The sequence below is a fragment of the Lonchura striata genome, chromosome 10, assembly GCF_046129695.1.
Source record: "Lonchura striata isolate bLonStr1 chromosome 10, bLonStr1.mat, whole genome shotgun sequence".
NCBI lineage: Eukaryota > Metazoa > Chordata > Aves > Passeriformes > Estrildidae > Lonchura > Lonchura striata.
The window spans coordinates 7,293,115-7,536,907 of record NC_134612.1 but is presented as its reverse complement, the minus strand read 5'-3'; the positions used below and the strand labels follow the sequence as shown (position 1 = coordinate 7,536,907).

Sequence of the window (243,793 nt, the reverse complement as noted above, 5' to 3'; positions counted from 1 at the left end):
CCCCCTTGCAAGCAGCTGCACTGAGCCCTGCCTCGCCCGCTGCGCTGACTCCACGGTGTACATCGAGCCTTCTCCAGTGGTGGTGACCCTGCCGGGCCCCATCCTCACCTCTTTCCCTCAGAGCACAGCCGTGGGATCCTCTCTGTCAGCTGCTGTGGGCAGCTCCCTCAGCACCGCGGGGGTTCCCATCTCTTCTGGGGGCTCCCTTGGCCTGGGGGGCTCAGGCCTGTGTCTGCCTTTCCCCCGCTGCGGTCAGATCTGCTGAGCCCGGCGCATCATCCCCCTTGGCCTTGACAAATGGGCCCATCTCTTTCCCTCCCTGGCCCCCCACACGTGTTCCTTGGCCTCTGTTCTGTCACGCTGCTTTTGCTCCTTCTCATTAAAGCCTTTGTGCAGCACCGCTGGAGACTTGTGGTCGTTTGTTCTCCTCCTCCCTCACCTGCCACCGGCTCTGCAAGGAAGGTTCTTCCCTCTCCCATGGTTACAAATGGAACCCCAATGACGGGGCACTGTCCAATGTTGGTAGAGCTCCTTGAACGGACTGCAGAGGAATAGAAAAAAATTGGCAGGAAAAGAGGAAAAGAAGCCACAGATGAAAGGAGCAAGAAAGGAGCAGTGGACAGGGGTGGGCATACAGGTAATGCCACACGCAGTAACTTGGTGATGCTGTGGGAATGATCCAACCTGGAAACACCTGCCCAGAGCGTGTAGCCCAATCTCCATTTTTGGATGCATCTGACATAGCAGCAGTGGTCCCAGAGCAGCGTCCTGTGCCGGACCCATTCGGAGTGGGTGGTCTTGCACCTCAGCAGGAGAGGAGAGCTGTGAGTGTGTAAGCAGGCTGAGGCAAAGCCTGAGGGAACCAAAAGGCCAAGGTCCCACTGAGATTTGAACTCAGATCACTGGATTCAGAGTCCAGAGTGCTCACCATTACACCATAGGACCTCCTGCACCACACACCTCTGCTCCTGTGCTGAGCCTCACTCAGCCTTCTGCTCCCACCTGAGGCTGCCTCTCTCTCCACCGCCTTGGACATCTCTCTCCAAGTGCAGCCTTCCTGCAGGGCTGCCAGGCACTCTCTAATCACACCAGCCTTCAGGGCAGCAGCACAGCTCCTTCTGCAAGCCTGACGTGGCCTCTCTTACAAGCACCAGGCTTGAAATCAGGCACCATCTTGTCTTTCCCAAATTGCAACAAGCTCTTTCTGACTCAGCCAAAGTTACCTTGGGAAGTCACCTTCACACAGCAGAAGCTGCCTTGCCTTCTCTTCTCCAACCCAGGTCACTCCATCCCCTTAAGGATTAATGAGAGGGAAACAGTGCTCCATCTCTTTAAAAGGTGAATAAAGACCCAAGTGGGGAACCCAGGAAAGGGGCTGGAGAGGCAAGCAGAAAGGGCAGGTGCCACACCAAGGGCTGAGTAACAACTGAGCTTCAGTCACTCATTGCGAAGAAGAGCTTCACTCACTGCCTAGGGTGCAGAGCAAGGAGGACAGAGACCTCTATGGGAACTCTTCCCTCTCGCAAGGAACTCAAGTGCACAGCAATCCCAGGGGGACACAAGCCCAAATGCCCGCTCAAAGCAGGGCTGGAGGCAAAGCAAGGAGAAGGCAACGGCAGTGCCTGAGCCCCATGGCAACCCCAGCCTGATGTCCAGGTGTTCTCTGCCCACCCTGCTGCAGTGGCTCACCACTCACTGGGAGTCTCTGCAGGATCCAGGGCAGCTCCTGCAGTTGGCTTTTGCCAAGGCTGACTTGGCTCAAAACCAGTGTGTGCCTGCTGGGCTGGGAGGTGCCGGGAGTCCTGGGCAGGAGCCCGGCTGAGTGAAGCAGGAACAGCAGCTCGACCGTTCTGTGGCAGGAGAAAATGCAGAGAGAAGGATGTGTGCCCTTCAGGACTGCGATAGGTCAGGCAATGTGGAGCCTGGCTGAAGAAAATCCGGTGTGCTTTGGCAGGAATGGCCGAGCAGTGCTCACCTGCTTGGAAGGCTGCTCTGCCAAGCACTGCCCCACAAGGCTCCTGCAGCACTGCTGCTCCCTGCTACTGCAGCCTGCACTGCCTCCACTCCTCCAGTGCCCACGGCACTGTACCTGCACTGCCACCACTTGACATCCTGGCCTGGCTCCTGCTCCTGTACCTCTCACCTCTGGCTGCCCCCTCCTTCCAGGCCCCTGCACACTCTCCAGCTCCAGGTCCTGATATGTGCCTGTGCTCCTCTGGCTCTGACACATGATCTTGGCAAACTCACACTGCTGGGTGCTCATAATGGAACCACTCCAGTTCTTGAATTCACGTCCTGTTTCACTGGGGAATCCTCCATGGTCTCCTGGCCTTTCAGGAAATCTCTTCAGTGCCATGGCTACACTGCAGAATGGAATGCCATCTGGAATATTTACGTGCTCCAGCAATGGTGTTGGGGATACCACAAGCTTCACAGATATTTTATAGTTGTGGTAGCACCAGGAACCAGCTGTGTCCTGGGCAGGCCAACCCCTAAAGTCTTTCCAGGAGAGACAACACCCATGGCACCCAGTGTGTCCTCCACTCCCAACACCCAGCCACCGCTAGCCATTGTCCATTGGGAATACCTGTGTTGAGCACATGTGGAGCAGCCTGAGCCTCCTCTGCCCCTGCATAGGCCTGGAGGTGCTCTCCTGTGCCTGGGAAGTTGTGGATTGAGCTGCCTGCAGCAAAGGGAGGAATACCTGTGTGCCCATAATATGGAGGGTCTTGTGGGGGAAGCTGTGCCTGCTGCTGCACAACTCCATGGCCACCTGTTGGCTGGGCCAGGTGGCAGGGGCAGAAGAAGAGGAGAGCCAGGGCCAGGTGTGTCCAGAGAGCTACAGGCAAACAGGTTGAAATTGTTGGGTGAGGCAGCCTTGGGGAAGGTGTTCCCTAGCAGAGAATGGTTTCTCTCCATGAACCTCTGAGTTACAGGACTGGCATGTTCCCACTGCACCACTTTGCTCCTCCCAGAGTTTAAATGGGACTGCCCGCAACCCAATCTGATGCTGCTGGCCCTCACTCTCTCCCTTCCTCTCTGTTCGGCCCTAGACACACTTCTGTCCTTCCTAGACATGTTAAGCTTTCTGAATAAATTGTCTACAAGATTTTAGACCCTTCCCAGTGCTACCTGGTTCTGTCCAAAGCCCTGTGTATAATTTTTAAAACAGTAAATATGGTAAGCAAGAAAAAACATGAAGAGTCAGTCTTGCAAACATCCATCCAGAGACCGGATCCTTCTGGTGGTGGTCTGAGGGCATGCTGGCAAGGTGTCAAAAGCCTTTGTGTGGAATTATGTTCCTGTTTACAAAATGCAGTGACAGCCTGCTCTAAACTGTCAATCCCAAAAGCTCCCATTTATGCTTTTGAAAATTGGACCAAAGATTTTGCAGTGATTTTCAGAATATAGAGAATTGCAATATCATACCAATTATGTAGCTCCAAATACAGCAAGAAATAGTACAATAAAACTTGTCTTATTGACTTTTTTTCCCTGCTTTTTTACAGTTTATTCAGGAAATTGAAGGTCTCTTCTGGTAGACATCTGCTTATCTGCTGCTCATCTGCTGCATTTCCCACAATGGCACAGAAACTCAGTTTAAAACACAGGCAAAAAACTAAGTGATATGAATTCAAGACTAAAGTATTCAACACTGAATCAACTCCTGGAATGTCAAGCTTTCTATCCGGGAAAGACGAGCCAAACAAGCGGAACAAAAGAAGGCTCTTGTACTAGTGCATCACAGCTGGGAAACATCACAGAGAAAACACTAGTGTTGTCTTATTGTGAAAGGTTTGACTTGCATCTACCTCCCTGACTGTGCCCCAGGCAGGTCTGATGCTGCTTCTGCTCCGCCTTGTGTTATGGCTTTCTCATTTGTGTGAATTCTCTCATTTGTGTAAGTTTTCCCATTCCTATGGATGCAAATGTCTGATGGCCTGGCTTTGCTGGCTGCCAGGCTCTCACCCAGCATTCTCACACTCCAGCTCCTCAGGAGGACAAGACAGGGGGAGAAAATGAGACGAAAACTCCTGTGGGTCAACATAAACACAGGGAAATCACTGACTGACTACTGTGTGGGCAAACCAGACTAATTTGGGAGAAAATTAACCTACTTCCTTGCCATTCAGAATAGATTGGACAGTGAGGAATAAAGACACAATCAAAACACCTTCCCCCAACCCTCCTTATTCTTCTCAACTTCACTCCTTCAGTCCCAAATCCTCCAATTCCTCAATGAACAATTGGGATTTTTTTACATAATTTGTTTTTCTTGATTTTGTTTACTTTGAGTTGTTTTTTTGTTTGCCTTCCCCCCCCTTTTTTTTTTCCTGATTAAAATAACTCCAATCAATTTTTTTTTTGCATTTTTACCCTTCCAATTGTTTCCCCCATCCTATGAGGAGGGATCATTTTACTGAAGCCAGAGTTTCATAAAAGGAACTCATCAAAATCTAATACTGCACAGCAGTGTGGTGTTTTGCATTAGGATACCTGGCTAACAGTTACTCAGTGATGGGAAGAACAATGTACAATTTTAAATGTTTACTGTAGGGCTGAAAAATGAGATTACATGGACACCAGAAAACAGAGCACAGAGTTTCATCACTGTCAAGATGCAACAATATATGTAACGATGGTAAGTCACAGCATACCAGGCTACCTCGCAAGATCAAAACAAAGTTTGAAATTGCTTTTGGTCAGAAGCTTCCTATGGCATTTGGTGATTCATTTTACATCAGAGTATGCTTGAACATGGGCAAGCGGGGATGACACGTTAGCAAAAACATCGCACTTGGAGGGGTGCGGTCCCCTCATCCTTTAACAGCAATGGTTGCCACGACCGCTTTCTAGAAGCCTTCCAGACCTGTCTTCTGCACCCCGAGGGTAAAACGCCGGAAAGCCACTTCCTCTCGCCACCGGGCTGTGTGCAGGGATGAGCAGCCCGAAGAACAGGCAGGCAGCGCGGCTGCTCTGACCTCGGGAACCAAGTCCCGTCGGTGCGGTGCGTGTGGGTGCGCGCAGGCAGCGCCCGGCCCGCGCTGCGCCTCCACCGCACGCTCACGGCGGCTGCCGTGCGCTTGCTGCCAGGCGGGGCGCGGCAAGCGCCGCGCCTGTCCGCCGCCTCCCCCGCGCCTCCGCTCCGCAGCCTCGCCAGTCCTTATTCCTTTGCCTTTATAGGAAAAGTATGCGCAGGTCCGGGGGGGCTGCCCTGAGTCACCGAGGGCTGCGGCGCCCGCCCACACCCAAGGGGCCGGGGCCGGGGCGGGGTCAGCGCTGGCCGCCGGGGCCGAGCCGCCCGTCCCGCCCCGCAGCCCCTCAGAGACAGCGCGGGGCTCGCCGCCATGACGGGCAGGTGAGGCCGCGCACGCGGGAGCCGGGCGGGGGTCTGGGCCGTGCCCGCCTTCAGCGCCCTGGGCCGGCCGTGGCGTGTGGGAACAGCTCCTCTGGCCGCGGTAACGCCGTGAGGGCCTGGCGGCAAGGGGCAGGGGAGAACGCTGTGCTGCTGGGAGGCCTGGGCGGAGCGGGGCACGCTCCGGCCCGGCGGGCAGGCGCGGAGCTGCTCCGCTGTGCCTGAGCCCTGCACGGCACAGCGAGGGCAGAGCAGAGGCAGGGCTGGCACAGCGAGGGCAGAGCAGAGGCAGGGCTGGCACAGCGAGGGCAGAGCAGAGGCAGGGCTGGCACAGCGAGGGCAGAGCAGAGGCAGGGCTGGCACAGCGAGGGCAGAGCAGAGGCAGGGCTGGCGGCAGCAGCTGCGGATGTGGCCCGGCCGGCCGCCTGCGCCCGCTGTGCCCGCGCCGCTGCCCCGGCGGGGCCCTTCTCGCTGATCTGCACGCAGCCCCTCTGCCCACGGACGCACTCTCCTCTTCCTCGAGCTGGTCTTGGAGTTAACGTGTTCCAGGAGCTGTTTAAATCTGGAGCTTGATTCTCCTCTCATGCTGTCTGGCAGTGGAGAACGCAGTGAAGCAACTTCGTTGACAGTTGTAAATGAGAAGAGGAGCAAGGAAGGCATTTTCTGGCATTATGAGAGCGTTTGCACAAGTGCTTTAATGTCACTTTTTTGTCCCATATGTAAAATAAAACCCAGACGTTATAAGTAGTTTGTTAAAATAAGCTTGCTTTTGTGAAATGTTTTTGAGATGAAAAGCATTAAGAAGTAATACTACAATTAGCAAGGTGCCCTTTTTAGGACACTCATCCTCATGAACCCTGCTATGTTACTGTAGTTCTGAAGCATTGTTCTTCGTGATTAGGAATACTGAGATGGATTCAGAACACTTTGTGTATAAATGTCCACTTTCCTTTTGTGTCAAGTCTTGGTGTTTGTATTATGCAGCGTTTCCTGATCATTCAAAGTGGATCCTGATTAGTGGGTTGTTGGGTGTGAGAACCTGCTGAATAATTGTGTGTGCTCACCTATGATTTGGGAATGTATTATTTTTGGTCTCTGTAATGACAAATTGATGTTCTTGGGTGATTATACATGCTCAAAACTCTTCTGGGTTTTGCCTTGTGTCTTTAATGGTCCCTTTTTTATTTTTCTGACATGTGAAACAGGTGTGTATTTACAAGTTTACGTTCATTTACCTATAGCTAGAGGAAGACTCAGGAGCCTTAAATGTTCACAGGTGATGGGTACCCAGCTCTTAAATGGAGAAAGGATGGAGAAGACTTGGAAAGAACTGTGGCTATATGAACCCAGCTGATTTTATTTTTTAAGAACTCAGTGGCTTGGTACTGTTTAGAATGACAGGCTTACCTTGGGTGAAGTCACTCAGGAGGACAGTGAAGTGCTAGTGGACTTTGTCTTCGCTCCATGCTGCCTCTGAAACTTGCCTTTAAAGTGCAGCACTGTTCATTTGAAGCTCTGACATGAAGTGTGAGCCTGGGTGGACAATTTCAGGGTAGCTGAGACACTGCAAAGTGTGCAATTCAAAGTGATGCAGAACTTCTGTTCTCTTTTCCTTGGATTTACTTCAGAGGGTTGTTAAAATGAGCAGGCCTTGGCTTTAGCTTGTGAAAAGCGAATGCAGGTGTTATTTGACGTTTTCAGGAATGTTTGTCCTGAACATTTATTTCTAAAGTTCTGTCTGCTGTCATTCCCAGGACAGGACAATTAACTGAAGTTGTTTGTCACAGCTGTAACTCAGCTGGCTGTTTCTTTGTTAATAGTATAATCCATTTAGGGTAGTAGTTTCCCAGCAAAGCTTCGTAGTGTCTGTGTAACGATGCACTTTGCCTGGCCTATGCCATTGACAAGCACCATGCTCAGTGTTGTTTTTCAGGCTGGGACAGACTCCTATGGCATTGGAAAGAATTCAGCATTGAGAATGTTCTTCCTTAGATCCAGCTATGGGGCCATTGCTGAGTGCTAACCAGATGTTGTTCCCGGTTTGCTATCTGGGAGTTCTTCAAGTCTGCTGACATTATGTAGTCAGATGTTCTCCAGCTTTTGGGACATGGGATTTTCAGGGTTCTGGGAGGAGATGAACTGCTTCACAGCTCGCACATCCTCACAGTATCCATCAGTGGGAACCTTCCTGGGTCAGGAAGGGGACATAAATGTCCCTTTGGTCTTGAAACTGTTGACACAGAGAATGATTGTGTTGTTTTACAGTGTTCTAAAGTGAAGAATGAAAACATGGAGTACTGAAATAGTATTCTTTTTCACTTCACCTTCCTTATAAAGTAGAAATATGAAAGGGCTCTCTTCTAGATACTCTGACTACAGATGTATTATTATTATTACAATACATGAAAAATAACTCCATTTTCATTGTGCTCTGTCTCATTTGGCTGCAGACGCATTTCCTGAATTTGAAAAACTGCAGTGATTTGATGTATTGATTTTTAAAGTTAGGGGGAAATATAAGTCCAGGAAAAAGAAGTGCGCATCTTTCTTTTTCTGTAATTATAGTAAAAAATTACTAAAATTAGGTGACTAGCAAATGAAATGCAAATCTTAAACATACCACTAGTTACATTTTTACAGTGTGAGGATTGTGTTTTGCTAGAGAAAACTGATAACTAGATAATTGGATTTTAGAAATAGTATTTGTGACTGCCAGGTCTGGGCTGGGCTATTGGGGAAATAGAGGAGGAGACCACCTCCCTGACCCGCTGGCCACACTCTTTAGTTTTATGAGGTTACATGTTGTTTTAACTACATTTAAAAACAAATTCTATGTAAGAGATAGTATATTAGATGTAAGAACAGTATGCTTCTAAGCAGTCTCTCTGTGATTTTCAGTGTTGATAAATACAGTTGGTGTGATTTTTGGAGCATTTAGAAGTTAACTATGGTACTTCCTTACCAATAAATAAGGAAAGACTGCTTCTAGAATTGTATTTGATGTGTTTAGTCCATCTGTTCATTTTGACTTTTGCCGTTTTGAGGATTGTTGGAGTTTAGGATGGGGTTGATTGATTTTGTTTGGTTAGCTGGAATTTCTTGTTTTATTTTCCTTGTCTTCATGATGGGCTTATTCCTAAGAAGGAAGATCTGTGAATGACCAGCAAGCAAAACATTGTCAAATGCCCAAAGCAGAAACTAAACAAAAATGTAAGAGTTTCCTTTAAAGCTTTGCTGCTGTGGTGTTGATTAGAAAACTAAAAGGTGAAAAATGCCTGGGCAGTTTGGAGTTGCCTTTAGAAATTAATCTAATACAAAGCCCAAGAAAAAAACATTTCCCAAGTGCATGTTTCAGAGCATGATTATCTTCATAAGAAATTTTTGTTATCACTATACTTGGTCAAATTGGGATCTGGATACGCCTATGTACTTCCTGTAGTCAACAAAAGAAGAGCAGCTGCTTTTACAGATATGCTTATTGATTGTTCCTAATCCAGTGAAGGTAAGAAATAACAGTATATTATTTTCAATTAGGCGAGCTGGTTAGGTGCTTTTTTTAATTCAGTAGAGAGCTGCTGCTGCTTTACATGAAGCAGTTGTAAGTAAAATGGTTAGAAAGAGGAGGGAGTATAAAGGACAGTATTACAAAAGGTTCTTGGTGCTGAGTAGATTGTACGTGTATTAAATATATAAGATATCTATCTTATTAAATATATAAGAGATATTTTATCTCTCTGAGTTGGAAGCAGCCATTTCTGCTCTTCTGAGTTGAAAATGAAAATTATTTATCTTAATCTTTTGATCTAAATTTGCTCTCTAGGTAGGAAGGTCCTTAGGCTGTTCTGGGGCCATAGAGATCCTTCTCTGAGGAAGAGCCTGAAAATGCCTGAAAGAAGTCTGGCTGCATGCTTCTCTGCTTTGGCCCAGAAAATAACCACCTGTAAGAGTCTGGCATCAGCCCTGTCTCTTAAAAGCAATCTATCAACAGGGAAAGAAAAAGCAAACCTGTGCAGTTTCCCTCTGTGTGTAAGGTGGCAAGAGAGGAGTGAGTGAGCAAGCTTGTATTGAGGGATGGGAAGACAGGATGTTTGCGTTGAGATTTTGGTTTTTTTGGTTTTTTTTTTTATTATTATTTTTAATTTAATTCCCTCATCTTCCCTTTTGAAGAAGACAGTCATAGTTTCTGTGAAGAGTCATTATTCGAAAACCAATGGAATCATGTCATATGAGTCAGGTAAAATCTTAGTATTTGAGAGAGAAGGAGGGTTTTTGTCAGATTCCTTAAGGATAAGGGAGATTATTGTTGTGGTGATTTAATATTTTGCTTTTTGCTAGAAGTAAAAAGATGCTTTAATCTTACATTTTAAAAATTGTTTATTGCTCTAAAATTTCAAAGATCAGCAGAGACACCCGGAATGGAGGACATTTTTCTTTATTCCGTTTGTATTGTAAAATAGAAATGTATAAACAACACTACAGTGTGAAAGAAATGGTAGTGGCAGATTGCTGTCATGTCAGAAGCTGAAACTCTCAAGGAAATTTGGAGTGCATTGTAGATTTTAAGGCTGCTGATTTGTGCTTTAAAAGTATTTTGTTCTTTATTCATGTCTGTTCTACTGGGCCCCAGTAAACCCTTCTGTTTTTCTTTAAGTGTCAGAAGGGATTCCTGCTCATTAATATTAATTTAGAACTCATGAAGTCATCAGTCCTCATTTTTTTCCTCTGTAGCTTGCCAAGATGTATTTCATGCTCATGCTACAAAAATCCTCTTTTTCCTTTTCGTTTTCCTTCCCCTTTTCCACCCCTTCCCCTCCACTCCCTTTGGTTTTGTTTTTTTTTTTCAGTTTACTAAAGTGTAATTTGTTAGTAATGATTCTTACGATATTTTTCATGGTAATGCTTGAAGGCCAGAGAGCTCTGGAGCCTGGAATGCCAAGTATGTTCTTCCTCCTTGCTTCCTGACCCTTTGCTGTGTGCGACTGCTGCTGGCTGTAGTGAGTCCGGAGAACAGAAGTATTTGCAACTCTGTTTCTTGGAATATGCGTTGTCCAAGTGGAAGGAACAGCTCTCTTGTGTACAGTATCCTGTACAGTGTAGTACAGCAGCCTGCAGGGAAGCACTTGGAGATGCCAGGGTCAGATACTGATCTGCAGTAAACTCTAGTGTTTGCTATCAAGAGCTCTAGTAATCTGCTTTGCCTTTCTGCATTTCTCTGTGCTTTGATCAGAAAGTTTTCTTGATTTAAGTGTCTTAATTATGTGAAGTCGCAGGATTTATTTTTTTTTTACCTCATTTGTGACATTTATACAGAGAGTTCTAGGAGGCTAGGAAAGAATGAGATGCTAATGTAGTCCTTCATGTGCTGCATTAAGTAGATAATTCCTAGTGGAATACAGGAAAGAGGCTGTCAGATTTTAAGTATATGGCAGAATGGCAGACAGGTTGTAAGAAACAATGCATGATCGGGTGTCTGTGCATCCTGCTTCAGCTCTTCTACAATGTAAACACAACTCCCCAAAGGAAGGTGACTCACTGAGTATCGCTGCTGCTGGTGTTGCTCCAGTTGTGTCCCTGCATTCCCCTGCAGAGGGGCCGGGGGTGCCATGGCCGGCCTGAGGCTCCGGGGGCTGGCAGCCTCCAAGCTTTACCAGCGCCGGCAGGATCGGCTGAGCGGCACCGGGTCACTGCTGAGCAGCACGACACACACGGCAGCTGGGATTCGTGGGTAGGTCTCCAAGGTGAAGAGAACGGCGTTGTTAAAGCATTTTCCAGGATTTGCTAGATTTTCGGTTCTGGTGGTGGGGCTGTTTTATTTAAAGTGAGAATTGTTGATACAGAGCCAGAGGGGATGAGGTCAGTTTGCTTTCAGTTCCAAGTAGATTAAGAAGGAAAGGGCTTTCCTGATGAGAAAGCTTTCAGTTTTTAACAATAACAGGAAAGCAACAATGGAGAACCTTTCCCATTTCAAGCTTTGTGCTAGAGTGTTCAGAACCAGCATTAGTGCTTGTGTTGGTTTTGCATGGCCTGGTTTTTGGTAGCAGGGGCACCGCAGAGGTGGCTTCTGTGAGAAGCTGATAGAAGCTTTCACCATATACAACAGAGCCAGTCCCTGATGGCTCTGAAGATGGACATAGCCAAGGCTGGGCCAGTTAGAACTATTGGTAATGCCTCTGTATTCAATAACATATTGAAGAAGAAAATCAAAACAAAGTGGGGCACAGATTTTCCTGGCCAGAGAAGAGGAGGAGGTGAGAACATGTGAGGAAAACAACATGGACACCAAAGTCACTGGAGAAGGAGTGGGAGAAGGGGCTCCAGGTGCTGGAGCTGAGATTCCTCTGCAGTCTGTGGTGAGACCATGGTGAAGCAGCTGTGCCCCTGCAGCCTGTGGGGATCCACGGGGGATCCAGAGATCCACCCACAGCCTGTGGGGATCCACAGGGGATCCAGAGATCCACCCACAGCCCGCAGGGATCCACAGGGGATGCAGAGATCCACCCACAGCCCCTGGGGGAGATGCCCATACTGGAGCAGGTGGATGCCTGGAGGAGGCTGTGATCTAGTGGGAGACCTGGTAAAGAGAGGGGGCCCCTACTTCTAAGCTGGCGGAGGATTGCATCCCATGGAAGAGTGACCCATGCCACAACAGTTTTGGGAGGACTGCCGCTTGTGAGATTGTCCATATTGGACAAGTTCACAGAGAACTGTCTCCTGTGGGAAGGGATCCCACAGTCTCACAGGGGAATGGTTCCTCTCTCTGAGCAGTGAGAGAAGCCACAGGTGACAAACTTACCAAAACCTCCATGCCCTGTGTCCCTGCACTCTCAGTGGGAAAGAGGGAGGTGTTGGGGAAAAAAGGTGGTTAAAGGACTTATTTTACTTCTCATTATCCTCCTCTCACTTTTCTAGTAAGAAATTCACTTTGTACCTCTAAGTTGAGCCTGTTTTGCCCTTGTTTTCTCCTAGTTCTTATCTCAGTTTATGAACCCTTTGTTAATTTTTTTTTCCTCTGCCCAGCTGTAGCAGGGGAGGGTGAGTGACCGAGTGCCTGATGCTTGGCCAGTGTCAAACCATGACAGTGCTAGTGGTGTTAATGGTGAAGCATTTGGGCACTGTGGAAGTAAAAAAAAGGGAGAAATGCAGTAATTTTTCTAAATGTTGATAAAATTCTATCATTCCTTGGGTTTTAAGGTTCAGTAGTCAATTCGTTACCTATACTGTTAATAGCAAGCCTGTTGATTTTAGTTTTTGTAAATAACTCCCATCCAGCTTCAGCAACTGGAGCTTTCAAGTGTAGCTTCGTCACGAGAACATGTAAACCACAGCTTCTTAAATCTGTCCAGACAATTCCACTGCTTGATATGATCATTACTTTTTCCACACTTCATATTAAAATTTTACTCTTGAATTTTCATTAGTTAATGTTGTGCAGGAGGTAAATTGTAGGTACACAGTTTGTGGTAATGGCCTCATCCCCAGTGTCACAGCTGTGAGCAGCAGGTGAGCAGCACTGACAGCAATGAGCCATGGAGTGCCCAGTGCACTGAGCAACCACCAAAGGGAACAGAGGGCACACAGGGGCACTGCATCAACATGAGGGGATAAAAGGCTGGGCTAAAGAACAAGGGGAGCAGATGCCTGAAGCTTTCTAAAGTGATGTTACTCTGTATGAGCAGATACCTGAAGTCCTCTGAAGTGGTCTGGTGTTACTGTGTATGGGCTGAAGCTTTCTGACATTGTGTGGTGATGCTCTGTGTGTCATGGCCATCTCAGCTGCGATATATGCCATGGCAATACATTAGCAGGAGCTAAATAAAACTTTGTTTCTTTTATTTTGGGAGAATTGTAAGATGCAGCAGCAGTATGGGATCTGAAGTCTGTGCCACTTGGGAGGGTAGTGAGCATCCAGGAGAGGTAATTTTCTTTTTCTAGCAGTCAGGTCTGAATTTGAGACTTTTCTTTGCAGGAAGTAGGCCTGATGCTTACCTGGACATGAGGAATTAGTTTGACCTCTCAATGTGAATTGTACATCCCTCACTAAAGCCCTCCTTTTCCTGTTCTTTTTTCTTCTAGCTAATAGCTTTTGGTTATTGGTAAATTTTTTATTTTTCCTACAAGAAGCTATGGGTGTGAATGTATGAGAATTTAATGAGGAGGGGGGCTAACAGGGTGGTGGTGCCATTGAGTGGGGACAGTGAGCTGGTCAGGAAAAGTGAGAAGCATGGAAGAGGCCTGTGAGAGGAAAGAAAAGCACTGAAAAAGCAGATGTACAGGTAAATTGAGTACATTTTTTACATCATACTTCTTCAAGCAAAGTAAGCATAGAGCAAATATATTTTGGTTTTATTGGGCAGGTCATAGTGCTGAAAACTTCAATCCCTTCGAGATGTTTCTCTCCTGAATGATTATATTTTATCCATAAGTTTTGAGCTAGTAATAATTTTTGCTTCTCCTTCCTGATAGGCCTTGATGGTTTATGTCCTTTCTTCAGGCAAAGGAGAGTAATGCAACAGTAGTGCTGCTACTAGTTGGTGCTAATTGATGAATATATGTGGGGACTGATTTGTGTTGTCAATGCTGGTAAACAAACATTACATTTAAGCTCCTTTCAGATAATGGAAGTGGAGAAAGCTCTAATGTGCATTAGGAGTTATTTCTCAAGTAGACATTCTGGATGAAGTGGTATATGCTTGATAATAAAAGGATGGTTTTCCTGTGTAAGAGGAATAATTTATTTAAAACCTGTACATTTCTTTATGTTGCTGGTATTTGCCTGGGCTGAGTGAACACTGCTGTGTGTCTTTATTAAGTAACTGGTCATGATTTACTAGAAATAAGTATGTCTTGGTTTTGAGGGAGACTCCCAAGTATCTATGGCATAGGACTTTTTTTTTAGTGTGAATACCAAGAGACTTTTGCTGCTAGTCTCAAAAGTCTGCCTGATTGCAGCATCCTGCAGGCCCACCATACGGACCTTGTACTCTGGCTTCAGCTGCAATATGTGCATATTTTTTTTAACCCCTCCAATTTCTACTTAATTGTAAATTGCTGTTACTGGTAGGCCCAAAGAGAGAATTTTTTCCCCCCCATATTCTGACCATAAGGTGCATTTGTACGTTTTTCTTAATTTGGCTATCCTTATATTCTAAGTAAGAAAGAAAAATGTTTATTTCACTGAGAGTTTGGTGCCTGCATGATGAAGGAAGATGTCCTGAGTGAAACAATGTTCATTCTTACTTAGTCAGTAAAGAAATATCTATCCAGAACTTTCCAGAAAATTCAATGCAAGCATAAGGAGAAATGCTGAAAAGGTTAAGCTATGCACATAGTTTACCAAATGCACAACAAATCATGCATTAAACAAATGGGACATACTTTTTTCCCCAGCATTTTATGACAAGTTTAATAATAACCCAACTAAATAAGTTAATTCAGTTTGGGAAAGTTGTCCAGATAAGTCAATTGTAGTGAAGAGATTTTGGAATGATAAGGGTAGTTTGGGGATGTTTTTCAGCAGTAGTTCATGAACTGACACCCTTCCTTTTTCTTTTGTCTTTGCGTTAGTCACTATCTGTGAAATTAATCATAAAGTCTGGTATTGTCCCACCAGATTTCATTGGTATCTTTGTCAACATTGAGGACTTTAAGCCACTAATTGTCAGCTGTGCTGTGGGGGTGGGAACCAGCCCCTCTCCTGGTCTGCTGTCATTTTTGGCTTGGTTGCTGCTATCTGTGGCACAAACAAGTGGTAATAACTCTTGCAGTTTATTGTATCTGCCTGTGATACAAACTAGAATGTAATCATATTGTGATATTTTCTGTATACACTTGCTCCTACTGGTTTTAGGGTTTCCCAGCATAAGTTTTGCTCTCTTGCTGAGGTTTGGATAATGCCCCGCATTCTTGTATCTCAAAGTATTGTCTTGCTTTCTTTATGTATTATCTGCAAGGTTTTGGGACTCTGTTAAAATCAATTACTCATTCAGCATTGTGATGGAGAACTTGTGATACTAAAACCAAAAAGCTTTTGAAGCCAATTAAAGAAGATGTTTTTTTGGCTGGGCTTTTCTGACAGAAGCACTCCTCACTCCTGCAGTTCTTCCCTTCTGAGGCAAAATCTGAGACTGTTCATCTGTTTTCCTGATTGTCAAGTTGTCTGGTTCAAGACAATTTTGTCTTGTAGCCACGTTTAAGATAATGAAATCTGCAAATGTGATGGTGAAGGCTGACTTATTCTGTCACCAGTGGTAGATCCCTGTGAACAAATGTTTTCAAACAGAGGTAATATTGACTTCAGTGATAGAAGGTGGTAAAATGCTTTCAAATATTCCAGTAGTGTTTGTACCTGTGGCACAGAATGGGTCTCCTAGATAATGCCCACTTCTTTTAAAGGAGGAATTTTTGTTTCTCTCTTTTTTGTTTGTTTTTGTTTGTTTGTTTTTAGTTTTTGGGTTTTCTTCCGATTTGGGACCTATGATGGTACTTTATAGTAAATATTTCTGAGAAGTTAAAGCATGAGAAACCTAGTTATAATGGTAAAAACATCTGTAAATCAGCTACTTTGTTAAAGATACAGCACATAATGATGAAAGATTGGGAAAAGCATTGTTTCAATACTGGTATTTTTTAGGGTTGTGCAGGACAGGATAACTTCAGGATGCTGATCTCATAGTGTTTTAGCAGCCTTTCCTGTCTTTGTGTCACCAGCTTATTGTTAAAACAGAGGAAGATTCTTTATTTTACTGAATAGCAAAAAATCAACGAGCAAACAGAATAGAAGTATTTTATATTGTGGACTGTCTTTTGTGGGACAGATTTGGGTGTAAATATCTGATGAGTGGCACAGCAAGTCAAACTTTTCAAAAGGATGGTTGTGGTGTTACTCTTTCTTTCCCCATGCTGCCAGCAGAAGTGCTTTTGCAGCAGTATAGTAAACTGAACCATAAAATTGCTGTGAATTAGCAAGGTGCTCCCTCTTCTTTCCAGCTTTGGTTAATTTGAACCTTGAGCTAGTTGAAAAATGCTTGGTTTTGTATAAACAGGAGGGCACACAGGGGTGTGTCCTCAGGGGAAATTAAGAAATTGGCAAATGTTGAAGTAAAACCTTTGAATAAATGCAAAGTCATATCTTCAGGGTATTGCTGAAGTGGCAAATTGTAGCTTGAATGCAAAACAATAAAACGTCTTAAGTGAAAATAGATGCAGAGCTATAAATAGAAAGAGCTCAAGGATGCAAAACTCTTGGTGTGGATTGTCAAAGAGCTGCAGCTGCTGGTTTGCATTACAGGAGATACATTGGTGGGAGCTGATGTGGTTCACTTGACTTCTGGTAGTCTGACTCTTCCCAAAAATTTCAGTTGAGTTTTAGCTGAGGCAGAGAACCGAGTTGTTCTTTTTTGTACTAGTTCTTTCATTTAAATTTTCATGGACTAATAGTTTCTCTCATCTGCATAATGTGTCACTCATTAGCTCACCTGTGTGGACAGCTCAGACTGTATCATGATCATCTTTCTTATGCCTTTGAGGCAATCTTGTCAGCAGCAGCATCAACATCAGGGGAGCCCCTGTGTCTTCATTATCTTTCTTAGCAAGACAGCGGTGGGATTTGTGTGGGAATCCCTCCTGGTGTGTTTGGTGTGCAGTGTCACAGCTGCAGTGCCTTTCGGTGTCTGCTGTGCAGTGTCACAGCTGCAGTGCATTTTGGTGTCTGCTGTGCAGTGTCACAGCTGCACTGCATTTCATGCAGGAGAGTGGCTGTGTAGGTTGTAGTTGTTGTGAAATGCCATTGTGGAGGTGGCTGCTCTAGCAGAGTTCACCCTGCATGTTGATACTGGCACTGGTGGGTCCCTTTGGAGAAAGAAAAAAGGAAGAAAATTAATGTTTTTAAAATGTTGACTTTTTGTTTGTAAAGGAAAAAACCCAACAAGCACAACATAAGATGGTGCTTTGTTCTTAGTGTCTAGTGTGTAATACTTGCTGGTTTGCCTGGTTTTTCTTCCTAGATGAGATTTTTCACTATAATTATATTAGTCTTTATTAATCTTGGCTGTTGGCTAGCTCCGGTGTTGGAATTTAAGGACTAAATTTTTCAACAGGGAAAAAGTACTTGAAGTGAAAGTTGTATTTTCAAATCCTGGTATAGATTTGTGTGGTGTTGGTGGAAGAGTGGTGACTAAAAACCAAGCTGATTAGGTGTTGGCTTTGCTGCAAACACTGATGTTTTTGTGCTGATCTATTCCTTTGGTACTGTGTCAAAATAAAAAATATTTCTTTAACCTATGATCTCTAGTTTATGAAATTAGAGGGTTTCCTCTTGTCCATAATTCCAGTCCATGTCTGTTTTTTTTTTACACATCGTTTGTACTGCAAGAAGGAAACAAGTTGTAACAAATTTTTGCTAAATTGGTACTCCATTCTTGAGACTATTGTGGTCTGTCTTGGTTTTTGTCTCCCTTGGAATTGCAGTGTAGAAAGAAAGTCTGGTTTTACTGAGGGGTTGCTCTAGGTCGCAGCCTAGGATGTGCCCTAGGTGTCCCCTCTGCAGAAGGGAGACTCTTGGCTCTGCTCAGCCAGCTGGAATCGGGGCTGGTTGTGCTACCTCAGGAGTGTGAGGCTGCTCCCTGCTTATTGCAGTTGTGCTCAGGGCACGAAGCTCTGCAATACAGACACTGTCTTGTTTTTGGGAGGGGATGTCTCTGACCAGAGGAAAGAGAATCTTCTGCTCCTAGAAAACTTTATTGAATCACTGTTTTCCATGAAGAAGTGGGGAAAAGTAGCATGTTGGGTTGTTGAGTGACATGAACAATGGAAAATCAGTTCAGAGTAACTTTGAATCTAAAAAGAGAGAAGAAAGCTTTGTAAGGCAAGCTGTCTTTCATTTTATGCATATATTACCTATCTCAGGAAAAGTACTATAAAAATAGTTTGAAGATTTTTTTTTAACATGGTGGCAGTTTTTTATACTTCCCCCTATTCCAATAATGGAATTCAAAAGGTGTCCAGAAGGCATAAAACAGTTTTTCTATATTTAAAAGAGTAATAATATTAAGGTTTTATACTATTGGATAGTGTGGAGGTTAAAAGAAAGACCACACTGCAACATGAAACTGAGATGTACCTTGTCATTTTTCCCTCCTAGCTTGCATATGTGATAAACATTTTAAAACTGCATTAACTTAGATTAATGTGCTGGCAAGCATGAAAATTTTGTGGAAAAGGTTAGCGTGATTCCTTAGTTTAGGTTAAATCAAGGGAATATTCTTTGTGATTTGTAAGTGTGGCTTGTGTGGGGGGGTGGGGGGTGGGTTTAGCCTCATGCTCTGAGACAATGAAGCTGAGACATTGGCCAAGCCAGCTAGAGAAACTTCTCCCTGCCCATAGCTTTGTAATGCTTTCACAGTTTGAACTAATTTGTCAGAAGGACAGGGGATTGTAGAGGGGGAAATGCTTTATTACTGCTGGCAGTTAAGGGGAGAGTGCAGTGGGATATCAGTGCTTACTACATATCAGAAGATCCATGTCCTGAGAACAGAAAGCCCAAGAAGTCAGGATCATTAGGTTTGCTGCTCTCCAAACTGCTGGTTTGTGAAAAATTGTGGGTATTTGCTATGAACTATTAGCAGGATGATGTAATGGGGTGAAATATTGGTGAAATAGCCAAAAGTGTACAATAGGTACATCTGCTACTTGACCTCATCTGCCACATATGAGTTCTCAGAACCTTATTTCTAACTCATGTCAGTGACTCATTAACTCATTGATTTTTTTTTTTTTTTTAATGTAAGAGGGAGTTAAAAGCAGCTGGAATGTTGTGTTTATACATGTTCTTACTCTTGCCTTTATTGCAGTAATATGTCTGATGCTCTGGCAAATGCCGTGTGCGAGCGCTGCCAGGCGCGGTTCGATCCTGCAGAGAGGATTGTGAACAGCAATGGGGAGCTCTATCACGAGAGCTGCTTTGTCTGTGCTCAGTGCTTCCGGCAGTTCCCAGAGGGACTCTTCTATGAGGTGAGTTCTCAGGCTGGTTGGAAGAGAAGAGAAATAGCTCTGGTAAAATGCAAGGAAGTTTTAGCTTTCTTGCATGTTTAATTTCTTAGCCCGAAACATTTGTTGCCATTTTTTTTGAGGAGCTTCCAACTCAATTTCCCTCTTTTTCTTCTCACGTATTCCTCCAGTAACAGAAAAAAAAGCTGTTCTTTGGGTAAGACACATTTCAAAAAGAAAATAGTGTTTTGTTAATCATTACAGAATCACAAAATGGCTTGGGTTGGAAGGGACCTTACAAATCATCACATTACAAACCCTGCCATGAGCAGGGCCACTTTACACTGGAGCAGGTTGCTCAAAGCGTTGTCCAACCTGGCCTTAATATTTCATTAGACATAAGTGATTTTTTTGTCTTTATTTTTAGACATATTGTACCAAACGGATCCAGTTGGGCAACTAAAATAAGTGAACCCATTTAAAAGCTAGTTTGAATTTGTTTTTGCAAAATATGCATAAACATGTATTTTGAATAACACATTGTTTTAAACTTGCTGTATTTTATTTTGATGTGAGTTTTAGCGTCGTGTAGGAGAAATAGTAGTTCCGAACTAAACTAAAGCAAAAATGAAATTAAAGGCAACTATAAGAAAAGGATTGGGGTATTCTTCAGGATTTTTACCATCTTGTAGCATCATTGCTATTAATGTAGCTGTGCAAATTCACCATGAGGCTGAAGCCATATTGGATATTTATTTAATGAGAGCCTTTAGGAGTTGACAGGTGTGTAGGGGGCTAGAACTGGAAAATATAACTGACCTTGACTAAATGGCCATATCAATGGAAAATCATGCTGAACTGTCAAGATGTAAAAGTAGTTCAGTTATTCATAGGGGCTCCTTCTCTCTTGTTTTGCTTACAGTTTGAAGGTAGGAAGTACTGTGAGCATGACTTCCAGATGCTGTTTGCTCCTTGCTGCGGGGAATGTGGTAAGAAGTGGCAAATACCAACACCAGGGCTTGACAACTGCAGGGCTGTGCAAAGCTCGCAGCATTGCTGGGATATCCAGCCTTGGGCTGGGATTTTGGGGTTGTTTTAAGGAGTCAGGGGTTCTGGGTGAGAACAAAGTGTGATACCAGCAGTGATTTTGGGTTATTCTGGTTGTGGGAATAATTTGGAGTTTTTTCAAGTTAGACTGGAATAGTAATTATGAAATTAAAGTGGAAGGACTGTGAAGGACAGTAGATTTTGCTGAAACTGTTTTCTGCATGCATCTCCTGGTTTCCTTTTGCAGGTGAGTTCATTACTGGGCGTGTTATCAAGGCAATGAACAACAACTGGCACCCAGAATGTTTCCGCTGTGAGCTCTGCGACGTAACCCTTGCTGACCTGGGTTTTGTGAAGAATGCTGGCAGGTAAGATGGAGCAGGAGGTCAGAAAGTTTTACCAGTATATTATTGATAGAGCTGGGAGATGCTGAGGGTGGTCAGTTTTACAGTGAGAAGGAAAGCTTGGAAAGGTACAGAAGAAACTTCAGGAATAACTTGTTAGGTAAGAAGTTCTTCATCCAATGAAACATGTTCTTGTTTCCAACAAGAAACTCAAATTTTAGTGGCTAGTAAATGTGTTTTGGAAGAGAAAGGGATTTCAGGCAGAATGCTGCATAACAAGTAAGAAAAAGGGATTATGTGATCTCAGGCAGCTGTTTATCAAGTAAGCTGCTGAGCAGGAAATCAAGATGTAGCAAAAGGCCAAAAGAATAACAATGATTACAGCAAAGTCTTTTCAGCCTATGATTTCACCAGTCTTCAGAAATCATTTGTTTTAATGCAAAAATACAAGAATAAATCCTAGAGGTCAATTAATGCATTTAATTCAGAAATAAGAAATAAAAACACAGAAGAGAGCTTATATAAAAGCATACCATTATAAGAAAATAAAGCAATCCAGCAGTTAGCAGACAGTGTTGCACAATTTAGAGTTAATTTTAGGCTTTCATAAGTTATGAGCAAAGCCTAATAGTTTCCTAGAGTTTATGTTTTCCCTAACTAAATGGTGAAGGAAGATAAGGTCATATACTTGTATCTGTCCAGCAAGGAGTCCTCTCAAGTCCCTCTTCTTTTTCATACTGCATGCAGCCTCTGTGCCTTAGTTTTTGAGCTGGGCAAAACTGATTTTCTTATGGCATCTCGTCTTGCTAGAATGGGCTGTTGGAATAGCACATTAGTTCAATAGTTCTGGGGAAGCAGTCAGGATAAAAGCAGTTCAAGCAAGATAAAGTATGTTTGATTCTGTAATTTGTGGACCAAATCTAAAATGGTAAGGAACTTGTTCCCAAAAGCATAGCAGAGAGAGGTGTGTGTATCTCTGTAACAATATTTTTCACCTGCCACATGATTTCTTATAATATTTATATCCATAGCATTGAAGCAGTCTTTTAGTAAATATTATTGGAAACTCTTGTGTTTGTTTTTTTTCTCCTTTTCATTGTACCTGGTCTACCCTAGTCTGTGTGTCACTTCCAGGCATATTCTTCTGGATGCAATTTGTATCAGTGAGAATAAAGATAATCCCTTCTTTATCCGTAGTGAAGGAATAAGTCACAAAAAAGAACTGTAAACCATCTTAAAGCTAGGAATCTTTCCTGTCTTAATTCCTGTCCAGGCTGGATTAGTTGCTTCATTCTGGTCTCTTTTCTTTTTCTTGACACCATTTAGTACCAATTTTCTCTATATTACATGTAAACACTTTGAATTTAGAGAATTGAACAAGATGTGCAAATGTGGAAGTTTTTTCATCAGGCAGGTCTGTCTTAGGAGTGGTTCTATACTGCTGGCACAATGTGAAATTTTAAATAAGGCTGTATGCATTGTGCAGAGGAAGTAGCTTTGGGAATTGGGTTCTTTGAAAAAAAAAAAAAGGCATTTCCCTCATTGTCCCCTTCCCTATTCCTAAGTGCTTAACCCTCAGTTTGATTCCTTGGAAACCAGGACTGTCCTTCTGTTTTCAGTTTCAGCAATACAGACACGTGTGTTCTCTATGGTCAAGGGGTTCTTGTTAATGGCAGCCCCATGAAAACAACAGAACTTCCCTTCTCAGGATGAGTTTGACTCTGGTTGGGCTGTCTTGCTGCATATTTGTGCTCTCAGCTGATACTGGTGGAAGAGTATTCTTAAGATGAAGCGCTGACAAGTCATGTTCACAGTTCAGATTTAGCACTTAGTGAGCTTTCATTTGTCTTACCCTCATATGTTTGAGGCAACATTATGGTCTTTTTAATGCAAAACAGATTGCACAAAGCCTCACGGAATTTCTCAGCTACAAAAAAATACATGATGGGGTCAAAGGCCCCGTTGAGGCTGGTGAGGCAGGAGGTGATGCGGTTACTGAGGGCCAGGAGACGCTGCGTTTCACAGGAAGCTTTGGTCCCGTTGTAATGGAGAATATAAATGTAGCGATTGACGTGGTAAGGTACAAAGCAAATTAGAAAGATCATCAAGACCATGATGATCATTTTGACAGCTTTCTCCTTCAGGTGTTTCTCAACTCTGTTCCCACTCTTCAGGCTCTGGATGATGAGTAAGTAGCAAGTCACAGTAGTAACAAAGGGGAAGGTGAATGCCACTGCTAAGGACACGAGGGCGTGGCGTGAGGCCTTTTCTCTGTAGAGCTGCAGGCAGACAGTTGTGTTTTTCATCTGGACTGTCTGCACACTGAGCAGCAGAGGTGCCATTGCCACACCAACGATGACCCACAGAAAGACACATGCCACGTGGGCATAGCGGGACCTGCGGAGCTTGATGGACTTCACAGGGTGCACAATGGCCAGGAAACGGTCAACACTGATGCACATCAGGAAGTAGATACTGGCATACATGTTGAGGTAAAAAAGGAAGCCGGTGAGTCTGCATGGGATCTCACCAAATGGCCAGTGGTTACCAGAAAAATGGTACACCAGCCGGGTGGGGAGTACCAGCACAAAGGACAGGTCAGCCACAGCAAGATGCATCAGGAAAATGTTGGCAGGTGTGCCTGACTTTTGGTCCCGGATAAAGAGCCAAAGAGCCAGGGCATTGCCAGCAAAAGCCAGGATGAAGTCCAGGAAGTAGAAAGTGGCAAAAATCATGTTCTCAAGGTGTGTCTCTTTCCCACATTGCTCTGATGTTTCCAAACTGAAATTTGATTGATTTGAGCAGTTGAAGAGCAGGCTTGAAGCTGCAGGCCCATTCATGTTTCCCCACAATTCTGAAGAAGAAGCAGCCCTAAAAGTGAAAGAATTAAGACATATTAAGAAGAGCCTGAGTTTGTGGAAAACAAAACAAACCCTGAAAGACTGAAAAATCCACACATGAAAGTCAGCAATGTCTCCTGTTTGCTAGCATCAGTGTTTGGTATGACAGGTCAGTCTGAATTTAAATGTTATATTGGAATTCTGAATACCCTCTGTTTTGCTAGATTTACTAGAACAGTAATTCCTGTGGAAAGAGCCCCAGTGAAGAGCTGGCTAGCTGATGATGAGCTTGTCATCAGCCCATGCTGAGGTTAGTTTTATAACCAGGTAGTGAGATACTTGTGTGTCTGATGAAGAGGAGTAGGAGTGAGTTCTGTATATCTAACTAGAAAGTACTTTGCATGTTTCAATTTGAAAGCCTGATTCAGGACTAAGGAGTTCCTGATGAATCAACTTTTCTGAGCACAGGTATCTGTTGTAAGGTGATCTAGCTTAGAGTATCTGGCTTGTTTTTAAAAGAGATAAAAGATAGGTCAAATATTACTGTTATTTTTTTAAAAAACACAGGGTTCCTGAAAACCTTTGAGCATTATTTTAGTTTACAGTCCTGTGTTTAAGGCAAATGCACCTAGTTCTAATATAGGAGATGGGTTGCAGCATCTCCTGTGACACTGAATTGACCCAGGGAAGATTTTAAATAATGCCCATGCTGTCAGTCACCTCTCAAAGTGTCATCCTTCCCTGCAGCTTTTGTCTTCTACCATAGCTCTCTCTTTTCCTGCCTCAAAAGCCTGAGCTCCACTGTAGCTTATCCAGGGCCTTTTCCAAGTAGAAGCTTAGCAAAACTGGTCTTAGCTTTGCCAGTCTCTGTTTGCAGTGTCCTGAACAGCATCAACAAGAAATGTGATAGGATTTTCAGAGCACCTACCCATGGCTTTTTATACATTGCTTGTCTGTGGGTATGGGTGATAGGGAAATGCTGGTGGTCTGAAGTTCTAGCATTGTCTTTATTACTTGAATTCCTCAGAAGCGTTAGTCTTTGCAGCAGTACCTCCATTTTGCTCACCCTTGCATTTTGTACTGACTGACAATTTCTCCATAAAATACTCAATACATTTTTTAATACATCCATTATGCACTGCATCCAGGTCCCCAACAGAACTCATTGTTCAGATACCTGAAAATATTGGGATCATAGAGAACTGAGATGGATTAAGGCCAAACAAATATATTAGAAAATGTAAGACATTTCGAAGGTAATTAATACCTTCAGTTTGGCTGCTGTTACTTCCAGGTGAACAGAAAACTGGAATAACTGGAGATTAGTGTTCTGAATCATTTGTTTGGTTCACAATTGAAGAGAAAGGCAACAGCTGGGAGACTGGATGAAATTCAGAAATTGGAAGTTCTTCCTGTGGCCACAGAGGGCCCTTCTTACTTCATGCATTGCCTGGATACCCTTCCGGATTTGAGTAGTTACAACAAGTTGCTATCTTGCCATTACTTGCAATTGCATGTGCAAGGAAGACTGTGCAGCCCTTTTGTTCTTATCTGTAAAAATACTCGTGAAATTGTGCTTTTATATGCAAAAGGAAAATGCCCTGCTGATTTTTTTTTTTGTCTGAAGGTCACAAGTTTACAGAGGTGACCATAGTTTTTTTGTTTATATTATTAATTTGTCCCTTACAAAGTAAAACCTGCAAGTATTCCTGAACCCAAGAGTTTAAAATTTGTGTGGGGTAGTAACATTGACTCACATATTTGTCCTTCTTGTATGGAAGTAGTTAAAATATGTATTTTTTTGTTGTGTACCAAAAGAGAAACATGTGAGACTGTGCCGTTTTACTGGCTGTTAATTTATGATGGTGTTTATCACCTCATGTTCTAACTAACATCCCGTTTTTTTCATGTCGGGCCCATTGTTTAATTATGCTTTTCATCTGTAAAAAGTGTAAATCAGATGATCTTTGTGTACACACCTGCTGGGGATAGTCTTATGGCTAAATGTTGCTCTATCCATGTGACACCTGAGCAAGCAGTAAACACTGGCTTGGAGCAGCTGAAAAAGGAGAAGCCAGGGTTGTCTGATGGAACAGACTGGGATAGCACTTCTTATTGGTAGTGCTTTAAGTCAGTTCCCAAAGTGAAGGAGTGAGCAGACTTTTCCCTGTTTCCAAGCTACTTATCAGGGGTTTAGCAGCATGGTACACTGAACTGATTCATTTGAGTGGATTTCCTAAGGCATATCTTGGAAATTCAGATTCAGCTGCGTGTCAGTGCCAGACTTAGAACAGGCAACACTTCAAAGTTGAGAGTTTTATCCTCACTGATGACAGCATTGAGTCTGCTGTGGATTTCTATATGGACGTGCTTTCAGTGCAAATGTTGTGGGTTGGAGTAGAAAGGAGAACGTCGGAGCTATCTGGAAGCCCAGTATGTCAGTGTCAGGAAGAAGAGAGTCTTAGAACTGATGATAAAATTGAAATAGATTCAGTCTTTGCAAATGATGGCCTTCATAGGAGAGCTGCTGTTATCTAATTTACTTTTTAAAGCAAGATAAAGTGAGATGTTTTTCATTGTCTCGTTAGAAGTTATAGAAAAAGTGGCCCTCTTTCTAATTTTTCTTATATTTTAAGTTAAAAGGAAATTTTAGTTACAGCTTTAATGTTTTGGTTTTTTTTTTAGTTAATGGGTGAAGTAGTGGTGTAGCAGTTGAGTAGGTTCAGAAAAAGCCAACATGTCACTAGAATTAATTTTTGGGCTTATTTTTAGGCCTTACATGTTTTCAACAGAATACTACAACTTTAGATAAGTAATAATTCTCTGACAGTGTGTTCTCTAGAACGTGTTGAAAGCCCTTTACAGTTATTTGCAATTCCACTTCTATTCTCCTTGGGTTTATCCTATAAATTTTAAATAAATGTGTTCAGTGTTTTTATGCTTACAGACAAAGCACTGGGATTCCTATAGTCTGTATAAATTCTAAGAGCAAACTAGCAACCTTTACAAATGACCTAGAATGTGTAGTCTGTGTTAAGCTATATGGTGCAAGAGGCTTCCATTCCACAGACAGAAAACTCTTTTAGGAGTCTGGCTCATTATCCAATAATTTCTGCTTGGACTGCACTCTTGATGTTGTGTGAATATTTAGTGATTTACGTATTGCTGAACAGAGCACTGTTCTGGAACGAGCCATTATCCCAGGCCTCCCAGGGCTGAGCTGAAACAGGGATGTCACTGCTCGTTTGAAATACATGCATGCACACTGACCGTATTTCATGCCCTGTTTCTCTTCTGCTCAGAAACAAGCAGGAGAGCAATCCACAAGGCTGTCAGTATAGACATAACACAGTTGCTCTTTCAGCAGATACTCTGTCTGTCGTTAATGAAAGAACTAGCAGGAAAAATCTCTAGCTCATTATACACAGTTATCTGGCTAGTTTGGAGTTTTTGTTTGCCCCGCAGATAAACTGACCTGTATTTTAGGTATCAGAAATTCCTGTTCTTGCCTTCAGCTAGAGCAGTTTTTGCTATGATTTTAGTGGGTTTGTGTGTTTTATGATTATGACTTTAGTGTCTTGTCAAATAAGTGTTTTTTGTCTTCCACTCAAAAGTACACTTCATTAGAAATAGTCCATTTCTGACTGAAGTTTTTCTCCTGAAAATCACTCTCTATGCTGAGCCTGTATTTCAGTTTAAATACTTGGTTATTGTGAGCATCAAAGCAGTATCCGAGAGCACTAGACATGCCATACATTAGGTACAAAAGTTTGAAAACCTTTTTTGTTTTAAAGGAGTGACATAAAGATGAGAAAATTATTCTTTGAAGTTCAGAAAATGCTGCCTATTCTTATTTTCAGACATATCCATTATATTCATCTGCCTCAGTATGTGTTCTACTCCTCATTGGCACCAGCTAAAACTAATGCCATTAGGAAAGCTCCTAAAAAAAAAGCTCCTACTAACAAAAGTTGGTCTCTTACCTCTTTACAATGCCGTCCTGGGGGTGAAGTGTAGGGTCCTTTTGGGGAATATCTCAATGAACTCCTTCTGATGACAGCAAAGGTAGAAACAGCAGAGCAAACAAGGTGATTCCAAGAGAGCGCAAAGTTGCAGAGTTGCTGAGAGCAGAGAGGGGAGCCCCTCTATATAGTGTCCTGCTTGTTCTGATAACACATTATCAGTCAGTCACACAACAGAGCAGCAGAGAGGACACCCCAGCACTGAGGAGCAGTCTTCATCCCAGCTGAGCTCTTGGCACTGGGGCTGCTGCTGGTATAGATATGAGTATGCTGCATGAATATGCCAGTGTTCATGCTGCTTACTAAAGGCTGCTACTGAACCTCTAGCCCTAAACACAGAATCTTTGGAGTCCCCTGATTATTTTAGGAGGGTGGAGAGATGCATTGTTTGGGGGAAATCTAGTATTAACAGACACAACAGGACACTTCAGGATGGGATAATTCCATAATGGTGGGAAGGGGGAGGGGGAGAGGGTTAGGGAGAGGGGAGGCTGCTATGGTAACAGCTTAGCCTGTCCAGCACTTCCCTTCGCTTCCAATAGAGAGGGCCTGTGGGAGGGCAGAGGGTTTGTGAGTGGGGAGGGGGTTGATAATGGTTTATCAGTGCAAATGGCTGAAGGCGTCTCTTTCAGCTGAATGAGAGGGGTCTCTTTCAGGACTCTTGCTTTGGGGTCCCCATGTCCAGCCCTGTATAATTACTCTGCATTTGACAGTGCTGAGTAAAATTGATGCCTTTATGCTGAGATGAGCACAGCTGTGTGTTTCCTTATAATGGGGTGCTGTCTGCTTTTTCTGGACTCTGTCTGGGCGGACAGTAGTTCCAGCCCCAGGCAGAGACACTTGCTGACAGAAATACTCAGATTTGGAGAGAATAATAATGATACTTAGCACTTAGACAGACACCTGCCAGCTGAGAGTCATAAATGTTTGAGGCCTCACAACAACATGAGTTGTATTCTTATCCTCATTTCACATACCTAATGGTAAGTAATTAATCAGGGCAGAATTTTGGAAGGTGCCCTGTGAAGAACCCACTACTTAATCCATAAACCTGCCCTTTCCATTTGAACTTTTTATTTTGTCTGATGTATTTTGAGAATGACCTGTAAATCTCAGTGAGTGTTTGACATAGTGATACAGAGAATGAAGTAGATTTGTTTGTTTTGGGACAAAGCAACCCACAGAAGTCATTCTTTGTTGTTTGTGTTTTGCTATAAATTCTTCCCAGCCCACAATGTTGCAGCTAGAGGGATAGGTAAGAGGCAACAGCTTGTCCTCAGAGCTTGGAAGTATTGGGATAAAACTGGTGGCTTCCATCAGCCTTCACAAGTTTTTTTATGCCTTTGCCTGAGCTTTTCTACCAGAAATTTGGGTTATCTGCCTGTTTAGAAGTGTACTTGTAATGTGTTCAAGAACATGTGCTAGGAATACAGCTGCTTTCCCCACATAAAGTTGCATAGTTCTTAATTTTCTTTGACTTGGGAGTAAAAGGAATTTGTAGGCAACAAGAGGTCTCTTGTTTTTCCTAGATATTGAAGACTAAGGAATCCAGCCATGGTAAAAGGCATTCAAACAATGCACTTTGGTTTGGTACATTTTATTCTCTCTCCTTGACTCCCTCCCAGTGCGGTAATGCCTCTGATATGGTTGGATCCATTAGTTATAGATAGGGGGTTGTTGCCTCCTTTCCTTGCTCAGCTATCAGGAAAGATCTGGAGGGTTGGAAAGGATCCCTAGAAGAATGACTGGGTGATACCCCTGATGGCACATAAATCGGTGAATGTTGAAACACAGCTGTGTATCTGCTTGATACTCATTCTTCTCTGTGCAACTGGTGTGAAACAGTGGACACCAAACTGAATTATGTTTAGTCTGACCTCAGAAGACAGTTCTGTTACATAAAGTACTTCCTACAGTATCTATTATTTGTTTTAGGAGAAAGAGTTTTTTAATATTTTCTTTCCTTTACTGTGTTCAACCAGGCACCTGTGTAGGCCATGCCACAACCGTGAAAAAGCCAAGGGACTGGGCAAGTACATCTGTCAGAAGTGCCACTTGATAATTGATGAGCAGCCTCTCATGTTTAGGAATGATTCCTACCATCCAGATCACTTCAACTGCACCCACTGTGGGTATGTTGCCCTGCTGTAAACTCTGACAAAAAAGGAGAGAGACAAACAGTTAAGTCAGCAGTGCAGTCCTTCTCAAGGTCTAAACTTGTTTGCCTTCACATTGTTGAGCAAATAGAAATTGTGTGAGGAGAAACTGAAATAAGTTTGGAAAAACAAGAGGAATTTTATTTTGCCACTCAATATTCTCTTGTTCTAACATTATAATGCTAGTTTATTTGCTAGTTTATAATGAAAGTGAAAATAATTCCATGGCATGAGCTTACCTCAAAGGCTATGTGCAGATTACCATAGTAGAGTTTTCCAAAGATAGGAGTTACCAGGCTGTCCAAAATAGTTTCACTTCAAATTCCTGGATAGAAATAAAAAGATGGCTTTATGAGCTGTGCCAGTCTTGTGGCACTGTCCATGGCCATGCTGATACCTGTCTGACCTGAATTACTTACCATGAAGACATTTTAACTGGGCACAGTACTGCCCAGAATGGGTGACAGTGCACATAAATGTCTCAAGTGTTGAGTGCCGAGGATGGTTCTTGCACCTGAGCTCTCCCATTCAGTGATACTTCAAGTCTTAGCACGGCACTGTGAGTGTCCATGTAGGTGCACCTCGTATGTCTGTGAGAGTATCCAGCTGCAGTATGCAGTATGGTCTGCATACGTTCTTGTCTGGCAAACGAGAAAGCAGGTTTAGAAAGATGAGTTGACAATAACTGTGTTTCACTAGCTAAAATGACTGCATTTGTAGCGTGAATGTTGCCTAGGTTAACTTTCAAGTTCAGTCTTCCAGCAGTGGGCACTGAAGAGTTTCCCTCGGCGCCCTGAGCTCGGGTTTGTGTTGGCAGGAAGGAGCTGATGGCCGAGGCGCGGGAGCTGAAGGGGGAGCTGTACTGCCTGCCCTGCCACGACAAGATGGGCATCCCCATCTGCGGCGCCTGCCGCAGGCCCATCGAGGGCCGAGTGGTCAACGCCCTGGGGAAGCAATGGCACGTCGAGGTGAGGCCTTCTGAACCTGAAACCTCCTTCAGCAGCTGGTCTGGAAGGGGACTAGTGCTGCTTGGAAGCTGTAGGCATGCAAGTGATCTGTAATATATAATTCAGACTAAACTCAATCATTTATGCTTTGGATTGTCTTCACCTTTTGTGAGTAAATTAGAGCAGGCCCATCAGGGTTCCAAAGAAAGCTGTTTTCACAACTGTAATAACCTTAATTTTAAATTTTGTAATGATCTTTGCAGAATAGTGTTAACTGAAAACCATTAGCTTACTAATATTTTGTATGATGTACTTAGATATATCCTCTCCAATTCTAGTTACCAGGCACTTAACAGTGTTGGAATTTTTACTGAAAGCTGAGCAATTACTGCTTTTTAAACCTTTTCAGCTCATTGTTTCTGTAACTTTCAGCTGAGTCATCACAACTTGCTCTGAAGATTTTTAGTCATCTTTGTTTCAGTCATTATATGCCTCCTAGGGCTTGACCTGAGAGAGATGCTCCTGCTCATTTGGGGTGTATTTATACCAATTATATTTATGCTCCTATTTCTCTTCACTGAAACAAGCAAGATAATAGTCCACAAGTCTATCAGGATAGACACAGTAGGATTGCCTTTCCAGCAGGTCTTCCATCGATCCTTAATACAACTCTTAATTACTATAGACTAAATATCTCTTTTTTTGCTTTTATAGACTAAATATCTCCTCTTTTTTTGCTTCCATAAAGATCTTTCCTGTCTGTGCTTCATTAAAGCATTGAGGTAACAGCTTTATATGAAAAGAGGTAGGTTTAGATTAGAGACTGGGAAGAAATTCTTCCCTGTGAGGCCTTGAGGCCCTGGCACAGGTTGCCCAGAGCAGCTGTGGCTACCCCATCCCTGAAAGTGTCCAAGGCCAGGTTGGAATCAGATGAGCCTTAAGGTCCCTTCCAACCCAAACTGTTCTGTGATCATGCATTGAGCCAGGATTTATTGCCATGATTTTACCTGGTGATGGGAAAGTTGTTTTGCCTGCCATGGAATGTTGGGTTTGTTTTTTTTTTTTTCTTTGACAGCATTTTGTTTGTGCCAAGTGTGAGAAGCCATTCTTGGGGCACCGACACTATGAAAAAAAAGGGTTGGCCTATTGTGAGACTCATTATAATCAGGTAAATTCAGCCATCTGTGATGTAGTTACTTGTTGTGTCTGGCAAATGCTTTTTCATGTTTTATATATGCAAAGCTATGCAGATTTTGCATAATCTGAATTTGTAGGTTCAATGAAATATTAAGAAATTAGTCGGATTTAACAAAAAATAATAGTTTTTCTTGGTAGAAAAGTGATGCTGGAAACAGAATAGAAATATCTTGGGGACACTGATTTTAATTTGTGCCATTGACAGGAAAATCACTGACCATGGGTTGAGATTAAAATCCCTGTGATTTTACTTCTAATGTATTTGTGTGGGTTTCTTTGGTAATTACTTCTTTCTGTGGGTATGAGGCAACTGTTGTGTTGTCTAAATCATAGAAAAGTAGATTAATTAAAAACAGAAAAACCAATCAAACCCTGTTTTTTTGGTGTAATTTGACTAAACAGTGTCAGATAAATAACTCTCATAAGAGGTGAGTGTTGCTGTTCTGAAAGTAGCTGTATTTTAGCAATAGTTCTGTTTCGGGGTTTGTAGCTGAGCATCAGGAGATGTTTATCTACACTAAGCATCATACTCTACCCATCCTTTCTTCTCCACAGGACTTTAAGATCCCATAACAGTACTAGAGTGTGAGGCATCAACAAAAAAGGTTTTGTAGTATTTAGTGCTATGAGATCCAAAGGAACATAGACTATTTGGCAAGTGTATGAGAAGTTATTCAGAAGATTTAAATTGGTATACTTGGAGGCTACTGCTGTATCTGGGAATTCTTTGATTATTAGTATTTAATGTTCACACCAGCTGTGTGATTTGGGGCCCATGAGTAGTTAGCAACATGAGTTCATATTCTTATTGCTTTTTCTGTACAGCTCTTTGGAGATGTCTGCTACAACTGCAGCCACGTGATAGAGGGAGATGGTAAGATTTGTTCTCTCCTTGTTTTGGGTTGCTGTCCTTGTTTCATTTGTAAGTGCAGCTGTTGCAGTCCCACAGTGGCAAGACAACAGTGTTTGTTTTCACATCTGGCTTCATTTGAATTTGGATGTAAATCTGAATTCAAACAATCCCTCTGTTTCCTCTTATTTGGTGCTTTTGCTTTTGCAGTGGTATCAGCTCTTAACAAGGCCTGGTGTGTGAATTGCTTCTCCTGCTCCACCTGCAATGTCAAGCTCACACTGAAGTAAGTCAGTGTTTGTATTTTGGACCACGTGAAGCTCATGGCTCCTGGAGGAGCCATGAGCCTCTGCCTCTCTGAAGGCCAATATACCTTTTCTCTGTGGGAGCAGGTGCTTATAATTCCACTGATTTCAGCACTGAAAGGGAGCTGACAGCATCCTCTCTGATTTATTTTCCTTCATTAATGTATCTTGTAAAGAGGTTTGGTAAGTGGGGAGCTCATTCAGCAGTACAGAGGAAAGGCTCTAAACTTTGAGGAACTGCCTGTCCTGAACAACCTGCAGCCTCCATGTCTCCTTAACTGTGGTTGCTCCCCTCAATAACAATATTTGCTATTGCATAAATTATTTTGAAATAAAATACTGTGGTACTTACCTCAAATATCTAGAAGAGGGACAGGAAAAACAGTCCTATGTTTTTCCTTTCTCAGGTTCCAACCCTTATCCTCTCTGCTGGATTGGCTCCACTGGCCATATGAAAGAGCTCTAATTCATCCCAAAGGGAACCTCTAAAGTGACACTTGTATTATTATTCTAGACTGCTACATGTAAATATATAGCAAAATCTTGCTTCCTATTTACCTACAATACTGAAGACCTCAGTTCACTGATAAGAACCCAGTCTCTATATTTGCATTACCAGATAAGGATGCAAGGATACAGATAAGAAAATGAGTTGTTTTTTAAATGGCATAGAACTCTTGCAACAGCACTGATGGAGATTTTAATTAGTGAAGCATATAGGTTGCAAATACCATTTGAATAATTGTTCTTTGTTTTAAAGGAATAAATTTGTGGAGTTTGACATGAAGCCTGTGTGCAAGAAGTGCTATGAGAAATTCCCTCTGGAGCTGAAGAAACGTCTGAAGAAGTTGTCAGAGCTGGCATCCAAGAAGATCCATCCTAAAGCTTTAGATTTAAATTCTGCTTAAAGCAAACAGGTCTGTCAGTCTCCTGACTGCACTCTTAACACAAGCTGCTGCTCACTGCAGCTGTTGATTACAGAAGCAATTACTAAGAAGTGGAACCAAAGATAAGTAGTACCTTCCCCTGCTTCTGGTGAGGTCTCTTGCATCTAGACTGTCCCTTTTCCCAAGCAATTGTCTATTAACACTGCAGGAAGAGGAGGATGAGTTCTGTTTCAGCAGTGCACAGGCTGATTATTAATTTGCTACTAACATTGCATTTTGCCTTTGTGGAGCTATACACAGTCTTTCCTTCCTCAATTGAACTGTACTACTCTTTTCACTCCACTTGTTTAAGGAATTTGGAAAAAGTGATTAAATGTAGGACTGGAAGAAAGACCAGATTTGCTCTTTCTCAGAGTATCAGAATTTTTCTTATTACTCTGGCTAAAGCAATTTTCAGGTTTTTTTAATATATAGACAAATAGTCTGCAAGTTGTCATTCCTGACTACGTGCGAAAAATTCCAGTCTTTCTCCAGATTCCTGTAGAGAATATATGGGTGCTCTATCCCATATCCCAGTCCTTCTGGTTTGTAGGGCCCAGGAACCAATAGCTATGGCATTTGCACTGCCCACTTAGGCCTAGTGTTAAGGCAGCTAAGAAGTTTCCTTTGCTGCTTCTGTGCTCAGAACTAAGGAGATTTCAGCTGTCAAGGCCATGTGATCCTCTTCAGAATAGTTGGGCTCTCCTTAAGGAGAAGGTGGCTGTGGCAAACTAAACATTTTATTAGAACTGACACTAATTTCTCTGTTCTCTACTACTATGTGGATGGTAGAGCTTTGCTGGTCAACACAAAGCATGTCCTGTCCATTTGCATAGCTGGTATTTATTGAGGCAGTGTGGCTGGAGCACTGGTTACTCTTCTGCATAAGTAAATTGAATAAATAATATGGTACCAATTTAAGCACTTCAGTTTTCCCATTCTCACTTTATTTGCCAGCCAAGGATATGCTTGTTGGTCACACTCCAGAAAGCCCAATTACATGAAAGTGTTCCTAATGTTTACAGATTGTAGCAAATGTGGTGCTATGCAGGAAAAAAAACCATTTTTCTTAAAATTTTTGTCCAAATACATTCATCTTTCTGACACCTGAGTGTACTTAAGGAGCAGATCTCAGACACAATACTAACATCTCAGGCATATAGTCCTCCTCTGTAATTTTGCCTGTCACCAGTGAGATTTCACTGGTCCTACTGTCTCTGCTACCACAACCCAAGGTGCTGAGAAATTTACTGCTTTTGGGTATTCTTAGTACTTCTTTAGAGGTAAGCTGTCAGCAGTGCTGTTTCTGAGCCCACCCACACAATGTATGATCCCAGTGAGCCTCTGAGTCCCTCAGAGGTGACCCCCATACTTCCTTGTGCTGAACTGGGCAGCCTGAAAATCCCTTTGCATGCACAGTTGTGAGACTGTGCCTGCCCCTTTGCAAGGCTGACAGGCACTGAAGGACTAATGTCCTTTGCATGACATAAATCTTCCAAAAAGTGGCTGGTTTAGTCAGTCAAATGAACACAGCTGTTGGGCCTAGACAACATCCTGCAGCCACAGGTGAGTTAGGTAGCAAGAAGTAAAGCTTCCCCACTTCTTGTATGTGTGAGCAGCAATTGGACTGGGGCAATAGTCCACCTTAGAATTGTGTTACCATGCTTGCTGGATCAGTACCCATGGAACTGCACTAGTGATACCAAAGCAGTGGTAGGAAATCCTGGATAAGTGATCAGAATGTGAGAATCTCTTAGAGCTTCACTACCTTTGCTAACTCTGTTTCCCTCAGCTGCTTTGCTTTTCATTGCTGTAAGTTATCATTATCTTTTAACTAGGTTGTGCTGTATCCAGTCTAACAGTGATGGGGGATAGGCCTAATTTTAGCAGTAAACTCTTTCATCTTCTGACTAATTTGCACTGCAGATTCCAGTAACAGTAGCTGCTTGTGTCACTGCTTCAGGAGAACACGTGGCTATTCACTGTTCTCTCACCAGCCTTAAAATAGCCTTTTAGTTAAGGGCACAAAGAACAGCACGTCTTTTGGTGCAGTAGTGTGGCCTTGCAAAGACCCCCCATTTACAATCAAACCTGTTGTTTGGCATTTTGTCACAGCATAAAACACTTGAATTCTGACCTAGGTGCAGCTCGGTATGTTACGCAGATTCTTCTCAGCATAAAACATTCTGGTCTGTTCCTGTTATGTCAGTCACAGGCCCTGTCTAATGCTGAATCTGAGCAGCTGTGTATCCCCAGCCTCCTGGGAAGTGGTGGAGGAACACACAGCCAAACATTCCTAGTAAATATGGAAGGACTAAGTAACTACCAGCCAGTAGGTTATATTCTTTCAGCAGCCACTCTCACATTCAGCAATGGAAAATGCATGTGTATGAATGGCATTACTTCTGTGCTGCCAGTGAAGATTTAATGTGTGCCTTCACTTTGTCTCGTGTTAGAGATTTGGCAGACCTGGAAAGCTTCAGAGTTCTAAGGAGAGTTGATACTGTTTTCTTTGATAAGCTGTTCAGTTCTCCAGGATTTGGAATATGTCCTTATCTTCAGGATGTTTTGCAAAATTAATTGGTGAACAAAATAATTGTAATCCCTGATACTAATGGAGGCTAATATTCTCTTAAGTTATTAATTTTTCACAATCATTTTTCTTATGCTTCTGCTGCTCATGGCCTGCAATGTGCAGAGTTACAATAGTTTATATTACCAACATACCTTTTGTGTGAGAGTGGAATTGAAGGAGTAGGACAAGTAACTATAAATGGCTTTAAAAAATGCATCTTCCTCTACTTCTGTCAGTCTACTTTTTTAAGACCAGGTAGACTATAGTGCAAACTCACAAGTTCTCCTCAGCACCTTGGTAGGCTGACAGGCTGGGCTTTTTTTCTTTTTAATTAATATAGTCACGGTGTCAGTAAGAAATAAGTGGCATGCTTTTTTCCATTACTGTAAATAGACCTGCTGGCCAAAGTCTTCCTAAGTATCACACCACTGGAGAGTAGAGATTTATATGAAGATTGAGCTTGGCTCAGAAATCTACACTTAATAGAAGATGTCTCATACTATACATTTATATTTATACCTAATTCATATTTATACCTAATTAAAATCACTAACACTCACGGAGTACACTTGAAAATGGTTTTGCTTTTGGAAAGCATGGTATGTGAAGCTTGTTTTGTTGTTTTTTTTTTTTTCCAAAGGGTATGCTAATCATTTGCAGTCTTTCTTTGTAGCACTAATCCTCTCTCTAGATTTGTGTCCTGCTGTTTTTACAGCAGTCTGTGCAATGCTGGCAAACACTAGTCAGCCTTTCGTAGAGAGAATTCCTGATGTGGCGTGGCTGGTATTAGATTATATGACTGATATTCTTTCAGAAGTGACTGGATGGAGAAGGAATAGATTGCAGGCAAGAATGTAATAAACATGGTTATACTAGTCTGTAAAGCACTATTAAGTGCTGAGTGTATTAGACTGAGAAAAGAATTAGCAGCTCCCTGCCTTGGTTCAGGCCTTGATAGCTTCTGCACTGTGTAGAGCACTCACTTTATTACACGTTGTTTGAGCTGTCTAACCAAAACACATGATTGTAGATTGAAATGCTGTAATACTGTGCCTTTGTATGTTCTTGTATTAAAGTTAACTGTAATACACTTTAAGTCTTTACACTAAAAAAATGGTATAGTGTACAGTTAATACCATATTTTCAGTGCTTAGCCAGAAACTGTTACTCTCTCTGAGGAACTCTGGGATTGCTGAAACCTGAGGCACTGTTGTGGTGAATTCATGTTTTGGACCTGTGCTGCTTCTGTGGTGTTGTGTTGGTTGATGAGGATGTGCAGAAAGGGGTATCATCCTTTTAGTGGCTGTGTTGTACAAATCATGTTGTATATGTAATGAGCAGATGGGATACTGTGATCATTTACAGGAAGGATATAGTAGATATTTGGATGATTTAGGTTACATGGATCTGGAGCAAACATTCATTTGGTTAAAAAGACATTGTGGTTGATTTTCTGCAGTCTTTATTTAAAAACCAGAAACAATACAGTTTGGCTGCAAAATTTATTTTTATACAGGTGAAGTGTTGAACATTTCTCACTCATAGCTAGTTAGTCAGATCAGACACTGGGTGACAAAACCACTCTGGGTAATTAGACTCCAGCACTTCCATTGCCAGCAATGGACATTACAGCAGGAGCATTTGCTTGCAAAAAGATCAGCTATTCTGACAGGTGTGGCACTCATTTAGATGCACAAAGAGAGTGGGGCTCTTCCCTGCCACCCATATACAAAACTCCCACCAGCATTTAAATTTTTCACACACATGTCTGAGGGAACAAGAGAGCCATTGTGCATCCGTTGGCAAAGTTGAGAGATCAGGCAGAGCTGTTTTTCCAGCACTGCCAGATTGTGTCTCAAGGAACTTGGTGTAAATGCTTTAAGACATGTTCATCTTTCACTGGGAGCAAGGGAGGAGTACTTGATCTGAGAGGGTAGCAGCTAAGCTTGCTCCCACCATAGTCTTTATCTACTTTACACACTCAGAGCACTCTCTGGTTCCCCTGGCACCAAAACTATGTTTCTACAAAGCTCTTAGAGATTAACAAGTGCTGAATCAAATTTTACCACTCAAACTGTCTGCCAAACAGGAAGCAGAAAAGATCAGGACAAATTAAAGCTATTATTCTTGTCTCGTGAGGGAATGTCTGCATAACTCCAAACAGACCATTTTTGTAGAGCAGAAAAGTCTCTTTTCAACAGACCTCTGTTAGACTGAGTTCTTCAATTCTGATTTGGACTGAATAGCTCATCTGTATCTTGAAATAGGAGCAACTAAAAGTGATGGACCCATACCCCAGACTCATTTCAGAGCTTACTAGAAACTGCACAGTAGAAAGTGGTTGTAAGTTTCCAAGAGCATTATAATGTGGAAAAAAGATTATTTAATTTAAGCAAGGCTGTGGTAAGTCAGGGGATGGCTTGCAAGTTAGCAGCATGCAGGAAGGACAGTTACATTCTGACAGTAATTGGCTGTCAGTCTGTCATGTACAGCACATAACCAAGGGACCAGAGGATGGAACCCAGCATCTTACCTTTCAATCTGTCCAGTTATTTACTACCAAAGGGCATCTCTTCACTCTTGGAATTGCCAATAGGAGGAAAAAAATTACATTACCTTAGTTTCCAAAGACTTGGAGTTTGTGCATTTGATAAGAGCATATGCAATAAGGGGCATTTTCTTTCCAGAAGACAACAGCTCTTACTGTGTGTCTGTCTTTGAATGGAGGAGATTCAGGCTACTAGAAGGGGCTCTCACAGGGTTTCTCCACTCCCACAGAACATTGAAGTCCATCTAAACTTTCTCTAAATCCAGTACCTGAATGCAATACTCATACTACATCTAAGACAGAAGTGTTACAGATATTTGAAAGCACATGCTCACTTGAGCTTCTCTTGTAGTGTTTCAGCAACTCAGTTCATTCAGTGTGTGATCAGAAGATCGATCAACAAGATTAATATTTTTTAAATGGCATTTCTTCTGGGATATGAAATTACAGGTAGTTTGGCACAAGTACAGGTCATGGGCTCTAGTTCCTCTCTCAGGCTGGGAGGTTCTTTTGCTTGTTTACAGCATTCATGAGCAGGCGTACGTAGGATGTTAACAGGTCATCCATTTTGTAACCCTGTCAGGAAAGAAAAAAAGTCTTAAATCTATCAGAGAGCTCCAGAAGCAAAAATAACTATCATTTCCTCCCTTGTCTGTCATCATCTCAGGTTCTTCCTTGCACGAACTTTTCTTTCAATATCGGTTTCATTTAGTTATAATTTATCCATTCCTCCCTCTGCTTTTTATGGATTTCCAAAACTTTACAAACCGTAGCTCTGCTGTCTCCTTGGTATTCACTCTGTAGCTTGACTTGTACTTAAGATTTTAGTTTTCAAGAACTCAAGCTTTTCTGTCAGAGTAGTTAGCCTTTAAATGTCTTTGTTATCTTTACAAACCAACCTTTAAATATTAATACAGTGATGCTTCTCTTAGACTGTGAATAGTCTGAAACCAGTTGTTAAAAAGGTGGCACCACTCCCTGGAAAATATGAAGTCTTGTAAGACTAGCACTACTACGTAACTGGAGGCAGACATGCAAGACAAAAAGCTTCTTATGTAGCTTTGCAGTCTTAACTTCTGAGATGGATAAAATTTTGATGCATGGGAAGAATCTGGGAAATTACTGTTTTTCCTTGTGTCCTGTGTAATGCATCCTTGCATCAGATAACATTATATATGAACTGAACCAGTTCTAAAAGGCAGTTTTATTGACACAACAGTGAATGCTTTTGGTATTTATGGTATAATTGGTATAATTATGGTCTGTGTGGTATAATGCTGCACTGATATTTATCTGTTTTCACACCATCTTTTGTAGGAGTTGGGGTTGGAAAAGAAAAATTGGGATTTTATTGTATCTTAGTTGGCAAAATTCTTCTTACCAGAGATGTCTCACATAAGAGCCGGTTTCCTCGTACCAGGTTCCCTATGGTCATGTGAAAGTATGTGCTCCCACTGCTCCAGTTGGAGATCTTATTGAAGGGGTAGACTACTAGAATATCCTGTAAGGGGAAACAAAGTGATCTGTAGAACATTTAGGCTGTTACATAAGAAAACCTGTAGAGCTAGAGTATTCTTGTTCTTTCTGCTTCATTTATAAAAATCATGGATCAAGGTACTTTTTGCATCCAGATTATCAGTATATTGTATTTTCTCCAAAATCTTAATCACACTAGTGAGACTTCCTTTCATTATATATTGATCTTTGCTTTAGCACACTGCCATTAGATTTACAATAATCTAAACCTACCTTTTAATTTGTTTGGTTATTGAAAGCAAATAGTGATACTCCCTTCTCCTGAGAACTTGCTAAGTCCAGACCGTTTGTGTTAAGACTGCAGCTAAACATGGCCATTCAGCCTGATCTCTTAGACAGCTGGGGCTTCCTGCAAAGCATTTTTCTGCAGCAGGTTCCTGGGTGCACTGCCTATCCCTCTTCCTGATCTTACCACCTTGCCAGGTCTATGATGATTGCCATGTCTTTTTTCAGAGATGCTCTATCCTATTCCTTTCCAGAGTAGAAACTGCAAAGAAGCGATTTGAGGCAGTAACATTTTCTTCAGTTTCACACAGGAAAAAATTAATAGAGAGCATCTATTCTCTCCTACCATTCCTGGGCAGGGTCCTATCACTGTCCCTAAATTAGCAGGGTCCATTCAATCCTTCCTTAGATGGACTTGTGAGAAGCAGCTGTTTGTTACCTTTGTCTTCTGATGGATCAGTGAGACTCCTTGCTTGTTGATTGCAATCAGTACAATCTCTGGGAAATTGGGCTCCGAGGCTTGCTGTAAATGAGTAACACAGCAAGATAAGCAGAAAATTGAGAAATTATCTGTATCAGGGGCCTAGTGACCTTTAACAATGTCCAGTGCTTCTTGTTCTCTTTCCCAAATGAACACTGAAACATTTTGACCATATATTGATGACTTGAGCAAATGCTCCATGAGAGCAAAATCAAGTCCGTTATTTACTATGCTGTTTGATAGCAGGTTTAATGATTGATTGCAAACAATTTAAGAGCCTAGTGAGGAGAAATTAAAGGTAACACATGGGATATTATTCTTAGATATACACTCTAGAATGAGAGGATTAGTACCGTTCTGTTCTGAGGGAAGAGTCAACAAAGACATAAGATTTGGCAGCATTTTCTTGTGGAGAGCAGTGATAGGACAATTCAGCCCCCTACAGCTACTACACAATTGTAGTAGAGGTATTATAACTAGAGCAACAACATTGCCAGTAAACAACAAGAACAACAAGCATAGTTCAGAATGGATAAAGAATCCATCTCCCAACTTTGAAGGACCTGAGTTTTCTTCTTAGATTACAGGAATTCAGTTTTATAATGTTTTTTTACTTTCAGATATGGAATTGCAGTCAGTCTGTATCCCTTGGCACTGATCTACTACCAAATCCACTAGCACAGGGCTTCAAACCTACCTTCACCTCAAAAAAGGCTGAGCCAAATGTTGGCCACCGGTGTATCATTTTCAAGAAAGCAATCTTGGCCTCATCCACAGTTTTTCCTTCATGTTTACTATATGCTGCAATAATGCTCTGTTTAGGAGAAGAGGATACAAAGCCAGCTGAGTTGGAGACAGGCAGGTTTCCAATGCCTAGTCTTAGCACTAAAGACAGCATCAGCTCATAACCACAATCAGGTTTTTTGCCCCAGCAGCAGAAAATTGAAAATGAAAACAGCTGCTATGTCATGGGGCAAGGTAAACCAGAATCCTCCAGTGTTCCTTATTCCTCTGCTGGGTGAAGGAAGCCCAGCAGCCTGAGGAAATTGACTTCAGGGCAGAGGGGTGAAGTGAGATAAAACTCAGAAAGCCAGTGTTCAATACCCACAGACATGTATTGATTGCATCTTTGGCTGAAAAATGAAGGGTGAATTTTCCCTTTATATTTGAAAGAATGTTCTGTGTTTTCCTCAGCAGACTAAGTGGTAAGTACCTGCTAAAACCACCTTTCCCTTTTTGTGGATAGAAGAGCCTTTTACTGTAAGTAGCATGAACACAGTTCATGGAGATTGATTTGCTGCCAAGAGATACTTATAAGACACCTTAATTTTCTGTTTCTGTCTGATATCCTCAGCTTCTGAGTCCCATTGCTGACTCTCCAATCTCTAACTCTTTATCTGGGCACTAGAAATGGATTAGTATCTCCAAGAAAGATGCACACTTCAGATAAGCCATCTAGGTCTGCAGATACGTTTCAGAATTTTGGTAGAATATGTAAAATCTGCATTGTAAGAGGCAAATCCTTTTGCTATCTTGCTGGCAAATCCAGTAATATCCAATACCGTCCCTGTAGAGTACTTTCAAAGACCATCAGATCAAAAATGTAGTGTGGCTCAATGTGTTTTCTCTACTAAAGCTCTGTAAATGTAATATGACTAATGAAAACTGATGTTCTTACCTTCTTCCATTCATCTGGTGCCACTGCTCGGAGCAGATTGTCTGGCACCAGCTCCTTCAGGATTTTGGGGATGGCTGCCAGCTGTGTGCGGTCGTTGTTGAAGCGCGCTTTATAAATCAGCCCTGCCAGCTGCACAGCTTCATCCTTGGAGCACTTGTGGTAACCTCTGAGGTACTTTGGCAGCTCCTGGAAGAGACCAGCTCTGAATCCAGACAGAATGGGCTAAAGCAAGCACTGACTTAAACATTCTAAATTTGTGAGGGCAGGACGCAAGTCTTGCCAAACACAGTCCAAGGACATCCCAAGAACTTTTAGCTCCTTCTGAAGGTTCTCTGGATGATCTTTAAAGATCCTTTCCAACCCAAAACTTTCTGTGGCTCTCTGATTTATGGAGCAAGATGAGCAATTCCACAGTACAATGAGGTAAAGGAGCTGTACTCTTTTAACATGTTCAGTATAGCTAAGCTGTGAACACTGAGAAATAAATCTGTTCTGAGGCTGAGCTGTGCCCCCCCTCTCTGGAGGAGGTATTCCTCTGGAGGGTCTATAATGCAGGCTTTCAAGAGGGAGACAGTAGTACTTCTACAGACTTAATTTCTCACAGGAAATTAAAGTATCACAAGATACCTCTTTAGGGAGCTGCGTACCTGGTGGTAATGGAAAATGGTATCAGCTTTCAGATCCTTGCCAGGAGTGACATTCAGCCACAGCTTCCTCATGAAGTACACCTCATAGGCCACAGACAGAGCAGCACCTAAGGAGATCAGATTTTTTTAAGTGTTCTCTGTGTCACTGATAGTCCTATAGTGTTTAAATGGCTTGTGAATTTCTTCAGAAAAGTAATTATAGTTTTAATAGTAACAAACAAAATTACTAACAAAACAACACAAAAAGCCATTTTAGATGACAAAAGAAATTAATCATTTTTCAGTTCTTGGACATTGTTCATATAATGATCAGATGTAGAAGTTGAGGGACTACCATAGAGTGTTTGTTATTGGTGCTCATGACAGCTGCCTGCTGGTGTGCAGTACACCCAAATTCTCTTACACAGATGAGAATACATCTCCTGATGGCTGTGCTTCTGCAAATGAATTGTGATTTAGTGCATCCATAGTTTAAACTCTGATTTTCAGAGCTCCTAATAGCTACATCAGCTGAGGGAAGAGAAGTTAGGTCTTAGATATATAGACAGAACTTCAGGGACTTGAACCTCAGCTGTCCTGAAATATGCAAAGGTGAAGACAAATTGATACAGAGTTTGATATTGATTTCAAAATATATATTATCTTTGGGGGGGGGGGGGGGGGTTGTGAGATACACTTCCCAAGATTGAGTGAATCCTACTGGATGGATCAGCTACTTTCCAGTTCAACACAGCATCTCATGCAGCTTCTTGTCTTGCTGGCGTTCTCCTTACCATCTTTTCCTGGCTTGTTCCTCCTGTTCCAGTCTGTCACCTGCCTTAATGAGTCAAAGAAGTAGTCTGCTTCATTCTGACTGATCACCTGCAGAGGCCAAACAATGGAGAGAAAGGAGGGGTTTGCACATCATATAAAATACTGCCTGTCCCACATACCCAAGTATCAGGCTGAATTTTCTTTCCCTGTCTACAGTGAGAGGGCAGAATAATAGCAGGAAAGAAGTAGAAAAATAGAAGGAGGAAGGCTAAATTTACTTATATTTCATATGGGGACCTTTATTGCATCATCTGTTGCTTTTTCTTTCCAGGTTGCTTATTGAAGTCAAGCTGAAGATGCCTAGCTTATTCCCAGTTGTCTTCTCTTTGTGATGTGTTGTTACATACTGTGTTTCTCTTTTCAGGAAGGCAGCACACCAGAAACTCCCTGTGCTAGGGCTCATTGCTGCTTTTGCTTTAATCAGAGTTTCAAAGAGAAGGGACCTCTCAGTGAGACAGCCAGCCCAAGCTTCAGCTCAGGCAAGGCAGGCTCCCAACAAACCAGAGAGTATTAACTGGTGCTAGTTGCCCCTGCTTTCCCTATTCCTAGAGAGCACTGTACATGTGCAGCACATCTGGGCAAAGTCTGAGTTAAAAAGGGTTGAATCCAGCAGTATGCAACCATCCTAGCAGGCTGGACCACCTACATCTTCTCTGCTTTTAGTTCCACCTGGGTACTGGCAGAATGATACAAGCTCTGCATCTCCATCCAGCTTCTTCAAGAGATTGAAAAGAGTTGTCAAGTGCTAAAAGTTCAAGTTTAGGTTGTATCCCCTCAGTAAGACAGAAGCAGTAATCACCTGCTCTGGTCCTTGGATTTGGTTGTTTAGGTAGCCTGGTAAATAAATAAGAGAGGATGGGCAGCCTGGCTACCCTGCCAGAGTCAAAAAGGGGTTACCTTGTCTGCAATCTTCACAAAGAGGCTGAAACCTTCCCAGGAGTGCAGCTGCAATTTGGAAGCGATGTTCTGACATAGAGTCTGGATTTTGGTGTTTGTTCCCACATCAAAAGTCTGTGAGATAACAAGATTCTTGTTAAAACAGAGGAGAGGAAGAAATAAGAATATTGGATGTCTTCACACATGCTCCTGGATGAGCACATCATGGCTGGAATAATGGTCAAGGCTGGGAAAACAATAAGTGCTCACCAGTTCTGTTTCGTTGGGGAAGCAAATCTTGTGTGAGATCTTAGTGTTGTTCTGTAAGATGGCCTCAACCTCCACAGGATGAGGTGCCCACTTCCTACAGCCGCTCCTGGAAAATGCCACCAACCATCATAAGAGAGATCAGTTTAGTCACTGTGGAAATGAACAACAGTATTCCAGCCAAACAGCAGACACCCTCCAAAATGCCAGTACTCTGCGATGGGGTGGGCTCTAGTGGACCTCCACCCCCGTGCAAATTCAGTGTATTAACAGCAAGAAACTGAGGGTCTTAATGGCATGTAAAGTGAAAGTCTCTTCTGCTCTGCAAGAAGGCTGCATGAAGAAGGCACCTTCCTAGCCAGCACCGTTGCCTCTTCTATGGATTCAGCAGCATTTTTCCTTACTGACATGTGACTATAATGGCTATAAGGAGAAGTACATTTTATTTAATTCCTGCATCAGCAAAAAGGTATGTATTTGGAAACAAAATTACTTGGAGCTGAAGTACCAAAAAGGTCTGGAGGGCTGCTTGAAAGCATTTTATATAAGAGCTGGAGTGCAATCACTGACTTAGGAGGTGCTTAAGCTGTACAAACACATTTCTTTGAAATTATACCTCAGAGCAGAGCTGCCTTTTACAGCAAAAGAACTGGCCTTGAAGCCTCAGTCATGCCAAAATCTTGACATAGTTAAAAGTGAGAACAAATCTAGCAAATTACCTCCTGGGGCTGGTAAGTTCCTGTCTTCAGTGGCACAGAGCAAGGCTGTTCAGGTATTTTGAACACCATAGCTTATGGGCCTCTCACATAGGGTCAGGCTCTCAGGAGGCGGTTCCTCTGGATCCAAGCTTTAATTGTGTGGATTTGAAAACTACTTTTTTTTTCATTCAATAAAGGATCATTTCCATTTGGAAAAGGAAAACTTCACTGTAACCAAGCTGCACAGCATGTGCTTTGTACTGTGCAGGCACTGTATGAAGTGTGGACCTGTCACCTTTTCCTGACCTGCCATCAAAGGGAGGCCCAGGGAGCTCAAGGAATTGCAGTACTTTGGCTGCAGAGGCATGGGGCTAACCACCTGTCCTTGCAGCCTGAGCTAGGAATTCACTGCCAAGGTGAGATCTGCTTAACACCCATCACAGTGGTTCCCTTTCCAGGATTCTGCGGTTGAAGATGTAAAGTGGTTTATGGCAGAAAAGGTGTGTTCCCAAGGCTCAGTTGGGTTCTCCTGTGTGTATTTAAAATCCTTTGAGCTGCCTGCTCTGCCCTTTCAAAAGAGACCAGGTTACTTACAGGGAGCAGTTGAACTAGATGATCATTGAAGATCCCTTCCAACTGAAATAGTTTATTCTATTCTATCCTAAGTAGATGAAAGTTTAATCTTATGAAAAGAACTGCTCTTAGAAGACAAGATTTGTCTTTGTTCCACTTCCCATCCCCCAGGCTCCAGATCTGGGGCAGTTTAGCAAATAAAATCCTCCTTCCAAGCAGCCCATTCTGCTTTCCCCTCCCTATTTGCCTCTCTAAAGAAGCTCTGTGCAGCTCAGCAGGGCTTAGAGCATGAATAGCACATGATATAGAGAGGCAGGAATTTTTAAGTCTTCTCTGTAGAAATAAACAATGAATAGCATTCCTTGCCATGCATTTTTCAGACACTTCAAAAGCGAGTTCAATGTGTGGTGACATTTCACCAGCAGTGCCAAAGCCCATCCACTGCAAGGGGGATATCCACTGTGTTAGTGTTCCCCTAGAGCCTGACCCGTGGGATTCACAGACCAAACATGTGGCCCAGCTTGAGGGAAAGGGGAAGATGCAAGAGCTGGAAGAATAAATCATTGGGCATATTCTTTACTGATGAGGTCTGTGGCAGGCAAGTGGTAAATCACAGCACCATCAAAAGGGAGAAGGCTGGAGTCAACCTTGATGCCAAAGCTTTGTTCTCAGAGGGGCAAGCTGGGTTATCCTAGTGCTTGGAGGAATCTAGGGAACCCTTTCTCCTACAGTTCAGTTGATCCTTCCTGAAATCCTGTTAGCCCTTCCCCTCTCTTTAGTTTTGTCATGTCCCTTAGAATGACAATTCATTTGGAAACTCGGGAAGCACTGTGTTTTGGGGATTGTGTTGCTTCAGCCTGGGGTAATGCCAAATGGACGGAGAAGTGCCTTGCTGTGAGCAGCCAGGTAAGGGTCAGGGCTTTATTCATTTGGGTTTTTTCAAAGAACAGGAATTGATTGTATTGATCCTTTCAACAAGGACATGCTTCCTCACCAAAGAAAAGTAAGGTCAGGATATCATCAGTGACATAATTCAAAGATGCATGCCCTTTAGGATGTTTGAAATACCCAGCTCTGGGAGTCAAGTGATTTTGTGTGGTGATGAACTTTTTAAAATGCTGCTGACTGGAAAAAAAAAAAAAAAAGTGAAACTGTGACATAGACCTCTCTTCAATGGTTCAGAGTCCATAAAGAAAGTTCAAAATAACGATCACTTGAAAAACCAAGATGTAAAGAGGAAAAGGAAAGTGACAAGTCACACTATTTTAGCCCGTGTGTTTTTTGAGACCTGATTATTGATATTTGAACACTTTGAGCTGGTTATATGCCAGAATATGTACCTCATTACTGTCTGAATCCTCCGACGGCACCCTGGGGCCAGTGTTTCTTTCTGACGTGTCTCTATGAACTTCTGGGCATGTTTGAGCAGTGACTTGCTGGGTGGGAAGAGGCCAGTGCAGAGCCAGAGGAGCTGCCAGCCCTTGGTCTCGCTGTACCTGGGAACACAAAGTCAACAGTTCTGCTACAGCCACATGGAATTCTCTGTTTGACCACACACCAGCTACAGGGAAGAGAAATAAACTCTCATCGTGGTCCCATGGTGCAGAGAGCTGCAAATCAACAGAGCCTTCACCCAGCTCTGGCATTCATTTGCTGTGCAACAACCACAACCTCCATGTGAAGAAAAGCCAAGTCCTGCATGAGAAGTACATATGACAAATGCAAACCTCATGAATAAATACAAATTCCAGTTTAGCAGACATCTTAGCAGTAGTGACCCTGGTGCCATCCTCTTGGAAAACCACTGTTGATTTGGTGTTCAAGCTCACATGTATTCAGATCATGGTTTCTCAATGGATGTATTCACCTGCCCCCTGCACTGGGCAGCTTTGCTCAGGGCATGAACATTTTGCATGCACTGACTTCCCCTTACATGTACTGTTCTGAAAAATGAACATGTTGATAGCATCATGTAGTGAGGTAGATGCAGTTCTTAAATGCTCCAGATCAGGCTGTTAATATTTTTCAGGCAGAAATCCAGTTCTAGCCTTTGCATCTGTGAAATCTGACAGTTGAAGCTCCTCTGGCACCTTGCCCTCACCATTAAGAAGGGCTCTGCAACCTTGAGGTGGTCAGTCATTCTTCCTCAAAGCCAGGAGCAGCACACTTCAGCTGTGTCCAAGGAGTGCTCTGAAATGCTCACTGGTGTGAAGTGGTTTTGGTTGGGAAAGTCAATATGCCTGGTTCTGAAAGGGCAGACTTCACTGAATAAAGAGGTTCTGGCTTCTTTATTTCCACTTACTGTTCTAATTTTGCAGATGGAGACAGACTATTTTAATCCCATTTATACTCTATAGAGTGGTGTGTGAGAGCAGGACATGGTCCACAGCACAGCAGCCTGGGAAGGGTGAAAGATTTGTTGCTCTGGCTGTTCTAATGAAAGTATATGCAAATAGGCACCTTTCAAGCATTGTTTTTTCCACATCAGTGATCCCGCTCACATTGGTGGAATACATCAGGCATGGCACTGGCACCATGGTTACAGATTATGCATTAAATAGCCTGTAAGATCCACTGCTTGCAAGGGAATTTACCATTCACCACCAACACACATGATGGAAGTTCCACTACATGCAATACTTGTGGAACAGAAAAAAGAAGATAAATAAATAAACAGAATGCATCCAGAAACTACAAACCATTTTGTTCATAATTAATATTAAGCTGATTTTTGCAATTCAGTTTTCCTGGAAGTAGATCAAGTTATCATTTTGTGAGCGGGGAAGAAAATATGAGCCCTTTTCAGAGACTTTTATGTGGGCAGGTGCCTCTGTAACCAATCTGTTCTGCAAGACAGTTTTGTAACCTAATTAATATAACTACTCAAAAGTATTTATTCACTGGTGGTAAAAATCCAGTGCGAACTACGTTTTTGTGAGAGGGGAATGCTGCTGTTTGGAAGTTTAAATGGGGAGTTGTCAGGGCAGTCACTGATGGGATGCAAGGACTATGCAGTGCCACATTTCCCCTGCAGACTGCTTCGGGAGCAGGAGAGCCTCAGTGACATCTTCCCTGCCTCACGCCACAAGGAGATGAGCACAGAATGCTGATGGGAGCAAAGCAGCAGCTCAGGGGAGATGATTGATGGTGCTCTCTGGCCTCTTCCTGCCAGGGAGTAGTCCTGAGCGCTCTACAAAGGTAAGCACTGTCTGGCAAAAGGGGAAAGGGAAGCTGTTACTCCAACAGCTGTTTATTTATCCTTTGTTTATCCTTCCTCTGCCTCCACTAGATCACAAATGCAGCAAGGGTTCCTTGCTGCAGTGCCAAGGATGTCCCCTGCACTTGAGGCTTGGCTTTGCAGGAGCAGGGTGTTTTTGTACCCAGGTAAATTAAATACCTGTTTCTGTTCTCAGTCAGTTGTTTCATAATCTGACAGTAAATCTCATCCCTGAGGACCTCCTCCTGGATAGCTGGCACAAATATCTGGTCAGTGACTTCCACAGAGGAGTGTGCCTGTTTTGAGGGGTAATCTCCCATGAATTTCATGATGGGTGAATGTGCTGTTAAGGAGAAAAGTAGAAGTTTCTGAAGGCAAATGGGAAGTTTCTTCTGGATCCTAACATGTTAGTGACTTTGTTGATGTCTAAGTGGCTAATACTGGGAGGAAGGTCTAAAGCATATTCCCTGTCTGTCCCCTCCCCCTTTGCAGCAGTGCTGCTTGGCTATGATTTGCACTGTTCTAGTAGCTGCATTCTCTGGGTATATGCAGTAAATCTCTCTCACTCCTAAAGCCACATTATTAGTTTAGTGAGCCATCATAGCTGTGGAGTACTGGGAGGAAATTGGAACATTTCCCTATAGACGAGGGAAACAGATTTGTTCTGCTCCATCCTTATGCTCCATCTTAATGCACCTATAAGGTGGCTGAGGTATCTCAGTAGAGGTAATTTAGTGGTCCTAACTAACACTTCCTTTCCCTCTAGTGTTCTCACATCCCAAAGAAAGGATATCAATGAAGGCCTGACAGGCCAAATCCCGAAGATCAGGGTCTGTGCATGCTCTCTTCAGCAATGGCTGTTTCAGAGGCTCCTTGGAATGTGCCCATAGTTGACTGTGCCCACGGGATTTCTGGAGAACAGCTTTGCTGATGGATTCCTTTTCAGGAGCCCTGAATGAAGACAAGTGGAAGCAATACAAAATTACTGGATCAGTATTGCTATGAACAAAGGAGGTCATTATCATAAAGTCATATCTCTAGACCTGTTTTTTCACAAGACAGTGATTTCAGATCTCCTTTGATTCTGTAGGTCAACAAGAGCAGGGAAATGTAGTTTCCTGTATATCCAGAAGGTAGGAAGCTTGCAAAAAAAAAAAAAGAGGAGTTTTTAGAAAACTAATTTTCCCCTTACTTTCTGAAGCCTGAGATGATGTATATCCTCACTAGCTGGTAACTGCTGAAGAAAGGGTGAGAAATAAGAATAGAACCTGCTGGAAGAAGTCAGCCCAGTCAGTCCTCCCCTTTGCATTTCTGCAGGCTTAAGACACAATAGGCCATGGGCCAGAATCTCTGTATCCAAAATCACAATTACAGGGAACAAAAAGAAGAAACACAATCAGAAGTGGGAGATGCCATTACATAATAGGCTTTAAGGATTACTGATCAACAAGAACTTTTCTAGGGTGTACTCTACACAGAGAACTTCACCTGAAGTGTTCGTAGGAGAACTCCTCCAGGGTGTAAGGCTTCACCTTGATATCCTCTTCATCAGGTTCCTCCATGAAGGAATTCTGTGAAGCTGTCCTCCTCTGGTCTGGAGACATCATCAGCAAACTCTGGAATAACACAGGCACACCAAGCTGTCGCATGGAGACAGGTCTTTGCACACACTGTCAGGTATTACTCAGCATATGTGTGCAGGTAGCCCTGTGTGCTGCCCGAGACCTCCTGTCTCAAAAGCAGCATCTTCAGAGACTCAAGAAAGACCTGGAACAGCTGACTCCAAGAAGCAATTTACACACACATGACATTAGTGGACATGAAAAGGTATGTGATTATCCAAAGCACCACACATGTTTTACAATGCACATGCTTCTCTCTAGTGTGTTTTGCCACCAGTTTTTCTGGTTTTTATCTGTTAGCACAGGGTCCAATATACTGAATCCTCATAACTGAAGACAAAAATTATTAGCAGAGGCATTAATAAGAATCCTTGGCTCCCTCAAAGACCATATTCTTTTTAAGTTACCTCATGCACTCAGAGGTTCTCTTGAGGCATTATGTGATTATCACTCAAGCCCAGAGTGAATGCAGGAGAATTCAACTACACAGCCAGACCTGTTAATTGCTACCAGTTGCAGACACTGAAATATCCCATGGTGACTAGAGTTGATTTTGGGGGTTTTTTTTAAGTCATTGCCTTTGTGTAGCTGCAGTCTTCTCCTTAGAGGCTGGGCTAGGTTTATTTTGTTTTCAGACAGGACAGAATTAAATGCTTTGTTTCAATGGGAGGCATAAAACTTGTCTGACTTTGGAGGGACAATTATCTTCCAGTTATAAATTCAACCATATTAACATTTTTATCTTCTTCCAGTATTTTCACATTGAGTGCTTAGCTTTCCTTACCAGCACTTGACTGGAGGGTTTTGTGAGCGAAGGAATGATGTAGATTTCTTCCAAAAATACATTCCCTGTTTTGCCTGTCCTTTCATTCTGGGCACAGATCCAGCCAGAGTCTGCATCCAGCCTTTTGTCTTCAGTGAAGATTAGCAAGTCTCCCTTCTTGAAGGACAGAATGCCAGGATCTTCTGGAAAACAGAATAAGGGGGTTTAGGCTTGACAGTCTGCGAAAATGTAAAGGGGTTGCAATGTGAAAGACAAGGAAATTGTATTTTGAAGGCCTGAATTCAGTTAGCAGTAGAAAGTGATTTGTGTAAATATGGCTAATTTTCCAGTAACACTTCAGAGAAATCACTTCTGTTTCCTCTGACACCCTGACTTTGATCCACTGAGGGCAATGGCAGAACTCCATTTGATTCACATGAATGCTGACTTTGTGTCTAGACTGGCAGCAAAGCATAGAAAGAAACTCAGTAGTTGTAAGTAGCTGAAGTTAATGTTTATGTTTTAAACATGTATGTCTGTTCAAGCCACCTGTATTCCACAGGCAATTCCAGTTTACTGCCTCTGTGAAAATCTCCTGCAAAGTATTTCCAGAGAGCCCAGATCCAACTTCCTACTATAAACAAACTGGGTTCCTGGACACTATACTATCTAAATAAAATACATAAAGAAGGAGAAGGAGGAAGGAAAGGTTATTTGTGTGCAAAGGTCCTGAATCCCATTGCCTTATGCTTGGCATTGCTTGCTGATGCATCCCCCCAGGAGCAAAGGGACTCTAGATGAAGTTTTCCCTCTCCTCTCTGAGCAACTTCAAACAAGTGCTGTGGATTCTCTCATGATTTCTTCCACACCCTGTAGAAGAGTTATGAGACTTACCCTGAGATTTTTTCTCATGCATTGCCACAGCAAATTGTGATCTTTTCTTCAGTCCTTCCAGGAACATCACCACCAGTTCAGCAATGACAACACTGTTCACAGATGTCAGAACAAACTCCTCAGCACGAAGTGTGATGAGAGTGCAGCTCTGTCCGAATGACTTCACTGCCCTATGTATTATTGAACAGTTTGTTACCAGAGCATCTGAAAAACTTACAGACCCATTTGTAAACACAGGCAAGGCACCCACATCTCCTTTCAGATAACTCCCTTACAGTGAATATTGTGATCTCTGGGGTTGGGTTTGTTCCCATTAATTTGCCTTCCTATGAGCTGGTAAGTGTGAAGGACTGAAGTGGTTCAGCTTTACTCTGGACTCCACCATGTTTTGTATAGAAGTGCTTCCATATAGACAAAAGAACACCCTTCTTTTGGAGTAACTTGACAACTAATTAAATCTCTGGCAGTCCTCACAGGGGGCTTTTTTGTAAGACCTTTTTCTCTGAGTGACCTGATGCAAGGATGTGTGCCACGAGCAAGCAGTAGTTAACTGCTTTTCTCAGTGATCCTGTTCTGGTCCATGAGAAATATGTGAACTCCTAGCATGCTCAAAGACAGTGGCTTAACTGTGTCAGTTATTTGAGCCATTCTTGTCTTGATGCCTGCCTGTGCCTCCTTACACCTTTCTGACTGAACAGAATAACTTTACACCAGCTGGAAGGATCCAGTCCTTTCAATATTTCCTTTAGAGGCTGCTCAGAAGTTTTGCCTTTCTCTTTCCTGGACCTAGGCTAAACCACCTTTCCACACACAGATCAAATCATCTAAGGAGGTGGCAGAGAAGGTATACCCTTTCTGAGTATGGAAGAGATGGCATCTTCAGATCTTGTCTTTCTGGGGCTCTTACCTGTTGGTGTGGATGCCAGTTATTTCTGGGAAGGTCAGCTCAAGGAGCCGCTTTTCAGACTCATCCAAGAAGCAGATGCCTTTCCAATTTATAGCAATGATGAAGTGGTTCTTAGGCAAGCTGGGTCCTGAAAATAGAGAAAAAAAAATCCTTATCAATGCTATACAAGTCTTCTCCTATTGATCTTACATCTGTCCTGTACTCCCAGGCCCCAGGTATTACCTGAAAACTTAGTGACTTCAAAGAATCTGGAAAAAAGCAAAGGCCACTGAAAGCGAGCAAAATCTACAAGTTGCTCCTTCACAGTCTGAGAAGAGAGGTGGTCTTGTGTGTAAGGGGCCTGCAGGAAAAACACACACCCAAGGTTTTCTCAGTAAAATCTAGTTTGCATGATCTGCAGACAATAAAGAACAAACCCAACCTCAGAGATCCAAACAATCCTCTGCTGTTACTGGTGTCAAGGGAACTTGGAGAAAGTAAATCAGGAACAATCTCCAGGGACCCGCGTGCAGCTAACAGTGCCCACAGGCATCTGGATTCCAAATTTCCCTAGAATTCCCACTGATCTATTCAAAGTCTAACACAGCTTAGATGCCATTCAAATAATTCAGGTAATCCATTTCCAGATCAAAACCAGTGTGTCATGTCATCCCATCCTGACTTGGTCATCAGATGGAAAATAGCCTTAAAAGCTACTCTATTCAGAGATTTAAATGTACTTTTTCATTCTTCCCCCTTGCTCTTCATATGGAAGTGTGAGTGCAAATGTTTTCTTCTCCCCCAGACCTAATGAGCTATTTGGGCTCTACAAACAGAGCTGGTTTTCCTTCTTCCCCTACAGACTTCATAAATGAAAATAGTGAAAGAAGCAGAAATTGGTGCTCAAGAGTGGTTACCCAGCAGTGCCTGACAAACCTCTTACCTTAGCATGTGCATAGGTTACAAGGCTCACCCACTTTTCCAGTGGCTTGGACTTCAGCTGTTTTACTGGGATACAGTCATGGAGCACCTTCTGTACAAGTTCATTGTGGATGGTATCTCCAAATTGGATATAACAATATTTTGCACCTATCTCCACCAAATCTTCTTCCTGAAACAATCCATTAAAAGAGGCCTAGAAGGATGTCACAAAGGCTAGATAGCCTCTTTCAAACTTTGAACCATTTAGGAAATGGGTTTTCTCAATTTTTGTCTGGATAACTCTTTACAGTCACCCAGCATAAGGAGGGATGAACATTGCACAGTCATAACATCAGAGAGATTATTAGCAAAGATATTTTAAAGTACAACCCAATTTGCCCCTTTGGACATGCCTCTAAGCTCTCACATGAACTGGAAGGAGAAAGTATTAATTAGAACTGGCAATGTGACAGCTGGCACAATCACCTGGACAGGGATTGTTCATTAAGAAGGAAAGGATTGTTCACATCCACTAGAAATTTAGTTCATATTCCTGCTTTTTAATGTGGGAAGCATTAATATAGCTGTGTCTCTTTAGGAGGATGAATGAGGAGACTCACCTTCTCACAGCGGTACTCTCCAAACCGAACGCCCCGGATGACTTGGTGGTAGATGAGATCAGTGCTGACAGGATCCTCCCGGGAGTTGTGCCAGGGGGTGAAGATTTCCTTGCGGAAGTAGAGGCGCCAGGGCGCGTGGCGTTCGTGGGTGCCCCGCTCCTTCACCAGCTGCTCGCACTGCGAGATGGCGTCCAGGACGTGGTCCCGGCCCCCGCCCAGCGACCAGACCTGCCGCGGGGGGACACTGCATTTACTGGCATGCCTGCTCTGGGCCTACCCGAAGGACAATAAATGCAAAGCCCCTGGTCTCCTGACTGCAGGAACCCCAAAAAGGTAAGCAGATGACTATGTGAGTTGTATGTGGTAAGTGGATGTATTTTTACTAGTCAGCTATGTGGCAAAGGAAACCTGGCGGGCTGCAGCAAGAATTGCTGAGTGATGAGCCAAGAGAAAGGCAGAACAGGATTATAAGGCCTTGAGATCCATCTGGGATTTCAGAACTGATTTAGTTTCAGTGCAGGACTGGGTTGAGGGTGTTCCAGAATTCAGGAGTTCTCAGTGAGGCTGGGTGGGCAGCAGCAACTCCACAGAAAGAGAAGGGAGCTTTCATTCTATTTTTCTACACTTTACCTTATCAAACACAGCAATGTAAAGTGAAAACCCAAAGACATCCTTCAGTTTGGTTTTATCTGCTATGAACTGACAAATCTCTTTGGCAGTGGAAGCAGAGTCTGCAGGGACAGTGATGCTTTGGCCATTCATCAGGGTGACGTTAAACATAATGGGTTTCTTCTGCTTTGTTGCCTGTAAGTCAGAGTTAATAGAGAGAAAAAAACTGGATAAACCTTACTTTCTTCCGAAGAATGAAGTAAGCTTTTAGATCTAAGAGCTACCCACCCTGTGAAACCTGGTCAACAATCTTTAAGTGAATCGCCAACACCCACAAAGTTTCTTCAAAGCATCAAAGCATGGTGATACGTAAATATAAATTACATCCCTGGAGCAGCACTGGACTCAAGTTTTCTCCTCCTCACAGCTCAGGAGAGCTGATAATCACATAACAGTGCCAACTGATAGACTTTTCATTAGCCACGTTTTTCCTGATAACTTTTGGGAGCAGCCTTATGTGCATCAGTGGAGAAATGGCCTGTAGCAAGTACATTGCCCAAGAAGATGTGTGTTAAGCAGTAGGGTCCCTGAGATTTAGGGAGGAATTGAACTGAGGTCTTTACTTGAAAGGGAAGGGGGTTGTGGTATTTAATTACTAGGGTGACATTTAAAGGAAGTGGAGGATGAGATAGCACCATCATACTCCCTTCTTCCTTTCATTTTAAAAGCATAAGCATTGCTCAGTTCTTTCCAAAAGTGATAGTAAGAGCTTTCCTCAGGAGGTTGTTTCTGTCCCGTGGTTCCTGAGTGGATGGAGGTACCTCCCTGCAAATCTGCTGCTGCTTACATACTTTTATGCATTTAGGATAACTGAATAGCCAAAATAGGTGTGTCCAAGAAACTGGTCAGACCATGGTGGTTGGTCTTCAATCCCCTTGTGCAATTGATTTCCATTATTTGAATTAGGAAAACCTGCTATTACAGATTAGTGAATGTAGTATAACTACAAAGTAAGTAGTATAGTTACAAAAACCAGTATTAAATGTCCCAGATCAATATAATTAAGTCAAAAGGGAGTTGCTACCTGAAGTTCCAGCCAGCTGGGAGGTTCAGTCCGGGCCCCGTTGCTGTAGGTGCGTCTCAGACGCTCAGCACAGTATGGAGCGTAGCCTGTGGGCCCATGGTGGATGAAATTCAACAGATACTACATGCACAGAGGAGGAGTTAGGAAACATTAATCCTCAGAAAACATTAAAAACCTTCTGCAGCTGATACACTAGATTAGAGTGATCCATTAGCTCTCAGTTCACCAGAAAATACTAAAGATTGGGTTGGAATAAATGTCTTCAAAAAGGAGGCTTGAGACACTTTGTTTTCACTCATTCTTCAGAACTTTCAGTCCAGAGGGAGAGAAGATTTGTGTCAGTCTATCCACCATGTTTAACTACATGAGTAGTGGAGACTTTGTTCTTATGGTTAGGTTTAGAGCAAGAGTCAGTGTTTTCAACCCAAGAGCCTGAAGTCTTAGAACATGGTGTATGAATTGAAGAGTTGGGAAGAGGACTAATGGCAGATTAAGTCTAATGATAATTGATAATTTTAATTCTGCCAAGTTTTTATCCTGTGGTGAAGTGGATTTATCATCCATTTAAACTTGGAAATTAATAAATAAAAGTCAAAATATCTATTGGACATTTTAGGGCATAGAGATATAGGGTAAGAACTGATAAAACTTGAAGGTGTAATTTTATACTGGCCTCCTGAATATATTTAATCACTGGGGCTGTAACTGGAAACATCTTTTCATTGTCTTTGGCTGGAAAGGCAGAATTGGAGAGGTTAAAATATGATCCCTTGCAGATTATACACCTAAAATGAGAGCTGTGATCAACAACAGAATCCAGACTGTAGATGTGTAATGAAAATATTAAATATGAATGCAGCAATAATTTATTTAAATTCACAGATAAGCATATGAGATGAGAAAGCTTCTGCTGAAACCACAGCACCAGCTGCTCTGGAAGCCAAACATTTTATGTGGCTGTCAGCATCAAAACATCAAAATACACAAGACACCAGCTCAGCTGAGGTGTGTGAGCTGCTGTAAGAAAGGTTAGCAGTGTACCTTCACAAATGTGTCTGAAGGAGGAAAACAACCAAGGCAAAGCGACAGAAGGATCCAGCCACGAGCATAGCTGCTCCTGTTGCTATTTTCTGTGAGTTGTTTGCAAATCTGGCAATAAATCTCATCTCTGTAAAGAAACATGTGAGAGCAACAGATAATTCACTGTCTGAACTCTCTTTAGCTGTTTCGACTGCAAGCTTAGCAGGATTGTAGCATGATGAAGTAGTTCTGAGCTAGGTTCAACCACAACAGCTAGGATAGCACCTGTAATGCATCACAGGAATAGCTTTGTTATGGAAAAGGCTCCAGGCATGCTTAGGGCCTTTTGCCACCCCTTCTCACTCAAGTGTAATTCCCATGCTGAATTCACTTCTGTGAGAAGCAGAGGGCTGTGCAGGAAAACAACTGCTAGGTCATCCAGCTGTGAAATGGCATTTCTGTCCAAGAGTCTAGATGTGTAACTTGCTCTGACCTCTCTGCAGCATGTGGATTGTAGCTCATGGCTCTTGTCTGTCTCCTTGTAGGTGGATTTGGGGATAAGGATGGGGGACACCCTGCTTAATTTTATATCTACATATTTATATATTTACATATTTATATATTTATATACAAACTTGTAGTGTGTCTTGTACAGAAATGGAGAAATGACAGCTTCAGAGTAAGCTTTTGAAAATACAAGTTATCTGCATCAAGGACAGGACCTAAGGGAAACAGATGCAAAAATCTGCATACAAATAAGACTGTTATTAAAAATCATCTTAATTTATTCTAGACTCTTGGAACACATATTTGTCAATTCCGATGTGAGAGGACATAAGTTGGATCAGATTTTTATTCCCTCATAGGACATTTGATGAAACACAAATGGAGGGTATAGGTATTTAGCCTGTGGCTATTATGATATATGGATTGAATGCAATTTTTGCCAGCTGAGCATTTGCTTTAGGGAGTGTTTTGGCTGAAACAAAGTGACTGTAGATAGAGGAATGCAGCCCATGACTGAGGTCAAGGCATGGCCTATGTCTGTGGGCTCTGTTGAAGAATAGTCCTTTGGATAAAAAAAGGAGAGTATTCATGAGGTCAGGTCAGAATCAATGAGCTTCTGCCATATCCTCACACCATGCTTGGCCTCGTCCAGCCTCACACTGCTTGTGATCAGGATTTATCCTTAGTGTCTGATACACTCACCAATCCAGACCTTTGACCATCTCTGATGTGGGGACGTTGCTTGAGTGCTCAAAAAGAGGCTATTGGGCCTCTTGAAATAGCCTCAAAAAGAGGCTATTTCATCCATCTAGTATACATTAACTCCATATTTTTTACTCCTCTGAGTGACTCTTCTCCCTCATTCTAGGGCAGTGCGCCACCTTCAAGTGCTATTGAGTCACAGCCCTGAGCTCTGCCCCTTTCCATAGCTGTGGGATATTCAGAAAGCCATACATGGAGGCAGCTGGCCTAAACTGCACCATGAAAATAACAGAAAAGGCAGTAAGGGAGTCATTCTCCAGGACTGTGGAAAAAGGATGCTGGATTTCCTTGATGCAATGGGCAGCTGGCCCTAGGAAGGGGGTACAAAATTCCTACCTGATGGCAGGACGCAGAATTGCATTGCCAATAATGAAGTGTACTTTTTCTAGGTTGGACATAGGTCTCTGAGAGATTGAGATGTCCTCTTGGAAAGCCTCTTCTCCGCTTCGTAGCTGCTCTGTCACCTAAAAGAAACATTAGAACCCCAGAGTGCTCTAGAGATCTCCCCTCTTAGCAGGCAGCTCTCCCATAAATGAAAGACATTCCTTCTCTATCCTACTGGCTAAACCTCTTCCTGCTCAGTGCAGGAGAACCAGGCCATATTACCCCCCTTCCTTCTAAAGATAACTCATTATATGTGCTGTTACAGCACTATCTCTGGCTGGAGAATTTTCATATACTGTCCTGTACAGCCCTAATCACATGGTTTTCAGTCTGCTTAGGCCTCTGGGCAAGCTGTTCTGTAATGCCAACAATTCTCAGTAATAAATTTCTCCTTGTGTTCTCTGCCAGAGAACAGATGACATCAGTGCACATGGGGATCGTTTCCAAAGAACCCTGCACCAGGTATCCCACAAAGGGCTGCCCTGGCTTGGCAGGGAAACAAGTTCTCAGCTGGGAGGTTGCTCACATAACATCTATCAGAAGGTGAAGATAGCGTTTCAGGCAAGAAAGGGAAGCAGTTTATTTCTACCTCTTACCTTCCCTGTCAGCTTGGATGACCGTTTCAGTTTCAGGGATGAAATCCCCTTAGAAATCTTGTTATCCCTTCTTCCTTCTTTCTGCAATACACATTACCATTATAGGAAATCAGTTTAATGCACAGCAAGAATGATTCATTAAGGACAGAAAGATGCTCAAGTGAAGATGTTGTTTTTTTTTTTCCTCTCATTCCAGAAAGAGCTGAGTGTCCTGCCAGGACATTTGCACTTGTGGGTTTTCAAGTACAGTAGCATGAAAGAGTTCCTTTGCTTTTCTCACTCTTGGTAGAACAGCACAGAAACCAGGGAAAGCAAATGAAAACACAAATATAGCCTACTTGTCTCACCATATTTGGGCTGTCATTCCTCAACTGGACCTGGTTTTTCCTGCCAAGTGTGTCATATATCTGTGTCATCACGGAGCTGCTCTTGGTGGTGGCACTCTTGGCAAACATTGCTGGCTCTGGCAGGTCCCCCATGAACCTCAGGATGATCACCCACACAGCTAGAGAAGCCTATAATAGCAGAAAGCACAGTCAGACACTGCCAACAGCAGCACACAACACTTTCCTGCTAAAGGAAGAGGGTACAGCTCTGGTGGAAAGGTCAGATTTCCTCTGTGACTGCTGAGCCCTCACATTCCCTTTACTGGCACCTTAGAGATGTGCTGTGGCTGGAGGGAAAGGGTGAAGACTTGGCTGAACTGCACTCTGCATTTGCTGGCCTGGACAGATAAGCAGTGGAGTGGAGTCTGCCAGGACCTTTCATGCCCAGAACTAGAAAACCAAGTAATAGCAAAGTTCTTCAAACATGGGGTCCTCCATTCTGCCAGGCTGCTTAGAATTAAGGAAAATGCCCTCCTCAATCCCTCTTCTGGTTTAATGGGATATTGGAGGCCTGGCACTCCCCCTTCTGTCCTAGCTCAGAAACCAACAACCCTAACAAGAGCAGAGATAAGCTGCTATGCTTCTTCTCTCATGCTTCTTCTCTCCAGTCCGTTTTTATCTGCAAAGGGTGTCTGGAGCAGTCAAAACACACCTCTGAGTTCCCTCTTTGGGAAAGAACAAAGGTGACCAGAGATCCTGCACTGAGCAGGTGTTTGTGTGAAGTGTCTTCCAGCAAATAGCCAAAAAATGCTGATGGGAACTGCTGCTTTCAATACCACAGCTCAGGACTATCTCCTTGGCTGTGGAGTCTCTGGTTTCCAGGGCTGTGCCAGAGCCAGGACCCAAGGATGATGGGACCTGTAAAGCCAGGGCTATGGAGAGAGTAGGTTCAACATGAACAAGGAGCAAGATACCAGGACGTTGTCCTTGTCTTCATGGTAGAGTAGTGGGTGCCGCAGCTGTCTCCGGATATGTGTATGTGTAGAAGACCCCTGGAAATAAGTAGCTGCAAACTTGGGGAAGGTGTAGTCTTCCAAACCAAGTGCTTCCTCTTCTAGCTCCACACTCATGGGAACCATGTCCAGGTCCACTTCCTCCAGCTTGTTCGGCTTTGTTTCTAAGTCCTGTGCAGAACATGAGGAAAAAGCATATTTTCTTTTACTGAACTCTGATATGCTTATGTTTAGTTTTGGGTTTTTTTCCTTTGGCCATAGGTTTTTCAGAATTTGCCTTTCCAGCTAACCCCAAAGCCATTTACAGTTTACCAAAACATCATTTGGACTCAGAGTTCGTCCTTCTGAAATGCATCCATTCCATATGGTCTTCCTGTCTTGGTCCGCAGCAAGAATATTTCTGATGGAAAATCTAGGTGATACTGTTTACATCCTGTACTTATCCATACCATTCTATTCTGCCCAACTCTTCCTACAAAATTCCAACCTCCACAGCTATCAGGACAAGTATATCACAAGTGTTGCCTTCTAGAATATGGTATAACTTGGGTCATGAACTTTCAATTTGTTTCAGGCAGAAAATCACTGAGAGCACTGTACGCAGAGCATGAGGCTGGTGCCAAAATGCAGAGGGTGGTATTGTTTGGCTGGGCCAAAGAAACAAATGCAAAGTTTGAAGCTATATAGTCCCTAGACTGCATGTGACCAAAAACTTTTGGGAACTCACCTCTGCAAGAGATGCCTTAGTGACTGGATGACTAATCTGGGGGATTCTTTCACTGAACAGAAGTTCACTAAACAGAACTGACCACTGATGGAATTCCAACTATCAGTGGGCTTACACAAGGGACAAGCATGACCCATTACCAGTTTGCAGCTCTGTACCTCAAAACCCAGAGGAGCCTGTCCTTCTTGGCCTCCGATCACAGAAGGTAAAAACCCAAAAATTTTGTCCACCATTTCCTGGTCACTGATAACATCATGATTTGCTGGTTTATTGGCAAGCACGTTCCTCCTCGGTCTTGCTTCTGCTTCCTCTCTCCCCTGAGTTGGCAGATGTTCCTTTAAACACAGAAATAGGCGACTTGAATGTGAACATCATGAATGAAGATCATTCTGCTAGAGTGAAAGGGTATGAAGATGAAACACTTTTACAAAGCTGTGTGACTGTGAGGTCCAGCTCTGCCAGTGCAGTGCTGAAACAATAAATCAAATGTTGCTTGTGTCAAACAGTCACAAAGACCTGGAACATCAGCAGCAGGGCCCTGCTCTTACAGCTGTCTTTATGGACTGTTTGCCTATTGGTAATGATGTGCAATTATATAAAAATTGAATCAACAGGAGATAATACAGGAAAAACACAGAATTTCTAACAGCAAAAAGCCCCACAATATTTAAAATTTTAAAATGTTTTGTGTTATGAGACTTGTAATGGCATTGGGCATATTTGGCTAAAGTGCTACCTTATGCTGCAAAAGAAATGTGTATGTATTTGCCTTATTATATTTTCAAAGCATCATTACAAATAGGATTACAACTCTGTCTTATCTTTCTTTAAATATAGCAGTGCTCAGAGGTTTGAGCAAGTCCACAGGTGTGAGCTGGGTAATGCTGGCCAGTGTTCCTCTACCAGCATACCTACCTTTTGTAATCTCATAGCCTCTTCCCTTCCTTTCAGTGGTCCCAGGTCTTTCAAGTGGATATTCCTGGCTTCCAGCTTGTTCTGTGGACAACAGGACTGTTCTGTGACTGTCTAACTGCTGAACGAACTCCCTTCTGCCTTTAATAAACTGTCCACACCAGGACTTTGTCCCAACAGAGTCTTAGTTCAATATTTGACATTTTAGGGAACAGTCCATAGGCAGAAATCTGCAAACTGGCTTAGTCCTGTTGGTACAGCATTAGTACAGAAAGGAAATCAGGGAGAGGCCTCTCATGTGCTATGGACTGACAAGGGTAGCACCTACCAAGACACACTGTGTTGGGATTCCCTTCTGGCACTCCCTGAGTGCCACCCTGCTGTAGAAGTTAATTTCCCCTTGCAGAACTGGCTGATGCACACAGATCTTATCTTTTCTCCCTTCTGTCACAGCCACTGCAGCTGTATCAGTGAAGTTTTGATCCACGATAATGATCACATAAAGCAAATGTAAACAAGATCAATCTGCTTAACACTCTGCTTTTGTACTTAGCAAGAGTTCAAAATAAAACACCCCAAAATGAATATCCACACCCATTGCTATGTGAAGGCAACACTTGCCGGTGATAAAATCTGTATTGGAAGTTCATAGAAACAATGTGTTCACGAGGTATCTGTGAGCATTACCTCCCTCTTTATCCTCCGGTAGGTTTGGCGAGCGAGCATGCCCCTTGCATATGCCTGTATGACACAGGCAGCTTTCTTCTGCTCTGCCAGCCTCTGTCGCAGCAGGAAGCCGCGGCACAGGGCCTGGAAGGCGACGATGCGAGCCCGCGTGGCCTCGTACTGCTGAGCCAGCTGCCGGCTGCGGTACAGCGCCTGCAGGCGCCCGAAGCCCAGCAGCACCTGTGCGGGGACAGGGACAAGTCATGGCTCCAAACCGTCGAGACGGGTTGGGATGAGTAGAAGACAACAAAATTTGGTAACTGGATAAAGACACTAGAGGTGGCTAATGTAATAGTGCCCTTTATGCTTTGTTTTCTAGCAGTAATAGGCCTTTAAAACTAGCATATAGAGTTATTTGGGTTATCTGTTCTAGGGAGTGGCTAGAATTGACAATGGTAGCCTGGGATCATGACAAGAGAAGGAACAGAGCAGAAATGAAGCCAGGTGAATGGAAGCAATCAGACAGGAATTGCATCACTGAATGTTTCTGACTAAAATTGGCAGTTTCTCCTTCCCATCTCAAATGGGATGTATGGGATATAACAATAATAATAATCCCTGCCACACAAATACATAATCTGTGAGTGCCCCCAGTTTTCCTCACCCAGAAAATGCACCATCTATAGAAGATCAGCCAGGTTTTTTTTTCATACAGAATCACACAGAATTGTCAAGGTTGGAAGAGACCTTCAAAATTATCTACTCTAATTGTCAACCCAGCACCATCATAACTCCCCTAAACCATAGCCACAGGTGCCACATTCAGATGCCTCTTCAACACATGCCAAGATGGTGACTCCCCCACCACCCTGGATAACTTATTCCAGTGCCTGACCACTCTTTCAGTGGATTTTTTTTCCTAATATCTAGTCTGAATCTGAACCTCCCCTGGCAAAATTTTTAATAATGTGAGATTAATATAATGACTTTTCTGGTAATTTTTAACAAAGTCCCAGTTTTCCTGCAGTTTTCCAATTGTGGGAGATACTTTGCTCATAGCGTGGTGATGATGCACAAAGGCTAGGCTTGTGTTTCTGACTATAAGAAGTGTGGGACCACTTATGTATTAGGTTTCTGGAGCCAGGCCTGCCAAAGGTGAGTTTGGTTTCTGAAATATCCTACCCCCGCAGCCCCCTGAAGTTACCAGACTAGTCCAGATCTGAGAGGGCTTTGGGGAAAATATTTCAGGGGCATTGGCAAAAGATTCCAAAAGAGGCTCCAACCCCCGACATGGTCAAGGTGTTTATTCCAGGGGAGAAGAGGGAAAGAGAACAAACAAGGAAGAGCAAAGCCTTATCTAGACTCCTGCTCAGGAAAAGATAGTTGGCTTTCAGCCAATTAGGTCAAGAAAGGAAGGAAAGGTTAAACTAACATGGTCACAGCCACAGGGGTCTCTGGGGAGGGAAAAAACATTCCCCAGAGCAATCCAACTGGTTCCTATTTCACCAAAAAGCAGAAATGTCACAGGTTCAGCAAGCCCTGAGAGGTCCCAGAGCCCTCCTTGGACTTTATACTCTCCTTTACATGCCGTCATCTTGTCTATTCTCCCTTCAGTTGGGACAATCTTAATTCCTAATACTCCTCTCAGTCTGACAGGGTACAATATATAAACACACTCACGCAGAAATATATATTCATTCATACACCTTCATCTTACCATTCTGAATTCCTTCCGGCAGCAGTAGCCTCTCCAGGCTGACTGAATGGCTACAGCAGACCTCCTCTGTTTCAGGAATTGCTTCCTAAGCAGACAAACATGTGAGGTAACAAACAAAAGGTTATCTCTGTTGTTTCCTATGCTAGTAGTAGAAAATGAGGTGGCTTTTTTTTCTCTTTTATGTCCACAGTCTGATGTCAGCCTTGTTGCTGCAAAAATACTCATAGCAACTACAGCCCAAGCTAATTGCTGTGGTCAGAGAGCTCTACAAGAACTGAAAACCCTCACATCAAGACTGAACAAGTTAACTTCCCCATCTAGTAACCTCTTTCTCTCCATTTTGCTGCCAGGATGAGGAGCCCATCTGAGCAAGATGAACCTCCCATGGCACAAACTGTCACACTGCAGCTGAAAAAGGCAGCACATAGCTCTGGCAAGTTAAAAGTAAAAGCAAAGTGAGCATTTTGGTTTGGATACTCTGTTGGATAGCAGTCAGAGTCTGAAAAAAAAAGAGAGAAGTTTTGGGGCATTTGTGTCATATTTTTTAGTTCTTCCTTCACTATGGTCAAACCAAGACTCAGTCCTATATCATGGTTCTGATTGAGGGGATACAAGACCCATAAGTACAAATCATGATGTAAAGCACTTAATGAAGAAAAGCATTTATTCGACAGCAACTAAATTTCACTTCTGAAGAGATTTCAAACTAAACCAGACGCAATGCAAGAATTAGGCATCTCTGGCAAAGAGAAGGACTAGTTAGTTTCTATCTGATTCTTATCAATATATCAAAGAAGCATCCTATATAAGAGAATTCTTGTATTTCTGAGAAGGACACAGATTCCATGGGAATTTCCTGCTTTCCAGATGTCTACTGTTTACTAAAAATCTTAAAAGCAAGTCCTCCTTTCAAACCTTCCTTTTCATACATGCCACAGCCCTGCATTTTGAAAAACATGACGAAAATAACAAAACTGAGCCAAAACACATCTTTGTCCGACATCTGCATAGATACACTCTGCATTATTACATGATGAGCATGAAATTTAGGCTGGTGGAAGGTATAGCCTGTTACATTTTGTACTCAAAAATGTGGCATGGAGTGTGTTAAGCTGCACCACAAAGATTAGTTACTTCAAAATAAAGCAAATTCCCTTCTGTAAGATCACTGACCTGTCCTTCAATCCTCTCATCACCTTCTGGATAAGAAGAACCTTATCTGTGAGTATATTTTGGCGTTGGAGCTCCAATACAGTGTCATGATGATCCTGTTAAAAGAAAGTGTGGATATGCCAGCTTAGCAGACACACCTACAACCTCTGGAAATGGGACATATGATCAAAAAGAGACCCAAAATCAGCATGATGTAGTATAATATGACTAAAATGCATTGATGGGACTGACTGCAGTAGGAAGAGTGCACACTACCTGACCAGACTTAGTCTAGATATAGCCATAAACAGGCAGGAATCTCCCTGCAGCAAGACTGTTTTCAGCTAGGGGTATGCTACAGGCAAGGTGGTCCTCTGCAACAGTGCACTGATATTCTGTTCTTTTTTATGCTCCGATACATTGCACTGTGCTGTTTCAGCTGCAGCACTGTAGCACAGAAACAGGATCAGTCTCTCCTACGTCAGATCCTCTCCACTGAATCCTTTGGCTTTCAAGAAAATAGATCCACCATCAGAGAGAGAGTTTGTAAGACAACCCAGTCCTCCTTGGTTGCTATTCTTGCACAAGCAGGCCAAGCTGTACTGTGAAGCATGCAGTTTTTCACGAAAAAAGACAATAAACTGTCTTTTTTACTTACTTTGAGGAAAATCTTGGTCCTTCCAACTTGCCAGCTTTCATCCTTGCCAAGCACTGCTTCGGAGATGCTGATGCAGCTCTGTCGAGTGTCATTCTTCAGCTGATGTGCAAAAGCATCATGATGTTAGGGCTTGGCTGTGAAACACAGCAAGTACAATGCAAGGATCTATTGCCCTGCATTCCAAAGGGTGAAGAACAGGAACAGATGAGGTCTTGCAGACCTCTGGGCTGACAGTACAATGAATGAAGGTGGTTCAGCTCACATGGTCAGGAAGAGGAGGAACATGATTGCATGACTAAACATTCCAGAGTCAAGGTGTGAGGAGGACAACAGAGACCTGAGAATGTGTGATCACAGGAAAAAAACATCTGAGGGCAATGGAAATGGGGATGGTACCCTGCCTAGGATGTCTGTGAGGAGCAGTCCAAGGACAGCTGGACTTCAGAGGAGCTCTGTGTTTTCAGCTAAGGTCACAGGGAATATTTAACTATTTAGCTATAATTACTATGATAACATTCCCTGTGATGACTTCTGCTGTGCTGACTGCTCTCTCAGCTCTGCAAGCAGTCATTCAAGAACTTCCTACTGCGGGAAAGACTAAAGCCTCAAAAGGAAAAGTTAGATTAGCCTGAAACCGTGTTTTTGCTTACACACCTTTTGTCGAAGAGACCATGGCAGAAGAACTCTGTATCTCTCGAAGAACTCCTCAAAGCTGTAGCGAACTGGGTACCCAGCCTTCCTGATCTGAATGGTCTCCATCATCCCTGAGTATCGCAGCTGTTTGATACATAGCTCCCGATCAAACAACTGAAAGGGAAAGCAGATAAGGAGGAGACTTAGCACTGAAAAAAGGTACACGTGCGGTATCCCACAGAACATGTCTATTAACCTCCGGCCTCAGAGGGCCTCCAAATGGTCTACTGTGCTTTTTTAAATTGTATTTTTCTTCCATGCACTAAAATAATTCATTGCAAGCATAAACAAGTCACCCCAAACGTCTTCAATTTTGTGTATGTCAGCAGTAGAAACAGTCTGTTAACTTCAATCTGGCTACCATTTTTCATTCTAGAACTGCAATTTCAGATGAACAGTGAATTGATTATATAATTTTGTAGGTGTGAATAGATGCATTAGCAACTTAGGCCTTTGGGCATACCATGCAAAGCACAACAGGCATGTTGCTCTTTTCTTATTATTATTGTTTAATCTTACCTGAGTTTAAAAATTGGCTCACTAAGCCACATGCAGTACTTCAAAAAATTTTAAAGCACTTGATCAACACCATACAAGGTTTTACAGTAGAACCAGATCAAAATCCCCCAAGTCCCAGCTACACATCCTAATGACAAATGGACTCTTCCTGATATGTCAGATTAAGCCAAATCACCCCGCTCACAAACTCCCACAGCTCTCCTATTCTCTCTCAGGCTATTTCATACTATGAGCACAGTTGATCCTAATGGTTTTTGTTTGTTCCTGTGTTGAGGGCCCACAGATTTTTCAGTTTTGTCTTTATCTGAAAAAGCATCTCTAACTCTACTCAGGAATACACCTGTGTGGTTTTTTGCTAGCCATTACTCTATGGTGCTTTTTTGAGATGCTCTTGTAAATTAACCATGCTATATCCTCCTGTTATGTTTATTGAAGGAATACCCTGTACTTCAGCTCTTCATGGATGCAGCCAAGTACAACTATAAAATGTTACACAGAAACTGACATTACAAACTCATTACAAACTTTACCAAAGGTAAGACTCTGTATTGTTAGAACATTACCAGTGGTTTCTTGTAGTCATTTGGCTTGATGCAGCGGATGAAGTATGGCTGGCACTGCTCAAGGATTTTCATTAGTTTTTCCAGGGATTGCTTGAACTGTCCTCCCAGTGTCGAGAGCCGCTTAGTGGTATCCAAGCCCTGGGAAGAGAAAGCACATGCTGACTGCAACATCATTCACTTTCAGAAGCCAATTAGTAAACCTTTGTATTTTTGTACAATGTTACAGTATCACAAAACCACCAGAAAAAAAATTATTTACCTATATGGGAGCTACATTGGCCATCTGCACCTTATTAATTTGCATTTATTCTTGTAAAGAAACCCCTCACTAAGTGCTTTCACCTTCTTGGCACTAAGTTCTAGCAGCAGGGGTGGCTGTGGTGGAAGTAATTCCACCCACAGGAGCCCACATGCACCTGTCTGTTCCAACCAAGGCTGTGTTTAGTGCCAGGCCTGGGTGCCAAGCTGTGATTCCTGGGAGTGTGCCTGAAAACTTGGTGAGAAATGTCCATTCCCAAAGGAGGAATAAACTCCAGGCCAGATATTTTGCTGCCATCATAGCTAGGAATGCTAAAGATCAGAACAGCCCATTCCTTAGGGATTAGGGTGGCTGATCACCTTGCTCATTAATACTACAGTAAAAGTGAAAAGGCAAACTTTTACTGGAGTATAAACTGTGAGGTACTCCAGACTTCCCCAGCCTCTCTGACAGCACAATTCCACCTGTCTTCTTCACACAAATCATCACATTAGGCCTAAGTTTCTACATCTCAGTATGGGCACATTAAATTACAGTGGCAAGAGTACAGATTCCACTTAACAGAAGGACTCCACTGGCCTTTTATATACAGGCAATGAGAGCACAACACAACCTGTTTGTTTGTTTGTTTCTTTGGGGGTGTTTGGTCTGTTGTGGGGTTCTTGGAATTTTTTTCAAAGTAAATACTTTAAAGTCTAGTGGCTCACCCTTACTTCTGTGATCTTTACACCTCATCCTGCTGTTCTTACTTCTGAAGTGCCCTTAAAGTGCCCTTCTGAATACTCAGATTTCCACTCTCTGCTTTAGCTACAGGGCAAGGCTGCCCTCCAGTGATCAATCATTTGTGTCTTTGGAAGACAGCTCCTGGGAATGTCTCATTGCAGCTCTGATGCATCTTAGAGCTAGCAAGCACCCAAAGTGGGTATAATAACAACATATATGTAGTTTAGTGATTTTCACTCTCAGACTTCAGAGGCCTTTCTGCTGTACCATCAGTGGGATGGCCACATATGGCCAAAGCCCATGCCCTCATGATCTCACACATTCAGTATTGTTAAAGCTGAATTTGTTGTTGAGTTAGTGGTGACTTTTCTGTTGTGGTGTGTCAGGAAAGGAACTCTGACAAAACTCAGGACAAAAAAGTGTTTTCTGGCACATCATTCATTATTCTTTTCTGTAGCCTGCTTCTTGGGCTTCCCAATGGTGGTACCATTTATTTGAACATCAACAGCTAATTTCTGTGCATTTTGACATGGGGTAGTCCACATTTGGTATTTCCTTTCTTGAGATGCTGCTGTACTTTTTTTTCAATAACAGCCTTATTTACAGGGACAAGGCCTGTTGGAGCGTTAGATCAATGTAAATACACCTGATATTTAATCATGAAGGTATTCATAGCATTTAAGAGATGCCAAGCCAGTTATCTGCTGCTTATACCACTTCTGACATTCTTTGCCCCCAGGATGTTTACCTGTCCGTGGCCAGGTGTTCTGGACAGCAAAAAGCCACACTGGGACAAAGACAGAGGAAGAAAGGACAAGATCAGAAAACAATGCCAGGAGAATACACAGATAACAGGTAAGATTGCAAGTTGATTGTTCTGTATCCTGTCAGGAAAACTCAAAGATGTAAACAAGCAAAAGCAAAAGTACCTTCACATACTGGTGACACTACATAGCTGAATGTTCATAAATCAAGGTATGTGGAAGTTGGAGTAGGACAGAGAACCTGAACTGTGTCCCCCACTATTTTCTAATCCACTGCACTTCACACCCTTATTTTTACTAGGCACAGACACAACAGGCCCAGTGGAGAGTATGATAATGACCCACCATGTCACACAGTGACATCCAGTTGGTGACAACATGTGGGGACTTGTGGTTCTGAAACAGCCTGCAGGCATGGCTACACAGATATCCAGGGTGCATACCTGGGTGATAGGGCTGACACTGCACTTGTTTACAGCCTGAATGCCAGACCCTGACTTTTCCTGCAGTCCCCTTGGCAGAAACAATTTGAATGACAGAGATAGGGATTTGCAGAGACAGTGCAAAACAAAGAGATCAAGAACAGCCAGAGCTCTATGGAAGGCAGGAGAAATAAGTTGTTTCTGCAAGACAGTGCCAGTAAACCAACCTTGTAGACCTGATCAGATCCAAGATGCCGAATGGTCCCACGTCCCAGAACAGGTAGGGTTGTTTCCACCTGGAAAATCTCCCTCAGGAATTTGTTTTTGGAGGAATGGACCACTTGCATTACATTAGCACTCAGTGTGTCACGATTTTTCTCCAGGAAATCTATAGGATGGAAATAATATTAGCCCTGTAGCCTGCTGGCTCTAGCACCACTGTCTACCTGTAAAATCCACTTAATTTCCAGTAACTTGCAGATTGGTTTAGAGTAATCCTTCTGACCTCCTGATCAACTTCAGATCAACACTACCCTGGAGAGCCACATATCCAGATCATGCATCCATCATGCATCCAGGGCAAGTCATGCCCTTCCCTTCATCCTTACATCCAGCAGAGATAGGCTCACCTTTTGATTCGTAGAATACAACCCCAGCAAAGTGGTTGATGCCAAACTTTGTATCATGGACACTCTTAGGTGGGATGTAGACTTTACTTTTACCATGGAGAGAATTGATTTTGACAAGCATGGTGGCATCTGTGCCCTAGAAACAAATACAGATAAAAAAGGATGGTTAAGCATATTGTCCCCAGCACTGGCCTGTGCTCAGCAAACAAACAGAAGTGGTGCTTAGAGATAATAAAAGCTAAAATTCTGCCCTTATGTGTATAGTAGATCTGGAGAAAGTGCCAAAAGTATCTTCCCTTTTACATGGACCCCTGTCTCAAGCATCATGACAGAACACAATATCAAGCACAGGGCCTGATGTTCTAGGGCTGTGCACAAGCCCCCAAAACATTACTAACATCACCAGGTTGGCTGAGAGTTTACCAAATCTTTGGACCTTCCAAGCAAAGCCCCTCGCCAACCTTCTTATGCCCTCCTACCCAGGAAGCTGTAAGGGATACTTCCTCCTTCTCCTGGGCAGGTACAGTTCTTCTTGCACTCCCCAGCTGGTGCAAGACTCAGAGATCCCTGGAAGAATCCCTGAGAAGATCCCAGTCAGCATGCCCAGACCACGAGTTCCAGAGGCAAGGCAGTCAGCTGGGTGCTTCTCTTCAAGGAGTGCCATCATGATGCCATCCCCTCATGGGCCATGTGAGCTCTCTGCACTCACCTGCACCCAGGGCAGTGGGGACTTTGTTCTTAGAAGTCATGTGCTCTGGGAATCATGGAAGAGGTGATTTCTTGATCTGTGGGACCACTCTCTTCTTAGGGAAGAAAGGGGAAAGCTGTCTGCCTGTAGATGATCCTCTAAAATAGTTACTGAAGGACTACAAATGAGCTGAGGCAGGGGTTTGCTTTTCTGGACCATTGTCATCTGATTCCTGCACCAACGTTCCAGTTTAGTCTCACCATGCTCTGCAGCCTGTGAAAATGCTCTATAGGGATGACTGAGACCAGATGCTACTTTCATCTCTGCTCTTCTGTTTGAGATGTCTGGCTTTTGCAGGATAACATTTCACAGAATCACAGAATCATGGCAGACAACAGCCACAGGCTTTCCCTTGTGCACCAAGCAGGTCACCTTGTCATGGAATGAGTTCAGGTTAGTCAAGCAGGGCCCTTGCTGACTGGACCTGATCAACTTGTTGCTCTGTTCCTGCTCTGTGATGGTGCTCAAAATGATCTGTTTATGACCTTCCCTGACACCAAGGTTAGCTGCCTGTAGCTGCTCTTCAGTTCCTCACAATGCTGACATTGCTCAATTAAGTCTGTCAGCAAGGGGAAGAAAGAGCAAGCTGCAGCCCAGACCAACAGCAGAACAATACTCAAACAATAAACTATTTCAAAGATTTCCCAATAAGCCCTTGTAAAATGATCTGGACTCCTTCCTTCTCTGTCTGGAACAGCTGTAATAGTTTCAACAACAAGGCAGCAGGAAGATCATATTCCAGCAGAGAGTGAAGCAGTTGTGGAATGAGTTAATTTGAAGGGAACATCTATGGGGAGAAGATATTGCCTCTCCTAACGTATCTGAAAGCCACTTTTGCACTTTTGTGTGTCTAAACCCAAGTGTTACCTGTGAGCTGTATGTGAAGCCAGGCATTACAAAACCAGAAATTTACCTTTGGGAACCTGCTCTCTTCATCAATGAGGGAGATGATATTCATGGGCTTGAGTGCAATGACTTCCAGAGCCTGGTGGTTATCAGTGAAATCAATGTTGTTCCAGGCAATGTGCTCTGCAAGGTATTCCTCTTGCTCCAGCTTGAAGACATGGTGCACAAAGAACTGCTGAAGGTGCTCATTTGCAATATTAATGCACAGCTGCTCAAAGCTGGGAAAGAACAAGATGAAATCCCATGGTCACCTTATCCAGTGCTGCACTGGTCTCTGCTCCTTGTTTGGCCTCTGCATTAAATGCATTCCAGGTACACCACTGCCATATTCCACAGTGCTGGTCACTGCCATCACTGCATGTTGTCAATCATAGCAATACAAGGGAGGCATTTTCTGCCATGGCAAAGACCAGCAGCAATGACCCAGATAACTGTGAAAATTGCTTGACTTATGAGCATGTGACATGTTTCTGCTTGCACTGGCACTACCACTTCTTTTATTATTTACTCCTTTATGCTGCACCTGAGTATCATTACCTCATACTTGCTGTGGCACACTGTGCATGTCTCTGGGGTGCTCACCACAGTGAGGACCCATGGGGATTGCAGATCTTGGGAACAGCACAAAATAACAGGAGAGAACACAAAAGGTAGAAGACAGACTGTAGTGATCCTAGATTCTGTTCCAAAAGTCACTGAGGAACATTATCTGACTGAAGGCAAGAGGCATCAGTTGAAATGAATTGCAGAGACTGCAGAGTATGTGCTGATGGTTTGTGGAGAACTGATGGTACCTGACAACTGAGGGAGCTGCTGCCCCTCCCCCCAGAGAGAAGGGCAAACAGAAATGCTGCTTTGGGAATGGAAATACCAGTGGAAGAGACAGCAGTGACATGCAGTGACACAATGGTGTGCTGACCAGGAACTTTGCTGACCTGCCTTTAGGAGTAGAGAAATGAAGCAGTCAAAAACGAAACAAAACAAAACAAAACAAAACAAAACAAAACAAAAAAAACACACAGAAACAGAAAAAAAAACAACCAAAACCACCAAACAAAACACACAAGCAAACAACCAAAACCAATGAGAACAAACCGACCAACCAAAAAAAAAACCAAACAAAAAAATGATGGGAGAACACTGAGAAATATGTAAACATGAGCTAAAATGGGAAACACAACACGGTCTCCTTCATCCTACATGCCAAATGTGTCCCAAGAGATATTGAAAAATCCTATGGAACAGGAAAGTTTGGTCCAGAGACACAGGGATATACAACATCCTCACATAGTGGCTGCCTGCCATAGTAGCTCCATAGCAATCTCCCCATAGAAAATTCTTCAGGTTCTGGAACAGACATGTGCAATAGCTGCACTAAAATGAAGGCTGGGGAAGGAGGCAGAAATATGATCAAGACTGAAGAAAAATGGAATCTGCATAATCAAAACTGGGAAAATCCAGTAATAGAATTTTCACAATTTTTCTGAGAATCAGGATGATTATGAAAAAGCATGTGTCTCTTTGTTTTTTTCATTCTTTCCCTTTATATCAGCTGCTTTTCAGCCTCCTGTTGCATTGCATCTGGAGTTTCCTACCTGTTGTTGCTGAAGTTTTCAAACCCAAAAATGTCCAGCAGTCCAATGGATTGATGTCTGTCTTTAGGCTTCTGAGAAGCAGGGTTGAAAATAGCTGAGTTGATTTTGTTCACAATCCACAAGAAAATCCGTCCATATATACCCTGAGGAAAAAAATGAAAGAGGAATTAGAGCCCATCATTAGACACTTTGGATGTAACTTACTGCTTGCTATTGTGCTGTCAAGCTATGTCTGAGAATTGCAAGGGCCTGGAACTGCTGGGTCAATATTTATCACATGGGGCTCCTCAGCCAGGAAGAAGGACAGCTCTGAAAGCATCCCCAGTCTTTAAACAAGGAATCTGTGAGCACCAGTACCTTCACAAAGGCATCCCTCCCATTGGCAGCTTGCACCACATTCAGAGGCCTGGACACACTTTCTCCTCGGACTATGATGGAGAGGTTTGTGAGGCTGTTCTGGAGTTCACTAGAGTCCACCTGGTGAAACAGTCATGGCAACCTGGTCATTCCAGGTGAACAAAGGAAATCCAGCAAAATTTGTAGCAGGAGGAGGACTATGACAAACTGCTTGTCTAGCAGCATCCACTGGCAACTTGCTGTCCCATTTAAAGGTCTCCCAGCTTGAAGAGACATCTGCAACAGCATGACTGAAGTGTCAGCAGGACAGAGGCAACATGCCTGTTGGATGTTCATTGCTGCATAAACTCCAGAGATGTGCTCTGGCAGTGTGCTCATGGAACAAGGGAGAAGGAAGAACCAGCAGGAGAAGATGAGAGTTTATTACCTCAAGCAATTTGGTGGCAATGGAGAAGTGTGGAGAGTCTATCACATCAGAGCAGTCCAGGTTGTCGTACACGGCCGCTGCAAGGAAGAAAAAGCCAGTCTCAGGGGGAACCATCATTGTTGTTAATGTAGCTGTATTTCTGTGACCCCATAAAGCCGGGAATGTGGCAAGGTACTCAGTTCTCATTTGAAACTGTTATGTTTGGTGATTTTACAAGGAGGGTCCTGATTTCACCTGGATCCTGGGATCTACAGGGCTCTCTAGTGCCTAGAATTTCAGGCTAAAAACAGCAGCCAAACTGACAAGGTTATTCATTTAAAATAGCAACTGCTGGGGATCTGGGGAAGTGATAACTGATCCCAGAAAATATGTTTCTGGAAATGTTTTTCCTGTGTATCTGACTTGTGGGAAATTTAGACAACAAAGAGGAATACAAGAAATCCCTGATTTTAGTAGTCAGCATTAATCCAAAGAATCCAGCTGGCATCTCTGTGTCGAGCCTGCTGTACCACAAAGTGAGGAGCTCTTTTCTAAAATGTGAAAGCTTCTGGCATGTACTGGTGGGTCACGCTTGTCACACTGTGCCTGTCCATTCCAGAAGTGCACCTATGCAGATGAGTGTTCAGCAGACTTAAGCAGGAGGATGACTGCTATTATCTCCAAGGCAAACATCACTCCTGTGTCCTCTGGCCTGTGTAGAACAACAATTAGCAAATGTAAGATGGCATTATACTCTGCTGTTTCAGTTTGTGTGATAAAGGCCTGTTTACAGCCATGGAGACCTGACAGTGTGACAAAATAATAATAAGATGCTGTTTTTAAAATCACATGGCAGTGGAGTCACAAATTAGAATTTCATGGTGCTTATCTGCCTGCCCTTCCAACTTTGTTCACCTGTTAACACAGGTCAGAGCAGCACAACCTAATGTGTGCAGGTGGAAGCAGGAAGCACCCAAGGGAAGTACCTTTACCATCAAGTCTGAGGAAAGGTAAGCACAGGCAATGCTGAATTTACCTTGGAACTCTACATTCCCTAGGTGCAGGATTGCAGCCAGCAGCTTGCTGATGTCCCAGTGCTCAGAGTCTGAGAACATGAGGATCTTCATAGCCGAGCGGATGTGGGCATAATCCTTGGCGTCATTCCGGCTGTCACAGGACATGCAGTTACCCTGCAAGCACCACACTAACAGGTAAGGAACATCTTCCTGCTACCCAGACAAGGAAGAAAGCATGTGCAGACTGACAAGCCTTTGTACACAGGGTGGCTATCCTGTGAGTCCACAAGGATGCAAGGTAAATACCTATTTAGACATTCTATATCCTCTTCCCATGATTGTATCTTCCTTCATCTTTTCTCTCAAAAAGAATACAGAGGGCTCAGTAATGCATTTCTCCAGGGCTAGACTGAATACTGGGGAAGTCAAAAGGAAAAGTTGATGGGAAGGCTGCTCTGGAGCATAGAAGGACAGGAAGGTTTGACAAGGTTACCTACATTTACAAGGCTGTGCCTGTTTCTTTGGTTTCCTCTCTCTGCCTTGTCAATGGAAAATTAAGAGCCCTCGTCCCGAACCAAAGCAAGTCAGGTTGGATAAGTAGAAGGCAGATCTCAAAATAAAAATATTAGGTTCTAATGGAAGGCAAATGGAAGCATCCAAGGCAGTATCACAAGCACCTTCATCAAAGCCTGCACAGCAGTTCCTAGGATGGTGCTGCTGATAGAAACTGTTTTCAGCTGTAATGGATATGGGGAAATGCCTTTTTTATCCTTGCCTTTCTGACAATATAGTGTGATGATCACAAAAATGGAATATTCCTAGACATTTCAGTTTATAGCATGTAAACATGCCAGCTTGTACCAACAGCTGACCTTTACAAAACCATGGATATGTTCTCCTTTAATCCAATCCTCCTATTTCAGTATCACAGTGCCCTACTGCTGACCCAGGAGCCTTTTTATGGAATGGCCAATGGGCTAATTCCAATAATTGCCCTCATCAGCTTTGCTGCAGGATCACTGACATTTTGAAAACACTACATTTGAAAAATCTCCACAACTTTAATGGTTTTGCTTTTGAGACTCCAGAAACAGACTTGTTTTCATTTCCTAGGAAATAGATGCCCAGCTCATCTAATTTCATTAGAGACAGGACTTAAATACATTCTTTCCACAGCTGTAGAACAGCCCAAATATAACCAGCTGGCATATTTAATATGAGGTATATACACAGGCCAAAGGATAGGATTTTCATCATGGCTTTCATGTTCTAAGTCACTCAATTAGCTATTTTCAAAAACCTCACCTATGAAGGTCCCACTTCTGCCACAATGGCATCGTAACTCATGGTCATTAGCATCAAACGTGGGAGGTTACACTGAATGCCAGCTGCCTGCATTATATATATAAAATTCTTTAGATACAAGAACTAGAATTCTTATTAAAGATATACTTATGTGATTGCTGTTCTCCCTGACATGAGACCCCTTGCATTCCTTTGAAATCTGAGTGTCTGTGGAAGTGGGAGGATATTGTCCACATTCTGTTTTAAGATGTCCTTTATGTTTCTTAGGTCTGACTTTGACAGAAAGCCTTTACCTGCCACAAGTTGCTTCCCACTGGTGGACAATACAGTAAGTGTCTGAAACTGATGCTCACAGCATTTTTGGTGTTACTGCTTCTGGTACTCTAAGAGAAGGACTGTTCATATTTGGTAACTACCATCTGCAGCTCCTAGTGCTTGCAATTGCTCGATGGAAGAAGCAAATGGCAGAGGGATAATAGAGAATAAAGCAGAGATTATTACCATAGTGAGATAAGTGTACTCTGAAGCAGTGCCCAGATTCAGCATCTTTTTCTGCTCTGTATTCATCCCCATTAGCATGCAGTAGAAGATGTGATAGTTCCTCTCCTCTGGAGCCTAAAAATAAAAGAAGTAGTCCAAGGGACAGCCTTGTCAGGATAGGTTTCTAACACAAAAACAGGCAGAATGTGCAACTGCCAGTGCCCTCACCTGCCGGCAGACCCGGGACTTCTCCAGGAGAAACTGTTCTATCCGGGCTCCTTCTATCACCCCGTTTCGGTTGAAGTGAATATCAATGTATTTCCCGAAGCGGCTTGAATTGTCATTTCGAATTGTCTTGGCATTTCCAAAAGCTGATGGACAAGGAACAGAGATAATATCTGTATTGTTGCAGTTCATGAACACCAAGCCTATTTTTTTACCCTTCCACTTTGCTGCTAGTATTTTACACGTTATGTTCCAAATGACAGTGCTGAGAAGCACTGGAGGATGTCTTGTCTCAGTCTGTCTCCTGAAGAGAGGGGCAAGCATACTGTGCACCCAGATAATTGGGTCCTAAAAGACACATTCAAATGATCCAAATGTGGTCTATATCTGGCCAGCAAAGAGATCTGGGCAAGTCTGAAGACCTCCAGAATGCTTTATTGGGAACATGTTAATCCCTGTGCAGAGAAAGATGGGTGTCTCAGGGAGCTCCCCTACAGATACATCTATGCTTGGCCAGTCACTTTGTCACTGTTTAGGGCAAATGCCAAACCAGGGGGCTTTGCCTTGGGCTCTGCAATCCCAAGGACTCTTGTGCTCCTGGCAGTTCCAGGGTGTGTACTACCAAGGCAACTCATCCTACAGTGTGAGAGCAAAGCTGCTGTGGACTGCATGGGAACATGGCAGAAAAGTAGAGAGAACATCTACAGTGCATCACCAGTATTTCAGGGGGGTTACCAATTAAGCAGATACAACGGTTCAAGGATCTGTTTCTGATTCATTTTATCCTGAGACAAATGTGGTAAATCAGCCATGTTTGCTAAGTAACCCACCTTCCAGAATGGGGTTGGCCTCTAGGATTTGCTGCTCTATCCAGGAATGCTGGCCACTGACAGCTGCCAGAAACTGTAGTATTAGCTTTGTACTTTCAGTTTTACCAGCACCAGATTCTCCACTGCAGCAAGAAAAAGAGATCATTACAGGCTTCCTTTCTTTTTTTGTTAATGTGGCAGACCAAGTTACAAAAAAACAATCCCACTTAAGTTTACCCTGTGAATGGTAGATCAGACTGTCTTTCATAGAGGGCTGAAAAAGTTGAGTCTTTCATCATCTTATCTGTTCAATTTTAAGTTGATTTTCAGATTTAGGCTGAGAACTAAATTCTCCCACTAACTAAAAACAAGCAAATCCATGGAATACATTCTGTACCTGTACAAATTAAATGACCACTTGCTTTTCTTCTTTATTGTACTACCAGATGGTCAATACTAGTGTTAGCACATTACCTGAGTTGGCTCAGCTATAATAATATACTATTGCAATGAGACTATCTGCTTCTTCACATTGGTGACAAACAGAAAATGGATTCTTTATAGGAGGAAGAAAGTTTCTATCCACCTTTGGGTTAGCAGAGGTTATTTCTCTTGAGGAAATGTCTAGCCTTGGAAAATACATGTAACGTAATACCCTGTCTCCAAGGTAAAAGATAGCCCTACATCACACACACACTCAGGTGTTATGTTTCTGTATGTAGTGACCACGTGCAGAATGTACAACCACATTCAAAGATTCTGACAGAAAACAACAGACTTCAGAAATCCTTTGCTTACGTTTTACCTTTTGCAGCCCTAACTGAAAATGAAGGAGCGGGGAAGAAAATATTTCCTTCCTGTTGTCTCCAGCTTTATCTGTGCCCTTCCATTTGGAAGGTCAGGAGACCTTCCTATGTCCACCTGTGTCCACAAGGTGCCCCATGCCAGATTTTGGTTTCTGCTGTTTGTGCTTTCCAAGTCCATTCACCTGATCACACAGCACTGGTCTCTCTTATTCCTCTTCATATTGAAGTAACAGTTGTCTGCAATGGCAAAGACATGAGGTGGAAGCTCCCCAATCCTCTTGTTACAGTACAGTCTGATCTGATCCACCGTGTAGAGGGGCAGCAGCTGGTATGGATTCACTGCTACAAGGATTGATCCTGTGTAAGTCTGGAAAACAGTTGTGAGGATTATTGCTACATCAAACCTGCAAACAAGCATACAACCAAAGCCACTTGCAGTATAAATCTAAACAGAAGCAGCAGGGAAGCCTGGGAGATCATAGCATTTGGGTGAGGCTGAGAGCCCAGTTCCTCACTATCAGCTGCTAGTAAACATCCCAGGATAAGGAGGGGTTTGCCCAAGGGAGAATGCTAGGTGTAATCTCCTTTACACCTAGCATGTAAATGGGAGCTCAGTTCTCTGTCTCAAGTGTTTTGTTAAGCTACTTTTGTATTCTAGTGCAGATGTAGCTGAATTTTGCTAGCAGGCCAAGTTACAGTTACGGTGCTATTCATACAGTGATTTAGAAACATTTGTATACAGCACCACCAGTGAAATGAAGGAGGCTGTTGAAAGCTGTGGAGATACAAGGCAATAATATTGTTTGAAAACTACATTAAACAAATGCAGGCTGCTAGAGTTTAATATAACAGGTCTATACACACACCTACAGTAACTGTAGGATATATAAAATCAGTCCTTTTTTACACTAAATATCATCACACCTATGGTTTAAGAGGCAGCTTCTCTCTAGTAGTGTATATAGTAAGGGAGGCAAAGCGTGGAAAAACCTTAATATGAATTATAATATTACAAACTGGAAACTAAGGAAAAAAAGAAAATAAAAATGCCAAATTTCCCAGTTATAGATAAAACCTGTAATGGACAAAATATCCAGATTCTTTCATTAGCCATCTTATTACATCAAAAACAAGTAATTGTTGGCTTGGACTGTGGGACAATTGAAATCATGTCACTGCATACTAGTTAGGCTGATCCTCCAGGTAATAGCAGCATTAAGCTGTAACATGGGCTGGATTTAGTTCACTGTCAGTGGCTGGTGGCAATGATTGCTCTGGGAGGAAGTAAGTGGAGTCACTACCTGTGCCAGCACTGTGACTGAGGGGCTGCTGGTAGCTCTCCCCAAAGTAGTGGAGTGAAAGAAGAGAAAAACTGTGTTGTGTCTCCTTGGCCCCCTCAGTCATTAAAGAAGTCAGAGGGTCCTGTGTGTGAAAGCTCACAGGCTGCTCAAGTGTAGAGGCCATTCCTGGAAGTGACCTGGCTGTTCCTGGAAGTGACTGTGGCACTCACATAGATTTTGTGCTCCTGATGTCGGATGAGGAGGTTGTGCACCATGCCAGCTTCATGGAGATCCCCAAGGCGGATCATGTCCTCTACCCCCTGGACAGAGGAAGGGTGCATCAGGTGCACCATGTGCATATTCCGAGCCGTGATCCAGTGCTCCTGACAAAGGCAAGGCACAGACTTTAACATGGAATGCTGTGGCTCAGAGGCAAACAAAGGAGAGCTGGGTTAGACTAACTTCCTTTTTCGGTTATTTGAGCATAATACGTGCTCAAGTAAGCATGTTCTAACACACAGGTGACTGGCCTACAGGAATTAACTGGTTTAAAACAAGATGGTTTAAAACACTGAATGAAGCCATTCAGGTGAGTTCTGAACACCACCAATTTTAACACTGTTCAGAGTTACACTCTGAACAGGCTGAACATTGTATGAGGTAGTGATGAAGTGATTTCAGTGGGATGATGTTTCCACCCAAAGTTTCACCAAATTTAGGGATTGGAGCCCATCCATTTCCTTTTCCTAGCCATGTAGATATAACCTCTGTTTTTATGAAGCTCTGAATCTTCCTAGTGCTCAGTCCTGGAGAATCCAGGTGACCATCCTATACTTGCCTTATTTCTATAGCCTTTCTTCCAGTATATCCTACCTATATCAAAGTCAGACCACCTGAACAGATGGAGCTTTGGTCTGACCTAATAGGGCCTTCTTTTGTACTTTGTACTTTTACATTTTATGTTAATCTTTTATAGAAGTTTATAGCATACCCCACCTTGCCTTCATCATCCTGCAGCAACATCCGTCCTGAGTCAGATTCCTTCACAACTGCCCCAATAGGGACATTAAATTCACTGTTTGGTTGAGTGTCCAGCCACACATGATCACCCTGGGGAGAAAAAAGCTACTGTTGAGTACAGTGACATACTTGATGCCACATAGCTCACAGGCAAACACCTCTTGGTCTTCCTTTTCTAGTTATTTGATTTCTTTACAAGTGTTTAGTTGAGTAAGTTCTTACTGCTTGCAGGCAGCACATTTACAGACCTTTGAATTCTGCTCCGAGCACCACAGCTGATCTGGAACATGACTTCGGACAAGTCATCAAACCCAGCTGTCTCACAAGAGGAAATGAGGCAACACTTTTTCCAAGAACAGCAATAATGCAGCTCCAGTACCTCTCAGAGGCTGACTGGGGGCACAGTGAATGCTGGGCAACTGGCTTGGCAGCCTCACATGAGCTATGATATTTTCTCAGAAGAGATTCTTGAGAACATAGACTTTGCCAGGAAAGAGAAAAACAAATAGATGTACATATTGGATGCCTGGAAATGTAAAGGCCTCTGTTGTGAGAAATTTTAGATATATATTTTTCCTGCTATAGCTGAAATGGGATCTCTCCATGATCTCTCTCATGAAAAAACCCACTAGCATTCTTTATCCAGCCCAGTCCCTCTCTTCACATAGGTGGAGGCTTATCAACATCTGGCACCTCTGCAGAGCAAGCAAGAACCTGCTCTGCTGTGCCTGGAGAAAGGGGTGAGCCACAGCTGCCCTTTCCTAGGAATAAGCAACATCTTGGAGTTTTCTGTACCAGTGTCCTGGTTATACTTCCCTACTGCAGGCTCTCGGGAGCACCTTCTCTTGCTCCAGTCCCTAATACAGATTCAAACAGAAAGATGGAATAAGAAATGATCAGAGTTGTAGATCAGTGTACTTTCTAGCTGTGTCTTGTCATATACAACTTTTGTTACACACCACAGCACTGATTGTCATAGTTTCAATGTTTTTACTGAAAAAAATATTTCTTTTTCCTCTCAAAATACTTTGTGGCTTACATTTAAAACCAAACAACCAATGTTAAGCATCCATAAACATTGCACAAGATTATGAAGAATGTTACAGACTAGCAGCTCTTATTTGTGTTGAATAAAACTCCAAAGGTAACTTGTGTAGTTTCAGTGCCACACCTTGTGACAGAGGTCACCTGCTCAACAAGAGGATGGCCTGGTAAGGCAAGACACCTCTGCTTCCCTAGTCTAGGCTAAAATTGTTTTATACCTTGTTGATACTGGGTTATTGCAACTTTCCTTTGATTGAATCATGATGGTAAGGTAATATTCCTCCTCTTTGGGCCTCAGGCTAATCACTCAATCAGAGCAAAGAGTAGGACTTACCTTTCTGAAAACCACCATTATGTTTCAGATCACTGTATGCAACCTGCATGCCAAGAACATAATGTTAGGTCAGAAAAGGGCTTTGATGAGAACAGACAGTGGGGTTTCCTTGCAAAAAAATAACATCAAAATGTCTTGAAATATTTTTTTTTTAAGTAGAAGAGATCATAGTAAGATACACTCAATGTAGAAACAATGACACCATCTACACAAAGCAAAGAACCCTACAGTTCTCTGAGTTCTATCATATAACCCTGGAGATGCTCTCAGCCCTAAAGATTTCACTGTCCACATTTTCATACCAAATAATTCTCTCAGTCAACTACTAGGCACAATTATTGTCTGAACTTCAAGGTTGGCTCACTAATAAAAAGACTCCACAGTACAATGTGATTTGATGCACAGCAGAGTTACCTTTAGCTAGTCCATTGACCCAACAGTTCAGTGGCTATCCCAGAGACACAGGTTTAATTAATACTTTCTGAGCTGAGTTCCCTCATACCCTCCAGCTTGAACCCACCACTAAACAGAAACAGAGGGTTAGAATTCACCTTCCTTGGCTGGAATGGGAGGGATTGCAATAAAGGCATGAACAGCAAAATAAGGGACTGGAGGGAACCACGATAAAAGTAGGAACATACTATTAAGAACATTACAGCCAAATCTCAGTGGCCAGAAATCTACAGCATTCCTTTAATTAAGGGATGGTGCAGTTTAGGCTGTCCTAATCAAGAAACTGAAGTCTTCAAAGCAACTTTATGTCCCACAGAGCTGGATTTTGGGAGTGATTCCATGTCTAGGATGATTTGCCAGCTGGTCTTTCATATTCTGTTATTCTTACAGTGAAGTCCTCATGATCTCATTCAGGACTCAGAGGCAGGACCTATGTATCAACTTCAACACTGAGATGGCCTGTTGCTGTGAGTGGTGCAGGGTGGAACAGAAGCACAGTCCTTGGCAAATACATGCTAAAGATGGGCCACAGTCAGTGATTCACAACTGCCAAGCCCTTTTTCACCTGCACCAGAAACCAGAATATGGCAAAAGAGTAGAAAAGTTGGCCCCGAACAAGGAGGGAGTGGCAGCTGCAAACACAGAGACAGCCATAGAGGGTCACATCAAAGGGACAGCTGTCTCCAGATCCTGTCTGACAGGAGCCAACAGCAGATGTGGAGGGAGGAGATGCCGTATAATCCCAGGATATGCAGTTCCAACACCTAAAATTCTTATTCCCAGAGTGGCCACCCCCTGCACCTGGTTGCATGGTCACTTCCTGGCCAAGCCTGGCTCTCTCTGCTGCTGCTCTTGACAAAGTAATTCTGCACCATAAACCAAATCACACCCCACAGGATGGGCATTTACCTCTCCAGAAGAAATCTTCACTTTGCGGCTTTTGCAACAGGTCGCTCTTTTTCATACGCATTGGAGTAAGAAGGGAAAGGATGGTGAAAGTGGCCCTGGTGCCATTAAGTTACAGTTCTCCACTGCACAAAGGAGGAAATGACTGAAGCACGGTTATTTATTACAGGACTTTGCTCCCAGTTCAGTGTATATGTCACTTCCAGGTCAGGTGTTCCAGGGAACACAAAGGCTAATTCTTGCCTGAGTGAACCTTAAACTTAAGTCTCTCCACTAGGCCTGTATCCTTTCAGATTTCTGGAAAGAACTCTCAGAAGAAAACCTTTAGCATCTGGTCTTATCCTGCTCCAGCATGACTGACTTCCCTAAGACTGTCTCTCAGCCTATTATGTTATGTATGAAGAAAATCAGACCCTCATTTCTTCATCAAAACCTCCCCTTGGTTTTCCATAGCTCTTTTCTGCAAGAAAATGCCCATTAGTCTGTGTTCTCTCTGGTCTGTGTTTCACAGTACTTAGAGTTCAGACCAAAATTAACTCATCACATTTAACTGAAATTCATAGTACACACCCACATAATTGGACAAAACATCCTGGTTTCACTCTCATTAATTTATCTCTCAACAAACACTCTTAACAAACATTTTGTCCCTGTGTTTCAGAATCCAGGTGCATGTTAACTCCCTAGCTGTCCACTTCTCTCTTCCCAAAATGGGACAGGATGGCTAAGAATTTTCCTCTGTCTATTGACTCCATATGTACTCTCTGTGGCCTTCTTGCAAAACTGGTAAAATTCCAGTATGGGAAAGAAACAGAAGTGTAGTACATATGTAGAGAGGCAGACACAGGGTTTATGCAGCCAAAGCAAGAACTCAGGAATCAAGCACATTCCAGCATTTATGATGAGCCCAAACAGTGAAGATGAGATTTTTTCCAAGTACCTTAATCCAGCCATGTCACCTTCCTCCGGGGCCCTGTGCACAACACTGTGCAGTAGTCTGTGTACCCACTATTAAACTTGCAAATATAAATGTGCAATAATTGTGAGCATGTGCTTATTTTCTTGTTTCCGAGGTTCAGTGTGGCTGTGCTGTATAATGGGGCCCCTGATGTAGCTCCACGTCCAAATCAGAGGTAAGAATTCAAGCATAACAATAAATAGTTGGGAGTAGCATGTGTTTATCAACATCACATATTTGTGTTTTAATGTCAGCCTCCTTACTTGAGTTTTTGTTCAAGTCTTACAGCAGCAGATACAGAAGCAGAAATAAAATGTAGGCCCTTCAGGGCTCAGAGACTTTTGGAGAGAAGCAGAAAGCCACAGAGAGCTTTCTTCAAGTTTCTAACTGCGCAAGCAAGATTTTGCTTCAAAGTAGTTCTTTAGCAGACTTATTTTTGATACAGTATTTAGATGTCTACATGCTGTATGTGATTAACAAAATTCCAAGTACTGGTTTTATTAGTTAAAGGTCAAATAGTGGCAAAGAAATCCAAGTACATACTTTTATACTACAAAGGCAGATATCTAAAACCAAAGCTTTTTGTATAATTGGAAAAAAAATGCTGTGCATATTCCTTCAGCAAACAAAACATACCTGCTGAAATTCCAAATGGAGCCTGTTTGAGGGCAGAGAATCTCATTCTAAAATTAACTACATTGTTAACAATTGTGCCCAAGATACAGTGCCTGTGCTACTTCAGAGAGAAATACAGGATTTATGTCCTATAGACACTGTACTAGATGAAATCATAGGGAAATCAAGGTCATCTGAAAGAAAAGTACAACTTATTGTACAGCTGAAATAGGCACTAGAAGGGAGATTTTGATTTCCACAGCTGACATATTCAAGAGGTAGAAAGCAAAAGCTGAGGGAGCAGGGACTTGATATACCAAGGGGAAGCAGCTAGGATGCTCTGTGCAGCACATGCAGCTAATGGGGTGAGCAGGCTAAAGGTGCCTCCAGAGAAGGACCTGTGAGTACACAGGGGCAGCTCAGGCTTGGCAGGCACTGAGCTGTGCAGATGGGAAAAGACAGGAGAGGAGCTTGCCAGGAATGAGCAACGCGATGTACTGCTGAACACAGAGTTTGGTGAGGGACTCTGCAGGGCACAGGAACATTTGTAGTGGTAATTAGGGGTGATCTGTAGCATGGTCTATGCTGATTAATTGTTGTAGGCTTTCCTTTAAGCAAATTGCTGATGGTGAAGATAGTGACATTACATCTTAAGTAGTAAAGCTCAAAAAATTATTATGTAGCAAGACACTGGCACAGGCTGCCCAGAGAAGCTGTGGCTGCCCCATCCCTGGAAGTGTCCAAGGCCAAGTTGGACAGGGCTTGGAGCAACCTGGGATAGTGGAAGGAAGTTCCACCCTGCTATGGTGGAACTGGATGAGCTTTAAAGTCCCTTCCAATCCAAACCATTCTGTGATTCTATGATGAATGCTGCACCGAGAAAAGCAACAAAATAAAATTTGAGGAACCCTGGTAAATTTAATTCTGCTGTTGTTCAAAGTAATAGGTCTGTCCAGATAGACATGTGTTAACAAAACTGCTCTTCCTGACACTTCCTAATTAAGAGATTGATGTCAGGATCAAAGGGTTTAATTTGCTCATGGCACTACCTTTCATATTTTCTCTCCAGCTAAAGCAAAGTGGCCTCGTCACTTCTGCGTCACCAGGTCCTGGATACCAAACATCATTTTATGTTAAACTAGTTATTTCTCTGAGGTTTCTGAAGCGAGGTGGATTGGGTGTAACAATTTGCAATTTAAACTGTTCATTCAGCAGTCCTCTTGCCTACACTAACCTCCTTCCCTTCCTCTAAGCAGATTTGTAGCTCTAAGTCACTGATGTCCGTTAACTCTGAAAGAGGCAGTGCAGGAAACAAACTAAATAAGAAGTACATACCATTACAGGATTTCCAAGTGCATCGCATAGTTTTCTTGAGCATTCTGTTCCTCAGGGAAAGGCTTATTTCATTCCAGCCTGTTCATGGAGTTGCACAGTGAGGCAGACTGGCAGGGCTCTGGGATCTGTGTCATTACACACCTTCACACTTGCCAAGTGGGCGCTGCTTACGCTGCTTGGTAGAAGACAGGTCATTCTCCCCCACTGTGCAATCCCATTATGGTCTGACTGTCACTCCATCCTTCCTTTTGGAAAGCAGCCAGGATGGTATTACAAGAGTATGTTACAGACTGATACTGCCAAGCTGTGGCTCACGAGGAACAAAGGCATGTGCATGTTAGTGTACGCACGCACTTACTGCAGAACGAGGGCTGGAATGGATGCCCAGTTATTCAGCATTGATGAGGTGAGGTTGTTTCAGACACAGTGCTCCCTCTCCTGTGTGATGCATGTGGCATGTCACAAGTAGGTTAGGAGGTATCATTTCAGAAAGACTGGAATTTATAACAATTAGGAAGAGTGATTCCTAATTCCTTCCACTCTCAGTAAATGCATAAAATATCCATTCTTTCATCAGTGATGCCTCAGTGCAATCTGGAATTTGGGACAGTAGCTCACCATGACTGCAGAACATGACACATACCTATAAAGGACTAATTTCCAAGGCAGACTATCATCATACTCTGATCCTCTTGGAAATTTTAGTATAGGATAGATTTCTGTGTTTTCTAGGCCCTTTGGTAGAATTTCCAGGTACCTTGGTAAACATTATTCACAAGGGATTTTTTGGTTTGGTTTTTTTTTGTTAGTTTCTATTTATGTTTTCCCTTGTCCATTATTTTCTGTTACACTACTCCCAAGTTATTTCCTTATTTTTTTATCTGTTGTGTTGTAAAGTTGCGATCCTGCCTTCGATTTAGTCAGTTGTGTAAAGTCATTCCATTTCTTTATGGAAGTCAGAGAAGTGCAATGACAGGAGCTTCCCATCACATACTGCCACATGTGCCAGCTCCTTCCAGAAAAGATCGCAGTGAAACTGCACAGTGCAAAGACCTAAAAGAAGTAAAAATCATGAGAACAAGAAAAAAGTGCATGATACCATTAACAGCATGGTCCTGAGCCTCACTTAAGGATCTTTGTGGCTATCTGGAAAAGACCAGAGCAGTAGAGCTGTAAACAGACACATTATCTGTGTTTCAGGGAAACAAAACAAAACAAAACAAAACAAAACAAAAAAAAAGGTTTTCTGCATTTTTTCTAAGAATTTAGGATTGTATCTGAGAAACATCTGACTCCACTGCCAATTTCTCCTTCTAAGTGTTTTGCTATAGAAGATGTTGAGTAATGACTCAGTCCTGAGAGTTAGCTGTGTTTAGCCTGGTACACTGAGCTCCCTGCATGAAACTGTGCCTGCTGCTGGACAGAAAGTGTTGGTTAATAATGGCTTAACCTCTCTGCCACCCACTCCAAGGCACCTCTAGCACAGAAGAATTAGATTAATTTTGTCCTGAATACTCAACTTACTAAATTTTGTTGACTCTGAACAAGGGTACAGCATGCAGAATTAGAAAAGCTGCTGTTGTTCAGAAGTACACCAAATGACATGGGCAGCCGTTTTTTATCTGTCTCATATTGGCCTGTATTTCCCTAGAAAATGAAGGTGTTTTTATGACAGACTGAGGGGCAGGTCACCAGTACCGTATGCATTTATTAGACTCATCATTTTGAAATGCTGCAGGAATGCCAGCAGCCATCAACATAACACTCAATTAGCATATCATGTGCATGCCAAATACTTGAGTAATGCTACTACTCAGAGGATAGGGGCTATTGAAACAGAATCCAACAACAATCCCTGAAAAATTCGAGCATTGTTTTGCCCTGCCCACGTTTACTGCGGAAGTCACCATCCCCCGAGAGCTCCGGGTGAACTTTCAGTCAATCCTGAAAGGCTAAATCCGGAGGAGCCACCCACGCGTGAACTAGATTGAACTGGAGCTTCGGGCAGGGCCGGCAGCCTCAGTTTTTTGGGAGAACCTGTCCTTCCCTTCCGCGGCCGTGGTGGGTCCCCTTCCAGCCAGCGCGGACATGGGCATGGCCAACCCGCTGTTTGCCTGAGCTCTGGCTCTGCTTTGCCGCTTTCTTCTGGAGATGACCGCTAATCTTGTTGTCTTGGCTTGTAAAGACCAGATAAATTTACCTGTTATTTAAATGGCAAAATCTTTTCTGCTCTCGACCACCCTCCAGATCGCCCACCCTTAGCTACAGTGGGAATTAGGGCACCAGACGCCCTTGGTGTGGCAGAAGGGAGATGTTGGGAGCTCTCACGTAGCTCAGCGCTGCGGTTCCGAGCAGCATTAACAGTGCCAGGGGTTGCTTTGGTCTCCTGGAAATTCCCGCAGGGCTCAGACCTTTACCACGATCACAACCAGGTCACCCTGCAGTGAGCACTGCCGTGGTCACCCAGGGGCTACAAATAGCCTTTTATCCTGCAAGGATCCTCCAGTTTCCCCAGCGCTGCAGCTGCCAAGCTGAACCCGGCCCGTGTTGGAGGGGTGGGGTGCGGGGTGGGCGGGGATCCAAGCGGAGGGCCCGAAGCGTTCCCGGGCTCGCTGCGGCGGAGCCCGCAGGGCGGGGCCGCCTGGAGCGGCCGTCGCCCCCTGGCGGCCGCTGCCCCGAGTCTCGCGAGACCCGCGCGCGGGGGGTGCCGCTGGGCGGGGAGGCGCCATCTTGTTCCTGTGCGAGCGGCGGGGCCGGGCCGGGGCCGCGCCGAGGGAGCGCCCGGGCAGCGCCGCCGCCAGCGCGGGGCGCGGCATGGACGGCCACTATTACGGCGGGGAGCAGTCCGGTAGCGGCGCGGGGCGCTGGATCTGCCGGGGAGGGCGTGGGGCACGGCAGGGCCCGCGGGGTCGGGGGGCGCAGCGGCGGGGCCCCGGCCTGGGGCGGCGCGGCGTTAGTCGCTGCCACAGCCGCTGTGTGGGCAGTGCAGCGTCGCCGCCCGCGCGGTGCAGGAGGCTTTGTGCGCCCCCGGGGCTGTCCGGGGGGTTGGTTCGGACAGCCCCGCTTCCCTGCCCCGCTAGAGCGGGAGCCCGCCCGGTTCCCCGGCGGTTCCTTCAAACGCTGAGTTTTGCTTTCTTTTTTAAATCTCGGAATAGATGATGGAGGAGCTACTCCAGTGCAAGACGAGAGAGACTCTGGATCGGATGTGGAAGATGAAGGAAACGAACAACATTCTGGATCGGAGAATGGAAGTGTAGGACATCATTCAGAGGTACTAAGGGAGCTTTATCTAGATAAAGTTTACACTTCTCTGAATTCTTTTTTGTTGTTGTTTAAAGTGGCATTCTGTCATAACCGGGACATACGTGTTTATTCAGTTCCGCTTAAGGGTTCCATCGGGCAAAACTTTATTTCCATAAAAAAGCGTTGGATAGTATCTTGACAAGCTGGCTAGAGTTTGTTTGGTTTTTGTCTTGTTATAGTAGCACACACTGTTCTGAACTTTAATTAGTTGTACTCCATTAGCCGCGATTTCGCAAAGAGAAAATGTTTGGGTTATGAGGAATTTGTGCTTGAAATTCTGCACAGTAAAACCACAGGCTTTGGAGGTGGAGATTTTCTTGACAGACAATAAATGCTCTCCCAGCTTGTATGTCAGATGGGGGCACTGACTCTTGAGTCTGCTTTGTGCTTGTTTTCACCTTGTCATTCACAATGGAGCAGGTTAAGGTTCCTAAATGGGACCTGTTTTTCCTCTGAAGTGGTTCTCATTTGGAGAAGTGTTCAGCATGAAAGGCTTTGGTCCAGGGTTGTTTCTGGGGCTGTCACTTCATTTGTGGATTGACTGAGCTGAGAAGAGATTCTGGAAAAAGAAAAGGCTCCCTTTAGACTTCTAGGACAGTTTGGGAAGTTGAGATTTAATTTTTGAGAATTGTGACTCACAATAGAGCTACATCAGGTCATAGCTGGAATAATATTGGCCTGCCAGCGCAATTACAGAGAACCTTTTGGTACTTACAAAAACTGTAATTGAAGCCATTTTATAGTGTTGTGTGTATTTTGCTTCATTTTACGTGAAGATCAGGATTTACTCTGACTAGGTTTCCAGTGTTACATGTTTTAGAAATTGCTTAAAATGCAACAAAGGCTTGAGAGAAGGCTTGATTCCACTGTGGCATAACTTGCAATCCTTTTTTTAAAATTTTTTTCTTTTTTCCCCCGCCTTTATTGAATTAATACTTTCCTTAGAGTTAGAAAGTAGATTGTATTTTTATAAAATGAAAGTTCTTCCCATGTATTTGAACTTAATTGTAAAGTACATTTGGAATTTACTTTTTTTGGTAGGTGTTGATATTTCTAAGGGAAGAAATTGATTTGGTGTGAGGCAGCATCTCCTCCCATTTTGATAATTACAGTGTGGTAGGAAACACATTTCTCAGGCTGGGAAAAACAGCTGTCTATTGGAGTAATTTAGTACTTCTGTTTTAATGAAAGAAAAGTGTGATGTAGAAGTCATGCTGCTGCTACAATAATATTAATATTTTTCTTCTGTGCCACTGGTTTATGCTTGATTATTGATTCTTACTTTTGTATACTTCTCTGAGATTTTTACTTACTGGGCCAAGGAAATTGACTGTTGTTTATATCTGCAGCATGTCTTCTCCAGATTTAGGTGAGCAGAAAGTACCAGTTATCATTGTTTACTGCTCCTCTTCATGTGCTGCATTATTTTAAAGACTGTCTTCTGTGATGACAGTTGAATATTCCTCTGTAGGTAAAATACTTCAGAAATTCTGTTAAAATAAAGGAGCCAAGCTAAGGGACCTTCTGACCAGTACTAAATGAGAACTGTCAAGCTGTAATGCTTTATTTGATTCAGCTCAAATCAAAATTCAAATATTTTGTTGTCCTGTGAAGTCTTAATTTTTCTTTCCCTCCACTGAGTTCACTTTGCACTCAAAAGGCAGTTATGTGGAGCAGCCATCTCTGAAAGGTGTAGCTTTCTGTCATTTGTTATATTATTTACTCTAAATATTCTCTCATCCTCTTATTTTCTTCATCTTTAGGAGTATGTGGGAGAAATGACACTCAAAGGTAATAAAACCTTTGAGACAGCCTAATCAGTTAAGTCTATTTAATTACTATTTTGTTTCTAATTTAGAACTCAGATGTAAAGAACCAAAGTTTTAAAATTTCAAACTTTTCTTTCAGGTTTTTAACTTTAAAGAAAAGGGGAATCCTGAGGAATTACTTATGTAGGTCTCAGGTATGTGGGTTTTTCTTTTCCACAATTCTTTTCTGGCTTTCCTTCCCCCAATCCCACTTTATCTATAAATGTTCTCCTTGATGTCCTTACTGATTCTGCTTTAGACAATTAGAATTAGTTTTGGTACAGTAATGAATCTGAAATCATGTTTACAGTGTTTGTCCAAGTCAGGCTCATGCAGAAATCTGTAATAACTTAGTTCTTACACTTCCACCAAGTTGCTGCCGTTTCATTAATTAAGTTGTGGTTAGTCTGTGACTGTTAACAAGCACAAATATGTGACACTTCTGGAAAAAAAGGAACTTGCTGATCTGCCCATGATGGTTGTGTAGGTCTTATTTTAACACTCACCTTTCATGAAATTGTAGTGGATGGGTTAAATTTTGTTGAAGTTACTAAATGATGGAAGAAGTAGCACTTAGAAGTGGCTGTATGTTGATCCAATAAACTACTTGGTAGCTGTAATTTTTATGTAGGAGTGTAACACTGTAAATTTGATTTTGATATATTCCTTAATTTCTACTGTACTAAAGTCTCATGTTACAGAACTCTCATTAAAAAAAAATTAAGGACATCTCAATTAAAATATTTATAGATAAAGAGGAGGAAGAAAAGAAAGCAAAGGAATTAGAGAAAAATGCAATTAGCAATTACCTGAGACCTACTCAGTTTTGAGGATGTCTTATCTTTCAATCAATCATTTGGAAAATGAAAACTAGAAAACTCAAAAATTGCATACTTCATTTCTTTGAAAACAGTTTTGTAAAGATGAGCCAATAAAAAAGGAAAAGCGACAACTATCAAGCATACCCAGTAGCGTTTTGTCATTTTACTGGGAAGTTGGTCACTTTTTCTATCAGTTCTACTCCAGCACATGCAGATTCACTAGTTTTGAGTTGTGTGCAGAAGCTCTGGCGCTGCGGGCTGTGGGCAGGCCGTGCCCCGTGCCCCGTGCCGGGCCCGGGCTGTGCCGCGGGGCTCTGGGCAGCGCTGCGCGCGCTGACACGGGGGCACCGCCCGGCTCAGCTGCGCCCAGCGCCCCAGGAGGCGCTGCCGGCGCGCCCAGCGTGTGCAGGGACACCTGAGGTACCTGGGCTGCTGCTTCTCCAGGGGGTCACACTGCAGCACCTGAGCTGCTGGCACCACTGTGAGTCTGACAGCCCTGCCTGCTCTCCCTCCCCAGACATCTGCGTTCTCAGGAGTGATGGTCAGTTTGCAGTAACAGATTAAAGATTCAGGATCTTGTAGTAATCTTCAGTAATAATGCTCTGTAATTGTAGTGTCTTCTCACCAAGGTTTTGCATAAGAAGTTCTTTGTAATTTAGTGATTAATTCTCAACAGGTGCATATATAACCTGCAGCCACATTTCTGACCTTAGAAATATGAAGAATCATTACTGATCCATGTTGGTTCTTAATTTTGTTTATTTGTTCACCAAAGAATTCCTAAACTGGAAGCTGGGAAGGTGGTGGTCCTAATATCTTAAAGGGAACTATTTTTATTAATTTCCTTGGGTTTGTTTAGCAAAATCCTTTATTACTGCTGACATAATTATCAGTACTATTCAGCATTCACCATCTGTCATTGAGAGAAGACAGACAAACCCACACAAAATAAAATGGTAGGAAAACAAGGATTAAGTATTTTTTGTTCCTGTAGATTCCACTTTGATTTCAGTGTTTCTCAATGACCTTACCTGTAACTGCTGTAGAATCTGCTCTCTGTTCTGTTTCCAGCTGCTGTTTTCTTTAGTTAAAGTAATACAGTCCGGGAAGATCTGTCACATACACCTGTGATTGGTTTATGTGGGACATACTAGGCAGTAGAAGGGCAATCAAAGTGATTTTTTGGTAAGGGAATAAAATATTAACAAGCTGAGAGCTGTTGGGTACATCCTCAATTCTGTCACTTCCTAATATTAATATTTCTTTAAAATTCCAGATTCAGGTTTTAACAAAAGCATGTTTCCTTTCTGTGAGGAGAAATGAGAATTACTCAACACAAAAGATTCAAAAGATGCATTCCTGTAGAGACAGGAACAAGCAGCAGAGAGAAAACAACTTCGATTGTCATAGCAGCTGTTTGTAGTTAGCATTAAATAACATGGAAATAGTGAAGTAGTGTTTGAAGTGCATGTTCTCAATTTTCATAGTCCTGGGTTTTTTTTTCATTGTTCAGTAACTTTGTTAGTCATTCTGCGGTGATTTAGAAGATCTTTATCCATTGCTAGCCAAAGGAATAAGTATATAAAGTCCAAAGTCTTAAAAAGGAATGCTCTTTGCCACTCAGAATAATTGTGGAGGAAGTAGTTCCTAAAAGCAATTGAAATTAATTTTATTTAAAATTCTTCCTGCATCATGCATTTTAAAGATTAGTAGTATTCTTTGTTTTAGGTGTAGAATAGCTACTTTTTTTATGGTTCTGAATATGGGAGTAGAACACCTATAGAAAATAAAAGTAGATAGAAAGTCTGTTTCCAAGAAAATTAAATTGCAGAAAAAAAGATTTGGAAACTTAAGGACATATAGGTCTTAAAAGCATCTCCTGTCACAATAAATACTCAGTTTGCAAGTAGAAAAAGTTTATAGCTGAGACAAAATGACTGAGGAAAGCCTGACTGAGGCTTTGAGTTTGCAGAAGAGAAGTTCCATGTACAGTGTTGTTGTTTTCAGCTGAAAACAGGATTATGGTGACAGTACCTGTGAGAGGTGAATTAATGGAATGAGTTTTCAAGAATTTAATTTCATATTCTCAGGTAAATGCAATTGAGATTTTTTATGTTGGAAAGATAAAAGATGATGCTGTCAGTTACTACACTTAGCAAGGGGGCTTGTAAGATGTTCTGTTAAAAATGGAGCATGTGCCTCAGTATTTTTTGCTTTGTAGAAAAGTCAAAGGATTGTTTCAGTTCTGAAGTTGCCAGATGGGTGTGTTTGTGCATGGGTTATCTTGGGTATCTGGATAAGCATGGGAGCTGTCAGCATAGGGGAGAGAGTTGTTGAATCTGAAACACAAAACTGGTTTAACAGTAATACTCTGAAAGATCTGACTGAAACTTTATTGTTGTTTTTTGGCTTGCTAGGCTTTTTCTCTTGAATTGTTCTTAAATAGGTTTCCTTGACAAAGAATGAGCAGGCACTAGCTTCATTTGAAGTGTAATTCATGTGCTGTTTCAGTAAGACACTTTCACACAGGAAACATCTGTTTGAGATCTTCAGGAAAATAAAAGGACAAATGCAAGATGCTCTTTCTTGCTTTGTTACTGGGAATTTCCATTAAACCACTTTGAAGGCCTGACTTGTTAAAATTAAAGTATTAAACCTTTACCCTTGGGCAACTGGACTCTTCTTAGACATGCTTATATAAGTCTTCTATGACTTCTCTTACTGTTTTCAAAATACCACGGAGCTGCATAATGGACATACTCACATTGACAATACTTTTTTTGATGTGAAGTATTTGATAGTCTTTTCATACAAATTGTCTAATTATTTCTACATAGACATTATTTCAGTTTGTAGCACCTTGGGTAATCAAATTGGAGGAAGGACAAGCAAAAATTCAGAATATTGTTTTACTTTTTAAGGTGTTTTTGCTTAGTTGTCTGAGATTATTTTTCTGTTTCAGAATGAACACAGTGATGGAGAAGATGATGGGCAAGTGGGAGAGCCTCATATGACAGACTCTGAAAATGAAGATAACACAAGGCAAAAAGAAAGCGACTCAGATAATGAGGAGCCCCCAAATCACAATGTGAGTGATTCTGAAAATGAAGCAACTCACGGAGAGAAAGACAGTGACTCTGATACTGAGGACCGTGCAAACCAGCATTTAAGTGACTCTGAAAATGAAGAGGCCTTAAATCATCGAGCGAGTGACTCTGACAATGGAGAACCTCCAAGGGATCACAGCAGTGATTTTGAAAATGAGGAATCACACAAGCAGCCAGCCAGTGATTCTGAGAGTGAGGAACTCCAGAAGCAGCCAGCCAGTGACTCGGAGAGTGAAGAGCTCCAGAAGCAGCCAGCCAGCGACTCAGAGAGTGAGGACGTGTCCAGACACAAGCAGATAGAGTCCGAAGATAGCGATGGGGAGGACAGGAAGGAAAAGGTGCAGAACGACTCTCACCATTCAGATAATGAACATGTAAGGAAAGGATTTCAGGGCTCTGACAGTGAAGACGAAGCTCCTAAGAGACGTAAAATATCAGACAGTGATGAAGATGAAAAAGAGGAAGAAAAGACAGTGAAGAGGAAAACAGCCATCCTTTCTGATAGTGAGGATGACAGTGAGAAAACACGTAAGAAACTAAACTGTGAAAACGTGATGTGACAGGCAGTGGTGTGAAAGTCAAATCATTGCTTTTGTGTGAATAAAGCCTCTAAGTGAGAAACCATAAATCAGATTTGGTTTTGGAGCAGAACTGCATTTATAGAGGCTCTTGATCTGACTGCTTTGCTGTGTGAATGTGTATATAACACTTCTGAGTAATAAGAAGGTCTGACAGAAGACTGTAGGGATCTAACTGGCATCTGTTGACATGGTAGTTTGTTATTTATTTACTTTGTTGCTGTTTCTCTAGTAATTTTTCTTGTGCATTTTTTTTCATATACTGGGAATGAGAGATTTGAAATTACAATTTTTTTGTCGGGGGTGGATTTGGTGTATGGAAGCTTCCGTTACTGATTTAATAAAACACTTCAGAGTGGATATGCTTTTTAGGAAATGGCAATGGTCTGGTGTTGGAAGACTAATCAGAGAATAATTTAAGAGTAACAGTTGTCACCTGTTACTGGGACATGTAGTAATGCTCCTTTCTGCTGGCAGCTGCAAAAAAGGTACGAATTCTTTCCGATGCTGAAGAATCGGATAGTGACGCTGCTTCAGAGAAATCTGACAAAAGGAAGAAAAATGTTGTATCCGATAGTGAGGAGGAAGAAGAAGAAGGAAAAGAGAATGCTGGGAAGAAAAAAGGAAAAGATCTGTTTGGCAGTGACAGTGAATCTGGAAATGAACAAGAGTAAGTGGGAAGGAATATGAGTTATTTCACGGTTTTAGACAGTGGGAGTGATGGTGAATGGGAAATGGATAAATCCCAACCAGAGAATGACTGTTCACCTTCATTGGTGGCATGAAGAGAAAGGTTAATAGAAAGAGACAGAACAAAAGGGAGATCTTCACAGAGTCATTAGAGATATTGCAGAAAGGTACATCTCATTGTTGTAGTCCAAGTACATAAATGTTGCTGTTACCTTCACAGGAACCTGATTGCAGATATATTTGGAGAATCTGGTGATGAAGAAGAGGAGGAATTTACGGTAAGTGTTACTGTGGATGTCTTCCGTTGACTTGCTAGATCTGAAGAGACTGTACATGCTGCATCAGGTCAGTCTTGTATCTCCCAGACTCACTGGGGTACTCTTTGGGTTAAATAACATTTGCGGTTCATCTTTTGGGAGAATTGTTGGTGTGACAACAGTTGTTGGTAGTTACAGGGGAAATTAAAAAGACTCTGTTCATCTTTCTAGATCCTCTGAAGACTTACCTGAAGCTTTTTTAGTGTCAGTGTCAGGTACCTGAATAAAGGCTCAATCCTGATCCATACGCTGATTTGCACTATCTGTACTCATCAGGGTTTTAACCAGGAGGATTTGGAGGAAGAGAAAGGTGACGGAGACATGAAGGAGACAGCAGATGAATCGGACTCTGATGATAACATCAAAAGGGGAAAGCAGTAAGCCACTGAGTTACATATTCCTTTCTTTATGCTGGATTTTGGTGAAAGAGCATTATGGACCCTGGATATTACAGATGTGCGTTGGGTTTTACAGCAAGGTCTGAGGGTGTCTGGGAGCCATTGGAGCCCTTTGGTAGTTTTGCATTTTGCATACAGAGGATAATTAATTATCTCACAGGGACCATGAGACACAGTGTAGAAACACAAAATTATTTCCTACCAAAGACCATCAGTTAACACTGTGGTTGTGTTTCAGCATGGACTTCATGTCAGATTTCGATATGATGCTGCAGCGGAAGAAGAGCATGAGCGGCAAGCGCAGGCGGAACCGTGATGGGGGGACTTTCATCAGTGACGCAGATGATGTGGTCAGTGCCATGATTGTGAAGATGAATGAAGCTGCTGAGGTAAGTTTTCCAGGCTCTAAACACACCCTGAAATTCAGTTCCCTTCTATGGGAAAATCATGTGATTAATAAGATACAAAATTCTAGCTTGGGTTCAGCGGGAGTAATCTGTACACTATGGAAAGCATCTCATGTCTGTATAGCCATTTAAATGTTACTTGATATTCTAAATGAAAACATTCTGTTGAAATTTTGATAGAATACTAATTTTAAAAGTTAAAATTAGTTAAATTGCTAAACTTCCATCAGCTGAGATCAACTGATATAAAAAGGGATATATAGGTGGTCTATAAACTACCTTGTAGTATGTTAAATACTGAGAAAGAGACTATGCTTTATTTCATCATAGGGTTACTGGCATGTGCCATACTTTGGTATTTGTTCCTGAGAAGAGCCCTTTTCCAAACTGATTGAATAAGAAATGTTCAGTGTTTCTCAGAATACTTCAGAAGGTTTTTTCGGATCTTGACTTTTGTCAGGTGTCTTCTGTTTCGTTGGAGTAGCAGTCAAATTAATAAATAGCACAGCAAAACACGTTAAAACCAATTAAGGGATATACATGACTTTAGAAACTAGAGGAGTTTTACAAATAGCAGCAACAAAAAAATCTTCCTGAGAACAAGATCTGGATGCCAAGTTCAGAAAGATGAGGAGAGTGAGAAAGCAATCTGGAAAGCAACTGCAACTTCTTGGGCTTGACAGGAAGGCCATTCTCAGACAAGATGACAGCCAGATATTTCAAATGAGGTGGCAAAGTTTGAAATACAGGGTCAGGACAAGGGAAGAGATGCATTAGAAGAATCTCTTCCCTTGCAATAAAACAAACATTCACAGAAAGAGCCTTCAGTGAATTAGGACAAGTAGAAAGGAATTACCAGAGCTGGACAGAAATCTGTTGATTGCATTGGGTGTTTTTGGTGTGGGAGACAAGTTTTGAACAGATAGTGACAAGTTAAGCTTTGGATGGAAGTAATTTTGAAATGACAGAGGTGAAAATACGTGCTCTCCCTTGTCATTGTTCTGCTTAGCTATTTTTCTGGTTTTCAGGTGAGGCTTTACTAATGAAGTGTTATCTGTGCACAGTGTAGAGGACCTCCAGTTATTATAGTCAATCTGAATCATGAAGTGGAAGAAAAAGTAAAATTAGGAGCACTCTCCTAGTGTGACACTTTTGTGGGAAATACTGACTTAAGTGATGACCCTTTTTTCTGAGAAATTGTTGCATAATTTTTGGTGAGCTGTGGAGCAGGGGACAAAATTAGTGTAATCCCTCCAAAGTTGCACTTCTAGTTTAATGGACTAATCTTTTTCTTGTAAGTGTTGCAAAGAATGGGAGTTGCTGATTTCTTTCTTTGATTAACTTTTACTGATTCTTCAACTTTCTACAGGAGGATCGTCAGCTGAATACACAAAAGAAACCAGCACTGAAGAAATTAACTTTGCTACCAACTGTAGTTATGCATCTTAAAAAGTGAGTTGTCGTTCTTTCAGTTAACTGTAGCCTTGGATAGTAGTCTGAATTTGTAAGACTTTGTGTAGTTACACTACAGCTATGCTGAGTATGCAGTAAAACACTTCTTATTCCAAGTAAATGCTGAAGCTAGGTGACCTCAAAAAGATAAAATTTCACATAATTTTCCTTCTTAATCTAACATGAAACAAACTCAAATGTGATATTTTCCTGAAGGAGTATCACATATTAAGGTGTTATATTACATGACTTTTGGGCCTCTCTTTAAAACCTTTTAGGCAGGATCTCAAAGAAACTTTCATCGATAGTGGTGTGATGTCTGCCATCAAAGAGTGGCTTTCTCCCCTTCCAGACCGAAGTCTGCCAGCACTAAAGATAAGAGAGGAGCTTCTGAAGATCCTCCAAGAGGTTTGGACTGACTTTTCACTACATTTGATTTGGAGCTTCTCCACAGTTTTACAGTCATGTGCTTTAGGGAAATGTGGGGTGATAAATGAACTGCAGCTCTACTGATGTGCTGTGCAGTGAAACACACAAGGAAGCAACATGCATAACAGGAATGCTTATGTAAGAGAATTTAGATAATTTGGCCCTGCCCGCCTGTTTCAGGTTTATATCCAAATTTAAGTAAAGAGTCACTTGCTGTGCATCCCTGAGTTTTCTTCCGTTGTGGTCCCTTCTCTTTTCTGTTCTGTTAAAGTGTGCAGTGCATGGGAAGGTCCTTCACACTCAGTGTAAGCTTTCAGTGTCTGTGGCTAAGCTGATTGATTATCTTTGTCATGTAAGTTTTTATTTATAGACTGAATGATTTGAAGGCAGTAGCACAGTTTTGGGGTAATATAAACTAGAGAGCATTTGGAGAAAAAATTCTAGAAAGCTACCTAATTTTGTGTATAAACCAAGAATGTTATGGCAGATTTCTAGATTTAGGTGTTTGATACTTTAAAGAGTTCTCAGTGGGACAATGAAAACATTAAATTTTCCAAGCTGATTTAAGTGAAAGGTCTTTCTGCGAAGTTTAGTGACACCATTAATGTTCAGACATCATTTATTGCTGTTTTCTGACATTTCCTTTTCTCTGCAGCTGCCTAGTGTGAGCCAGGAGACCCTGAAGCACAGTGGCATTGGACGGGCTGTGATGTACCTGTACAAACACCCCAAGGAGTCGAGGCCAAACAAGGACATGGCTGGGAAGCTGATCAGTACGTAAGCCTACCTGTGCCTTGTCTTGTCTTCATTCCTGATGATGAATGAAACTTCTGTGCTGGTTTCTGATGCACTACTGTTGTGTGTAGAGTAGATTCTGCAATGTAGGAACCTCACTGATGTGTTTCATAACTTCATAGAGCTCTTAACAAACACTTTTACATTAGCTTCTGCAGGCACCTGTTTCATTGTCTTAAACCAGAGGATGGCATTTGTTTTGCTGTGGTTCTCTCTTGGCTCATGTTCCAGATCTTTTGAATGCAAAGGCAGGAAGGTGCTGGCAGAGGACTATTTATTCCATGGACTTCAGAGAGAGCTTAGCTGACTGAATGTTTACTACTCAACTGTGTTCCATGTGGAGTGCATTCCATCCAGAATGGCTGCAGACTAATAAACTTAAATTCTTTAGGACGTTTTCTGCATATTTCTAAACTAGCATTCCTGGGTTGTGCAGGAGGTCCTGACACTGAGTATTCTGAGAGCTTGGAGATGTTCTAGAAGAGCAGGCAACAAAGAGACTTTGGGGATGAAAGCTCCTGCTTTTTGTTTGCAAGGCTAGTTTTCCATTAAATATTAAGGGCTCAAAAATCATTTGGTTGAAAGGAAGTGTGAATACCTGCCACAAACTTTCAGAGCTGTATTTGATCACTGGAGTGGTTGAGAGAAACAAAGGTCTGGTTTTATTAGCTAATCATTTTTTTAATAGATGAATGGTCTCGACCCATCTTCGGCCTTACCTCAAACTACAAAGGCATGACCAGAGAAGAGAGGGAACAGAGAGATTTGGAGCAGATGCCTCATCGAAGGAAAATGAGCAGGTAGGAGCAGCAGGCAGAAGCATGAAATTCTTCTAAGACTCCATCAAGAGAAACCAAGGGGTGTGTAAATACTAAAGGAAAGAAAAGAGTAAAAGAGTAGTCAGTTATGGTCTCTCTTTTAACATACTTTATTGTATTTTAAAAATTTTTTCTCTGTGTACAGATGCCTATAAATATTTGTTTTTTCTTGCAGCTCTGGTGGTCAGACTCCCCGTAGGGACCTGGAAAAAGTATTAACAGGAGAAGAAAAGTAGGTTGGATATATAATTTTTTTTTTTTAAGTGAAGTATTGTGGTGGCACTACCACTGTGGAATTTCTGCAGAGGTTTTAGAGACAGTGCTATACAGTGTGTTTCAGAGGAGAGTACACTGGGTGGCTTTACTTCTTTCTGGATAAGATTTGTCCATAACGGTCACATCCTTTTTGTCCACAGGGCTCTCAGGCCTGGGGACCCTGGGTTCTGTGCCCGTGCGAGGGTCCCAATGCCCTCCAACAAAGACTATGTCGTCAGGCCCAAGTGGAACGTGGAGATGGAGTCCTCCAGGGTAAGCACTGGCAGTGTCCTGGTGACTGCTCTGAGCCTGGGATTCTGTCACCATATCGCCATGGTTACTGTACAGGAGGGTAGTTCTTCCAAGGGCCTCTTGCAGTGAGTATGGACAGTAAATTCTCCAATAAGTAGGCTGCTCTAAGCTCATCACATGTTTTCACAGGAAAACATCTCTGATCAAAAAGAGGTTTTTGAGTTAACTTTCCTAGAATTTCTCAGGTGAGAATCTGATTACAGGCCTCTTGCTTTAAAGCATTTTGAGCTAAAGCTGCAGTTCAGTACCTCACTGCACTGATGTTTTTATACCTCTCCCAGCTTTTGTATCATATTCTAATAATATTCCAGTTTGGGAAACCTTTGAGGTTTTGGTAGACATGAACATCTTCAGTGGAGGCCCTTTGTGTTGCTTTGTCTTCATCTATCTACTCATACAGTTCCATTTAAAAGGGGAATATGTGGTAGAATGTGTGTGAGAGAAGTAACAATTGCTGTGCTGTCTGCTGTTCTTTCTCCTTCTGTCCATTAATTGAGATGTTGTTTCTAGCCCGGGACTATTAAGAGAGGTATTAGTCGCTTGGAAAAGCACAAGAGACGGTTTGCTGAACAGAAACGACTCAGCAAAGTGCATCGGGCCATCAAGTTCAGCATTGAAGGCAACAGGATGCCCCTGTAGCCATACCACTGCCTTCCCACTGCCTTCCCAAGTTGGAGAGGTATCCCCCGAGGGAGGTGTGAACAGTGCATGTGCTCCACCTGTTGGCAGTTTGCACATGCAGGACAGGAGTGTGTACACCCTAACTTTAACCTGGAAAACTCTCCTTGAATTCTCTCGTGTCTGTACTGTGACCTACAAGGGAACTTGTACAGGAGAAAATAGGCTCTAGCACATAACCTCTGCCATGGCTCCTGCCTGCACAGCTTCAGGGTACCCAAATGACAGGAGTTCAGTGAAAATACCTGTGCTCAAAACCAGCTTTGCACCATCTGTGGTTTTGAATGCTGTTCTGACACAATTAGGTTTTCCAGATTCACCTGAAGCGACACATGGGAATTCTTAGCCCTTGGTACAGGACCTCGTGTCACTGCTTGCCAGTGTCTGTGGCTGACCTCTGACTGGGGCAGTGAGGTGTTTTTCACACCTCCTTGTGCAAGGAAGTAGAATGATGTGAGACAGTAGGGGTGGTTGATGGGAGCTACAGAATGAGACCGGGGGAGAAGAATCCTCTGCTATAGTGTGGGTTGGGAGAACATGCATCAATGGGATTTGTTCTGACAATTCCTGGTCTGCATTTCAATGCTGTGAGCAGGGCTGCCACAAGCTAACAGTGACAGGAAGAGGTGAGCACAAGCCATAAATAACTGTTGAGTTCATATTAAGCTTCATATTTATTTGATTTTAAAAAGATATTTTCTTAAACATCACTGTGAAATTTTAGGTACCTTTTCAACGAATAGTGAACAGATTTATGAATAAACCTTATTGAAAATCAGCATGTAGGAGTACCTTCCTTAGCCATGGGAACAAGTTTCTAATGGATGTGTTTTTCAGATACTAAGTAGCATGTTTTGGATATCACTGTTTCTCCCACACTTAAGTGTCACGTTTCCATCACTTTCTGTTGTCTAGTTTAGGAAAATTGCCTTCTAGGAAGCACTGGCTATGGCTTGGAAGGTCCTTGCTGTTTGTCTTCAGTGGCATTTCAGCACACCATCACTGAATTAATCTGTGCAGAATAACTGTTATGCCACCTGGTTTTCATTTGCAGTTCAAATACAGAGATGAAGCGCAATGCTTGTATGGTCAGCTTAGGCATTTCTGTTTGCTACCCCCTACACTGCCTTTGTTCAGTAATCCCTTCCTTTCTAAATACTAATCCCTGACCTTTAAAATAAATGGCAGGCTGAAGTTGATGTGTCAGCCTTAGTCACAGTGTATCTGTCAAACTCTCCTGCAAGAAGTCCAGAGAGGTGACACAGGTGGCTGTGGTTCTGACATAGCTCCAGCCAATAGGTACAAAGTTTCCAAATGGCATCCAGCCACACGGGGACTGACCCTGCGCTGCGATGGCTCTGGGTGCCACTGCCTCCGCCTGGGCCCTGCAGATACTGGGGGAAGAGAACAGACAGATCAGCTGGGCCCAGGGGCTCCCCCAGCTCCCTGCCCAGGTGCAACCTTGCATGTGCCGCTTGCCTTGGACTTCTGGGGCGTCTGCTTTTTTTCAGTGGTAATTATTAGTTTTATTTTTTAAGTTCCAGGGGACCTCTAAGAAAGGGGTGAGTCGACTGGACAAACAGATGCGGAAATTCACAGATATCAGGAAAAAAAGCAGATCGGCCCATGCAGTGAAAATCAGCATTGAGGGCAATAAGATGCCATTGTGACCGTTCACAGAATGCCCCATGAGCTCTGCTGTAAGACAATACACCCACAGACTCTTTGGAGACCTTTAAAATTTTTAAGTTGTTTGGGGCGGGTTTGGTTTTTTAGTTTGTTTTTTAAGTGAATCCTTAAATTGTTGGTTCAGGTTCTGGTAGAAGATGTTGTCTGAGGACTGTGAATATGGGGACTCCTTTTTCCTGATTGTATTTAAACCAGCCCTGTTATGTCCTTTGTACAGATCATGTATTTGTTGTATTGCAACACTCTAAAAAATAAAACATCTTCTGGGTTTTTTTTGGGAGGGGAGCCTGTTCATTGCTCAGATGAAGGTATACAGAGTCCACCTGGGATGTGGAAAAACTGAGGGGTTAATTTTTGGTTCAACTTTGTCAATTTTCTTTTTATTCATTGTTTCATTAATCAGTTGTTACATCTTTGGTTACATCTTTGGAGATCTGCATCTATTGCCTTTGATTTAGCAGTATTGATCATGTTCCGTGCGAAGAATTTTCTTTGCACGAAGAATAATGTCAAGTTTGGAAGAAAGCCAGCAGACTAACCACTAAAAATTCCAGCACCTTCCAGCTGAAATGTCACTGTGGCTTACCAGTGACTTTGCAAAAGTCTGTTTTACCAGTGAGAAGGGGAACATTCTTTTGTTAGGGGGCATACTGCTCTTTGTTTGCTGCTGCTGCTACAGACTGACAATAGGATAAGGTGGTACTCTGTGGCTTCTTTGCCTCTACCTCTGAAAATGGCTGTCTCTGCTGAGCTTGCCTCTAAGAAGAGGTCTTCGCTTGCACAGGTAATTGGCAGTTGGCATTTTTTCATTAAGAAAAATCACCTTTGTGCTGGAGGAGCAGAGTCTCTGTAATGAGTGTTCTGTAATTCTGTGGACCCTGGTGTTGGCTGAGTTACTGCTGGCACCAGGGGAGAGATTGCAAGTTTGTGTAGGGGGTCACATGTTGAATTTGCCCCTTTGAGAGTGGAGGGAATGATGGAGTAACAGAGCTGTGTGCTGGGACAGCAGCTTGAAACAAGGAGAGCACCTGTGCTGAAGAACACCTGTGCTGGCTGGGACACTAATAGTCTGCTCCTGCTTTCTCCAGGTATGTGTATAATGCAGTAACCACCTCAGGGTGTATTTTTAGTATGCTGAGCCCTCCAGGGGCTTAGAGTTTGGGATTTTTTTAGTTTTGTTTCTTGAAAGTCAGGACATTCTTTACTGCCATAGTGGGAGATGAAACACTGAAGAATTACTGAACTGTGTCGAGCTGTTCAGAGCCAGAGTCTGTTTGGCCTGGAAGGTTCAGGGGTTAAAAGGAATTATTTTTTTCATCCCCCAACTTTTTTCGTAGTTCTGGTGTTAGAGTCTGGTCCTATTGTTTTGGGGGTTGCTGGGGGCTACTTCTACATCCTAAGAGGCATTTCCCTGAAGTACTGAACCTGGTGCTCTTGTGCAAGATCTAATACAAATTCTTCCAGTCAAAATTGTTCATAATAGCTCAGCACTACTTATTCTCTGAGGAAAACAAAGGTTCTGTTGTGGAATGGTAAGAATGGACTGTCACAAGTGCTGGGGGTTTGTAATTATATCTTCATAGTCAATTGTTAGAAAGGGTCAAAAAATCAAAACTTTTAACATGAAACACAAAGATCAACTGTTCAGATTCCTGCCATAAAATCCTATCCTGAAGCAAGGTCAGTTCCTGCTTGGTTTATACACTATTCCATACAGACACTGGGTTTTGTATTGGAAAGCTTCTGTAATTGTGACCTATAGTACAAATTTGTATACAAATAGAGATTTGTAAATACAAATCTGTAACTGATTTGTACTCAAGGTTGTACTTGGTGCCAGAACTTCAGCACCCCCTCCCTGTGTTCATTGTCTTGTGATGGACACCGTTACCACAACTGCATTTCCTTCAGTGGGCACTGAATGCACACAGGGCTGTGGGCCTGTAGGAACACAGGCTTGAGACATGAACTATTTTAACATCACTAATCTTGACAAATAAATTGCCTGCTGCAGTGGCTAGCATTCTTCAGAAGGGACAAGTATGACTGTGATTTTATTAATGTGGTTTTAAAAGTTTTGGAGGCTGGGAACAGAAACACAAGGTGTAGTTCTTTGGGACGCCTATAATAAAATTTGTAATCATCTGCACAGTAGCAAATGGCCAAGTTAAAACATGCTGCTCTGTGTTTGATGTCTGTGTTGTCTGTTCAAAGTTACAAGCTCCATCACTGCCTCAGCATCTCCTCAATTAAACTTCCCAGACCTGTTAATTCATGTGTTAGACTGAAGTAAAAGCATAAATGTTGGTGCTCTGTGCCTCCAGTGAAGTTAATAATCAAAGAGTGGAAAGGAGTGTGACAGTCTGGCCTCCTACCATGGTCCAGCTCCAGGAGATTTACATGACCCATTTTGACTTAATTCTATATACTGTTGTTGTTTTTAATTCTCTTCAGTAATGCTAAGAAATAAACACTGGAAGAAACTGCAAAGAACAATTACCAGAAAATGCTGTCTTAGTTTATGAAGAACTAGAATGCAAAACTCTTTAAAAAAATAGAATGATTATATATACACATATATATATATACACACACAAGATTAAATTACAAGTTGCCAGCTGTAATGAAAATCTAACACTTCCTCAACTTTGCTGGTAACACTTCATTTCAAGAAGAAAATGTACAGGTTGGAAGAAAATGTACAGGTTGGGCAGCATTCAAACAACATTCCCATCTACCAACCCAGATTCTGGCTAGATAGTGGAAACCCCTAAAATTGGCTAATAGTGACATCTTTACTTGTCAAAGTGCACAATGAATGCAGTCTACCCAGGCTCACCCTTGGATTTTTCTACATGTAAATACCTCCTGACCTGTGGAATGGGGCAATCCATTTGTATGACAGCAGTAAAACAGACTGAGGGTAACATGAGGGTTTTTTAGATCAGAATTCCTGTGCACAAGTCCTCACAGCACTAAGACACTGACCAGAGACAATAGAGTGAAAATTAGTAACAAATAAGGCCATGCACAAAAAATGCCCAAAACCATTATTTAAAATCCAAAATAAAACAATGGAAACAAACACTTTAGTTGTCCCTGTTTGCCACATGCACTTGCCTTCACCTTTGAGCCCTCAATTTTACCTCCCTTACCATGCTCAGCATTTTAAGGAACCTTACCTGGCCATGGAACTTACCTTGTGAAAATTACCAGCCTTCCAAAAGGAGGAAAAGTTTGGCTTTTCCCCAAGGACATGCAGACACAACCCATAAAGCACTAATGATCTGAGTTACAGAGAGGTTATTAACATTCCAATCCAAAAGCAAGATAGGAGAAGAATGATAGAGGTATTTAAGGTCCCTATTATCAAAAAGCCCATCATAAGACTGAGAAATACGTGTGGTTCCATTGCTCTCAACCTGAAAAAACAACTTTATAATGGCTTGATGAACTCTGCTCCTCCTGACAGACCCAGTGATGATAAAGAAAGCATTTAGGTGTGGTGTTTATGGTGAGACTGGAAGTAAAGTATTACCTGCCAGGGGCAATGTCCATGATGACAGTGCTCCTCCCGTTACCCTGCAGTCACACTGCTCCAAAGCAGAGTCGATGTTTGGGTGGTTTGAGGGGTGGGCTGAGGCTTGTCCAAAACATCTCTCCAGTCACTGCCCTGATGCAGTGCCTCATTCCCAGTCTGAACAGCCCCCATTCCATTCTGGCCCGAGCCCTCCCATCGCTGGTGTTGCCCCGTTGTATTTCCCACTGCTCCTTCCCTCCTGGCTGCAGGTGCTGGGGTCTCGTTGTGCCCTGCAGGACCCTGGCTCAGCTCGCCCTGAGCACCAGGCCTGATGTTCTCCTCCACTGCTTCACAGTGCTCAGGGACAGGCAGCTCTTGCCCTGCAGTACTGTCCCATAGTGGCTTCTGTTTAACTGTGCCCTCTGTGCTCCCATTCCACTGGGGCACAACATCCCCATGCGCCCATGGGCCCCTGCAGAGCCATTTCAGCCCAGCTGCTGTTCCTCCAGAGCCCTCCTGGCTTTGATCAGGCCACAGGGAAATGGAGCAGGAGGGAAGAATGACAGAAACAAAGACTAGAGCTTAGGATATGTGGTGTCATGTTGAACTCAACACAGTGCTTTTCCTGTCCAAGGATGGTACTCAACCTTCCATGAAGAGCCCAGGAACAACTCTGACACCATGTGTTCAGCAGCCCTTTGGCCACCAACTGAGTGTACAGAGCTGATTGCCCAGACACAGGCCCATGGCTGTGCCTTCTCTCAGTCAGTAGCATCAAGACAGGAGCAGCCTGCCCAGGCCCTCTTCAGGACAGAATGCAAGCCCAGTGCTCCCTTCCTCCCTCCCTTAACAACCAGTTTTATTTACACCTCGGGACAGGATTATTTATACCTCACTGCTAACTTCCCTCTATTTCTCCTAAAATTGGGTTTCTCACTGTTTTCTCTTGTGAATGGAAGATCTCTTTAGCCTCTTCAAATGAACACTTTTCCTCATTGCATTCTCTCTCCAGGTTCCCTTGACAAATCTCTTCCAGAAAGTGGTTGGCACATTTATGGACTCACAGCATCTCATGGGCTTTGTCTTTTCTCATAAACACTAGAAGAGCAAACTTGAACACTTTGGTAGAAGAAGACAAAGCAGCAGCATTGTTACAGTCACAGTCAGATAAGTATTCAGTAGAGTGGTATAAATAGGGGGAGTGGAAATTTACACCAACCAAAGGACAATAAAATTAGCCTGTTTTCCAGCAAAAGATACCAGTAGTTTAAGCTTTCTTTCAATGAATCAAAAGAACTACTGAGACCTGTAGTTAAGTGCAGCAATAGTATTTTATTCCACAAAACTCTTGAGTATTGCAGCTTCTTCTGTGGAGGATGGTTATATTTTTCTGCTTAACCATCTTGATTCCCAGCAATTATTAGTTTGATATTTGGTAATGGAGACCCAGAGTTTTCCAGGTGCTATCATGGCCACAAGAAGACAGACACCAATCATCCATTAAGAGAAATATTGAAATGTGAGTTTTACATTTAGTTCTAAATGTATGTAAATGTTCAGTTTTACATACAGTTCACTATATGACCTGCCCTCCTCCTGCAATGCCTGAAGCTACTGCTCTCAGTAAATTAAGAGAGGAAGGGCTAAAAGAGACAACATGGTCGTAAGGTCCTGCCCACACACCCCCTGCTGCTTCTGAAGGTTTCTGCCTTTTTGTTCCATCTCCAGAAGTGTGGCCCAATAGCCAAAGCCCACCCAGCAGATGCTGGGAGAGTGCTGCTACCAGTGTTCCAAGGTGAAAACTGAGGCTGTGATCCCAACAAAGCCCACAAAAATCCACATAGCAGTGCACTTAGCAGTGCTCCATTTTCCAAGTAATGGGGCAGTGCCCTTGGACAAAGAACCCACTTTTGAGATGGACTGTGAAAACACACATTTCTTTGTAGTTGCAGGAACAGTATCTACAGCAATTCCTGAAATTCTAGACTTATATTAATTTGCCTCATTTCTAGGCAATTAATAACAGCACACAGAAATTCCTAATGGAGAAAGGCTTTAGACAGATCCTGCTGTCTGGTAACAGAGAAAATGTCTTTAATGTACATGAGTGAAATTTCCCTTCACCACCCCTTGTGTTCTGGGGTCACCTCAGAGGATTTACCTACACTTAAGTAGACACACGTTGAGAGCACCTTGTTTTAGCTTCCCAAACTGAAGTCTTTGCCATGCAAAAATCATTATGATTTTGGATTCAATATGATCAATATAAGAAAGGCTGATTTCTCCTCAATATATATATGAATAGTATTTTTTGTTTGTGCATTTCAGAAAGTGTTTCTTCAACCCACAGGACTTTGTGTGAGGAATGTAGTTTTAGTTTAAATGCTGAAATTTCCAGTTACCACAGTAACACAAAAAGATAACTCAGAAGTACTACCTGAATATGAAAACAGGCAGCTGCTGTTGATATAGCACATCAGCAGGAGAAATATCCCAAGTAAGGAGCTGCTCTCCATGTCAGTGAGATTCAGAACACTCTGACTTCCTTCAGAGGGAAAAGAAGAATCAAATTAGTCTGTTGTCATGAAACCAGCTGGCAACAAAGATGAAGCAGAAGCAAGAGGACAAGAGCAGGGACAAAGAAATCAGAATCTCCCCACTTCAGTCTGACCTCATGTCCCTGCTTTCCCCAAGCCAGCTCAGTAGGCATCCTCACAGGCAGAGAGGCTGAGCCAGCCTCTGCAGGGTCGGAGCCAGAGTCCCAGTGAAAACTTGGGACAGGAGTGCAGGGGCCAGACTCCAGAGGAGCAGGAGCCACTCCCAGCCACAGCTCAGTCCCCGCTGTGCTGGCTCTTGTGCCAAGGCAGATACACAACCAGCCAAGAGCTCCAGCAACCACTGTGCAATTCCTGATGGTCTTGGCAAGTAACACCATCCACACCGACCCCAGCCAGGCACCAACCCCCATATACCTGGGAGTCACAGGTACAAGACAGAAGTTTGTCTTGGCAGAAGGATTTCTTGGCATTACCTTCCCACGCTGACTGATTTACCAGGATTTGACAGCACGTACCCCTCTGCTTCCTGCAGCATGTTTTCAAAAACACAGAACCCAGAGTGAGTTCACCTACACAGAATCATGCAATTATACTCACTTTTTTCTTTCTTTTTTTAGAGCAACACAGAAAAGAGATTTGGATATACATCAGGGACAGCCATGAGGTCAATCATTAACCCATCACAAATATTGACAGAGAAGAGACAACCTGGATTCCATGAAACACATTAGAAAACCAAAATCAGAAGAAAATTGCATTTGTGTTTCCACACATATATACAGGTGCATTAAAAAGAAAATCAAAAGGTTTTTAAAAATATCCTTCAGTAATAGCCACCTTTTGGAATAATTTTATTCAGGAAAATATGGAAGTTTTGAGAGTGTATTTCTGACAATCCATCACCTTCCAGCAGGTAAAACCAACCCATTTGGAAAATACACAAGCTGCTTTGTAAACCTCTGCTGAAATATGCAGAGCTGGGAGTGTGCAGCAGGATTCACAGCAGTCACCTGCAGGCAAGCAAATATTGTCCTGTCAGAGTCACAGCCACTCCGACATTACAATTTCTGCTGTCACTCAGACCTGTGTCTTACTGGCTTTGAACACATTCGTGCAAGTCAGTGTTACAGGTTCCCTCTTCCCCATGCAGGCCTGGAGGGAAGGCTGCTGTTCAAAGCATTATTAACACTTGTCCATCCCTAAATCCTGTCCCAAGGCAAAAAGAGGAGGAGAGGGGAGCGACAGAGCCAACAAGTAACACAGAAGCCTTTGGCTTGACTGCTACTTCTTCAGTGCATGACTGGAAATCCTCACTTGGGTAATAAGCACAGAGGCAGCTTCTGAGGGAACAAATTTAAGAGGTATTAAGCCTCCTTTCTGGTATCTTATTAAATTTCTTACAAATTCTAATAAAATTTCATTATACCTGGGTTTTTTTTTGTTTAACGATCTCGTCACAAGAGCAGACTGAAGTTCTTCACTGATCCAAACACGCATGCAAGCCCATCAAGATGTTGGAAACACATCACTACAGCAGAGACAGTTTTTCTTTCTACAAGATTAATTATGTTTAACAAGTCTCAAGTACTAAGATTAGAAACAACTATAAAGTGTGATATTAAACTTCACTTGGACTAGTGCTAGTTCCTATGGACTTATTGATGCTGTATGTCTTTATTTTGTTTACTGATATAAACATAGACAGATACAAGCAAACATGTATTTATCAGTAAAAGCATTGGGTGTACTAACACAGTCTGCAGCCCACTGCACCCACAGAACAGGAATGAAGAGAAGTGTTTGCTTGCTTGTTAATTAGAAGAGAATTACAGACTTCATGATAAATAGAGCCTGCAAAAGCTTGGCATTAAAGTGGGTTTTGTTTTGTTTGGGGTTTTTGTTTGGTTTTGGTGCTTGTTTGTGCGTTTGGGTTTTTGGAATAACACTAAAGAGAGTACCCATTCTCTTTTAAGGAAGTTTGCCAGGGTAAAATCTGGTGTCAAGTGTGCAAAGAATGGAAAATACAGGTAAGTTCCAGTAACCTGCTGAATCAACAATCTGTGAACACTGGAGTAATATATGAAGAACTGGAGGTAGTAATGATGGAATAAAAATTTCACTGGGTTGAAAGAAAAATTATACAAATACCAAGCAAACCAAAACAGTTACTGTGGGTACTACCTTGCAGTACAGCTGAAATTAAAGAACTGCATCTCTAGGGTTATTTGCAGAACACTTTTCTGTGTCCCCTCCTGTCTCCACCCCAGCCAGTTCAGACATTTTACACAACTGACATTTTTATTTCAAAGACAGAGTTGTCTGACCATGGACAACCTTATTTTCTACAATGCTGTATGTACAGCATCTCAGCTAACACAGGATATTTTCTTGCCTGTAAGGCCGAAGTAGGACCATGCCACAAATAAACAACATAACCTGCAAGAAACCAATGTAAACAAGAAAAAAAGGAGGAAAAAATAGATACCAAAGAAAACAGCACACAAGGTTAGCACATACTCAATATTTAATACTGAAGATGTGACAGTACATTATAATGCATACTGCCACTAGCATAGAGTCACAGCATTCCAGACTCTGGATCAGAATCAACCCTTCAAAGGAGCTGATGTATCTATGTGGTGCTGGATCCACTCAAGGTACTGACTAACTTTGGTGTAGACTCCAAATTTCTCCTTTCTTCCACAGCCTTCACCCCAGCTTACCAGCCCTACCAAAAACCAAGTATCCTTATATCTAGCAAACATAGGGCCTCCGCTGTCCCCGTGGCAGGAATCTTTCCTGTCCCCCAGGCTCCCAGCACACAGCATGTTCTCAGAGATGTGGGAGCTCATGGCCTGGGCACACTCGTTGTGGGGCACGATGGGGATTTCGATGTACCTGAGCAGAGCAGCGTAGCTCTGGTTATCCTCGCTCAGGCTGCCCCAGCCCGACACCACCACCTGCTTCCCGCTCCTCATCAGCTCCTGCTCTGCCAGGTTGCGGGTGGGAAGGCAGATGGGGAGCGCGTACTTGTAATACATCACATGCTCAGCCAAGTGCAGCATGGCTATGTCATTATCTGAGGTCTTCTTGGTGTAATTTTCATGGATCACCCATTTATCAATCCTAATGGTTTGCTCATCTGCCTCAGGACGGAAACGGAATTTACCTGGAAGAGGAAACAAGATGACAGATGTTGCCAAAGCTTCCTTTACTTTGAAGACCAAAGCAACTGGATTACACTGGGCATTAAGACTGCACTCCATGTTTTTACTTCTCTTGTAATACAACTTTATGTCATAAGTTAACAGTATTCTTAACAGATGGACAAATCTCTAAACTTTTCACATTTACAAAAATCATGAAAACCTAAAGACCTCTAGAGCTCTGGTTATCAGCTGAGAAAACAAACTGCCCTGTAGTATTCATTTTTCAGCACACCTGTGCAATGTGAGTCACCCTCAGGAGGAAAACAACCTTCTTGGAGTCAGCATTCAAAGATGGGAGAGCAAGTACACTACAAAACCAGGACATTTACAACAGGACATGAGCTTTACACCACACAGCCAGGGTCTGAATGGCTGAATGTCAGCGTTTGGAAGATGAAGTTGACTGACAGGTAAGATTATTTGTTTGTGAAATCTTACATCTGTATTTTAAGGAATTTTTCACTGCTTAAGACTCCTCAGTTGCTATTTGTGCTACAAGATCACAGCTACTTCATGGGCCAAGAAGTTATGGAACAGCAAGCAAGAATCTATGTTGAAAAGGGCCAGAAATGCAAGAAGGCATTTGTGATACATTACAATAGGAAAGGCAGAGCTAGGTTTTCTGGCAGGCTGTCAATGAGGTCTTGCAAGTTTTTTTCTGTGAGTGACTCCAAGCATAGGGACTTACAAGCCACAGTAGTTACAGAAATATATTCTCAAAAGATCTCTTAAACACAGCTTTGGATTCTTAGCCTTCCAGACAATTTATTTCTGAGTCTCTCTTCTTGCTCCTCTGCAGACAGAAAATGGACAGTTCACACGTGGCTAGAGCAGACAGCTGAAAATGCTCTGATGTCTTGTATGGAGTAGCATCAACCCCAGATGGACTTGCTAGTATTGAGCCAACAATCACAAATCAGTTTCTCTCTCCTATCACAATCTATTTTCTTTGCAGTGGCAGTGTTTGCAGCACTCCTGAGGCAGCCTGAAGCCCCTGTGGCTGGGGCTGGCTGGCAGGGCTTTATTCCTGCCTTCACAGATACAAACTCTGCTTTAGGCCTCAGAAATAACTCTGGACTCAAGCCCTGTCAGACCATCTCCTCTGAGGGAGGCAGAGTGGCTGTGCAGGAACAGGCTTGCTGTGGGGCCACACGCTCTGTACACCAGCACAGCCACCAGCTGTCTCCATCCTGAGGCACCCACCAACCAGTGGGTGACACCTTTTGCACTGCAGTGACAGACTCCCTCACCCCCAGGGGAACAACCTTTCACTTCTGGTGGGTGATTTACCCCCAGAGTTTTAAATTCCAAAAATCCCAGATGTACACCTGGAGGTACTGAACCCAGAGGCTGTGGAAACACATCGAATTCCTTCTACACAATAAGGATCATCATAATCTTGCTGCTGGCACAAAGAAAAAAAAAACTGCAAAGGCAGAAACATGATTTTGAATTGAACCATTACATCCACCTATCTGCTCTATCTTCTTGGAGTTCTGAACACATTTCTGGATGCTCTTAGGCTGGTGATGCAGGAACAAGAGCCACAGAGGGAATATTGTGTTATTCCCAAATCCATCTTCCAAAACTTCAGCTACTCCGAGAACTAACTTTCCATTTCAGACACTAAAAAGCCACATGAGACTTCTCCTGAAGCCGGGTGTAAACTCAGATGCAGGTTTCCAGCTTTGCTCCTGTGGGTGGCAAGCTGCAGTGAGACAAGTCCAGAAGGGTGTGGGGTATCCCAGCCTGACAGACACAGACTGAGTAGCACCCGTGCAGGCTCAGTACGAACACTTCCCTGGCTGTCCGCATGGACACGGCAATGTCTTCATCCAACACTCTCCTCCTTGTCGCTCACAGATGTCTCCAGGTTTTTCTGATGAGAACTGCTTTTGTGGTGATAGATGTCTCTCTGTGAAAAGGTGAATATTCTGGCACTAAGAGGACCCAAGGCTACATCACACACTTTTCAATTCGTTCTTTATGTTGGATGTACATAAACTTATTGTCTCTGCTCTCAAGCATCTGCACATCCACAGTGTGTATGCAACATGCACACAGACATCTACTTTTAAAGCTATATACACAGACAACATATTGGCAGGATTCTCCACAAATACTGGGAATAATCTATCCTTTCACTAATGGAAAGCAAGAGCAGTTGAGCTGTTATGCCTTAACACCAATGCTAGATAGAAAACACTGTTGAAAAAAAAAAAAATCTAAGTGTGAATTAAATACTAATTATCTCTGTTAATTCAGAAGAAGCCCCTACTTAACATAGTGACAATTTCTCATGCTCCAGAGCAGCAGGGCAAGTAAAGGCCATGTTGCCATTCTGCAGCACCTTTCCAGTGAAGCGTTCTTAAGTAACAGTGTTTAAATAAATGAAAAGGCAGAAAGAGACCCTGTGACATTCTCCTTTGGGGATCAAGACTTTTTTCAGTATTGGGATGATCTTAAATACTTTCACCACCAGAAACACACAGGCAGAAGAGACCAAGACTTTCTACTTTACAGACTAGCAAGAGTGCTCAGAAGACATCAGCTCATTTCCAGAGTAAGGCTCAAATAGCTCAAATGAAATCAGATTTTTACTAAATTTTGTTTTAAGCTAAGGTGCATATTAAATAGTGCCTAGACAGACCATTCCTACAGCCAAGGACTTTCGTCTTCAGAACCTGCCAGTCTTTTCCCTGAGATGATAAATGTTAGGAAATAAACAGTTATATTAAAAAAAAACAGGGACAGGTGATTTTCCATACCAAGTTTAACTCTGAACCCCTTGTTTTCCTCAAGGCAGTGTGCTGCTGTTAGGACCCAAGCTGGGTGGATGAGAACACCCCCACACAGAAACATCCCTTTGGTATTTTGCAGCATAATCTGAAACAAGACAAGGGAGGTGTGTCACTGCATGGAGCACAGCTCACAGAATACTGTACTCATTCTTCTTGGGTGCTGCCAAATACCCAGACTTATCAAGCACCAAAGTATGTCACATTCACTGAAGCCAAAGCTCTACAGGGGGATTAAATTCTATAGAGTCTCTGTGAAATACCTATAAAAAAGTTTTGAATTTCCTTCCTGAATGAGAGCTGGCTTCATTCAAATCAGCATGGGGTGATGCTGGTCACTGCAAAGAAGCACTTTGTACTCAAAGCTTTGAAATACAGAGCACAAATGAGGGGTGTGTCCCACAGCAGAAACCATGCATCATCTCAGGCTGCAGCTCTCACACTGTAGTGTAAAAGGCCCTTTAATAGCAAAGGGAACCAGGCCCTAATTATTTGCATTCATTAGTTCCATGGTAAGCTCTGTGAGGTCCCCTTTTTCTTTGCAATAAGCCAAACTGCCATGGCATATTTTACTGATTAAGTCTGCTAACTTTAATTTATTACAGACAAGGTTTATAAGAAAGGGCAGGAAGATAATCTCCCACCGAAAGGCTGTTGCAGGAGCTGAAGCACATCACACACCATGAGCTCACCAGGATGGAGCAACAGAGCAGGTGAGTGCCATCACTATCCTCTCTCTTGGCAGTGTTGGCACAGTTAGGTCAAAAACTTGGTAACAGCAACAAGGTCAAGAATCCTCACAGATACTATATTATTTTTTCCTGCTACTCCAACCTTCGGGATGCTTTTGAAAAAGCTAAGGGAATATTAACTTCATATGACACTACCAGTAACAACACAAGAGCCTTTCTGGAGCTAGAGGGAGGCAGAGCAGTTCAGGAAGAGCCTGAATTATATGTGGCAAAGAATTCCTTTCTCCTTACCTGCCAAGGGCTGCCTCCCCTTCTTCCAACTGTTCCATCAATGAGCCGAATATTGAAGTCTGCTTTGCCTTCAGTGTAGTCCAACTTCACTCTTCCACAGGGGAACTCCACTGCAGAAGTCGCAGAGAATTCACTAGCAAAGCCCAGGTCATCCAATCCTCTTTTTAGAGGATTTCCTTTGTCTAACCTAGGCAATATTGTTCAGAGGCTTCATGGAAGTCCCTTAGTGCTTGGCAGAGGAGGCAGTCTCCCGATTCCTCTCTATATCTCCATGAGGCAAACATGGATAAAGGGCCATAAAGTGGGTATGGAGCTGGGAAATGCAGTTACTCTTCACGGAATAGATGCTTTGAAAATGAGTACAAAGTGCACTGCAGACAAATCTCCCCTAAAACTCTTTTACATCAGTCTGAATAATCTTCTGTCAAAGCTGGACTACAAAGATCCTGCTCTTACCTACAGGCTCACACATGGTGTGGTCATCCTTGAGCTGATACCCCGATGCACAGCTGCACAAGCGATGCTGCTTGGCAGGTTCCTCCCTGCAGAAATGTTCACAGCCCCCATTATCCGTGGAACAGTTGCTGTATTTGACCTCTGTGGGAAAAACAAACAGCAAGAGAGATGGGAAGTTGGGAAGTCAGAGCCACAGAAAGGTAAGGTGGCAAAGTGACATCGTGCTTCAAGTGGGTAACAGCTGTAAATGGATTTAGAATGACAGATGTGGGCTTCAGTGACACTCAGGCCCCTAGACAGCAAACAGACCTAGGTCCAGAAAGAGGGAGTGGGTAGATGGAGGAAACAGATTACTATAAGACTGAAGAACAGAAAATGCCCTGTCACTATGTGCCAACTCTCACAGTGAAAACCTCTGATGACACATGACATACAATGCTCATCCCTAAATATGCTATCCAGCTTTTGTCCAAGGAAGGAACTGTCACAGTAGTAAAATATTTGCAGCGGATTCGGTTTTCCCCTGTATTTAAAAACCCCACCATAATCCCGGTGTTGACAATTCTAAAGTAAACCCCTGCTTTACAGAGTTATTTCCAGTATTGTCCAAAATTTAGATATCTCATACCTCTAAAATTATCCTATGGCAATACAAAGCTAATTTTGCTTTAGATAAGCACAGATAAACCTCTTACCACATTAAGAAGCAAGAGAGAAATCACATTAGTAAAGAAAGTAGTAAAGAAAAAATATGCTGTGTAATGACTGAAGTGTCCATCCCTATCGCACAGAGATCCCCATCACAAAAGTTGTTATTTTATAGGAGATTGAATGCAGTGTTACCATAACTGCACAAAAACCCCTCCCAGCCTTTGTTACAGATGCAGGAAAATTTTCCAATACTGTCCTTGCAGATCCCATTGGAACAAAGATGTTGCTGACACTGATCTCCATCTGAAACAGAGGTAAGAAAACTCAGTCACTGATCAAACATCAACACAAACAGACCCTCTCCAGAATTCCAAGTTCCAGCCATGTTTCTGGCACTTAATGGTGACACCTCTGTGGCACTTGGCCAGAGACAGGGCCATCTGTGTGGGCCCTCAATTACATCTGCAGAGTGAGTGGAGTGGGCAGAAGGGCAGGAAAGAGTAAAGCCTGAAGCAGGCAGGGCAGCAGCAGGTTACTGCTGCACCACATCAGGCATGGTTAGAGCATCAAAGCATTTTTCACCAATTCCTTAACTCTGGGAAGATGACTGATGATAGGTACAGGTGCACCTCAAGCATTTTAGGAAGGTTGCTTGTATGATAGAACAGGAAAACATCCTCTGCACACCCCTTATGAGAGAGAATGAGAATTTGAATTAGTATATGACACATGGCAGAAGGAAGGCTGAGTACTAGTAACTCCTGAGGAAGCACAGCAAAGTGATTAGGAAAGTCTTTACTTACCTACATACTTGCTCCAAAAATCTAGCTGTGGAGAAACAAAACTTGTATTACAGTGAGAAAACCATTTTCAACAAGCAAGGGATTTTATGTGTTTTGTGGTCTTGGCCAACAGGACACAGCACTTGGGTCAGTAACATTGGTCTCATTCTTCTTGCCAGTGTAGTGACTGGCACTACTACCAAGAAAACCAGCCAATGATCCCCCTGCACTCTCTGTACTAAGCACAGACTCCCCTGCTCTGCTTGCAGGCTATTTTCTTGGCACTTACTGCCAGATAAGTCACCTGAGCTCACTTGAGCCCAGTTAGACAAAACAGGGGCATTCCAAGGGCAGCCCCTCTCTCCTCTAGGGACAGCAAGGACTGGATAAACCTATGCTTTGAGCTTACTCTGCTAAAAATAGTAACAGGGATACAACCAAACACTACAATTGAATGTGGAAAGGGGCAGGAATCAGCAGACAGTAAACATAGTGTCCAATTCAAAATAGAAGTTTGGAGAATGAGAGAAAGAACAGTGATAAGAGAAATGTTTGTCAGGCATAACTGGGAGACTTGGAAGGTACACTGAAAAGCAGCCAGGACTGGTGAATGGACAACAAAGGGGAAAGAACTGGGAAAAATTTAGTAGCACCAAGAATAGCCGGTGGGGTCAAGCAAGGATTGGAATTAACTGTCTAGGACCTGAACTTCACCAGGTGGGTCAGGTGGAACATGCTTGTGGCCTATAGAGGGGTAACTTGACAATCATTGCAACACAGTGACACTCAAAACCATGCCTACACCCGTGGAGTCAGGAAAGATCTCTGTTCAGTACAGACAGCATGATCTCCTGTGCCCTGGATTGTAATATTTTAAGAAAATAATTGATTGGCTAAGTTATCTTACCCTTAAAAAAAAACAAAACAACTTACTGTTGCTTCCCTGGTTTCAAATATCTCGCTGGCCTCCTCAAAGTCACAGACCTCTTCAACACACTCACGCTCCACAGAGCCTGGCTTGAGCTCCTCCAGGAAAGTGTTTGACCGCTTCTGGATTCTCAGCACTTGGTTCGCGTCTCTACTGCTGTAAAATACTGCAAGCAAAAAAGTGAGAGCAGAAGCAGAGAAAAGAGAGCCTGAAAACCGTAGTGGTGCTTCCCAAAGGACACTTTTGAGAGCAAGAGCCTCTCTCAAGTGCAGCAGGAGAGGCTGCCCTAGACACCATGCACTGTCTGTGCTGTGCTGCAGAAGCAAGCCTCTGCTCTGTGGGACTCTGACATCTCATGGGGCTCAGCAGGGCTTCGACCAGGCAGCTGCCATGGCCCCAGCACTGTCTGTCAACCTCTGCTAAAGGAAGTCAACCTCCCCCTAATGGGAATTATTCCAGCCACCCCCTCTGACTAACACAGGAGCAGGAAATGAAACTGCAGTGACTGGGAAAGGTTGAAGGCCCTCTCTCAAAAGAATGCTTACTTGAGGTGCAGCAGCCCCAGGAAGAGCAGGCAGCCAGCAGCAGCCCCACAGTGAGGAGCTTCCACATCCTGCAGTAGGAGTCACCTGAGAAGAAGGCAGGTGTCAAGAAGAGCACATTGCAGAGTGACCCAAGACCCTGCTGCAGACAGTTCCCACCCACCCAGCTCACACACTGGCTTTTCAGAAAGCTGCTTCTCTGCTGAATGCCCTGCTGTGCCCTGTCTCTGACTCCAGCTCTGGAGTAGCTGTTGTCTAGGGTCCCTCCAGACTGGTTTGCTCATTCCCTTTAATACATCAGCAGCTCTCCCAGAACACTTCTGGCCTGTCCTGACACCCTCCTCTTGTCACTGGACATTTTTTTCAAGCTTCATGCTCCATTAAAGCAAGCTGTACTTGGAAATCTCAAAGGATACAATATTTTTGAAGCACTTACTGCTTTATTCAGTGGGAATCAGCGTGATCTGTTCTTCCTCCATGAGCTCTGCTGGAACTTAGTTAATCCATAACTTCAGATATTTACTCTTTGGAGTGACATGAAGTGCTTTCTTTTTAGCTGTTGAACAAACAGTGCTCAGGGGAGAGCTTGACCATTTACCTGCATACAGGGGAAAAGTAAAATAGCTGAGGCACCTACTCTGCCTTTCTCAAACCATTTCTCTGCCTTTCTCAAACCATTTTCTCATTTTGAGTCTCTGGTGAGCAGAAATGGTAATATATCATTTGCAAGTGTACGTACCCAGTTCTGTGGTCTCTCAAGAGATCCTCTTCTCACAACAAGAGAGACATATATTGCAATTTTTAACAGTCCTTCTACTTCACTTGCTCATCAAAGCTCCCACCACAAAATAGCAAAGGGAGACAGATGTACATTTTGATAAAGAAGGAAACTGAAATGGCAAAAAAAAAATCACAAAAATCAAACCTCACAGCTCTTCAGCAATCATCCTGTGCTGCATCCATCAGTGCTTTTTATTTCATCATTTTTAATTTGCAACAAATCTGAACAATTTGCTGAGCAATAAAAGCACCAAGCCTACTTCCTACATGCACACTGCAGCCTCTACCTGCCAGAACTCTATCACAGTCTTCTTCTCATCCCAAGTCTGATTTCATGCAAGACTTAGAGAAACAGAGTTCTGTCAGGCATCATCTCTCCCTGTGAACTGTCTGAAACAAGAGAGAAGTTCCAAACAGGCATTAAAAGGGGAAAGACAGGCTCATACACATAGCACCAGACACACAGACTGCACCTGCCTCCCTGGGAAACCAAGCTGAAGTATCAGTCTCCTCAGGTTGCTCTTCTTAAAAGAAAAGGTCCTCACAGCCCAAGGTTTTCCACAGTTCAGAGGAGCACTGGAATATGTGCCAGAAAGGCAAGAATACCTCCCCATGGAGAGCCTGTGTGCTGCTGGGAAGTGCTGCTGTGAATCCAGTTTGCAGCCTGGGAACAAGAGGAATTCAACAACCGGTGCAGAGATCAAATTCCTCCCAGCCTGTTACTTCTCTGGCTGGGACCTGCTCACACCTGGGAGTGCTGCTGGGGCTGCAGTTCTGCACAACCTCTGCCAAGAGAGATCATCACCTTGCTCCAACTTCTCCTCTGGAGCAGCCCATTGTGCAAACCAACCTGCTCATGGAGGAGGGCTGAGACCACATGAGGGCTGAGGCCACCTCCTTCCCTGCTCCTATGAAGAAAAGCCATAGGCCACAACTGGCTTGCATTTTACCATGAAGTCAACCAAAGGGGTCTTCTAGGTCATATGCACACTGCCTCAGCTCTTCCTTCCTTGTAAAGTAAAGAACTCCCATGTCAAATACAAAATGTAAATACAAAATGCTGTAACTCTTCAGACAAAAGTTGCTGGAGAACTGCCATGACTCTTTCAGCTGTTATCAGTGTGCAGTGTCACTTTCCAGTCTCAGGACATTTTCATTCTGCTCTCATGAGAATTAAACACCTCAAGCTACTCCAGGCCCAGCTAGGGGGTGCACAGTTATTCATACTTTTGTATTTAAACTCACTGGTAGAGATCTTCACAGCACACCTTCCTCCCAACCCATTCCATCTTCCCGAGATCCATTAGGTAGTTAAATCAAACCAAGAGGATGTCAGACCTGGGAAGGAGGTCTGACATTCTGTAATGACACACTGAGTGGGGCAGTAAGTTTTTTTCTATTAGCTTCTGCCACATTATTAAAAAAATACCAAAATTAACTAACCTGTATCAGAGGAGTAAGAATATCTTGTCTCTGCTGCTGCCTTCTTTGCATGTTTTCTGTAGTGCCACTTAAAGCAGAGCCTGACACTCAAGGTTTGATGCATGTGTGAGTAAACACAGTAGTTCTTTTCTCCTTATTCTGGCTCCAGGTAACCAAGACTATAATGCTCAAGTTTACCATTTTCATCATGCAAGAGTATGTAACATTAGAATGATGTTCCTGTTCCATACACTATTCTCTCCATACTTCTGTTTAATTAGCATGTACGAAGATGTTTTTCACATGGAAAATATTCCTGACCATTGTAACTTACTTTCCACCCACTTTGTGACAGTACTGTGGAACTCTATATCAATCCTCTCAATTTAAATAAATTTGCTGGAAGTTTCCTATCATCATCTTATGAACACACCAATCTGTATAGACAGAAGAGAAAGCTATCACAATCCACTCTATGGACTGCTCATCCAAATACCTCCAAATATTTTGGTTTCAAATTTACAGGTGTCATTTATCGCACTCAGTTTCTACATTTCATGAGAAAATTCACTTCTCCCACATTTCTGTAAATGCATTTTCACTTATTCCAGTCACTGTACATACTACCTGCAATAAACAGAATATGCAGAGGCCCAGGTGCAGGAGAGAACAACTGCTCATATCTCATCCTGGCACTGCAGCACCATGGCCAGGAACAGCCACCTGAGAAGGGGTAACCAATATGGCCCTGCTGAGTCTGACAGTGTTCCCATCAAGCTGTGGGTTGGCTGCCAGCAGAACTTTGATCAGGATAAGCACCAGTAGAAACACCACATTTAAAACTTCTTTTGTTCACTCCAAGACATAGCTAAAAAAATTAAACTACCTGATGCTTTCTACTCCATGCCAATTAAACCAACACAGAAAATGCTACAAAATTTACATTTTCCTACAACACTTACATTTACCGTTTCACTCCTCTCTAAGGAACAGCTCTGAACTTCTGATGCAAGCCAGGATAAAACCATTTAATCACAGCACAGGTTTTATTAGCTGGTTCCCATCCAATGGGCACAGCAGCCCTCTCACAACAAAATCAGTAACAGAGAATCCTTACTGGAAGCTCAGAAACATGTTTACTTTATATACAAGAAAAACATATTTACAACGAGTAAACTATGTACAAAAAAATCCCAAGAGACATTTCCATGGTAATCACTGTATAAATTAACAAAATAAATAGGAGGGAAGCAGGTCCCATTCTTAAGGCACAAAACCTTCCCAAGACTGTACAGGGATTCATTGCTTCCCGATGCTTTTAACAGGATCACAGGAATGGTGGGGAGACCCCTGAGGAACAACAGTTGGTGGACAATGATACAGACATGCAGTCACTACTGACAGTTGTAGAAAAACATCATTTTTCATCCTTTCCTTTTTTTTACAGTACACACATCTTATCTTAAGATACAAAATATGTCTTGTAAACAGTCCGTTTTATAAATCACATCGCTATTATGCACATTTTAAAATAACACTAAAACAATGATTGAAGCTTTCCATACAATTTGGGTGCAGAAGCAGATGCATCACTGGTACTGAAGACCTCAGCTGGAGGCTCCAGGTACCAGGCCAGCACCTTCCAGGCACCCAGTGGCACAGTTCCCCTTGGGCACTGTGCTGGCTCCTGCTAACATCCCACAAGGTACAACAAAGAGGCTGTACCAGCCCTCCTGAGGGCAGCCCAGGGCAGGGCACTGCCAACAGCCAAACCATGATGGTGCCAGAATGTGAGAAATCAGACTGAAGCCTCTTCCAAGCAGAAGAAACCCTCACTCAGTGCCCAGCTCACTGCAGCCACTGCCAGGGGTGAGGGATGCAAACAGAAGGTGCTGCATGGCTTTCACAGGAGTTGCTTTTCTTCAGGGGCTAAACACCTGTATGGTATGTGCAGTTCTAGCTTCTCTCAGGCTGGTGCTCCTGAGACTGCTGGACAGTCTCTTTTTGGCAAAGCAGCATATTTTTTACTAATTGTCTTTCCTGAGTTTCTCTCCCACAAAAAATTATCAGATGTCAGAAGAGAAACTCGGGCAGTGGCCAGTTGTTCTACCTGGCTCCCTACTTTGCAGATAGCACTCACTTATGCTCAGGACAAATTGTCTTCATCTATTCACAAAAATCTTGCCAACAGAAATCTGCACTGTTCCCAGTGAGACACACAGAACTACAACCCTTTGTGGTTTTGTAGATCTAAACCTTAATAAATATTCAAAGGCACTCAGGTTAAATGTGGATCCTGTTTTCTAGCTCTTAGAAGAAGGAAGAACTCCTTTCCTGCCTCTGATAAGTAAGACAGGAATATAGTGGCTGTCAACCCATTGATACATGTGCACATGCACAAAAAGGATCTGAAGGCATTGACACAGATCAAAAAAGCAAAATAAATGAAAATGTGTCTGTGCAGGCCTCATCACTCATACAAATGGCTAACGGCCATCAGGTCTTGTTAGATATGGCATGAATTAAGGAACACACCTGAATGTAAAATCTCTTTGGATTCCTCTGTTGCTCTGGGCAGGAAGAGTAGAGAGGAGCTGTTTATATGCAAGCAAGAATTTAATCCCGCCAGGATTATGCAAGGCAAGAACTTATTGTTTATGCATCTTTAACCATTAGACTGCTGGGGAAAGTTCATAGAACAGCTCCTTCACTGCATATAGGAACAAACACGGATCTCACCTGTTCTCCAGAGTTACCACCTGCCTCACTGCCCTGCTGCACTCTCCTGGGAAGGCACATGGATGTCCCAGCCACGCACAATTCTGGGATAGACAGTGGGATGCACACACTGTGAGGTCACTGCACACCACCACTGAGGATGACTGCATCCTGAGGCTCTCCTGAAGAGATTTCTCCTCATTTTCATCCAGACACTGCTCTGTGCCTCAACAAGCAAGTGGGACAATACAGAATGCTTGCAATTCCTACTTACCTGATACCTCATGAATTCAATATAGTTAGAGGGAGTCTTTACTGATAAATAAAAATTCAGCTATGGAAGCAATTGCCAACATATACATAGGAGAAATACATTCAGGGCAAGGCTGGACATATTTCCAGCTCAGGCCCCACAGTATTTATACTGTGTTTCTAGCTGGATCAAGCATGTTTAGTCTTCTTTTACCTTCTCATGAGCAAACCCTGTTATTAGCCACAATGCAGAGAGACACATGGGTGAATGTGTCTGGTTAGAACAGACAGGCACAGTCAGAATAACCCCTGGTGAAATACTAGGAAATTCAATGGAGTTTGCCCAGCTGAAACAAAATCAGCCCAGAGCCTTTGTAAGCTGACAAATCTTTATATAAACTAATTTGACTGATTGTTATTAGACTAGAGAAGTGATATCAATTTGATAAAAATTCTTACAAGTAAAAAAGAATTATGTCCTCAGCAAATTATTTTTTATGCCACTGTGTATGTGGGCTTTTCTGTCCGCAGCCATAGTCAGACAGGTGCCCTTCTGTAATAATAAAAAAATTAATAAATACACAGAAAATGGCAGAGCAATTTAAAATTTCTGCTGTCTCCCAAGTTTTATAGCATTGACTGTTGCCAAATTCCCTCTGCAGTGATAAAGATGGTGATATAACTATGGATGCTGGTCTTGGGCTTTAACAGCCACCCAACTGAGGTCAGCCATCTAGAAACTCTGATTCAGAGGCACTAATTTTTCCATGCTCCACTGTTGCTGGTACCAAAGGCAATTTATCAATATATTCCAGCTTTCATTATGATGCTCATTTGCTCAGTAACAATCCTTCTCTCAGAGTTCTTACAGGAGCCCCAGTGTTTGACAGCATAAGACATCTTTTAGGCGTACAGCCCAGGAGAAGTAAGCTACTCTAATCTTTTGTATCACCCTGGAGTGAAGGAGCAAGAAAGAGAAGCAAGGTGGAAAAGCTACTGAAATCTAGACAGGTGAAAAGATACAAGTACTAGACTTAAATCACGTATTTTGTGACAGAAATAGTTATGTACACTGCAAGCTGAAGTAAAGAAACAGCTCTCGTGTTTGTGGCCACAGAAGTGGTACTGAACAGGCAGGAAGCTACACCTGGCCATTGACAGTCATATTGTTCCCTCCCGCAAGATGAAACAAGTTGTCTTGTATCTCCCTTCTTGTGCAGCACAAATAGCTCATTAGCTTTCCTCTCCCTTTTATCTGGTCTCTCAAAGATGAATTCAGAAGAAGGAATGTTAGAGCTGATCTCCTGTAATCATTTGTCTCTCCAGAATTTTCTTTTCTTACTGCCAGGAATTTCTGAACAATTGTCCGTGATGACTCAGCACCACATTTTTGGTGGAAACCTAGAGGCTGTACCATTGCCCCTGGCTGGTAGAGGAGAGCAGGCCCAGCAAAAAGCCCCACCAGCTGATGCAAACCCTGTCTGAAACACATACACTGTGTGTTGCAAAAGCATGAGTGAATGAGAATCACTTGATATTCATCGGAAGAGGTCTGCACTGGCTTCGAATTTCAGATGCAAATTACACACAACTAAAGACGCATTAAAAAGGGATTAGCAAGATGAAAGGAGAGGCTTTGTCCCACTTAAATATGCTAAGTACAGGTGTGACACACAGATGAGCAGGAAAGTTTTGGGTCTGAAAAGACTGTCAGATGCTCCTGAATTAAGAATGGCCAATACAGTTTTTGCCCTGAATGATTCTAGTTTGATGAAGTTATCCAGTAAAGGTATCTGTGTTGCAGTTCTCAGGAGTCCAGCACTGTCCCTGGAACCAGAACTTCCCACGACACAGGACATGGCTCTTCAAACAGTGAGTGAGTTGTCTCCAGGAGGTTCTGCCAACCACAGAGGAAGTACCTCTCCAATGGATGCAGCCATACCCCACAGGAAAAAAGTAGCACCATGCTTGGTTGATAGGAACACTGAACAGCTAAAATTTGGCTGTTGAGCAGAGAGAGTCGTGAGCACATCTGCTTTATGAGGTGACTGCTGTACAGTTAGGGAGAATGGTAGACACAGGCTGTGAAAACAGAAGCTAAGCCTCGCTGGCAGGAGTACTCCGGCTCAGCTCCTTGATCCCGTGCAGTATCCTCTTCATGTGACCCACTTTGGTCACACCCAGGTCCTGTAAGAAAAAACAAAATCTTACACTAAGAGAAAGGCAGAAGGAAATTCCAGGTGGCCAAGCAACAGTTACAAACTAGTCAGCCAGTTATAGAGAGAGAAGAAAACCAACCAGAAAAACTCCAAACCTGAGAGTTATATACAGAGCCTCAAACCACATGTCAAAAAGCTACTAAGGAATGCAGAGTGGGTACAGAGCAATGCACAGAAACAATTGTGGACTGTTAGCCAGAAACACAAATTGTTTTGACTGTCAAAGGCTGTGAGAACAGAAAGAGCACACAGATGTCAAGGACCCAATCTAGAAGCCAAAACATGCAGGAAGAACTAACCAGTCACATCTGATAGCTGGCACCATGCAACAAACATAGGCTGTAGGTGGATGACATGCGGAGGGGGTCAATTATACAGGTTACAGCAACCTCACCATGGGAAGATGGCAAAAATTATAAATAAAGGTTCAAGGGGCATTGAACAAATACCACACACTACTTCAAAAAAACCTGTGTTTTCCTGGTCTATGCAAGTCACCAGAATGATGACACAACTCTCTTCTACATGCAAAGAACCACCACTTTCAATTTCTCTCAGTAGAAAAAATGTCTCCTGGTGCGGAGAGGAAGAGTTGTGCAGTGTGGCTGCTAAGCCCTCTTAAAAAAGATTCTCTCCATCCATAAGCCTCATCAAAGTGCACAATCACTTTTTCTTGAAACAAAGAAGCATGATGATCCATTTGTCCTGTCACTGCATGGTAAGAACCAAATCTTCCCAATTACAGCACCTTCTGATACAGTAGCTGAGAAAAACTTCTGTCACTAAAATCAGAGACTCTCAAGAACACTATTGGCAACCTCTATGCTGGACTGTATTGTATCTCCAGGAAGCTGTGGCAGAACTGGACAGCTGGTCCCTCAACCAGCTCTTCTACCTCCCTGCTATGAAAAACAAGGGGACCCAAAGGGTGAGAAAATAAAACAAGGCTGTAGTGAACCTGTTCATCTTGCCAAGGCACCTGGAATGAACAGCAGGCAGACCACTTCCAAGCACATTCAGCACAGGAGGTCATGCAGATGCAGCTGGCTATTTCTCATGAGCCGACCGTGAAAGTACCTTGAGGTCCCTCCGTTCAAGGTGCAGGAGCTCAGAGCCCCGGACGTCATGCCGGATGAAGATATCCTTATACTCACAAAGACTGAGGTGCTCAAGCCACGCCGCAACCTCCTCCGTTCCCCAGAGGTGAACTGTTAGAGATGGAAAAGCAGGAGTGCATTGAGTACCCAGAATCCCAGGAGACAGGGAGAGATGAGGACACCACAGCACTCAGTGCCAGAGGAGGAGGGCAAGCAGGACCACAGGGGAGGTCATAATAAGGGGAGGGCAGCACAACCTTCAATCTTGAATGAAGGAGGTAGGGCAAAAAAAGGTAAGACATGTTCTCTTAAGAAGAGGCCTGCTGCAGTACAGCCAGGAGGAAGTGCATATTTGTTTTGATGAGATGGCATATCTTTTGATAGGGGTAGCTTTTTTCAAGTTTACCCCCATGTTTAAGAAGAGTAAATTAACTGTGTAAATTCTGTGTACAAAACAACAGATTCATAAAATATATGATGGATAATCACAGCACAGATCAGTTTGCACATTATTATGTACAACCACTTGCAATCGGTAAACAAAATGGCAACTTCTCTCCCCCCCATGTCTGAGGGAGAGAGGAAGAGTTGAGACTTCCACCTTCTTGCAGTCTCTAAATAAGAGAATAATAAAATTTTCCCAGTTTTGCGAGGCAGTGAATGAACATCAGCCTGTCAGACAGGAGACTGCACCCACAACTCCATGGTAGAGGACAGGACCCAAGAGCCAACAGCACAAGTCATACTTCTGAATTTTGGAAGAAAGCCTTCATAAGGAGAGCAATAAACCAAAAATCAACTAGACCAATTTAAAGAGAAAGTGTCTTGAATGGCAATTTATTGATTCATGGCCAGTTTTTATTTACTGACCAATAGGATTAAAGGTCAGGAAGCAGCTGTGATGATGCTGATCCTCAGCCAATTACACATGAAACTTGATTAAAGCCTGAAGGTGAATCAATAAGAAAAATATAATTTACTGTATCATAGAGAATAAGCAGTGAAAAGACTGGAGTTACGCGGACTTGGGCCCCGCAGTCATTTTTATACTTAAAATGCTGAAATCCTCAAATTCACTTCCCTAAACATCCTCTGAAATAGCCGTGAAAATCTGTACAATGTAGGGGAGAACTCTTCAGAGGGTATCTCCTGTTCCTGCTCAGGAATATTGGCATGGTACAGGGGGACCATGAGTCAGAAGGGAGCAATAAGCTATTTTGCCACATGAAAAAGATTGACTAGACCTCCAAGAAATAGCAGATGCAGATGAAACAGAAGGAGAGGATGTGTGAGGAAACAAACCAAGAACAGGTGGTGGTGTGACCACACTGTTGGGATAAAAAGATACAATGAATGAGCAGACTTGGTACCCGGCAATCCCATGCTACTGTGAGTCTCCTTATTTTTGTTGTTCTTCTCCTTTTTAAACTTGGTCACCAGGCGGAATTTGCCACTGCGGCTGCGTTTAGAATAATCCAGCATCTGGTTCTGCAAAAACAGAAGGAAAAAATCAAGCACACATAAACTGATTGGAATGGACTAAGATCAACAAGCACTGTCAAGCTCAGCTCCATGATCTCGCAAAGAAAGCAAAAAAAATTCATAAACTCATTCTCATCAAGACAGAAAAGGAAGCAGAGAAAGTTGATCCCATATTAGACAAGAGATCTTGGCAGGAAATTACTTTCTTTAGCCCTAGGGAATCAAGTTTCTTTCTTAATGATTTTTTCTCACATCAGTCATATAGTAACAGGAAGTCAAGCACACAGAGACAACTAGGGAAAAAGAGAAGAGCTAGGGAAAAATAGCCTTGGTCCTCCTCACCTCCTCATCACAGGGCTCCATAAGCTGCCACAGCCAAGGGATGTCTGCCAGTTTCCTCAATTGGAGGTCCATGTCTGCCAGGGCTGCCTGGAGCTGCTCCTTCTGTGGAGGATCTAATTGCTGGATCAGGAATAGAAGAAAGGCAGAGTTAAAAGCCTCACGGCAGAACACACAGCCAGGCCCCTGCCTTGAAATTCCTACCTAACAAAGCAGTTCCTTTGCCAGGAAGTGCAGAGAAGGTACTCTGCCCCCAGACCAAGTTAACAATTCTTGTATTATCTGAGCTCCAAGCTCCACAGCACACTCATGAAGCAAAATTTTTCTGTAGCAAATGATTCCTGGATAATAACATCTAAACTGACTTACAGAGCCCACGATCAGCAAAATGCTAGGCCAAGGCAATAGGAGGAGAGGAGAGGAAGTGAGAGGCTGGTTTTTCCTCCTGCTTTGTGCTCCTTACCAGTGCCATCTTGCCTGCCAGCAGCAGCTCTGTCTCATTGTGCAGGGCTTTGACATTATTCACCATCTCTACAACAAGGCTGCAGTTCAGACCCTGCAGGGAAGCAGTTCATATACAAGTTAAGCTTGGAAGTGCACAGGTCTGAGAAGTCAAAAGGAAGAAGTCTTAGACTAGCAAGGCCTACTTTTGGTCAGCTAGAATGAAAACCAAGAGCTCTGGAGCAAGGACAAAACAGGAGATGCCAAGTGAGTGCAGTACCTCTGTAGACTTGGATTTAGCGTAGACTTTGTCCATAGACTTGGAGCTGGCATTGACAGCATGGGCAAGCTCCTGTTCCATGTCCTGATAGGATTGAGCTATTTCCCGAATACTGAAGAGAGAATTACAGATTGCATCAGCATATCAGATTGCATATGTTCAAATCAGGAGCTCTCTCCTGACCGGGTATCCCATTTAAACACTCATCCAAGTGATGAGCTGAGCCGGGATCACAGCAGGGGCACAGCCTCTGGCAAAGCAGGGCAGCTCTCCTGCCACACTGAGCATAAACAGGCAAGGAAATGCAACTCTCTCACAGGAACATGCTCAATTCTGCACACAAACTGGGATCAGTTTGAAATACAACCTAGACATTTTAGTATGACTAGAGTGATGTGAAAGGCAGCTGCACTTACAACAACTTTCTCTAATGACTCTGGGAACTTCTCTCAGAAGCCCTACGGAATGCCTGACTAAAGGATGAGCAGGTAAGCATACACTGTGAGCATTGTACAAAAATTTCTGCTAGGCACCAGGGTTGCAACAACCCAGACTGTCATCTGAGCTCCTTGAGAGGCTTTTGTTTCTCTTCTGAAAAAAACTATATTCAAAGGCAACAGGTTCTTTCAGGATTAAAGGATCCATGGTTGCTCATAAAAATAACATATTTTGTTCAAAACAGCCTAGGAAAGCTTATCCAGCTTTAGTCCTTGTTTAGCTGGGATACTGAACAACAAATAATGCTCCTCTCAGTGAGACGGACCAGCAATGTAGCTGAACAAGAACATCTCCAGAAACAAGAAGCAGGACAAGAACTTTAGGCCCCAAAGGAGGCTCTATTCACCAAAAACAAGTTGAGTCACACCTGTGGATCAGAGCACCTGCAGCTTGACCAAACTGGATGATCTGGGTGGATTCTTCTTCAGACATGATCTCTGGTTGCAGAGAGAAAGAGGAGGGTCGTGACAACTCGCACTTCTGCTTGTCCTCCCAAGACTTCAGGGTACTCTCAAAGGCCTAAAAACACAGTAAGCAAACTCTAAAGTACCTTGTAAAACTCCCATAAAAACCCAGTCCAGGTACAGGCACTTTTCACTGCAGGGCCCAGTAGTTAAGCTGCATACAACTTTGCTAAGTAGCTGGCTGGAAAGAAGTTTTCCATGCCACATGCTTGCCTTGGCTGAATTTCTATTTAAGCATAGTTTCAGTCAAAATTACTGGGCAGTACTGAGGGCCAGACTTAAAAAAATCCAAGTGGTGGCAACCTTTTCTTTGAGTAGTTGTATCACCTTTACACCTCAGTATTATTGAGACACTTCAGAGCTTGAAATTAAAAATGTTCAAGGCTCCTCCTTATCTGGAAGTAAACTGGGCTTCCCTAGGAACTGGTTGGCCAAGCATCTGAACTCATAGCTGTGGTTTCTGATGGCCCAACACATAACACACTCACAAGGGACTACCTTGTCTTCTCTATCTCTTGTGCTTCATGTCACCTTTCCCACCATACCCACACATAGGTTGCCTCTCCTTTTTTCCCTCCCTTTACCTTTACAGCAGCAATTCTGTTCTCTCTTGCTCTCTGTGCTATCTCCTTCAGTCACTGTCCCTCCAAGTGTCAGTGTGCTGCTGAAGAAGCTCTCTTACCCTTCACAAAAGATTGTGTGCACTATTCCTGTCTCCTCTCCACAACATTCACATTAGAGCTGACAGGACACTCTTTGAACTTAAAAGAGGATACATTCAGCTAGGTATAAGGAAGGATTTTATACGATGAGGGGGATGAAACACTGGCACAGGTTGCCCAGAGAAGTGGTAGATGCCCCATCTCTGGCAATATTTAGACCACAGGCTAGATGGGGCTTTAAGTAACCTGGTCTAGTGAAAGGTGTCCCTCCCCAAGGCAGGGGCTTGGACTAGATGACCTTTAAAGTCCCTTCCAACCCAAACCATTCTGTGGTTCTATGATCAACACCCACTGCTCTCCCAGTTAAGAGGTCTCTGGTGCCCTGTCCTACCATGACAGGGGCTTTGCATGCCCACCTTTGCTTTCCTTTCATACTATCATCTTTGTAATTCCCTTGCCAGGCAATGTGCCTCAGGCCTGTATCAGGCTACTTTCCCTTTTTCTCTTTGTTGCGATTCAGCAGGTGAATCCCTTTGCAGAGGACTTTGATTTGCTCTGGAAGCTGGGTGTTATGCTGGAAAGTAGTATGAAGAGCTGCTCTCAACTGAACTGTTTATGCATGGACAATCACAGAGCTGGGAGGACTCAAAGTGTGTCTGTGCCACAGCATGGTCTTTATCCTTTCCTTTGTCTGATCACTGCTCAATTATACAGCAAAAGAGCAAGGAGGCTTCATTATCTGCTGGTACTCATCAGATATATTTGAAAATTATGAGACTGACACACTTCTGGAGGCATAAGACACTGTTTTACATGGTCAATGAAGCCAAATACTGAACATTAATGACAAATTAAAACATTGACCGCCTGAATCTAGAAAATCCACAGCACTTGGCGAGGCAGGCATCCTGTAGAAAAAACAGCATGCAAGCATGTTAAGGAACAATGTCACAAGGCACCTAGAAAAGGAAGTAAAATAAGCTTGCATAAACAACCTTATTTATGATACTTCCCAAGTAGTGAATGCAAGTTTAATCACATTGTTTCCCAAAACTTTTATGGTGTGTAATAAAATATGCTTCTTGCATTCACAAAGATAATGCTCATGTGTGGCCCTTTCCAGGCTCTCCAGAAATATGTGACTTCAAAACACGTGTGTACTGCACAGGCAATTCAGGATGCTCTTACCCTGTCTCGGGTGAGGGTCTGTGCCCTGTTCTTATGAACAATCCAAATGTAACCTGGAGGTTGGATCCAGGCTTCTCCATCCACTTGCACGGGAACTCCCTCTTCTCCAAGGATTGCTATCTTTACTGTCCGGCACTGCAAGGAGTGACTGGGTCAGAAGAACTCTAAAAGGTTGATTTTCCAAAAGCATAAGCCATTCTCTGCATTTCAAAGCCCCTCCCCAGGTGCTGTAGCTTTGGTGCTACTTGAGGCACACACATCTAGGCAGCAGGACACACCTCACCCTTGAGCAGCGGGGAATACCTGCTTTGCCTTTGGACTAATCTGTATTTGAGTTGTTGGTTTAACTCCTACTAAAATGAATGCTAGCAAACAATTCCATACTCAAATTGCCCCCAAGCATGTGATTTCCAGCCCTGGTGAATGCTCTTCTCAAGGACCAAGACAGAGCAGAAAGAAGGGCTTTACAAAGTCACCAGCTGGAGAGGGGGCAGGCAGGAAGAGCTCACAAAAGCAGCTGATACCTGTGCAATCCGGTGATGCTGTAGGTTTATCACACGTGACACTGCCATCTGCATGCTACCAAACACGGCTACCACCTCCAAAATCTTGTCATCAAAGGAAGGGGCTGTAAATGTCTGCCACATACAAGGGAGAGAGAATTTCACTGAGGCACAGCTCTCTTGGAGACGTTTCCTTTACCCCCTATTGGTGCTGACCTGGGGGTTGGCTTTTAATTGTGCTTTTAATCTGCATAAAATTAATAACAAGGCTAGAAGGTGAAGACCTGGAATGAGCTAGAAGTGAAAAATGGAGGCTTCCAATGGCTAAAGTATAATTCAGACATGAAAGCTGTAGGTCACAAGGCAATTATTCTTTTGAAAGTAGGTACTCCAAAAAATTTCCAAAGAATACAATGTTTCTGAGTGAATCTAGCTGCCTTTGCTGTCAAGGGGCTTTACTTGTCTTTACTTCTCTGTGGTGACAAGGTCAACCTAAAGAACTTCCTGCAGGTCTAAATGCTCTGGTGATGTATTTTTCTGAATCCTTACAGACTGCCTGGGTATGAAAGCAGCTCAAGGTTAGGTTTCAGTATCTCAGCCACATCCAATAGAAGGTGAATGCAGATAGGCCCCCTGCTCTCTTCTTCCAAGCACTATTTCCGGAGGCTGTGATCTCAAAAGCAACAGTAAGTAGAAACATTTCCTGTATGGTCTTAGAGAATACTCACATCATCTTCCTTGGTTCCCCCCCAGAAGTTGGTGCCTCCTGCATAGCTGGGAATGTTGAGTACAGCAATCCCCTGGAGACTGGGCAGAGGGATTGGCCTCCCATCGCACTGCACAGAAATGAAGGCAACACTACTCTCAGCCCAGCAGGAGAGAGACCCTCCTGCCAGAGCACATGCTCTGTAAACAGAAAATAGCCAGCACCATCTTAGTAATACATTAATTCAGGTTTCTTCCTGTTCATTCTTCGCCTAGAAGAGTAGAAGGTATCCACTCAAACCTCATGAGCCACACATCTTCTGGCAGACATGAATTTTAGAGAGATACTCTTTTCCTCTAACAGGAACAGGACACACCTTAGAGGCTTGGCAAAGCTTCTAGATGTATTTCTCAAGAAAGCAGAATAAAACTCCTGAAATATCCATGTGATAAGGGTCTTCTCCTGCAAGTTACCTGTTTATGCTGTACATGACCTATACAAAGTATTTCTTTTCCAGCTGGATACATATTACAGCACACTTAAATTCAGAGCTTTCTACTGCACCCACCATCAAAAATGATGTGGTCACATGAGATACCCCATGGAACGTAACAATCTTATCCATGCTGACCACTGCATTGCGAACAGCAAATACCTTCCAGCAGGAGGATACTTCTTCTCTTTAGGGCCTAGAATACAAGTTATGCTCCAGAACCAGGAAAAGTCACTTTTAGTTAGCTCAGCATGACGCATAGCCAAGTACATTGTTTCAGGCAGGCGAATGCCACCAAGCCAAATCACCATGCCAAAAATTACAGTGTCTGAAGGAGAGGGAATTAGGCATCCCAGTCTTAGGAACAGAAGAACATGCTAATTCCTCACCTCCAGCAAGACCTTCTGCTCCAGGTTTTTATATGTTCTGTGCAGCAGCTCCTTGGTCCCCAATACTCCATACCACATCATATTCTTAGTACGACTTCTAAGGGGGCAAGCAAAAAGAGAAAAAGTCAGCACAAACGTTTACCCTTTAACTAAGAAGGAATAAAATCTTCACACTGAAATGGTACCTGCTACATCCTAAACCACAAAGATGCTTTGCTTCCAGAAGGGTCAATTGCTTCAAGTGGTCACTGTGCTAGGACCACTTGAAGCAACTACTTCCCTTTAAATAAATGTCAGGTAGGAATCAAGCATGAGTAACAGACAATACCAGAAATATACAGAGACTGCCCCAGCCCATCTCATACACCAGGACATCAACAGTGCTTGGCTGTATTAACTCATATACAGCAAATATAGCCAATCCCAGGCTACACAAAGCATCCTGTAGTTGCTCAGGTATTCAAAAGGCCAAACCTGTGGTTTGTATTGAATCAGGATCAATGCCAAAACCAGCCTCTGCTGCATTTAGAATTGAGATGTGCTTCTCTCATAGCTAAATAGCAGGCCCAGGAGAAAAATCTTTGAGTGAGATGACATAAATAGAACCAATGTGCTAAATATGCACCAATGTAGCAACTTAAATACCTTATAGTATAATGAATCGGTAATAAATCAGTAACTTATCTCTTCCATCATGATTTCAAACCTTGAAGGAGCATTATGCAGACAATACACCTATTCAGCACGTTGTACACAATCAGCTTCAAAACCACATAGAAGCATGAAGTGGTTCAGTCACTTTTGGCATGGTTCCAAAGATCATTTAAAACCAAACCCACCTGCATTTCTCTGGGTGCTCATCACGTTTGTTGTTGAAGTCCAAAGAAATCTTTGCATCCAGTCCAATTCCAAAATAATTATTCATGACACACTTCTCAGTGTAACATTCTCTGCCAAACAGAAGAACAAAACTTCCACTCATAAGTCTTAGTACCATTTGGTGCGTATCTCACACAGAATCATTTAGATTGGAGAAGACCACCAAGCCCAACTGTGTCAGATGTGTGTCACTGCACACTCCATAAGCTGATCCTTAAGCTCTAAAATCCAGCATATGGATCCATTTATGGAACTCCAGGTTGTTGCAGTCCATTACTTTGGTCCATAAACAAATCCCCCTCTCTGCTGACGTCTGCAAATGCCCATGCCCTCCCTTCCAGCTCCTGAGCATACTCACAGATTTTCAGGCTCAGAGTTAAAGGGATCAGCATGGATCAACAATCGGCTGATGACAGAGCTCCCAGGCAAAGAACCTGACATGCCAGCACGGATATCTGTAGGAAAATTGACCATGAAGAAGAGCATGACTAATAATAAGCAGAAAACAGGTAACTTCAATCTCAAGGACAAGATAAAAAGAGTTGATACATTCTTCCCTGTCACTCATGAAGAAAGTAAATAGCATTAATGCCTTCTTTCACCCCAGAGGTTAGTTCTTTTCACAAGGAGAATATCCCTGATACAGTGAAGAGAGTAAAAGGAGCAGGACTGAAGCTATGATCCAAGTAATTCAAGAATTACTGTCTCCTGCTTCTTAAATTATTAACTGGTGACCTACAAATAGTAGGTTTGTCAGAGAGAAAGGAAATGATCTGCTTCCAGAAGGAGCAATTTGAACAAGTAATTTGGGCGAAGAGATGGAAAGATACTGCTACACTGATGGGGAGAAGTTGCTGCACATCATTTGAGAGGTAGGAATTCTGCTGAGTCTGCACACTTCCAGTCACTTCACATAAAGGAACTGCTGCTCTCAACCTATGGCTGCCATTCTTCAGAAACTGTTCTCAACAGCATCATCTCCCCCTTCTCATGGTTACTTTGAGATAAGTATCTCCTTGCAATTGGCATCTAAATTCTGCCACTTCATGGCATTAATAGAAATATGTGTCTAGGTCTTAGCTACAAACTGGAAAATACTACAGCTACAAGCCTCCACTTGCAATTATCCACAAAGGGATTTCTCTCATGGTTGACCTTGCACAAAAGGGCACCTGGCAGGACAATCTCATGTTTTCACATGAGGACTGCAGCCTGTGCTGCAGTCACCCATGCTCCAGTTGGCTGCCTCAGTGGGAAGTGGTGGGTGTTACACCTACTTGGGTAGAGGATTTTTGTGTTCAGCATTGGCAAGTTGTCCCGGCTTCCTGTCTGGGGAGGAAGAGATGCAGAGCTGCCCAGTGACAAACTTCCTTTGTTTATTAGTCTTTCACAAGGAGACTTGGAGGCTGTAAAACACAACACAAATTTGGCTATTGACAAACATAGTGCTGTGATTCAGACCAGCACAGGCCAAGCAGCAAGACTGGGTTAGGAATCACTCAACAGCAAAACACTTGAGCCACCCCCAAAACAAAGTGACAGAATCAGTCACTAAGAGACAGAGATGTCAGATATGTGCTGCTGGAAAACCCCACAAATTGGAAGTACCAAGATGCCACAAGAAACAGAGATGAGAAAAAGCTGGTGCCTGCAGCACAACAGATAGGGTATTTGGCTCCAAATCAATAATCAGGGAAGTTCCTAATGTATTAGCAGTGATCAGAGATCTCTAACAAATTACTCACATAACACAATTATTAAAGCAAACTGGCTGCTGCTCTCTGTCATCTGCAAAGGATGACATGAAAAGTGCTCAAGACTGTCCTTGTCCAAGCACTGAAAGCCAAGAGAATCCAGATTACTGGCTAAAGTGCAAGAAAATTTCTTGGCTTTATATACTAAAATCATGGACCAGCTATGAGAGATGCAGCGAAAAAAAGAGTGTATCATGCATAGGCTAGAACACAGAAATGTGCAAGGCCTGAAGAGCAATCATGCAAAAATTTGAGAACAGAACACAAGGTAATACACATAACACCTCCTTCCCTTTTTATAACTAACAGAATTATAATCCACAGGCAAGATCTGCATGGTGGCAGCCCCACAGCAGTACCTTTCCTCTGGCTCCTCCCCTTGGACACTCCATAGCTGCTGCTATGTGATGACTGCATGGAAATTTTATCTTCGTTCCTCAGCTCCTTGCCTTCCTCAGAGGCTGAGAGACTAAGGAGGAATCCCTCTTGCTCCTGGGTCTGAGCATTCTGCTCATCTACAGCTGTATGAAGAGATAAAGTAGGTGAGTACCTCACAGCTCTTCTGGCAAGGAATACCTCCCACTCATGTATATATCAACAAGATGGGATTCTAAATGTCCTGATTCCTTAAAGGAAAGAACAGGAATAACACAAAGCTTTCCTTTATCATTTGTCTCAGATCTGCTCTGGAGAGCTTTTGGAACCAGGCTGGCTTAGCCTCTTTGATTACTTTGAGCTCTTTAGCAGTCAGGCTCTAAATAGAAGTGTCTATTTTTAATGCCACAGGTACTCAGGCATCCTGAGATGTAAACTGTGTAAGAGGTGATGGGCTTCCATTTATTTGCACTTAGATGTTGCCAGGAATTCTAACCAGACAGACATGAAACGATTAATGAATTTCCTGTTTGTTTAATCTGTAGTGGTGCAATAACATAAGGCAATTGAAATGGGGACTTAGACACATGTAATCAAAAAAGAAGAAAACAGCAGTCAGTAAAAACCAATACAATGAGAGGAAAGAATCAGACTGCATACTCTGGAAGAAGAAAAATCGTTTGGAAAAGCAGAACAAATACATCTTAAATATAACTGGAGTTTGCTTGAGAGCTCGTAAGATTTAAACACTAGCATGCTGTCTAAAGAAATCAAAACTTCCCTTTGCAAGTAATCAACAAGTCTTTGCCTCCCCAGCAGCTCTGAATGCCCTCAGCTGTTCTACCAGCTCACCCCCTTCTTTCAGTCTGTTCATCTCCCTTGTGCTGACCCTGTAGTTCATCAGATCTACCCATCCTACCCACTTGTGCAGCAGAAACAGGAACACGTCTGGCTGTAAACATTGCTTGGGCTCCAATAGAACTTCACAGACATCAAACTGGCCTAAGGTAAGCAGCACCAAAGTGAAGGAGCAGTGAGATCAAGGCCTATTTCACCAGAAGTAGGCTGTTTGTTGGACTTCCACTATTCAACTCCAGCAAATGTTGTACACAGTGCTGCAGTGCTGGAAATCCAAGCAACATTGCAATGATCTTTTAACTTGCTACACAGTTGTTCAGAGTGCACACCTGGGTATGCATGGATGTTAGATCTGCAATTTCAATGCTTTTGTCTCCAGTAACAATCTGTAAAGTACTTCCTTTGGTGTCAGTTAACTAACACTTGGAAACTGATGCCTTTCAAAGGAAAAGAAACTTGGAGCATTGGGGGTGTGTGCCTGGAGACAGACAAGGGTCAAAACGTGGAGAAGAGGCTCACCTGCCTAAGAAGTTAACATCAGAACAGAACTGACTTGCACCAAAGTGCAGTATTATATGTTTTACCCATGGACAAAACTCATTTAAGAAGTTCCTGCCCTCTCCTGCAGCTGTACAACATCAATGTTTTGTTGGCCTCTGCTATAAAGAAATTGAAACAATGTTAAAATACTTAAAATCCCTTCTTCCAAATATTTTCAGATCTGTTTTACAGCAAGGCCACACAAAGAGCTGCACTGACACAATTGTGGTATGGGTGGGGACAGGAAGGAAATGCAAATTAACAGCATGGGAGGGTAGGAACTTCCTAAACCAGCCCGCTGGAAAAGAACACACCTTGAACTTCACACTCATTTACTAAGCAATGTTTCCAGAAGGTGTGCTTGGCAGAGATGACACTGAAACTAAATGGCCAGAGTTACTGAATAGCGTTTCTAGCTCAGGAAAGCTGCTTTCAATAAAGATGTCTGCTGCTTCCCAGAATAAAGGAAATTTACACTTCTTAAGAGGCTGTAGGAAGTGACAAGTAGGACTCCTGACAGGTTACCTTTCTCTGCATGCTCTATTATCTGGCGAATGGCTTTTTTCAAGCTGTTGGCTCTCAGCATGAGCTGCTCTCGGGGACGGAATATCTGGGGCCGTGCAGTGCAGGCCGAGCCCACTGAGAGCTCACTTGAAGAGTCACCAGCACTGCCCGACCCATCCCCATCCTCCGTCTCCTCTGCAATGGTGGGAGGAGGGTTGGGCAGAGAGGAAGATGCTTGAGATTCATCATTCAGTGTCTTCAGCAATGAGTCCAGCTTCTCCTTCAGGACAGAGCACTACATGAAGAAGAACGACATTTGAGTAGAACAAAACAGTTGCCTGGGTAATTCATTCTTTTAGTGCTAACTGAACTGCTGCTAACCCAGTTCTCTGAAAACAGAGCAGTTTTACACTTCAGAAGTAGAAACCCAAACATTTTTTTTCAAATTTTACCTTCCTGGCCATGACCTCTGACTCCTCTGAGCTTTCTGTTGCCTTCTCATAGGCTTTCCCTACTCGAGCCACAAAATCCTTCACTGTCTCACAAAGTACTCTAGACAAAGGAGCAAAACAAAATCATGCAAGGGTTGTTGCAGGATTTTCACAGTGAAATTTAGAGCAGTTGTCCTCTAAGTACTCACTTGGCTGAGGAGATCACCACTGAGTGTTGGTCAGAAGTCAAAATTTTGGACAAATGAGCAGCCACAGAATCTTCATAGCAGAGAATCTTCTGCACCTGTTGACAATCAGAAAAGAAACACTGAGGTGCTGCTTCTCAACATTACAACATACGCTGTGAAATCCTGGCTCCTCTAAGAGTACCTATCACTCTACAGATTCTTTTTGCCCTGAAAAAAATCCACAGTCCAGGGCTCTGTTACTCACTGAAGACCTGAATCTGATGAAGAAACTAATTCCGAACCGACAAATCATCAGCAGTTCTTAGAGTCTCTGACCAGCTGCAAATCTAAAAGTACTGGGGGTCTTCATGCTATGAAGAAACTGCTATGCAGTTTTCCACTATTTCAACAACTAGACATAATGAAGCAAATAAAAGCCAGTAATTTCCTTTCCATTCCATTCCAAAGTACCTTCTCCTCATCCCTCATTATGGTTGTTGACTCTAGTAACCCAACCTCCATCTTTCTCCATCACACTTCACTGACTTAAAGCCCCAGATCTTTGCAGCTCTGGGTACATCCATGGCTCAGCTCTGCTCCACTGGAGCTCAGCCACTGCCTCCCATCTCGTGTGCTCCAAGGCTGATGCTCCAGTCCCCTGCCCCTCCTGAGAGGTACCTCTGAATTCTCACTGCAGTCTTCAGTAACTGTAGAAGTGGAGGCCTGGCGAGGGAGTTTGGTTTCATACACCATGATACTCCACCTGTTGAAAACCATACTTATCACTACAATACAGATGGTTTCCTCTGTTATCCAAACATAACAGATTAGAACCTAAAAGCAGAACAAACTGTGCTTTGGGGAGCCATCACCGATATAAAGAAGCCACAGAGTGGCAGTGGAAATATAGAAGGGCTGAACTGGGGAAGAAGGAAGCATGACACTATGAACAGTATTTACAGCACAGGGAACATCTCTACTTCTTCCTCTCCACAAAAATTTCATTGGCATTACTTGTTTCAACGTAAGAGACGCCAAGATGCAACTCTAAAGACATGAGACAGTCTTGTATATCATGTACAAAGACATATACAGGAGATATCAATACCAAGCGTTGACACCCACTACTGCATTTGGCTTTTACTTCTAAGCCACTCAAGATAAATTAGTTTAGATTTCCAAAGAAGAAATTGCTTTAAAAAAAAGTCATAACTTTAAGGCTGTCTTAGGTTATGATGTAAATTTAGTTTCAAACTAGGACAAAGAAATCACAAATTCAAATGATGAGGACTCTGGGACAAAAGAGAGGACACTGGAACCCAGATAATTTCATTTTCTCTTGCGAGAGGGTATCAATGACAAAAATGTTATCTGGCATTAATAAGAGGTCCAAAAGCTTGGCAGAGTCAGGACTGCCCTGTTCTCCTGGAAGGATATCTTCACACAACTCTTGAAGAGCAGATGATGCTATTGATGGTTACACACCTGTCCAGCATTTTGGTACTGGCCCTCTCCAACTTCTCCAGGATCTGCGGGAGCTGGGTATCATCATCACAAGCAGAACCCCAGCCTAAAACACGGGCAAGGTCATTCCCTGTTCCCAAGGGCAGCACTCCCAGTTGGCACTGCATCAGAGAACAGGAAAACGAAAGTGATATTCAAATGGTGAAACATGAGCCAGGAACAGACATGAGTAACATGACTGATTCCTTAACCCACCAGTCACTGGAAAACAGCTAATCCCAGGGTGGGAGAAAGTAACTGGATGGGGAAAACAGCCAGAATAGCATACAACTAAGGAAAAATTTCCTCTAATTTTGGTTGTGAATTGAGAGAGGAGCATTTTACAGCTACCATCTCAAGGAGCACCTCACTATAGTAAACCTCCTAGAGGTTTATATTTAGCCATCAGATGGTGCCATTGTGTTTCTGTAAAATTAGTACAGACAGTTCCCAGGCAAAACACTGTATGATATCTGTACCCCGGTGAAGTTTCAGCCTATCCCTAAGACTCAGATACTACACCACAAGAATTAAAGGGAACAGAGCATAACCCATGTGGAACTCCTAAGTTTCCTAACCACATCCCTTTCAGACCATGTCTCTACTGGCAATAGAGCAGGACTACTCAGAACTACTCCAAAAGCTGATCTTGTGGAGGAACATTGGAGACAGGCATAAAGAATTAATCCATGACTGGATTTATTTATTGCAGAAAACTAGTGCAAGAGCACTGCTACAGTAAGCTTTTGGCAGCTTCAGTCCTGGGGCAAATGATATCTGCATGACCAAGTAAAGTCCTCTTCAGCCCATGCTATTGTTACTTCATTCCCTCATCCAACCAAGCTCTTAGGGCAGGTACCTGCTTGTGAAGGTTGAGGCTATCAATTTCAGAGAGAACCCAGCCAACACTTCCGTCCCCACCACAAACTAGAATCCGGAAAGTGTCAAATTTCTGGAATAATCGTAAACTACAGAAAAGAGAAAGAAAAAAGCAAGAGGGAAAAACAATCAGCTGTTACAGAAAGAAATGATAATTCCAATCTAGGTAACAAACATGGCAGTGTTGCTTAAAGTAGGCACTGATTTTGCAATGAATACAGGCCACTGCCAGATTACAGATGAATTTAAATGGTTATAATTAAAGGATTATAAATACAGCTAAGCAATTTACCATAGCTATTCACTACGGAAATATCTCCCAAGACATACTTGTCTACTAAAGCAGGACACTTTTGTCTCTACAGAAGAGGAGACAAGCATGTGACAGCTGATTATCCATTGAATTAACTCTCTCTTGCAGCCTTGCTGCATCCAGCCTAACACTAGTTATTCGTCACAGTTCTAAGTGCTCTGATGTCACTGCCTTCACACTCACAGCCACACCAATTAAAGCAAAGCTCCAAGAGGGGGATCTTCATGCAGTCAATCAGCCATGAGACAACTGCAAGAGGATGTAAAACATCACAAGCTTTAGTTCTGCTGGGAAAGCAAAATAAATCACTGCTCTGGTGCCTTGTTTGTCCCACAGGCAGACCAACATCTCACCAGTGTGAATTTCTCCCATCACCCTTTTCCAGAATAATAAAAACAACCTCTCCTGTTTGAAACTGTGCTTCCTACTGAACATTTTTGAGATCTGCTCTTGCTTTTATTTTGGCTTCATATGTATGTTTTTTACTATTATTACCTAAACAAGATTTGCTGTAGTACACAAAAATCCTTATTTTATCAAGCATTGCTGACGCACAGAAGATGACTGCCAGAAATGATAGTATCTTATGCTACAAGTCTGACTAGCATCAGCTGAAAATATTCAAATTATCAAGAAGCAGGCTTTACTCTGTACCATCACTTCCTTTTTAAGCAAATATATAAGAGCAGCTGTTTTAGAAGTGTGCACCACAGCTCGAGAAGGTAACTGATTCCCTCTTTTTCATTCCTGCTTAAAAGCAAAATTCCTCACAACAGTCAGTCTGGCTGGGGAGAGGAACAAGAAAGCACTTAATTTTATAAGTCTTTTATAAATTATTTTTCAGTCAAACACATCACCTCAACAGAATACTGCGATTTTAAATGCCAGGGTTTTGCAATATGCTATAGCAAAGAACCACAACAATTCTCAGGAGAGCAGAACCCAATGACCACTAATCCAGGAACAGACACTCCCAGACTTAGCCCCCTGCATCTATAGATCTGGTCAAAGACTGGGAGTCACTGTGAGGAAAAGACGAAGGAAATTCACCTTGTGTTGGCTCTTACAACAGAAAAACATATGGAAGTGAACATACTCAAGACCAAACTTTTCTTTTAAGTGAGAGTTGCAGAAATACACAAAATAAGTTTATTTCACAGCACTTACTTTTTTTTATATACACAGATACTCTAGCATAATGTGGCAAAAAGTCTGAAACATAACTTAGATCCTATGGCAGAACCAGTTTTACCAAATACACTCGTAAGAGTCTCTCCACAATATCACCACAAACTCTTTGAGGGATGGAAGTTTCACAGACTTCTCAGGTAAGTTATTTCTCAATAAATCTCATCTTGACAATATTAATTTGCTATCTATGACATCTGTCTGTTCACTTGAGTTAACTGAAATTAACTTTTCTTAGCACTACATGAGGATGCCTGTTAAAAGACTACTGACAAATTTTCTTATGGATTCAAGCTTTCCATGCTTGGTCTTCTTCCAGAGGAGTGTTTCTGGAATTCCCCAAAAATGCCTCAAGCTGCCTTGCTCCTACTGCTGAATGGATACAATAACCTTTTTGACAACATTTTTGGTTTTAGTTAATCAGTAACACTTAACAAAGAGAGAGGAAAACCCCTCCAAACCTCACCTATTTAGTTTTCTCTGAGGAATAGGTTCCCTGCTATATTTGAGAATGAGCTTAACCAAGTAAGTCCCTCATACTTTTTGGGTATTTATAAGGAATTTTTGTTTCCAAAAAATATCTGCCTACCCAAGGTGAGGTCCTCCATTCATGAGGTCAAAGACCTGGGCTGGATTCAGCAGTTGTTTGAATCTTCGTAGAAATTTTACACCTTGGTTGTCCCCACTTTTTGAGTTGACAAAGACCAACAAAGGGCTTGTGCAAGAAGGGGGACAGGTGGCTTTCCAGAAACCTGTTGGGTCAAAGGGAAGAGAGAGGGAGGAAAAGTCAAGAGATGTGAAGCTGCCCATGGGGATGGATGGAGAGAAAAAACAACAGCCCAAACCCCAGCCCAGCTATGAAGAAGCTAATATTTTCCTTGTGCTTATGGCACTCACTGGGTGAATGCCAAATGTGCACAGCCCTGAATCCAGCAAGAACCACACCTCATGCTGCCAAATGTCACATTTATCTCCTAGCAGTGTGCCAAAATTTTCAGCTTCCCCAACCTCCCCAAATTGCTTCCGCAATATAGTTATTGTCAATAAATTTAATCAGCTGCAGCTCAGCAAACACTGATATTAGAGGGAGATAAACTGAATGCAAAAGCAAAGCAAACAGCTCGCTGCCATACTCAGCAATGGCTTCCAGTGGCGAGTTTCAGCAACAGCAAAAGCAGGATTTTTAGCATTAATAGTGCCAGGTGAAGTGACTACGACTGAGAGGAAAAGAAAGAAATGCTACTTACTAGGAGTACTTACCATCTGAATCAATGCTGTTAAGAGCAGTAGGAGGAATGACAGACACTTTGCAGAGCCCAAGAGGGCACTTGTTTGGCAACAACTCTTTACATGCTGTGTGTACCTGGAAAAACCACAAAAAGAAGAATAATTCAGACTCTTTTGGACATTGTGGTGTAACTCCTAAAGCTACCCAAAAGAAGTTGTAAGAGGAAGAATGGCGGATGGGGTGAAATCACCAAAAAATGTCAACTGATAAATTTATCGATAAAATTATTTTAAGAATGATATAATCAGAGCCTTCTACGAATTCTTTTTCCATTAGTATGTACTTTCCTGCCATTTGAATTTATGAGACCTGCACTTCAAGTGCTGAGAGAACCAGATAACAGATTCTGTGGCTTTAGGAGCCTTCAGGCATTCTGCTTTCAAAATCCCAGCCTCAGCTGAGAGATCTGAAGTAGCAACAAAAGAAAAAGCTGGGAAATCAAGAGAACAAGAAAGCAAAAAACAAACCAGGAAGACATGAGGGATATAAGAGGTAAATGAAGAAGAGATTATGAAGCCACTCAAATAAGGAAATAAAAAGCCGAGCAGGGCTTTTCTGGTACAAAGACTGTAAGATAGAGGGTTTGCTTGGCATTTGAGCCCCTCATTCTAAAAACATATTTTGTGATATTTCTATTGATATTATAGACAGCTGAAAACATAGCAAGATCTGCATCACTTCAGTGGTTAGGCAAGAGCAATCTATTGCAATGGAAGGGAAATTGCTATTATTAAAATAGCTGAGTATTCTTTATAGTTTGTTACACTTTTTCAAACTGCAGAAATAACAAATAGTGGCTCCTTAAAATCCAACGTAGTCCACGGCAGAAGCTTTGATTCATGTCTGCTGTACTTAGGTTCTTCTATGAAAGCTCACTCTCAAAATAAAATGAGCTTGGCTAGAAACAAGATACTTTTTTCAGGTCTTGCATTTATGTATCACAGCAACACTTATGAGCACAAATTAAATTCCTATTTCTTGCAGAACAATAAAGTCCTTCATGGCAAACACTAACAACATGGTTAGAGATTTTATTCTAAGCAAGTGTCATTCAAAGAACATACCATAGAGCTGATCAAAAGCTGTCCTTTTACTGAAAGGACACTTATGATCACACTTATTCAACTCACCATGGCTTTGCACCACAGGCAGCGCCAGTCTTGCAAACGCAGGACACTGCCACAGGTTTTATCACACACAGTGCATTTCGCACTCACAGGCAGGTTTCCTTCCAGCCACTGATGTGGCATTGAGATCTGCAAAAGGTACAGAGGGACAGAAGCTTAAAGATACAGAAGGCATCATGACTCTGAGATACCTAGAGAAGCAAGTCTTTATATGCACTGTTTAAGGACGGCAAAGGCAATTTCTAGAAAACACCTAAGGACCAATTCAGGAATTTTACATCATGCTCAAGCACAAAGATTCCAAGTGACTCACCCCAGGCTACCCAGGAAACACTGATTTTGCATCCAAATATGCTAAGGTGCTGTTCCAAACACTCATTTCTTTTTCTTTTGCCAAAACTTAGATCAAGTTCCCCATGCCTCTAATTATTCAGTCTCAACTCCCCCAGGCCACAGCAGTTTATTTCTACTCAGGAGTCCCTTGCTATCCTGGCTGGACTTTTCACACAAAAATCTCATACTCTAGAAAAAAAGCAGAAATCTTTTCCATGTAAAGGCAGATTCTGCTATTTACAAAGTGAAAAAAAGCTACAGAACACAAGGCAGTGCTTCCATATCAAGGTAAGGCTGGAAAAATTCAGACTAACACGTACCCCATCTTCATCCTCAATGATATCCTTCCCAATAGAGGCTAGAGTTGTCCACTTGCAATTGTTGGTTGCCCGCACAGCACACCGCTTGTGGGCTTTAAACTTGCACACTAGGGAGGAAGAGATGAATGTAATTAATCCTGCCTCAGGAGGTCTAACGTGGCAGTGTGTATTTAGCTCCAGAAGAAAGCATGGGCACACTCTATCCTCCTGAGCACCACCAAAACAATCAACGGTGTTTGGATCTAGCTATTAATTCTTGCCTTGTCATTTTTTCCAGTTGCTTGTACAAAGCCTAGTGATCATCTCGTTAAATTTAACATGATTTTACACAGTCACACACTCCTCCGTCATTTTACAAAGCGTAGGTGTCACCGCATTCATGTTAGACACATGAGCTGTGCCAGGCATTTCTGCTAAGCCAAAGCTGGGAAAAAGGAACTCCTGGCATTCAAACATTAAACAAGGATGTTCTTACAAATACAGTTATTCCCGTGAATGGGAGTCCTCTTGTGAATATTCTCTCAGGAATCTCAGAAGTGTCTGAGACACACTTCTGCACTGTCATTGCAGACAGACATGACTTTAATAAGGGATGGCAGTATTTGGGTATATGGGCAAAAACAAAAATAAAACGAGGCTGTTCCTCCCCAGGCAGAAGACGAGGGCACACTTACCTTCACAGGACAGCCCATGTGACGTGACCCCAGACAAGGCCTCCCGACACACGTTGCAGTACGTTGGCCGGGCATGGGAGCAGGCGTACCAGTTATGCATCCCTGAGAAATGGTCCATGCTGTACTGGGTAGACTGACAATATAAATGTATTACAGCAAGGTCTAAAGTAGAGCAACAAGGCTTTTTTTGCTCAGAAGAGCTGCACAAAGCAGTCAGAAAAAGCAGAAACAGAGTACTTTTTCACTAGGAAAGAGTGGGCCACATGTAGTTCATACACATTTGCTGAAACTCAAGAAGGTCTCTAAGGCAAAAGAGACTACCTGAAGAAGCTACATCTTCATTACAGCTCCTGTACCACCTCTCATCCTAGTCTTACTACAAATGTGTCTGGAGAAATGAACTGGATAATTTATCTGCTAGAATTTATCCCCACTTTTTTGTCTGATTAAGTTTTTAGAAAGATCAGCTCCCCAACCTAGCTCATTCTGTAGCAGAGAAATGCTTGTGCCAGCATAAGGGAGGCAAGCATCAGAGTGGGGAAAACACAAGACAGCTTTTTGTGGTGATACTGCTGGTCTCACTCAGCCCCAGGAAGCAGGCAGATGCACTTAAGTTGACATAATATCAAGCAGGCAAGATGTGAATTGGGACAGGGAGAATAATTGAAAAATTAAATGACAGTGGGAGGGGAACTTGGCTTCATAACCTATCCATGCTCTGAAAATTCTCTCTGAATTGCCAAGGGAGCATATACAAAGCCAAACATTCTTTGGAGAATCACTTCAATTTATTTGTGATAAATTTTACAGAAAGCGCTAACACTATTAACCGTTGTAGTCAATAAAATTACTTCTATTAAGTTCATTGGAAGCTGACTCTCAAAACAAGCTGTGATTTAGCAGAGGAAGCACAGAATACAAAAGAACACATTCTCCTATTACCTCAAAATGTTCACGGTTTTGGACAGTCTTCAGTGCTGCAATCCAATCTTCCATCTCTTTTCTGTTGTCAGCACAAAGGATGAGTTTCCGACATGGAGTGATAATCTGAAGAGCGAGAAAATGAGGAGTGGATATATCAGTGAGAAACAGCAAGAGAATACCTTACCACTAGTGTTGAAGCTATTTTCAGAGCTGCACAATGAAAGCTATTTGCACCTCTGAACCGTGTTTTTCTTCCACCACAGCACACCCTGATTTCTTCCTAAACGTACAGAACCACCAAGATTTTAGCTGTCATTCCCAATACTGAACTGAGTAAAGAAATCTCTCATACCTAAATAACAGCACAACACAAATCAAGCACGGAGCATCAGGAGTAATTATGAGCAGACCTTGCATAAGTCTTTTTAAAGGACTTACTGTACTTTCAAAACTGGTAAGAATATTAAGACATTTTATTAATAGCATAGTATACAAGTTTCTAGCAATTAATCAGGTAACATACTCTACAATATAATTCTAAAAACTTGTTTAGTCATGATAATTTGTTTAGTCTCCCTCATGGGGAGGGGAGAAATAAAGCAAAATAAGCAATTTGAACCCTCATGTTTCCTGAGGGCTTGTTCTACATACCTAAAAGATATTCTAACAAATATTCCCCTATCAGGCTGAAGCTCTGGTGAGTTTACCTCCCTCCTACAATCCTGTCCTCAGTGTGTTTGTACCCTGGGCTAATTCCCATGCATTAGTTGCCCTGTGTTAAATAAACAATATTTAAACCAGCAGAAGACATGCAGGGTGGCCAAAGTTCCCCTTTGCCCAGGGAGGCACCAGGCCTCGGGGTCCTCTACCACCAACTCCCTCTCCTTCAGTCAGCTGGTGGCAGCAGAGAGAAATAAAAGCTCTGCTTTTCACAAGACCATGTCTGCTGTTCTCAGGGCTGCCCATTCAGCTGGAGCCCAGACTTGACTATACACCAACCCTTAATCTTCCTAAGACTAAAGTCTTTCTTTCCCACAGTGCAATTATCTCACTGACTCTTTTGCATACCTCTGTATTGATTTCAATCAAGCTGACTTAAATTAGATCAATACTGAAGTGTTTGCAAGACCTGGATTTAAGAAAAGCTGCATTAAGGTTGAGCACTGTTAACAAAAATCAAAAGGCTCCCTTTTATGTCAATTCTAAAAATTTCCAGCAGTCCAGACTCTGCTGTGCCCCTCTACATATAGTACATGAAAAAATCTGTCTACATCGTCTGCTTTTCAAGAAAATTGTACCTGAAAGAACGCATTAAAATAAACTAGGATTGTGTCAATCTCATGAGGCCCAACCATTCAGCCAAAGTTTTGTTAATGAACACTAAAACACCCACACACATCATCTGAATACCTGATATCCCAGCTTGCCAGTCTGTTTCTCAATTCTCTCATCATCATTCATAAGACAAATTAAAAATAAAAGCCTCTGAAGTAGAACACCAAACTTTTAGTTGATGTAGAACTGCCTCAGAGCATTCGCCAAGAAATGTGGATGTAATGTCAACAAAAAAGACACACCTGAAAAGTTCTGTTTTATTTTAAGACCTTCAATTTTCAAACTGTGTTTCTTTTCATTCACAGACTGCAGATTGCCCTGCAATAACACCACCTTACCCAGAGGCATGACCAATACCTAGTAACCGGTGCTAGAGGCACATTAAGTAGGCAATGAAAAGAACTAAATCCCTTTGTGAAGAAAGGACTGGCCAATCACATTAGAAACACAGTTTTTGCATTTGAAACATTCTATCTTGGACAAAATGACCTGATCTGTATCAACTGTAAGCCACATAAGTAAATATTTACACTATTTTAAAAATAAAACTTTGAAGAATTCCTCTCTTCTCTCACTTTCCTCTAAATATTTCCAGCTTTGAAAAAATTTATTTCCAAAGAAGGTAATCACAGGAATGCTTATTCTTCCCTGGGAAAGCAGGAAAGTGTTTAGTTAAACATATTTCCATCAAAAACTCTGTTATGTAAGAATGGTTGTCCTAAAGAAACTTTTTCCAGAGCATGAAACACTGATGCATAAATCAGTGTGAAGAGAGAGAAGAACAAGGAGCATGTTTGAGTCCTGCTAAGAGGATGCAGCTTTTCCCCTGCAAGTAAAACCAAGGTTAAGTAATTTGTTCAGACACCACTGGGCCTCACTTTCTTCCTGGTAATAAGGCCAGGAACATCTATAGTTGCATATGTACAACAGTAGCACATATAAAGTCCAAACATCCTAGGATGAAGCATCCAAATACCTTTCATGGCTGTAAAACCAGCCAAATTCTGTAAGGAACCACCAGTTCATTTGAGCTACTTGCATGCTCTGGAGCACTAGGGAAGAACAGCTTCAGAACATTCATACTCAGTGCTGTCCCTTTTCCTATTTTTCTGCCTTTTTGGGTGGACAGAAGAAAAATGCAAACTATAGCATAGTTTTTAATCACACTGGAAGACTAGAAATTTAAAACATTGACATAAAATACAGAAATACATTCCTTACATACAGAAAGACATTCCTTTGATAAGAATTAATTTCTGAGGCTACTGACTTCCTAGATAATTGGATAGATCATCCAATATAGAAAGCAATTAATTCCTTCTTAAGTCACCTACTGCATCATCTTAAAAATCCCCACATTCAGTGTTAGACAACCCTCTCTTCAAAGGACAAAGTTTATAAGACAAGAGGATAAACAAAGAGATCAAAAGATTTTCATACATGAATCATCCAGATAAAGAGTCACAGAAATACAATAAAGGGTCTATTGTGTAACTACAAACTGCAAATAAAAATGTAACTGTGCAGGACAAACATATGAAAAGCATTCCCTATTAGTCGGTTCAAAAGCATAATTTGCTCTGGGATTTATTGGTATTACCAGAGATGGGAAATGAAAGAATAAATCTCTTTAGAAAGCTCACTCCTAAGGAGAACAAACAGACTTCACTATGAAGCACAGACAAGATTCTAATGTAACTAGTGCAACAATTATTTGGGGAAATGAAGAAACCATCCAAACCTGTTTTCCTGATTAACATACAGCAGTATTACAGTTAAACATCTTAACAAGGATAATGAGGAATCCAGAAACATGTTAATAGCCCCGTTCCTTTGCAGAGCAGTTCAGCAGCTCTGCTGTTCACACACTCCACACTCCCCAGCCCAGCCCGGGTACCTGGCCAGCATCAGCCCCTCGTGCCTGCCCCGCAGCAGCTGCCAGCTCCTTCCTGCACAGGCTGCTGGGCAGCACGTGTGCTACTGCACTCACTGAGCAACAGAAGCTCACACTCCTCCTGCCACTGTTCCCTCCCTCTCCTTGAACCAGCTATTTCAGCTCCAGACATCCCCCTGCTGAGGGATACTGACACAGGGCTGTTACATACACTGCACTGTCCAGGCAAGAGCAATGATCAGTTTAACATCTCGCACAAAAATAAAACCATTCTTGTTGTCTCAAAAGAAGCCACACCAGTCTTCCCCCTGGAAAGCTGTCCTTTCCCAGCCAGGAGTCCAGAGAGTTCACTCTCAGCTACAGCTGCAATGAGCCACCACTCTGGAACACAAGGCTTTGTTATCCCTGTTGGTGAACATGGCTACAAACGAGCATGGACCAGCTATTTTTTTATGTTCCAGCTACAGCTTTTGACTAACATCCTGGAACAGTATATTCCACAGGATGACGACGCACTAGGTGAAGTAGCATTTCCTTTTATTTGTTCTAAATTTACAAAGCAGTAATGTCATCCAGTGACCTCTTGTTCTCATAAACGGAGAGCACAAAAACAACAATCTCACTGCTTCTGAGTTAGGATGAGGGCTGCCTTATTAGGAGCTAAAAAAAAAAAACCAACAACAAAAAGTCTTCAGATTTATTTTTAATCTCATAGATTTTTGGCCTGTTTCAGGATTGGCAGAAGTCTGAGCATTCCTGCCCCAAAACAGCTCAGAACTGTATTTAGATATGAGCAATTATGCAAATTAAAAGTGCTTGTTCTGCCTAAAAAGTGAGTATTAAAAACTTTTTTGATACTAAATGCTGCTGAACTTCTGGGTGTGATTCTTTAGATTTCACTCATTAGTAGAAACTGGGTGTCCAGTGCTCACTACATGGTGATATGATTGGCATCTAATCCTGACCAGAAAAAGAGCTCCACAGTCATAGGGGTGAAAAAAGGCTGCCAGTCCCTCTAATCACTCCTGGAGAGTCATAAAAAGACATGAAAATGGCAGAAAGGGTTAAAAACATTTCAAATAAGGATAAAGGTTAATTACTAACTTCTTACTGCATGCGAAACCCCTGAAATACATTTTGCAGAAATGGGGGTGATAGTTAGGTCCCCAGCAAGTAGTTAGTTGCCCTCCATGAGTCATCTCAAGTCTATTAGAGAACGTCTCAATTTTCAAGCTTGCCCATTCTAAATCTACAAAAACCTAAATCTGAAAATAACCACGCCTTCATTGGCTGTCTTATGCAAACACAGACACTTTTAACACTGAAAATTTAGCTTTATCTCCTCTCTCTGTCACACATGGCCCATTCTCTCTTACCAGCTGTTAACCCCCACCTCTCATGTTGACCCACACTCCTCTGTCCAAAACTAACACCAGTTTACTGACATTTCAAATCCAGTCAGCTAACAAACAGAGCCAACCAAAGAAAACTCCTCATTTCATGTTCTAAAAATGGACTAATGTCCCTGGATGTCCTTCCCTGATGAACAGCTGTGAATAATCAGATTCAAAAGGCAGTCCAAAAAAGACTCCTATATTAGACCAAATTTTAAACAGAAATCTGATATACTTCACCCTTTGTTGTACTGAGCAACTTTCCACTCCCCAACAGCTGGAGCATAAACTTCATCCTCTTGTCTTGCTGCCACCCAAGACAACTTTGTCATCTCTGCTCACCCGGGGCATTTTCTGGCTGCCCAGAAACTTCTCAGCAATAAAGTGACAGTGTAGCCAAGCATGTCCTGGGACTGTTTGTTATCAGAGTACATCTGGTGAGCTCAGTGACCACAAAAGATGGCAAAGCAAGTTAAGACCACACTGGCCCAATCACAGAGCTGACAGAAGAAATGCTGCGGGGGGGAAATGGGATGGGGGGACATTGAACTTCGCTAAATATAGTTTTCCTGATGTGTACATTTCTCAGAATGGCCAAATGTGGGGATATGTGAACACCTGCTCATTCTGATGCTTCCTTTTACTCATATCCTGTTCCAATACAGACTTAACATTCAAAGGTGCTAGCCATAAATCCCCCTAAGAGATCCTGAATTATTCCAAACAGTTGATGACTTGAGTACAGAAATAACAGGAATTTCTGGAGCTCTAGAGACCTAGAAACTAGAAAGAATAAAAAAAGTTGCAAAACCTTCAGTTTGATCACATATGGCAAAGGTAAGGAAACCATCCCTCACCTGTAGCTAACTGCTACGTCTGCTCTGTATGGTGGAGAATGATCTTGGCATCCTGAGAGCCCAAAATTCAGGAAGGAAAACTGGGTGAGACCATAATGAGGACCCAGCCATTTTTCCATTTCAGCTCCTGTTTCAGCAATAGCAGTAGTGAAATGAACACTGGAATACAGTAAAACACCTCACCTGTATTCATCAGCAAGGCTCACAAACCAGCAAATCCACTGTGCGTTAAACACAATTACTGAACTCACACAGGCAAAATGGATTAAGTGTGGACTAGCAAGTGCTACTGCCTCAGCAAATACACAAAAAAGAAGCCTGTGAAAAAGGGAGTAGAAAACAAAAATTTGAGATTCAAACCAGCCTGTCTCAATGACGTCTGTTTCTGAAACAATCTGGAGCTCAGTGTCAGGCCAGCAAAGCCCTAGGCAGTGTGTCAGTATGACTTTAGTAGGTCTCTACAGTTTGGAAGAGGGCAATAATATGAGTATCAAAGACTCATGAGGGTCCAAGCCTTGCCTTCTTCCACTGACTACAATCCTATTCTATTTTGCAATTCAGCTTTCACCCAGTTTTGCCAACAAATCCAATCCCATTAACTCACTGCAGAGGTCAATTAGAGCTCTCTAGAACTGCACCAACTATCTTTCCCCAAAATCTGGATGATATGGGAAAGAAAAGGTAGCTTTTTATATAACACTTGAGAAATGCACCTGTTTTGTATGTTTTTCAGAATGCAAGATCTTAATTTCCTGCTAAAATGACCATCTTCCACCCATGGAACTCTCATTTCCACCAAACAAAACAAGTCAATACTGTTATTATAGTTGTGCCAAACTCCTTTCCCATTTTTTTAAACAGTGGTAACAAGATTTTCCTTAAAGCCCTAAGTGCCCAAATACATTCACAATACACCAGCTATTTTATCCCCCCATGTGGCTGTTTTACCTTTGTTTTCAATCTATAAAATCCAGGACAGTTCATTTCTATAGGAAAGCAGGTCCAGCATGTGTTGTGGTTCTCTTTAGGACCATTTTTACTTTATTAGGTTCACATACCTTGCAATGTGTCCCTCCTGAGCCAGGGCAGCAGTGCATCTTCTCTGAGGATTAGCACTGGCACTTATTGCACTACGCTGTGCCGCAGGTCAAGTTCAACTCGTGCTGACCCTCCATCTGGGATTTCTCCCAGTCCCTATCATCCCCCATGCTGCAGCAGGAAACTAGACCAGTTATCCCTGGGAAAATTATCATCTCTCATACCAGGGTCACATTCCTACAGGCTTCTGGAAACTGTTCCTAAACAAGGCACATTCCTGTTCTTGGCAATCGGTAAGAGGAGCACAGACAAGAAGAGGATTTTAAGACTTTAACAACAACTTAACAGATGTCAAAAGCTAGAGCACGCCACTGTTAGCAGGTGAGAAAAGCAACTATCCTGGTAGTTCAGGTCTGTTAACCTCTAGAGATCTCCAAGGATGGAGCAGTACCCAATGGGAGTGGATATGGTGGCTGTACCAAGCACCAAAGAATCTTAGCACAGCTCCATTACCCACACACCCTCCACCTCATGCAGCAGATGCACATGCATCCCTTTACCTGTTTTCCAAAGGACACAGTCCTGCCAGGAAGAGTTCCTAAACAGAAACACTCTGTTCAGAAAGGCAACACATTTAGGAAGGTAAAGGAGTAAGCTTCCTACTCATTCAAACAGAAGTAAGCTCATGAAAAACAAAGGGGTAGGACTGTTCCCTCGTGGCAGAACTGTTGTCTCAGTGGGCTCACACATGGCAAGGTTGGCACCCAGTAAATCATAGCATTGAGCAATAAAAGACCCCACCAGTGGTAGGAAAATGACCTATTACAGAGAGTTCATTGTTAGTAGCAGCTCCTCATAGCCCCATAACTTTAGCAGGTTGATCAAAGGCTGGTAGCTAGCTAGCACAAAAGGAAATTAATACCTTTCAATTGTTTGATAAACCCAGGAGCTTTCCACACTGGGCCACCAGGCTAAGACAAGTCCTGTTCACGCACCATCACAAGCACCAGAAATAGGGAGGCAGCATTTCTGCAAGTAATGCTAGCAAGCCTCTCCCTGCATAAAATGGAGTCTCTTCCTTCCAGAGTAGCTTCTATGTAAAGCTGAACATGTCCTCAAATGACCACACATTGTTCTGCCCTTGTGCCCTCATCTGGAAGAAGCAGCTGAAATCTGCAGTCTTGCTCAGGAAGGTTGGTGAAACCATAATTCAGCATGACAGTTACAAAGAGCAAAGAGATTATCAAACAAAAGCTTCCAGTGTTCAGGTACAAGGGCAGATATTATTTCAAAGCTGTAAACTTCCCCCTACGAAAGCAAAAGCTCTTCACAATCTCCTTCACTTTTCAGCTCCCTGTCTATCCTGTCCCACAGTAAAACAGCTAAATCTCAGTCTGATGACTTCTTACAGTAGTTTCATCTCTCTCAAAACCTCCCGCATATTTTTGAGTCACTCTGTAAAGTACAGTAGCAATCACCAGATCTCTCCACCCACAGCAACTTCTTCCAGACTCTTTAACTCTTCTTCCATGTTTATCTTCTTTTTGGTAGTTTTTCTCCAGATTTTTCCTTCTTTTGTGACAGCAGACTAATAACCAGCTCCCACAGGAGGCTGGATTAAGAGTCCCAAAAATCCTTGACATGAAAGGATTTTAAATCACTATTTTCACTGACTAACAGTGACTCAGAATGGTCTGTTTACCAAAGGGCCTTTTCTCAAGGAGAAAAAAACTGAAGTCTGGATTACAAACTACTAAAATAGCAAAGTATTTTGAAACTGCAGCAGTTCTGACAGGAAATGGGGACTGAACTGCACTTAATGAAGGAAGGTGGAAAACCAACAGAGCAATTCTAGACACGGCAATACACGGCTCAACTCATCTTTTCACTTGCTTATAAAGGAAATTCTGACAGTTGCCAATATAAACAAAGTACAAGCACAAGCAAAGAGTGTACAATTCCTGACTGTGTACACACATGGGTGTGGAAAAGACCACGAACCCCAGCAAAAACTGGATTTCCAGCATGTGCTCCAATTTTGCCCAGTTTAGAGACAAGAGTTTAAAAACAAGGAAAAAAGAAACATCCTCTTCAGAAGTCCCTCTTTTCTAATCTTCCCCTCTTCCAAACATTCATTCCAACAGTCATTCCATGACTGTGTGAGAATTCAGGACACCTGGGACTGGCCTGTGTCACTATGTCTCCAGATTAACCAATCTTTTTGCTGATGCCTTCTCTCTGGGTCCCTTTACCCTCCAACTGAAGAAACAGGGGAGGAAAATCCTCTCCCTTGCTAGGAAGCCCGGTGACTCCCTGGAGCATATGTTGAACTCCATTTTCTTCAGCGGGCTGAAGCCACACAGGGCAGTTTTGGGAATCTGTGCAAGTGTCAAACCATGCAGATTTTCCTGATCTCTATCAGCCGAAGCTTGAAGTCCAACTATGACTTCCTGCAAACAGCTTGCAACAGAAGTTCTTACATTCTTTCATCTTATAAAAATAAGTGACATGCTCTTTCTTGAAGCCTGTATTTCAAATCAGCACAACCAATCTCTCATCTGGGTTTCTCTTGTTCCAACAGTGCCTTACAGGCACATAACTTCTGTGCTAGGCAAGAGCAGCAAACTTTCTGTAGCTTCGGCAGCTTTATTTTCTTTCAAAACCAAACTCTTCAGAGAAGACTTCACTGCCTTCTCTACTGAAAAGAATATATTTTAATTTAAAAGCACCTACACAAATAATTCAACTTGACACAAAATCATGAACAGGCATAGCCACTTTCACTTCACTGTGAATGCAAACATCAACAACATACTCTCCCCATCAGAAAGGACTGGCAGCACTTCAATTTTTTACCCAAGCTCAAGCACTTTGCCCTCTGTTTATAGGAAAGGTTACTAATCCAGAAATTAAAATTCATGCCATTTCTCCACAGCATCAGTAAGCCCTGGGACAATACAGCAAAAATAGACACTCCGGAGGAGATCAGTAAAGTAAAACTTCACAAGACAGAAACCACCAACTTTGCAGCTGAATAGAATCAGTACTAAGTAACAAGGTTATAATATGAAAAAATTGTAGCACACCTCAGGCTTCCATACAGCTGGAGAATGACATCCATACTCCTTCTCAGAGGTGACTGCACTCTCATTCAGGGGCACCAGCAACTCCCTTTCCTCAGAGAACCACTGTTGCCTCCAGTCATGCAAGTGCTCTGTAAGAGAGGCATTATTCTAACCTGAATACTTCCTCTCTCCTGGGACATTGGTCAGGGTGAATCATCAGTTAATAAACAGTATTCCTTAAGTGGGTGCAGCATTTCCAACAGCACCGCAGGCACATTTCCCTCTACTCTTCTTCTAGAGAATACATCAACATGAATCCACTCAGGAGAGAACATCTGAACACTAAGAGCTCATAGCAAACGTATGCCAAAGAACCTGAGCTTCTGATATCTGTTATGCTGGTACAGGTGCCACGTTTCCCAGCACTCAATCCAGAAAACTCACACTCCTGCTCTTACCGTTCACGTTCAATCTTCCTCTACACTAGTGTCCAGAGCAGCCTACTCTCTCAGAAAAAAACCTAAACAGATTGCCTGACATGCAAGGATTAGTCTCGTCTGTGGTCAGTCTCTCTGAGCTACGTACCACTTGCCACAAGCTGATTAGCTGCCTGCTTAAGGAGGAGCTGGGAGAAGTTTCCTTCTGACGGCAATGAAGTGAGAGGCAGGCGCTGACTGTAATAATATGCTGTTTCCTGTCTGCGGCTGAGCTGAGAGGTACTTCCCAACAAAAAAGGGTTTACAGGAGCTCAGGAGCTGAAGCTCCACCTCTTCCAGTGAAGAGCCATTAATTGTGGAGGAGGGGTCACTAGCATGGCTCCTGGCACTCAAAAACGTGCTCTGAACCACCTTCCATTTCACCAAAGCATCAGAAAGAAGAAACCAAACTACACAAAATTCCCTCTCCACACAGAGCATATTTCTCCTACAGGATCTCAGAACACTGAATCAGATGGGATAAGAAGTAAATGTTGTAATTCATGTTATGTGAATGAGGGTGAAAGTCCACACCAACATTTGGTAGCAATAACTGGAAAACATTTACCAAACCACCATGTGAGAGTCATATTGGAACACAAGATATGTACCTGGAAAGATATTATGTCCTTTCCAGGCCCTCTCCTGACAATGACAGGAGTTTTTGACTACTATTAAAGACCCTTATCTTTATACAAATCCTCCAGAAAAGGTCAATGAACTGCTAAGGAATCATGTCTTTAACTGTACCAACTACACTGAAGGCAGAAGGCTTAACTCAGTTGGCACCTTCTAGAAAAAAGCAGATCTTCAACCTACACACCAGTCTGAGGAAGAATTTGTTCAGCACACAAACATTTACAAAACTGGACCAAAGATGATAATCCAAAGTCTTTTCAAAGCCTTTTGAGGGGACAGCTGTGATAGCAAAGTGTTGACCTGAGCAACAGGCAAGAGTGTGTTTGGTGTCCCCCATACCCTGCCGGTGTTGCAGGGGGGAACAGGCATGATGGATGGCTCAGGCCATGACTCGGGTAAAGCAGATCATTTTGAGACAGAGATCAGTAAAACCTAGGCTTCCCAGCATCATCTTGAGAAAATGCTACTCCAGATTAAAGCATGGAACTCATCCTCACTGCAGATTTTGTTTTAATGCTCCTCACAGAACTGCAGAACAGTCTATCACGTCGGCACCTTAACAAATCACATCACAGCAAAACTGCACTGTGCAAGAAAAAACTGTTCATGAAAAGAGCTAAATTCTCACTGTGAAGACCCAATGTACCCAGTGTGATCCTAAATCATCTATCAGGTTTTTAGAAATCACAAGAGGTTTTGAGGGTATGGCTAAGAAAGTGCTGCTCAGAAATCATGGCCAGGCTCTGACCTCTCCCATCCAATGCTGCTGATTTCTATTTTGTTAGGAGTACAAAATAGCACACTGATGGCAAGAGTCCAGGCTAAAAGTTGACTGCTCTGTTTGAAATAAAGGGCCCTGAACTACCAGGACAACACACTTATCACTGCATTTGTGCCTCAGCAGATCTTCTCTAAGGCCCTGTGCAAGACAACAACAACCCTAGGAAAAAGCACTGGGTAAAGATTTATGCACCATGTACCCAGGCATCATACATGGAAAGCACCAGTCACATCTCAGAAGAATTTACCCAGACTTCTCAGAAGAATTTACCTTGTAGACAGCTGACTCTCAAGGACAGAGATGGCAGAGATGTGACAGAACCAGCAAACACCACACCTGGAGGCCTAATGAGAGAAGAGAGCTCTGGCATGGGGCTGCTATAAAATTTATTCCCAGAGGCTTCCTATTAAATACCTCTGCAGCCACACTGCCTGACCTAAAGGAACAAAGCTAAACATAAAACTTTTCATTACACATCAGGAAATGGAGCAGTACAACACTGTAAACTCAAAAATGCCCCGTGTCACATGCTTCCAGTCCATTCTATAGTCATCTATCCATTAACTCTGGGTAGCAGTCCTGAAAACTGTCCCCATTGCATCCAGGATACACTTACTGAGGAAATCTATGCAAGATCAACCAAGCAAATCACAGTGGAATTTATTACACACTTATTTTAAAAGGAAGAGGTCCGTGCCTTAAAACTCACTTTTCTTGCTCTCCTTCCTGCTGAGAGCAAACAAATGACCTGTCAGTCATGTCCTATGTAAAAGGTTTACTGGCAGCTATTTTTTAACCTTACTCCTCTCTCCATGCAGCACAACCTTTGCTGGCTTTATGCTCTGGTTTTCTCCTCTTATGAGACTGCCTCGTCATGCTCCTCAATGCACCTTCAACAGCTGCTCTTCTGACTGGTCAGCCGTTATTACCTCTTTGGTTTGGATAAACATTGTTCATCCAGGTAGTTTACCTGATGTTTTTGTAGCTTGTCAGGAACTCAGGGGTGTCATTCAGGCAACCTGACCTGCAGAATCTATACATTAGGCAGTACAGATGCCTGCACAGAGGCTGAGTTATCTCAGAAAGAAACCATTCTTTTATAAATTCGCAAGTACCAGCCTCCATTAAAGAAAACAGAAAACCAAAAAGAAAACCACAACATCTAAAACTCTGCTTACAACACCAAATGCTACGTATTTTCAGTTTAGGAGAAAACCTCAAATCGTATAACCCACTGATTTGAAACAGGGGAAAAAAACACATCGAAGAACTCTGAATTTTAGAAAGGAAGATACAGAGGGGAAGTAGAGTGGTCTCAAAGAAAACCAACAGAAAACTGCATAACTGCAAGGAATCCAAAGCACTGACAGCAATCATGTAACAGAGCAAACAGCAGCAAGACTAGGCCACCTTCTGATTTCTTAAGTAGTTTTAAACTTCAAGGTAAACGAGTAAAGTGCCTCCATAAGCCACAACAGAAAGAGGAGTTAGAAATAAGGAAGGAAACATGTTTTTCTTGAATTTATCTAAGCACCATGATACACTGCTCAGCTGGAGACAGTGCAAACTGTACCTGCTTGAATTTCAAAGTAACCCTTTACCTTTTATCAGTTAGGGAAGGCAGAGCCTGATACCAGAATCTTGGAAATAACTCTTCACTGTTTGACTCGAATGGGGCAATCTGAGAGAGCAAATACACTACTCCCTTCTGTCCCTAACACAGTCTTCCTGACGGGTATTACATCTCACCCAGCTACAACAGTAAGCAGCACAGTTACAGTGCCTGAAAAATCAGACTTTATGTCTATTTCAGAAAACTGAAGCAAGACCCAGGATAAAATGCTCTATTAACAGGTAAGTAACATCACAGTCTTGAAAACATATCCCCATCTCAAACCACTGTATAAACCTTCTCTCTGTACTCTCAACATTGACACCCGATATCAATATTTACTTACCATACCCAGATGTGTCTCCCACCATTCCAATTACAGATGTAGAAAGTGTTTTTAAGCTTTGGGAAGGTGTTGGGGTTTTATCTGGACACAGGCATTGCAAAGCCAAAAGCTAAAGCTACACAACAGAAATGCCCTTTTGCAGACGTTTAAAGCAGCAGATCACTCCTGCTGCAGCACAAGGCACACTGCTCAGTGTTGGTCGCCACCTGCAGGACCAGGAGGGATTCTTCCATCCACCTGGATTGTTCCCCACTTCACTTTGCCTTAGAGCAACACTTCTTTCCCCAGACCCTCCTCCTCTGTTCTGAGCCCCTCCGCAGCTGTGTGGAGGTTTTCTGCTGTTCACCATCTGGACACGCACCCTGAAGGGCTGATGTTAATGGCTTATTTTTCTGTACATCAGGTGCTCCCCCACATTTAAGCTTGCAAAACACCTACACCTTAGAAATAAAATCATTTTTCCTCCTAGCTCCTGAGCCTGGAGAAAATGAAGCAAGGACACCACCACGTTTCCAGACTGCAACTACTTAGCACACATTCCACATCTGATAAGTATCCTGAACCAATCCCACAGTTATTTCTGTGCTATTTCTTTCTGTTCCTCCTTTTGCTTTCCCACTATATATAGCATGCATATATAAACACACACACACACAGACAAATAAATAAAGTCAGAGAAAGAACTTTACATATTTTAATGCCTATGGGGAAAACTAAATTCCTTTAGCAAGATCTCCAGCACAAACATGAACATCACCTCTAACTTCCTCAGCAGAACAGATTTTTCTGTCCCACTGTGCAAACAGGTTCTATCAAACCCTCTTAGCTTACAGAAAATCCCCGAATGCCAAGTCTTAGCACAATACATAGTAACCTAAGGTATTTCCCTGAGGTAATTTCCCACATGCAAAAATATGAGTTATCAGATTGTAAAGAAAAGTAAGTTTATTATTTTTCATGAAAGATGCTGTGGAGATTGTTCAGGTGTTTTTCAATTCTGCAAAAGAGATGGGATGTGTGGAAAAGATGGAAGAAGAACAGAAAATAATGCAAAAAGTCCTACCGTGAAGCTGTTGTTGACATTCTTTGTGCTGGATTCTGCCACACTGGCATCTGTCAGATCCACCTCATCAAAAATAATGGACTGCAAAGAAAAAAAAACAAAAATCTAAACAAATTATTGAATCCAATGTATAAGCAGCAGACTCAAAGGGAGTCTGCCTAGCATGCTCCATATCACAGCATTTGAAGGAAATCCATATCACATGATTTGAAGGAAAGACTCAGCACAAACAACATCAAGGACCTGGAAATATAGTTCCATACACGAGGGATCACTCTGGCCTGCCTTCAGACAGTGAACACAATGACTTTATTAAAGGATTATTTAAAAAGAACACCAAATAACTGTAGGTTTTGTTCTTGTGAAAGGAGACAGTTTTATATTTAGTTGACTATCAGCATACTAAACCAGAGGCATAGTTCTCCGATTTGATAAATTCTAGCCTTGCTCGTCTATTGCACTTTCTCCTTTCATTCATATTCTCTTCTTTCAGAATTGATTCAGAGTCTGTTCCCTACTAACGTGCACTAAAGGGAGAAAAAAATGTGGAAAAATCAGTGTCACAGGTCTGCAGATGCTTCATTTCAAAACTAAGGATTTCCAAGTGTGAGGCAAAACACAGGGATCTTCTAGTTAGCTACAAAGCCTGAAGACCAGTGCCTAAAGAGCTCTTTTCTCTGCTGAGGGCTGCCTCCCCACTGACACCCATCTGCCTCCAAAGCCCCTCTACTGACTTCCTTCCTTGGCCTCACTGGTACTGTCAGGACCTTACCTTAGCAGTTTTTGCATAGTACAGCGTTCGTCCTCGCAGCTTAAAGTATCGTCTCTTCCAGCGCTGGAAGGAGCTGGTCTGTTTCATTAGCATTCCCTCTTTTATGACAGTCTACAAAAGCATCAGAGGAGAGCAGTGAAACATAGGTTTTACTAACAGGCACATTTTCTGCTTCCCCAGCACACACCTGTAGGGGCACAACTGGACTTGGAGACCAATAACCTCAGTGCCCTCTGCTGGAAGCGTTTCACAGATTCATTCAGCAAAACTGAGCAGCGACTCTCATGAACAAACAGCCCACACTGCGGTGAGGTTTTACCCTTGTCTCCAGTGCTATCACGATACCAAAGAAGATAAATAACTTAAAATTGCATGAGTGTTTCCAATCTAACAGTGATTTGGGGAGTGTAACAGTTAAACTCACCGAGGTCGGATTTCAGTCACAGGTAATTGCACCTTTCATTTAATTGGCATCTGATTACCAGCACAAACACACCTAGGATATCTGTCTCTACCTCCAGCTGTGCCTTGCAAACCAGCACCTACCGGGCACAGAGGTGGCAAGGTGCAAGCCCAGGGGGTGAAGAGTGAAACCAGAGCAAAGAAGTGAGCTATATCCAACATCAGCATTTGGTATTCTTCAGATAGTCTTGGCCCTGCTTCGGTACTCTCTGGCCAGCTGCCATTTCCCAGGGCTGCAGTGCCAAAATTGTCTATGCACACTTTCTTTCTTTAACTGCTTTATAACTAGACTGACATACCAGCATACACAGCCTCATATGCTTGCTCATATACTTCGCATATGTGGGGGTATGGATTTAATCCACATATACTTAATTCAGGTTTGAATACCAACAGCTACATGAAAATAATCTCAAGAACTGCAGCTCAGAAAGACAAAAAAGTCGCAGCTGAATGTCCAACCCCAAATTCTTGATTGGAAATACTGCCCAGGAGCTGCAAGCAGTGCTATGTCATGCCTTGATATCACAAGAAACCTACTTCTCCTCCCCAAAAGAGTTGCAGGAACCTACTTCTTGCTGAGAGAGCCCAACACGATAAACACACAGTTAAAACACAGGACACAAATGGTCTGACAATCTTGTAAGACAGGTTATTCTGTATCTTGGTGCCAGGAAAATGACATAGCTTTAACATACCAGAGGTCTCGGTGGAATTCAGGTTTGTAACAGTCAGGTCGCTGATAAGTATCAATTCACAAACAGCACCAAATGGACACTGCCAGGCTAATACAGCACACAAAATAAATACTCTTACTGATCCACAGGATTTAGTTCATTTTAGAACTCCTTCCAGGGCATTAAACTTGCTTTTTAAATACTATATATATTTCTAATGCGCGCCTTTAGTTTTTGGAACAGCTGTGGATTTTGATACATTCCACATACACTGGCCCTTGCCAAGCTCAAAGCTTCCTCAAAAACCACTTCGAAAAAAATGCTGACTATAAGGAGAAACATCCGTCTGACAATATATGCTTCTCTTTTGCTAGACTGAGCTATCCTCAAACTGGCCTGAGAGATCACAGGGTTTGGACCACCATGGTGAAGCCTCTACTCACAAATCAGCTGAGAAAGAGCAGGGTCCACATTCCACCAGATCCTAAAGAGAGCTGTCAGATATAGAAGCCACTACAATCTTTCTCCACTGTGTTGGGAAATAGAAAAGGGGGAGAGCTCCCCTGTCTCCTGGAAGAACAGCATCTGCCTTGGATGCTGGGCCCTGGCCAGCTCCAAGGTTAGCAAACCCTAAAAGCCTCATTGCTTCCCAGTGGTCTGTTTCACAAAGCCACCTGCACAGTGGAAGAAATACCTGCCAGTGCTCAGACAAACATCAACTTATTGTGCCTGCTTCAGGCAAACTGGGAAATGCCAAACTCCACACCACTTCCACTAGAATGAAAGAGAAAATAAAAATGCACAATTGAGGATTAAGCTCCTATAAGGAAACGGCAGTTTCCCATAGCAGCTCCCCACAGCTCTGAAGCAGTCACTGAAAGGCATCCTGGCACTCATTTTCACAGGATACAGCAGCAGGAATATACTCAAAGAAGCTATAAAGCATCTAGTAGTGGCTTTAGGATCCAGAAGCTAAACACACCATAGCAAAAACCAGGAACAAAATGTTAAACCACCTCAGAGCTGGTGTTATGTAAATAACCCAAAATTCAGACATTATCTTAGCTGAAGCTTCAGCATAAGAGAAGACAAAGTGCAAAGACTAACCAAACAGCATCCCTTGCTGAAACAACCCTGCAGGCAAGGCCAGAGCTGAAGGCACTCATCTGGAACCCAGAAAGATGCATTCATGCTTCTACTCTGCCATGGACTTTTTATGAGCTCCCAATAAAGCAATTTTCACTCTGAAAATTTGGGAAGGCGTTGGGGTTTTATCCCCCCTCTGTCAAGTGGAACAAACAGCACTTGCCAACTCTGTGGAAACCCACTAAAATATATATTTCTCTCACAAGTTATTTTAATGTCCAGCACCTGAGTATCAAAGAGAAATGTAAAGTACCAGCATCCAAATTACAACATTAAAGAAATCCCACATTTCTACAGCTTATTTTTTTACAGGGAAGAAAATGAGAAAGTGGCAGGAGATATTCCAGCTTAAGACAGAAACATGGAGTAATTTTTGCATTCCCTGGAAAAAAACACATATAAATATGTGAAAGCAGCTACTGAACTCTGCAAAGCCCTGAACCAAATCAGAGAGGAACTAAAAATCCTGGGGAAGACTCCTCAGTTGAAAAGCCCAAAGATATCAAGTCAGTCAGGAGGCTGATCAAAAACCAGCAACTTGCAGAAAGAGATTGCAGAGCTCTGTTGCTATGTTTGTTTACAGCTATGGTTAAACTGGGGTCAGCCAGAGCCCTTACACACGCCAGGTTCAGGCAGCATCACTTGACCCAAACTCTTGCCCAGCCCACCAGCACAGTAACTCTCAGCAAAATAATGACTCTGCCTTCCCTCAGCTCCCACCTGCTCCCTCACCTGAGTTGGACTTACTCACCTCTGCACAAGACGTGCATTCCTCCATTCCTCTTTTACACCCTTTTTTTGTCTTTACCAAAATGCTACACTTGCAGAGGTCACCATGCTCCGGCCTAAGCGGCAGTTCCTGTCATGGCCAGGCTCTATCTATGGAAAACCTCACAGCTACCCAGCTCAGACATGAAAGGCCAGAGCAGCTCCTTCTGCTCACAGCAAACACGCCTCTGGTTCAGCGCTGCCCGTCTCTGCATGAGAGCAGCCAGGCTATTTATAGGCACTCAGTTCAGCACAGTTTGGTGGGTTTGGGCGGAAAGGGCCAGAGATAAGATCAAGATGACTTTATAAAATGATGTAGACATCACTGCCTTTCTCTTCCTCTATTTTGACTTTACAGCCAAAGGACTTGTTACTTGCAGAGGAATGCAGCTGCAGAAAATGAACTGGGGAGAGGACCTGGCTGCAAAGTGACACAAATTAAATAAAAGGGGGGAGGTGAACAGCTACTCCTGCTCCCCAGCCTCTCAGCAGATTTTTAATTGAAGAGCTACTCTGATCAGATTACTAGGCATGTAATTCATCAAGATAAAAGTGAAATTGCTTCTCCCATAATGGAAAGAGAGTGTTAAATCTATTTTTAGTATCATATATTGGATCCTATGGGAAAAGCTACTGCCCTGAAACACTATGAGGATGCGCATATAATTATCCACATCCTATTCAGGATAAATACTAAAATTGTTTGCAATGGAACTGTGCAGACTTTTCTATCCAGCTGAGTCCCTTTCCAGTGTGGTGTCCTGTGGCATGGCATTCCATGGGCATGGACAACACTATGAAAAAATGAATTATTGTCTCAGATCAAGTGTAAAATGATGTGATAGTGGTTTCAACACTGATCCCTTTTATCATATTGCAAGTCAGTGTAAAAAAGGTTACTGAAAAAACTGACACTTTAAAACAACACTGTACATAGCAGAGTGTCTTAGGAAGTCTGAAAAGAACAAGATTAGATAACTGAAAGGCAAAGCCTAGGAAATTTCTAACATTTTAGTATTTATCTTTGGCCTTGAAGAACAGCAACTTCCTGTAGAAAAAAATTCAGTTTATGGCAAGCAATACACAACCCTTCCCCCAGCTCATCCCATTTCAAAACTTGACATTTAGGAACAGCAATAATATGTTCTCAGATTTCTCCTGTCAAAATGGATGCAGGGTGCAGGCCTAATCCTGAACTGACAAAAGAAAAGTTTTACCACTGACCTCAGTGAAACAGGAATGGTTTCAAACAACTCATAGGACTTAAAAAAAGAACTTAAAAGAAAGAGAGCCTTATGCTTCACTGTTTCCCCTTCCGGCCTTGTAAGAACAAGAAGCCAAAAGATTAACAGGAGCTGTTCAGAAAACCAACATGACAAAGTTGTGTTTTTGGCAGCACTGCTCCTCTGAGGTGTCTCTGCACCCAGTAACCCATGTCAGGTGGTCAGAGATTAAGTGTGACACAGATTAAGTGCTTTCTACACTGATGAGTGACTCTACTAAAAGTTAGGAAGTATCACGTCAGATTTCAGCTACTTTCAGATTACATCCCTTGTTCTCCTGCACATAGTAGTGCTCACCAAATGAAACACAGGAGTAGACAATCCCTTCCTGAAGCTTAAAGCTATTGCCCCATTTGGAAGTAGGGCTCTTAATAAAACTGATTTCCTAATCTGGAAAACAAGCCCTATTAGCCAGACTGAGGGTGACTATCAAGCATGTCCAGCTGTCAGGCTGGCAAGTGTCCCTCAGCACAGGGAGGCTCCAAACCATGTTTGATAGAGACAGAGGAAGAACAATGCAACTTATTTCACTACTGAGATCATAACATATTCTTAGGGGCAAATACTCAGTGCAGCATATTAAAAACAAGAATTATGCTTCACTGACACATCTTTCCAATGAAGAAAAAGAACTATGTACAAGGTAACAGCACAATGAAACAAAGCTATCTAAATAGCAACTCAAGAACCCCAAACCTGAAGTCCCCAGCATGTGGATTTCTCTGTTGATCATGTGTCTTTAGAATGTAAAAACTTTTAAGACACACATAGTTTCTATCTGTATATACCACAAAACACTGATTCCAAATAACAAATAATTGACTCAACAAAGCACCAAATGCAGAGAGGAAAAAACAAAATGCAAAAGTATATGCAGAACTGGGCTATCTTTATAGATGCTTACTAGGCAATTTTAGAGAGAGCTGAGCCCCAGGGACCAAACAACCTCATCTAGTCACCGATTTTGAGTAAACCATGGCAAAAAGGACAGGAGTAGGCCTGCAGGCACTTCAACATGGCCATGCCATGCTAGGGCAGGTACAAATCTGAGTGCTGTACCTTGTGGATGAAACAGTTTTAGTAGATGGTGTCATAAAAGCCCTCCTCCTCCTCATAAACGTGAAACTAATTAATATTTAGAAATCAAATAAAACACAGTAAATCCAACAATGAAACTACAGGAATAAATCTAACCAACCCCATAGAATAAGACATGAAATGTCAAAAGGGTAGGGGTTAACAAGCTAATCTGAGAGCAACATCCTTCACCAGACAGTGGTCACACCCTGGAAATTAACTCCAGGAAGCTTGGACGGGGGAAATCTGGATCAGTAAAGCAATTCCAACGATGGAACACACAGAGAGCTATAGATCTATAGGGGAGTACAAGGTAATTACAAGTCGCATAGTCCTGTTTGGAAATTCTCCATTAAATGCACTTTGCTCTTGAAAAAGTAAAAATTGCATTAGGATTTCTTTCACTGGCATCAAAAGAGCAACACATTATGAGAACTCACTGCAAAAAAAAGGACTCAAGAAGAGTAGAAAAAAAAGTCAAAGCTGGAATCAACTGTCAAAATAGAAGCTGGGGCAATAAGTTGGAGGCCCACCAACAGAAGATGAGCACTACAACTGAGGAAGGGGGTTACAGCACAGACCCTTCTACAGCTACATGGGAAAGCCTAAGAAAACTCTCCTAACAACATCCTCCCAATTCTCCTCTATTGTAACCTCAAGACCTGCTGAATGAGCTGGACTCGGCACATGCAGTGAGAGACTAAGGCAAGCACGGCCGACAGCTCTCCTACAGCCTCCCTGCAACTCCTGAGACAGCAGAATTCAGAGCAGAGCACAGCAACCTATCCATGGAGTAGCTGAGATGTCACTGAAACAGGTAATGCAAGCTCATTCTCCTTGTCCGCAATAAAAAACAGGAATTGGCATCAAATACTGAAAAGGTTTTAATTTGTCTTGGCACAGATAAATGGTCACACACTTCATTCTTCATTAGTTAATGCTGCAGCCAATAAACAAAGAACAGGTCTTTGAACCGGCTTCTTTCAATATCAGGTTCAGCTGCTATGACTCTCCTGAAAGGGATGCACAGTCACAGACCTAAAGTGAACAAATTACCAAATGAAAAATAATTTGAGAGCACATAAAAATGTATATGGGAAAGGAAATATAACATACAGTGAATCAACGCGCAGCTCCTTGGTAAAATGAGCCCTGTCATAGAGCTCCAAGAAAAGTATTAAAACAGATGAATATTCTGGTCAGCTACTTAGAAGGGAGAATAAAAATCACACCAGTACACCGATGCAGGATGAGTTAGGAGCTGGTCAACTCCTGGCACACTAACTACTTAAGCCTCAGGATGCTTTCCATAGGCTCCCAGCATCCTTCCCAAACATATTTATTATAAGAGGAGAAACTGAGCACAAAACACCAGCCAACTATAGCAAAGATGAAAGATAAGGGCTCAAACCCATCCACAGAGATAGCTAAAGCCAAGAAAGCAACAGTTTAATAGCTGAAAATTTTGGAGTGGAATAAATATATAAAATTGTACTAATTAAATGTGAACTTCATACATTTAAGGCCAAAATGAAAAGTTCTACTGTTATTTTTTCTACCATCTAAAATTATATATACATGACTACATCCCTTCCTTGGGCATTTTTCCCATACACAAAAAATGTCAAAACACATTACCAACTATAAAACCTTCTGTCTATCACAAGCTATGCACCACCACCACAGAATCCCCTGTCTGAACTCAGAAGCATGTGGTTCTTCTGCTGAGGCACAACAATCAAACCTCATTTGGAATCATAGCTTGTATACAGAACCCTCTAATGCTGCAGCCTGTACCCCCATAGCTTAAATCACAAGCTCTTGTATTCAGAGCAACAAGTTACTACCAAAATCACGAGTCTAAGCCCCCCATCCACTTCACCAGTAAGCAGAAGGAGCCAGGCACTCACCATCGTGGGCTTGTCAGGGCCATCTGACATGCAAGTACCAGGTGGGGAAGTGTGACCAGTGCGAGCACAGAACAGCGAATGTATGGGAAAGCACATGCAGAATACAGCTGCAGATCTCATCCTCACACTCATCACCACCCCATCCTTCCCACACCGCTGAACGTCATGGAGACCTTGGCCAAGTGGAAGGAAAAGTCAGCAGAAAGTACCAGTAAGAGAACTTCAGGATATGGGAAAGTGAAAGTTATACCTTGAGGAAGAAAACTGAATCCTTTGCCCTTGTGTTGAGGAGGCTGAAAGAAAGACAGCTTCCTCCCACTGTGTCAGGACTCCCATCACCTCTGCTACTGAATTCTGCAAGGAGTCTTGTTTGGTAGGGACTGGTAGATGCAGAAGCAAATCCTCATCCTTTTACTCCAACTAGTATTCAAATAGATTGAGAGCAGAAAGCGGCTTTTGGCCTTCAGCCATTTAATTAATACTTAGGTATCTTAGAATTTATTTTTATCTCATCTGTAACAACTGTCGTAATCAGATTTTCCATATTTATGTATTAAACAACCTATGCTTTTAAGTTTTTTTTTCCTCATCTATTTAACATCGTTTTTAAAGGATACTGCAAAGTTTTAATTTGTTTTTCCACTTCCCCTGTTTTAATGTCCTGCAAATACCTCTGATCACGCCAAAGACTTCTTGATCAGCACCAGCAACAACAAAAAAGATGAGCACAGCCCTGAGAACACCATTTTGTTAACTTTCAGCTGAACAGAACAGAAGGGGATGGTGTGAGTTCCCAGAACACTGATTTTTAATAAAGCCTCAATGACAGATCTATAGAGTGCTCTGCCCTGCCTCAGCTGAGAGCAGTTCCAAGAGCAGGCAGCTTGCCTTGCCTGTTTTATCAGACACATCTCTGTCTTTCAGAGATCATGAAGGTAGCTGTCCCACAGGGTAAGACATTACCTGGAGCTTGCACCACCTGCCTAAGTTCCCAGGTCTGGGGATGACCTAGGTGATTTCTTGCATTTAATACAAGTATGTATCTACATTTTCCCTATAGGAAACTGCAGATGGCATCACCTTTCCTCACTAGAAAATTACATTAATAAATTTACTAAAGCTTGCAAGTCTCAAGTGCAATGTGCTCAATATAAGCATCATGTGATTAAGAGGGCATTTCCTTTCTTAAAAAAGGCAAACCACAACATCAGAACAGTGATCAGATGTAAAACTTTTCAACTTAGCAATGAAATGGTGAGGAAACAAAATGTTCTCCTATAAAACCAAATGAAGCAATCCTGTAACAATCAACTGCCTAATTGAAGTGGTAATGTTTAGCCATCAAGCCAACCTTTTCCTCTCTGGATGAGAGGAGAGCAGCCAGCTTACACCTCCTCCTCTATGTAAGTGCTCTCATGTCCAGGTGTGGTCCAGGGCCTGCAGACTGCAAAACCCATACCCTGTGGAAGCACTGCACTGCTGCCTCAGAGGTGCAGCACTACTAACAAGGCATCCACAGGAAGTTCATTACTTTCTGAAGTGTTTTATATAAAACATGTGAGGAGGGACCACAAACCATGGGAGCTGATGTGGAACAGTGCTGCCGCCTCAGCTATTCTGCCTGAATCTCAACTACCCCTGGATGAATATCCCACCAGGCTGCAGTACCAAACAGAAACATCTTAATATAAATTCTTAGTGAAACAAGAAGCAACGACCCATCAAGTAAAGAAAAAGCAGGGAACAAACTGTTTCAGTGGAGACTTAATAAAATATCCTTCAAATAATGGTTGGTGCATTTGAGATCTTGAAAGAACGCATTCCAAGAGGAACACATGTTCACTTGGGACAGTAGCATGCCACGAAATTTTCAATGATGCTGTGCCAATATCTAGGGTAAACCTTAAGCTTTCCAGGAATAGGGAAAAACTCTCTATATCTCATTTGTGCCTTCTCTTACATATGCAGGTATAGCTGCTATTTCAGAAAGAATCAGACTAGATTTGTAATTAAAGAAGATAAAGTTATGCAGTGTCTCACATGGTATACTGGATTTCCTAATCAGGTAATCTGGAGACAGACATTTCATAGTCTTCATTTATAATCCTGTACTCCTCCAAAGTTAAAACTCAATTTTTCTGAAACGAGATGTTTTGGGTAAGGGAAAATACTCTAAATATTTTAATTAAGTTTTATTTTTAAAAAGCAAGCAATTAAACCAAAACATTCAATACCTAAGTTTTTGGTTTTTTTTCCCTCTAATTTTATTAGATAGAATAATTAGAAGCCTGGAAATGTTTTAGTGATGTGGTCTAAGTAAATCCAAGCTCTCAAAACATGCAAAAGTTTAATATTAGTTCTTTAGTTCTTGGAACCTGATCTATAGTTAGAATGAATGAGAAACGCTTCAAGTGCGTGTGGTTTTGTGCTTTGTTTTGTTGTACAGTGGGGTTTTTTAGTTTGGGTTTGTTGGCTTTTGGGTTTTGTTTTTTTTTTTTTTTAACAAGGAAGTAACAGCTGTTACTTTCATACAACACCCAAAACTCTCCAGCAGCAAGGCAAAGTTACAGTACACCACTGGAAACAGTGTTGGGAGGTTTCCCAAACTGTGTCAAAATAGACGAGTCTGAAGTGCACATGAAACAGAATGTAGATTAAGGGACAGAAACATTCATTCAGCCTAAAATCCTACCTGTGTCTTGGTGCTCAGAGAAGAAACTACTATATGCTTACTGCGAATCCAAGAAAATTCATGCCCTTAAACCTGTGTTCAAGATGTTCAGTTTCAGTTCAATCACAAAAACTTCTTTTGAACAGTTCTCACTCTCTTTAGGTGAAGAGTTCCCAGTTTCTATCTGGATCAAAGCATAAGCCACAATTTATGACACATGAAGATCCTAAAATGTCCTCTTTCAGACAGCCTTTTAGAAATCAGCAAAACAAAACATACAGACATTTTAATATGTTTTACTGGAAGATGACACAGACAGAATATGAATTAAGTAATGAATTCCGGAAAATTCTTTCCTCATTTCTTGCTTATTTCTCTTACAATATTGCTTTACTGAAATGCTTTGCTTCTTATCATAATACTTCTTTCAATACTTGTATTTCAAACTAATAAACTTCTCATTTTCCTCACTCTAATCTCAGGAAACCTTAAAACACTTGCCCTCCAGAAATAAAAATACCACTTCTTTACCTATAAGATGGACATTTTATCTAATAGGCAATACAAAAAGAAACAAAATGAGCTTTCTTCAGCTGCCCATGCTACCCACCATATGTCTGAGGACTCAGTGTAGTACACTCTGGAAACTTGAACAAAAAAACAGGAGAAACACTTTGCTTCCCCCTCTTTTCCTTCCTTTACCCTGCAGGGTGGCTCCAAGACCTCAAGGCTACTGGTCAGAAAGAGAATCACAACTTCCCATAGCACCAAAAGCATCACCTATATCTGGTACACAGCACAGAAAAGGGAAATGTGTTAGTTCAGGTACTGAACAGTCTGTGCACTGCAGCATAAAGCTCAACACCAGTTCATCTGTACTGCTTTTCAGAATATAAATGAACTTGACATATCTCCGCTACCAGAGCTAGGCAGCTTCCCAGAAAGTTTGGAGAGCTGCTCACTCTGTTTGCAACTCTCGTGAAATATACACTGCAAACTTGTCTTAAAAAGTTCAAGGCAATGATAAATGCTTATAAAACTGAAAATATTACAGAGAAATTGCGTGTGAAAGTAAACAGAACTTAGACTGAACTAGTCTAAACAAGAAGTTCTCCTGATGCCACCCAAGGACGCTGCTGAAATCCTGTCTGGTAAACAGAGAGCTCAACATACCAAAGCTGGCAGGCTGGAAATCCCACAGAACTGATGAATGAAATGGGAAAATGGCCTGTTCATCCACCCTCCAGCTTTCTGAACGTTGTAATGTGATGCTGGAAATGAAAGGTCAAGTTCAAAGGAAGAAGCACATTTCACTGTCAGAGCTTATAAAAGGTTCTGTGCTCCTTGGTTTCACACCCTCAGCTCCCAGGAGCACTTGGAGTATTCCTGTGCCTCGGTCCATGCTGAGTGACAATGAGATGACACTACCACTTCAGCTGGTTCCAGCCAAGGCCTCAGCACTGCTTAGGAAGTGGGAGCAAGGTCCTGCAGTTGCCTTTCCTCACACACATCTTCCTCCTCTTAGCTCATTTCATCTCTTTCCTAATTCCTATCCATTCAAAAATACTTAATCTGCAGCTGCACCAACACCACCTGAGATCAGAGAGGAGCTAAAAGTAGTGCACTCAGGCCTTATGCTGGCATAAGTCTGTCAGGTCTCAAAATGGCTGATGAAGCACACAATTCAGCCTCTGCTTCTCAGCCAGCTGAGACAAGACCACTCACATTACCTGCTACACCTTACAATTATTATTATTACGGTGATAATAATAATTAAAAGACCCCTATAGCTTCTTCTCTGCCTCAAAAATTATTTCTAGCTAAAAGCAAGTAAGTACATTAGAACACAGTACTTCACTTTCCAAACACTGAGCCTTCCACTTCCCCTGCCCACTGCCTCACAAGGGACAGGTTTTCTAGCTGAAGAGATGTTACCTGTGATTTGCCTTTAGACCCTGCACATCAACACCTTAGTCCTTAAACATCCAAATGATTCCACTTGCCCCACTACTATCACACCAAGCTACTTCAGTCAAATACAGTTGAACAATTGTGGGGATTTGAGACAAATTCATTGAAGTTTTATGGTCTTGCAAGCAAGCAAGCAGCTTTACTTTAGGAAAACAGTTGGCAGTACAAGAGGAAGGAAAACATACCTTCAAAGTGTGACAAACAAGTAAATTCTCAGGAATTCCATGGGCACAACAGATTTTGTACTCAAGCTGCGGTAACAGTAAGCTTCAACGGTGATTTAGCAGTACTTACAGGCATGGTCTTAAGCTAACTGCAGCAAAAGATGTGGTCAGAAGAGATTTATATCCTCAGGCCATAGTAAAAGTCTGCCTGCATCTCCTACTGTCACTGACAGACCTGTCCAACAGCTTCTACAGCTTACAGTAGTCAGCACTCTATCATTCAACAAATTCAGAATTAGGTCTGCCTTTAAAAAGGAAGCAAGCTCTCAAAGTCTCATCAAAACCATGATTACCCACGAAGTTGTCTTTGCTTCTTGCCCTGAGGGCAAGGAAAGAGTATACATGCAGCAGCATGCAGAAAAGACAATGACAAACCAAAATGACATCAACAAGCAATAGAACAAATCAATCCTGAATACCAGAATACCTGGGCTTACTTGGAAAATTTGACAAGATATAGTCAAAGGTTTTTGGCAGGTTAACACACAGCTGTTAACCTGTTACTGTCTGCAGACATTAAACTCTGTTAACACACAGCTTAATAGCTGTAGACAATATCTGTCTATAATACTTGTTCTTAATATGTTTATGTTTGTATATGCAAGTTTCATCTTTTTCCAGCCATGCTGACACCAGAAGTGATGTAAAACAGGGAAAACTATTAAGTAGGGACAGGAGGATGCATTCTGCTATAGCCAAACAAAAATACAACCCAATGCACCTTTCACCTTAGCATCTCTAACATCCTGCTATAAGAAAGAGCTCCCACTTTGACAGTGGAAAAGTCTGTGTATCCCTGCTCTCATCACAAACACCACCATGGAGACAGAGTATAGCATCCTTCCTTCCTGTTCACATGAGACCCCTGCCACAAGTGGTGTTAAAAAATCCCAAGGTTCATCCAATCTCCAGCAAGCCAAATTCTTAATATTCAGCATGCTGGATACAGTAAAATATTTCAAAAGGCTTGGTTTTTTTTCACAGCAGAATAACAGACTATCTTAAGTCACCTAGTGCTCCAGCACGGCTGAGATCTGCTTGATACAAAACATCAACAAGTTTAGAGGGCTCCAGGGATTCCTGGTGTGGTCAAAAGAACCATCTCACAGCCCAACCCCACAGTGCCTCAGCCCAAGAAGCCAGCAGCAGCTCCAGCAGCACCTGACAGATGGAGGAAGCAGCCCCGTCACAGTCCTCACGTACCACTGCACTTGTCACAGGGGTTTCTTAACTGGCACCAATGCAGCTAAAGAATGATGTGCAGCAGAATGATGGCAGGTCCTGTGTTTGAAAGCAGGGCAAACCAGCCAGCATAAAAAAGAGCCCTTTGGATAATGCTTCAGACACTGCAACATGCAGAGACATTTACTGTCCTTTGCTATGAGTACAAGAGAAGCAACACTGAGCGGCAGCACCAGTGCTGAGCGAGCTTTTGCATTCCCACAGCTGCACCGTGCTTGTCCATGCTGCAGAGACAAGGTGAGCATAAGGCAGATGATGACAGAGTAACTAACCTGGTATTTCTAAGCAGAAACACATGACACAACAGTCCAAGAGTTACACAGGAGCTTAGTGGCTACAAAGAAAAATCATGCTGCTATAATAAAAAAGAGTACAGAAAAGGGAAACTCCCTATGTGTGGCTCCCAGTCTAAAATTGAAGGAAACCTTCACATCTTCTTTTACAGTAACAACACAGAAGATCTACAGTTTTGGTTGTAATTGCAGAATGTTGTTACTGTCCATAAAAAATGGTGTTATTGTTCCAGGATGAGCCACAGAGGGATAAAATATGACTGAGCCAAGGGAACCTGGGTGGAAAGTAGTGTTACCTTACCAGGAAGGCAAAGCAAGACAGACAAAGCTGGGAACAAAGACTAACCAGCTGTAAGATCACTGCTTGACCAGACAGAAAGCTAAATATCGCTATATGGGTACAGAAAGGTAAAACAGCACAGCGCAAGATGGGGAGAATTAGGATACACAAAAAGGATGGGAAGATGCTGAGGGAGGCACCACACAAAGACTGCAGGGAATAACGAGGGCTGCACCTTCCAGAGTAGAGCTATGAAATGAGACAGTGACTTGTGCCAAGTACAACTGGACCATGGAGGAGGGAGGTGTTGAAAAGCAATAATGGAACACTGTGACAGGGAGCTATGGCTGGGATGCACAGAGGTTCTCAGGGAAAGCATGGGGAGGTGAGGAAGGCAACCGTGGCAACTGTGACATGAGGAGAAAATGGAAGATGGAGCTTCATGGGACGAGGATGTCCTTGAGGATTCAAATACCAGGTAAACGGAGCAGCACTGGGGAGAAGGAGCCCAAATCTGACCTCTATGACTCCAAGAAAATATTACAGGGAAAGAGGGTAAGAAGGAAAGAAGTAAGATGGGGTTCTGCTGAGCCTGGCCACACTGCTCCCTGAGCTGGGTAAAGCTCCCTGGGAGGCATGAACCTGGGCACTGAGAAGAAGGTGGCCTAAGCCAGGCTTATGGGGAGAGGAACTGGAGAGGTTCAGGCACCGGGGGCAACTTCAGGAGCCCCTGAGGGCAGTTTGTGGGGCACTGGCAGACACTGAAGGGGATTTAGGGGACAGCTGCTAACGGGCACCTGAGAAACAGTTAATTATGGGGATCTCTGAGGGGCATTTTGGGGTTCACAAGTGCCTGGACAGCTGTTGGGGGTGCTGTCAGGGGGTCTCTGCGCTGGAGGTTGAGGGTCGCCAGCAGGACCCGGAGCGGTAGTTGGGCTGTCACCGAAAACGACGGGATAAATAAACCTTTCTAACACGGACAACATTTGTTACAATTAAAGATTTTCCAGCCGACGGGGAAAGGGGGAAACGGCCGAGTCGCTGAGGAGCGCCTTGGCGGATGTGAGGTGGTCACAGGCAGACTCCTGAGGGGTCGTTGTGAGGGGAGAGGAGTGGGATGTGAGGGGGACCACCGGCAGCTCCCTGGGGGACGGGCTCGGTGGCAGGCCCCAGGGGGAAGCTGCGGGGGTCTCTGGCAACTCCCAGAGCGGCGGCCCGGGCTGGCGGAGGCGCGGACCGTGCCGGGCGGGAGGGAGAGGCGGCGGCACCGAGCGTAACGCGGAGGCAGCGCCGGCCGCAGCGCCGCCAGGACCCCGAGGCCCTGCCCGCGGCCCCCTCCCGCCGCACGCACCTTCTGGCGGATCTGCCCGGACGTCGAGACTTTGCGGATGAGCTTCTGCAGGGAGCCGGGCTCCTGCTCCGGCTCGCTGTCCGACGACTCCTCGGGCGCGGCGCCGGCGGCCGGCTCCGGCTGTGTCTGCTCAGCCCCCGCCGCCGCCATGCTGCACGGACCGGCGGCGCGCCCGGCGCCCCCTACCGGCCCCGCGCGCGCGGCGCCCCCCAGCGGCGGCCGCGTCACATGGCGGCGGCGGGAGGGGCCAGGGCGGGGCAGGGCCCGGCCGCCGTGACGGGACGGGCCCGGCCGCGGCTCCCGCGGCTCCCTGCGAGCCGCCCGAGCAAAGCCGCCCGGCCGCGGCTCCCTAAGAGCCGCCCGAGCCAAGCGGCCCGGCCGCGGCTCCCTAAGAGCCGCCCGAGCAAAGCGGCCCGGCCGCGGCTCCCTGCGAGCCGCCCGAGCAAAGCCGCCCGGCCGCGGCTCCCTGCGAGCCGCCCGAGCAAAGCGGCCCGGCCGCAGCTTCTGGAACCCGGACAAAGGCGTTTAGCAGCGCTCCCCGCTGAGGCCAGCCCGACAGCCGGGACTGCGGTCCCTATTCCTTCCCATTCTTCGCGGCTACCGCAGCACAGAATCAGAGTCATTCGCGTTGGAAAAGACCTCTGACATCATCGAGTCCAACCTACAACCGAACACCACCTTGTCAACCAGACCAGAGCACGGAGTGCCACTTCCTTCGCTCCTTGAACGCCTCCACTGACGGCTGTCCACCTGCCCGGCCAGCCCCTGCCACAGCTCGGCCCCGTTCCCAGGATTTAACGCGATGCCGCAGCCCCCGCCGCGAAGGGCGCTGAGGCCGGACCGCTCCCCGCGCCGAGCCCGGCCCCGCTCCGTTCGCAGGTAACCCCCTCCCGCCTCTCCCACACCCATCAGCTACGGGCAGTGGAGCGCTCCCGCTGGGATCGCACGGAGATGTGCGAGGGGAAAGCGTCTGTCACGAAACGCGTCCTGTCATTTGCTCCAAGCCGTCTTCAAACACAGCAGGTCCAGAGGTGCCACCGCTCCCAGGGCGCATCCCTCTCCGGGAGCTGGCAGCTCTTTACACAGTCCCACCACATCAAAGCCGCAGTCAGGAAATTGGATCTGCTCTCCCCCAGCGGCAAACATGAGGAGCAGGCCACAGGTCTGACTCGGTAGATCAACGTAACACCAGAACCAGAAGAAAGGGAAGATAAAAGGCAAACAGTTCTAGCTAGAGACCCATTTTCTGCTGACAGAAGTCAGCATCTGCTGCCTGAAGGGCTGGAGAAAAGTCCAGCTTGTCCTGCACAACAGGGATCTGCAGGAACCAGCAGAAAGCCCTCACTGCTCTCTGAGCAAATGACCAGCATGAACAAATAGTGTCTTCAAAGTGCTTTCCCAAGCCCAGACAAAAGAACAGATTTAATAACCATTTAACAACCATTTCCTCCCCACTGCACAGAGTGCATTGTGATTTTGTCCCACTTAGCTTACAGAAGTCATCACCACAACTGAATTTGAGAGGAATGTCAGGCAGCAACAGAGGGCCTTCACAAAGTTGACATAATTTTTTTAAAAAGGAAAAGAAAACCAGATCTCTGAGTTCACTGGTCCCATACTTACCAGTCTAGTCGCCAGAAACACTGAAGGAAACACCTTTGTGGAGAAATACACACTCTGAAGTAAAACTTGTTCCCCCTTCTTCTCTTAGATCTTTAAAGGATTTGCTGAATTCCTGCTCTCCAAGACCAGCATACTCACAACCAATAATTTCTTCAACTTTACTGTATCTTCTGTGTGGTCTTGAGCCAGCAACAAATTAGTAATAAAAATACCGGGGAAAAGCCTTCCCAGATATCCAGGTGAAAATAACTGTCCCTCCCCCAAAGTTGAAATCACACAAATTATCCTGATCACAAACACCTGAAATTGGCTGGGTCCCTTTAGCAGCAAAGAACCCAATGCAGAGCAAACATTGTGCCTCTTGCAATTCAAGCTAAGGTGAGACACCTGTGACTAATGGACAGCACTGAGGAACAGGTGTATTAGGGGAGAGCACTGATGGAACTCTGAAGCTGTGGTCTTAATTAACTGCTTCCAGCATCTTAAGACCAGTTTACAGAAGGAAACAGTTACAAGTCTGAAGTTCTTAATTCTATTTTCCAGAGTATAGTGTGGGAAATGTAAGTCTATATTAATAAATGTGGGCCCTGCATTCAGACTTTCCAGGGAAATTTAAACCAGGGACACTGAAAAGCAGATTTAAGCAAAAATAGATTTCTGCTTTAAATAGAAAAATAAAACACCAGTTGTTTTACATGCAAAATGTAATTAGCTGATGCAACTCACTTCAGCAGAAACCTACATGAGATTCAGGAAAATAGCCAACATTTACATGGATAATGAGAATATCCAGATCAACAAGAGAAAACAAAGTTTGTAGAATGCAATCTCATTTCTTAGAGCATAAACCAACTGCTGGCAGATGGATGTTGGGAAAGGTTCCTCAGGGAAGGCTGCACCATAATTTCCTCCTTAATTTTCCTGCACCCACTTTTGTAGCTGTTGCCTACAGGAAACTTGATTAAATACAGACTCTGTCTGGACTTGTATTTCTGTTTGGCATTGTATGTAGGGAACTTTAAGCAATTCATTGACAGTGCACATTTATCTCATCTTTAATAACATGGTTTCAAGCATATTGCTAGAAAGCTAATACTGTGTATAAGCATTGTCTATGCTGTGGGAGACAACCTGTATACATTTACTGGTACAGAAAGTGAGTGTAGAAGCCACATGGGGACAGTGCAAGCACTGAAAAAATTCACTGGTTGAATTTGGTAAAGCATCAATGCAAAAGCAACCAAAAGAAAGTAAAATCAGTTTTGTACAGTCTTCTGAGAAACTTTGATGAATCACCCATGGCTGCAAGCCAGCCTTTCAGGCTAGGATTTCGTTCACTTGCACTTCAAAGTCACAGGCAGGCTGCATAAACTCATTTAAGCTCTCACCAGTGTGGAAAGCAACCAACCTTTTTATTAGGCAGCCCTGAAAGCAGAAGTCATGATGTGGCAGGTGTCCTGTTGTCCTCTGGTAGCTTGGGTAAGAACCAGGTGTTGTGTTTGCCCATGCAAGGTGAATCTTGTAATAAGCAATAGAGATTCCTGATGTCATGTCCACTGACCTCAGGGCTGATCCCTGGAAGACCATGCACGGCCTGAGAACATGCAGATTACTAGAAACTTAGGTTCTACATTTGTAACTGAAGCCAGGCAACACAGCTCCTCTGTCAGGCTGTTCTTTTAATCACTCATCAGTTGAGGGTGAATTCTTGTCCTCTTCATCAGGTGTATTTCTTAGCTGCTGACGAGCAAACTCCTCAAATACCAGCTCTGCTTCACTGCAATGAATGAAACACAGGTTTTTCACAGACTATAGGCAACAGAAGCCCACAACAGACTGATAGTGTTTCCTTTGTCTCCAAAGTGATTTGGATCACATTCCCACAGACACCATCTTCAGTGGTGCTATTCTAGCTAAAATGAAAAGCAAGTCAAGGCACAAACTGAGGATGTTTTTCATCTGTACTGAATCATGTCCATTCCAGATACACATTGATCAGCTAGCTGAATAGCCTAGAGCTTTCAAGGGGCTTTGTCAAGCAATAAAATGTGAAACATTTCACCCTTATTGTTTCTATACTAAAATAGAGGCACATGGTCAAACCTAGTAAGTTCCTTACACTTCTACATATAGAGCACAAACACACCCTGTTAGGCAAAACATGATCTCTTCATCTATCTTCACATGGTCAGTCACTGCTGTTTAACTCAGAGCAGTCATTTGTCAGGCCACAGTAACTTGCTCACTTTGGATTTTAAGCTGGGGATTTTTGGACAGTTTTGAGGAGTTTTTAAAAGAGTCAATGCACAAGTGTAGCTAGAATGTGAAATACTAAAATAAACTTACCCATCCTTCCCTGCAGTCATGAGCACGCAGCAAAGGAGGAAAAAAGACACACCAGGTAATCAGAGCAGCAGATGCTAAAACATTTGCAAAAAATGTACAGAGCAGAGCAGTGACAAGAAGCAGCGTTTGCAGCAGTACAAGTAGAATTCCATAAAGTCTCAAAATGTGCATAACTACACCTGATGAGGCAAATCTCAATCTCCCAAATGGAAAAGCATTCCAGCAATGATGCCCAAGCTATCTGAAGGGCCTCAACCCTTCAGAACCGAGACAGATTTTCCCATCTATGTTTGCTCGTGGTCACAGCTGTGGGAGACATCTGTGCACACACCTGGACTCTGAGCTGACAGTGCTTGCATGACATGATGTCAAGTTTAATTCCTCTATCACTGTGATTGAAAAAGTCAGCTTAGACTTAGATGAGAAGACAATGCTCTTGTTCAATAAACGTGAAGGTATTAAAATTAGAGGTCAAAGTACAAGAACACCTCAGGGATCTCTCATTCAGATGGGTTAAGGCTTTTGGGGCAACACTCCTGATTTCATTTTGCCCTAAAAATGGTTTTAAGACCTTTGGCATTTGTGTTTCTTGAGTGGGATCTTTGGTAACCACACTGTAACAAATCCTGCTTACTAGCAGGATTCCTTGAAAGCTGTTTCAGCACAGCCTAAAATAAGCAGAAGACTGTATTTGCAGGGATTTTATTGTTCTCACAGTTATTTTAGGAAGGCATAGTGACTTTACTGGCTTACTTCTCATGGCTTTGGGTCAGGGAGCAAAGCATCCTTGTTCTACAGAAGTCAGCAGGGATCTGGGGCACTGCAGTGACTGGATAACTCACTACCTGGAGATTTCCCATCCACAACACACACTGCTGAAAAAGTCAGTATTAAAAGTGTGCCAAAGGGGGCCACTCCAGCCAAAACGCCTCAAAGGATGGCTCATGTAAAGACACGCCTGATGGCATCTCTCCAGACCAGGAGAGAAGCCAAGATGAAGTCTGGAAAGTCTCAGGGCATGTATGCTTGATTGACATTAATTTAAAATGAAACATTTAGAACTTCTAAAATTTCCAACACATAAAACATCATTCTTATTCCATTTTTTTCTCCAATTTTTATTCTTTTGCTCTCTTTCCCCTCTTGGAGGTACTTTCCTTACTATGGGAACAGTGATATCAGTGATGTGGGTGAAGCTAAGCAAGATCCCCACCAGTGATTTGAAACTGTTTTTGAGTGAGGTAGGTATTGTTTCAATTTGGCATATACTTAACTGTCAGAGAAATGATTACTGAGTCAATACACAGATAGTGTGGCAGGAGAGAAGTGCTTATAATGTACCTCAGATGGAAGATTATATTCAAAGATGCACCACTTCACCTTCAGGCTACAGCACTAACTCTAACATGCTGCAGTTGCACACTAGGAGAAGTTAGGCCTACTCCAGAGTTTTCTGGCTGTCCTGTGGCTTATTTAATATTATAATATTAAAAAAATTCTCAGAAAATGGGTAGACTTTCGCTTCTTTTAATTAGCATTCAAGCAATAGTTTTGAGGGTTGGAATGGGAGGGGGATTGATGAGGGTCCAGAATACCATCATCCTCTCAGGGAAGGGTTTCCTGGAAGCTTTTATTATGCAGCCACAGAAATTATCCCATATAATTCAAGTCATAGCAAGCGGTAATTTTCAGTATAAACTTGCTTTTAACCTCTCTTAACTTGATGGGGGAGAAAAGAAAAAGAGAGTGGGTTTTGTTATTTTCCAAGACATTCAGTGCTTTAAAATTTCCTAATTTCTGGAAGTCACAATACCAAAACGGGGAAAGTATTGCTTTACTGTTAGAGGGACAAAGCATTCCTGCGTTTCTTCAAAACAGTCCTTTTATGCAAGTTTAATCAGGGAGCAGATAAATGGCCATTTGTTGAACAACAGCCAAAACAAAGGCCAGTGTCCAAGATGTAGGCCCACAAAACGTAAAACATCAGAAGATTGGCAGGAAAACCCCAGACCAAAGAACTCATGCTAAGACCACAGCCTTGAGGAAAAGTCAGCAGGAACTTCTGGGCTAACTGCTAAGCAGGAAAGGTGTTGGGAGCATGAAGAGACACAGCCCCATTTGAATCTATCTTTAAAAGAAAAAGTTCTCAACACATTTTTTTTTCAACAGGCAGAACAGACAGACTGCCAATGTGACAGGAGCTGCTTTGCCTAAAAATAACCACATGTGAGCCACATGGGTCCAGAAACAGTCACAAAACCAGCACACATGAAACATGCAAATCCTGGCCTTGCAGAAGACCAAGAGAAGGAAGCGATGAACACAGGGAAGGAAAGATAGCAAGCTGCTTCTTTTCTGTCTCCTGCAGGCACAGGAAGAAAGATCAAGCAATCTGCAATAGCCATGCACTGTGACAGACCTGCTGTTTACTGAGTGATGAATGCTTCAGAGCTTGCTCACAGATAGCTAGAGAGAGCAAAGCCATCTGCTATGAAACAGAGCACACAGCACTTGCTCACACTTGCCCCAGCTTGGCCCTGAAAAAATTACATCATGTTCTCAGGAAGCTTGTGTTTCTGAGGTTCTCTGTACTCAAGTCAGCCCTACATGATTAAATGCATTGATGCTACACATTTTACCTCTTCCATAAATCACCTTGGCCAGAGAAAAGGATATTCCCCCACTGCAAAATAAATCACAATATATGGCATTTTTTAATCCCAGTCCAGCTTTAACTCCATAAGATGTTGCTCTGATTTCTTTGTTCTACCAGCTATGCCTTAAGACAGCCAAGTGAGCAGGAAGGTGCAGTAGGCAAACTGGTCACTACTGACTCATCAATAAAAACAAAAGGGAATGAAGAAGATAAGGAGTGATCTGAAAACTCCCTGTGCATGCACCTCTGCCTACACTCACTGCAGAGGCTGCTAAACAAGCCAACAAAGAAAAATTCCATATTTTGGGACCTTTGAGGCTCCAAACACTGTTTGTTAAAGCTCCATCTCTGCAGTTAAGCACAGTGCATGGAAAACTACCAACCAATAAAGCTGAAAAGCATTTCAGTTTACCAGCTTCATATGGGAGACTGTTTTATTCCCTGTAATAAGCTCAGACACCACATTCCAGCACAGTTTTCTAGTCAGCTATTCAGGTTTCAGAGGAGTTTTCTGTTGTGTTAGAGTATCTGTTTTTAAGAGAAAGTATTTATTTCCTGTGTTAACCATTTGCAGGACTTTCCCATGGGATAGCTCCTGAAAATACCTGCAATTTTTTCAGCTCATAAGCAACCTGGTATTTCCATCTGTAAAAAATGCATTGAACATAGCTGACACTTCTGACAGCAAGCTCCTAGAAGACTTTGATGTAGCAAACAACATGTGGGCTATGACCCTGGTAAGAGGATGTGCTGGGGGAAGTGATCTGAGAAATTGTGCAGGTCTCCATTTTCTTTGTAAAGTCTTCTGCCCATATCCTTTTAAGTGTACTGTATAGAGTACATCATCCCTCATTTGAAATGGCCTTAGAAGGGAGAATTGCCTGACTTCCATTTTTCCTCATATTACAAATGCTTCTGCCAGAAGTATAAAGTAATAAAAAGGGGTTGTTGGCATTTAAATGAAAAAGTCATATAAAAAAATAAAACCACCACTGTAAAAATGTAAATTTTTTTTGATGAGCCTTGTTAGAAGTTTTCAAGCTTTCCTTGGTGTCCATGAAAGCTCCTGAGCTGCCCAGAGGCACTAGATGGCCCTCACCAGCCACACTGCTGGGATCACCAGTGCCATCCCAGCCTCCATCACTTCTGTGCCAAGAGAATGTGCTGGCACTGCTCACAGCAGGGGCTTTCCCAGGGAAAATGAGTTTCCTGCAGTGCAACTGTTACAGGAGAGATAAAACCTACCTTTGCCCACTCCAGCACATCCATAATTAGCAAAGCCTGATTCCCAACCAGAGCATCTGAATGTGGAGTGGATCACCAGCTCTCTTCTCATTGCTCACACTTGATTCCTCCAACAATTTCACACAGTAAGGACTCAAATCACCCCTTTCTAATGCTTCCAGTATAAACCAAAGCATTTATCTCAGGATAACTCTTCTCAAAGGTTCCACTGTCACTTTCACATGAAAGTTTCATGTTCTTAGAAACATCAGCTTTAAGTCAGTTTGGGCACAAAGAGAAAATGAAAGGGAAAAAAAAGGAGCACAAAAGCAGCCATGGATTTTGTTTGAAGCCCACTAAACTTTGTCCCAGTATAGAGAGTAGGACAAGATGGGTCATCTGTAACAGCCCCAGCAGGAAAGGGCTGGTGTGTCTGGTGGTCAAGAGAGGCTTTAGGTGCTGTACAGGAGCTTCTGATTCAGTGTGAGCAACTTGCAATCTCTGGTGCTCACCACTGGCGAACAGAGCCAGCCAGGGCCTGAGGAAGTGGGAGGATGCTCCTCACAGCCTGTGGTTTTGGCATCTGATCCCAAGCCTCAAGGTGCCTGGGCAAGGCTTGCTACTCACACTGTTATAGAGGTCCCTCACTTCCACACAGAGCCCTAACATTGAAGAGATGTTCACCTTGGATAACTGCTGAACAAGAAGGCCACATCAGAGACACCATGGCAAGCGCCACATCAAGATAAAGGGACTCAAGACTCATCAGTACTTTTATCACCTCTTCACTTTGCTTAAAAGTATTTGGCTTTGTACAGTGCTCATGGGGGTTAGGTATTTTCTGCATCAGATTTTTTCTTTTTTGCTTATACTGCAATCTGGCTGGGAATTGCTGACACCTTCATGTAGGATATTTTGCATTGCAGTCATAAGATTTAACTGTGCAGAGCTTCCTCAAACCCCTGTTCTCTGAGCTGCTATTCCATACATGAAAGATGAAAGGGAACATGACTCTTTTCGATTTTCTCCCATCTTTGCATCCCTGTTCTCTGTTTAGTGCCTGGAGGTTGATACATACACACACACACACAGATATATAGACACACAAACACACAGAACAGCTCCACACTGGAGCCTTGTAGGCTCTGAAGGTTTCCTGTAGCACAAATCACTCTAACCTTTACAATAGTGAGATCTCACCAGAGCCTGTCAATGAACAAAGGCAAAAAACAGGTGTAACTGACCTGCTGGGTTCTTTTCCTCAGGTTTGGGGTGCATGAGACGAAATGGCAGCTCTGTGCCCACCTCACTTTAGGAGAAGAAAGAATGTATCAGATCCACAACTCCACACACATGCCTGGTTCAGCCTCCTTCCTCCTTAGGGCCAGCCTGAGCCCTCAGCTCCAGCTTCACCCATTCTTTCATATTTTTCTAATCATAATTTTCCTCTCAAAAAAGTTAAGCTCAAATTTTTCCATAAATATCCCAGGCATATTCATGTACATAGACTGCATTTATTGTATGCTGAATGTACTTGCATTTCTATAAAATCAAAAGACATTCTTGTAATAGTGTCCTTTTCACAAGAGAACCACAAACTGCTTGCTTCTAACAGTTTAAAGGACAGTTACTTTTTTTAGGGAGGTGGGAATGGAAATAAAAAAAGAGAATAAAGAGATGAACTAACAACTAGGACTGCATGGTCTGAAAAGGAAGATGACATTTACCTGGAAGTGAGGTCTCCCAGCATGCTATAAAAGAAAACAAGGAGAAACACAAAGAATATTTAATGCCTCTCTATTCTGGTTTCCTGCAAGAAACAGCAAAGGCTGTGTAATTGGTGGATTACTGAAATCACTGTCCTGATGTACTGTTCTCGCCACAAATTCAGCTGAACTTGTTTTTAAAAAAGGTAGTCTTACTTTTTCATGTCATTCTCATGGAGAAATAGACTAAGTTTTTGAACTCCTGACCAAGTGTTGGGCATGGCCACTTTTCCAAGACCCAAAAGGCAAGTGGCTGACCACAGAAAGCAGCAGGCATTTTATCATGCTTTCGGCAAATCTTTTTATACTAGAATGAAGCATAGATCAGTGAAATACAAATGTAAACAGTGACCAGCATCAACAAGAGTCACTATCCTGGCCCGTTTTTTGTACTGTATCCTGGATCTAGCTCATGTTGATAACATCAGCTTTACCCAGAAAGCTGGCTGAGTACAGAACCTGAGCTACAGTGTTTATGACTCTCAGGCAGATGTTTCCACCTTCTGCTCTGGGACAACAGCAATGCTAACATAAGAGGTTCACACAAAGTTTCACCTCACTTCTCACAAAATAAGTTATAGCTTTGAAACAAAAATTGCAATGCAAACCAGAGGTTCCTCCTTCAACCATAAAGTTATGTAGTATCTAAGGAGAGCAACAAAAACCCTTTGTCTCAGGACAAGTTCTATGGATAGGCCAAGACTGTTTTCCAGGCAATTTATGCTTTACAGGGAGCCTCATATCCTATAACATGTGCCCTTTCTCTTGGGGTGGACTGTTCTGGTCTTTCCTCACTCATCAATGACATAAACACACTCCCCTCCCTTAACTCCAGGCAGATGTAGCAAAAAGTGTGTTACACTTACCCTGGAACAGTGAGCTTCACTTTGATCTTGTAGGAAACCAGAATCCCCATCACTGTCTTGTCTATTCCATCCTTAATGCTGCCAGACAAAACAAAGCAGTGTGAGCACAGCAGTATAGCAACAACTGGAGCAAGAACTAGGGGAACATCCTGAAAGTGGGAGGGCAGGCAAGCCTCAGGTACTCTCCAGATCTGTGATCCCTGTTCACCCCGAAGGAACACGATGGTGCTACATGCATCCATCTGGGCACAACTTTACAAAGTCCTGAGGGAAGTGTCTCCTCCATGCTCCTCTTTTCTCTATAATTCTCCTGCTACCTGGGACCATTTAAAACTCCACTCACATAGTACTAGAAGCCAAGTTGGTGTCCTCATCCTTCAGTCTTCCATCCAGAGCTATCTCCCGTGTCTCCCGGTTATTCGCAAGCAAGGGCAGAAGTGTCAGTGTCTTGGTCAGGCTACTGTTTGGCTGCACCTTTTCCCTGAAAATAAGAAGTGAAATGACACACTGTGGTTTGTTACACACCCAACTAGGAGAATTTCAAAACAGATTACAAAGCTGCCCAAATGGAAAGGAATTTATCTGTGCAATTTCAGTTGTCAACAATACAGATGTCCACCTCTAATCTAGTCAGCAAAATTCCCTTTATAATCAACAGAGAAAAACAAGCACTTGCAGAAAATGCTTAATTTTACATTAAGGCAGAGAAGTAGGTAAAAACCACAGAATAATAGAATAGTTTAGGTTGGAAAAGCCCTTTAAGATTATCAAGTCCAACCACTAGCCAACACTGCCAAGGCCACTAGTGAACCATGTCTTTAAGTGCCACATTGATTTTTCCTAATATCTAATCTACACCTCTCCAGGTGCAACTTGAGGCCACATCCTCTGTGCTGAAAAGCTCTGAATTTGGACAAAATTAATCCTAGTTGAGAATACCAATACTGAACGGAAAACATGTACCTAAGATACAGAGCAGAACACTAGACAAAGTACCTGGGTATGCCCAACCCTCCTCACAGTGTGAGGTTCAGAGCTGTACTGCCAGTACAGTGAAAAGAAGCAAGTGGTTGTATGGTTCTCCATAACATCTACAGACTCAAGGTTTCTGTGGGCTTTTTCAGGCCAGAAGAAATTGAATGCACTTGCTCAAGCAGAATCCATGACTTCCACTCAAACAGCAGCACCTTTCAGAAAAGTATTGCATCTCTATCTAAAGATTTCCAGCAATTAGGAACCTTCCACCACCACCACCAAGCTTGTCTACTAGGTAATTACTCTTCAAACCTCTTCCACAACATCCCCATTCCCTGAAAAAACATGAGAATCTCTGCTGTTCTGAAAACAAGACCAACTACATCTAGAGAGTATGAGTGGTGTGGCACACACGAGGTAAGAGAAGAGAGCACTGTAACAGCAGGAGACTCCCAGACTCTTAAGTATGAGAACCTCTCATCACCGATGATGAGGGTAATTAAAAGGGTATGAAGGAGCAGGAGCATTCACTCACTGTGCTTCCTCAGTAGCCACCACTTTGGTATAGAAGTCACTGGAGTACAGCACCACATTGGCCACCTGCTCCACTGAGGAAGAATGAAGAAAGCAGACACTCAGGTGTGTGCATGCACCACAAACAACACACTTGCCCCCACCCCAAGTCCCAGGAATTGGAAACACATGGTGAAGAAAGCAGAAACCCCACCCATTTAGAGCCTGAAGGGACCCCCAGGGCAGATAGCCTGACCTGGACAGAGACCAACAGCACACCAATAGCCAAAGTCTGTCTTCCCTGAAAGACACCAGGCCTTGATTTGGAGACAACAGAAAGTCAATAACCCACAGTGTCTCTTGGGATCCTCTCTTTCCATTATAAAGATGTCCCTCTTCCTTCTCTGTTTGGGTCTGCTTTTATCTCTGGTCCTGATATCTCTTGTGTGCCTACAGCCCATGCATGTGCATTCAGGAGACAGCATCAGCACAGAGCCTGTGGTAACAAATGGCTTATATTCTCCAATCCTACACAAAAAATCCCAGGGTAATTCTGACTGAAACACTGAAGAAGAGAGAATCTGGGACCAAAAAGGTCTTTTTAAGCCTAACAGAGGCATAAAAAAGAGCATAAAAATATTTGGGAATCTCAGTACATCACAGACTGACACTGAAACAGCTTTCTCTGCTATAGTTCTGTAGGAGCCTCGGCCATTTTGTTCCCTCCCCACCTTTTCTCTTTCCCATCCTTTGTCTTTCAGACTCGATTCCCCAGCTCTGCAGCTTGTGGGATGGAGACATGTAGTGTCACATCTAAAACACTAGCACAGCAATGAAGCTCAGCCCCTGCCCTCAGCTTGCTCAGGAGGAATGACGCTGTTGCTGGCAGAGTGGCTGTTTCTCACACTCCCAGAGGTTTCTGGAACACCAGGCAAAGCTGTATGTTATCTAGGCACATTCACAGTTAGCAGGAGCATCACACTGACATGGAGGGAGCCCTTCCCACTGACCTCCTAATGAGGTTGGATTTTCCCCCACATTTCCTACACCTGCATTGTCCACTGCAGGAGCCAGACCCCTTCTGTTTTTCTAGGGGGGACAATCTGGTGCCTGAAATTAAGACATACAAGTAACCACAAGAATCAGGAAAAAAGCTACAGCACTTCACTTGATGAACAGCAAAGAAACAGCAACACACAGGGGGTCAAATTCCTGATATCACCAACTACCTTCTTAAAAGCACTAAATTCTGTCTCTTTTTCAGTCCTATTGCAATCAAAGAATCCCAAGCAATAGTAAAAACATACCCTGGACTTTGATCTTCTTCACTGTTTTCTCTGTGTTGTTGTTGATGGTGACAGTGACTGGAATGGGCTCACCATGGTAGTATACCTAGAAACAATGTGATGCTCAGAAATCCAGCCAGGAGACTTCTTCCAGGCTCAAACCCCTCTAGTTCCCCCCAGATTATATCTCACAGAGGCCAGACAGGAGAAGATGACCCCTCCCAGTGATTCATGACCCCTCCTTCAATGACTTCAAATGTGTTTGGTAACAGGGTTCAACCACCCCTAGCAGTAGCCACTGCCAGAAATTACATTAGAGCCCTTGAGTGCTGGGACAAGTCAGTCTCAGCTGAGAAAGCAGCAAAATGCCCATTGGCCTGCAGATACCACGATGCCCCCAGCTCCACGGCAAACCCCCCCTCACCTCTTTACTGAGCCAAGCTTTCAGGTGCAGGGGCTTGTTGGACATGAAGAACTGCCAGGTGGTCTCTGCACAAGGCTGGGGCCCTGGCTTCTCCGGAGCAAACTGCACCTTACGGATCAACAGACGTGCAGAGTTCCTGGGAAGCAGCAGAGGACAGCACGGTGACACCCAGTGCTTGGCAGAGGCAGGAGTTCTGCACTCCCCATGTGCTCACACCCAGGAAGTTACTGACAAGGGGGGCAAAGCTGAACAAACAACCCACGTGCATCACTGGACCACCCATCCCCTTAAGGCAAAGCTGAGGAGAGACACATCCTGTTACCTCCTATGAATTCTCTCTTCCACATTTTCTGTTGAGAAAGCTTTCACCTCAAAGTCCACCCCACAAGTCTGCCAGAGAGAGAAAGGAGAGCTGTGAAATCAGGATCAGAAGACAGGAACACCTGCAATGTTTCAGTATCTTTCTGCACACCAGAAACTGTCAGACTCCTGCCAGCTGCAAATTACTCTGGCCTCCCACCACTGTCACAGACATCCCTGACAACTGGTGTTGGCACATCCACCTGTTCTACAGTGCTTCTGATAAATGGGACTTAATCCCAGCCTCTGAAAGATGACATCCCTGCTCCTGGAAAGGTTCCCTGTGAGACCAGAGCTGGAAAGGTCACATCACAAGACTGAGCTAGTGTGCTACGCTCTCTGGCCCACCCTGGGTTTCTGAACTTCTGAGTTGGCTTTGGAATGCCAAAAGCAGCATCTAAGAGTGGAAGTGCTCATGCCAAGCTAACCTTTGCTTTAACAGGTTTATAGCATCATGGGGCACCTGCGTGAGTCGCAGGTAATTCTCTACAGAGACATTTTTGCACTAGATTCTGAGACCCTCATCCCAACTTTGCCTGTCTGATTGCCTAGTTCTGCTGTCCAGACAAGCATCCAATCAAGTATAAAAGGAGAATTTTTAACAGCATCAGAAACCTTTCAGAACATATAATCATTTAGTGACTTTTACTACAGGTTTTTTTTTTCTGTTTACACATATGCACAAGCCAGCTCTTCTCTGCATTTAATTCAGGGCAGGTCTTAACACAAGTTATTTATAGCAATCTGTGAGATTTTAGGCACTCAGTCTCCTTTTCTTTCCTGTAGCCTCACAGCAACAATCATTTCATGTGCAGCCAAACCACAAATCATGTGATAGTCTTAAAGAAGCTACAACACTGCAGATTTTCTAGTCTTCCTGCTATTTGTTTGGGTTCTCTTTCTTATTCTGAGGATTTCAACTCCAATTCTTTGACATGTACTTGTAGCCCTTAGCTCTTGACATTCGTGGCACAGCACAGTAAAATCAGTATCAGCTTCTCCTACTCTCAAGTGAGACAAATTCCCATGGTTTTTTTCCATCTAACTTTCCTAAACCAGGATAAGCACAAATGTCCCACTGGACTCACCTTATCAACATCACGGGGTGCAGGCTGCAGACAGACTGAGCAAGGCAGGTAATCTGGAAACTGTGGAAGGAAGAAGAGGAAATGCCTCAAAGCAACAGCACACAGATGTTTTAGGTAACAAACTGCTCACAAAAGCAGTCCTGAAGACAAGGGATCACTCATTGTAATGACATAACCCTTCAGAAATCTGGCTAGTATGAACAAATCCCTTTCTTCCAAAAGTCAAGAAAGAAAAAAAAAAGTCCATGCACAATGTGAATCTTCCTCAGGAACACTAAGACAGATATATGACTGACAGCACTGGAAGGACTTCCTGTTAGAATCTGGCAGTCAGCTGTCATTTGTCATCACCTCTTCATCTCCTTATTTGATCCAAAGTTTTTAAAGGAAAATGATTTGGCACTGGGGCAGTGGTAAAAAGTATTCCAGCCCCTCAGGAATGGGAAGGCAAGAATATATGGGGCTGTTGCTAGCATAAAGCCATTGCAAATTCCCTTGCCTTTTTTAAGAAAACACTTCTCACAATGCTGTGATCACTGCACAGTTAGGATCTTCTTGCACTCTACCTCTCAGGATTGAAAGAAGAAAGAAACATTGGTACCACCACCTGTCACTCAAAATTGCAACTTGCAGAACATGAACTTGCAATCAATTGCCATCTTCAGTCCATCACCAGGCCTCAAGAGCCTGGTAAGTACAGACAAGAAGAGAATCAGAGGCTCTTCTGAAATACTTACTGTAAAAAAAAAAGGATAAGCATTTTTCCCCAGCTTCTTTAACAGAGATTCCTGCAAGAGGGTGAGGGACTCTGGCTTGTCAGCAGGCGGGTACACCTGGACCCTGGAGAAGTACAGGTCCCGGCGGAAGGTGAGGCCAATCACATCAATGTCTTCCTGGCCGTAGCGGAACACGCAGGTGAGGGACACAAACACTGGCAAGAAGCACAGGACAGGTGAAACATGCAGCAGGATAACAGTGAAGCCAGGCTGGGACGGGGACACCTCCTGCCTCAGGGAGACATGGAAACTCATTTCAACACTTGCATAACTCAGTGACTACTCATCCCATAACTGTGTAACAGACATTGCATTGATAAGAAGCCCATTCACTGAGGCAGAGTTATGTTTGCACCCTTAAAAGAATAAAAAGGTTCTACCTTAGCATCACACTCAGAAACACAAACAATTTCTGAGACATACATTGCATTAAACCTCAAACCTTTTTTCCCCTTGAGAATAGCAGGATCCACCAATACAACACCATCTGAAAGAAAGGGAAATAATCAAGATTAACATACATAAAAGCAGGGTTGAGAGCAGGAAAAGCAGCACACAACCTCGTGGACTTACCTACAGGTTCCACATTCTCTATGTTGTCAATGAAGTCCCGCTTTCCCAGGTAGATGGTCAGCTGTGGGGAAAGCATAACCACAGATGAACTAGAAAATGTCTGTAGTTGTTGAGGGAAGGGGGACGCACACATCAGAGAGCTATAAATTTTGTGGAGATCAGAACAATTCCATTTAAAATGGAGTATTTCTTTTTTTCCAGCAAACATGCAACCTCCATTAGACTCAACACGATTATTCACATGCAGGACATCAGAACTGAAGACCTGATCTAGATCAACTCCCAAAGGTACAACACAAATATTTGTGCATGGGACAAAGAAGTGTAGACTTAACAATTTTTGATGCTGTCAGGTTGTAAAGACAATGAAACAGCTTTGTTTTAAACATTTACCAGTAGAAGTACAACCCGGGAGGAGAGTGACATGAGCTGCCTTCTCTTGTATTGTAACACATGAAAAGTTTGCCCTAAAAACTGTTTACATCATTTCCTCAAACTCAGTGGTAATATGGGTCATGCTTCTTCAGAAAAAAATAAAGGGGACAGGAAAGAGCTTTCTAAGAAGTCTTCAGTCTGACTACAGGTAAAACTCAAACCTAAATAAGCCCATTATTAATGTACTCACAGCTTTGTCACGGGTGCTTTTTCTGAAGACAACTTGTTTCTGAGGAGAACCAGCATTCTTCCCACCAATCCCAGTCTTTTGAGACTCAGGGCAGCTCATGGTCAAAGACAGGGATGTGACTGTGGGTGAATGAAGATTTTCTGTCCCAAAATGTCCTGTGCCAGATGCCTGGGAAAAATAGGTGGATGAGATAAAAGCAGTAGGTAAAACACTGCACTCCTGTGCTGTTTCAGACCCCCTCACACATCCAAATGGTGGCCCTCTCTAAAAGCTACAAAGGTGGTTTGTGTTGATAAGGAGTCAGAGCAATCCCCAAATAAGAGCTCATCTGTCCTGTTGCATTTTCCTCAACCAGAACCCAGTGCAACCCATTATGGGCAGAGCAGAGCAGCACTGAGCTCAAAGCAGAATGCACTGTAAGGACAGAACAGTCCAGCCACCTGCACAGAAAGGCAACAATTATACTTAGAGATAGGGAACAACTTGCACCTGAGGGGTAGAAAACATATGGAATAAAACATAGGGAATAAAAATTCTTCAGGAGGAGAAAAAGAAGGAGAGAGAGAAAAGTGGCAGGGGGGGAAGAGAAGCAGTGGACAAAAGAAGAGAAGGGAAAATAGAAAGGGGAGACCACAAGGGCACAAGAGATATCCAGAGAGAGAAGTTCAGCAAACCTAAATGGCACAAAGCAGAGAGATTAGCTTTTCATTTTGTTTTAAGTCATAAAATAGCATCCAGTTAATGATCAGACAGCAAATTTAAAATAAGGTGAAGCATTTCCCAAGTTAACAGAAGATTCAAGGTGGCTCTGGTAATCACCAATTTGAATTGAGTCACAGGACTAGACATATTCACAGGAAAAAAGGCTTTTGGCAGCTGTTGGACAAGGATCCAGGAACAACCTGTAAGATTCTGAAGCAGAGTAGCAGCATCAGGAAAGGAGGATGCCACACATACCCTGTCCTTACACTCCTCACCATCAGAGCTGTGTGAATGAGAGCACTGTGTTAGACAGACCCCAGCTCTGATGGAGTATGACTGTCCTTGTAATTTGCTCCCATTCTATTTCTCAGCTTGCTTTTCCATTTTAAAACTGCTTCAAGAGTAAAAAAGTTCCTAGGGCCCATTTGCAGATAACAAACCATAGAAAAAGGAAACATTTGCCTTTTTGGAATGCTGAAAAAAATGTAAGGCAGATATTAGAAACAGACCATATCACAAGTAAGCATTTCTATTTTAATTAGGTAGGTTTTTCAAGCCCAGACCAGTATTTGTTGCTGACTAGACATGCTGTAGACTGAAAGAAACACCCCAGCAAATAACATTAAATACCTTGCTGTGTTCGAAATTACAAAGGAGCTTCCACGGACAGTGATGGGAAGGAACTTCTAAATTATTGAAGAAAGATGAATGTTCCGAGGCAGCTGTGTCCTATGCTTCTTTGCATCTACCAGAGGGAATTACTACCCTCTTCACAAACAAGGAAGACAATTTGTAGGGGATTTGAAAGCTTGTCTCTAGTTGCATCCATCCAGGATTTCAATAATTAATCCCTCTTCAAGAGCAAATATTGTACTTGGGCTAAGATTCAGCTGGGAAGTGTTAAAGTCAGCAACAACAAGGCATTACCTAAGGACACTCGGGTAGTCAGTGAAGAGGTCTACAATGTCCTGTTCACATGTTTTGAAAATACTAGATTGGTGTAGCACAGGACAGCTACTGAAAGGAGTTGATTCTAAAGCTGCATCTCCTCCTTCCTAGGGCTGCAAGACTGCCTGGTAAGAAACTGAACAGACAAGAGCCATTTATGAAAAAGGGAGTTTATAAAACACTAAAATGCCATTTTGATGGCCTGTCAAACACTGAGAACAATGCACTATTCTCATGATCACTAAGCAATTTATCTATTACTGCTTCACCAGCAGCCAACTGACATGCTGATGCAAAACAATAGACTGCTGGTTTGTACAATCCCCTCCTCAATTTGCTTACAAAAGCAAATTTAAGAATTTGGATTTAAGAAACACAGCTATTTCAATTAACTTCAGCTTTGCTGTTCCTCAATCTTCCAAGAGTAGCTTTTCCCCCGGACCAGTGAATTTGGCCCTGGTATTTTGCACAACAGTATATTTTAACTTTTGGCTTGTGAGCTGCAGGAACAGCTGCAGCTTTCCTCTGGCTGCATCTGTTCATTTGATTACAAGGATCACATGATATCCTGTCCACTTGCCAGCCTAACAGCTCCCTCCAGCTCAAGCAACCTTGTAGTCATAGATCAAGCTTGCTTTTCACAATCACTGACATTTGCCTGAATATAGTGGCCAGGACTAAACAAATTACTCAAAAAAAACCCCAAAAAACAAAAACAAAAAAAACAGAACTAATGTTTCTCAGCTCTTTCAGGATTCCAGCAACATTTTATTAACTGGAGGTGGATTATTTGGAGAGCTTAATCACTACTTTGTCTAATCAACTCTGGCAAACACAAACCAGCCAGGCTGGAAGGAACCACAGAAATTCACACGTGCCTGTGCTGCAGAAGGAAAGTCAGGTCCTTATTGTAGGAAGTAAGAAAGAAACCCCAGAGATGAAACTCAGTCACATTTGCAAAAGCAAAAGGGAGGAAGCTGGATTTGTACAAGTCTGTGCTGCAGCCACTGCAGCATTATTAGTTCTCTGAGAGAGGATGAGCATTCCTGTTGGCACATGTACCATTGCAAACATCTTCAGGAGATCTTGGAAACAGCTTCTCTGTAACACATGCTTCTAGTGCACCCTTAATCCAGAGAAAGATGTCCAACCCATCCCCAAATCCACTTGAAGGGCAGCTCCACCTCTGGCAGCAAAACTGCTACCACCACCTCTGCACTGCAGGTACCTTCATTTGCTCTTCCCTCTGCAGGCTGAAGGAGAAAAGGAGGCAAAAAAGTAATCAAAATACAGGAAAAAAAGAAACACTAAAATTGCTCCCTAGAATTTCTTACATACTTGGTGCTAAAGAACTTTAATCTAAAATGCTTAAGGATTTAGCTAGCTGGCTGCTATCCTTCAGCATTATTAACCTGCTTCATAACAGCATCAATGGGCCTAACAAAGCCCTTTGGGTAAGATGTGTCCATGCTGTAGAAAAACACAAGTATAGCAGTCTAAATTATAAACATCCTAAACCCATTCTGATCCTTCTCAACAGAGCCTGCAGGTTTTATTATGCTAATCTCCCAATAATCTTTAATCATGCTGACTTGCCACTTCATGATCTGCTTTCCTGCAGTAACCAAGGTCACCTGGACTCATGGCAGGTGCCTTTTCAAGGACCATATGCCACTGCAACAGGCAGCAGAAAAAATATCTTGCCTTTCGAAGCTGTTCAGAATGTCACCTTTGCATTTTTGCTTCAGTTCTCACATCCATCAGCTGAATAAAAACAGAGGGTGGCCAGTGATGGCTACTGGTTATGAAATTTATACACTGAAGAGCTGAAGACTTTGCTTCATCACTCTGAAGCTGGAACCAGAGCAACATCTTCAACAAAGTTTTTGTGTTTCTAAAGAAATGTGCAACTGCTTTTCCCATCTTAAAAACTTGACAAGCTAGTAGTCAAAGTCTCACAGCAGAAAAAGGCACCTATTTTTAGCAGTGTTTGAAATACAGACTCTGATTTCCTCAGTGCAGTAGTTTATCTAAAACATTCAGCAATACATCAACCTTTCAAGAACAGACAGAGGCACTTTTCAATGAGGCAAGACTTTCTTCAGTTTCAAGGCAGGATTACTGAGACAGTGCCAGCCCAAGCTGCGCCTGCAGGACACCTAGCCCCAAGCTAAAAGCATTATCCTTTTTCCCCCTTGACAACTAATTCCCCAATTCACCAGGAAAATGGTCTTTCAGGTGCCCCTCTACACTCATTCCAAACAAGATCTCGTACACAGATGTACAAATAAATAAATAAATCAGAGCAGTGTGGGGTTTTAAAAGCAGAACACAAGTTTATTTACAATCAAGTTCTTATGGGCAGCTGAATAAATAAAAACTTTGCCCCATATACTCTAATTCCCCTCTGCAGAAAGTGTCTGAATGAAAGGCTGGTTAGAGGGAGCCTGTCAGACCAGCTCCCCCAACCCAGCCCCTCCAAAGAACACACTTCCACAGTAAAACACTATTGGGAAAGAAGAAAATAAAGTGCAAATAAAAAGGCAATAAAACGCTGGTGGCTTGTCTTGAGGCCCAGATGATGTGGAAAGGTTTGGCTGGATAAAGATATGCCAGGTAGCTCACACTCAGACACATCATGGTTTAGGGTGCCAGAAGAGGGACAGCTAAGACACCGTTCCGTACCACAGAGGGCTCCAGCGCAAATGGGAATATTGCACGTGTGCTCAAGAACGGGGCAAGTGGCCTGGAATTGCCAGCACCAAAACAACGGATTTGGGATGTGATGCCACTGCTGCCCTGCGGACTGACAGCCGCCAGGACAGGACGGATGAACAGAAAAAGGAACCAAACATCTGTATTCCAGGACTGAAGTCACAGGATTACTACATTCCTCATCACTGCAGCACAACTCCTACAACAACCTCAACAAGCTTAGCTCTCTCCTCACACAGGCAGTGATCAAACTGCCTGTGGTATAAAAAGATTAAAAAACCTATTTTGTGATGCCCAAGCTGCTGAAGGACATTTCAATACAAGGGTGCAGAAGTCCTGAAGAACAGACCGTTGCCTCAAGAACTGATACACAGAGTTCACATGACAGCGCTGGAGAGCCTGGGCCAGGATCAGAACAGATCTAAACGGAGTTGATCACTCAAAGGCACAGCTGTCAGAGCCACAGGAGACTCTTTAAAAGCTGTTCCAACACTTCAAACTGCCTAGACATGTTTCAGGATCTTCTCACCCCCTGACTGAACTAGGCCACCAAAACAGAACACAGGAGACAGAACATGCTTTAAATTAGCATACACAATGACTTCTTTCCAAAGTTTCCACCTCAGAAGTGCTGTAGATACATTTGTGTGACAGGATATTTGGCACAGCTGTCCGGTGAGGAATCCCGCTAGTATCTTCAGCTCCACGTGGTGCATAGATACTGCAAGTAAAGGCATGACTAAGTAATATTTTCCATCTACAGCAGCTAATCCCATTCTGAGTTCGAGTGCCACAGTGCAGTTACAGCCATGAGAAGTCTCAGACTCGGGTTCCTTTCTCCATTGCTTTAGAACTTCCCTCTGGAAAGCAGAGCCCATGTGCTTGTCAGTATCCTGCCTCTGGATGGATCTGGGCTTGGGTGTCCATGCTGCGCAGCCTCGGACCAGCACCACCACGCACAGCCTTTCTCCCTCCTCAGTCAGAACTCAGCCCACAGCACAGCCTTGTTTCCTTTGTCCACACTCACCACGTGGGCACCCGCTGGTGACCACGTAACTGCATTGATAGAAGAACTGAAAGAGAAGGCAAGAGTAAGTTCACAAGAAAGCTGAATTCCACAACGGAACTTGGCACTGAAATGAAATACTATTACAAATTAAACCCCCCCCCCCCCCACCTTTTCTCACATCTCAAGAGACTTGGACTTTTAATAAGTCTGAGGGAGGTACAATTTCTTCAAAATGTACTGAATGCACTTTATTAGAATCATATCTCAGTTTAACAAGATAACAACAACAAATCTCATGTAATTCAGTCTAGAGAATACTGCCATGAATCCCCAAAGACTTTGCATATTAATAATTCTCACAAGCCAATAAAAGTTGCAAAGCTGTACAACTCCAACTTTTTGATAGCTCACCAAGATCCACAACCCAGATCCCCACCCTAGGCTGCATGTCCCACTTCCCTCACCTGTGATGCTTTGCAAGTGTCCTCTCCAATTTCCCAGTAAGCACATTCCAAATGTAGAGAGCCCCATCAGCTGAGCCAGCAGCCACATAGTTACCATCAGGGCTGTGAGATCACACCAAGTGCAGAAGGCAAAGAACAATTTGCAAGTCAGCAATTTTCAGCACACATCATCATTCCACCCACAACTTCCTAAGCAGGCAACTTGGCATTAAATAGTCTTTTAGGAGTTGTGTTATCACCTGCTAATACTAAAAGGTGAAAGCACTTTGAAATCAGAGCATTTACAAGACATTGGATCAATATTTATAGATATACTCTGGCTTGACCAAGCGTTAACCTTGGATAAATTACAAACTCTGCCCTGTTTTTCTAGCTGTAACTGGGGACCAGTGCAGTCAAGCATAAGGAATCTCTCAGTTTAGCTGGGGACAAGTTTATCAGGTATCTTGTTTATGTCTGACCTTACCTGAACACAACTCTTGTCCAGTCAGAGCCACATTTGAATCCCTGGGCACTGGAAAATTAGAATCAGATAACTGTTAATTCATTTATGAGAAGAGATGCTTACTAAAGACAATGTTAAGGACTTCTGCATAGTTCAGAATAAGCTCCAGCATCCCTTTATCCTAATTCATGTTTCCCATTCACCCTTCTCTCAATGGCAACTGAAGAAACTATTCCTTTAGAACACAGACTTATAAGCCAAGTTGCCTTCTTTAAAGAGAAACATGAGAAGATCCATTAGAGCAGATCTTTAATGTTTCTAGACATTCTATATAACTTTGCCATGTAGAAAAAAAAAAAAAAAAGTGAGGAGACTGCTGTCTTCACAGAGGTCCTGAAAACCACTCCAGCACCAAGGGTAACTCACAATACAAGGTACTGAAATTTACAGTGTTCCTGTGAAGAATACACTCACCTGAATGTCTGCTTGACAGCACCAATGCGCAGATCAATGATCTTGAGTAGATCATCACGGGAACAGGTCAGAAGCTCCGTTCGCTCCGGGTTCAGGTCCAGAGCTGTGATTCTTCCCAGCAACTCCAGTTCTTTTACTATGCTTTCAGTCCTAAAGACAGAAACAAGAAAGAAAAAAAAAATCAGAAAGCAGTGAACGAGGGTCCAGAAGCCAAACCAGTGCATCAAAACTTTGACTTGTCCCAATATGGAAGAGAATAAAAAGGATTACTGGTTTATTCTTACGTTTTGTTTCTTTCCCAAGCTAGATCCCACCTTGTAGACAGCATTTCCAGCAAACAGTTAAGAAACTACTTTCCTCACCACCCCACCCTAGAATAGCAAGTACTAACCAATGAAAAATACTTATCAGCAAGCAGGCCGTCTTTCCAGAAAAGAAATGGCATCCCAAAAAACAAAAAAAACATAAAACCCCAAACAGACCCCAAACCTGTAATATCAAACAGCCTGAAAAGAAGTAGCAAAAGTCTCTTTAATGGCTTTTTGCTGCTTTTATAACAGTCTCCCCAGCTACCAAGCTCAGGAAGAAGTTTCCTACTTCATATTAACCTGACAGCAAACCCATAACCACTAATACACCATAAGCTCTCCTACAATAGTTTTACCTGATGTCCCAGAAACGAATTTTCTTATCAAAATGTCCACTCATTACACACTGCTCAGTACACACGATGTCATTGCAGCTAGATCCTGCAAACACTGTTTTTATACCTAAAAAGGAGAAACCAATGGTGACACACTTAAATTCACATTGTCCAAACTAATGAAAACTGAGACAGAAAATAATCCCTAAACCCTCTCCCACCCATACAGTGGCCACACAGAGCAGTGCCCAAGGAGTGGCACAGGGCAAACAGTCTTAAAATAATCCTGATTAAGTCTTCAACCTCTCTGCCCTTCTCAATCTCCTTTGCTGGGACTTGAAATGTTCCCATGACAGCTGCTTTACTTCCACTTCATATTTAGCCAGCTATAATTTGCTACTATTAAACAGCATGAGTCTGTCTCCTTGACCTATGTTTGCAATTCAGGTATCAAGGTAACTTTGAATCTCAAATGCTCTCTCAGTGCAAGCAGGTTTAAGAGCCCCCAGTAGGAGAAAACCAAAGAAATAAGATGTTTTTCCCAAAAATAAAGCCTGTGTCCTAGCAATTCCTTCATTTGAGACGGTGAAATCTTTTTGGTATGTTTCCAAGAGACACGTCCAACCACCTCAGGGTTAAAAACCTGGCCTGGCTCCAAGTTTTTAGTGGAAGACTAAAATACGCATCCCCAGACTGGTAAACAAAGAACACTCCCAAAAACAGCTGCTCTCAGTGTAATAGCATTAACAGTGCTTCCTGAACACACAGGATTTCTTATTCCAGGTAACAGGCAGAAAGAATTCAGTTACTTTAAAAAGTCACTTAGAAAATGGGATGACTGCTAGCTTTTGCTATTTTTATACTGGCAAAATAATCAATAATTGATCTGACACCAGACTGCTAGGAGCATTCAGCAGAAGCACAAGACATGGATGAAAGGCAGAAGTTATGCTTCCTTACAAACTTTGCTGCGGAGGTCCCAGAGCTTGAGGGTCCGGTCATGACTTCCCGAAACAATACGTGCATTGTCCAGCAAGAACTTGGCTGAAAGAACTTTACCACTGTGACCTGTAAGGGTGTGCTGGGGACAGGAGATTGACACCATCAATCTGAGTTATTTCCACTTTCTCAAATTGTAATTTGCATGTCTCCTGCATTGCTTGGCAGAAAAAACATCTATTACAGTTAAACAGAGATCACCATTTAGTAAGAGTGTTAATTATCAGAGTCCAGCCTGGAGCTGGGAAACACAGGTCACCTTTTCCTGCAGTTTCTCCAGTTATTCAGGAACCTGCCAGCTCCTTCCTCAACACTCTGTACACCTACATTTCATGGACAGATGGCAACTGCAACACAGCCTTGCAGGACAAACCAAGGGGTTAAAGCATGCTGGAAATGGAAATTGTGCCTTTCTGCTGTCTGTGGAGCTTCCCTCAAGGACACAACAGTATCGAGTCTCAGATGTTATTACATCTTAAAGCCTGAAAGCTGAGACAACCAGGGATTTCAAAAAAACTCCCTACAGCAGCTTCTTTAAGTGCAGAGGGAGGCTCTCTGGGGTTGAGAACATGAACCATATTGACTCAGAATTGCTCAGCATTTACATACTAAATCACAAAATGGACAATGAACTATAAAGTAGGAGTTATGAAAAACAAGACAAACTTTGTAGATAGTTAAGATTTGTTTAAAAATACTCAACAGAATATTAAATCATATAAAGCAATCTCGGCTTGAGGAAAAACAAAATAGAAGTCCTTAAGAATGGAAAGAAATGGGAGCTAAGTTTGGGAAAAAAACCCAAACCTGACACACAAAACATCATCCCAAAAAGACCACTTTGCCTTAACAAAGGAATACAAACTCCAGCAAGGAGGATCTGTCTTCTACTCTGCATCTTTCTTCTGCCCTTGCTGCACAGATATCACGTACAGGTATTGCATTTATGCAGGGAGTTTTGGCAAAGTTTGCAGTGATTTCATCTTTACTACCTCCTGCTTATGTGCAAGCCATGAAAAGTTCACAGTGCTAGCACTTGAAACGGAGAGGACTATTTCATCTCAGAAACAACGAGTGCACTCCTAAGAATTACAGGAAGATTTATGTGAATGTTTATAAGTGTAACTAACCTTTTGCAGTGAGTAAATTATGTCTGCTAAACTTGTATTCACTGTAATTCACATACAATAATAGATTTTGCAGCCAAGAAGAAGGTGCAGAAGAAATGATACTCTTCACTTTCCCAAGTAGAAGGATATCTTTCCTTGACATCTCTGAGAACTACCCAATGAATTACAGTGCATCTGTTGGTTATAACCAACACTGAAATGTCAGAAGATTTGAATGTCAAAGTAGTATCTTACTAAAATAAAAAGTTGAGGAAAAGCGTACATAGGAAATGACAATCAAAAAGGCTCTTGGAAAGCTGTGAAACTTTTCTTTCGGTCTATCAAAGGATTATTTTCAAATCAGAGCCAACTGTTAGAGAAGAATATGAGTACAAAGTATTTGGGAGGAAAAGAGGAACCGTTCAAAAGACACTGAGGGTGATGTCCAACATGTTAAGGCATGCTGCCTTGGACAGCCAGGCAGAGGGCTTCTTTTCAAAAATGCTGCTCCATTAAGTTTAAGGGACTTAAAACAGAAGTCCCTTTTTGTCTTCCACAAAGCTCTTTTCAACAGCCTGTCCTTTGAGAGAGGCTGAAACATTGAGGTGGCTCTCCATATATCATAAGCATTAAAAGTTCCCCAGAGGGGTACACAAAAGTGTACATACACTTTACATGGCAAGGTTTTTCTAGTGGGGAGTTGTATTGGGAAATTACACAATAACTGGAGCTTCCTGCAAGCCTGTGTGGAGAACGTATTTTAGGTCTTGCTGTGAAGATCTTCAAGAGATAAAGAACCTCTCAACAAAAAGAACTATTAAAAGGGTCTGTAAATGCCCAACTTCCAAAATTGCCATGTCCCCATTAGACAAAACTGGGAATACAAGACAGAAACAACCTTGCACTGCTTTGCCTTGCAAGACTCACCCGTAATCGATTGTCATCAACTGTCCAGATTCTGCTGGCAAAGTCATTTGAAGCTGCTAAGAGGTAAGAACCCTGTAAACACAAGATTGTTTTCAAATTCCTCCTGCGAGTCAATATGCAAACCAAATTCAAGTATTTCCAAGAAACCATTAAAACCATATCAGTGCTATTTTGTCAAAGGAAAAAAGGAATAAAACCAAAACCACAGTAGTAAATGCCAGTATGGAAAGCTAATGTAACTCTTCCCAAAGGGCTATGGCACCTACTTCTCACCAAAATGGAAGGGTTTGTAGAATCGTGGCTATAGATTATAACAAGAATAATGTATACCAATTATAACAATAACCAGACCAGAAAAAGGAGATTCATCTTTCCCTTCTGCTGCACTGAGAAAATGCGTTCTAGTTTACCCTCATCTGTTGTGGAGTTGTTTTCCTCTTTTTTGTTTGGTTGGGTTTTTTTCCAGAGGAAAAAAGCCCTGCATTGACCCCCACTGCTTAGAAAGGTCTCAGAGTGGAATTAGTCTGTTTCTTGCCATTTTCATTAAAATTCTAGCATTTAAAACTAAGATTTCAAAAATTAAATCTGCCTGAGGAGAGAGAAATCGACTTGTTCATGGTTTAGGCTTAGGGCTCCCACAAATCATCATGATGGAGAATGGCCACCACAAAATTTAGGCTTGCACTCCTGTCCATCACAAAAAACTTTCCTGAATCCTCATAATCCTTTGGCATCTCACACGGGCAAGTCTCACAGCAAATGTGTTCAAGCCACTTGCCAAACCTCAGGACTAGTTTTACCTGCAGATTAACACCACATCTCTAATGAGTTGGTCAGTCCAAAAGAAGGATCCTCTTGAGTGTAATTTAGCACATAGAATCACCAAATGGCAGAAATCATATTAGCTTTGTGCTATGGAAGAGGTCTCAGCAGAAAAGTCAGATCACATGTCCAGTTAGACCAATCCAAGACCCCAAAACTCCTTCAAGTAGGACTGTTGGATGCTGATCTCAGTCATGTCTCCGCTGCTCCAGGTGAACATGACCTGAGCTCATCTCACACTGTCAGCAAACACTCTGCCAGCCACACCATTGCTGTGCCATGGCTGGGGAGAAACTGCTGGGAGAAGAGGCCATGGAACTGCAAGTCTTGGATAATCAGACCTTTTACTATTCATCACAGACCTCAGTAAAGCACTTACGGAAAAAAAAAAACTTCACAGAAATAAAGTCTCAGTGTATTTGCTTCTTCTGTGCTGTTATACCAGCATCAGTGGAATGTTAATTTCTTACTTTAAACAAAAATCTGTAACAGCCAACGTCTGAGCTGCATATCATCATCTGAATTGTAAAGCAAGGATCAGAATTACTGCATCTTATCAAATAGAGATCTTCTGCACAGTTTCAGCTACTTTCATGTTTTAACTAATTTCAATTAGAATGGAAACAATAGTAGAGAACAACACAATTCCATTAATTTATTCCCAACCACGAACAGTGGATATTACACAGATACTCACAGCGCTATCAAATTCTATGCTTGTAATCCCAGCATTACTGCCAGAGAGGGAACCTTTGGGCTCACACCTATCTGCACAGAGAAAGATGAACAAAACTTGAGCAATGGATTAGAGCAGAAGTTGGCACAAAGTGACCCATAATATGAGGATTTTTTTAGCATTCCACCACACCCCAAAGCAAAAAAGATTTACCTCCCAAGACTTCCCAAAGTTTAACCCTCCGGTCCATGCCTCCTGTTGCTAGTAACCGGGAGCCGGGGCTGAACTGCACCGCATTCACCTCCCCATCATGTGCATCCTGAGGGGAAGGAACAGAACAGCCACCCAAAAGGGAATTAGCATACACCCATAACCCACAGATCAGAAAGCTACAGAACTTAAAGGTTGCACAGAATCACAACTGTGCATCATTCAGAGGAAATAAAGCCACAGACTGAAACTCTGCTGTGGCTGGTGGTGCACAGACAACAAAAAGGCCGACCCTTATCTGAAGAAAAAACAAAGGCACATCAAGAAAAACAGCAGCAATACCAAACTACCAAAAGCCTTATAATGCTTCCTAAGCTTAAGGTTTTAAGTCACACCAGAAAAAAAAAATAAGGAAAGGGGACAGGACAAAAACAGTAACAGGTGATGTGCTGTAGAAGGAAAGTAACTTTTCATTCCTCCATCTAGAGACAGCCATGGAACATGATCCAATAAGTTCATGCAACCATGGAACAATCAAGTCAGGCTTGAGTTAAGCAGGTCTGCCAGGAAACAGCACAGCAGATGCACTGCATTCACTCTGTGTGTTGGTGATTCTGCAATACAAGTGTGACAGCACCTGCTTGCAGAGGACTTGAGCTTAAGCTGTGACTCTTCTCTGCAGATGCACTGACACCCAGCCTCCCTGCTTCTCACAGTTTAATGTTCTGAAATCTTGAACTTTAAATACCTATGAGAATTTTAAGATTAATTTCTTTTTCATTCCTCTATTCATTTCACAGCTTCATACTACCTACCCACATAGTACTACCACCACAATCATAATTATTTTTTAAGTATTTTCAGTAACTGCTCTTTCAAATCCAGCTTTTCTGGAAATATGTATTTTTATGGAACCTATTGCTTGAATGTGGTCTGCCAGCTCATATTTAAGACTAATCACACTTGAAATCTGATCTTTCTGCAAATGGAGAGGAGCCATTCACGACAAAACTAGTGAAAGGCCTTGCCTAGAAGCTATGTCTGGGAATGATTCCTGAAGTGACTACCGTTTCCACCTCCTACTTGCCTCTCCAAAGGTGAGCTCAGTCTGCTCCCCACATTTGCCAAACCTCTGCCATAGAGCCCTTGCATTAATTCCTGGAATGCTCTGCCAGACCTAGACATGTCTTGACCCTCCACCTGGGCTCAAAATACTGGAGCTAAAGCCCAACACCTCCTCCCCTAATGCCCCCTATTCAAGCCACCTCCAGCTGCCATTTCAGTCATGACCCTACTCTCACCTGAGGTGACTTGCTACTCCCTCCATCCACAACTTCCACTACAGAATATGAAAACAGGGCAGGCAAGAATACACATGCTTCCCTGCTGCAGTGAGCCACACTAATACTCTGAATGAAGAAAATCAGTCATTTCATATCCATGAAAAATCCACATCCAGCTCTGGAGTGCCTAAAAAAGCTCCAGAGGCATGTTCAAACAAGCAGCTGAATTATAAGACAAATTACTTTCAGTAACAAGACAATGCCCTGTACAAATAATTAAGTTTGGCTTTATGAGTCCAAAGAACACATAAAGGAGGTCTCAGCTTGAAAACCTTTGATCATGCACAGATAATGAAGACACCCCATCCCCACGAGCTCCTCTTAATCATATTTGTTGGATTACATTTGGTGCCACAACTCCCTTTACTGTGGAGAACTGGAACTGAATTAATCCCAAACTGTCAGCAATCTCTACCCCAATCACAGCTCTACTATGGCATGACAGAATAGAGACTGCTGGGAGCCAAGGGACAATGGGGTGGAATTTCCCTGTGCCCTCAGAAAACTTCTTTGTCATCATCGACCTCAGTAAGACAGACATCAAACACAGTGGCTCTGAGAAACATGTGGGGTAAGAATTAAATGGAATGAATGCTTCTACCAAACCAAGAATTCCTTCCTGTTTGGCAGCACTAATAGAAAGTCTTGAGATATCAATTCTCACACAGGGGATTCTCTCCCTCTAAAACCAGAACAAAGAATGGCAGAGCAGATAATTCCTTCCATACTCACAAAGACACATATGGCAGTAGTGGGCACTCTCACTTCTTTACTGGCACCTGGATGTGGCTCTGTGTTATCCTGGGGTGCAGGGAATGAGGACAGAGAACGCCTCCTGAGATGAAAAAAAGCAGAAACATTTAAAAATGAGAAATGAACTCTCTTGAATTCATCCTGATGTCTACCTGTCAATTAACTACTCTGTACAGAAAGTAAAAAATGGGGGAAGGTGCTTTTAATATCTTTTTTTCATCCTGTCTTTCAAAAATTACATTTGTCATGTAACACTATTCACTTGTGGCTTTAGATACTTCACAGATCACCACGTAAGTTATCCGAACTGATTACTGACCTCATTTTGGAGCAGTGTTTTAATGTTTTCAATAGGAAGAGAAACATGGGACTGGCTGCAGCTCCATTGTTATGTCTAGGAAGACTCAACACCATTTCAGCACTACATCCCAAGCAGCAAGATGCTCTGTTCCAAAGCTTGGGCTGCTCCATTTAAGCAAAGACATCCACCTACTGCATAGCTTAGCTTAGAAGGACTGGCTCCACTCTGGACACAAAGCACAGAACCCAATGACTCATTTTAATTAACCCTACTAAAGGAGCAAAGTGCAGTGGAAAGTAAGAGCAAACCCCATGTATTCTCTGTACAAAGAGGGGCTCATTGCCTCTCTCACTGTCAACAGTTTCTAACCAGAGTTCTCAACTGCAGAATCTAATCAGCACAATGCAGCTGGATTCCACGTTACTTCAATGGAATACAATCACATGCTGGACTAAGAGCGGATAATGTTTTCACCTGGCAGTATCAGAAGACTGATGTCCCAAAAGGGGAGACTCAGACAGACTGGAGGGAAAGGTCAGAGGTCAGCACACGGCAAGATGGAAGAAACAGGAAGTTGAGGAGAACAAAAAAGAAAAAAAAGAAAGGCAGAAGCTAGAAGGAAGGCTGAAAATACTTGTTTGCATTCCCTGCATCACCAAGATTTTGGTGTACATTGAAACCAATAAGCAAAACAAGGAGGTGAAAGTGTTCTAACCTACCCAAAGATATTACTGATAGAGTCCAGAAGGCCTCCAGCTGGCTGGGAGAGTCGCTTACTGAAGGAGGGGAGGACAGGTTTAAACCTTGTGAATAGCTTCTCCACATAAAGATCAATACAAACACATTTCATAGCAACATGTCTCCGGAAAGACTCCCTCCCCTCAGACCCAGCCCAGAGACACGGAACACCAAGGCAGGCATCAGTGCAAAATACATCAGTAACTACCACTCAGAACACACTTTGTGGGTGAAGTTTCCTGTGTCCCTCAACCTCACCCTGTGAATTGCTGGGTTTAGATAGAACAGTCTGCCAAGTCTGAAATTTCAATAAAATTAATCCATGATCTCACGTAACTACCTCTTACTTTCCACTCACTGCTATTTTAGAAAAAGAATGAGATGTATTTAATCTAGGTGAAGATTATTTTCAGGATTTCATACAAACCCAGCTACTTGCAAATAGCTGTTGCTATTGTGATACCAATAATCACATTGCTATCTTGTAAAGTAATGGAGGCATAAAACAACAGTCATTGTAATAGCCACATTATTAACTATATAGTTTTTAAATATTTGTTTTATAGATTAAACAAAGATTTTTCAGGTACTAGGGTAACAGCAAAGGAAAACCAGCACATCTAAAGCATGGCAACAGACAGTACAGCACATGAGTTTCCTACTGGTCTGGTAGAAGCATAAACTGTGTTCTACCTAAAGGCAACTAGAAACCTGAGTTACATTCCCACCATTGCTCCAGCTCTATGATGCCCCTTGTTCTTCCTCAGTGACATGCTACAAGAATCTCTTGGTCACAAACCTGGATGTCCGGCTGACAGCTCGCACCGGAGAGGTTTCCTCAGCTGTGTCAGAGGTTTCATCTGCAAGCACTTCGATATCATCATCCCTGCTAAAGTGAGAGAAAACACCTCCTTTTCAATCAGCCACTGACAGCATGGCACTGTTCCAGGGCCTGTCAGCATCCATGCCCAGTGCACCCCAAGTTTATGAAGCTGTAGCAACACACAGGAAAATCCAGATAACCCACAATGATGCAAATGCCAGAGATGTAATTCAACACACAGTGTCAGAAAATAGATATAGACAGCAACTAAATTTCAGGCTTTTTCCTTCCAGCTGGCAATTCCACTTCACTGACAGCAGTGCTGGATTTCCACATCCCCTTGTTTCTGTTTTCACACCTCCTTTTCAGATTTTCTTTACTACAGGCATCCTATTAAGCTCATAGCACTAACTACATACAGCATTGTAACAACCCACCACACCCGAGCAAGGCTGCACTAGAGTGAATGATATTTGCTGGAGCAGTTAAAGAACAATAAAAACATGAGTTACTGCAACACCAAATACAGGTAATATCAGCACCTTTTTTGCTGTTTCTAAACGAGCAAGTGTTAAAGAAAATGCAAGAGGTTAATTGAATTTTCACCTACCAAAGACACCCAGATACTTTCTACACTGTTGTATTTCAGGTGCAGCACCATTAAGTGTGAGAGCTGTTTTTGCTCACTCCAGTAAAGTGTTGGTGGTCAGCTGAACACAAGTGTGAGGTTCCAACCAATGTACAATGAATTAATCCAGCTAAATTACTCAACCAATGCTGAAGATTTCCCCCATTAGTCACCATGGGCTTGACAGCCTAGTATTCTTTCCTTCAATTATGATTTTTTTCCTCCACTGCTGATTTTGCAGAACAAACTATTTTAAAATACACTTTACTAATATGCTATTTGACTGAAGAGAAGTTTAAATTCAAATTTTAAATAACCCATTTGTGCCATCAGATAACACTCAGCTGCAAAAGCATTTAAAAGGATGAAACCACCTAATCTCTCATTTCAGAATATAGCTACACTTTCAATTGAGATTTTGGAGGAGAGTATACATGAAAAGACTATAGAAAATATATTTGCTGATTGACTGTATCAGGCTGATGTTTCAAGAAAATACTATCAAGTTCTGCCAATATTCATTTTTAAAAATCAAAAGTTTCTGCTATTAAAACTATGTGTAGCAAAAGAACTTTCCAAGTTAACAATGTATTTTTAAGTAAATATAAACACCAGGGCACATCCTTTGAAGTGGTGCAGTTTTTCCCTTCAGTAAGCAGCACATTTACACAACACAAACGCTCTCAAATTATAAAATCATCAAGAAGAAATCAAAGCCATCTCTGAAGCAGAGTTTGAGTAGTAAACAGAAGCAATTATACTACAGGATGGCTTGCGGCACAGCACTTAATGTGACTCTGTGATGTGAACATAAAGAGAAAAGATCTTCAGAAAAAGCCTTCAGGCTGCTCTGGCAGCACTCAGCAGGGCCCAGGAACAGAGCATCAGATGCAGCTGTTCTAGACTGGGCAAACACAAACACCCTGGTCCAGCCCAGAGCACCCACAGCTCCTACTGCAGCCACCTGATCCCACACCTCCCAGAGCCAACACAGAAGGGCAAGAACAAGGAACTAGAGGGATTTATCTTCAGCTTACCAGGTAAAGTACTCAACTGCTCTTCCCTTAGAGAATAAACCCCTGTCAGTATGGAAGCCATGTATTTTCACCCAGGTTAATTCACTCAGTACCTGCTCCTACCAGAAATCTTCAAGCATGTTTGTAGTCTAAATTTTAAAATCCAGACATCTCCACAGTAATTGTTTCATTATTTCACTGTTTCATGAAAAACTATCTTAAAGACCAAAGGCACACATCTCAGTATAAAAACATTTTTTTAGTAACATTTATTGACCATATGAACCATTTCTGGGACTTTTACTCCAAGCATCTATTTTCAGTCCTAAAAGAGCTCCTTCTTCTATAAGTTCAGATAGGGAGAGTTACTGCACATTTCTGACTTTACACAAGAAGCACAAACACTCCTCTAGATCACCCAATTTAGGAGTAACAAAAATACCATTTATCATACTTCTGCATAAACCTGAGGCATAAACTGATGAAAGAGACTATAAATCAAAACTGCTTACGGTTCAACGGGCAAGGGTTCTTTGGCAGCTTCTGCCAGCTCCTTCTGCAGCCTGGCCTGGCGTCTCCTAAGAAAGAGAACCCAAGGTTTTAAAAAAGAAAAACAACATTTCCTTAATCCCATTCCAAAGGCTACCCTGCACAGCTCTGAGGGGCCTCATAAGATTTAAAATTATATTTAAAAAAAAAAAAAAAAATCAGTCTCCTGCTGTAATTTTATCCTGCTTTTCAAGATACTCTGAGCAGGAGAGGCAGTTTTCTTACCGTGAGTAGCAAAGAACAAGATCACTCAAGTGAGGGAATGAGACAAAGCGAACTTATGGTCCTTTATGAAACACATGAATATACATTAGTTTGGAGAGCAAGAACTTGCCAAAATAATGATTATATTAGTGAAGCTAATACAAAACTGCCAGCTACTGTGAGACTTGTAATATAGGTCAGTCTCTAGGTATCATCAGCTGGAAAGTAAGCTGAAACAATTCAGAAGAAAAATTATTTTGCAAGGAAAAAAAGCCATGCAAAATACTTTTGCATGAAGTTTTACATAGCTGAGTCTCATGGCAGATGCTCATTCTTGAGGAATGCAAAAAACACTGAAGTTAGTCAAATCAAAAAACAAACTAGGTAAAACTAGGTGCAGTATAAGATGCAATATGAACAAGACAAGTCCAAATCTAATACCAGCAAAACCCAACAGTTTCTATCTCTTTTATGATATTCAGCACACAGTTAAATGCTGCTGAAGAAACAAAGGAACATATTCATTTAAAAGACAGGAATGTTTTCAACAAGTGTCAGTCTGTGTTGGCTGGAAAAAGAAAGCTCTGGACTCTCACTGTACTGTGCAAGAATAGAGATCTCAGAGTCAAAACTAAATCTGGTTTTATCCTATGCACTCATAACTGAAAAACATATCAGTTTTATCAAACAAAGGTCATGGATCTCACCTTGAATCTTTTTCATTTTCTGCATTCAAACGATTGGCTTCTTGTGCTTTCTCTGCCATCCAACGTGAGACCAGCTCCTGGTTGTCTTCAGTAGTTTTCCTTAGTTTCTCCTCCAAGGCATTGAAGGTGATCTGGAGAGCATCATATTCGTCTTTCAGTGTCTGATTAGCTCGCTCAAGATCTTGCAGTTTGCTACGCAATTCCTGGCACTCTGTTTCCAGTTCAGAAATCTTTTGCAAATACTCTGCAATCCTGGAATGGCAACAAGACATACAAAACCATGAGTACCTCCTTTGGGACCTGTGTCATCTTCCTTGTGCTGTTTGCACAATGCCTCACAAAAGCATTTTTAGCCCTGGGCTATGACTCCTAGAGATTATAACTCCAATAAAGAACTCCATCAGAAGTCTGGTCACAGACAAAACAGTTCTTACTCACTTAGCTTCATTCATCTGCATCTCTTTGTCCTTCTGCTGCATTTGGTTGTTCAAATCAATAACAGACTGGGCCAACTGGGGAGAGAAGAAAATTGCATTACAAACTGCAGGGATGTCAGTGGAAAACATACTGAGCAGCTTTCAGTGCAAGCACAGACTAATCTAGAATTAAAAGCATGGATCACACATTTCAGGTCTTTTTTACCCCAGCTTTCTATACACATCTGCTACACAGGTCATTAAATCAGAGAATCCACTTTCAAAAATGAATTCTCAAGAAGCTGCTGTCCTTTGATGTCTCTCTTCCCTCAAAAAGCTTCATTAATAGTCAAATCAAACAAAATGTATATTAGGAAGAAATTTTAGTAGTGGAAAAATCAATACAGAAATTAAAACTTGTCAAGTTAAATGAACAAATGAGTACTGACAACCAAGAAACAAATTATCCTGTTAGAGCCAGGACAGCCATTTCAGGAGACACACAGCTCTCACTGTGAACACAGGTGCCACCAAGAGTTTTCTCACAGAGGAAGCTGCTGGTGGAGCACCTGCAGAGCACAGGGAACAGTGAGGCACAGGCCAATGCTGCCAAGCCGCAGCTGCCAGCTCATAGCTTACCCAGCAGCACAGCCTCAGCTGCCCAGGAAGACTGATTTCTGGGAAGAGTGCCTGCCTGTGTAAGTGATTTTAGGACACCAGGTAGGGAGCAAAGAATGTATTTTGAGCGGCCTAACCACTTGGTGCGCACCTCCTAGAGAAAACAGTCTCCTCTTTGGAAAGCTCAGAATTGCTGACACTGGAGGTACTCCACACCTCCAGTGGGGTGTGATCAGAGGAGCCCGATAGCATATTTCAGGCTATTCACACCTTTTCCCTATCAAGGTGTGCAGTCCCATTCAGCTTTCAGACTCATTCAGTCCACTGCTGTGCTTTTAAAAACACAATTCTGCTGCTGAAATTCCCTATCTCCTGGTCAAAAAAATCCACAGAACACAAATCCAAGACACCTGGCTTTTCCTCTCCTCTAGGCCCAAGTGTCATGGTTATAGAACTCATGGGCTCTGAATCAGCACTCCCTTTCCAGCCTAGCACCGTGGCTCACTCAGCCTTGGCTGCTGCGGGTTTACTTGGCTGGTGCTGCAAAGTGAGACCAGTGAAACCACACACAGCCCCCTATGCCCCACTTATTCTATGTCTTTTCAAGTTATTAGTGGTCAAATACACCTCTGCGGCCCAGATCAGTTCCTTCCTCCTCTAACACAATTAAAATCTTATTAATTAAGCAGAAAATTCAGCACTTAATAATCATGCTATGCTGACAATGTGAGCTCTCATCTCCTGGTGACAGTACTACAAGCCAGCCTGTGTCTGGTTGACTTTAATCATCAAAAATTGGGGAAGCTTAAAAAGCCTCTAGATAAAAAGAGGAAAAAATGATGATTAATAAGCTGGTAAAATCATGGTCAGGCTCCCAAAAGGCCACATATGAACCACAGAGAACATAAGACTTTCCAACCTCTCCACGTTTCTTGTGCAGCTCAGTCAGCTCCTCTTGGTGCTTTATCTTCAGCTGGGCCAGCTCCTGCAGCTGAGCGTCATTCCATGTGCTATCATGTCCTGGGCTGCAATTGGACAGAGAAGAAGAAGAGATGTCCCAAACTAGAATCCAGTTGTTTCTGTGCCTTTTCCAGGGTCCAGACATTGCCTTCTTCAGAAGCTCTGTACACCAGGGATACAGGTGATTCATAACAAACCAAATCACACAGTACTGGAAGGTTACATCTCCTGAGCACTAGATTCACTTTTTGTACATTTCTAAACCAGAATTCAAACTCCAAGGGAAGATAACTAGAGTTTGTTTAAATTTGCACGAAGACATCAGAATCTTGAAAGTACACTCTCGAAATTCTGGAACAACTACAAATATTTTACCACCCTGGTTTGTTCTGGAGGAAGCTGGTAGACCTTGAAGATGAAAGACGTCTGGAGAGGGTTCAGAACCAAAAGTCAGGAAACCAAGGGAATATTCCCAGGCTCTTGGGTTTACAGTCTCAGGTGTGACATGTCACTCCTCCATTGGCCTGACTATACTCTTTTTGTGCATAAGTTTTGAAGTGGTTACTGTGAGATAATATTACTGTGAGATAATATTTAATTTTTACATATCAGAACATTTATATCACCCTCCTCCCTAAACAACTACATTCCTGTCTTTGTGCTTTCAGAGATACCACTCATGTCTCTGAAAGCACAGAGACAAGAACAGAAAAAAAAAAATCAAGCTTTTAAAAACCATATACACACACTCTGAGCATATTATCAGCTGTATTTTGAATATAGCTTTTAGAGCTTTTTAAAAAAAGCCATACATTTTAACTTCAACACCATTATAACAGACAAACAGAACAAGGTAATTGCATCCCTTTCTGCAGTAATTTTGTGTTGTAACAGTCTAGGGAGAAACAGATAATCCATCCAAATGCCTCACACTGATACCAGTAACCTAATGTTCTTCTGAAAAAACAACCAACCAGCCCCTCACTGAACTAATGCTGCAGTAACTGCATTTCCAAAAAAATGTGTGCAGACAAGAAACCAAGTCCTGTGGTAATATCCAACACATCCTACAGTTCCAGCCGCACATACTTCTACTGCCAGAACTAGATACTACTCCTTGGCCTTGAGGGAAATAAAAACACTTTTCTTCAGCTATCTAAGACTAGAAACTTAATTTTGTTTCAAAAACCTGTAATATACAGTACCAGAGCACAGTACCAGAGTTCAGCTGAGTATTTACTTTCAGATGCTGCTTCTGTGTCTTTCTTCTCATCCACATTTATCCCAGCCTCATCTCACAGACCTGGCATTCAGCCAGAACACAATGCCCATAAACTGAAATGGTTTGAGACAGCTGCAGCCATCAGAAAGCTTTTGGGAACTTTCACATGGGAGTTAACTCCAGTCTGCTGGAGTTTTGCCTGCAATTCCTGTAAACCTAGCAGCTCTTCCTTCTCCGCTGTCTTGATTTGTTTTGTATCCCAATTGGACATGCTCATACACTTCCCTGCTGTAGAGGGGTTCTGGTTTCAGGACAAGAGCAAAAAGAACCTCAACAGAGGAAGAAATTCTTCCAGAAGTAGGAATTCTGAGCTCCTTGGCCCTGCCTTCTCTTCAGGTACACTGAGGGCAGAGCTGGCCAGCTCACCTGTGGAACAGACAGGCTGTCCAAAGGACACTTCTGGCACAAGGGTGTGACTTGCTGTGCAGTCAAACATCAGCAGAACCTTCAGCAAAGTGCTACTCTAGGATAGGGAGGAAGCTTCCCAATAAATCCTATTAAAAAGCAGGCACAAAACACCTTCCTTTTGGCATCTGGTGCTTACTTAGGACTGACACTTTGCAGTCATGGTTTATTTCAGTTATTCCCTTTCCTGTGATGACACAGATTGAAAGAAACTAAGCCATTAAACCATCCTATACTCCATAGGAAGAGCAGAAAAACACTGTAAGTGTTACAAGGCAAACAGACCACAAGCAGCAGCTCATAGTGGTCCACCTCTGTTCCATGAGTTTGTGCTAAGTCAGCTTCCTTCCCAAACCTGGCCAGATCTTTCTGTGCTGCATACTATAAACATACTGCAACTTCATCACAGCCTTAGACACAGCTCTAAGTTACATTTAGTCCAACAGAATTTCAGTTTGTTATGTGCCAAGTCACTGTAGGGATCCAGGAGCTGTTTGTGTGAGGCATCAAACAGTGGTTTAGGTTACAAGGTGTACAACAAACAGCTGCTGACAAAAAAAGGAGCGTTACATACCTGATCTCATGTCTGCTCTGCATGTCATATTTTTCTGCTTGAAGTTTATCAGCCAGCACTGCATGAAGGTCTGACTTCTCCAGCAGCTTGTTATCTGCAGGAGCAAATACTGTACTTAAGACAACCAGAAAGCAAATCCAGATCCCCATCTTCTGCCTAGATCACTAGCTATGATCTAGTTCCCTCAATTACAGTGACACAGCCAAATGCTACATGAGACTCCACCACATCACTGTGTTCTCCCTCCTCTTTGATCTTAACAGGTTAAGGCACCATCCACCAACAACCTCAGGAACTCCTCATTAATCCAGATGCTGTGTGGAACTGGTCTTATGAAAGCTTAAAAGAGAAACAGAGGGCAACTCCTCAGGTGCATTGTTAGCTCTAAAAGAGAGAGAGTTCGAAGTTCAGACTCTTTGGAGCTCCTCAAAGGACAGCAACCAGGAGCACAGGCCTGGCAGAGAGGCCAAACCCAGCTCTGCCGATTGTTTTTTCTCCCACAGTGTGTGGGATCCCCCTTCCATCCTGACACAGCTGAGGCTGGAGGGGGGCGGGCAGGACAGCCCTGAACAGAGAATGCTGGCCCCTGGATAGCTCCCAATTTTACAAAAGACCGTGAGCAGGGTCAATACCACCATTGTTCTCGGTTCCACAAGCAACTGGGTAGGACAATTCAGACATTCAATCACTGTTCAGAGCACAAAGTGCTTCAGCCTCTCAGAGAACTGAAACAACTACGTATTTTCCCCGATAAAGCAGAAATTTCTGCTTTCCTGTTATTACTGTCCCAAAAAGTCCCGTGAAAACGGCTCGGGCGAGGCCCCGGGGACCCTGTGCCACCACGGCCTTCCCACTTTTGAATGAGAAATCCCAGAATGATTCGGGCTAGAAGGGAGCACAGCGGGTCCCCAGCTTCCACCTCCCCGCTCAAGCAAGGTCAATTCCATAGCACAGGGCACGGGACAGAATCCAGCTCCGGCAAACCTCCAGAGAGAAAGACTCCACACCCTCCCCGCTGAGCAGAGTCTCCCTGCACATACTGATGGGCATCGGTGAGGGAGAACAGAAGCGCTACTTCAGCCGCGCCCCGCCGGGCCCCCCTTACACTGGGTGATGATCTCCTCGAACGCCTGGCGCTGCAGCCGGTCCCGCCGCCGCAGCTCCTCCGCGATGTGCCGCTTCCAGCGGGGAAACCCGGCGGCGCGCAGCCCCGACGCCATCTCCGCGGCGGGCTGGTCAGAGAGGCGGCGGGAGCGCGGGGAGGCGGCGGGAGCCCCTCACAGCCGGGCCCGGGCCCGCGGCCGCGCCCCCACGCCCGCCATGGCGCCGCGCTACGTCAGGGGCCCTCGCGTCTGTGCGGCGCGCCGCGACCGCGACAGAGGCTGCTCCGCCGCTGCCTGACGCCGCCCGCCCGCCTCCGCGCCGCCGACATCAGCCCCGGTGCTCCCGGGCCTCAAAGCGCCGCGCCAGATCGCGCTGCAGACGCGGAGGGGCGGTCGGCCTCAGGCAGGAGAACAGGCGCCGTCTGAGGCGAGGAGGGCCCGCGCCGCGCCATTTTGTGCCCTCGGTGCAGGCGCCATCTTGAGAGTGGCCGCGCTGCCGCGTTGAGCATGGCCCCGCCGCCATCTTGGGTGCTCCTGTGCCGCCTTCTCGAGCGTGGCCAACCCGCCGTGTTGAGCCGCCCCGCTGCGGCGCATGCGCACAGGGCGGCCGCTGTGGGGTGCGATGGCCGGGCCAGGCCAGGCTAGAGTGAGCGTGGCGAGTCACAGAGCTCCATAGCCCCAGGTTTCTGTGGGCACATGGAGTCACAGAGCCCCAGAGCCCCGGGTTTCTGTGGGCACATGGAGTCACAGAGCCCCAGAGCCCGAGGTTTCTGTGGGCACATGGAGTCACAGAGCTCCATAGCCCCAGGTTTCTGTGGGCACATGGAGTCACAGAGCCCCAGAGCCCCAGGTTTCTGTGGGCACATGGAGTCACAGAGCCCCAGAGCCCCAGGTTTCTGTGGGCACATGGAGTCACAGAGCCCCAGAGCCCCAGGTTTCTGTGGGCACACCGCTCGCAGCCCAGCATCCCTGCAGGGCCGGCAGCTCTGTCTCACGCTAGTGACACCAGTGGGGCAATGGTCAGGTGAAAGCTGGTGCTGTGTGACAGCGGGACTGTCCAGCCTCGGCAGCTACTGCCACACTCTCCCTGCCACTGTTAAAGCACAGGTGCTACTGTGAGTGAACATTAAACATTTATCAAGGGCTCCACAGAGAGCAGAGGGAATGTTGTACTACACTGCGCAAATATGACACGCCTGCAGTGCCATTTGTTGAGTGGTCTTTGTGCTCTTTCTCCCTTTACAAGACAGCACTGCTTCCCTCATCACTTGCTGGGAATCATGGAATAACGGGATAGGGTCAGGCTGAGCGGGCCCACAGCGGCTCTCTGGTCCCACCTCCTTGCTCCAGCAGGGCCATCCCAGAGTACAGGCACAGGATTGTATCCGGAGGACTCTGGAATATCCCGTTAGGACAGTCCACACCTTTCTGGGCAATCTGTTCAGGGCTGGGGCACTGCCCTGGGAAGAAGCTCTGGCTCCCGTGCAGGGGGAACTTCTTGGGATCAGTCCCTGCCTGTCTGCTGCCCTCCCTGCTGGCCCCCCGGAGCAGAGCTGACTCTGCACAGAGCCCTCCCTGTAGACAGGGACAGACAGGGATGAGGGCCTCTCTCGAGGCTGAACAGCCCCAGCTCAGCCTTCAAGGAGGGTGGTGGTGAAATGAAATGGAGCATGGGGCTTTCTAGGTAAATCTGCTTAATTTGGAACAGGGCAGAACCTACTTTTCAACCCTCCCAACGCTCCCACCTTCTGGCCAGCCTCATGAAAAAGCCACACATTCTCTGGCAAATGTAAAAATCCATAACAACTCACTCCATTTATCTAGTTTAATCTGCTTAATGACAGGAAAGATGTGTGCTAATGTCTTTACAAACAATTGGACGGGTGAAGGAATGGGTATTAATGTCTCTACTGACTTTGGGGGGTGGGTTCCTTACAGTTTGGGCTCCTGGAACAAGGATCTGCACAAGACTGAACTTATGAACTTTGGGGTAAAATGCCAGGTTCAAGGGGGGAATATGGGGTAAGTGGTTTGGGAAGGCTGTACCTTGCTAGCAGCTCAGCCAATGGGGAAAGGAAGAGGGCAACACACGGCCGGGGGTTTAGGATAAAAGGGAGGCTGCGCCTCTGAAACCTCGGGAGAGAAAAGCCCAATAGACCCTCTCCCTTTATTTGAATGAAGTTGAAGGACTCCTCTGACTCCTTTTTGGACATAAACCTCTGGCACTTGCGGATTTTCCTGACATTAACTTTCTAAGTAATGTATTAGGTAACTGTATTATTGTAATTTAATTAGAAACTGGGCAGAACTCATAATGCTTTTTGTCTTGGACTGTCTAAATTGCTTTAGTTTTCTTTTGAGTAAGTGAATGAAGATGCAATTATGAAATTGTAATAGCGTGAAATAGATGATTCACTAGATTATTAGACTGGAGTAGAGTGTGCTGCTGGTTGAGTTAATAATAGCTCATGCTCTGTTTTACAAAGTACACAATGCAGGAGGTTATGTGCATTCTCTGTAAAGCTGATTTGGCCAAGTGTAAGCACACAGCCTATTTCATTCTACTTATACATCACCAAATCAAATTAGTTGTTTAAAAACTTAAAATTACCTCTAACTGTGTGAGAAACAAGTTGAATTTGCTTTCACAGGGTATTATATGAATTGATATTAGATATTATAATGTTGTTAATATTAATGATATGTGTTATAAAGTGGTTGATGTTGTTACAATGGCCTAGTTGTGAGGATGGTTTTGTGTGTTGTTACGTAGGTTTATGAGTTTACGTTGGACAGCCAAACCTTTGAGACATGACCTTAAAAGGAGTAGAACTTCATCCACTGATAACCCTGATGACCACAGTGATGAAACCACGTCAATGCCAGAAAGAGTGACATGGAGCAGGACTGTGTAAAATCAAAATAAATATGCATAAAACTGATGCAACACCAGGGGTATAAAAGGTGGAGCCACCATTCTGTGCTTGAGCCTCTGGCATTTGGCCACATTCCCAGCACTGTCCCTTTTGTTTTGCAAATTTTTTTATTGTTTTCAAGAAAACTTTTGTAACTCTTTGCTATTCAGGGTCTGGGTCAGTTATAACAACTGTAAGGTAAAGTCCTAATTCTACAGCTAAAGTTACTGAACTCTTAAAGGGCAGTGCTGAGAGAAATTCATCCTGTCAGATCTTCTTCTCTACATCTTTATCCTTTGCAGAGAAAGAGGAAAGCAACCAAAGCATGAGGAAAAGGGAAAGGCAAAGATACAAAAATACAAGATTCAATAACTCCTCTCCTGAGGCTTTAATATATAATCAGCCTCCAAGCTCCTCACTGAATTTGAACTGCCAATCCCCTGCTTTTTTTTAGCCCCTTCAAAAATAAATCCTTCTGCTCGTTTTTGAGAGCTGGCTTTTCTCACTAAAACTGGGAGGGAAAATAATTGTCCCCAATTTATTTCAGCAAGGCAGGAAAAAGAATGAGTGTGAGTAGTAAAGACATGGGAAAAAAAAAAAAAAAAAAAAAAAAAGAAAAAAAAAAGTGTGTCCTCAAGCATGAATTACATCAAACATTGTATGTTTTACTGTTTACAGCAGCTGCTAGAATATTCCAAGGGAAGGATTCAAATTAATTGTCATCTGTATGTGTTTGAATTTATAAAAATCACACTATGTTACAGATTTCTACCTTTCTGTAATCTTTGATTTTTGTAGTGGGCAGGACAATCTGATATTCTTTACCTTTTCTTTAGTACCTGCTAACAATGCTTTCCCCATTCCAATACAATATTCTTAAATATATCTGAGGTTTCTGGAAATCTGTCCAATAGCACATGCCTGCTCCATGTCATCATCTGTCATCCTGCTCTCTTTTTATATCCACAAGAACTGTAAGAACACGTGACAAAACAGCTTGTTCTGGCTAAAAGTGGCTTCTTCACTTGAAGCACCTTTCTGCCACCAGCAGCATCAAAATCTGGCAAATTTTTCAACAATTATTCAGGAGTAAAAATTTCAGACTACCAACAAATTACTCTGCTTGTCAGGAAGCTCCTTCTGCAGTGAAGAAGCAAAACCTGTGCCTCCAACAAATATTGCACTCCACATCCATAGAGGGAAAAGCAGGACTTCTAGTGGAGACGTGTCCAGCTTTAGCTAGCACATTTCAGGAAGAATTGAGAATGTCAAAGCATCCCAGCAGGAATGACAAATGTATATAGGAGATTTGATCCAGAAGGAAGACTTGGACAGTTGGAATTGTTTACCCTAACAAGGAGAAGACATATGGGAAATATGACAGCACTATGTAAATATGCATGTCAGAAAAATAAGACAATACCCTGATCTGCATGTTTACGTGGGACAGGATTACACTGAAAGGGCCTAAAGTTAACCCCAAAAATGGCTGCTAGAGATGAGGAAGGGCTGGTAAAAGCTGGTGAAGCTCAAAACAGGCTGCTTGAGGCAGATGAGAATCTCTGCTGCTGGAGGATTATAAGGCCACTTGAAAACATGGTGAAGGATTTTGTAGTTTACTCTTTGCTGACGTGGTGAATGGATTGCAGGGTGCTATCAGGGACCCCTGCAGCCCAGTTCTGAGTCTGAGCTGGCTGTGTTCTAAATGACACTCAGGTGACAGAACGAATCCCTGCTGTAAGGTGAGTGGAGCAGGTTCTGATGGGATGTTTCCCTGAAGCTTGGTGCTCAGATTCACTTACTTCCTTCACTGCTTCCTGACTGGGAACCAGAAATGCTAATTTTCCAGGAAGATACTGATCACCAATATTCTTCCCAAAGTTACTCTCAAAACACCATTTTCAAATTCAGCTTTGTTTTGGATCTTACCTTTAAAAGAGGGAACATGTCCCACTCCTGGTCATTTTCTTTGTACTTCAAATCATGTGAAGATACAAATTACTGTGAAGTATGGAGCAGACATAAATTCTGTGCTAACTCTCCATCCTTTCTGTTGCAAAGGTCTCTATATTTTCCAGTCTCTTTGCTGCCTTTACTTTCTTCCCTTGTCTGACCTGTTTCTATGAGTGAGAGCTTTTACCCACCTCCCTTCTGTTGGGTTCCCTCTCCTTCCACAAAATCTTTGCTAGTTGCTTTTCTGTAACCTTTCTGCATGTTGCTGGACACCTTCATCCATTTCCATCCATGCATTCTCTCTCAAGCCCAACATGTACTACCCTGTTCTGTGCCATCTTTATTAGTTATGATATAATCTAATACATCATGATAAGAGAGACTAATTTGTTTTCTTGTGTAATCTAGACAAGACCTTGGGAAAAAAATGCAGTAAAGTGTTAATAATAACTGTAATGTGTAGCAGATTATCATCCCAGGGACAGAATGGTCTCAGTTAAATAGAACCACACAAGTATGGAATAGCTGGGTCTGGATGGGCCTCTGGAGATTTTACAGTCCAAGCATCACATTCAGCAGACCCGTGTCTGGTTTTTGTGATGGCTTCTGCAATACTGGCGTTTGTAAAACAGTTCTGATCACAGTTTTCTGAGATCTACAGAAGAATGTCAGTTAATTTTGATCTACAAGGGTAAATTGAAGTATCCTTTAGTTTAGCTGACTTGGGAGCTAGAGCAAAGATTATCTGCAAATAAAATTAATTAAACCAAATAATGGTAATGAACTTAAAAGTTCAGGGAGATTTGGTGATGCATAACGAGATAATGCTTTGTAATGATGCATAATAAGATAATGTAGAAAAAATATAGCAAATTACAGTAGGCAAAAAGAAACTGTCAACCTGGGATTCAACTCTGAAAGAATTTCTGAGAAACTTCAGTAGTTTAACATAAGTGCAATCTTAAAATACTTCTTATTAGGAGCCTCATTTGAAACAACACCATGCACAGACTGTAGAGTTAGGAGGATCTTTTTCATATTCATGTGAGTAATAACTTGATGTTTGCTTACATATATATTTAGAAAGAACATCTCGTACCTCTGCAGCTAACACCTTTCCTGCATTGAAAGGAATATTTGGATTATTTTGTAGCACTTGCATAACAAATCCTTCCGTAGGCCTTTCAGGAATGCCCTGGGGACTGCGGCAGCCCTTTGGTGGCAGGTGTGACCAGCATGTGAGACAGTGCCAGCTGGGCAGAGAGAACAGGAAAAGCCATTGACCCCGTCACTAAATACTTCAGCCTCAACAACATGAGCACCACACAGATGCAGCTGATGATCGGGAGGCTTTGCAGCACCCGTCACTTCCCCAAGCCCAGCCCACTGGCTGCACCTTTGATCTGTGTTATCAGCAAGGAACATCGCAAATGACAGCAGGGACAGAGTCTTGTTGGCAAATGTCCCACAGGGGAAAGTGTTGATTTCTCTCAGGAAAAGAGACTCTGGAAATAAAAGTGAAATATCTGGGTATTGTCTATTTCCAGTCCATCTACTGATACTGGTTAGGAGGTCTCTGGGAAGTGTCCTGCATCACCTTGGTCAGTTAGTACTGACACCCACAGTTTATTCACACATAAATATCTGAGCCTTTGCAATGTTATAAAAATAAGGAGCTTGGTCTGGGGGTGAATAAATTAATTTCTGGACAACACGTCCCTTCAATCACATGGGCTATTATTGTATTATCACAAGGACAACTGAAAAACATCGTAAAATTTTAGCATTTTAAAAACAAGTGGGAGGATAGTGACTAAATGGTTAGTTTTAAGCTGTACAGAAAAAGGGTGCTTGGTCCCAGTAGATTACAGGCTTAAGCAATGTTATTTCTAACATCAGAATTATCCCCTTGGTATTTTGGAGTAACTCACCTTAATTTGGTTTTCTTTCTGTTTTTCCTCTTCCTTGAGGCATTTTCCCTAAGACTATACCTTTATCAGGAAGAAAATGTGTCACCCACAACATCTTAGGAAAAGGCTTAAAGGTGCCCTGTGGTTGTTGTACACAGAGGACAAGGAAATTGGTGTTAGGTGCAACAGGTGCAGGCAGGAAATGGGGGGTTTAAAACTTACTGTGTTCTGCAACATAACATCCTGTAGCTGGAAACTTCAAGCATTTTTGACAGCTGGGTCTCCATGGAAATAAGTACAAAAAGACTCCAGCTATTTTAAGAACTTAAAATAAAGGACGCTGGAAGCTTATGGATATTACATCTGGGGAAAATCAGTACATTTTTGGGCAATTCATATCCTTCAGTTTATGTCTTTTGCTCATACTGCCTGTACCAACTTCACTGAACAACAGCAGAGATGGAAGAGAAATGTGCCTAGTTTGGCAAGAGGAACTCAGCCTCAGAGATGTCAAAGAAAGTGCAGCTTGTGTTCAGTTCTGCATTCTCAGTTGTGTCTTCTCTGCTCTCCTTGGTGCCTTTGGTGCTTTATCTGTCAGTGAGCAAGCTGGTGTAACACCCACCTAAAGCTGTATCATGTGACAGGCAGTTCTGTATTTTCAATAAAGAATGACCAAAAATGTGACTATTTTATTATTTTTTAAGTAATCAACATGGAAACAGTAGCAGTGATTAAGTCACAACAGGCTTAGTCTAATAATAACCACAGCATTAATACTTAACACAAATATAACAGAAATTACAAGTATGTTAACATTATTCATTCTCAGTCAATGAACAAAAGTGTACAGTAAGGTGAGCATTAGTCTGTTAAGAATGCTCCAAAACCAGCTGGCCAGTGTCCTCCAAAGCAGAGTGCTTGCTGCCAGGCAGGCTGGGGTACTGCTCTCTGCCCCTCCAGGCAGTTTTACTCCTAGGGCTCCCATGGCCCCTTCCTCTTCCCCTGTTTCTGCCTGTGGTTCTGGTGTTTCCCTCTTTTGCTGGGGTATCAAAGCAGGGTCTGCTTGAAGGCAAAGGAGCCACAGTGCCATGGGCTGGCCCTCACTTGCTGTGTCCCTGGGGTGGTGCAGGGATGCAGCCCCGAGCTCCAGGCAAGGCTGGCTCCACTGAGAGTGTGACCTGCATCAGTATCTGCTATTCAGACTCTTTCCCCACCCTCTCTGACCTCCTTGCTCCATGGTTAGGACATGCTTTTGGAGCTGTACCGCTTTTAAGATGCTTTCTTTTACATATCACTCTTTAATAGCAATCCTGTAACACAAAATAGAAATCTTTCTTTTGCAGGAAGGGTTTTTTTTTTCAATGCACCCTTTCCATCTCCTAGTCCTTGTACCGTACCATCCTCTTTTCCAAAACATTTACTAATGCATGTACTTGACCACCCCCCTTTAATGGAAGTACCAAAGTGACACTCAAAAGAATAACTTGCAGGTATTGTGGTCCTGGCCCCTCTTGGTCTGAGCAACATAGGATAAACTTCTCAGCTAGAACATTTTCATAATCACAGGGAGGGCTGTACCCTCAAAAATAAAATTTCTCAGTCCTTTTTAGAACCAGACTAGAGGACATCAGTGTGAACAAAGCAGTAGTCTCCATCGTTCTTCCCATCAGGATTGCTCCTAGGGTACCACCAGCTGCTGTGTCGTGTTCACTGTAGAGTCAAGAGAAGATATCAGCTTGTATATTGTCAAATCTACAAGTTTTGATGGAGATGGAAAAGAAAAAGATCCTACAGCCTGCTCAAGTGAGTTTTTTCTCCCAAATGCACTTACTAAGGCCTCCCCTACTCCTTCTCATACAGCTCTTATGTTCTGTTGAAAAAAACCCCAAAAACAACACAAAACTAAACCAAACCACAATAAATAAACCTACCAGCCCAGGAAAAGATATATCTGATTATTTCTGTAGAGTATTCAGTAATGGTTTTGGACACACTGTTCTAGTGTTTTCCACTAACTACTAACTACTTTTAATCATCTTTTTATTACTTGCAGCAAAGCAAATCCATTGCCCAGTACTACAGATCTGTGCTATCAGGCCAGGATCAGCCACTTTCAGGAACAGCACAGTGTGCCCAAAATAAGATATAGCAACGTACTGACTATTTGCATTCCTCTTGTGGACCACCAGAAGAACATAAAAATTCTTGCAAAGCTAAACCCTGTAGGTTTGTGGGACAGCACTAAGCTTGACTAGGAACCATGGAGTGAGGACTTAGTGACTGAGCCAATACTACTCTAGTCACAATGATATCACAGCCCAAGACACCTCCCACCCCACTTCATTCACCAAGTAACGAGTAACGCACCGGTGTAGCTGTCCTGCTGACCGGGCCCTCCTCCATCCGGTGCTTCCCGGAGTGTGGCAGCTCTGAACTGTCCCGATAATCGCGGCCCTTGGAGTTCTGCATATCCAGCACTGCCCGGCTCTTGGAGGGAAGGGGTGGCTTGTTCTGCTGTCCCTGGATGCTCAGGCTGACTTCAGCCCTTGATGGCTTCATGAGTTTTTTGAGCGGTGCTGAGTTTTCCAATGGTGTTGTCATCTTTGGTTTGCCTTGACTCTTTTCCCCTGTATTCTTTTCTTCCAATTGGCAGGAAGAAGTGTAGGACCGGAATCGCTGTGTGGGCACCAGGAAAGGTGGTGATGGCTGTTTGCCAGAGGTCTTGCTGCACTCAGGCTCCTGTGGCTTTGTGAGATGACAGCTCTGCTCAGGCAGCGGTGGTTGCTCTTTCCGCAAGGCCTTGGGATACTCCTGCTCTTTCTTGGGAGCCACCTTGCCCCTGGAGCCCATGGAGCCATACAGTGGGTTCTCGAACATCTCCGGCCTTTGTTGCCCCTCCTCCTGCAGCACAGGCTCTGCTATGGATATTCCCACATCAGGCAGCCTACAGTCATGGAAGCAGGATGAAAAGGAGACTTGTAAAGAGCAGGCAAGACAGTCACTGACTGATTTAGAGAGGACATGAATAGTAAATGTGTGAGCAAATTAAACTGACTACCTAAGGGGCAACAGGAAAACAAACTCAGGGAGAGAGAACAGAAGTGTTTTACTTTGTTTCATCATTAGTAACACGGCAGCAGAGAACAGATATGCATAGCATTGTGTAAACTCCCTGCTAGGTTACAGTCCTGTCAAAGTGATATTTGTCTTCTTTTTAAACACAGATAAACTACTGAGCCAAACTGTGCCAGGTCCTTTGATGACTCTGCGACACACACAATCTGAATTTGAATGCTAATATTCAGATCTGGCAGAGAGGATGGAAATGGTTGTCTAGAGGCTTAAAATAAGAACGCACACCATACTGTGGCATTTTACAACTAGGTCAATCTCCTCTTGCTACCAATACAGCATGGTATGCCTAAGGAATCCTTTTCTTCTTTGTTATTACAGTCAACTTTATAAATTTCTCCTTCTCTTCTTTTGCTAGAGAATTAAACCTCCATATATCAGGCTGAGACAGCAGGTTGTTCAGTCTGGAGAGGACTCCAAGCAGTCTTCATGGCAGTCTTCCAGTGCCGAAAAAGGACTTACACAAAGGAGGGAGAGTTCAGATAGTGACAGGACAAGAGGGAAGTTTTAAGATATCAGAGGAGAGATTTAGGCTAGATGTTAGGAAGAAGGGTGCTGAGGCCCTGGCACAAGGAAGCTCTGTCTCTCCCATCCCTGGAAGTGTCCAAGGCCAGGTTGCAAGGGGCTTGAAGCACTCTGGGACAGTGGAAGGTGTCCCTCCCCATGACAGGGGGTGGAATGAGATAAGCTTTAAGGCCCCTTCCAATTTAAACCATTCTATGATTCTAAGATTCCATTATTTAATTGTAAGTTTACCTCATTATCTTTGGCTTTCCTTTCACAAAAGTCTGAGGAACTGCTATACTAGTTTGCTTTGAGAATGCCATGTCTGCACTTGTGACCTTCACTTATCTTTCTAATTCTACAGATAAAATATGTAAAGAATACACTGCACCTTGAACTCTCTAAACAGATAATGAAACAGTGACTGTGCAGAATGACAGGAGAGAGGAGCCCAGCCTCAGTGCAAAACTCAAACACTCACTGGTACTCTTGACTCCAATTACAAATGCTTCTGTTTGCTGTAGGCTGGAGGGATGGTTTTGGAGATAGAGGTGACAAGGAGGGTGATGTGGAGGATGACTGACACTGCCCCATTAGAGAGGCGTTCTCTTTGGACTGCTGCTCATAGTTCCAGAGGGAAGGTGCTTGCTCTGATGAAGATGTCTGCTTAAGCTGGCAGCTTGCAGCAGGCTGCTGAGAGAAGGCAGCCATGCCCAGGTAGTTGGGGTTGCTGATGTCTGTAGGGGTGGAGCTGCTCAAGAGAAGAAATATTGTTAGGGAGGTACATGCACAAATACATTTGAGGTTTTTTGTCTCCCTTTTAGCTACAAAGAAGTTAGTGTCCACTGACTGCTTAGATTCAATACCACCTACTTTTTTTTACTTTTTTTTTTTTTGGTCACTGTTGCCTCAGAATCAGTGAATAAGTGGGAGTCCTGTTAGTACCTCACTCCCCTTGATCACTGGAGAAGAAACAGCTGGGTCAAGACAACCTCCCCCACCCCTAAAATAGTTCCTGTACCTATAGCAGATACTTCCCTTTCCAGGCTGCAGAGAGCACTCAACTCCTGCAGCCACATATAGGGGCTGTTATGGATTTCTGGGCCCAGCCAGAAGCTGCCTGCAAGGACAAGCCGCAGTGAAAACAAGTGAAAGGACAGCCTTACTCAGACTCATGCTATGACTCTTGGAAAGGAAAAGCCAATTTGTTTAGGTGGCGAGGTTACCGTAAGATATCCTCCTTTCCCAGGCTGTCTGGAGAAGAGACAGCACTCCCCCAGTAGCGAGCGATGGCTGCTGCCTCTCTGGCCATCAGATTAGTAGATTTTGACTTTCTGTTGGAAATAAAAGGGTCTTTTTAAAGACGGTTCAGGGATCCACTCTGGTTAATGCATTCTCAGCTTTTGAACCTTTGGGCACAGGAGCATTAACCAGTACTGACCACAGAACCACTTCCCAGTGCTCAGCACACCTGTTGATGCTGCTCCCACAGCAAGCCCAACTTTGCATTTATGGTGCCAAACATTTTCCTGGAGCTGACTTACGCACTTGCCCTTTACCTGTTAGTCTGATCCCAGTCTTTGTTAGGCTCTAAATTGCTGATGTTCTTTGGTTTCTGACCAGTGATTTCATCACGCTCAATCTTGACAAAATCTGAAGGAAAGAAGGGGCACACATATCTCCAGAGTCTGTCTGCTCAAGTTTTCTGTGTTCCTGTAGGCATCTCTCTTTGTCCATCAGAGTGATGGGCAGTTTTAAACTGTTGTTGCTGTTAGGTTTTTAACTACCCACTAATATATGTCATGTGTTGTTGACAGAGGAAGAAATGTGTGGTTTGAAGTACAAAGGTCATGACCCACCAAACAGCCACATACAGTCATTTTACCATTGAGAACAATTGTAAACGGCTGCTTCTGTACTCTGAATGAGCACAAAAGATAGCAAGGTGAAAAAAGCAAAGTTTGTGATCTTCTAGCTAAGGAACTGCTCATTGAGAGCCTGACATACTCTTTGCTCCCCAGAATGACTGGAGTAGGGAGAGCTTAGCATGGAGTGTGTCATGTCACAAGTGGAAGATATCCTCATTCAATAAAACCAGTGCAGGTGACAGACAGGGGGCTCTCTCAGTCTGCTGAATTTACTTGAATGATGAAAAGCCCCACGGAATCCAATTGTTGTGCCTTCCTGAAAGAGTACAGGAATGCTCATGAGAGCTAACCATATTCACACCTCCTTGCACTCAGCATCAAAAGCACTCTCTGTGACTGCAGGCACTGCAGAGATAATTTTCAATTGCTTGATCGCTATCAGAAATCTTTTGAGGTGAGCATTCTTTAGCATGAGCATTGCCGAGATGATGATGCTCCTTACCATACAGTTTCTCTCTCTGTTTTCCTTGTGATGTTTGTAACTTGATTTCACCTTGGAAGATCCCCGTTTTCTCTCCATGGTGTGTCAGCACAGTATGGATAGGAGCTAAGGATTCTGTTGCTTCTATTCGCAAGGCAATGCAGCCTTCCCCTAAAAGACAACAGGGAGACAAGGAGGCTGGGACTGAGAAATGAATCACTGAAATATTTTGTGTAATCTACTACCAATGCACTGACAGGTATGTAATTACTGGACAGAATCTGCTTTGGATCACAGTAAGGGGCATCATATTGCCTGAGAAATTAGGGGCATTTATTTTACTTCATGTATGTGTGAAGGATTTGGGCATCAAAGTTACCTGTGAGTAATTTCAGGGTTCTGAGCTTACACTCCTGGTAGGGAAAAGATGAGCCCATGGTTGCTATTGCTGTTAATGGGATTTAGGCAAAGAGCCTTCTGTGGACAAGGACTGCATTCTCTGGCTAGTGACAATCTGGGAGTCACAAGCACAACCAAATACTTTTCTGTAGCCAGGAGAAATGCCTCAAGTAAGTGCAAGTGAAACAGGATTTGTATGTTCTAAATAAATGCATTTAAGCATGCTGACTCCTGATTTAGTTCCTGTAAAGGACTTTTTTTTGAACCACTGCTCTTTTAGAGCTGGTAAAGCTCACACAGGTTGTTGCTTTGAGTTCATATTACCCTTAATCATAATTACTTCACAAAATATTGCACACAGTGAATGTATATTTCTGTGTATGTTGAGTTCTAAATCATAGATGTTCAGTCTATAGGAGTTACTTCTGTTCTCTCCCACTCTTTCAGTAATTTGAAAAAATCTAAGTAGATTTTGATTCATCCAGAACTTTAAAGCTAAGCACTTACCATAAGATTCATCACTATCTGATGACTTAATGCTGATCAGGATATGTTGATCCAGTAGGTATTCCGGGTCTGAAATAATTGGAGTCAGCTGCAAAGACAAGTTAAGGTGGGTCAATACAACACATGGTTGATAGGAGCACACTTCTCCTTGGGACTCAGTCCCAAATGAGGAAAATGCTGCTGGATAAACCCATGAGGCTATCATGTCACTTCCAGGATCAGCCTCTGATAATATCTGGATATCTGTGGTAGAAGGCTGCACTCTGAGTCCCAGCACAGAAAATGGAATTCGGCAAATCTGACACTCACAAGATGATCTGCAGTTTTCTTCTGTAGTCCTGAGGACTTCCTGAGGAGGAAGGCATCTGGACACTGATTACAGTCTGTTCCCAAAAATCTGTCTGGCTGTTGTTGCAATCACTTATTGTAGAGCCTTTCCCCAGTTTCTCAGTGTAAGGCACTATTCCCAAAGTCAGCACTTCTGGGCTATTTAGAAAGGTATTGACATGCACATTTGCTCCAAATCCAGGAACTCCTGTAGTTCTTTCAACTCCCACCATGCTAAGAAATGAAGAATAGCTCTGATCTCAAGGACAGAACTTGTGTCTGACACTGACACTCAGAATACGACTTCTGGACACTCATGTTCTTTTTAACACAGGTAAAAAGTACTTAATCAACTTTCCTAAAATATAGCAAGTTTTATCTGACCAGGCAAAGAAACTCCAGGGCAGAGTTACTCTCTAGGATGTTTTATTTTCCATTTAAAACTAAAAAATGAAAATAGGCCTGCTCAAACCAGCATTGTGTTCTCTAAAAAGGTGAGAAAAAAGTCATGGTCCTGAATGGCATAATCACACCAGCAAAATTCTTAATAGACATGAAAGTCCTTTCCTGCTTACAACATACTCTGTTTAGCCTAAGCCCATCCTGCATTCTTACAGTCCCTTTAAGTGTAAACAAGACCACAACAATATTTCTGAAAGTAGTATTTATGAAAGTAAAATATCTAACATTGCTTATGGGATAAAAGTGGAAGCTTCTCTTCCATACGAATATGGAGTATAAGTCCCAGTTTACCTTTGGAAGTGCCTCGACAAACTTTACCACAAGCTCCCCTTCATTTCCATCCTCATTTTCTCCTTCCTGGCTCTTTACAAAGCCTGCAAAAAGACAATAAAGGAGTTTACCAGAAGAGAGACAGCAAGAACTGGGCTACAAATCCTCTTCACTATGTCTCCAAAAAGCCTATGATTATTTTCCTACTTGGACACAAATTTTAAAAGCATTAAGAAGCTTAAAGTCTGGGCTTTGGATGAATTTTTACACAGTAAATTTGCAAGTGGTTTTGCTAGAGTATTGTTAAATGGTTTCATTTTGCAGTTAAACTTGGCACTGAGGAGATCAGTGCATACATGGACCGGAGGATAAGAACATGACAGCTCTTCCTACGCCACTCAAGATAGCATACTTTTGAAATTCTAATTTAAGATTCGTAATACACTGTTTCCATAGAAATTTATGCAAATTTTGATACAGCCAAAAAAATAATCTTTTATGGAACTGTCTTTGACACAGCGCTCTGACATGCGATAATGTGATGAAGCATCCACCAAAGGCTTGCTGTCCCACTTACAAGAGCAGTTCTGTGATGGGAGATTGCTTTAAAAAACCCACAGCAAGGGCACGTAGGCTTGTGTTACATAAACAGCTGAGACTCAGCCCCACAGCATGGGCACAGCCAGTAAAATCTGCAGTACTGTGGGGTACACCATCCCACTTACAAAGTCACATTACTAGCATTCATTTCCCTTGTAGCTGATCCTATGACTTATTTTTTGTTAAATCAGGTTAATTTAATTATTTTTAATTATTTTTGCTAGGAAAATGCAGATGCTTTATTTTGAAATCACGTGATCATTTGTAGCAGTCACAATTAGAAATTTAATCAATCATGTCTTTACTATGAAGGCATTTTCTGTGTGATAAGCAAGGACAATATATGTTTCCATCAAGAAAATAATTAGATTGACAAACAAGGTGGAAAAACTGTTTGGAAGGCTACATGTCTAAGCATGGATTACAGCTACCTTTGGTGTGGGGTTTGCATTGTATTGCTGATAGTATAGAATGTCTTGCAAACTACAGCAAATCTTTAGGACATCCCTTTTTTTGCATTGGAACAAATGATCCACATAGCTATTTTTTAAGAGCAAAGCAAGAAAGGGAAGAACTAATCCAAACATGCAGAAAACTTTGATAGAAAGATGGGCAAACACATACTTTCTAAGCAGCTAGAATGAAATTCAATGTAGAACTTGGTCTGGGACTTAGTCTTCAGAGTAGCGTAGCAGTGCAGGAACTCTATCTCCCCTTGGGAATCTGTGTATTTGGAGTCTAGGAAAGAGGAAGGGAAAGTAATGTCACTTTCAGTAGGAGATAAAGAGAGGGCATTTTTGAGTGGGCTCTTAAAGAATTGGCTTTTTCTCTCAGCATATACAAAGCAATGGATTCTGTATCCAAGGTGAAGGTGGCACACATGCACCCAACCTGACTGACCGTTCTTGGAAACGAACTGTGAGGTGACTCCCACTTCAAAGGTGGCAAACACAGGACTGTGGTCACTTGTCATGATGTCAGTGGTGCAGCCTGCCAGGAGAAAGGGAGGACAGTTACTGCCCTGCTCCAGGGAAATCACTGTCAAAGAAATATTATTCAGTAATTTTCCAGAAAATGTAACAGTCTCTCTGGTAACTGTCTCTAGTCAAAAGCGTTTCTCTTCATAAACTCATGTCAGTACACATGAATGTAACTCTTCTGTCAGAATACAGAAAGATTTGATTAAGGGACACCATTTTACTCTATTGTTTTGTAAATGACTGTCAGTGTTAGATTCCTGCAGTACAAAAAGCCCTTACAGGCTTCCTGGTTACCTCTGCAACATGAACAGCTAATTATAGCTCTAATATATCAGGAAATCACACAAGAATACACTGATACTGCTTCAGTGCTACAAAGCAACTCCTGGCACAAAGTTAACAGTGGGTGAGCAAGGCCTGATTGGATCTAAACACATACTGAGTTCCAGCAAACCCAGTCATTCCAGAGAAGCCTATTCAACCCCACACCTCAGCATCATGGGCTTCGTGATCAGATCAGCCTGCTTTATCCCTGAGAAACTTTCACAGCCCTGCTCCCAGTCCACACATAGGAAACCCTGAATAGCATACTTGGATGCTCAGTTCTACATATAGTTGATGACATTTCAGAAACTGGTATTTGAGTATTTTATTAAACAGCTTTTGCGGGCTTTTTCTCTTTCCTGCACTGCACTTTAGTGATGCTTCTCAGCAGGAAAGAGAACAGGCTCTTGGTACCACACAGTTCTTCTGGAATATGATTTGATACAAGAGATGTTTGCAGCTCCAGTCTCTGCAAACTGGACTGTGCACACAGGGTCTGTCCTGCTGGCACTCACTGTCAGGAGTTCCTGGTAGTGACTGCACAGGAAAAGCAATGGTTGCTGCCAAGAAATAACTGGTGTAAAGTGATCCTACAGAATGGTCTAAAGTTGGACAGCTGCAACTGTCCAGGTGGTGTTCTGCATATAAAAGAATAACAGAATTAATTCCCAGCCCTGTAGGGTTACAGGCAGAAAGATTTTGGCTCCTCTCTGCCTCATTTAACATCAGGTCCCTCTATGCTGAGTGCCTGGCAGTGCAGGGAGATCCTACAGACTCTGTTCTGAATCATTTCCGTTTCAGACTGGTTGCCTTGCTATCGACAATCTGTTCTCCACCCACCATAGGACTGACACACAACGTGCACCATGGGGTAGGATTTCCAGAGCACTCGATCACACCAGGATGGCAAATTGTACTTCATCTGCAAACCAAAGGAGAAATAATGTCAAGAAGAATGGAAAGGGCCAGTTCACAAAAGAACAGGAAATTCATTCACCCAAGCACTATATATTTGTGTCTTTTTGTTTGTATTGACTCCTTTCAAAACACTAAGAACAGAAAACAGAGAGATTGGTTTAGGTGTCTTTCTTCTGCAGGAGTTGCTGTCACAGCTCTGCCATATACCTCTGAACAAAAATCAGTTTTAACCTACCCCTGTAGCTTTTTGCTTGGTGTAAACATACTTCTCTCGGGTGCCTCTCTCAAAGCGGTAGGTTGGAGCAAAAGTAATCTCCTCTTCCTCTAAAACAGGGAAAGAGCTTGGTTACAGCTTGGCCATTGGGAATCTTCACCTGGGCAACAGAGCCACTGCCCTGTACACCCTGCCCCATCCTGGGGCTGGCAGAGAAGGCTGGTGGATGTAGCAGAGGAACCTGCTAGCCAGTACAGGATCTCACCGAACTGCAGGAACACTTTTTGGTCTCTTCTCTCAAGGAGAAGCTGGTCAAAAGCCAGCAGC

At 43.0% G+C, this 243,793-nt stretch overlaps 9 protein-coding genes, 2 long non-coding RNA genes and 3 other non-coding genes across 25 annotated transcripts in view; 4 read left to right on the top strand and 10 right to left on the bottom strand.

Annotated features, from left to right (window-relative positions):
* Positions 1 to 873: 873 nt before the first annotated feature.
* On the bottom strand, positions 874 to 945 carry TRNAQ-CUG (transfer RNA glutamine (anticodon CUG)). The gene has a single exon. It is a non-coding gene; the product is annotated as a tRNA-Gln (tRNA).
* A 4,298-nt stretch (positions 946 to 5,243) lies between these two features.
* On the top strand, positions 5,244 to 34,889 carry LIMS2 (LIM zinc finger domain containing 2). Its single transcript, XM_021544399.3, has 10 exons — positions 5,244 to 5,359; positions 19,204 to 19,363; positions 20,262 to 20,328; positions 20,634 to 20,754; positions 29,575 to 29,724; positions 30,566 to 30,716; positions 31,771 to 31,863; positions 32,718 to 32,766; positions 32,953 to 33,028; positions 33,808 to 34,889. The coding sequence occupies exons 1-10, from the start codon at positions 5,349 to 5,351 to the stop codon at positions 33,953 to 33,955; spliced, it is 1,026 nt and encodes a 341-aa protein (XP_021400074.2). The 5' UTR covers positions 5,244 to 5,348; the 3' UTR covers positions 33,956 to 34,889.
* On the bottom strand, positions 21,119 to 27,834 carry GPR17 (G protein-coupled receptor 17). The gene is made up of 2 exons (XM_021544398.2): positions 27,554 to 27,834; positions 21,119 to 23,601 (listed from the first exon to the last, which is right to left on the bottom strand). The coding sequence occupies exon 2, from the start codon at positions 23,568 to 23,570 to the stop codon at positions 22,539 to 22,541; it is 1,032 nt and encodes a 343-aa protein (XP_021400073.1). The 5' UTR covers positions 23,571 to 23,601; positions 27,554 to 27,834; the 3' UTR covers positions 21,119 to 22,538.
* A 4,699-nt stretch (positions 34,890 to 39,588) lies between the features above and the next one.
* MYO7B (myosin VIIB) lies at positions 39,589 to 86,277 on the bottom strand. The gene is made up of 49 exons (XM_077785633.1): positions 86,212 to 86,277; positions 84,850 to 84,892; positions 83,448 to 83,561; positions 82,682 to 82,834; positions 81,354 to 81,538; positions 80,387 to 80,508; positions 79,560 to 79,702; positions 79,353 to 79,466; positions 77,567 to 77,720; positions 76,552 to 76,628; positions 76,125 to 76,244; positions 75,768 to 75,910; positions 74,180 to 74,390; positions 72,519 to 72,654; positions 72,117 to 72,277; positions 69,722 to 69,859; positions 68,601 to 68,753; positions 67,947 to 68,045; positions 67,310 to 67,404; positions 66,137 to 66,221; positions 64,441 to 64,659; positions 63,757 to 63,837; positions 63,000 to 63,176; positions 62,076 to 62,285; positions 61,123 to 61,290; positions 60,776 to 60,856; positions 60,132 to 60,259; positions 58,548 to 58,674; positions 57,507 to 57,626; positions 56,444 to 56,617; positions 55,814 to 56,041; positions 55,216 to 55,383; positions 54,516 to 54,633; positions 54,294 to 54,420; positions 53,387 to 53,556; positions 52,514 to 52,695; positions 51,596 to 51,723; positions 50,901 to 51,058; positions 50,288 to 50,441; positions 48,231 to 48,386; positions 45,623 to 45,728; positions 45,374 to 45,487; positions 44,437 to 44,524; positions 43,664 to 43,770; positions 43,017 to 43,202; positions 42,036 to 42,152; positions 41,297 to 41,380; positions 40,478 to 40,597; positions 39,589 to 39,672 (listed from the first exon to the last, which is right to left on the bottom strand). Exons 2-49 carry the CDS (start codon positions 84,865 to 84,867, stop codon positions 39,589 to 39,591), a joined length of 6,501 nt encoding a protein of 2,166 aa, XP_077641759.1. The 5' UTR covers positions 84,868 to 84,892; positions 86,212 to 86,277.
* LOC144246801 (uncharacterized) lies at positions 51,828 to 87,343 on the top strand. The gene is made up of 6 exons (XR_013340509.1): positions 51,828 to 51,934; positions 55,792 to 56,146; positions 71,443 to 71,558; positions 77,589 to 77,741; positions 79,119 to 79,179; positions 87,282 to 87,343. It is a non-coding gene; the product is annotated as an uncharacterized LOC144246801 (long non-coding RNA).
* Positions 87,344 to 91,841: 4,498 nt separating this feature from the next.
* Positions 91,842 to 107,253, top strand: IWS1 (interacts with SUPT6H, CTD assembly factor 1). Of its 4 annotated transcripts, XM_021544394.3 has the most exons (15): positions 91,842 to 91,964; positions 92,272 to 92,387; positions 98,011 to 98,683; positions 99,211 to 99,403; positions 99,644 to 99,701; positions 100,017 to 100,117; positions 100,377 to 100,527; positions 101,915 to 101,997; positions 102,276 to 102,405; positions 103,082 to 103,199; positions 103,910 to 104,021; positions 104,215 to 104,271; positions 104,456 to 104,567; positions 105,117 to 105,285; positions 106,823 to 106,907. In XM_021544394.3, the coding sequence occupies exons 1-14, from the start codon at positions 91,931 to 91,933 to the stop codon at positions 105,243 to 105,245; spliced, it is 2,067 nt and encodes a 688-aa protein (XP_021400069.1). In that variant the 5' UTR covers positions 91,842 to 91,930; the 3' UTR covers positions 105,246 to 105,285; positions 106,823 to 106,907. The 4 variants fall into 4 exon arrangements, with proteins under 4 accessions (XP_021400069.1, XP_021400067.1, XP_021400068.1 ...); XM_021544392.3 differs by lacking the exon at positions 105,117 to 105,285 and having other exon boundaries at positions 106,823 to 107,253; XM_021544393.3 differs by lacking the exon at positions 106,823 to 106,907 and having other exon boundaries at positions 105,117 to 106,507.
* Positions 107,254 to 115,557: 8,304 nt separating this feature from the next.
* On the bottom strand, positions 115,558 to 124,014 carry PROC (protein C, inactivator of coagulation factors Va and VIIIa). The gene is made up of 9 exons (XM_021544390.3): positions 123,837 to 124,014; positions 123,404 to 123,487; positions 122,864 to 123,024; positions 121,952 to 121,976; positions 121,341 to 121,451; positions 120,498 to 120,638; positions 120,042 to 120,151; positions 119,029 to 119,146; positions 115,558 to 116,220 (listed from the first exon to the last, which is right to left on the bottom strand). Exons 2-9 carry the CDS (start codon positions 123,468 to 123,470, stop codon positions 115,658 to 115,660), a joined length of 1,296 nt encoding a protein of 431 aa, XP_021400065.1. The 5' UTR covers positions 123,471 to 123,487; positions 123,837 to 124,014; the 3' UTR covers positions 115,558 to 115,657.
* A 2,705-nt stretch (positions 124,015 to 126,719) lies between these two features.
* Positions 126,720 to 184,203, bottom strand: DGKD (diacylglycerol kinase delta). 3 transcript variants are annotated; one of them, XM_021544388.3, is made up of 31 exons: positions 184,039 to 184,139; positions 182,387 to 182,448; positions 168,684 to 168,794; positions 167,912 to 167,992; positions 153,430 to 153,534; positions 152,488 to 152,620; positions 151,814 to 151,920; positions 151,164 to 151,289; positions 150,006 to 150,108; positions 149,335 to 149,497; positions 147,225 to 147,333; positions 146,348 to 146,487; positions 145,541 to 145,625; positions 144,884 to 144,978; positions 144,696 to 144,795; positions 144,265 to 144,538; positions 142,326 to 142,487; positions 141,490 to 141,618; positions 140,571 to 140,667; positions 140,173 to 140,283; positions 139,334 to 139,430; positions 138,474 to 138,581; positions 137,767 to 137,880; positions 137,243 to 137,377; positions 135,296 to 135,447; positions 134,431 to 134,542; positions 134,173 to 134,265; positions 133,713 to 133,832; positions 133,259 to 133,376; positions 131,869 to 131,999; positions 126,720 to 130,759 (listed from the first exon to the last, which is right to left on the bottom strand). In XM_021544388.3, the coding sequence occupies exons 3-31, from the start codon at positions 168,774 to 168,776 to the stop codon at positions 130,670 to 130,672; spliced, it is 3,483 nt and encodes a 1,160-aa protein (XP_021400063.1). In that variant the 5' UTR covers positions 168,777 to 168,794; positions 182,387 to 182,448; positions 184,039 to 184,139; the 3' UTR covers positions 126,720 to 130,669. The 3 variants fall into 3 exon arrangements, with proteins under 3 accessions (XP_021400063.1, XP_021400061.1, XP_021400064.1); XM_021544386.3 differs by lacking the exon at positions 182,387 to 182,448 and having other exon boundaries at positions 184,039 to 184,203; XM_021544389.2 differs by lacking the exons at positions 126,720 to 130,759; positions 131,869 to 131,999; positions 133,259 to 133,376; ... (1 more) ...; positions 134,431 to 134,542; positions 182,387 to 182,448 and having other exon boundaries at positions 134,208 to 134,265; positions 184,039 to 184,203.
* A 241-nt stretch (positions 184,204 to 184,444) lies between these two features.
* On the top strand, positions 184,445 to 190,689 carry LOC110478047 (uncharacterized). The gene is made up of 3 exons (XR_002466690.3): positions 184,445 to 184,917; positions 189,157 to 189,248; positions 190,177 to 190,689. It is a non-coding gene; the product is annotated as an uncharacterized LOC110478047 (long non-coding RNA).
* Positions 186,348 to 201,238, bottom strand: SAG (S-antigen visual arrestin). 3 transcript variants are annotated; one of them, XM_021544401.2, is made up of 15 exons: positions 201,140 to 201,238; positions 200,515 to 200,575; positions 200,384 to 200,428; positions 199,903 to 200,096; positions 199,166 to 199,225; positions 198,040 to 198,107; positions 197,718 to 197,853; positions 197,315 to 197,399; positions 196,030 to 196,102; positions 194,863 to 195,000; positions 194,520 to 194,597; positions 193,615 to 193,638; positions 193,132 to 193,196; positions 188,008 to 188,017; positions 186,348 to 187,438 (listed from the first exon to the last, which is right to left on the bottom strand). In XM_021544401.2, the coding sequence occupies exons 1-15, from the start codon at positions 201,236 to 201,238 to the stop codon at positions 187,345 to 187,347; spliced, it is 1,230 nt and encodes a 409-aa protein (XP_021400076.1). In that variant the 3' UTR covers positions 186,348 to 187,344. The 3 variants fall into 3 exon arrangements, with proteins under 3 accessions (XP_021400076.1, XP_077641756.1, XP_077641757.1); XM_077785631.1 differs by lacking the exons at positions 186,348 to 187,438; positions 188,008 to 188,017 and adding an exon at positions 188,698 to 189,037; XM_077785630.1 differs by lacking the exons at positions 188,008 to 188,017; positions 200,384 to 200,428; positions 200,515 to 200,575; positions 201,140 to 201,238 and having other exon boundaries at positions 199,903 to 200,296.
* A 3,862-nt stretch (positions 201,239 to 205,100) lies between these two features.
* ATG16L1 (autophagy related 16 like 1) lies at positions 205,101 to 225,924 on the bottom strand. 4 transcript variants are annotated; one of them, XM_021544381.2, is made up of 19 exons: positions 225,705 to 225,924; positions 224,600 to 224,693; positions 222,298 to 222,403; positions 220,783 to 220,856; positions 220,345 to 220,596; positions 219,397 to 219,462; positions 217,217 to 217,306; positions 216,399 to 216,455; positions 216,154 to 216,201; positions 215,358 to 215,460; positions 213,286 to 213,391; positions 213,094 to 213,164; positions 211,575 to 211,646; positions 209,500 to 209,620; positions 208,561 to 208,666; positions 207,897 to 208,046; positions 207,444 to 207,491; positions 206,978 to 207,079; positions 205,101 to 206,577 (listed from the first exon to the last, which is right to left on the bottom strand). In XM_021544381.2, exons 1-19 carry the CDS (start codon positions 225,817 to 225,819, stop codon positions 206,484 to 206,486), a joined length of 1,875 nt encoding a protein of 624 aa, XP_021400056.1. In that variant the 5' UTR covers positions 225,820 to 225,924; the 3' UTR covers positions 205,101 to 206,483. The 4 variants fall into 4 exon arrangements, with proteins under 4 accessions (XP_021400056.1, XP_021400057.1, XP_021400059.1 ...); XM_021544382.2 differs by having other exon boundaries at positions 217,217 to 217,303; XM_021544384.2 differs by lacking the exon at positions 216,154 to 216,201.
* LOC116183981 (small Cajal body-specific RNA 6) lies at positions 212,497 to 212,759 on the bottom strand. Its single transcript, XR_004148698.1, has one exon.
* LOC116183982 (small Cajal body-specific RNA 6) lies at positions 214,881 to 215,150 on the bottom strand. The gene has a single exon (XR_004148699.2).
* A 7,225-nt stretch (positions 225,925 to 233,149) lies between the features above and the next one.
* Positions 233,150 to 243,793, bottom strand: part of INPP5D (inositol polyphosphate-5-phosphatase D) — a 52,183-nt gene continuing 41,539 nt past the window's right edge. Inside the window, exons 16-28 of one of the 2 annotated variants that reach the window (XM_021544364.2) lie at positions 243,732 to 243,793; positions 243,488 to 243,576; positions 243,175 to 243,256; positions 241,931 to 242,020; positions 241,655 to 241,768; positions 240,452 to 240,534; positions 239,372 to 239,459; positions 238,487 to 238,636; positions 237,676 to 237,769; positions 237,343 to 237,450; positions 236,598 to 236,867; positions 234,848 to 235,424; positions 233,150 to 234,190 (exon numbers count right to left, since the gene is read on the bottom strand). The exon at positions 243,732 to 243,793 is cut by the window's right edge and continues 47 nt beyond it. In XM_021544364.2, the coding sequence (XP_021400039.1) occupies positions 234,188 to 234,190; positions 234,848 to 235,424; positions 236,598 to 236,867; positions 237,343 to 237,450; positions 237,676 to 237,769; positions 238,487 to 238,636; positions 239,372 to 239,459; positions 240,452 to 240,534; positions 241,655 to 241,768; positions 241,931 to 242,020; positions 243,175 to 243,256; positions 243,488 to 243,576; positions 243,732 to 243,793 (1,810 nt within the window). In that variant the 3' untranslated portion in view covers positions 233,150 to 234,187. The remainder of the gene's footprint in view (positions 234,191 to 234,847; positions 235,425 to 236,597; positions 236,868 to 237,342; positions 237,451 to 237,675; positions 237,770 to 238,486; positions 238,637 to 239,371; positions 239,460 to 240,451; positions 240,535 to 241,654; positions 241,769 to 241,930; positions 242,021 to 243,174; positions 243,257 to 243,487; positions 243,577 to 243,731) is intronic. The other variant, XM_021544365.2, reaches the window with a different exon arrangement.

Bases quoted from the DNA above. Each gene is read 5' to 3' on its own strand.
- LIMS2 (XM_021544399.3), top strand. The intron at 19,364-20,261 runs GTGAGTTCTCAG...TTTTGCTTACAG, and splicing joins CAGAGGGACTCTTCTATGAG to TTTGAAGGTAGGAAGTACTG. The intron at 32,767-32,952 runs GTAAGATTTGTT...TTGCTTTTGCAG, and splicing joins CCACGTGATAGAGGGAGATG to TGGTATCAGCTCTTAACAAG.
- GPR17 (XM_021544398.2), bottom strand. From the start codon at position 23,570: ATGAATGGGCCTGCAGCTTCAAGCCTGCTCTTCAACTGCTCAAATCAA.
- MYO7B (XM_077785633.1), bottom strand. The intron at 68,046-68,600 runs GTGTGTAAGCAA...TTTGCACATCAG, and splicing joins CATGGTCTCTTCGACAAAAG to CTGAAGAATGACACTCGACA. The intron at 63,177-63,756 runs GTAGGTATGCTG...CTGTGTTTAAAG, and splicing joins AGGCTATGAGATTACAAAAG to GAACATCTGCCAACTCAGGG.
- IWS1 (XM_021544392.3), top strand. From the start codon at position 91,931: ATGGACGGCCACTATTACGGCGGGGAGCAGTCCG. The intron at 98,684-99,210 runs GTAAGAAACTAA...TTCTGCTGGCAG, and splicing joins GGATGACAGTGAGAAAACAC to CTGCAAAAAAGGTACGAATT. The intron at 99,404-99,643 runs GTAAGTGGGAAG...TTACCTTCACAG, and splicing joins GAATCTGGAAATGAACAAGA to GAACCTGATTGCAGATATAT.
- PROC (XM_021544390.3), bottom strand. From the start codon at position 123,470: ATGTGGAAGCTCCTCACTGTGGGGCTGCTGCTGGCTGCCTGCTCTTCC. The intron at 120,639-121,340 runs GTAACACTGCAT...TTTTTCCCACAG, and splicing joins GGGGTTTTTGTGCAGTTATG to AGGTCAAATACAGCAACTGT. The intron at 120,152-120,497 runs GTAAGAGCAGGA...CGACTTCTGCAG, and splicing joins CACCATGTGTGAGCCTGTAG to TGGAGTTCCCCTGTGGAAGA.
- DGKD (XM_021544386.3), bottom strand. From the start codon at position 184,188: ATGGCGGCGGCGGGGGCTGAGCAGACACAGCCGGAGCCGGCCGCCGGC. The intron at 150,109-151,163 runs GTGAGTTGAATA...TGGTTTTTCCAG, and splicing joins GCCTGTGGTGCAAAGCCATG to GTACACACAGCATGTAAAGA. The intron at 149,498-150,005 runs GTAAGTACTCCT...TTGACCCAACAG, and splicing joins TAACAGCATTGATTCAGATG to GTTTCTGGAAAGCCACCTGT.
- SAG (XM_077785631.1), bottom strand. From the start codon at position 201,238: ATGAGCTGCCCTGAGTCTCAAAAGACTGGGATTGGTGGGAAGAATGCT. The intron at 200,429-200,514 runs GTAAGTCCACGA...CCTTTCTTTCAG, and splicing joins AGAGAATGTGGAACCTGTAG to ATGGTGTTGTATTGGTGGAT. The intron at 196,103-197,314 runs GTATGTTTTTAC...ATTCTTCCTCAG, and splicing joins GAAGAAGATCAAAGTCCAGG to TGGAGCAGGTGGCCAATGTG.
- ATG16L1 (XM_021544381.2), bottom strand. From the start codon at position 225,819: ATGGCGTCGGGGCTGCGCGCCGCCGGGTTTCCCCGCTGGAAGCGGCAC. The intron at 220,597-220,782 runs GTGAGTAAGAAC...TTGCCATTCCAG, and splicing joins ATGCAGATGAATGAAGCTAA to GATTGCAGAGTATTTGCAAA. The intron at 208,047-208,560 runs GTAAAACTATTG...TTCTGTCTTTAG, and splicing joins ATTCGTTTCTGGGACATCAG to GACTGAAAGCATAGTAAAAG.